General features: G+C 40.8%; 3 protein-coding genes, 1 long non-coding RNA gene, 44 other non-coding genes and 5 pseudogenes across 49 annotated transcripts; 18 read left to right on the top strand and 35 right to left on the bottom strand.

Annotated features, from left to right (window-relative positions):
* The window catches only part of LOC138842903 (zinc finger and SCAN domain-containing protein 31-like), a 10500-nt pseudogene extending 7238 nt beyond the window's left edge, over nucleotides 1–3262 (bottom strand).
* A 2447-nt stretch (nucleotides 3263–5709) lies between these two features.
* Nucleotides 5710–6651, bottom strand: LOC115848822 (olfactory receptor 2B11-like). The gene is given in 3 exon segments (XM_030849760.1): nucleotides 5710–6393; nucleotides 6396–6449; nucleotides 6451–6651. Coding segments are annotated over 3 exon segments (939 nt in total).
* Nucleotides 6652–13750: 7099 nt separating this feature from the next.
* Nucleotides 13751–13824, bottom strand: TRNAT-UGU (transfer RNA threonine (anticodon UGU)). Its single transcript has one exon. It is a non-coding gene; the product is annotated as a tRNA-Thr (tRNA).
* Nucleotides 13825–16753: 2929 nt separating this feature from the next.
* TRNAL-AAG (transfer RNA leucine (anticodon AAG)) lies at nucleotides 16754–16835 on the bottom strand. The gene has a single exon. It is a non-coding gene; the product is annotated as a tRNA-Leu (tRNA).
* A 1809-nt stretch (nucleotides 16836–18644) lies between these two features.
* Nucleotides 18645–18717, top strand: TRNAM-CAU (transfer RNA methionine (anticodon CAU)). The gene has a single exon. It is a non-coding gene; the product is annotated as a tRNA-Met (tRNA).
* A 2515-nt stretch (nucleotides 18718–21232) lies between these two features.
* TRNAT-CGU (transfer RNA threonine (anticodon CGU)) lies at nucleotides 21233–21306 on the bottom strand. Its single transcript has one exon. It is a non-coding gene; the product is annotated as a tRNA-Thr (tRNA).
* Nucleotides 21307–21749: 443 nt separating this feature from the next.
* Nucleotides 21750–32868, bottom strand: LOC115848799 (glutathione peroxidase 6-like; annotated as a pseudogene).
* A 17342-nt stretch (nucleotides 32869–50210) lies between these two features.
* LOC115848784 (epididymal secretory glutathione peroxidase-like) lies at nucleotides 50211–55304 on the top strand (annotated as a pseudogene).
* Nucleotides 55305–59137: 3833 nt separating this feature from the next.
* On the top strand, nucleotides 59138–59231 carry TRNAI-UAU (transfer RNA isoleucine (anticodon UAU)). The gene is made up of 2 exons: nucleotides 59138–59175; nucleotides 59196–59231. It is a non-coding gene; the product is annotated as a tRNA-Ile (tRNA).
* Nucleotides 59232–62099: 2868 nt separating this feature from the next.
* Nucleotides 62100–62172, bottom strand: TRNAR-UCG (transfer RNA arginine (anticodon UCG)). The gene has a single exon. It is a non-coding gene; the product is annotated as a tRNA-Arg (tRNA).
* SCAND3 (SCAN domain containing 3) lies at nucleotides 62110–85384 on the bottom strand. 2 transcript variants are annotated; one of them, XM_070046745.1, is made up of 6 exons: nucleotides 84395–85384; nucleotides 75871–76018; nucleotides 72247–73742; nucleotides 66968–67054; nucleotides 65381–65522; nucleotides 62110–62186 (listed from the first exon to the last, which is right to left on the bottom strand). In XM_070046745.1, the coding sequence occupies exons 1-4, from the start codon at nucleotides 84812–84814 to the stop codon at nucleotides 67001–67003; spliced, it is 2118 nt and encodes a 705-aa protein (XP_069902846.1). In that variant the 5' UTR covers nucleotides 84815–85384; the 3' UTR covers nucleotides 62110–62186; nucleotides 65381–65522; nucleotides 66968–67000. The 2 variants fall into 2 exon arrangements, with proteins under 2 accessions (XP_069902846.1, XP_030705544.2); XM_030849684.2 differs by lacking the exons at nucleotides 62110–62186; nucleotides 65381–65522; nucleotides 66968–67054 and adding an exon at nucleotides 68129–70195.
* Nucleotides 66378–66454, bottom strand: TRNAT-UGU (transfer RNA threonine (anticodon UGU)). Its single transcript has one exon. It is a non-coding gene; the product is annotated as a tRNA-Thr (tRNA).
* Nucleotides 85385–87773: 2389 nt separating the features above from the next.
* Nucleotides 87774–87845, top strand: TRNAQ-UUG (transfer RNA glutamine (anticodon UUG)). The gene has a single exon. It is a non-coding gene; the product is annotated as a tRNA-Gln (tRNA).
* A 4106-nt stretch (nucleotides 87846–91951) lies between these two features.
* TRNAS-GCU (transfer RNA serine (anticodon GCU)) lies at nucleotides 91952–92033 on the bottom strand. Its single transcript has one exon. It is a non-coding gene; the product is annotated as a tRNA-Ser (tRNA).
* Nucleotides 92034–98016: 5983 nt separating this feature from the next.
* Nucleotides 98017–98088, top strand: TRNAA-AGC (transfer RNA alanine (anticodon AGC)). The gene has a single exon. It is a non-coding gene; the product is annotated as a tRNA-Ala (tRNA).
* A 15433-nt stretch (nucleotides 98089–113521) lies between these two features.
* On the bottom strand, nucleotides 113522–113593 carry TRNAA-AGC (transfer RNA alanine (anticodon AGC)). Its single transcript has one exon. It is a non-coding gene; the product is annotated as a tRNA-Ala (tRNA).
* A 5346-nt stretch (nucleotides 113594–118939) lies between these two features.
* Nucleotides 118940–119011, bottom strand: TRNAA-CGC (transfer RNA alanine (anticodon CGC)). The gene has a single exon. It is a non-coding gene; the product is annotated as a tRNA-Ala (tRNA).
* A 5226-nt stretch (nucleotides 119012–124237) lies between these two features.
* Nucleotides 124238–124310, bottom strand: TRNAK-UUU (transfer RNA lysine (anticodon UUU)). Its single transcript has one exon. It is a non-coding gene; the product is annotated as a tRNA-Lys (tRNA).
* A 4008-nt stretch (nucleotides 124311–128318) lies between these two features.
* On the bottom strand, nucleotides 128319–128390 carry TRNAA-UGC (transfer RNA alanine (anticodon UGC)). The gene has a single exon. It is a non-coding gene; the product is annotated as a tRNA-Ala (tRNA).
* A 4291-nt stretch (nucleotides 128391–132681) lies between these two features.
* LOC115848834 (U6 spliceosomal RNA) lies at nucleotides 132682–132788 on the bottom strand. Its single transcript, XR_004037845.1, has one exon. It is a non-coding gene; the product is annotated as a U6 spliceosomal RNA (small nuclear RNA).
* Nucleotides 132789–133533: 745 nt separating this feature from the next.
* TRNAF-GAA (transfer RNA phenylalanine (anticodon GAA)) lies at nucleotides 133534–133606 on the bottom strand. Its single transcript has one exon. It is a non-coding gene; the product is annotated as a tRNA-Phe (tRNA).
* Nucleotides 133607–134615: 1009 nt separating this feature from the next.
* Nucleotides 134616–134687, bottom strand: TRNAA-AGC (transfer RNA alanine (anticodon AGC)). The gene has a single exon. It is a non-coding gene; the product is annotated as a tRNA-Ala (tRNA).
* Nucleotides 134688–136425: 1738 nt separating this feature from the next.
* On the bottom strand, nucleotides 136426–136497 carry TRNAA-AGC (transfer RNA alanine (anticodon AGC)). Its single transcript has one exon. It is a non-coding gene; the product is annotated as a tRNA-Ala (tRNA).
* A 2108-nt stretch (nucleotides 136498–138605) lies between these two features.
* Nucleotides 138606–138677, top strand: TRNAA-AGC (transfer RNA alanine (anticodon AGC)). Its single transcript has one exon. It is a non-coding gene; the product is annotated as a tRNA-Ala (tRNA).
* Nucleotides 138678–144584: 5907 nt separating this feature from the next.
* On the top strand, nucleotides 144585–144656 carry TRNAA-AGC (transfer RNA alanine (anticodon AGC)). The gene has a single exon. It is a non-coding gene; the product is annotated as a tRNA-Ala (tRNA).
* A 5429-nt stretch (nucleotides 144657–150085) lies between these two features.
* On the top strand, nucleotides 150086–150158 carry TRNAF-GAA (transfer RNA phenylalanine (anticodon GAA)). Its single transcript has one exon. It is a non-coding gene; the product is annotated as a tRNA-Phe (tRNA).
* A 476-nt stretch (nucleotides 150159–150634) lies between these two features.
* Nucleotides 150635–150746, top strand: LOC115848832 (U6 spliceosomal RNA). The gene has a single exon (XR_004037843.2). It is a non-coding gene; the product is annotated as a U6 spliceosomal RNA (small nuclear RNA).
* Nucleotides 150747–155319: 4573 nt separating this feature from the next.
* TRNAT-AGU (transfer RNA threonine (anticodon AGU)) lies at nucleotides 155320–155393 on the top strand. The gene has a single exon. It is a non-coding gene; the product is annotated as a tRNA-Thr (tRNA).
* A 922-nt stretch (nucleotides 155394–156315) lies between these two features.
* TRNAF-GAA (transfer RNA phenylalanine (anticodon GAA)) lies at nucleotides 156316–156388 on the bottom strand. Its single transcript has one exon. It is a non-coding gene; the product is annotated as a tRNA-Phe (tRNA).
* Nucleotides 156389–157121: 733 nt separating this feature from the next.
* TRNAA-UGC (transfer RNA alanine (anticodon UGC)) lies at nucleotides 157122–157193 on the top strand. The gene has a single exon. It is a non-coding gene; the product is annotated as a tRNA-Ala (tRNA).
* Nucleotides 157194–161167: 3974 nt separating this feature from the next.
* Nucleotides 161168–161239, top strand: TRNAA-CGC (transfer RNA alanine (anticodon CGC)). The gene has a single exon. It is a non-coding gene; the product is annotated as a tRNA-Ala (tRNA).
* A 3538-nt stretch (nucleotides 161240–164777) lies between these two features.
* On the bottom strand, nucleotides 164778–164849 carry TRNAA-AGC (transfer RNA alanine (anticodon AGC)). The gene has a single exon. It is a non-coding gene; the product is annotated as a tRNA-Ala (tRNA).
* Nucleotides 164850–168713: 3864 nt separating this feature from the next.
* Nucleotides 168714–168786, bottom strand: TRNAR-CCG (transfer RNA arginine (anticodon CCG)). The gene has a single exon. It is a non-coding gene; the product is annotated as a tRNA-Arg (tRNA).
* A 1184-nt stretch (nucleotides 168787–169970) lies between these two features.
* Nucleotides 169971–170043, top strand: TRNAK-UUU (transfer RNA lysine (anticodon UUU)). Its single transcript has one exon. It is a non-coding gene; the product is annotated as a tRNA-Lys (tRNA).
* Nucleotides 170044–173385: 3342 nt separating this feature from the next.
* Nucleotides 173386–209319, bottom strand: LOC132598137 (uncharacterized). The gene is made up of 5 exons (XR_009565880.1): nucleotides 209198–209319; nucleotides 208679–208786; nucleotides 176306–176416; nucleotides 176058–176187; nucleotides 173386–173518 (listed from the first exon to the last, which is right to left on the bottom strand). It is a non-coding gene; the product is annotated as an uncharacterized lncRNA (long non-coding RNA).
* TRNAA-UGC (transfer RNA alanine (anticodon UGC)) lies at nucleotides 173595–173666 on the bottom strand. The gene has a single exon. It is a non-coding gene; the product is annotated as a tRNA-Ala (tRNA).
* On the bottom strand, nucleotides 177046–177118 carry TRNAF-GAA (transfer RNA phenylalanine (anticodon GAA)). Its single transcript has one exon. It is a non-coding gene; the product is annotated as a tRNA-Phe (tRNA).
* TRNAA-CGC (transfer RNA alanine (anticodon CGC)) lies at nucleotides 187368–187439 on the bottom strand. Its single transcript has one exon. It is a non-coding gene; the product is annotated as a tRNA-Ala (tRNA).
* On the bottom strand, nucleotides 191806–191877 carry TRNAA-AGC (transfer RNA alanine (anticodon AGC)). The gene has a single exon. It is a non-coding gene; the product is annotated as a tRNA-Ala (tRNA).
* Nucleotides 208980–209051, bottom strand: TRNAA-AGC (transfer RNA alanine (anticodon AGC)). The gene has a single exon. It is a non-coding gene; the product is annotated as a tRNA-Ala (tRNA).
* Nucleotides 209320–215923: 6604 nt separating the features above from the next.
* Nucleotides 215924–215996, top strand: TRNAR-CCG (transfer RNA arginine (anticodon CCG)). The gene has a single exon. It is a non-coding gene; the product is annotated as a tRNA-Arg (tRNA).
* Nucleotides 215997–218338: 2342 nt separating this feature from the next.
* On the bottom strand, nucleotides 218339–218443 carry LOC115848833 (U6 spliceosomal RNA). The gene has a single exon (XR_004037844.1). It is a non-coding gene; the product is annotated as a U6 spliceosomal RNA (small nuclear RNA).
* A 5187-nt stretch (nucleotides 218444–223630) lies between these two features.
* On the bottom strand, nucleotides 223631–223737 carry TRNAL-CAA (transfer RNA leucine (anticodon CAA)). The gene is made up of 2 exons: nucleotides 223700–223737; nucleotides 223631–223676 (listed from the first exon to the last, which is right to left on the bottom strand). It is a non-coding gene; the product is annotated as a tRNA-Leu (tRNA).
* Nucleotides 223738–229084: 5347 nt separating this feature from the next.
* Nucleotides 229085–245949, bottom strand: TRIM27 (tripartite motif containing 27). The gene is made up of 8 exons (XM_030849704.2): nucleotides 245252–245949; nucleotides 243949–244044; nucleotides 242216–242446; nucleotides 236633–236655; nucleotides 234198–234313; nucleotides 234046–234078; nucleotides 232263–232289; nucleotides 229085–230740 (listed from the first exon to the last, which is right to left on the bottom strand). Exons 1-8 carry the CDS (start codon nucleotides 245669–245671, stop codon nucleotides 230145–230147), a joined length of 1542 nt encoding a protein of 513 aa, XP_030705564.1. The 5' UTR covers nucleotides 245672–245949; the 3' UTR covers nucleotides 229085–230144.
* A 10657-nt stretch (nucleotides 245950–256606) lies between these two features.
* LOC115848821 (ubiquitin-like FUBI-ribosomal protein eS30 fusion protein) lies at nucleotides 256607–257025 on the bottom strand (annotated as a pseudogene).
* A 685-nt stretch (nucleotides 257026–257710) lies between these two features.
* Nucleotides 257711–257825, top strand: TRNAL-CAA (transfer RNA leucine (anticodon CAA)). Its single transcript has 2 exons — nucleotides 257711–257748; nucleotides 257780–257825. It is a non-coding gene; the product is annotated as a tRNA-Leu (tRNA).
* Nucleotides 257826–258266: 441 nt separating this feature from the next.
* Nucleotides 258267–258338, bottom strand: TRNAQ-CUG (transfer RNA glutamine (anticodon CUG)). Its single transcript has one exon. It is a non-coding gene; the product is annotated as a tRNA-Gln (tRNA).
* Nucleotides 258339–262065: 3727 nt separating this feature from the next.
* On the bottom strand, nucleotides 262066–262147 carry TRNAL-AAG (transfer RNA leucine (anticodon AAG)). The gene has a single exon. It is a non-coding gene; the product is annotated as a tRNA-Leu (tRNA).
* An 849-nt stretch (nucleotides 262148–262996) lies between these two features.
* Nucleotides 262997–263069, top strand: TRNAM-CAU (transfer RNA methionine (anticodon CAU)). Its single transcript has one exon. It is a non-coding gene; the product is annotated as a tRNA-Met (tRNA).
* Nucleotides 263070–268361: 5292 nt separating this feature from the next.
* TRNAM-CAU (transfer RNA methionine (anticodon CAU)) lies at nucleotides 268362–268434 on the bottom strand. The gene has a single exon. It is a non-coding gene; the product is annotated as a tRNA-Met (tRNA).
* Nucleotides 268435–279612: 11178 nt separating this feature from the next.
* On the top strand, nucleotides 279613–279684 carry TRNAE-CUC (transfer RNA glutamic acid (anticodon CUC)). Its single transcript has one exon. It is a non-coding gene; the product is annotated as a tRNA-Glu (tRNA).
* Nucleotides 279685–284960: 5276 nt separating this feature from the next.
* On the bottom strand, nucleotides 284961–285371 carry LOC115848820 (translation machinery-associated protein 7-like; annotated as a pseudogene).
* A 277-nt stretch (nucleotides 285372–285648) lies between these two features.
* On the top strand, nucleotides 285649–285730 carry TRNAL-AAG (transfer RNA leucine (anticodon AAG)). The gene has a single exon. It is a non-coding gene; the product is annotated as a tRNA-Leu (tRNA).
* The last annotated feature ends 1734 nt before the right edge of the window (nucleotides 285731–287464 follow it).

Raw genomic sequence — 287464 nt, 5'->3', positions numbered from 1 at the left:
AGTTGTGCTTTTTTTTTTATGTTGAAAAAGACCTGATCTCTGTTTAAAGGCTCTTCCATACTTACTACACATAGGGTTTTTCTTTGTTGTGGATTCTCTGGTGTTCAGTAAGATGTAAGCTCAGTCGGAAGGCCTTCCCACACTTGTCACATTCTTAGGGTTTCTCCCCAGTGTGAATTCTGTGATGTCTAGTAAGGTCAGAACTTCCACTGAAGGCTTTTCCACATTCATCACATTCGTAGGGCTTTTCTCCTGTATGAATTTGCTGATGTTTAGTAAGGTTTGAACTTTCTCTGAAAGCCTTCCCACAGTCATTGCACTGGTAATATTTCATTAAGGTATGGTACCTCTGATGCTAAGTCCTGTGCTGTTACTGAAGGTTTTGCCACATTCATTGCACTCATAAGGCCCCTCCCCAGTGTGACTTCTTTGATGTTTAATAAGGACTGAGCCTTAACTAAAACTTTTGCCACAATGATTACACTGATAAGGTTTTTTGCCAGAGTGAATTATGAGGTGATTTAAAAGGGTTGTATTTTGACTGAAGGCTCTTCCACATTCTTTACACTGAAAGGGTTTTTCCCGTGATTCTCTGATGTCCAATAAGATTCATGACGTGCATGAAGCTTTTCCCACACTGATCACATTTGTGTTCTTTCCCTTCCTTTGCGTTTCCTTTATGCCCTCCAAACCTGTCCTTGCATTCTCAAAGGTCTCCAAAATAAGCCCCCAAGAAAATGTTCCTGACTCTGAAGATTCTGTTGAGTATCATCTTCTGTGATTCCATTCCTTTGGACACTTCCTGCTTTGCAGTCAACTTCCCAGTCTAAGGTTTGGTCTCACTTTCAGAAATAGGAAATGGATCATTTAAATGTCACTTTCTTTTTAAGCTTTTTATTATGGAAGATTTTAAACATATGTAAAAGTAAACAATAGAAATGTCACCTTTTTGAACTGATGAAATATTAAACTCCCAAGGGATCATTTATCTCTTTTCTAGTCATGCTCCCCCAACAATTAATAAATAGCTCTTATGTTCAATTAAGGAAAATGCTAGAAAGGAAAGTTGAAATAGACATATCCTAGGCATAAATAACCTATGTAATAATTACTAAGGTAGGACTGAGAATAATCTTTAACACCAAAAAGGGGCACTAATTTGTTAAAGTCTAAGTGTGTAAAGAGTACTTTAAATTGCATTCAAATACAAGTACAGTTGTCCATTGGTATCTGCAGGGGATTGGTTCCACGACCCATGCCTCCACACCAAAATCTGAAGATGCTTAAATCCCTTATATAAAATAGCATAGTATTTGCATATAACCTATGTACATCCTCCCATATACTTTAAATCATCTCCAGATTACTTATAATACCTAATACAATGTAAATGCTATGGAAATAGTTGCCAGTGTGCTGCAAATTCAAGCTTTACTTTTTGGAATGTTCTGGAATTTTTTTTTCTGAATATTTTCGATCCACGCTTGGTTGAATAGGAGGATGTGCAACCCACAGATACAAAGGGCCCACTGTATAGCAGAAAGGCAAAAGTGTATTTCCTCTATTGCTTGGAGAGAAAACCCTTTGTCTTAATCCTCCCCCACATAGAACATTGCTTGAAGATTCAGTGTAAACCAATAATTCCTTCAAACAAACTAACATCAGTATTGCTTTATGAACACACTAAAATACACATTTTTAGTGAAATTTGGCCTGAAGGAAATAAATTAAATGTCCCATCGAGCTCATTAAAATGGAGATTCCACTTGAACTCAAAGGAAATACTGGAAAAGGACTGATTTCTTGACTCTTCTGGTCACTTTATTGCTATTTTTCTGGAGACAGATTCTAAAGGGGATCAGGATGTAAAAAGGGAGATGCTTAGTAAACGGAAAGCACATTTAGCATGTAGAGAATGTGGAAAGGAAAACGTGTAACAAACCTAGACTGGAGTGACATGTAGGGGAAGCTACTGACATGAAAAGACAAGAGAATTTAATGTGGAAGAGGACAGGAGAAATGTAGTCAAAGTGAAAGGCTTAAAAGAAGACTTTATCACCGATGGGTATAGAAAACTTACAGATACAGGGTAGGATAGGACATTTAGAAGGTCATCGTAAAGGAGACTGTAAAACAGAGGTGGTATAAAAAGCAACAGAATGATGTAATAGTTTAATGCTTTAATGAAAACCAACATGGCATATGAAAACAAAATAAAAATCTTTTGCTTAAAAGACCAAGAATAAAGGTTGTACTTTGTAAAGAGAGAGTATATGAGCCAGGGAGGATTTCAGGTGAGAGTTAGGGTTAGAAACACTATTGATTAAGTTGTAAAGGATGGCTTTGGTTGGCCAGGTAGGTGCCTGCTACCCTAACCCACCTTCCCAGATACATTTCTCCCTCTCCTCCTCACCTCTCTCATAGGAAATGGGGTTTTCATCTTAATACTTTCTATATTTTGTGAATATAGAGTCGTGCTTGAGCAGGGTCTCCACGTGCCAGAGCTGACAACTTGGTGACTGCTGTGCAGCAACCAGAGATATCACCTCCTGCCAGAGCATTTCCTGTCCACCTGCTTGAGATGTGCCCTGGAGACAATCAGGGACCATTGGGCTTAGGAAGAAATTACTGTGAAAACCAGAGTTAAAACCTTAGGAAACAACTCCCATGGAAACAGGATTAGGAAAAAAGACTGAATGGGCTTAGCAGGAGAGATGAGACAGAAAAATGAACTGACAGAAGCAATGACTCCTGACAGGGACAAAAGCTCAGTTACCCTCACTGCTTTCCTATTGACCAAACTATTAAATGTGGTTAATTTAATGGTCTGATTGCCACAGCAGAACATGCTTCCTCTTCCCACCCGAAATTCTGGACCATCAAGTTCTCTCTCCAAATCTCCCAGCAAAGACACAGCCTCATCTCCATTCAATGGATGATGCTCCCGCACCCAAGCCTGGAGCTCCTCAGGCAGGATGGCCACGAACAGCTCCAACACCAGTAACTGCAGGATCTGCTCCTTTTTATGATTCTCTGGGCTCAACCACTGACAGCAAAGTTCCTGGAGTTGGCTCAGAGCCTTCCTGGGTCCAAGTGTCTCCTGGTAGCAGAACCGTCTAAAGTGTTGGCAGAAGACTTCCTGGCTGGACTGGCTATGCTGCTGCAAGTCAGTTTCTTGTACAAAAAAGTCTCTTCCTCCCCCTTTACTATTACAGGTTCCTCCTGGGTTTTTTTCATTCTGAATAATAAGATCTGTAGTCATTTTCTCTCAGGAGAGGGGTCCCTGCAGATAGGTTCACACTCCAGGGAGACTCCCCTTTGCAAAATATAGAAAGTACCATCAGTTTTTAAAAATCCACATGTATTATTATTAAACACTGCCTATACCACTTGAAGAAAAACACAACAGAAAAGGTTTTTGAAATCTGCCTAACAGTGATGTAGATGATTTGAGGATTTGACATTCCTGGTAATGGAAATTCATATGATTATTTTAGAAATGAAAAGAGTAATCTTTTTCCTATACTCACTCTACTCCAACCCTTTTCTATTTTAGACATGTTAAATGCAGTCTACCTGAGGCCCTTCACACCTGCGTGGAATGCTCTTACCCAGATATTAGCATAGGGCATTCCCTTGTTTCTTTAAAGTATGCTCAAAAATCATCTTCTCAAAGAGACATTTCTAGCTCATTGTATATAAAAGTTTTCCTACCATTATCCACCCTCTTACTCTACTTTCTTTGTAACACTCACCACCAACTGACAACATATCTTTATTTGCCTTTTGTTTGTTACTCCACAATAATATAAATGCCATAAGAACAGGGGTTTTATCTATCAGTTTGGTACACTGCACCATTCTAAGTGCCAAAAGAATGTCTGGGACATATAAATCATCAATTAACTATCTGTTGAAAAAAATAATGACTAACAAAAGGTATTAACTCTAAGACTTTTTCAACAGCTTGCTCAGGAATTGTTTGCTTTAATACTGTGTGATACATAAACAAACAAGATTAGAGAAATAAGACAGTGAAAATATTAACTAGAACGGCTCCACAGTCCCTCCTCCACAATTTTGACATCCCCCAGAGTTCTGAAAACCAAGAGTATTTTCATAAGTCATTTGATGGCAATACTCAAAGTGACATAAATTCATTTTGGCTTGAAATGACATGAAGTTATTTATAGTTTTAGAGTGAAATTCATATTTTGTTACAGAAATATTGATACTACTTTCTGTAATAAAATATGGGACTGCCCCAGGCTCCTGGGGTGTTATGCATTCAATATACTATATACGCACCATGTTTTTTAAAAAATTCCTCAATCTGATTTCGAAAACATTTCTGACCCCAAGGACTAAAGAAAAGTGCCTGCTTTCTATGCATCAAAGACCCACCAGATTCCAAAAAAAGCCACCCCTCTCTCCTGAGCAGACACTCAGGAGTCCTCTGCTTCTCTGAAACCTCTGGGGCCCAGTCGGGGTAAGAAATCTGGGGTCGGGTCCGGGCACAAAGCCCAGTCTCCCACGTCAGGGGTCACTCCAGGAGACCAGCTCACGGCAGCCGGCATTATAATTATAATACATTGGTAAAAATATGTGAAATCTTCCCTGGTGGTCTAGAGGCTAAGTCTCCGCGCTCCAACGCAGCGGGCCCAGGTTCCATCCCTGGTCAGGGAACTAGATCCCGCATGCTGCAACTAAAATATCCTGTACGCTGCAACGAAGATCCCAAGTGCCGCAGCTAAGACCCGGCGCAGGCAAATAAATAAATATTTTAAAAAATGTTTTCTTGAGTTTAGTGAGCTGTTCTAGGAACCCTGACTTTGTAGCTGGTTGGTCAGAAGTACAGGTGGCCTGAACTTGTGATTGGCACCTGAAGCGGAGGTATTAGAGCAGGCAGGTAGCTAGATATGAGCAGAGAAAGGGGGTGGGGAGCACGGGTCAGGTGACAGGAAACCTTACATCTTGAGGCGACAGGGGTCCTAGAGGCAAAGAAAGGTGGCAAAAGTGGGAATCTCTGGCTTCCGAATGTAACCTTTTGCTTGTTACGCCCTCTTTACAATAAAATTAGCCTTGCAGAGAAGAAGTACCCATGATGCACCGATACCATGACACCTACAATTAAGACCAAGAAAGGGCAAAAATTCCTCCTCCCCCGGGGAAGGTGGAGCTGGGATGAAAATCAGGAAATTTGACCCCAAACCCCGCCCTCCTCAATGAATATTTTCTGCCCAATCATTTTCACACCCTATATAACCAGCTTGCCGAAGGAACTCAGAGCAGCTTCTCACCTGAGCCTGCCTGCTCTCCCTCCTGAGAGTGTACTATCAATTAATAAATCCTCGCTTTGCTTCCTTAGCCTCTGTGTCTCGTCTCTGAAATGTCTCTGGGATGAGACAAGAACCTACTCTCCAGTAACAGAGGCAGTTTTGTGGAATTGAGCCCTTAACCTGTGGGGCCTATGATAACTCTGGGTAGTCAGTGTCAGAATTGAATTGAATGTAGGACACCCAGTTTGTTTCAGAGAATTGGTTGTTGTGGGGGAAAAACCCAACACACTCGGTGTCAGAAGTGGTAAACAACACACAAAGGTTTTCTTGAATTGACTTTTGAGCATGATTTTGATGGAACGTCTATTTAAAGGAGGATATATTTCAGGTTATTGTTGGGCTTTCCCATTCAGAATAAAGCATCATTTTCTCACATTCTCTTGGACAAAATGGCCCTCTTCAGAAGTCTCCTCAAAGCTCCTTTAACATCCTTGTTCCTCAAGGTGTAGATGAATGGGTTGGCCATGGGAGTAATAACGCAGTAAAATAGCATCAGAACTTTGATGACATCTTGAGGACTGTCCCCTGAGGGCTGTATATAGATGTAGATGCCAGAGCCATAGAATAAAGACACCACCAGTAGGTGTGATGAACAAGTGTTGAAGGCCATAAGTCTCCCATCAGCAGAAGGGATTTGAAATACAGCTTGGGCAATATAACAGTAAGAGACAAGAATCATGGAGAGGGGACCCATTATCAGGAAGGTAGCCACCACTGTAAGCTCGCTGACTGTGGTGTCCACGCAAGCCATCTTAATTAGACTGGGCAGCTCACAAAAGAAGTGGTCCAATTCCTGGTTCCCACACAGGGGCAGCTGGACTGTGAGTGTGGACTGCAGTAGTGAATTGGCCAGACCAATGAGCCAAGCAGTGCTGGAGAGCTGCCAGCAGAGCTTGTGGTTCATGATTACAGAGTATCTCAGAGGCTTACACACAGCCACATAGTGGTATAAGGCCATGGTGCCAAGCAGGACACATTCAGTACAGCCTAGCCAGTGAAATACATAGGCCTGGGTCATACAGCCTGTATAAGTGATGTTCTTGTTGGGCCCTCCCCCAGGTTGAACAGCTTTTGGGGTAGAGTTGTGCTGGTGAAACAGAGGTCCAAAAAAAGAGAGGCTTGTGAGGAAGAAATACATAGAACTTTGGAGTTGGGAATCTATTTGAGAGACCAGAATAATAGCAATGTTTCCCAACAGTGTGAACATGTAGGAGATTAGGAGGGCAAAGAAGAGAGGAAGATCCAACCACGGATATTTGGCAAAGTCTATGAGAATGAAATCCTCTGGAAAACTTTCATTCATGTGCTTCATTGAATTTTGATGGGAGACACCTGCTAAAATCTAGGAAGAGAAGGGTGATTTTAAAAACCCTGAGTTGTCAGAAGTTTTGACGATAACAGAAAAAAATACTTTTATGGGGGAGCAATGGGGTACACCCTCAGTAGAAATCATAACATTAATGAATATAATAATTAATAAGTCACATTTGAAAAATCCTTTCAGTAGAGAAAGTGGTTTCATTTTTTCCCCCTAAATCAAAGCCCTATGTGATGGGTTAGTGGACATTCATTATTTGTTATGGCTCTTCTGTATGATTAAAGAAGTCATTGGGAGGTGGTCTTCTCCCAGCTACCTTGCAGCTAAGGGAGTGTGTGACCTAAGAGGTGGGGTCTTGGGTAGGTGCTTAGGTAATGAAGGTAGAGCCTTCATGTATGGGCTTAGTGCTCTTATAAAAGAACCCACAGCGATTCCTTCCTTTCCACCATGTGAAGTTACAGCTACAAGGTGCTATCTATTAACCAAAAAGTGGGCTTTTACCAGACACTGAAACTGCCAGTGCCATGATCTTGGATTTCCCAGCCTCCAGATCAGTGAGATAAATGTTGCAATAGGTCTCCTGGTCTCTGGCATTTTGTTATAGCAGCCCTAATGGACTAAGACATATGTCATCAGGGAAATACAAATTAGAACAACAATCAGATTCTACTACACACCTATTAGAGTGGCCAAAATCGAGAACAATGACACCAAATGCTAGCAAGGATGTGGCACAATAGGAACTCTCATTTGCTGGTGGGAATACAAAATGGTAGGGCCACTTTGGAAGACAGTCTGGCAGTTTCTTACACAACTAAACATACCCTTACCATATGATCCAGTAATCACACTCCTGGGTATTTACTCACATGAGCTGAAAACTTACATCCACACAAAAGCCTGCACAAAGATGTTTGCAACAGTTTTACTCATAATTGCCAAAATTTGGAAGCAACCAAGATGTCCTTCCGAAGGTGAATGGATAAATAAACTGTGGTACATCCAGACAATGGAGTACTATTCAGCGCTAAAGAGAAACAAGCTGTCAAGCTATGAAAAGACGTAGAAGAACCTTGAATGCTAATTACTAACTGAAAGAAGCCAATCTGAAAAGGCAATATAATGTATGATTCCAACTATCATACAGTATGTTTGGAAAATGCAAAACTATGAAGACAGTAAAAAGATCAGTGGTTGCCAACGTTTAGGAGGGAGGGATGACTAAGTAGAGCACAGAGGATTTTTAGGCAGTGAGCCTCCTCTGTATGATATTATAACGGTATATACATGTCATTATACATTTTTCCAAACCCATAGAATGTACAATACGAAGAGTGAACCATAATGTAACTATGGACTTTGGGTGATTATGATATGTCTGGGTAAGCTCATCAGCTCTAACAACTGTACCACTTTGGTGAGGGATGAAGGTAAAGGGGGAGGCTATGCATGCGTAGGGGCAGGGGTTATATGGGAAATCCCTGTACTCTTGCTGAGTTTTGCTGTGATGTGAAACTGTTCTAAAAATAAAATCTTAAGAAAATTGTGATACTTCCTTACTGAGTGGGATGCAGAGTAAAAGGAACAATTCTCCTGATGGCCCTCTCCATACCCATCAGGTAAACAGGGTTTGATTGCTGCAGGCTCTGCCAGGGCAAGAAACACTACAGGTCCTTGCTAATTTGGGCCAGAAATTTGGAGACCGTATATGGGAATGAATTCTGAGAGTGTTTGACCCAAGAAATTAGATATGAATTTGTCATAATTGTTACCTCTACCAGAGAGACTTGTTTCAATTTACTGGCTGGAGTCATGAGTATGGTTTTCATTGGGTTTTTTTTTTTCTGTTGTTTTAGTCAACACTAAAACGTGGTCACTTTAAAGTGACCCATCTAAATGATGTTGATTTGTGAGAATCCCTTAGCATATAGTAGAAGGACCCTGAAGATGTGTGTGGATTATGTAATAAGAACAGACTGGTGTTGAGGACAAGATCCCTTGTCATGTCTCCAAAAACAAACAAACAAAAACAACAGGAATTGGACCATCTGACCATCTGTGAGAATTGAGAAGAGATTTTTTTTTTTAGGTAACCATAGTTCACTAAATGATTCCACTGTGACTAATGTTTATGCAATCGTGAAAGTGTAAACTCTCCATGCTGATATAACCAAAAAGTATGATATAAGAGTATCTGGAGAGTAAGACATAGACATTCTCTCACTCTCTCTCCCTCTCTTTCTCTCTCTCTCTCTCTCTCTGTCTTTTGTCCTCACTCTTTCTCTTTGTTATGTAAGGGTTAAAAGATCTCATTTTTTATAGTAAGTGATAAATAAGTCATACTTAAAACTAAAAAAACACAAATAGAGTAAACACTTGTTATTAAGAAGTATGGGTAAAACACTGAAATTATTAAAGATGTGTTACCTTGGGAGACCAGGAATTGAGAGTGAGGAATGATGAAGAAGGGAACCGCTATTTTTCATTATAAGCCCATAGTATTATTTTATTTTTTTAACTTTGAACGCATATGTCTTTAATATAAATGAAAATTAAATAAGAAGGAATGGAAGGGATCTGAATATTTGTCAATGATGGTGAAGGCATTAGAGTTGTACACATTGTTTGAAAGCGTGGAAAGCACACATCATCACTTACTGCAGCATAGAGTGCATAACATGGTGTAGTGGAAAAACAGGTTGCAAAAATAACTTGGGTCCAAGATATGGAAAATCTTGAATACTAGGTTAAGGAGTCTGATCAAATGAAGATTTTTTTTTTTCAGAAGAGGTGTGAAATGATTGGAGCAGCATTTAAAAACATTTATTATGGCTGAATAACGAGAGATTCAAGAAGAGACTGGGAGTTGGGAACTCAGTGGGGAGGCTACTGCAAGAGTCTATGGGAGAGAGGCTAAGAACGTTAGCTCGGAGAGTGGCAGTGGGAATCAAGAGCAAGGTATGAATGTAGGAGAGAGGAAGGAGCTGAAAGAACATTTGAAGTTTTAATCTGAGGTGCTGAAAGAATGGAAATTCAATTAAGAGAAAGAAGCATGTATATGAGGATTGATCGGAATACGTGATTTAACCAAAAAAGACCTCCCAAAAGAGATAAATTTAAAGCTTGACTTACAACAATTGGCTCTGAGGGTCCATTCACCAGAGTATGGATTCCTGCTTCATCCAGACACCTCTAGGTCAATTTGACTAACTACACATTTACATACAACCACTTGAATTCATGGCTAGGATGGTTTATTGCAGCTGTTTAACCACCAAGGACAGGGACGGGGACAGAAAGAGGGAGAGGCAAGGGAGTATGTCTCCAAAAACAGAAAAGAAATCGCCTGCATCTGCCAGGAAGTTCATGCATTTGTGTATAAAATGGCTGAGGAAAAGAGTAAAACAAGATCCCATTGCCCCCCACCCCACCTCGCAAATCCTCAATATTTTATCATTGGTTATTCTTTATATTGTTTGATCCTCAAATTTATCTTCAGAGTATTGGCATTTACTCATTCATTCATTCACTTTAAAGCAAAAAGATAAAAACTTTATTACTGGGAAATTCTTGCTGGTCTTCACATAGGGATGTGACAAAAATGACAGAGTATTGGTTTTAGAGAATTGATTTTTAGTGACTTGACCTGCTTTCTCATTCCTCCCCATCTCCTAGATAATTGGATTTTGGACATAATTCTGGGATCAACATAATTTTGAACAAGTGACAACCATTTGTTTGGCATAACGAGAATTCATTTAGCTCATGGAGGCATCTTACCCTGCCTGATATTGCCAAAACTCAGAACCTTCATTTTCTGTCTCAAAACAAAACACAATACCATCTAGGCTGGTGTGAATAGAAAGAAACATCACTAGAACTTATCTCTTCTTATTTGAATCTGTATTAAGCAGATGTGTTTAGCTATAGAAGCTTAGTCAGGAGAAAGGTTGCAGAAGGGTTGGATTCCAACAGTCCTGAGAGAGGGAAGCAAGTATGATCAGGTCAGCACTTCAGTAAAAGCCACCAAAGGTCTTAATATGGCAGGTAGGGTGAATGTGATTCTGGAGGCATTGGATAATCTCTCCTGGTTCCAAATCTGATTCAAAGGCAGATAAAACAAGTTCACACCCAGTGTGCCAGTGATCCCATAGGGGCTGTCACTGGTGAATTAATCTCCCTGGAGACAATATCTATCTTTTATTTATGCTTTTTGTTGTGATTATAGATTGCATCAGTTCTTCCACTCATTAATCCCATCTTAATAGCAAGGGAGAGCAGGATTTACCCCAATAATTTTCAGAAAGAAAACAAATATTGTGCTATTAACAATAATGATGATAATAATGGCTTAACACATTCTAGGCAATTTATATGAATTGTGTCCTAACAACTCCTTGAGGTAGGTACTATTATTGTCCTCATTTAATAGTTGAGGAACTTAAAGCTTAAAAAAGGTAAGTAATTTGTCCAAGGTTCATAAGCCTCACACACTTCCAGAATTCACACACCAAGTGGATGCTCTGCAAATGTCATGAGCAAACATAGGTTTTTAAAATATCTGTAGTGTTTGGGGTACATGCTTATTTGGTCTTTTCAACCATATTGCAAGCTCCATGGGGGCAAGGTTTATGTCCACTTTTTCAACCGGCTAAAGCGCAGTGCTGATCAAATTAAGATCCTCCTTTTATTTCTTATGAATGCAGGTATAATATCCACATCTCCATCACATGAAGACCATCTCAGAGCAGGTCACTCCTCAGAACAAGGTACAACTAAAGAAGCAACTGAATAAGTATTTTAAAGGACAAATCCTTGCCTAATTGTCTGACAATGCTTTTTTTCCTCCTTTTTAAAACTTTGTATTTTAATTTGGGGGGGATGTTAATTTTACAATAAAATTATTTTTATTCATGAAATCGTTCACTCTTTTAAAAAAAATAGTTTGTACATTTGGTGCCATGTTGAGAATGGCCTTCTCCACCTCAAGATGTTATAAATATTACCTACATTTTGTGTAATATTTTAGGGTTTTACTTTAAATATTTTATAACAGTATTTTCTGTTTTTACATAAATATTACATATTTTTACATTTAAATCTTATTACATAAATATTACATATTTTTACATTTAAATCTTATTACCTGATACAAAGTGTCTGACAAAACTTTTATCTCAACACTTTCTTCACATCCAAAAACTCCCTTTTCAGGCTGGACTTCCAAAGTTATTAGATGCTGTCATGACTGAGTTGTTACTCAGAGCTAGGCCATACAGTCGTCCCTCTTCCTACTTGTTATAGACTGGATGTGTTCTCCCAAAATTCATATTTGGAAGCCCTAACCCCTAATGTGACTACATTTTGAGACAGGGCCTTTAAGGAGGTAATTTATGGTTAAATGAGGTCATAAGGGTGGGGCCCTAATCCAATAAGACTGGTGTCCTTATAAGAAGAGGAAGAGACACCAGAGCTACCTTCTGCCCTCGCTCTCACTCCCATTCTTCCCTTGCACGTACAGAGGAAAGCCATGTGAGGACACAGTCAGAGGGGGCCTTCTACAAGGCACGAAGAGAGGTCTCACCAGAAACCAAGTCTGATGGCACCTTGATTTTGGACTTCTAGTTCCAGAACTATGAGAAAATAAACTTCTGTTATTTCAGCTACCCAGTCTGTGATATTTTATGGCAGCCCTAGCTAATACACTGTGTTTAAATCTAAAGAATCAGGGCATGAAGACAGCATGTCCAAGGCAAAAAAACAAAACAAAACAAAAAACCACAACCAACCAACCAAACAGAGCCTAGGAGATGAAGAAGATTATTTCAGTTTGTTAGTTATATGGCCTGCTCATTTTTTTGTGGAGAACCTCCTACATAGATTTCTGAGGTTTTATTTTATATTTTCCTCCTCCCTAAGTTAAACGAGTTAAGCAGCTGTTCACTGGGCTGATTATCTTCTAGCAGAAAACAGACAGTTATCTCAGGATCCCTAACCCTTAGGACTAAGGTTTGAGATCAGTCTAAGTTGCTTAATTTTGTTTAGCTCTGCAGCCAAAAACTTCATTCTTGACTCTAATCAAATAGAAGACAGATATAATGAGAAAAGCATGGATTCCAGAATCAGACAGACCTGAGTTTGAAATTGAACTTTGTCACTTACTCTGTTACTGTGAATATTATTGAACCTATTTCCTCATCTTCAAAGAGCTGATCATAACACATATTTGACAGGATTGTTAGGCTGATTAAATGACAGCATGTCTGGAAACTCTTGGAATGTAGTAGACTTCCAATAATGCTAACTAGATGATAAAGAGGGTAAGTAGATGTTCATGAATTAGTACAAACGTGCTAATAGCATAGCTGGACCTCACTTTCAGTTCTGCTTTGTGTGTAATATTTTAAGCAGGAGTTTTGCAAATGTGATTCACTTGCTTCAAAATCACTTGGAGTGCTTGTTAAAAACACAGATTTCTGGGCCTTTCACCAAAATAGAATTAAAACCTCTGGCGATGAGTCCCAAGAAACTGTGTTTTAACTAGTTCCCTAGGTGATTTAAATGTCTACTAAGCTTGGGAATCATTGCATTATAGGATAATTCCATTTTTTAAATTGCAGAATTAAAGTTCAGTTTTTAGTGGGGCCAATATATGTATTCCCTTTGGGACTAAAGCCCTTCCTTGAAGACTGAGGGCGTATAAGCAAATGTAAATTACTGTTATTATAATTTAGTAATATTTGGAAAATCATATATAAAAGAGATAACATAATGCTGAGTTTCCTAGAATCACTAATAAATTACATGGGAATTCAGAAAAAAGCATTAAGAGTTGGTACAGTTTTGTTGCCCCCTCCCCCAATTAAAAAATAGAGGACAGGGAACTTCAGCAAAGATGAAAAACAGAAGGTCATTTTCTTTCTGTTTCCATAAAGAGACCCACCACCTTTTCCTTAGGAGTGAGAATTTTTGTAGTCACAGCTGCTTTTGAATGAGTGGACCAGAATTCACAGTAATACTGAGTACGGTGGAGAATTAGTAGTAATGAGGGTTTACTGAAGAATTTGTCTTCCTAGGGAGAGGGCAAAAGCCAAGGCCCCACTGGGACTCGAACCCAGGATCGCCTGTTTACAAGACAGGTGCTTTAACCAACTAAGCCATGGAGCCCACACATGAGCCTGACTTTGTTCTAGATCTGTCCTTACTGTGAGATTAACTATTCCTGACATAGTCTTTGTGATTCAGTGCAGCTTATTGTGAGAAAAGAGACAAACTCCAAGAAGACGTTTTGCTTACTTAGATGCGCTGCAGAGCTAATACAAGCGGGAAAAGTTTGGGCAGCTTGAATGTTGGGATCAATAGCACTTCAATTAGTCGAAGGATATAACCATCAGTAAAAGTCGAGGCTACTCACTTTTTCCAATTAGGATAAAGTCTTCTAAAAGCAAAATTTGCTGTTACTGCACCTCGTCTTCTGTAACTAAGATTCTTCATTCCAATAAACTAAGTGAGGAACTCTAAAAATGGAACTCCACTAGAAGACTCTTAGACAGCCGGGCTAGGGCACCTAGTGTCCCTACACGTCACTTGCACTTAGCAAGCAGTGACTTGGAGGGGAAGAATCAGGAGCGGAGAAGAGGGGGCTGGGAGTGTAGAGTTCAGCTACACAGTCAGACACATCGCTCTCAAAATCCTAAAACACCAATGTCAAGGTCGCTGTAAAGACTCCGATCAGAAAACCACAGGGGTAGAGCCCCTTGGAGTGGGGGACGGGGAGAGGCAGAATGGTCCCCTGCTGGCCACAAGGTGTTCCCTGGATCCAGGTACAATCCTCCTTAGGTGAAGAGCCTTACGGTTCCAGAGAACCACCCGTTGACCACTCCCTGCCCACCAAGCGCCTGATTTCCAGTGCAATAGGTCGTCAGCTCGCAAAGAGGGGGACACCTTCTTCCTTATAATCCGGTTCCTTCACCCCGCGATGACTCGCTCTTTCCCCCCCTGTCGCATCCCCCGCGGGGACGAGCAGAGAGCTAGGTCTGAGGGCGGTCCCCTGATCGCGACTGCGGGCCACCTGAACGCCCAGAAGGCTTTACGGGGAGCTGACTGGGGGGATCGTGGTAGGATAAAGCAGGTGACGCTCGCAGATGCGCCTCTGATATTCCCAGGGGTAGGAAACGAAGCTCCTATTTTGTACAAAGAAAGCACAGAACTTCCTTAATATTTTTTGGAAATGAGAAAAACGTTTGATTAAAACGTTTGGAGGTAGTGTGGGAGCCTTCTAGGATGCAGCATTAAGTCTCTAATTTCTTTAGAAACATGGGTTCAAATCCCACCGCCACATCCCAGCCCCCTCAGGTCGGCAAGTGGAACCCCAGTAAACAAGCTCTTCCTTAAAAGCTAACGGAAAATTCACACTTCGGGGAATTGGTTTAGGTGAGAAGAGTTCTTTCACCGAGGGCAAGAACCTAAGGGTGTGGGAAACTCTCCTAATCCAGTCCTTTCCTCTTTCCAATTCGTGAGTTTCTCAGAGACATCCAAACTACAGAACTACAATGAAATAATATTTTCTACCTAACAGACTGGTAAACAAACAAACAAAAATTGTTTGTGGTAGCATTGCCTATTAGCACTTGAAGACATTGTATGAGTTTCCTGTGGCTTCTGTAACAAATTACCAGAGCTCAGTGGCTTAAAACAACAGAAATTTATTTTCCCACAGTTCTAGAGGCCAGAAGTCCAAAAAGTCAGTATCACTGGACAGAAATCAAGGTGTTGACAGGGTCATACTCCCTGTTGAGGCTGTAGGGGAGAATCTGTCCTTGCCTCTTCCAGCTTCTGGTGGCAGCCAGCCTTCCTTGCTTTGTAGTTGCATTACTCCTATCTTTGCCTCTGTATTCACATTGTCTTCTCCTGTTCTGTCTCTGTACTCACCCTATGCCTCTCTAGGACACTTGCAATGGCATTTAAGCTCCACCTGGATAATGAAGGATAAAGTCCCCATTTTGAGATCCTTAACTTAATCTCTTCTGCAACGACTCCACCTTTTGTTTTTTGGTGGGTTTTTTTTTTTTTTTGGCCGTATAAGGTAATATTTACAGCTTCCAGGAATTAGGATGGAGATATCTTTTGGAAGACCATTTTTTAGTCTACCCTACAGTATTAACATATTGATTCCTCCACCCACAAGCAAGAGATTAACTGGTTATAACTTCAGTTTATTTCTCTGTAAAATGGGAATAATAATATGAACTTTCTTATATATTACTGAGAATATAATATGACAATGTGAAGAACTATAACAATATCTGGGGCTTAGTAAGAACTAAATGGCTGTTAATTCTCATGGTCACAGGAATGCTCTGTGCTGGCCAGGGTGTCAAGGAAACTGGCCCTTCCTTGGCTCTATAAGAGGATAAATTAGTAACATTTAGGGAAGACTAAGACAGGAACCACTGAAATTACCATCACACATACGATTTGATTTAGCAATTGCACTTTTAGAAAGTTCTCTAGTACACACCCTTATGAAATGCAGATATTATTTATTTCAACATTGTTTATATTGTTAAATGTGGCTGGTTAAATTTAAGATATATCCATAACATGGAATACTTTTGAGACAAAAGAAAAAGAAAAGAAGCTCTTTCTATGTTGATATGAAAACCACGGCAAAATACAAGAAGTAATAAAGGCAAGATGCAGTAGAATAGGTCTGAAAAGTGCAAAATGTGAGGAAAATAATAGACTTCTCCTGGCTTGCATGCAAAAAGTATACCTTTAAGGTAACTCCAGGCTCTGACATGTTTGCGTGAGGAACCAGAAACCAGTGCTGGGGGGAAATGAAGTGGGATGAGGGTAGACTTTCACTGTATACCTATTTTAGTAATTTTGAACCATGTGGAAGTTTTACTTATTTCTTTACGAACATTTAAAAAACATTCAAAAGAATTCCTTAGATACTAAATCGTGTTCTTTGATACAAACAATTGGCAGTCAGACTTTTTTTTGTTTTTCCCTTAATTACCCCTGACGTTGGAAGAAAATGTTTTCCTAACCTCAAGCAATTTCTTCAAAGCAGCGGGTTTGATAACAAAGCTGGCAGCGGTGGGATTCGAACCCACGCCCCCGAAGAGACTGGAGCCTTAATCCAGCGCCTTAGACCGCTCGGCCACGCTACCACACAAACAAACACTTTAAAGCTCTCCTTAACACTTTAAAAGACACAAGTCTGTTCTCTTGTGTGTTTTTTTTTCTAGAGCATTTGCCACCACCACCACCACACCCCCCGCCCCGCCCCAGACAACTGTCATCCCACTACCAATAAAATCTGCAAATAGATTCCTACTTCGGGAGACACATTTTTGCCTCCTATGCTATGTTTGTGATACTCGAAAGTAAAGGGAGAAGCAGCCAATGCATAATATCCTTCAAACGAAGAAAATCAGTAGTTACAAAAAATGATCAGAAATCACCACCGCCGATGCAGCACCGGAACTCTGAGGACGCAGAGATCAGGAGTCTCCAATTTGTCAGCTGCGTTTGGGGGTCAGCAGCGGGAAGTTACTTTTAATGCCCTCATCTAGAAAAAGGAAGCTCCCCTTCCCACTCACTCGGAACTTGAGTCAGGGTTTGTATGTCTGTGTGTGATTTCTTATTGAAGGAAACAACTGCGCAAGCAGACCTACTTTTTGCTGAATGTGATCATGGTCTTAATTTACAAAGTTCAGGGAGGGAATTAGTTTGCTTTTGGTGCGGGGCGTCTCATCCTCTCCAGGCCCAGAGAGGATGCGTTCTACCTGCTCCAACCCCACCAACGCGAACTGGGCGAGTCCCTTGGTCTTTTTTCCCGGCTCACCGTCTCGCTGACCGGCCTGATCCATTACATGCTGCACCGTTTAAGTGAGCCCAAATGCCACTGTTTCACATCGACTGCATAGCCACAAGCCCACTGGCAAGTCACTTAAACTTATTGGGTCTTACTTTTCTCATACGTAAACTGGAGACAATAATAAGACTTGCCTAAAGTGATAGATAGGTAGATAGATAGGTAGGTAGATAGATAGATGGTAAATACATGTAAGATACATATAAATTGCTTAAAAGAGTACCTTGCCCATAATAAGCACTTAATACAGCTTGCTATCATCATTTGTATCACTTACTAGTATTCATTGAACAACTTTTTTGTGTGTGTCAAGTGTTCAGTCTTTTAAATAATACTGTGAAATATTATCCCATTTTACAGATAATGAAGTTTTTAAAATTGACATATTCCCAAGAAAACCAAGTGAATTATTTTTCCTAACTTAATAGATGGCACATACAAGATTTACACTTCAGTCCTACAGTTTCCATTTTGGGACCGTTTCTACTTTGCCGGATTGAAATCCAGTATATTCTTTCTCCATTCTCAATCATCTCACCTCATCTCTTCCACCTTATCTCGCCTCTGTTTACATTATTCTGGACTTCTAGCCAGAAGAGAAGGGCCTTCAGGTCATGGTCATGGTCATGATCAAAGACATCGATTGTAAGAGGAACATTGGCAGGCAAGGAAGTTCCAGAGCTAGATAAGGAGACAGCAGCTTCGCCCTCAGCAGAGCTAAACATTTTTGTGTGTCCTTCATTGGTGCAGTCTGGAAATCTTCACGCCTGTGGACCCAGCTCAGGCCCCTCGTATCTGTATGTCACTTTCTACACATGTTGTGAAGTGGGGCAGTGTGAAATCTAATGAAGTCTAATGTCCCCCAGCAGTAAGTGGTGTTTAAGGCATAATGGAAAAAAAATTCACCATGTGGCATATTCAATCAAGGATAAAATCCTGAAATACTTTTGGTCAATCATTGTGACATACTCGGAGCAATGGTAAACATATGCCCTAGCACATACTCTTATTTTTCACTCTATTCAAAAAATATAACTTCCTAGAAAGTTCGTATAAACATGAAAGAGAATCGATAGTTCTAATGAAAATAAGACAAGCCAGTGCCTTCTTAGCGCAGTAGGCAGCGCGTCAGTCTCATAATCTGAAGGTCCTGAGTTCGAGCCTCAGAGAAGGCAAAAGAGTTTTGTCACTCCTACAGACTCTCGTTTGAGAAAGAAACAGGGTAGTAAACAAAATTATCCCACTAATCGAGCTCTGCGGTGTGAAATGTAGGTACTAGGACTAACTCCCAGTCAGTCAGTCTGATGTGATTATACATGGGGCTGTAGTCCTTCAAGAAATTCAGCAGGTTTCTTTGGTACCAGTTTCCTTTGGCAGCAAGATAGTTTTTCAATACGTTGACTACAGTGCACACCCATACCATAAATCTGTATTAACTATTTGCTGCCCTAGAAAATTAGCAAAAACTTACCACCTTAAAATAGCAAAATTTATTATTTATCAGTTCTGGAGGTCAGAAGTCTGAAATGGGCCTTAAGGGGCTAAAATCAAGGTGTGGCAAAGCTGCCTTCTTTCTAGAGGCCCTGGAGAGAAATCATGGCTTTTTTCCAGCTTGTAGATGATGCCCCTATTCCCTGGCTCATGTTCACATCACTCTGACCTCTGCTTCTGTTGTCTCATCTCCTTCTCTTACTCTGGCCCTCCTACCACCCTCTTATAAGGACCTTATGATTACATTGAACCAATCCAAAAATCCAAGATAATCTCCCTATCTTGAGATTCTTAATTTAATCACATCCCTTTTGCCTTGCAAGATAGCATATTCACAAGTTTTAGAGATTAGGAAAAGGACATCTTAGTCTACCTGCTGGTCCCCAAAGATTCACACCCATCCCACATGGAAAAATATTAACCCCATTCCAAGTTCCCCCCAAGTCTTAACTCATTTTCAGCATCAACACATCTAAATTTCGTCAGTTCAAAAATTGCAAATATCATCACCTAAATTTGGAATGAGTGAGGCTCTGTGTATAATCAATTCTGGGCACAATTTTTACTTTATTGATTGCTTATTTATGTGCTAGATATCCTTCTAAAATATTTTATGTGTATTTACTCCTCAAGTCCTCCCATTAACTCTATTAGGTAGTCCTATTACTATTTCCATTTCACACAGGAGCACAGTGATGACCATTGAGATAAAGCAAGTTGCCAGAGGTCCCTTAGCTAATAAGTGGAGCAGCTGAGGTTTGAATACAGGCAGTGTGAACTAGTTCAATAAAGCCCTAATCAAAATGAATGGAGGTGAGATCCAGGCATTGTTGGGAGTCAGTTTTCTGATTATTCAATATTGCTACTCATGGTTCTTAGAATAATAATAGTAGCCACTTGGTAACTATTTCTCATTAAAAAGTTAAAAAATAATTTTTTAACATTTGCCAGTGATTTTATCAAAGGACAGGATGACACTCTTTGGTTACTATACCTCCACCCTATACTCTCCCCATATTCTTTCATTGCTTTATTTTTCTCTGCAGACTTCATCAGTATCTTATATGCTTACTTATTTTACACACTCATTTCTTTATTTTCCGTGTCACCCCCCCACCAGAATGTAAGATACGTAAGAGTAGTGCTTTTTGTTAGCTTTGTTCGCTGCTGTATTTCCTGCCCTTAGAAATATGCCTGGGGTTGTTACCAGAGGCAGGGATTGGGGGTGGCGGGCAAAATGAGTGAAGGTGGTTAAAGGTACAAACTTCCACTTATGAGATAAATAAGTCCTGAAGTTGTAATGCACAGGTTGGTGACTATAGTTAATGATACTGAATCGCATATTTAAAAGTTGCTAAGAGAGTAGATCTTAAAAGTTCCCATAACATGGGGAAAAAAATGTAACTGAAAATAAAAGGAAAGAAAGAAAGAAGAAGAAAGACAGAAATACGCCTGGTACATAAAAGACCAGCAGTTTACGCTGTTGAATTAATTGATGAATGAATGGGAGACAAAAAGACACAGAAGTTCCATAAATCTTTAGGGCTGAAACTCAATTGCTTTAGATATCTGGCAGAATTGTCCAACTTGCTCTTTTCTCACAGCAACTTTGTCCTAGCTATAGAATGTTTGTGTTTAGGACATTTTTCCTTCCAGTTGATCATCATTCCTGAAGTATTCTAGTGTTTTCCTTAAGAGAAGTAACATGGGAATATACTGTTCAAAATGGCAAGCATGCCCCTGCAAACATCCTAATTTTCCTTTATAGCTAGTAGTGGATTCATTGTTCATTAATTTATCTTATTTAATGAAATCAATTTTAGAGCTGGAGATTGTTAGACTCTAGAGGGATTATACATATCTTCCTGTTTGGGTACTTTAAACTGTAACACATTGTAGGCGCTCAGAAACACTTTACCACAGTTCAATGCAAAACCTATTTGAAAAGTGATTGAGGTAAAGTCACATGCAGTATTCTTTGGAGGTGGTTTGCATTTGAATTGTCATCTCCCTAAGGATCTACTTCTCTTCAGAAGTAAGGAATCTGAGCAAATTGCAGTCGAATAACTTGTAATGTATCTGATTGAGTTCTAGCGCTCTAAGTTTGGTGAGAATTTGTGGGGGATTAGTAGGAAGACACAATTAACTCGCCAATATAAAATAAATTTTCAGGAAGAGTTGACTTCCGGGTAAAACGCAAGGCCCTACTGGGAGTCGAACCCAGGATCTCCTGTTTACGAGACAGGCGCTTTAACCAACTAAGCCATAGAGCCACCTGAAAGGTAAGGGGACAGCCGAATCTACCCCATTTTACTTCGATTGGGTGAAAAAAATGACTTTACACTGTCTAGTGTTAATCTGTTGCCTTCAGAAAATATGCCAACTCCAGGGAGATGCTTCACTTCCTCAGAACGCGCTTGAGACAGAAAAATACGAAAGGAAAAGTAATAGGCAGGTGTAGCGTTAGACAAAGGATTTTTCTGTTATCCCAAGGAAAAGCGTTACAGAAAGTCGAGGCTAGGAAATAAGTGGTAAAGATTTTTACAAGGAAATATGCCTTTTAAAAACTATATGTAATTTTTAAAAAACCTTCAAGGATTTGCATGAAATAACTGGCCATATGTGACAAAGTAACTCATTTGAGGTACCTGAAGGTGCCGGATTGGTGAGAGGAGGAACGTGCATCTCTCGGGTGGAGCCGAGGAGGCTGGGCGTCAAGGCCATCTTCCTTCAACTACAGGTGTCAGCCCGTTTAGTTTCCCTCCAAATCCCGTGCTGTCATTCTCAAGAGCACGGTCAAGATCTGTTGTAACAACCTTCCACCTGGAGCCTCTCAGGAGGGGTGTGGAGGTGGGAGTGCGGACAGGGAGCCAGGAACCTCTGCAGCTTCCGCCTCAGGAAATTTGGTGAGCATCTGAAAAAATCCAACCAGGAAAAAGGCTGTTTACTTCAGTTCCCCCCAATTTTTGTCCTCCTCTGTTCCTCTCGGACTAGGTTTTCACACTCAGGTACTTCTGAAAATCAGTTCGTAGAAGAGGTAACGCCTTCTCCCCTCTAACTCGGTCCCTGCACCCCACGGTGACCCACCTTCCCCGCAGCTCCCAGTCGCATCCCCTCGGGGACGAGCAGAGAGCAAAGCTGGAGGGCTCTGGACCACTTCGCGGCTGCGCGCCCCCAGAAGGCCCCGCGTGGGTGGGGGAAGGGCCGTGGGAGTCGGGATGAGTCCCAGTTCCCGCCCCGCCCCAGGACAGGCGGGAACTGGGATCACTGAGGTGATGCGGGCAGGGAGGCCGGGACGGGAGAGGGGAGACCCGAGGACCAGTCCAGACTGCGTTCGCAGGGTCAGAACCCGCAGGACCCGGGTGGGTACGAAGACGCGCATCACGCATCCCAGCCCTGAACTTTGGGAATTCAGGCCATAAAAACATCGTCAGAAAAACTGTGGGTCTATCGCACAGATGTTTCTTTCCATAGTCTTTTACAACAGGGTCTTTATTAAAAGGTCGGGGCTCGAAGTCCAGGTGGTTAGGGATGCGGGGGCAGTGAGTGGGGAGGGGAGTTCGTCTGCTTTCAAGTTGCGGACAAGAAATATAACTTCTCTCCGCCGACGCCTAAACTCAGCCGGCAAATCTGAGACTCATCTCAGGGTCGTCACAGTTCCAAAGCCAGGTCGGCCATGGTGATTTTCAAACGTTTTCTCAATGGTTGATTTTTCTAGACTCTAATGGATTTATTCTGTCTAACTCCTCGTTCTCATGAGAGACCGCACCAGAGGCGAAACTCGGGGGTGCTGGGTCCGGGTTGGACGGACAGAGGGGCGACCACCCGAAACCGAATTTTGCTCTTTCTCGGTAGCTGGGAAGATTCATTACAGCGCAGAGAATCAGGGAGGATGGAGCACCTGATATTTGGTGCGTGGGAATCTAGGAATAGTCTGAGCATACAATTTTAACTCTAATTTTGCCTGCTTGAAGGACGTGAAGTTCCCGACGAGTGTCTTTTGAAAGGGAGTGGAGAAGGTAATATACACAAAGTTCACACTGAATTTACTTTCCTTATATGTCTTCTGAGCATTAGAAATAGCTGTAAAGTAATTTGCTTTTTTTTTCCATGTACATAGAGGTAAATTGCCTAAGCGATCCAAAGCGTTGGGGGAGGGCGCTAGTCTCTTGGGATACAGAGATTCAAATCTCACCCCTGCCAATCATTTTTCTACAGACCTTTCCATAAAGGGGAGAGAGCCCTTCCAGTCGCTTTTTTGGGAGTTGATAATTTGGCAGAGACGTGTTCAGGGAAGCACTTTGTCTTTACCATACATAATAAATTAAGGTTCAGTTAAAAAGAAAAAACTTTCCCCATATTCCCCTCATTTTTCAGATCTTTGGTCAAGACTTGTAGTCCAAAAGGATAGACTTTTCTTTTTGTAAAAAGATTTTATGTTGTATATGTAACATTTTGGCAAGTCCCAAACCTGAAAAAGTATCAAACAGACCCTCCTTACCCCTCACCACCATGCCCCCGCTCCCTGCTTCCCAGTCTCCCACCTCATCTCCACCTCCCAGAGAGGGAGAGTTACAGCCTTACAGACGCACATACTCATTTTTGTGTTTCCTTCCAAGGACAAGTGCATGCATATAGCATTAACCCACTTTTTACTCAATGAGAGTATCAAACACACTCTTGTGCACCTTAATCACTTCTAATATCTTGGAGTGATTCCACAGGGAAACATAAAGAACAGGATTTTTGCTAAAGACAGGCCAAGGTAGAGGACTAGTAGGGAAGAGGGCTCAGAGAAGCCTGACTAAAGTTTGGTCAAAAAGGAAGTCTGTCAGATAATACACCTTGAGTTTGGACCCAGGTGGAAACCACAAGGGTCAGAGACTGAGGAAACAGAAAACCAAGGGGCTGAATTGTCCATGTCAGCCCTGGGGTCCTAGGAACACCTAATGGCTGAGCGGGGGAGGCACTGTAGCCGTGGTCATGCAGAAGACATGGTAGCCACATGGAATACTAGAGAGATTTTCCTCATTCATCCTTTGTCAAAATTTCAATACCTTCTGCTGCTTCTCCATTCCCTAGAGCAGTGGTCTTCAAATTTTAGCCTGTACTAGTATCACCTGGAAGGCTTTTTAAACCACAGATTGCTGTTCCCACCCACACCCTGGCATCCCCACCCTCCCCAACCCTCATTTATGATTCAGTAAGTTTGAAAGTGATCTAAAAAACTGCATTTCTAACAAGTTCTCAAGGGATGCTGTTGGCTGCTGGTCAGGGGACCATGCTTTGAGAATCAATTCCCTAGAGATAGAAGGCAAGAAAGAGAAAATGTTGACTGAGTGAGGGCCTCTACTGGGGATTGCTCCGAATAATGAGTTGTTCATGCAGGGTAGTAGATGGTCTCCATGGCCTGATTCAGATGTGCTTGAAGGATTGTCCATCCATCCCTACCTGCTCTGAGTGTTGGCTCCTAATGGCCCATAGCTGCCCCTTTTTCAGAGTATTACCTTCAGCTGCTATATTCTTCAGAGAATTTCCTTCAGCCAAAGGGAGCTGTCTCACATCGGTTATGCCCCTGGGGCTCGAGGGTGAGCCCATAGCTAGAGATTGACAGACATGAGTTACAAAAGGCCATCTCTCTTCCTTCAAGATGGAAATAATTATAGTGCAATTTACCTGAAGCTAAATTCCATCAGAAATTGCATCCTTACTTCTCTCTTTACCCTGCCCTATTCTGCTTCACTGATTTCCTCTTCTGAGACCACTCTCTCAGTAAATTATGTGTACCTGACTGCTAGTCACAGCTTCTGTTTTCTGAGACCTGAAGCCAAGTCAAAGAGTATTCACGAGACCACAGAGCAAGATTCAATGTGCTGGCTATGAGAGGGACTTTGGCTACTCTTTATCAGATTTGGGGAATCCAGCTTCCAGAACTAACAGGGGCACTCTCAAAGTCCAACAACCACCAGCGTCCATGCAGTCTACAGGGAAGATACTACATCTATGCAATAACTGTCATGGGGGAGACGGTATTGGGGCCTTACTTCCAGGGATGGGCTGCTTAACAAACTGGGAGTAGGATGATTAGAGAAGGTCTGAGTACTGGTTCTCTGAACTTTAGAACATCCCTGTCCTGTCCAGGGGCTCTCCTCAAAGGTTTTGTGATTAGCGGAGCCTTAGTGATTTTAGATGCCTACTAGGTGGTTTGTTGGGGTAGTAGATTTATGCAACAACACTAGTCTTAGATTCAATTAGCTCAAGTCTATCTAATTTAAATGATAAATTGTGGCAACCTCTGGTTCGAGGAAAAAATTTGCAGCAATAGTAGTGCCAGTAATGATGATGATGATCACCATGATAGCCACTGTAAAGATTTAAAAAAAAAAAACAAAAAAAAACTGCGGGGTTTCCCTGGTGGCGCAGTGGTTAAGAATCCGCCTGCCAATTCAGGGGACACTAAAATGTAGATGTAGAAAGCAATCTCATGGTAACTGGGGGGGGATAAATAGGGGGATTGGGATTGACATATACACACTACTATATATAAAATAGATAAGTAATAAGGAGCTACTGTATAGCACAGGGAACTCTACTCAGTACTCTGTAATGACCTATATAGGAAAAGAATCTAAAAAGTGGATATATGTATATGTGTAACTGATTCACTTTGCTGTACAGCAGCAACTAACACAACATTTTAAATCAACTATGCTCCAATAAAAATTTTAAAAAAAGAAAATTGGAAGGTTAGGATTCTTGATTCATTTCTATTTCCTGTGTCTTCTCCTTTTTCCTGTGCTGCTTTTCCATTAGATTTCCCGTAGTCTTACCATTAAAGTACTGAAAAGTAGAGAGAATTATTGAGCACTGCCAGTAGGGCAAGACTGAATTAAAAGCATCATAATGATGTTTTTGAACCCATTAATCTGTCAGTCACCCCAGAAGTCTCCAGAATAAGAAGCCTCTAGGTAGAATGTGGAAGGAAAATCCTGACAGGGTCTTGCAGGGTCCCAAGCAGGCACTTACTTGAGCCCCAAAAGGATCTCTGAGGTTTTTGCTGGTTCTTGTTTTCCAAATTGGTAGCAGGGAAAGCCCAACACAACTACACCAAAAGGCTTCAGCTCTTCCTGTAGTGCATTCAGTTCTGTAAGTAGAGAGTGAACTGCATGGATAGCCCGGCCAGCAGCCCTACCTTGAGCAGTAAAAGACTACTGATTTATCCACTTATCACATGAGTAAGCTGAGGACTATGAAGGGGAAGGTTCAAGATTACAGACATTGAGGAAACAGAGCAAAAAGCTAGAACATAGGTATCCAGAAGCACATCCCGATAGCTGCCATTTTTCTTGTGCGATAGCTCCCATAAATGGCTCTTCATCATCCAATAGGAGCCCTCCTTTAAAAGCACAGATTGGTTAGTACTCTGTGTGTGCGTGTTGGGGGGAGGCGGGGTTCTGCTTGATTCTGAAGAGAAGTCAGATTTAAATGCCATTGCCTTCCTTAGTTGATGGATTGATTGATTGATCAAAAATGTTTTAAGGAAAGGCAAACAAAATGGACATGCTACCCCCTTCCTCTCACTATGCCCCATGATGACACAACCTGACACTCCAGTCACCTTCCCAGGAGCACTCTTTGGTGCTCTAACCTGGGAGTTGTTGAGGGAATCAGTGAGATGCTAAGCTTAGCTCCAAAGCATTCTCTACCTTTTTGTCAGTTCCAGTGACATAACTGATGTCATTTCCCTGGAACACTCACTGGGATTCTAGGCTACAAACTCCAAACTGCTCTTTACCACTGCCAGGAAGCTTTCCAACTCTCTGTCTGGACTTGTACCATTATTTCCAACTTTAGCCATTTTCAGTTCAGATTTACTGATTCCATGACCAGCACCAGCCAGTCCTATTCAGACTCAGCTCTGTCTGCTGGCATCTCCCCCAAGGACCTCTTCTTAAAAGGAAGTGCTTTCTTCTCTTTATATATTTATTCAGTTACTATCCCTTTTATCTTTAACCATCAAGAATATTTCTTTCTTGAGCTTCCCTGGTGGCGCAGTGGTTGAGAGTCTGCCTGCTGATGCAGGGGACATGGGTTCGTGCCCTGGTCCGGGAAGATCCCACATGCCGCGGAGCGGGTGGGCCCGTGAGCCATGGCTGCTGAGCCTGCACATCCGGAGCCTGTGCTCCGCAACGGGAGAGGCCACAACAGTGAGATGCCCGCGTGCCGCAAAAAAAAAAAAAAGAATATTTCCTTCCTGTTGCGGAAATACCCAGCAAACTTTGGTTCATTTGGAGTAAAATTTGAATGAGATGCTCTTTATAATTCTCATGAACTAGTTTAATAAATTATAGCACAGCAATACAATGGAAAACTATATCCTTTTTTTTTTCTTTTTTTGGTCTTGTTCGTTTTTTGGCTGCATCACATGGAATGTGGGATCTTAATTCCCCATCCAGGGATGGAACCTGTGCCCCCTGCAATGGAAGCACAAAGTCCTAACCACTGGACCACCAGGTAATTCCCTGGAAAACTATATCTTAAAATGAATGAGGAAGCTCATCATGTGGTGACACGGAATAATGTCAAAGATATTTTATTATGTTAAAATGCACTGTGCAGAATCATTTGTGTGTGTGTGTGTGAGAAAGAGAGAGAGAAAGAGAGAGAGGAGACAGAGAAACTGATTTCTTGCATATGCATTAAAGATTTATGCAGGGACTTCCCTGGTGGTGCAGTGGTTAAGACTCAGAGCTCCCAATGTAGGGGGGCTCAGATTTGATCCCTGGTCAGGGAACTAGATCCCACATGCCTACTGCAACTAAGAGTTCACATGCTGCAACTAAGGAGCCCACGTGTCTCAACTAAGGAGGCTGCCTGCTGCAACTAAGGCCTGGCACAACCAAATAAATAAATAAATAATATAATAAATATTAAAAAAAAGATTTATGGAAATGTACACCACAAACTGATAACACTCGTTGCCCAAAGGGAAGGGACTGTGGAAGATTTCACTGTAAAGCCCTTTTGTACCTTTTAAATTTTGAATCCTGTGACTGTATTACCTATTCAATAAGTTTAAACTAAAACAGATATAAAAGCAGATTTACATTCCATGGAACTTCTGTTTACACCTCACAACTTTTTAAGCTTACCATATTTTTCAAGCTTAACTTTCTGAAGGGAGGAAAATCCCCACTTGCTAAATGATACTAAACTGTTGTTTAGCCTCTTATAATTAGATCCTGAGATTTTTATAAAAATTAAAAAAGTAGTATTTAGCTTTTCAGGTTTTCCCTAGAGTTGATTGTACATAAAAATAATAAATACAATGTGACTCCCAAATTCTTTTAAGTGTCTTGATCTTTTCAAAATCTGTAATTTGAGAGTATCTTTTTATGCACAATTTCAACATTAAATTGAAAAGGTCTTTAGCTTCTTTTGGTAAATGTGAATCATTTGGTTTTTGTTGTGCTTTGGTGGAGGGGGTATTTTAATATAATTTTTGCCTGAATCAAGCAGCCCCACTGTCTTAGTCCATTCAGGCTGCTAAGACAAAATATCAGACTGGGTGGCTTGTAAATAAATAAATGAGAAATTTATTTCTCACAGTTCTGGAACTTGGAAGTCCAAGATCACGGTGCCAGTACGGTAGGGTTCTGAACAAGACCCTCCTCCAGGGTGCAGACTGCCAACTTCTTCCTGTGTCCTCACATGGTGGAAGGAACTGGGGAGCCCTGTAGGGTATCTTTTGTAAGAGCATTAAGCCCATTCGTGACGGTTTTACCCTCATGACCTAAGCACCTCCCAAAAGCCCCACTTCCTATTGCCATCACACTGGGCATTAGTTTCAATATATGAATTGTAGGGGGACACGAATATTCAAACTGTAGCACCGCTGAATGTTAATTTTCAAATATCAAAATTTGGTGAACTGGGACTTCCCTGGTAGTCCAGTGGATAAGACGCTGTGCTTCCATTGCAGGGGGCCCCGCGTTCGATCCCTGGTCGGGGAAATAGATCCTGCAAGCATGCCACAACTAAGGAGCCCACCTGCTGCAACTAAGGGTCCGAATGCTGCAATGAAGATTCCGTGTGCCGCAACTAAGACCTGGCGCAGCCAAAATAAATTAATTAATTTTTAAAAATTTGGTGAACCATATATCTTAGAAGTGAGATTGCAATATGCCTAAATTTAAGTGGTGTTTAAAAAGGAGAAAATTGTTGGATTTCTTATTATTGGAGCGCCATTAAGACAAATTGATAGGACTTTGTATTTTTGATCAGTTGACTAGATACTGATGTCAATATGTGAAAAAAATTTCTTAAAATTCATTCATGTATTATTTTGATCCATTTTTTGGTGGCACTGGTATAATTAATCTTTCGAATTTATTTGAACTTTTAAAAAAAGCTGAAAATAAAGTTCTTGGCATGTCAAAAACTGCATCTATCTCTAGTATAATCCATCTAAAACTTTAACCTTTTCTGGATCAGCAGGAATTCCAAACTCTTTCCCATGAGTGCACAAATAAAATGGAAAATCCACCTCAGCCACCAAAGGTTGAGCCAAGTTTGGAAAGATGAAGCATTTTCCCAAATAGCTCTCACTCCAGTTAAATACTATGTAGATAGTAAACTACATTTCCTCTTCTCTGCCATCTGGAGAACACAACGGTGTTTTCCAAAATATCAAAGATCAATCGTCTTTCCTGTTACCAGAAGTCACCAGTGAGAAAGATAAAATCAGCCCCTGAAAGCTAGATTCTGGCCTGGGAGTCACAGCTAGGGTTTGGTGTTCTCCTGTTGAACATAAACAGTTTCACAGAAGATCAGTACCGTACAAGTGACCATGATGAATCAAGGCAAAAACAAGGACCACTCCATAATCGTGTTTGGGTTTTTGTTTTTCTTTTTTGGCTGCGTTGGGTTTTCGTTGCTACGCACAGGCTTTCTCTAGTTGTGGTGAGCGGAGGCTACTCTTTGTTGCGGTGTGCGGGCTTCTCATTGTAGTGGTTTCTCTTGTTGCAGAGCACGGGCTCTAGGCACGTGGGCTCCATAGTCGTGGCTCATGGGCTCTAGAGCGCAGGCTCAGTAGTTGTGGCACACGGGCTTAGATGCTCCACAGCATGTGGGATCTTCCCGGACCAGGGCTCCAACCCGTGTCCCCTGCATTAGCAGGCAGATTCTTAGCCACTGCGCAACCAGGGAAGCCCCTTAATCATATTTTAACCACACAATACATGAACATTATCCAGATCACAAAAATGACCAAGCATCATCCTATTCTTACCAATCTAAGTGATTGCTGTTTCTTTACCCTTGCTTTATTCCTCCTACTCTGTAGATATGATTTATTAAGATACCCAGTCATTGGCTTCCCCCAAATCACCTAACACAAGCCGAGATCCTCAAGTCCTCAAGTCCGTTCTAACATCTTCTTACTGAGAGCCCCATGGTTGTCTACAGTATATGTCTTCCCGCAGAACATCGAGGAACAAACTCAACTACAGATATGTTCCTGGTGGTCTTTGACTAAATCTTTGGGAGAATCTTCATTCTCACATCTGGAGGTAATTCTCCTGGCATTCTAAGGAGCAGAGAGCAGTGGCAGGATTTAGGGGAATAGAGTCACATGATGATCAGCTATCCCCCCCGCATCCCCCTGCTTCCTCCTAATAACAAAGTAGCAAAACCTTCTGGACTTAGAATATGGTCTTCTGACAAAGCTAGTTCCAAGAGAGGTGAAACATGCATTCTTACCAGGATACTGAGCTGCCAAGCCTCAATAGGTGGCCACGTTGACAAAGAGGACGTGCTTGCCCGCATACTGCTTGAACTGGATATACTCCTCGCCATTGAGGGTGAGGGCTCCATACTCACAGATGGTGCCTGTCACCCCCTTAGAGCAATCCATCTGGAATGTGACACAAATAACCATAATGATGCAATGATAAGACAAACGATAATCCCCAATATCTGTGGACTTTTTTTAAACTCTAAGAACTGAAGAGAATTTTCAAAGTGATATTTTTAGTTATGGCTAATGCCACAGGTAGAACTTATATCTTCTAACTTACAATCTTTTTTTTTTAACGGTGGGACAAGCACTTTATAATCCTCTTCCCATTCCTGGAATAGGAACACAATTTCCCTCCATTCTCCGATCTACAATTTACCTGCACTCTCCTCCACAGCCTAACACCACATTCCAGTCATCCCACCCCTTCGCAAATATTCTTAACAGATTTTGGTAGAGTTTCTCATAACAGAAATATGTTTTACATAAATTTCTCACCTATATATTCTTACATTGTAATTTCCTTCCCCCAGAGCCCAGCAAATAACTTCTTCCTCCTCTGGATCCCACTGAAGGCACTTTCCAGAGTTTTGTTGGTGGGAGCTCACTGGTACCTACAGAATTCATCCTCGACACCCCTTTCTTCTTATCTCTATGTGAAACAGGAAGCAAAGGGAAGAGACTTCCTACGCACAAGCATGCCAAGGGAAAGAGCGAACAGGACCTGGAGCAAAAAGCTAAAATGCTGTTATCTGAGGAGAGGGACTCCTGGAGATGTGGAGAAAAGGCATAGAATTTTAGAGTAATTTAAGTGAGTTTCAATTACTCTAAAATTCTATGTACATAAATGTCTGCCCCATGCAGTGAAGGAATTGTTTGTGGGTCAGCTCCTGTGGGGAGAGTGGGGCAGAAAACTCTTTTATCATTTTCTAAGCCTGTTAGTTCTGTCACTAGGATAGCAGGCGTAGCTTCCCCTTCACTATCCTTGGAGAGAAGGAGAATGACGTAGGGCAGGCACGTTCCCTGTGTTCCATACATCCATACACATCTGTGCACAGACATTAATCCAAATATTTGAGAGTATTAGCCTAAGAAAGCCACCAAGAAAGGGTTGTCATCTATGTGCCTGCATTCTCTTTTGCGTTCATGCTACCTCAGCTCTCTGCTGAAGAGTTTCTAGCATTTGCCTTTCTTTCTGGTACAATTTTTTTTAAAAAAGTGGAAATCATCCTGTGAGCTGTCATTTGTGTGCCTCCATTTTCCTTGTCTTCATGCTGCCTTAGCTCTGGGCTCAACAGTTTCCAGCTGTCTGTTTCACACATGGATATCACCCTGTGATCCAAGCTTTGTTTCCAGGATGCCACATCACCTCCCCTGAAATTAAAATTGGCCAGCAACTCTCTGGGCCTTTTGTGTTTTATTATTCCCTGAAAAAGAAAAAACCCCTCTCCCAACCCTAAAACTCCTTAGGGCACATTTCAGCACCAACTTTTTTTCCACCTGCCCCGAGGTTTCACCCTCCCCAAGAGCAACCAGTTCAGCCTCCCTCTAATCCAGTTGCTACGTCATGTCCTCTTTCCCGGACCCGCAATAGTGCCTGAGGTTCCAGACCAGAGTGGAGGGGACGGGCTCTGGGGTATCAAGTGGCCACCAGGGGGAGTGGCAAAGAGGAACGCAGCAAGAGCAGCCTGCGTCCTTGGCCCACTTTCGGCCCGGTGACCCAGCAGGCTCAGGGGAGACGATCCACGTAAAGAGAGTTTAGGAGAGCCTCTGCCTCACAGGACGGCAGTGGCAGTGGCAGATGTCAGTTTGGAAGGGCTGGTAAGATGGATCTCGTCCTTCGTAGAGGGGGAGAAGGGAGAACTCCTTGCATCCTTGGCGGCCAATTTAGTCATCACTAAATTGACTAAATTCCCTGCGGGACACTCACCTTCATCTATTGCTGCTTCGGGGTCGGCTGAGCGAAGCCGACCAGGAACAGTGAGAAAAGACAGTAGGCCCAGAACTGCGGGATCATGGCTGGAACTAGGAGTTGTAGGCGAGCCTCAGGTCCCCAGGGATCTCGGCTCCTTTTGAGCCCCTGGCAGGGACCAGTTTGAAGATGCGCCCTCCAATCGCAGAGCAGCATTAGCACATGGGCAACCGCCCCTTCCCTGCCACCCCGCTCTCCCTCCCCTTTCTTCTTCCCTCTCTCCAACCTTCCCCTCCCCCTCCCCCTCCCCCTCACTCCTCCGCCCACTCCTGCAAGCCCTGAAGGCTCAGAGCACCCAGTGCCTCCGGGTCAGGCCACCCGCTGGTGTTCTGGCACCCCGTGCTCTGGCAGGTGAAGGCGGAGGCTTCCCTCTTTGGAACTTGAAGTACTGTCTTTACCTTCTCCAGGCAGTTCCTAGGTGCTGGCTCTGCATCCAGGAAGTAAAGCCACCACCACTGAATCAGAATCTGCTTTTAAAAATTAAGATCCTCATGTAATTTACACACAAGCTAAAGTTTGAGAAGCATCGTCCAGATGACTATTAATCCTTTGTACTGTCCCCTCAGACTTTCATCACTTAGTCAACAGCACACTGTATTTTCTAATTATGAAGTCCAGATGTGGGGACCTGCATGTCTCAGACCCTTCGCCCTGAGATCTGTCCCCTGGAGAAGGGCTTGTTAATGCAGGAGTAACACAGATGATGGATACACATTCACAGGGGGAAGTTATCCAGGAGAAAGATCTAAACTGTGCATTAGGGAACTGCCTTGGGCTCGACTGAGCTTCATTCTCTGTAAATTATTGTAATCATCTCTACCCCACTTACTCCATAAAACTATTTACTGTGAGGTCCTAATAAGGTAACAATCTGAAAGTTGTTGCAAAGTATTTGAATGGGTGAAGAGTCAGAGTTGTTTCTCCCACCCCTCCTCCCTCCCATCTGCTCCCTTCCGGCTTTTCACTGCCAGCTCAGCTTTACTAAACTCCCTTGTTTATTGAAGTGATAACTTCTTCCTTTTCAGTTCTAAGCCCCTTGACAACCAGTTCCCTCCATCCGCCCTGCCTCTTCCAGGTTTGCACAAAAGCCTTTCTCTGCTCCTGAAACTTAAGTCTGGATGGGGTTGAATTCTCATGAACTCTGTTGGAAGATAAGCTTTCTGTTATCTCAGATTTCTTCTCAAAGGCCTATAATCTATGGCCTGACGGCTGATATCTGATCCAGCCAAGCAGGTCCTCGAGGCATTTAGAGCAGTCATGCAGAAGGCGTCCCTCTTTTGGCACAGACCTACACACATTCCCAAGCTCCTTGGCCTCTTGCCATTCTCATTTTTTAAAATGGCTGAACCTTAGACTGTGAAGCTATAGCGACCATTGAGTTCAATACCCATGATAAGGGTATTGACTAGCTCCTTATCTCAGAAAAAGCTAATGTCTCTGTACCTTAGTTTTCTTATCTGTAAAATCAGGGTAATAATAGTGTCTACCTCCTAGGGCTGCTTTGAGGATGGAAAAGAACTCAGCCCAGGGCCTGAAACATGTAAGCAACTGGAAGTCTATTTATCATCCACATGTTCATCTTTATGCATCAGAAAATTGAAGCCCACAGAGAGAAGGGACATCCCAAAGGTCACAGGTTAGTAATGGTGAAGTGAAAGCAAATTCCTGATTCTTACCATAGAACCCTTGCTCTGGTTCCACATGGATCATCAGTTGTTGTGACTAAATCTTCAATGTCTGAGGCGATTTACTTTTGCTCATCTTGCAATAACTAGCCCTTGAGTGGTGAGGAGACACTTCTGAATAGACCTTATCAGTAAATTAAATAGTCTAAAACCCCAACTTCCCATGTTCCTATTCCAATATTCCTAAGTTTTTGAGCACCCTGGGTCCTGGCCTCCAGTGATGAGAAGTGAAGGTACAGAGCACACACTGAGCAGGAGGAAAGGGGCAGACATCTCATGTCCCTGATCCCCCAGAAGGTATTTCAGGGCTACAATTCCCCTTCACTCCTCCTCCTCCGGAGCCATAGTTCACATCCCTATTAGCTCCTTCCAGGAGCTTTGCTTTCACCCCTTAGTTTGTCTCTTCACTTCCGTTGAGGCCAGGGCGGGCCACCCCAAAATATGCCTTAATGGCAGACTTTCCTGGTGGTGCAGTGGTTAAGAATCCGCCTGCCAATGCAGGGCAGACGGGTTCGAGCCCTGGTCAGGGAAGATCCCACACGCCGCAGAGCAACAAAACCCCTGCGCCACAACTGCTGAGCCTGCGCTCTAGGGCCCGCGAGCTACAACTACTGAGCCCACATGCCACAACTACTGCAGCCCGGGCACCTAGAGCCTGCGCTCCGCAATGAGAGAAGCCACCGCAATGAGAAGGCTGCACTCCACAATGAAGAGTAGCCCCTGCTCGCTGCAACCAGAGAAAGCCCGCACGCAGCAACAAAGACCCAACGCAGCCAAAAATAAATTGCTGTTGTTTAAAATATATATATATTTATATGCCTTAATGGCATGTTGATTATTTTGAATTAGTTACTTAAGAAATGATTGACGCAAGAGAGACACTTTGACCCTCCTCTCTGTCTCCCTGAAAGCAAGAAATAAATCTCCCACGTGAAAGGTACATTCCCTGCGTCTCGAGGCATCAGGACATGCTTATCACCAGAGAAAGGGAATTTGGGCAGAGAAGCCTGTATAAACAAACCCTGTTACTTCTTCAATTTACTACCCCAAGCCCAAACTCTGTTTAGATTTTTCACTAATTAAGCACCCAAAGCCTAAGTTTCTTTGTCTTGTCAAGTCCTCACATATTTATTGGTCTTTGTCTAGAAAGTATAAAAGCTGCCTGCTTTGACCACTTCTGGGGACCCATTTCTATAAGACCTCCATGAACACAAATTAAAATTTGTTTCTTTTTCTCCTGTTAATCTGTCTTGTGTTGATTTTATTATGAGTCCAGCCACAATAACTCAAGAGGGATAGGGGGAAATTTCCTCCTTCCCATACTTCCCAGATCTTCTCCAGTCTCTCTTCCTCCACACTTTGCTTCTATTCTATGACTTTTCTAAAGGTCAGTTTTGTTGACATCGCTCATATTTAAAATACTTTGATTCCTCCCTAATTCTTACACTTTCAATCTGAAATTCTCCCATGGGGCACTCATCTTTCCTGATTTGACATTAGTTAAATTTTCAGGTGTACCCTTCCCTCCATAAATGTTATGTTTCTGGCAGATTGGACTGTCTTCATCACTCAAAATCCACCTATCTAGGTATTGATTCTTGACATTTTAGGTAAAATCTGGCTAGTACTTTGGGATCATTCCTGAAAGATATTTTGACATTAATTGCATGTTTTTGTTCAAAATGATGGGATACAATTATCAAACAAGACCTCAGAGGTAACTCTCTGAGGCCTAAGTCACAAATCAGGGGTCTAGTGAGCTTGATGAGGGCTTGAACTTAAGCCATAGAGTCAGTCTCCCTGCCTTTCTCAAATAGCCTAGGGCTAGGGCAGAAGAGGATGGGAGACTCATCAATTTGTCTCAATCACTATTTCTTTGACCCAATTCTTTGACCCAAGCAGTATAGATGACATAGACAGGACTCCTAAGAAGAGAAATGGTTTGTACAAGGTCACAGGATGTTATGGGCTGAGTTATATTCCCCCCCAAAAGGTATATTGAAATCCTAACCTGCAGGACCTCAGAATGTGACTTTATTTGAAAGTAGGATCTTTGCCAATGTAATTAGTTAAGATGACGTCATAACTGGAGTAGGATGGACACCTAATCCAATATGACTGATCTCCTCATAAAAAGATGGCCTTGTAAAGGACGTAAAGAGATTGGAGTTGTGCTGCCACAAGCCAGGGGATATTTGGGCTTACCAGAAGCTGGAAGAGGCAAGGAAGGATCCTTCCCTACAGGTTTCAGAGGGAGCATGGCCATGGTGACACTTTGAGTTCAGACTTTAGCCCCCCAAACTGTGAAACAATAGTTCCATAGTTCTAAGCCACTTAGTTTGTGGCACTTTGTCATGGCAGCCCTAGGAAACTAATCCCTGTAAATAAGTCTCAGTTCAGAGATAAGAACTGGGTCCTCTCTGATTTCCGACAAGTTTCTTCCATTGCCTTATGTCTACCCCACATTCACCATAAAGTTCTTTCATTCTCAGTTTCTTTGATTGTAAAGGAAACAAAATTCTTTATTGCGTCCATACAGGCCTTCATCTTAGTTCCAGAATGAAACTATTTCTTTATTTACCTGAACCTCAACTTAGAGATTCAAGCCTCTGCTTGATTCTAACTGAAATATTTTTCGGATTTAATCTATCTCCCTAGGTACATGGACCCTCCTCTCAGGACTCCAGGATTTTCTTCTCTGGACTCCAGGGATTTTCTTCTCTGTTTTGCAAAGGAAAGACATAGACTTTAATTGCAGATCTGCCACAATTTTGTAATGCCATTCCATACTGTAAATGATATTTTTCATTTTGCCCTCACTACCAAAGTAGAAATAACTCAGGAGAGTAAGATTTTTCCCCCCTGCACCATGCAGCATGTGAGATCTTAGTTCCCCGACCCGTGCCCCCTGCACTGGGAATGCAGAGTCTTAACCACTGGACTGCCAGAGAGTCACTTGACTTCAAATCTAACTTTTTTTGTTTGTTTTAAAATTGCCTTTGACTTCCTTAAATCCATTAACGACACATAGTGGGAATTTGAGTCTGTAACAGGGAAGAACTAACCTAACTCCATATTGAATCTATTTCTTTAAGTTCTAGCCTTTGTGCTCTATAGCTAATTGCCTCCTGCCCAGCCTTGCTAACTCTGTACATAGGCATGTTAATCATAAATTGAATGTGGCCTGTAGCTTGAAGTATACAGAATAGTCCCCTTCCAGAAGCTCCACCTCCCATGCTTAACCTTTAAAGCTAAACTACTTTTGCTTAGCTTGTAGGTATACTAATCATTAGAAAGATAATTTTCCCTTGCTTGGTGACCACTCATCCACATAGAGATAAGGAGTTGCAGAACAGGAAATAACATCTGTCTTGTTGAAGATTTACAGGAGCATCATGGCCAACCCTACAGTGAACAACTCAAGAACAAATGATGACCACGTCCCCTCCAAGATCTGGCTGGCACCAGGAAGTCTGCAACAACTCGTCACCTCTTGACCTCACTTCCTCCCATTTCCCTCTCTTTGTAGCATAACAGAAGCTTGTATTCAAACCCAAACAAGATGGTTCTTTAGGGCATTAGTCTGCCATCTTCTTGGTTTGCAGGTTTTCTGAATAAAGTCTCTATTCCTTGCCCCAACACCTTGTTTCTCGACTTATTGGCCTGTTGTGTGACAAGCAGTATGAGCTTGGACTTGGTAACAAGGTGAATGATGTATGGTGTAGTTTCCTTTTTTGTAACATTTTTATCCATGTTTGTGTCTACTATTGCCTCATCCTTGAGGACACCTCAGATCCAGGCTGGCTGTGGCCCTTAATGTCTTCCTTAAGGCAACTTGCCCTGAAGTAAAGTATTCCTGTAGGCTCTGCCACTATTGCCAAAGTTTCCATCCTCATCTGCTCCAAGAAATAATTCTAGGGTTTGGTGAGACAAAAGGGATAATGTGTAAAGAAGAATGTATACTTTCCCAGGTAGGGCCCATATCTATTATTTCCACCTTAATGTACCAGGGAAGTGCCACTGTGTCCATGCACAGCCACAGGCATCTGAGACACCCACAGCACCTGCAAGAGCTAAGCAATTTATTTGGCCACAGAACCAGACATCCCCCAATAAGGCATAGTCCCAAAGTTTCTGTGACTCAGGCCTTGCTCCTCCCTCAGAAGGAAAGACTATGCCATCTCATCAAATACTGCAAACCACAATCCAACAATTAACCTGGGGGGTAGGAGTTTGGACTAAAGGATGACTGCTTTAAGTCCTTTCACATTTAATAATCTTTTAATATTTCCTCATCTTTTAATATGTTCAGATCTCTTGGTTATCTAATTTGACCAATTTTCACCTTGAGAAGACTGAGAAGTGAGAGTATTGACTCAGCAAACTCTAAAATTGTAGTGCTCAAGTATTGCAGCTTCCTTAATTCATGTATGGAAAGGCAGAGGCCCAGAAAGTGGAGTAATCGACACTTCTGACCTTGGAAAGCCTCTGTCACTGGACCAAGCAAATCAAGTTAGGGGCAACTGACAGAAGTGGGTCAAGTTTGACTTCTCCCACTTGATTTATTTATGTATTTATTTTTGGCCACGCCATGTGTCAAGCGGGATCTTAGAACCAGTGTTCCCTGCAGTGGAAACTCAGAAGCAGTTTAGATGATCCTTACTTCGAATGGTTCAACACAAGCTGGTAGGTTCCTGCACTTCTCAACAGATCTCAGGGCCAACTCTGTATTCTCTGGACAACGACCTCAAGAGGATAAGTCAGTAGAAACAAGTGATGCTAGGAGGAATTTGCTCCCAGAGGTAGAATGGGGGAGGAAATAGAGAAGAAATAAGGTAGTGATAAAGGGAGATGGGAGATAAAGAACAAAGTATGAAGGAGGAGAACTAACACGTATTGACTCCCTTCTTACTCTGTATCAGGCATATTTCTATAGATTTTCTTAATCATTACCAAAATAGCCATAAGGTTAATATTTTCTCCATTTTATAACTAATGTTATGAATACAAAGTAGAAATAATTCCCCTAAGTTACAGATCTGTGTCAAACTGGGACTCACATTCAAGTGTGTTCTGATCCAAAATCCAAAGTCTGTAGTAGCCTAAATGATAACATCCAAAGATATCTTATTTTAATCCCTGGAACCTGTAAATGTTATCTTATATGTCAAAGATTTTGCTTATGTGACTAAGTAAAGGATTTTGAGATGAATGGATTATCCTGGATTATCTGGGTGGGCCCTAAATACAATCACATGTATTCTTATAAGAGGAAAGCAGATGGAGATTTTACTATAGAAGACAGGGGAGATATAACAATTGAAGCTAGAGGTTGGAGTGATACCAGGAAGGAGTCACAAACCTCTTTTTATATTTTCCATAATGTGTTCCTTATTTCCTTCTGATCCCTTAACAGAAGCATCCTTTAATATCGTATTTCTACCAACAGTTAGTTCAAGGCATTCTAGGCTTTTCCTATCATGTCCTTCAAGATTATTCCAGCCTCAACCCATTATCCAATTCCAAAGCCACATCAATATTTTTAGGTATTTGTTACAGTAGCACCTGCTTTTAGGTACCGAAATCCATATTAGTTTCCTTTGGCTGCTGTAACAAGTTACCACAAACAAACCTGGTGATTTAAAAGAACAAACCTTTATTCTCTCATAGCTCTAGAGATCAGAAGTCCAAAGTCAGTTTCACTGGACCAAATCAAGTGGCGGCCCTAGGGGAGAATCTGTTTCTTACCTCATCCAGTTTCTTGTGTTTCTGGCTCTCCTTGGTTTGTGGCTGCATCACTGTAATCTTTGCCTTCATGGTCATATTGCCTTCTCTCTTTCTGTCTGTAGTCTAATCTTTCTCATAGAGCACTTAAGAACTGACAAGACGGTAACACACTACCAAGCCAATTGTGCAGAAAAAGAAACTGAACACTAATAACATTTTTTTCTCATGAAGGGCTAATATCTCTCCAGGTAGAGTTGAATTTCTGATTTGAAGGCCTCTTGCGTGTAGGGGGTATGTGATTCTCCAGACACCAACTTGGTGTTCAACAGTTCAATTCAATTCTGACACCAACTCCCAACTCTTCTCAGTTTAAGGGCTCAGTTTCACAAGATTGCCCCCACTTCAGGGACCAGTTGTAAATCCCAGCATGGGGGCACCCATCTACTAATTGATTAACTATAAATTGAGGGTTCCCACGACCCTCTCTTCACTTTTGATAATTTACTAGAATGACTCACAGAATTCGGGAAATCACTTTACGTACATTTACTGGTACATTATAAAGGATGTAACTCAGAGACAGCCGAATGGAAGAAATGCAAGGCAAGGTATGGGGGGATGTGCGGATATGGAATTTCCATGCCCTCTCCAGGTATGTCACCCTCCCAATGCTTCCAGTGTTTATCAACCAGGAAGCTCTCAAACCCTGTCATTTAGAGTTTTTTATGGAGGTTTCCTTACAAAGGCATGATTGATGAAATCAATGACCACTGGTGATTGAATTCAATCTCCAGGCCTTCTCCATTCCCTGGAGAGAGGGCGGGGCTGGAAGCTCCAATTCTCTAATTATGACTTGGTCTTCCTGACTAGCAGCTTGCATCCTGAAGTTATGCAGGAGCCCCCAGCCACCAGTCTTCTCATTAGCACGCATCCCACTCAGGAGATTTCAACAGCTTTAAGAAGCTCTGTGCCAGGAAGTGGGGACAAAGAGAAAATATTTAATTTTTATTCTACCACAAGGGTCAGACACCAAGTCCTAGGGTCCATTCAGTAAGAGTCTGCCTACCTTAAGCTATGGTCTGAACAGCGTAAACAGCTTGTCCTTACCTCTTGGTAAGGACAAACTAGAAAACACCAATCCACCCAACGACAAGCATATGCAAGGAAATTAGTCAGGGTTCTCCAGAAAAACAGAACCCATAGGAGAGAGATAGATAAGGAGGTAGAGCTATCTCTATTGGTTCTTTTTTCTAGAGATAAATAGATACTAGATCTATCTATCTAGCTCTCTATCTATCTAGCTCTCTATCTAAAAGGATTTATTATAGGGAACTGGCTCACATGTTATAGACTGAGAAGTCCCAAGTCAGGAAGCTGCAGTCAACAAGCTGGAGACCCAGGATAGTCAATTGTATAGTTCTAGTCTGAGTCTGAAGGCTTGAGAGAACCAGGAGAGCTGATGGTATAAGTTCCACTCTGAGTCTGAATCCAAAGACAGAAGACCAATTCAAAGACAGGCAGAAAGAGAGAGATTTCTTGCTTGCTGGGCAATGCATGGTCCAATCAAATTGACACATAAAATTAACCATCACAGTAAATGTATTACTAAGATTGACCATGTAAACATCTTTCTCTTTATATATTTATATAGGTAATATCTATTTATGTTTAAATATACCAGTGATATAACATATAATTATATAAACTATAAAAAATTAATAAACAGAAACCTCAATAGAGTTAGGCGACCAGAAGGGGGAGCTCTCACAGTTTGTGACCATAGCAGAGCCCAACAGGAAGAAGAAAAACTTCTTTTTTGGCAATTGAACTCAACCAATGAAAAGCCATGGATTCTTTGTTTACTGTAGACCTCCCAACTTCCTTTTCCTCTCTGTAAAAGTGGTCTCTTTCCTTGCCTGTGGGGACTTACACGTGGCTCACCACGGTTGCAGACCCTGAAAAGCAATTCTCTGCTCATCCTGAATAAACTCATCTTTGCTGGAGAAATATCTGGCAGCCTATTTGTTTCAGATCAACAACTCATATTTTAAACTCACAGCAAACTAAGAATACAAGAGACCTTTTCAACCTGATAAAGAGTATCTAACACAAGTCTACAGCAAATATCATACTTAATGGTGAAATATTTAATCATTACCCCTTGAAATAATACTCAAGGAAAGAATGTCTCTGCTACTACTTCAATTCAATTCAGTATTGTATTGGCAAACCTGGCCAGTGAATTGAAGGCAAAAAAAGGAAATTAAATGTACAAAGATTAGAAACAAATGAAACTACCATTAGCATACCTTATGAACATATAATTTAGAAAGAAACTAGCAATAAATTACTATAATTATGTGGATTTAGCAAAGTTGCTAGATAAAAGAATCAATACAAATTTATTATATCTATATATTTTCAGAAACCATTAAAAAATTAAACTTAATTTTAAAATTACATAAAATAATCAAATACCTAGCAGTAAACTCAGCAAAAGATGTACTAGGTCTTTATGATGAGAAATATGTTTTAACTGGCACAGTTTTGAAGAGCTCTAAATTAATTCTGTGGTATATTATCTTAATGGATTAGAAGAGTAAACACTGTAAAAATGTCAATTCTACCTAAACTATTCTATAGATTCAATGCAATCTCAACCAAAATCCTAACAGACATTCCTGAGGAATTTGGAAAAGGTGTTTAAGAAACTTAAGTGTAAATGCAAATGGACAAAAATAGTCAAGACACTTTTGAAGAAGGTGGGAGAACTTGCTTCATAAAATATCAAAATTCATTTTTAAAACTATATGTTAAAATCTACATTAAACATGCTTAACATTTCGTAAATATTAAGTTCTCTTTAAATATTTGGCTTTAGGCTATTATAAACATGCCAATTCAGATTTAAGACTAAGTTATCTCAGATAATCAGTCACCAATATCAAATTAGTAAGGTCAAACAAAAAGATTAGCTAAATGAACTGACCTTCATAGTCTGATGGGTATATATCCATTTCCTCCTGTGAAAATGTTTCTACTTCTAAAAGATCCTCATCAATATCTACAAATTCTTTTTCACTATCATCAGTGACAGAAATAATTTCATCATTGGTTCCTTTTATTTCGGGATTTTTTACTTCAGTGGGCATTCTACTGACAAAAATGAAGCAGCTAAATTATAACTCATTCTTGGGAACAAAGAGCTTGCTTTCAATTGATTCAGTTTATTGAAAAAGAACAAACTAAGCTTTCATGTTTATAAAGTCTTTGTTTTTTAACCATGTGTGGCACATAGTAGAAGCTCAATAAAAAGTTGTTCAATGAAAAAAAAGTACATTAAACGTTGTCTGTTTTAAGAATAAACAAATAGAACAATGGAAAGAAATAGAGAGCTCAGAAATAGACTTGTATATATAAGGACTCTTGATTTATGACAAAGTACAATGCAAAGTAATAGAAAAATAAAGGATGGTCTTTTAAATAAATAGTGATGATTCAATTGGATATCCATGGGAAGAGAAATTAAAACTTTACTCCTACCTTATACAGTCAGCCATCTGCAGTTGGTTAAATCGATGGATACGAAACACGTGGATACAAAGGGCTGACTGTATCCGTTGTATTGTGCTATTTTATATAAGGGATTGAGCAACCGCAGATTTGGGTATCCATAGGGGCTCCTGGAACCAATCCCTGGCAGATACTCAGGGATGACTATAACGTTCACAAAATTCTAGTCCATCCAAGTCTTTGACCTCACTTCCAAAACAAGAAATATAGGCACACCTTGGAGATACTGTGGGTTTGGTTCCTTCCAGACCACTGCAATAAAGTGAGTCACACACTTTCTTTTTTTTGGTTTCCCAGTGGGTATAAAAGTTATGTTTATACTATGCTATTAAGTGTTTAATATAGCATTATGTCTAAAAAACCAGTGTACATGCCTTAATTAAAAAATAATTCCGGGACTTCCCTGGTGGTGCAGTGGTTAAGAATCCACCTGCCAATGCAGGGAACATGGGTTCAAGCCCTGGTCCGGAAAGATCCCACATGCCTCGGAGCAAATAAGCCCGTGCACCACAACTACTGAGCCTGCGCTCTAGAGCCCACAAGTCACAACTACTGAGCCCATGTGCCACAACTACTGAAGGCCGCGCGCCTAGAGCCCATGCTGCGCAACAAGAGAAGCCACCGCAATGAGAAGCCAGCGCACCTCAAGGAAAAGTAACCCCCGCTCACTGCAAGTAGAGAAGTCCCGCATGCAGCAACAAAGACCTAATGCAGCCAAAAATTTAAAAAAATAATTAATTAATTAAAAAAAATAATGCTGTTGGAAAAATGGTGCCAGTAGACTTGCTCAACTCAGGTTTGCCACAAACCTTCAATTTATAAAAGTGCAGTAAAGTGAAGTGCAATAAAACAAGGTCTGTCTGTGTAGGGGAAGAATGACACTGTGAGGAAAAAATGAGACAACTAAAATGTGGGATATTTATCAGGACAACTGGACTTATAACTTCAAAAATGCCATAAAAGAGAAACAGTGGGATTGTTCTAGATTTAAAATAAAAGATACAAAAAAGACATAATCAATATCAAAACATGAACCTTGAATGAACCCAGGTTTGAAAGAGAAGTTATAAAGTCAGTTTAGGAACTATTGGATAAATTCGTTGTTCTAAATCTGATCTGACTGTAACAGGGATAGAGGCTGTTGTAGGGGCAGAGTTGTGGATGTGTCTAGCCCTGGCCTTGTGACTTGGATGAGGCAGTCTCTCCACTTTACTGAGCAACTTCTTCTCATGTATACAGTTGTGGCCTGGGAAATACGAACCATAAGATACATTAGAGCTTAAAATTTGTAAAATTTCTGGCTTCCTACTCTTGTTTCCCAATCTTCTAGGGGTAATAACTGATCAAATCAGTTTTAAAGGTGACCAGAATCATTCAAAACTGATAAAATAAACTAAGAATGTCAGCCTTAGAAGGGACTTTGGTGATTTTGATATTTTCTCAATGTCCCACAGTTGTATTGAGTTGGTGATGGCTTGCAGTGTGTATTGGTGAAATGGGCATATTTATTCTTTCTCTGGGAGCAGCAAGGGCCTGAGACACAGACTGGAGAATTTCCAGGTGGGAGGGCATCTGGGTTTGAATGGTGTGGGTTACTCAAATTCCTGTGGTTGTGCATGGACACAGAGCTCTCTCTCCCACGCCCTCCCCCAGCCCATTAAGACTGAACAGACAAGAACACTGCCTAAGGGAGTACACATCCTTCCTCTCACTGCCTCCCCCTGTCCCCCTCCCCCAACCTCCAAGAAGCAGAATTCTTCCCGTAGCAGGTTGGAGGAGGAAAGCTTGGCATGAGTGACAGACACTTCAGAAAATCTGAGTCAGGACCAGCTGTTTCAGTGAAGGCTCAGGGCCAGAATCAGCCTGGACCAGAAGTGAGCTTCCTTATCATGTTTGGGGAAGGAGGTCAGAAGGTTAAGAACACATGAGGATGAAAATTAAATGCAAAAGGACAGTGGTCTCTCTAGAACTTCCCTTCATTTCCAAACGTATATTTGATTGGGAGTTGAACCTAGAGTAGAGAGGCAAATGGATTTGAAATAAAAACTCTAGTTTATGGTCTAGGTCTACACTATTAATGAGACTTTGCTTGTCACTTCCCCTCTCTGAACCTCACTTTTCCATTGAAAATCTGAGCAAATAATGCCTGTTCTACCTTTTTAACTGGCTGATTGTGAAGGCTAAATGAAATCCTTGATGTGAAGGAGATTTGTCAACTACAAATTCTATGTAAACATAAGCAATATAACTTTAAAATGGCAGCCTTAGGAGTAGATCCTAAATTTCACACTTGTAACCCACACTTGCAACACAGGAAAATCCTGGAGACATGAATGGGGATCACAGATGCCAATGGAGATTATCAAATTCAGGGAAAATATCCAAGTAAAACTAAATGGTGGACAAAAATCTCTAAATCATATTTGGGTGGTTGCAGAGGCTGTGATTGAATCTGGGATGAAGAGGTGGACTACATCTCAGAAAAAAACTGAACCTGTTTCCTCTATGATCAAAGGAACTAACACAAGAAACTTGGTGCTGATTTTTAGGTAGGATTAAGTCATTAACAGAGGCTAAGACAGAGAATCTGAAAGGCTTTATTTGACTTTAAACTGCCACCCACTAGCTATGAGCAAGAAAGTTATCCTCATGAGAAACCTACCTCGAGGAAAAACTGGAGTCCGACTGGGGAAAATAGGCAGTGCTTGAGACATGTTGATTTTTGCCATTCTATTTAAGATTATGGACGATTAGCAATTACAGGATTTTTAAAGTCAGGAAGTGGCAGTTCTTATTGTTTAATTTAAATCTGGACTGGTTTGCAGACTTAATCTATGGCTCAGGTGACAAACATTTCAAACCTAAAATCTTGTTTCGTAAAAATTGATAAAATTGCATTCCCTGTCCTTTCAATGGAAATAAATACATAGATAATTTGGGGCAGGGAAGGAGGAATCCCCAAGTAACCAGTGTAATTGACCTCCAAGACCAAGAACCTAAATCCAAAGTGTTTCAAGGAATGGAGAGTATTTAGCTTGTCTGAAGAATGAGTTCACAGGAGGAGCTACTGAGAGTGAAGATTGAGAAGGAGGCTGAGGTCGCATCAGGAGCAATTTGGATACCATGCTGGAGATTCTGGATTTGATGCTATAATAAATTAGTTAGCCTTATTGGCTCACTATCGGTGGAGGGATATCATCAGACAAGTGTTCAGCAGCTCCAGTGGCAGCAGGTGAAGGAAAAAGAGCATTGAAGGGGAAGAACTTGGAAGAGAGAACACATGACAAGTAGGAAATTATTTCAGCATTCCAGAAGGGAAATAACAGGAATTTGACATGTGGCTCTGGTAGAAGGTATGAAGAGAAGGCAGCAGTTATATGATACAGTCAGGTAGACCATGACAGGAAGTGGCCCCATGTAGCCCCTTGCTGAGCATGAGCTCCTAAACCTTTTCTTCTCCAGGTCAGAGCTTTTGTTTCCAGGGAAACTAAGACAATGGGACACAGAGACTTGGGAAGGCAGAGATTTTAGGCCACTTGACCTGATGAAATTTTCTCTTCTACTTTATGAGTTAGTTATTGTGTGATGAGCAAAGATAAAGTGACTAAGAAAGTAAGGAATTTGTAACAGCAAGGGAGAAGCAGTGTGTAATTCCACGTAACTTTGGATAAGTCAGTTTTTCTATTTGAGCATCAGTTTCCTCATCTGTTAAATTAACGATGGGTGTTTACCTTGGGCTAAGTCCAGTGCTAAGAGTTTAAATGAATTATCTCCTTTATTTTTTAAATTAGTCCGATGAAGTTCATATTATTCTCCCAATTTCACAAATGGGACCAGAGGCACAGAGGGTAACTTGCCCAAAGTCACACATCCTGGGAAGGATGAAGGAATTGAAGTACACTATTTTTGAGGCTTGATATTTTAATCTCCATAGTTCTTGAACTGTGGCTGGGCAAAGTATCTGTGGGTGGGAAGGGGCCACAAAGCAGAAAACCTGTATAGCTGCCCTAAAGGGCTTTGGGAGCTTTGTGGCTGGACCAGCAGTCATTGTTTTGGGCTCCTCCCTCTAGATTAGAGGCCTCTGAGAAGAGGTCAGAAATCTGGGATAACAAAAATCTTCTGTTTTCCAAGAGAATTAATGAATACCCAGATTCCACCAGCAGCAAGAATTAAACCCTACTCTGACTTCAGTTTTAAGGAAGGGGAGGCAGCTTTTTACGTGAACCTGGAAGAAGGAGGGGGTTGGTTGGAAAGGAACTGAGAATTGGAGGGGAAGAATTTATCTTTTCAATAAACGTGGGAGTAAAGCTGAGCTGTCAGCCCAAATCCTGTGGGAGGAGGAAGAAGAGTGTGGGAAGAGTGGTAAAGGCAAACAAACCCGATACTCTTCAACTAATCCAAATATTTTTCAACATCTCTTTGTTATTTATCTCGTTACAGCACAGTTAGTTGCTGAATTCACCCCTTGTAATTCCAAAGCCCTAGGAACCGCATTCATCCTTGTTTTAGTCATTTTGCCTTCTAAGTCATCAGGCAACAGTTTTACCAAATGTTTTGTTGCAACAGAACAAATGTTGCCAACTTTCCATTTTGTAGTAACTGTTTCCTTGCCACTCCTCCTCTCTGAGAGGTAGGAAAATGGGAGTGGATAGGGGACAAAAAATTTTTTTAATTAATATAAGAAGAGAATCATTGCATAGCCTAATGATGATAAAGTGCCATAAATTTAAAAGTTTGATTAATTCTACCCTTTAAATCTGAGATTTAAATGGAAAAAAAACCAAAATAATTTTTTAAACTTCAAGGAGCTAATAATCTGATGAGGAATATACAACTGTTTCAAGAATAAGAACACTATGCACATTAAACATATTTTACCTATAGGCAGAGAGGAATCAAAAATCATTGAAGTTTGGGTATGAATAATAAATAAAACAAGAGAGGAATCTTACAAGGACAAATAATCATGAATTTAGGAGTATGATTAACTCAAACCTTAGCACTTGAGGTCCAGAAAGTAAAACTGTATTGTAGACAAGAGAAAGTTACTGGTCAGTCCCCCCACCCCCCATGAAGTTGGTGGGATTTAAATATGTTATTTATGTGAGAAACTCAGCAATTCCTAGGGCTCCAGGTCTGCATCATCAACTCATCTATTCTAAACTTTTGGCTGAGACTATTGAGCAGTGGCTGGAAACTGTTGCTGAATGGATGGGGGTTCTTATGACGGTTGAGAGGCAAAGCATTTTTATCCTAAGAGGAACTTGAGTCTCATTTCCATTATCCTTCTTGGGCCTTCGGGCTTCCAGGAGATTAAGAGGAGTGTCTGCAACTTCCTATACATTTATAATTATTTCAAAAAAAAATTTAAGTTATTTACTTAAAAAAAAAGCATCGCATTCAAAATGGCAGATTATCCTCCAGAACGTTGTTGGCTATTAGTAGTCCTCCCTGCCCCCACCTCGTGTGTAAGAGCCTCCTATACCAGACTGACACCGAGACTGGGCACCTCCGTTCTTTTGAACTTTGGCCAATCTGATAAATGCAAAATGCAACTATTCTTCTTTATACCTCTTTAATTCTTGGTAAGGGAGAACATTGTATCCTACTACAGATGCCACTTGGTTTACTGTCTGGTGCCCGTGTTTCTCTTGGGCTGCTTGGTTTTTCTTACTGACTAGTAAGCACATGAAAGCATTTGTAAACATTTGTACAGTGAACATATTAACGTGAAAATATTTTTCCCTTCTTCAGGCCCAGTTTCCTTCTAATGGATCACATGTGGTCCATTATTTGATTTTTTTAAAACTTACATAATAATATTAGGATTAGTATTTGGAATGTCTAAGTCATGCCTTTTTTTTGCGGTACGCAGGCTTCTCACTGTTGTGGCCTCTCCCGTTGCGGAGCACAGGCTCCGGACGCGCAGGCCCAGCAGCCATGGCTCATGGGCCCAGCCACTCCGCGGCATGTGGGATCCTCCTGGTCTGGGGCATGAACCCGCGTCCCCTGCATCGGCAAGCGGACCCTCAACCACTGCACCACCAGGGAAGCCCTGTCATGCCTTTTTGCAGTGACTTTACTGAGATGTCTGCACCTAGATACGGCTGTCCACTCAGAAAAAATAGACAATAGTCTTCAAGGACTGTGGAGCGCTTGCTCTCACCTTTTCATAATTCTGCCAGAATTTATGTGAGTCCTGGATCCTCATCGCACTAGTGAGCGCTGAGTGCTCACGGAGGTGTGTGTAGGTGAGGACGTGGTTTGAATTCTACGTCCTCTTGCCCTACTCACGCCCCAGAAATCCTTGCCACCCTGCAACTGGCCTGCATAGGCTTGGGCTAGTCCCTGCCAGGGTATCAAAAGGCTGCCAGGTACCCGACAACCTCAGACTCTCAGACTAGTGATCTACAGATACTAGTCATGACTGTATAGTTAAGGGCCTCCTATCTTTCCCCCCTTTCCCTAGCTGGCTTCGTGCAGTCAAATTCTAAGCTGGAGAAGGTGAGTGACCACCAGAGAGGGTGGGACAGGGCTCAAAGGTGGAGCCTTCTGTCCTGCTCCCAAATCTTGCCCTCAGTCCTTCTTGTAAGACTCTGACCTCTGCTTTCTCCCTCTTTGCAGTATGCAGGCAAGCATGTCCTTTTTGTCAATGTGGCCACCTATTGTGGTCTGACAGCTCAATACCCTGGTAAGAGTTCATAACCAAATCTCCTTGGGACTAAACTTTCCAGCTCATTATATTCTAAGTCATGTTGGAATTATATTCTAATTCTAATTCTGTGTATCAAAATAAATACTCATGATCAAGTGACTTTATTCCCTGATGTCAGGAGTCAGTAAACTATGGTCCACAGGGCAAATCTGGCCAGCCTACTTTTGTAAACAAAGTTTTATTGAACATAGCTATGCTCATTCATTTACAGATTGTCTGTGATGGATGTTAAGCTACAAGGCAGAGTTGAGTGGTTGTATGAGTGATGGTGTCAGAGACCATCTGAAATTACTATCTGGACCTTCACAGAAAATGTTTGTTGACCCCTTCCTATGTCCTGCCTCTGCTTTGCTCCTGAGATTTCCAGGAGAATCAATAATGTATCTGACAGCTAGGAGCCTCTCTGAAGATTCAAGTCTCCTTGGTAAATACAGGAGGTAGGATTGATGTTTTTGAGACTTTTCCAGGGTTTTACATGTAACTTACAAAGACAGGGAAAAGGGGAAAGGGGCTTTATACCTGGAGCACATTTGACCGGAGCAAGGGCTGGTAGAGGAGGCCATAATAGAGGCAAACACTCCCTCTCCAACCTCAATGCCTCCTTTAAGTGTAGTTTTTCCCTCTCCGTACATGACTCAGAGCAGATTTTTATCTTTCTCATATCTTAGGCCTTGTTGTTTGAAAGCCAATAAATAATAAACAGGGTTATTTTCTTTCAGAAACAGATGTACTTCTTATATTTGAACTAATAAGAACTCTGATTTAAAATTTTTGATTATGTTATATTTCGACAAGGTAATATATTCACAAGGCTCAAAATTAAAGGAATAAAGAAGTTTAGAGTGAAAAGTTTTTTCATCTCTTTCCCCTCCCTTCAGATGACCAATATTATCATGTTTACAAAATATATGGGTATTCTTTTTTTTCTTTTCCCCCAGTTGATAACATATTGTAAATACTATTTGCCAATTTGCTTTTTAAAATTAATAAGGTACCTTGGAGTTCAGACCATTTCCTCCCTCTTTTTTAAGACTGAAGAATATTCTATTGGACCATACTTCATTTTACCAGTTTATAGGGACTTTAAAAATCAATTTATTCAGTTCCCACTCTGTACATAACAGATGAGGAAACTGAGAAATAGCTACTCAAGGACTGGTAGACATGTTTCCTAATTTATTGTCTCTTTCCTAGAGGAAGTGATTACCTATAGTGACTAAAGACAAGAGTGGAGGATGTGGGGAAAGGTACTAAGGAACCATTTGGAAACAGGAAAGCAATCTCATATTGCAAAAGTAAATAAATAAAAATAAATAAAGGACTAAGAGGAGATATCAGTTGACCCCGTTGGCTGAGCAGAATCTGAGTGGGACTGGTTAGTGTTTGCTAGGGGACTGAAAATATCTAGCTCAGAAAGGGTGAACAAAGAAGACAATTATAAAAGTCTGAGGAGACAAATTGGAAAACTTGGGGAAGAAGGCAGTTGGAAGCTTGTGTTTTGGCATATCAATGAGGGTTTTTAGGTAGAATGCATCTTTAACATCCTGAAGACTGTTGAAGAACACCAGGAAGCTCAACCTGGAATTTCTCTGGTTCTCTTTGCCCCTGTCAGATTTACCCACACTCCACCCAGGGTGAACCAGCTTGTGCAGAGGAGAGAAGCACATTCTCATTGTGTGTGTCTTTTCCTTTTTAAAAGAAAGATTCAATCTACCAATTAACCAACCAGGGAAGGCAAACTGATGAGCAGTGATGTTTAAACGCAGTTTTCTTTAAAAATCACCTGATGAGCTTTTCATTTTTTAATTGTGGTACAAAAAGACATAATATAAAATTTACCGTTTTAACCATTTTTAAGAATACTGTTCAGTAGTGTTAAAAATATTCATTCTTGTGAAACAAATCTCCAGAACTTTTCCATCTTGCAAAACTGAAATTCTGTACCCATTAAATAATAGCTCTCCTTTTCCCCTTCCCCCCAGCCCCTAGTAACCACCATTCTACCTTCTGTTTCTATAAATTTGACTACTTTAGATACCAAATGTATTTGTCTTACCTGCAGTATTTGTCTTTTTCATGACTAGTCTATTTCACTTAGCATAATGTCGTCAAGGTTCATCCATGTTGTAGCATGTGACAGAATTTCCTTCCATTTTAAGGCTGAATTTGTTTGAAGGCCAGTTCTTCAATCATTTGTTTATCCATTCATCCGTTGATGGATATTTGGGTTGCTTCCACTTCTTGATTTTCATGAATAGTGCTCCTATGAACATGGATGTGCAAATATCTCTTTGAGGCCCTATTTTCAATTCTTTGCATATATACCCAGAAATGGGAATGCTGATCTATGGTAGTTCTATTTTTAATTTTTTGGGAAACCTCCATACTATTTTCCATAGCACTTAAACCATTTTACAATCCCACCAGCAGTGATCTGGTGAGCTTTAGAATAATAAAGGTGACTGGGGAGCCATCTCAAAAGAATGTAATCAGAAAGTTTTCTGGAATGGAACCTGGGTATCCCTATTTTTAAAGGAAGGCCCCCACCTGATTCTGATGTGCTGCAGATTTGGGAAATACTGCACTGTAACATTTTGAATACATGTTTAGAGATCCAGTATCTAATTTCAGCCCTGCCACAAACAGTCTTTCTGACCTAGATATTTTTTTTTTCCTTCCCTGGGCCTCTGGTTTTTTCCTCTGTAAAATGGGTATCTCTAAGGATCTTTCTCTACACAAGGAGGCTCTCTAGCCAGGCCGCCATATTGTCCCTTCTCTACCCATAGAACTGAGCGCACTTCAGGAGGAGCTGAAGTCCTTTGACCTAGTTGTGTTGGGCTTTCCCTGCAACCAATTTGGAAAGCAAGAACCAGGAGAGAACTCAGAGATCCTTCCGGGACTGAAGTAAGTGCCTGCTTGAAACCCTATAGGGGTCTCTGTCTACCTTTCCTCTGTTTCCAGAGGCACTTCCATATTAGGGACTTCTGGGATGGGTAGTGGGTTAATAGGCTTAGGGGCATCTGCAAACTGATTTTAACTTTGGCCTCTGCTGATATGAGTCTGGCAGTGTCAGACACTCTCTCCCACTCTCTGGGAAGTGAGAACTGGCGGACCACAGAGGACCAGGAGCACAGAAATAGCTCCTGGTATTGCTGCTACAGAAACAGTGCAGGGGGAGACAGTGATAGGATGTGGAATAGAGAAAAATAAAGTGAATCAGGGAGCCCAAAGTTTAAAAATGGCCTTATTTCCCCTTCCCAGCCCTGTTTTCCATATCTCCACCTCTCTCTCCCCTTTCTCATGACCTCAAATTCTGGTACCCCATTATAACTTTCTTTCATATATTCTGGAGCTTCCTGGGAACATTATGGTTCATTGCAGGTATGTCCGTCCAGGAGGAGGATATGTACCTAATTTCCAGCTTTTTCAGAAAGGGGATGTGAATGGTGAAAAAGAGCAGAAAGTCTTCATCTTCTTGAAGGTGGGTTAATCACTGACCTAAGCCTCTTCTTCCCAAATATTCCTAGCATAAACTTGGTGTGGTAGAAATGGATCCAAGGGCACCTGCCTGGAGGTGGGATTGGACTCTTTGGAAGAGATCTCCAGATTAGCATAGGGATTGGGGTTTAATTTGTTAGTATCTATGATGCTCTGGCTTTGTGTGGTGGAGAGAGTTGTGTAGAGTGTCACCTTTCACTGGGACCACTCTCTTTTGTTCATTGACATTCATTCATTCATACATTCAAGGTATACTTGTTGAGTGCCTGCTATCTATAAGGCAGTTTTCTAAATAATAAGGGTATAAAGATGAATAGAAACAGTCCCTATTCCTTGATGATTTCATACTGGAGAGGATGACATAGAAATCAGATATAATACAATGTAGTAAGTGCTTTATATGAAACACTGACTCTTAGATATAGAGAATGTGAGAGCTGAACGGGGCTCTAAAGATCATCAGAGTTCAGTGTTCTTGGATGCTGAACTGTGGGCCAAAGCTGGCCTATGTTGAGATTTTTATATATTCTCAGTAAATTGAAAAAATAGGACAATATAAGGAGGATTTCATAAACTCAACTGATTTATAGGGCTACCCTTTATTCTAAGATTAGTACCTATATGTAATTTATTCTTATAATTATCTTTTTAAAACTAAATGGTGAAGCAATGATGTTTTTAAAATTTTCTCTTATTTGACAAAACAAAATGTTGGAACTCCTACTGGTCCCAAAAGATATTTTTGAAATGTTACTGGCCCATGGAGCATCAAGACCTGGGAAACCACATTCTAATCTAAACCATTCACTTTGCAGAAAAGGAAACTGAAAGCTAGAGAGGTGATATATCTTATTCATAGCAGCAGGATTTTGTGATGTGGTCACAGGGAGAAACAGAAAGAGGGAATAGACTTTTGCTATAAGATCTACAACATTCTTGGTAGTTGGTATCTTAGTGATTCAGAGAATATATTAGTAATCAGAGGAAATGAAAATATCTTGATATAAGAGGGAGTAGATTACCTGTGGGTGAAAATAGCCTGAATCATCCAAGAGCAGAAATGATACAGTCATTTCTCTTTTCCATCTCTCTGCTGCAGCAATCCTGTCCTCACCCTTCTGAACTTATGGGCTCAATCAAACATATATCCTGGGAACCCATCATGGCCCATGACATCCGCTGGAATTTTGAAAAGTTCCTGGTGGGACCGGATGGAGTCCCTGTCATGCGCTGGTTCCATCAGGCTCGTCAGTACAGTCAAGTCAGATATTCTGGCAGACCTGAAACAGCTCAAAATCAAATAGGAAGACCAAGTTGGGGGCAGGAGCCATTCTGCTTCTTACCTGAAGACCTGTTCAAAAAAAAGAAAAATCCATCTTTTCACTATACTCTCTTCCTAAATGGTCTCCACTTGACTAAATCACCTCTATAGTGCCAAAATTCCCACTCTCTACCAAGTAGATTTATATTCAGAAGGCTACTGCTATTTCCCCTTGCAAGAGTAAGTGGGTGAAGAAAAAACAGCATGGAAACCCTAAATCCTCAGACATCTGTTACAAATTTAATAATGCATATCCATCAAAGGGAAATCATCCTTCCATGAGGAAGGTTCAGTTTGTCACAATATCCTGAAAAAGAACGTTGCTATACATTCTGATTTCTCCTTCTCTCTCTACCCTAAAGGTGTAGAAATAGCAATGGGGTGTATAGCCATACAATCTAGGTTCCACTTCATAACATATTTCCTTCCCCAGGAGAAACATGTAATGTCAATTTCCAAACATTTTCGGATCAGTCTTTATCTGTGACACCCAGCCCACCCCTGCTCCCACTGATCTGTCACTCTTCTGTAGGAGCCCTAGGTCTAGTGGGAGCAGGAAATTGCCTCACATGAAGGGAAGGGCATCTTCACGATAGTGGGACCTGGAGCCTCTTTCTAATTTGGACCCTACAAAAACTTTCCTATGTCTGATCTTTACTGTATTCAGATTGTGACACTTGGGCAGAGCACCCTTTGAAGGACAGGCTTTCCTCTCTCAACCTTAGATTCCTCAGCTTCAGAACCAGCCCTGACCCTATCTCCAATAAAATCTTTTCTGCAGCAACTGGGATCAGTGTGGTGGTTTTTAAATCCTATCCTGTGCTCAAACTCGTCATACCTTTCTCTTCTTCCTAACTGTGACTGTCACAGATGGTGGATTGACCAAATTACCTGAACCCCCTGGACAGAAGGATTTACCATCCCAGGTCCTTGAAAGGTTGTTACCTGATGGCTCTCAACTCTCATCCCTCTTTAGGAATTGTCTCAGGTCAAGGGTCACATTTTATTTCCAGGGGCAGCCTGTATGCAATTATTGGTCAACGAGAGGTATAACAGCCACAATCTGGCTTCTCAATTTAGGACAACTCTGAAGGACCCATTCCAGTGGTGGAGACCCCCAAGGGGTAGGCAATTGCCCTTTTGCACTTGTACTGCAGCCCAATTTTTCCCTCTGACAAATTCTGATTCTCTTCATTGCTTCTCAGGTGTTGACCCTGAGGTAGTGCCCCAGTAAACTTTCTGAATGCAAATCCCCATCTTGGAGTCTTTCCAGGGAACTCAACCTACAATAGTTAGTACCAAAAGTGATCTGAGAAAGAGGATGATAAGATGAGATTTTTGAAGCTGAATTACCCACCATCTGGTTGGTAGTGAGGGGATTGGTGGAGCACAAACAGCCACTGGCACAAAGTAGCAGTTTTTAAAACTTTCACCAGACCTGAACTGAGATGCTATACTGGTGGATATGCACAAGAAGATGTGATGTATCAGGTGCTTGATAAATATGGGAGAGCTGGTAATAATAATAGAATCGTTGTTATTAGAAGAAACTGATGCCTTGGAAAAAGATGATTAAAGGCTGACGATGATATCTCATCAAATAAAGGCTAACTGTGAAAGCCAGAGTGTCTCCATAATAGGATATAAAGAACCTCTCATATCCTGCAACTCAAGAGCATAAAAAGGTAAGGTTCTGATCCAAGATTTAATCATAAGAATAGTAGAACTCCAAAGTGGGTTAAATTCTCAAACTAGATTATCTTCTATGCCTAGGTCACGGCCTTGATTGGAAAAGAATAGAACCTTGAGACATTGAATGGAGACATCTGGTGGGATGCATTAGAACATCTAAATCTCCAGATTTCCCAAGATCCTTTGAGCCTTTTAAAAGTAGTCCAGTCCTCTTCTTCCTTGAAGACAATGCAGAGACCTCTCCTCTGCCAAACATGTGCCTCTGCCACTCACTCAGCGTGTTTCCCATATAGAAATAAATTCTAAGGGTTCTGGATCAAGAAGAGAACTCAAAGTTAGCTGAAGTAGAGTTTACTGATACTGGAGTATTCTCCAAAAGTATAGAATTTTTACACACTGGCAAGAACTCAACATACTATTAGGATTCTCCTGCTTGAAAAAGAAATGGCTGTCACTAAATGTGGTAAGAATGCCAGGACTCTCGTGATTATGGCAGAAAGGAGGGATCAAAATCTCAGAAAAGTGGGCATGCTAGAGTGGATTTATTGGATTTACCATGTAATGCTGGAAAACCCACTAGGTGAATGTGTCACAAGAGGGCCAAAGGACATTCTGTTTGAAAAAAAAAAGTAATATGCTGAGGAGAGGGGCACCAGCCTCACTGAGAAGTTCTATAATGAGTGTCCTCTATTGGCGCTGGGCTGATGGTATGAGATTCTGCTACAGAAGTAGCTTCACTGACAGCAATGGGGACTATAGGATCCTGAAATAATTCAGGCCAGAGATAGCAGCACTCAACCATCAGAATCCGTGAGTGTGTGTGTGTGTGTGTGTGTGCGTGTGTGCATGCCCCAGGAGTGGGTGGGCAAAATTACTGTAATGAGAGACAATTTCAGAGTGGTAGCCAACTTTGCAGAGTGTTTGAGATAATTAATAAAATACAGCATCCCTAGGAGCAATATAGATGGGCAGTCAACAAGCATATCACTGTCTACACAATTAGAAGAAATTGAGGATAGAGAATCAGGAGACTGAGGGCAGCTACACCAGTTAAAAATAAAATCACAATACCTTGCTCAATTTCTGATCTTAAACCAGTTTTCAGACCTGAAATTTTTGACTAAAGGAGAAGCCAAGTCCTGAGGACCCTGCAGTGCCACTGCAAATATGTAGAATATAATTCCCCCATTCCTTTCCTAAAGGGACTTATGAGCATTTACTCAATAACCATAAACTCAAGAAAGAGAAATACCCTCACATTTCAAGGACTGTTGGAAACAAGGTCCAAGTTGATATTGATACAGAAAGACCCAAAGTGTCATCATGGCCCCCCTGTTAAAATGGAGGTAATAGGGACCAGGTAACAAATGGAGCTGTGGCTCAGGTCTGGTTCACAGCGTGCCCACTAAAAGCTTGAAATGAACTACAACAAATATAAACAATAGATTTCTCTGAGTATGAGACTTCAGAAAATGTTCAAGTAATCTTTTTGTTTTTCTGCATTCCCTTTGTACGTATTGCATCTGCACATTTATAACAGTGGTTTTTCGAAAGGAAATATTAGCTCTGAATGTTTCAGGATAACAACGTATTTTAACATTCTTAGGTTAAAAAACAGCGAGTGATCGGGTCGGGGTGGGATAGGTGGCATCTGAAGCAGATGAAAGGTCAGTCGAGCGGAGCTCAGAGTGGAGACGGGAAACTCAAAAAAGTAGAACCGCTGAGATGGAAAGTCCGCGGGAATCCGGAAGCAATGAAAATGCACTGGTTTCTTACAGATGAAATACACACTCCTAAGTGGAAAGCTTCCTGCCTTTGTGGAACCAATGTAATTTTTTTTTCATTCAAATGCTTTCAAATAACAGTCTGAATTTAGAGAAGCCGTGGGAATCTGAGCAGAAAATCAAGATAGAGATAACTGCGACGCTCAGCCCCGGCAGCATCTCTGTACAGGGGAGGAAACGGCTGCAGATTGGCAAATACCAGGGATGCCTTTGCTGCTTTTAATCCCATTTGTGGAAGCCCCATATCAGAAGGTGCCATTTTGTTCATAACATTTAATATCTTTAACAAAAATACCGTCTTCATCTGTGAAAGTATATTCACTTATATCTCCCTAACGTAGCTCCAGTGGCGCAATCGGTTAGCGCGCGGTACTTATAAGACAGTACACTTGTGAGCGATGCCGAGGTTGTGAGTTCGAGCCTCACCTGGAGCAACTTTTACTACTCTCCAGCCCATACAACGAGACAGGCCAAATATGAGGCCACCCCCGAAGAGATCAACTGTTGTGATTTCTGTCCTACATCTTGCTTGTGATTTGTCTTAAAATTCTCTCTTAAAGTCATGCATAACAAGTACCATCCGGCTGAGTGTGGTGCCTGCCTTCTTCCAACACTTTGGCAATTTATCATTTGACACTTGCCAAGACGACTGTTCACAGTATTCAACTACGTCTGATTTGTCAATTATGCGAAATGCGGACGATCTTGGTTTTTCTTACAAGTCTTTCAGCGGAAAATGTCCTGTCCTTGAACCTGCTTTCCTCCGTTTCTCCACTCCTCTGGCTTCCTCTAGAATGCTTATTACTCTTTATAAGTCCATGCTGCCTGTAGATATATCGCAGACACAGGTATTCAGTCTCAGAAAATGAGTTGAGTCAGGAGCCTATGTGTGGGTCACTTAATCTCACCTGGATCTTAAACATTATCAGAGTCATCCTGAGACACAGACATGGCGCTCTCCGGCTTTACAAAAGATTTATAATTGCCCGTGCGCAAGTGCTCAGCACTATCAGTTCTTTTTCATCTGCTGCTACGTTTTGGAGTGCTTATGTTCTCCCCGGCCCTACCCTGAGCTGCCCACCAGGTACATGTGGGTTCGAAATAAGACTCACAGACCAATTTAGATTAACGCTGGTAAAGAAGTGATCGTGGATAACTTACTTACCAAGATATACAATAGACATATCTATAGGGGCTATTCAGAGTGTTGTTTTTAGTGTTAAATGAGATAATAAATTATTGATTGATTAATGGCCACAAATTCCTCCCATTATACATGTCCCTTTGCAATGTGGTTGTGCAGCAGCTACCATTAAGAGGCGGAGTCTATTTCCCTCCCTCTTGTATGTGAGCTGAACTTGTGCTTTGGCCAATAGAATGCTGTGGTAATGGTGTTGTGGAAGTGAGGTTGTGAGAGTTCCAAGATGGCCTCAAGAGTCTTACAACTTCTCCTCTTGTTGTCTTGGGACCCTGAGACACCATGTGAAGAAATCCCACCTAACTTCCTAGAGGATGGAAAATCATGTGGAGAGTGAGTCCCTGCCATCCCAGCCATCCCAGCCACACTCCCCAGACTGTGAGTGGGAACATTTTGGACCATCTGGTCCCAGTCAAGCTGCCAGATGACTGCAATCAATGAGTGACCACAAGCAAAACCAGCAAAAGAATTGCCTGGTTAAGCACAGCCCAAGTGGTTGAACTTCAAAATTGCAAACAAAATAAATAATTATTGTTTTAAGCCACTAAATTTAGGTTAGGTTTGTTACAAAGATGTAGATGACTGATAAAGGCATTTAGCGTGGAATAAGAGTCTATAACAAGCAAACAGATTGATTAAGTAAAAATTACCCACAAAGAAAAGCCCAGACATCTTCACTGCTGAATTCTCCCAAACATTTTTTAATTGATATTAATTCTTCACAAACTCTTTAAAATTTGGAAAAGGTCAAATTACCCTGATGCTAAAACCAGACAAAGATATAATGAGATAAGAAAACTATAGATCAATATCTCTTATAAACATGGACACAAAAGTACTCAACAAAATATTAGCAAACAAAGTCCAGCAACATATAAACAGGGATTACAAAAGGGCACGAGGAAACGTTTGGGGGTGATGTCTATGTTCATTATCTTTATTGTAGTGATGGTTTCATGAGTTATAAATATGTCAAACTATAAGTTTAAATATATGCAGTTTATTTTAAGAAAACAATGCCTCAATAAAGCTGTTTAAGAGGTACATTCATGGGAAAAAGCTCATTACGGCATTCGGCAAGAGTAGTTGTGGATTTTTTTTTTCTTTCTCTCTTTTCTTGTCCTATACTGTGGAAGAGTTGTGTCTAATTAGATTTATTTCTTCTTTGAATATTTTAAAGAAGCCCCTGGTAAACGAAAGGATGTGGAATTTTCTCAGAAGGAAGAGTTGACAACTAATTCAAAATATTTCATAGTTTAAGACTATTTAAAATTGCGATTCCTTCTTGAATCTACTTTGATACGTCATATTGTTCTATTAATTTGTCCATTACATCTAAATATTTAAATGTATTTGGTCACATTCTTTCCACTTGTGTAGAGGCTGCTCCCTCTTCATCCTAATTTGCGTGACTGGCCTCTTCTCATAGTTTCAGGTCTCTGTTTTAACCCTGGTTCCTCAGATATTGCTGAAAGTCCAACTAATTCATCCCGCACCGTGCGGGAGAACCCACACGAGGTCTCTGCAGAGGCCAGAGAAGGACCGCGCGCCTCTCGGGAGGCAGCCACCTGAAACAGGGGCGGGTTTTAGAACATCGTTTCTCTAGCGCCTCTAAAATGTGGCAAGTTTTCCTTTCGCAAGGGGGCGACATTTAAACTGACTTCAAAAAAACAAATCTCTCAACATAAAGACGCGTTTTCAGCGTCAAATTGCCGAGAACCAACTGAAAACCAATGAAAGAGTGAGGGTCGTCTCACGCTAAAATAACAGAGATGTCCCGGCACTGCCTGACCAGCGAGCAAAATTCCTTGACATTTGTGCCCTGTCGTACCCACCTCGCTCACTGTGCTCACCCAACCCACTAGAAGAGGGTCAGGAAGACCAGGGCTGGCGCTTTTCCCTATTCCCACACCTGTGTGCCTGTCTGGCCAAGGACTTCTAAAGTACGAGCGGCTGGGTGCAGGGGGCTGGCGCCGACCCCACTTACTGAATCAATCATACCAGAGGGGAGATCTCTGGAGTGCTCGGATGTTATAATTTGGAATCTGAGAGCTGGGATAGTGATGCCTGGGAAAAGCGAACCGGAGCGTGAAAAAGGGACTTACAACCACGAAGGGATTCGAACCCTCAATCTTCTGATCCGAAGTCAGACGCCTTATCCATTAGGCCACGTGGTCCTACAACGTTCCAGCTGTGAAAAATATTACAAGTGTTGAGACTCTGGAATATTTCTGTATTATTTAGTATTCATATAATTCTTACGAAGAGAGGCCTTCCTTATTAATCTTATTTAAAAGATGGTGTCATTGATACAAAAGCCAAGTAACTTCTCCAAGCAATTATGGTAAGAGGCTAAGACAAAATGGAAATTTCGCTTTTCTCCAAACTCCTGCCCTTAGTTTGACACCAAATTTCTTCTCTGAACAAAATTTTACACTTGCATTGTGATGCCTCTCTCAGCCGGTTGCATTAACCTGTAAAGAAATAGAAGGAGAAAAGGACTGAATGTCCCTCTGTAATCACTGCTACAAACGCTCGGTTTACCTTCAGAATGAATACAGAGTCAGAATTAAGACCCTCCGGGAATAAATGAAAATCACAAGAAAGACCCCTCCTGCCACCCTCTCAGCTGGGCGCCCAATCCTGCCAAGACTGCTTCAATTAGGATTGAATCGAGAAGCGTCTTCCTAGGCCTGGCCCCTTTTGGAAACCACGATGAATAGACCCGCTGAATACCCTCCAGGGAGACCTATGTTAAAAAGCCCAACAGTTGCACTTAGCGAGCAATTAGAAAATGGCCCTCCTCTTGTGCAGCCACTGGGTTGCGGTGTTGTGTAGCTCAGAGGTAAGGAGACAGACTTCAGGTTAGAAAAGAGTGGTTTTGAGTCAATTTGTGCTCGTATATTTTCTTTCCGGCACCTCATTTTCCCCAGCCGCCCTCATCTCAGTGGATCTCGATCCCCCACTAGTGATGGCGCGGGCGAGGAGAGCACACGGGTGGTGGGAAGGCGCGCTCGAGGCTGGCCGGGTTACTCAACACCGCCTGCTTTGGACCCTCTTCCTGGGGGTGCTGTGGGCGTGGTGAAAGCAACCCGGTTGGAATCCGAGGCATCTGGGGGACTTCATCCCCCATTATTAGGAACTGGGAGGGTCGGATTTTGGTCTTTATCCAACCTGCCTTCTCAGCACATTCTGGCTCCCAGCCCCCCAAAGTCGGTTACATAGGTTTTGCACAATTTAGAGGTGCTGGAGAAACAGTGTTTTCTCAAAAGCGCTTCTGAGCAGCGACTGCACCCTGAGGAGGCTGCGCTCTTTCTTTTGCTTTCCAGGAAAGCACCACCCCGGTTCTCTGGGCCACATCAGGCCAAAGTGACAGACTGTCTGGGGTCTATCCTTAACCCAGCCTTCAGTAAGCCTTCCAGGAACTGAAATCTACAAGATGTGAAAGGTTAACCAAAAAAAAAAACGCATTAGAAGAGTATTCCAGAAGGTGGATCAGAATGTGCAATGGTGTAAAGAATTTTGCCCAATTAATTTGAAATTTTAAATGAAACAGCAATTCTGCAAAAAACAAATAAAAAATTTCGCTAAAGAAGAAATAGCAAATATGAATAGTCCTAAACCATTAAATGTATTGAATAAATAGTCAAAATTTTTTCCACAGAGAAAACTCCAAACCCAGATATTTTAATCTGGAAGTTCTATAAAACATTCCTGAGACAATAATTTCAACTGGACACAAATACTTCCAAATATAGTAACAGAGGGAAGCCTCTCTGTCTCATTTTATAAGCCTACTTTCATCCTAATATCAAAACCAGCATATCAAGAAATTAAAGGGAAAAAGTTTTGTTCACCTCCGTACAGACAGAAAAAAGCATTTAATAAATTTCAGTGTCCACTAATGGTACAGCAATTTGGAAATAGAAGGAAAGTTCTTTAACCTGATTTTTAAAATACAAAAATAGTCTGCAGAAAACAATACTTAAGGGCAAAAAATTCAAAACATTCTGTTTGAAATTGGGAACACATGGAGTAAACCAGGAACTGCCACTTCTATTCCCTACTAGACAAAAGGAGAGTAAGAAAAGGTGTAAGGAAGAAAGAAAGGAAGAAACAGAAATCTTTTCTTTTTTAAACAGATCGTATGCTTATTATAGTGTCAGTTTTAACACATTTTCATGACAGCTATAAAAATTTACAAAAACAATTATATGCAATAAAGAAAAATCTAGAAATCACACAGATGTTAACATAATATTTCAATAACAAAAAAAATTCCAAAACAAATACATGGTATCATCTATAGAAATCACAAACTAAGCATACTAAATAATCTATTGTTTTATGGATACATATATAAGTAGTAAAGCTATTAAGTAAAATCAAGGGAGTGATTATCACAAGCATTAATACTGTGGTTATCTTAGATGAGAGAGAGGTGTAAAGTGGAGTGGGGCAAATGGAACTTCTAAAATAATGGCAATGTTCTCTTTCCTAATTGGTGACTTTTTCTTTTTAAAGCAAACTACTTTTTTTAATTGAAGTGTAACAAACATTCAGGAAAGTGCCCAAACATGAGCATATATAGAATACTTATATTTATGTAGGTATGTATCTGAATATATATGTATTAATGTATCACTGAATATTTACAAAGAGAATATATCTATGAACTCTCACTCAGATCTTTTGTTCCAACTTATTGCCACTATTTCCATCAAATGGGATCCAGAATTAAGTTTTGTCACTTAGGCTGTCTGTGTCAAGAAATAGAACATTACCAGCACACCAGAAGCCCCTCTCACGTGCCTCCTAATGACTTTCCTCATAAAGGTAACCAGTCTTTTGACTCTGATATCATCTGTTAGGTTTGCACATTTTAATAACATATAAGTAGAATTATATAATAAGTACTCTTTTATGCCTGGCTACTTTTGTGCAGCACTATGAGATTCATCCATGTTTTTGCATTTAACAATATTTTTTGTTGCCATATATATAGTCAAGTTGTATGAATATGCCACAATTTATCCATTCTAGTGGTGGATGTATGGGTTGTTTCCAGTTTGGGCATATCATGAATAGGGCTGTTAGGAACACTGTTGTATATGCTTTTTTGTGGACCTGTGCACAAATTCCTATTGAGTATTGTAATTAAGAGGTTGACTCCATTTTTGATATTTACTGACAGCTTTCAAGACCCATCACTCTCACTCACATCTAAGCCAGCCCATAAGAAAGTGCTTAAGCTCTCTCAGAGGAAAGATCAAACCACACTAGTCCTGGTTCTCAGGAATCTTCACCCGCCAGCCCACCCTCTAACCCAATAAAAGTCAAAGCCCATCACCCTTCCTTGCTCTTCCAAGCTGTTTTTGGACTTACCTGTGAGCCTCCCCTGCTCTCCAAGTAAGCGCCATTATGTGAGTGATAAACATTTTCATATCCTCTTGGTGCATGTGCAGCATTATCAGTCTTGCCATTTGAATCATTTGGGTACAGTGACCATTTCATTTCAGCTGAATGACTGCAAGACAGATGTGTACTTAGGAGTGGACTTAACTGAGTCACAGCAAGTGACTTTACTACAAACACTTTTGCAAGCAGCATATGTGATTTCCACATATCTGGAATTACATGTAAAATAAATGGACAAACTGAAAATGGGAAAAAAATATAACAAACTAGATAAAAAGATAGATGAAAAATCATTATCTATAACCCAACAAACTCATTTAACTTGTTAAATGCAAGACTCTATTTCAACACTGTAGAAATGCTAGTGCCAGTAGGGCTAATGAAATATTTTTTATGTTGATTCAGGTTTTCTTTTATTTATGGAAAGTTTTTTTTTAATTGAAGTGTATTTGACCTACAACACTATATTAGTTTCAGTTGCACAATGTAGTGATTTGATATTTTCATTACGAAATGATTACCATGATAACTCGAGTTACCATCTGTCACCATACAAAGATATTGCAATATTTTTGACTATATTCCCCATGCTGTACATTTCACCTCCATGACTCATTCATTTTGTAACTGGAATTTTATACCTCTTAATCTCCCTATTTCACTCATCCTTCCACTACCCTCCCCTCTGATAGCCATGGTCAATCCATGTTGTCGCAAATGGCAAGAATGTGCATATTCGACACCTCTCTGAACCCCTCCCGGGACAACTATCCGTATTTCCCCAGAAAATGGCCCTCACAAGTTCACTTGCCTTTTTGTGATGGGAAGAAGAGAGTTGCAGAAGTTTAAACTAACTTTTAGGGTTCTGACTTTTTCCGGAGTCAGGAGGAGGCAGGAGGTACTGTAGTACTTTTATACGGACAATTTCCTCATCCCTTCTCAGGGCTAAAGAAACGTGCAAAGGAGGCCCTACTGGGATTCGAACCCAGGATCTATCACTGTTTACAAGACAGGCACTTTAACCAACTAAGCCACAGAACCTAGCAATGAGTGGGTTTCAAAAGTAACTTTTATTGAATTCATCATTTTTCTTTGTTCTTTTGAGAAATATCCTCATATCTTCTTTTTCTGTCTTATTCATATGCAGTTTGTGCACATTTCAGTGACTGAACAAAGGGCCTGACAATGTGATGATTACTATGCCTCACAGCAACACAGAAGCTAAAATGATGCCATAGACACCACGTCTGAGTCCAGACTTTGAGTGAAAATATTGTAATACCTTACATTTCTCTAGTACTTTAGAATTTGCCAAAAGCTTCTGAATTTATTTCTTCTTTGAACATCGGTGACAACCCCAAATGCTGAGCATATTACCATCTTTATTTTATATTCAACTCCAAAAATGTTTAAGGACTTGTTCAAGTTTGTTCAGACAAAGAACCACTGGAGTTAAGACGAAGTCATTTTCCGGTGCTGATTCAATCACATTGTCAGTACAGCATTTTCACAGTGCTGCAGAAACAAACAACCCCAAGAATAAAAGTGGCTTACCATAACAGATACCCTGTTCCTGCTATTTGTCCATCATGACTCCGCCCAGGATAATGGAGCCACCTCAACTTGAAACACTGATGGCGTCTTGACAGAGGAAGAAAAAAGATATGGCAAATCAAGGACTGTTTCTTGTTTTGTGCCCAAAAGTAACATGTCAGGTATGCTCACATTTCATTATCCAGAGTGAAGCAAATGAGTCAAATCTGATATCTGTGGAGTGGGGCAGTATAATCTTACCCCAGGAAGAGGCAGTAAATACTTTTGAATAATAATAATTTATCACAACTACCATCCAATATTGTTTCTCATTTGCCAAACTCGGGATTTTTCTTTTAAAAAATTTTCTTTGTTGATCTCCTCCTTGTCTGTGTTGAAAATATTCAATTTTTTTAAGCTCATAGTTTGGGAAACATGAGTATCAATTTTGGTAAAGATAAGCTGGGCTAGTGTGGGCGCTGTGGAAATTCAGTCAATATAATCTATTGTTGCTATGTATTTGGGATGAGAAGTAGGAGAAAGGATGAAAGATGAAATTGCAATCAATTAAGAGGAGTAAGAACAAGGTAGTTCTTGACAGCAGTCTCCTGTATACCCAGATAACACTCATCTGGGACCCTGATTGACAACTTTGCATATGGCTAATAGTAAACACCACCACAATCAAGATGGAACATTTCATCACACCCCAGAATTCCCTCCACAATAACTCATTTTTACTACTGTATTCTAGCTGTTGAATAAACACAGTACATTTTATTCTGTGAACAGACATTTGGGTTGTTTCCCATTTGAGCTTTTATAAGCATTGATGGCTTTCCCCCACCTTACCCACTTAAACACTGCATCTGAACATGCACCAACAAAACAAACTTATCAACTTCCAACCAAACCACCCAGGATCAGTTTAACAAACCTAACATCTTACTGACCCCCTCCCTTGCATTCAAATTCTAATTCCACCCCTTGAATTCACTTCCCTTCACTGATGAAGTCTGTCATTTTAAAGAAATTATTCCCCTCCTGAAGTCATCCTACCATCTTAATATCCTAATAAAATGCAATAATGAAAAGACATACAAAATACAAGACAAATTTTTTAATATTAGAACGAACAGATTTAAAATTACATCTTAATAAATATAACAAATATAACGGGGAAAAATAAGAGAATTATAAAAACTGTACACTTTTGTTTACATATAGGCAATTTATATAGAGAATTGTCAATTTAATCATAACTTTTCACACTTCCATAATGCCTATATGTATACTTTGAATTAAAACCTTATAAATCAGTATTTTAAAAATTTAATGTGATAAGTGAGCTTGCTTCTTGCTTGTTAATTTGTCTAATCTAGGTTGGATTGATGACAACGCTACTCTCAGGGGATAATGTATATTTAAACTGTTTCTATGTTTTGTTTTAATAACACTTAATGTAGAGAAGCCAGTCTCACAGAGGTATGTTGAAGGGAACAGAAGAAGAGATTTTAAAGCAATCTCAGCAAGCTCAGGATATTCATTTTTAACTTTTATCCAAAATGAAGCAAGTGATGCTGTATTTTCAAAATTCATTTTCAATCCTTCATCAGTAGCCAGTTTCAACAACTTATCCTGTAGGGTTATAGTTAAATTTAAATTATCTTTTGATGAAAGAAATGGATTTTGTATCCATGAATTTCCTATGCGTGGATCTTCTTTTGATGGAAAATACAATTCAAAACAATCTAACAAATTTGTAAGATGTTCATTGACAACTTTTCGCAGATATGCAATATCAAGATCATTACCTACTTCACTGATAACTGTTGTTAAGTTATGGAACATGTCATAACAATCTGTAGAAACTCTTTTTTTCCAAGCTTCTAACTTTTGTTTTTGTCCTTCAATCTTATCTGCCATTGAAAAACATGTTGCATTCTTTCCTTGCATGCAAACATTAAGATCATTAAAAATACTGAAGATATCAGATAAATAAGCAAGTTTGGCTGTCCAATTCACATCTTTGAAAAGTTGGGACCAAACTGGTTTCTTGCTTTGCAGAAATACTAAGAGTTCATTTCGTATTTCAAACATTCTTGATAGAACTTTTCCCCGTGATAACCACCGTATCTCAGCATGCAATAACAGTTGCTTATGATCAGCTTCCATATTATCACATAATAAAGAGAATAATCTTGAATTTAACGTATTAGATTTTACATAATTCACAATTTTTACTATGTCAGTAAGCACACTATTTAGTTCAGGTGATATTTTTTTCATAGCAAGACTTTCTCGATGAATGAAGCAATGTGTTATTTTACATTCTGGTGCAAGTTCTTTAATCTGGGTAACCACTTCAGAATGTTTTCCTGTCATTGAAGCTGCACCATCAGAACACACTCCTACACAAAACTTAAATTCCAAACCACATTTATTGATAACATAATTCTTCACAGCTTCATACAGTTCTGAGCTAGTTGTGTTTGTTGGTAAAGAGGCTGAAAAAAAGAATTCTTCCTTTATATCCTCATCATGTTCAAACCTCACATATACTAAAAGAATTATCATGTTAGCAATATCTCTGCATTCATCAAGTTGCAGTGAAAAATACTTGGCTAGTTTTATTTGTTCTATGAGTTGGTCTTCCATATCATTTGCCAGTTCCTGAATACGTCGTGCTATGGTGTCATTGGAAAGTGGCACTTGAGCTACCTTCTTTGCTGCAGATTCACCCAACATTTCTAAGCAAACTTCTTTGATGCAGTCCTTCACTAGTGTCTCGGCAATTGTGTATGGTGTTTTAGACTTAGCAACCGGAAGTGCTACTTTATAAGAAGCCCGCAAAGCACTAATGTTTATGTGAGAAACATTGAACACCTGCTTTGGTTGGTTTTTCAATTCAGTACTCTTTCTTTCAAAGAATTCTTTTGGCTGTGAACTTATTTCTTTATGTTTTGAATATAGATGCCGCTTAAGTTTCGATGGTTTCATTGCTTCATTAGCCAGTACATCTCCACAAATAATACACTGTGGTTTCAGCACTTCACCATCAATTACAGCTACAAAACCAAATTCAATATATGAGGGATCGTACTTCCGAGTAAAGCTAGTATGAACTCTTTTGGTTTTCACTTCCTCAGGATGACTTCCATTGTTACCAATTCTTTTACTACTACTGCCATATTCAGAAAAGGTATGTCTTTTCTTCACAAAAAAGTCCAGTGAAGCTTGTTTTTCCATCTGCAAATTAGAATTAAAAATAAGTAATACAAATTTTACTTTTGTCTTTAATAATGTTAAACTAGAAATCAAAAACTAGGCTCACATCATCAAAAAGCCTACAAATAATAAATACTGGAGAGGTGTAGAGAAAAAGGAATTCTCCTACACTGTTGGTAGGAATGTAAATTGGTACAGCCACTATGGAGAACAGTATAGAGGTTCCTCAAAACACTAAAAATAACATATGATTCTGCAATCCCACTTCTGGGCATATATCCAGAGAAAACTCTAATTCAAAAAGATATATGCACTCCACTGTTCATTGCAGCACTATTTACAATAGCCAAGATATAGAAGCAACCTAAATGTCCATCAAAAGATGAAAGGATAAAGAAGATGTGACGTATGTATGTATGTGTGTATATATATATATATATCAACATGGATGCACCTAGAGATTATCATACTAAGTGAAATAAGCCAGAGAAAGACAAATACATGATATCACTTATATGTGGAATCTGAAAAAAAAAAAAAGATACAAATGAACATATATCCAAAACAGAAAGAGACTCACAGACATAGAAAACAAACTTATGGTTATCAAAGGGGAAAGAGGAGAGGAGGGATAAATTAGGAGGTTGGGATTAATATATATACACTACTATATATAAAATAGATAACCAACAAGGTCCTACTGTATAGCACAGGGAACTATACTCAATATTTTATAATAACTTATAAGGGAAAAGAAGAAAAAAGAAAATATATATAGAACTGAATCACTGTTCTGTATACCTGAAACTAACATGATATTGTAAATCAACTATACTTTTAAAAAATTTTAAAAACCCCAAAACTAGGCTTGATTAAAAATATAAAATGATTTTTAAATTAAGTTATAAAGATAAATAAATACTTACATTTTCTCAGAGTTTTATACACTTTTGGGTTACAGCCGACAAGCTAATCATAGCATATCACATTTTTTTTTTTTTTTTTTTTTTTGCGGTACGTGGGCCTCTCACTGTTGTGGCCTCTCCCATTGTGGAGCACAGGATCCGGACGCGCAGGCTCAGCGGCCATGGCTCACAGGCCTAGCCGCTCCGCGGCCCGTGGGATCTTCCCGGACCAGGGCACGAACCCGTTTCCCCCACATCAGCAGGCGATCTCTCAACCACTGCGCCACCAGGGAACCCCTATATCACACATTTTAATATGAACCTATTGTGCTGACTAATGTAGAGCTGCTACCACATGTGACTCACCTTGAGAGTTTAACACCCAAACTGAATATTCTATTTGAAAAGATGAGTTCATTAATCACGTGCTTGGGCATTGCAGCAATGTCAAATTGTTGTAACTTTCCAAATACTCTCAAATTTGTGTACTTACCTAATTATGGACTAGTATAAACAGTTTACAGACCAGCACTAGTCTGAAGAACAAACTCTGAGTACCACTGGCCCAAATCATGTGTAAGCTTCACATTTCAAAACACTTACCTGAACACATATTAGCCTCATTGGTCTTATTTCACACTCTGCATTTAAATCAGAAAACCAAACTCTTTCCCAACACAAATCCATATCTCCCAACCAAATTTATCATCCCCTGCCCTTCCTAAATATTTCTTCACTTGACCTGAGATGCCCTTTCTTAGCTTACCCCTCAACCCAAACTCACATATAATTAAAACCAAGTAACATTAAATTCATCTGTCCCCAAATTTATCCTTCTATAGAAACATACCATCATGCATACCATTTATCCCCTAGCTTTCTCATTCCGCTAAGAAATGCCTGACATCAGAAATAAGTAAGAGATACTACTGTTTTTCACCCCAGAACAATAAACAAAGCAGCATCCAAGGTTATAACTTCCAACTTGAAAAAAGGAGTGGAGGGAGGACATTAAATGTAATTGGCCTTTCTTTGGAGAAAATATATACAAGATGGCCATAATTGTGCTTTAGTATGCCATGTCAAAAATTTCTCACTCATCATGGTCACAGTAAAGTATGAGGCTCTTCCCCTGCTTTGATCTACAGCAGACACTCAAACTCTTACCCAGTCTCCTACTTTGTCTGATGAAAATGGTGTCTCCGATGGCTTTAACATTTTGGAGGGTTGAACAGTCAAACTTCTTGGAATCTCGTCATGTTTCCTTTTCATTGTAGTGGTCTCATAGCAAAGACTACAAGTTATTCTATGGTGATAACCATCAGTCTCACGTTGAGAGGGCACTCCACAGATTGCATGGACGTTTCTATCACATGATACACAATTATTAACACCTGTGCATTCTTTTTCACAAACTACACAAGATAAAAAATTCAGTCTGCTTTCAGGAGGAGTTTTTTGGGCTATCTTAGGAGAAATAGAAAGATTTTCTTCAATATCACTACTATCTGTTCCAGTCTCAATATTTTCTTCATACTGGGCTCTTAGAGTATTTTCTAATTCCTTGTCGGCCTGTTCCAATTCATTTTCTGTGTTCAGGCTGGCAATAAGTTCTTCAGTTAGCTGAGAATGAGACAAGCCCAGTTTAGCTTCAGAGCTAAATGTACCCTCACATGGAGTCTGTTGCATGCCTCTGTGATAGGGTTGATTTTGGGTCATCTGAATAAACCACAAAAATTCAGCCCAGTGTGATGAATTGTTAGTTTGCATCCAGGAGATAATCCGGTTTTGGATATCCTCATTAGTTTGATTTATAGAATTTAGACTTTGGCAGGGCTGAGGTTTCCCATGGACAATTTTCAGTTCTGGCCAAATACAACTAAGTTCACTGACAATCTGCCTTGAAAATTCCCTCCCATTGTCAGACTGTAGAACACTGGGTGCTCCAATAATTGTAAAAATATCTAAAAGAGCATGTGCAACCTCTTTAGGCCTTTTAGATTTTAATGACCGCAAAAAACTCAACTTTGTACGAAGGTCTTGATAATGCATGATAAATTTATACTCTCCATCAGGATTCAACTGCATGTCTATAAGATCTACTTGGCATCTTGAGTTAACTTCCTTAATTGGCTTCGATGCTAGAACTTTCTTGAGTTTTGAATTTTTCTGTTGGCATGGTTTGCAGAGTGTCAAGTAGAGCATTATAACTTCTTTTGTGATGTTCTTGTATTTTGCTTGTAACTCTTTTTCCATGCGGGTACGTCCACCATGTCCAATGCTGAGATGTGTATCATGCAGTATGTCAAATAAATCCTCACTGTGTAAATAATACCGTACTTTATCTGTTTCCCCATTTACAGCCTCAATCAGCTTCTCATGTCCTTGTACCAGGATCACATCAAATCTAGCCAAGCGACGGTAGTCAACTGATTCTTTTTTTGCCTTGGCCTTAGCCTCTTTCACTTCCCTTATTAATTGACAGTACTTTGCTTTAGAAAATATCTTGGTATTATTACTCTTGTTTTCCAGTAACACTGCTAAGCTTCTGAAGAACTTTTCTCTCATGTTTTCTGGTTCGATTTCTGCTTCATTAGTATCTAAGCTACTAAAGTTATCATCACCCATGGTTTGAGACATCATGGAAAGCCACAAAAATGACCCTAAAATATAAAGAAAAAAATCAGTTAGACTATTTGGGAATATAATTTAAAATATGTATATTGCTCAAGTAGCCACTAGAGAGAGCTGGGAGTACAAGTAGATGCTATGGACACACAAGAGGGGGAATACAATTTTGGTTAGGGAGTCTACCTTTGGAGGAATAGAGAGGGTAAATGAAGAACTCAACCCAGGAACAAAGAGTTCTGATATAGTAAAGAGTAGAAAGCCAGGATGTGACTTTCCAGAGCAGTATCCAGGGTTAGCCTTAAAGTAAAGCACTGTTTTATGTAAAACAGGGAGCAAACTGATGTTATTATTTTTTCATTTATTTATTAATTACACAAGAACATTTTTTTTGGCTAGAGAAGTCTCAGAAATACAGTCATAGATATTTTTAAAGCCCCAGACTATACCACATTTTGTTTTATTCAGTCAGGTTAGCTGTTATAGCAACATTTGGGGCTGAAGTTTCAACATCATATATTTGCATGAGCTCCTTTTTGGTGCCTGTGAAACTCTAAACCCAATACCAATAATCTTATTACTGATTTTAATAAAGAAAGAGTAGCAGATGAACCTGAAGTAGTGAAAATGCTCTGACTTAATATAGCATATTAAAATAAATGTTTAGAATATTCATAATAACAGAAACACTTAGAATAAATCAAATTTGGCTAGTCTTAAGGAAACTATTTTGAAAAAATCAAAAAGAATAATTTGGAATTAGCATATCACCTCTAAAGTCTTACAGCTGCTTGGAAAAAATACTTTCTCTCAAGTCAACGTTGTTTATACTACCAATTTGCATAACAAATGTTGAATTGGTAAATTTAAATCATTCTCAAATGTTCATAACTTCCAAAACTTCAAATTAATATGTTACTGTGTGTTTTGGCCTCACTTAAGTCTCAATGGTTCCAACAAGACTTCCTTGATCATTTAATTTAAGCTTACAGTGAGTTCTCCTTTCTTGAAGACATAATTTATTCACAACACAAACTAGCACTGTAGCACTTTCTTCTTTAACTGTTTCATAGAACTAACAAGATTGTAAGTTTCTAAAGAAGCAGGGATCACTTTTTCCTCCAGTATCTTTTCCATTATCTAACACATTACTACATAGAAAAGTGTCAGATAGGGAATTCCCTGGTGGTCCAGTGACTAGGACTCAGGTGGTTTCATTGCTGTGTGGTCCAGGTTCAACCCCTGGTCGGGGAACTAAAATCCTGCAGGCCAAGCCTTGGGTGTGGCCACAAAAAAAAAAAGTGGGGTAAAAATTTGTTAACTTTATAATGAGGATGACAACACTCACGATAAGTGGTATTTCAAAATGTGACTGAAAAGACCATTATATAGATAGTATTTCTTTCCACACTGATACATTTTGCATCATGCTATGGAGCCATGAACATAACAGAAGGTAAACAAGGATAAACTGGGGGGAGGAAAGAAATACGGGGCAACGTAAATGAGAACCAGAGCTTCAGAATATGTAATCTGAGAATATGAGCTTCAGAAATTAGTACAATCAATGTTAGTAGGTCTAGGATAAGCAGAGAATAAGGAGTTGCTAGGGTTATAAGAAAAGAAAAGAAGAAAATTATATCAATTATACTTAAGCCTTTGGGAAAAGACAGCTACTCCATAACTAGGCCAGCCTGTGCTGCTGCCTCCACCACACATTACACTGTTAATAGTCCTTAGATCTCTAGTGGACATAGACTTCAGAAATTCCATTTTCTTCAGTAGAATATCGAAGTAGTATTTCCAAGTCTTAAACAGTCATATGTAACAAGAATTGGGGGCAGAGGCTACAGAAATGGGACCCATGTCTACATTGACAAGTGATCAGCATTTACATACAGAGGCATCTCTGATTTATCTATCCATAGGTACTTAATTCCATTGCAAAATATCCATGAAAAATCTTGTGTTCAACTATTTTTTACATTATTGCATGACTGCTTAATTCAACTTCTTTAATAGCATTCCACTACACTCGTTGACCCTTCCTTCAGCCATATTCAGTAGAAGCTGCAATGGAATAAAATTTGATAAGATTTCTATGAATGGACCCTTCCCTCCTCCCAAATCTCATCCTCCTTCCAAAGACTAACTTATCCTCACCATTATCTTGAAGTGCATGTGGCTCTGGAGATTCACATTCCATTCCGTCCTCTATAGTCTGGAGATGGGTACCTAAGGACGCCTTTGCAGTATCTAGAAGAGTCATTTCTTCCATAGGAACTTCCTGCCCATATGTGTCCTGTGGGACCTGGGGATAAACAGGTACATTTGGAAACTAATATAATATTAATCACATCACTGCACAAACCATAGCTAAACTTCAAAACATTCTTCTACTGAAACAGAATGGATATAAGAAGAGAAAAAAGTCTTCATTGAATTCTTAAGAGGAGTGCAAGATAGAATAAGGAGAGAAATAAAAAATGCTGGGACGAATCAAGCCAGAGCCATACAACAGAAACTGTCTGCATTGAACAGGAGTTGATATGCATCCTTGTGGTTTCTGTTTTGGGGAATAACAATGGAAGCACATTAAAGGAATCTTTCCTAATTTTCCTCCTAACCAGAAGAAAATTGTAAATGGGTTTCAGTGTGAGCAATTAAAAGTAAATATTTGGGGGGTATGCAAATTATCTAATAGGAACTAACTGAACTGTTAAACTCAGGAAGAAATCTGATAGTTGTTTTAGACCAAATGTGGAAAACATTAGCCCAGTGTGTTATGGATGGGAGAAAAAAAAAGCCAATCAAAGTGGATAACTGTTGGGTGAAAAGAAAACATTTATCTCTTCCTTACACCAATGATCTAGTACTCGGTTTATAATTAAATTTACCCAATTGTCCCCATACATACAGTTAACCCTTGAACAACATTGGTTTAACCCTTGGGTGACTATCTATAGGCGGATTTTTTTCAATAGTAACTACTACAGTAAATACTACACAATCCCTGGTTGGTTGAATCGCATATGCAGAAACAGATATGGAAGAACCATGTATAGGGAGGACTATTTTCAACTGTGCAGAAAGTCGATGCCCCTAACCCCTCACCCCCATAGGTGTTCAAGGGTCACCTGCATTTTATGTTTGCTTTTTTTAAGTCCATGATCCATTCAATATTTATACATTGTTTTTGGTTATTATATCTCTTTTGCTTCTTTTAATCTAAAACCATTTCCTGACTTTTTTTTTTTCCTGGCATTTTTATGACATTAAATTTTGAAAAGTCAGGGCTACTTGTCTTATAGAATATCGCACATTAGGGACTTGCCTAATTGTTTCTTCACAAGTAGATTCTGGTTAAACTTTTTTTTTTCTTTGTTTTTTGAGGAACAAAAACCCAGTATTTTTAATTTGATCATTTTTTTTCTTGCAGAGCAGTATTAACGTCCATTACACCTCCAGCAACAATGCCTTCCTCAGCCAAGGAGGTGGGTTACGGATGGAGCCGAATCTTGAAAGCACCCGAGCCTCAGCCTCCATGCGACTGCTTGGCAGCAGGGAAAGAACATTTTTGGAAGAATACTACGTAAGTAATGTGTACTTACTGTGTCACATCACAGGTTACATTAAGTTGTCAAATTATTTTATTGTAGATAATGCTAAATTTGATTACTTAGTTAAGGTGGTAACTACCAGATCTATCCATTCAAAAATACACTTTTTCCAACTGTAATAAATAATAATTGGTAATAATTTGGAACTATGCAAATATCTTATTCCCCAATGGTTTTAATATTCATTGATTTCTGCTTGTTATACTGGGGGTTGCAAAATGGTGACTTCCTACTTTTACAATTCCTTCCACATTTAATAGCTAGCAATTTTCTGTAAAGAGCTTTCTGTTCATCCTACTTTGGTGTCTGTCTCTCTTTCTGAGTATCACTATAGACTTATTTTATAATCCATTCCATCCTCACTCACTTTGATGCTCAAACTGTCTCAAATTTGGCCAGTGGGAGCCCCCTTGATCTGGCACCTGCAACCGTTTGACATGACCCCACTAGTTTTTGTTTGGTTTTGGTTCTGGTTTTGGCACATCCAAGCTTTCTAGAATAAACAATACAAGGACCACATTGTATTCTCCCTGTCCCAGATCTAGTTCAACTGTTTTTTTTTTCCCAAGAAATTTTTATTCATTTTAGAGGACAACAATGTTTAGTAGCAAAGATTGAGTAGTAGTAGGCTCATTTTTAATAGGTGTCATCTCCTCTAGGCCCTTTCAAGGATAAAGCTGGTAAATATATTTTATAAAATAACATGAATTCAACTCAACTTCAATACCTGTAGAATTTTCCTCACCTTTCCATCTTCCATATTAATATCTTCCTTCTCCCACAGTTAAAAAAAAAAGCAGTTCATAACAATGTATATATATTATTTACTCATTGGCTCTAAACTACAATAATACAAAAGAGTTTCAGAATCAGTATGCTTTGTGTTGTAGAACACTTCCAACAACATACCTACTAAGTAAAGTTCAATATATCTTTGCAGCTTTACAGGCCCATAGACAGTATCCTGCTAAAAGTATATGGTCAGAGTACTGTGGTCAAGCCACCTGAATTATTATTTTCCTCTGTATTACTATGTTAATTTGATATATTGTTGAGTTCATTTGTTTCTGTTTTTATCATTTTGAATTTAGTATTGTTTCTTAAATACTGAGAACATTTACGTGATGTAAAAAAAAATGAAATATGTATCCAGAGAAGTCTTGCTCATATTCACATAGCCTGCATTCTACTCTCCCCCACTCCCATAAGAAACCATTTTTTGTTGTTGATGCTTTACCCTCTGGTTTTTTTTTTTGCAAAAATAAGTAAAAACATTATACATACGTATATACACACGTCTGCATGTATATATTTGTGTGTATATAATACATATACAAATTAAATGCAAATGTGTGTATACTTATTTTTTCATATTGTATAGTAGTTTACACCTCCTTTTTTTTCACTTAATATAAAAATATTATCTGGAAATCAGTTCATACCAGTTCATAGATATCTTGCTTATGCTTTTTTTTGTGTACATAGTACCATTATATTGATGCACCATAGTTTATTCAATCACCCTTATACGAATGGGCATTTAGGTTGTTTACAATATTTTGCTTTTACAAATAATGCTGCAATGAAAAACTGTGTCTATGTTGTTTCTTACTTGTATTTTCCAAGTAAATTCCCAGAAGCAGTATGGCTGGGTCAAATCGTAAATGCATAAATATGTGTTAGATGGTGCCAAAATCCCCTCCATAGGGATGGTACCATTTTGCACTTCTACCAGCAACATTTGAGAGGAACTGTTTCCCCAGTCAGGACAACAGATTGTGTTGCCAAGCTTTTGAATTTTTGCCAGTCTGATAGGTGACAAATGGCACCTCAGTATAGTTCTGATTTGCTCTTTTTATGACTGAAGTTGAGTATCTTCTCATAGCCATTTGTTTGTTTGTAAAAAGAAAAAAGAAAAAAAACTGCTCATGTCTCGTGATTATCTTTATTGCATTTCTGTTAAGGAGATTCACTTATACCTATGACATATTTTGCAAATATCTTCACTAATTTATTATATTGATTTGCTTGTGGGGGTTTTTTGTCCTGCATTTAAAAAATATGTTTCATGTAGAAAAAAAGGTTTTTGATATTACTTCTAGATTTTGAGTAATTCTATACATTCAGATTATTTTAGAAGTCATGCTTGTTTTCTCCTAGTTCCTGGATGTTTAAAATTTTATATATTGATCTCTGACACATTTAAAGTTTATTCTGGTTCTGGAATATGGTATGAGGTATGGGTTTCATGTGTTTCTTTTTGAAATGGCTACTTCTTTGTCCCAACACCATTTACTTAAAACACCATTTTCCCCACTGTGATTTGAGATGGCACATATATTGTGTACTCAGTTTTCATATGTGCTCCAGTCCACTTTCATACTTTCTATGGTTTCACTGATCCAGCTATTCATGTGTCAGTACCACAATTTTACCTAAAGAGGCTTTATGGTATGTTAGTATCGAATGAGACTATTGCTCTCTTCTTTACTCAAGTTTTTCCTACTGATTCTCTCACGCTTATTTACACATATGAATACAGTTCAGTGTTTTAATCCTTTTCAAAAGTAAGCAATTAGTTTTGTTTTCTCCTAACACAGTAGATAGAAATTCATTTTCTATTGTTTTCAAGTTTTGGGTTCTAAGCAACACAGATATCCTCCCTGGCTATAGATGAACCTATAATATAGTAATATCTCATTGTTATTACCTATTAAGATAATCCCCTTAGAATTCGCTTCTATGGACATTGGCTGGTTGGCTGTGTTCCTCAGCTTCCCTGGGTTCTGCTTGCTTACTTCTTCTTACTTCCATTAGAGGGACTAGTCCAAGGTAGGTGGGCCTGGTCTTGGAAGGAATAGGAGGAATTCCACTCTGCCTTTACCACAAAAGTGTAAAGGGTGCCTCTGGATGGCAAAAACAAATTACAAAGCTGAAATTACTTCAAACTGGTTATGAAAGTCATTTGTCTTTCACTATATGATTCCCAGATTTGATTTTTTAAGATATCTAATAAGAAATTTTGGTCATAAAATAGTGGAGTAAATATGACTGTATTCATTAGAAATGCATGTATTTCCCAATTAATTAAAACACCTAACTTATATAGTGGCTTAAACAAATAGGGGTTTATTTTTGTCATATGCTAAGAAATCCAGAGGAGGGCAGTTGCTGGCATTGATTCACATACCTAACACTTCTGTAAGGGACCCGAGTTGTCTTTATATTTCTGCTCTGCCATTCATAACATATTGGTATTCATCCTCACGCTTATCATCATGTCATGGTCACAAGATGGCTACCACAGCTCCAGATATCACATCCACGTTCAAGACAGGAAGTGGGAAAAGGCAGAACTAAACACATCTGTGCCATTTTATAAGGAAAATTAAAGCTTCTACAGAAATTCCCAAAAAATATGCTTATTTCTCTCTGGCCAGACTATGATGCATGGCTAACTCTAGCACAAGGAAAGCTGAAAATTATTTAGTTAGGTACATAGCCAACATGAACAAAATCAACATTTTTTAAGCAAGAAAGAAGAGGTGTACAATAGATACCGGGTTGGCAGCTAAAAGTGTCTGCAACAATGGCATTTCCCCCTCCCTTCAGAAATCACACAGAAACAAGAAAAATGAGAAACATTTATGCAAACTTGACATTCAATAAGACTAGAAGATTTCTATAACCCTGAGTCACATGAAAAACTATCAAGTATGAGCAGAGCATAACCCTGAACATTACCCAGGATTGACAAAACACCAAGTCCTACCAATGGTTGCATTTTTCAACAAAGCCAGAAGAGGAAAATTTTAAAGTAACAGGTACATCCTAAGGGAAAAAACTAATATTGTTTATTTGAAACAAAGAGAAAAGGTGTGCTGGCTAGAGATAAGAGACTGCCTGTACAGGCATCTATGCGGTAACATATGAACTCATGAAAAAACATGCTTTCTGCAAAACTGCACAAAAAATAACAGGATTTATGGAGAAAATAAAGTTGTAGGGTAGACTATTTAAATTCTACACAACTTTGTCAGGAGAGCATTAATAAAACTACAGAAATTCCAATAAAAGTACAAGTATAGTCAAAAAGACATTAAATAAAGAAATGTTACATTAAGTATAGGATTTTACTTTGAAAGGTGATGGTATCTTGTTAGAAAGAGGTGTAAGGAAAGGGTGAGGCAAGGGTAGAGGATATCATCATCAGAAGTTCAGATGGACAAGCATTTGCACACTTTCCAAGAAATGTAGTGATATTACAAAAAATATAATGACGGTTCTGGCTCATCATCTTGTTTTTATTTCTTTGATATTGGCTTATAAAAAGATATGTACTTTTTGCTGCTTAAATATTTTCTTTCTTTCATAAAGAAGCTGCTAACATGGCTCCAAACAGGACCTCATGCCACAAAGTAAAATCCTGCTGTGTTCTGCATCATTATCTTCTACCCACTGTTACTGCTTTTCTATCATACTTAGAGCAGAAGATAACTGAGAAGTGAAATGCTCTTGTGGGGTAGCTTGTTGAACTGCACCATCCTCTTAAACGCTTCCATTTGAGCCTCAGCATCTAATTGTTGTGGCTCTTGTGTAGAGAGAGCCTCTGCATGAGATTGCAGCAGTTCCTCAATATCTTCACTCTCAACTTCTTCAAATCCAACCTCCTCTGCAAGAGCAATACAGCTTGCTTTGATTTGAGGGAGCTCTTCTGAAGGTTCAAAGCCTTTAGAATCATAAATTAAATCAGGGAGAATCTTACAACACACCCCATGCAAACAGGCTTTGGTGACATCATTCCAGGCCTCTACAAGACTATCAATTGCAGGTTTAATGCTCTATCAATTCCAGAATTCAAAAACTGTGTGTGCATTGTCACCCCCTGTTGATCCAATAAACACCTTGAATGTTATCATTAAATAAGCTTTAAAAACTGTGATCACACCCTGAGCAGGGAGTAAAGTAGTTGTATGAGGAGATAAAAAGAGAACTTTAATATTTGAAGGAAGTTCAGCAACTGTCGGAGGATGGCTTGGTGTATTACTGAGAATTATAAGAATTTTGAAAGACAAATTGTTCTTCTTGCAATATTTTAAGAAATCATCTACAAAACATCACCTTGACGATAAGTAAATACCTGCCCTGTCATCCAGCCTCTCTTGCTAGACTTATAGCAGTCACCCAGGCTAGTCTTTACAATTCCTTTTAAAGCTTGTGGGTTGGCAGACTGATAAATCACACAAGCTTTAGCTTTAAATTCCCACTGGCATTCCCACCCAGCATCACAGTCAGTTGAACTTTTGTAGCCTTAAACACCGGATCTTATGATTTCTCCTTCAAGATACAGGCCCTTGAGGCCATTTGCTTCCAATAGAGACTAGTTTCATCAAAATTAAAAATCTGATCCAGGTTATAGCCTTCTTTATCAAATTTCTTAACACTCGGGGAAATGTCTTTGCAGCTTCTCTGCACTCACAGCTTCACCAGAGATCCTAATAATGTGGAAACCATAGCAGTTTTTGAAGCCACTAAACCAGCCACTATTTGCACTAAATGAAGGCACTTCTGCAGGATCTTCCACTTTCTTCTTAAGGTCTTCATGTATTGCTAAAGTCGTCTCTTTAATTTTGAGAAAGGTTACCTCTGATTGCTTCTTTCTTTGGTATAAAATCCAAGCAAATGTTCCATTTCTACCATTTCCTTATGCCTTCTTCCAATAAATTTTGTAGCAATGGAAGCTGTTCCAGCTAGATAACTTTATTTTCCCAGCATTGTCTCTAATTGTTCGTAAAGTTGACTCTTTTATTTCAGTTGCACACCCAGTGTCACATGTTCTTTCATTTATTTCAAAACATTTTATAATTTCGAGCTTTCCTTCAGTTGTTAAATCTTTTCTTCTTTTGTGCTCACTAGCATAAATTTTATCACCAGCATGCTTCTATGGCACTTGCAAACCCCCTTCCTTGCTCATTTTCTGGAATACAAAAAAGTTTAGCAAAACATGCACCAAAATGGGAGGGAACTATGCACATAAGGGCTTCCAAAACAGAGACTGGGGCCAAGAGAGCCAAGAGGAAGGATATGGAAGTGGATGGACATTATGCACTGTATGTCTTCATAACTTGCTGCACTCAGCTATAGTCATATACTTTGTATTCAGCTGCTCTTACTTGGTGGCCCAAAACATCAACTTTCTGGGAAAACTCATATATGAGCCGGCACAATTTCAGCATTATATTGACTTATTTTCCTATTTACCAATCTCATATGAAAGATTCTGCATTCCAGAAAAACATATTTTAACAGATCAGACTGTATACATACAATGTTCATACTCAAAAAGAATTCAGATAAATGTATAGATAGTAACATTATAGAAATGTAACAGTGTTTGGCAATATCCATAATGTTCTAAAATTACAGTCACAGAAAGCAAGTATATTCTCTTAAAAATAACCTCCAGTGTGATGGGAAAAGACAGAATACTGGCTCACATACCAACGACTGCAAGTACTGAAAAGTATCTAGAAAATGATGCAATTAATCTCTTCACTGTACAGATGAAGTCATCAAAGTCCAGAGAAAGTGTGTGTGCCCAAGATTATACAGCTAATTAGTGACAGAGCCTATCATAGAACCCAGATCTTATGATTCACCATTTCCTGATATTTCCATTAAATTAGACTACTTTTCTATTTGTCTCTCCTAGAAGGTATTCCTTATATTCCTGCACTGATTTGCTTTCATATATGGTAAAAGTAGCGGGGATCGTAAGAAGAGATAGCTACCTTAATCTCACAGTCACTAAATAAGAGATATTTTCCATTTGCAAGCAATAGACCAAGGTTTCCCATTTGGTTAAACCATCTCCTTATTAGGATCAGCTATCACTGACATGCAAATTGTTATCCCAGAAGCATGAATCTATTCGTCTACACCAGTGATCAAATAATAATGCCCAGAACCAGAATTTGCAGCCGTCAGTGTGAAGTTAACCCCACTTACTCTACCTTGGACCCACGCACTCAAATTCTTCACAGAAGATGGCCCCTCCAATTTCTCACCTGCTGTCTAGGTTCATCAAGCTCCCTCTCCAAATCTTCCAGCACAGTCACCACCTCCTCTCCACTCTCAGGATGATGCTCTCGCACCCAAGCCTGGAGCTCCTCAGGCAGGATGGTCAGGAGCTGCTCCAGCACCAACAACTCCAGGATCTGCTCCTTGGTGTGCATCTCTGGGCTCAACCACTGACGGCAAAGTTCCCTGAGTTGGCTCAGAGCTTCCCTGGGTCCGGGAGTCTCCTGATAGCAGAACTGCCGGAAGCGTTGACGAGAGAGTTCCCTGGTATGAGACAAATCCTTCTGTCGGCAGGATTCCTGATCCCAAATAGGGTCTTCTTCTTTAACCTTTACTTTGATAATCTCCCCTTGTTCCTCTGAAGCCTGGCCAACCAAGGCTGGGAGCGCCCCCGGGGCTGCCGCCATCCTTAGCTTAGCTTAGAGAAAGGCTCCCTCCAACAAGGGTCTAGGCAGATTTTCCTTGAAGGCCCCAGTCAATTCTTGGTCAGGAAAGTTTTCGATATAAGAAAACCCTGTTGACCAGAAAAATTATAGACGCAGCTAAAAAAAATTTGTTTAGGTGACAACAGGGCAGTTACTCGAGCAATTCCATTGAAAGTGAAGCCATTCTCTGACAAGACGGGAAACTGTGAGTACAGTTTCTCACTAAAGTTTCTTCACTGCACTCACTAAAGCTCCAGGACCACAGATTGAGCGGCAGGTTACTTGCGAGACAGAAAACTGGGGAGACTTTGGCCCTAAATAAAGCCTAGATATACGAGCTCCACCAAGGAAACCAGACAGGTCTCTCCGAAACCGGCGCTCCCTGTGGTTCAGGCCCGCGTGGAGAGGGCGAAGGGCTCCTGCCACACGGCTAGCCGTCTGCGGAGGACGCCCGATTGTCGCCGCGCAGACACAACCTTCCCTCCGCCTGCACTTCCCTTCAGAGAAGCTCGGACCCTCTCGCGCCACGCCAGAGAGATGGGCCGCGGGCTACAATCCTGGCCGACGCAGCTGCTCCCACGTTCCCGCCAGGCCGGGGGAGCAGCGCTCACTTCCGGTCCGCTCTAGGATTCCAGGTGGTGCAGTCATCTCGGTGGTCGTGGTAACGTTGGTGAGCACCCGGAGGCAAGTGCTCTGTAAACTGTACAGAGACTTAACTCCCGAGTTACCCAGTTCCCGGGTGAAAAGAGGTTCACGGTGTGAGTAGCGCTAGTGTAGAGGCTACTCTGGGTTGTTGTTTTTTTTGTCACGGTGATAAGCCGTCGCTGCACTCAGACACGCAGTAGTCACCGCCGCGTCCTAAAACAGACGTAGAAGAGCATCCCTGAGCGAATGCCAAGTCAGCGAATTTGTAGGCTTCAACCGGCCTTTTCTCGTTAGATTTGGGCCACTGTCTCCTTTCCCATTCACCGTAAATCAGACTCGAAAAAAGAAATGTAAGATCTAGTTCCTTCTTTCCATTTTATAGATGGGAAAAATCAAGATCCATATAGTGAGCTTCCCCCCTAACGACAGGAGTAGCTATTCCTGTGAGCCATGCTGTAAACAGTCCTGTGAAACTGGCCCCAGAAACCTAACAAGGAAAATCTGGACGTGTTTTCAGAGTCTAACAAGTCATTACAAGTGGGCAACCAGGAAATTCCCGCCTGGCTCATGCTCCTTCAAGGCAGTGTGCTCTGCCAGGCAAGGTATTCGAAGATGCACGGAGCAGGCAGTGCTAGAGTGGATGCAGGTAAGCAAAGAGAAAACGCTGTTTCAAGAGGAAAAGGCTGTGGCATGGGTGGATTCTGCTGGAGGTCTAGAAGCCTAGGAATCATTGCAAGTGTCAGCCTTAATTCCTCTTCCTCCTCCCCACCCAGCTTGCCCCCACGGCCTTGTTAAGAGCGCTCAATAAATAATAGATGTCTGAGGAATATTTGTTGAATTGCTGAATGGCTCCTTTTCCCCATTCTCTCTGTGCTTCTACTTTGTTCCCTGTTATTACTCACATTTTGGCATTTCTGATTCAAGAGACTTTGAAGGATCAGAAGGTCTTTTTTAGAGATCTCTAAATCAAAAAATTTTACCTTTGAGGTCTGTAAATGGTCTTGAGTGAGTCACTAAACCCAGTGAAATTGTATATACAATTTTTGTCTATGTGCGCGAGTCATCAGATCATCAAAAGGACTGAGATGGAGCTCCCCATTCATTTTCCTAGCCACTATTGACATGTTGCACTTATCTTTTGTGGTTTCCCCCTAACCAACTCTTAACCTTTGCAGTCAGGGATTCTATCTTCTACATTTTTTTCATTTTCTGCATTCTGTGATCACCGCCATACTGAGCACAGGAGGCAGTCAGCATGGAGTAAACATGACTTCTAAGTCCTCTACTGAAGGGCATTAATTTTTTTTGTAGATTTTTCACTTTTAATTACTAAAGTGACTATATCTCACAAAAGTGAACAGACAAAAAGTGAGAAGCTCCTTGATTCCCAATTCCGCTTCTTAAGCTATTTAAAAATGTATATATAAACTCACAAACTATGACTCACAAAAATTAGTTCATGCTATATATTACAATTCAGCAAATTTCTAGGTTGTGTTTATTTGTTTTAAACTTAGATTAAATCCTCTCCAGAAACTGCCAAACCAACATGTGGGTACCTACATCTATCCCATTCTTTTTAGTATATTATTTCCGTTGAATGGATGGGCATATTTTCAAGTTTCTGATATTGCAAAATATTACAGTGAACAACCTTAGACATATATTTTAATTTTTTAATTGTTTGTATTTCTGTAGGATGGCTTTTTTAAAGAAAAATTGCTGAGTAGAGATGAGTTTGATAGATATTGCCAAACTGCTCTTTGGAGGGGTATTTATCATGAGTTTCACTAAGTGTGTCAAGACTGCTCTCCAAGGCCCTGGAAGGGGTCGCCCTGTATGAACATATGTTTTTGTAAAATTTGCAAAAGTATATTATAATGGAAATTAGTTAAGACTGCGACCTCTTTTTATTCCAATTTTTCCTCAGATACGTTATATATGCTTTAGAGTAGCTGTATCTGTTGAGAATGTCTATTCTTCTTCTTAAAAAGGACCCCCTTGTGTCCTTTTTAAGAAACTTGTGTAAGTTTCAGACTTCACAAAATCTGGATCCGCCTCTGCTGGTCTTCCGAAAATTAATTTATGCTCCCAACAGAAGCAGAAGAGAGAGTGCCCGGATTGCCCTGAATGATATTTTGCCCAATGCCTCTTCCCCAGCGACAGTAAAGCGTCAGATTTCATTATCAGCGTGGTCTCACTGAAGCTTGACCTAACTCTTCTGGGTTAGAGCTATTGAAAACTTATGAAGGAAATATTTAACTATGATTACAGACGGAGGTTTACCTTTTCGGTTGGTCCCATGGTGTAATGGTCAGCACTCTGGACTTTGAATCCAGCAATCCGAGTTCGAATCTCGGTGGGACCTCTCTTGGGGGAACATTTTATAGTTCTTGGGATCATATCTGAACCGGAAAGAAAGCGTTCCTCTGCTTTACACATTCGTGGTCGTGTGCAATCGTATTGGATTCTACGACTCTGTTCAAACAAAAGGACAGAATACTTCTCCTGGGAACTAACGAATTCTTTAAAATTAAGCTTTCCAATCACACAAAGTTCAATAGCAAGGAGGCTGACTAGAAATGGTCAGCCTCCCAGCAACCTCATGAACTTTTCAGGGCTCGGGCGGAACAGCTCCAGCAGCGCAATTCCTTGATGGAGACCGCATCTCAAAACCTCCAAGGTACCAAGGCCTCCTCGCCGCACCCGCTCCTAAGCCTAAAACCCCACGTGCCGAGTCGCCGAGCCTCGGCCGGGAGCGCGCTTTCTCCGTCCGGGGTCACTTCTCACCTCCTCTTCCCATTCCCATTTCACCGAGACAGTTCACTCTCCTCTGCCTTCTCTCATTCCTTCTTCTCGTTCTCATCACCCACCCCAAATGCGAAGCCGGCTTGGAAACTCCTCGAAAGCCTGCAGCCGCGGAGCGCGCAGTTCCTGCCGTCCAAGCAGAAAAACTCACGTCTCTCCCCGCGTCTCCCCTTTCCCGCGGTCGGGCCCGCGGGAAATGGAGCGAACCTCTGAACGCGACCTCCTCAGAAAGTGCCAAACACCTGCACCCGAAGCACCCGGGAAACGGTTCTATGGAGCTGAGGCTCAGGGTCAAGAAATGTCCCCCTGAAAAAGTACTCTGTGTGTAGACAGAGATCACGTTGGAGACAAAGCTGATCAAACGTAGAAAGTCCAGTTAGTTCTAGATAGCCACCCATTTGCCATTAGAATGAGAAACGTAGGCGAGTGGGAGGAAAGATTTCCTTCAGCTGGACAGGAACTAAATTAGGAGGAGATAGGTATCTATGTTCTGTACAGATTAATCTCTTCTATGTCATAATAGGCAACCCTTAAATCCAGTGATCTATTTTCAGGTTCCTTCTTGCTTCAACATTTTAATGTTCTCATATGTAACCAAAAAGTAAATCAAGTCCTACTCTCACCAATTCCAGTAACTCACTAAACTATAAATATTTCATTGACTCATATTATGATTTACCATTGGTTACACAGAGACTTTGTAACAAAGTAAGGTTACTAAGTTTATGAAAACAGATTCTTTTGTTTCCCACTATGAGCACTTGATTGTATCTCTACGTAGATGGTCTGTGATGATGCTAATTGCCAGGGGAAATAACATTTTCTGCTTGGAGTGTTGCCTTAGCAGGTGTGGTCCTGTCTTCTTTCAACCTTGTTGATGCTAGTATGATCAAAAGTATCCTCCAAAGTATCCTCTCTTTTCTGAACTGACCTGATAGCCTTCCTGGGGTGGGGAGTTTCTAACTGCATTCTCTCCAACCAATGCCACCTCCAGCCTGTGGTTCTCAGACATCTGCAGCACTAACATCCTAACCCAAAGCCAAAACCTCAAATAGACTCCAGAGTTCCAACCACCCTCCTGGAACTTTAGGAAATGACGTAACAAAAGGGAGAACCACTTCATCTCAAATACTGAAGGAAAATTAATGACATAATCATTATGGTCATATTTGGCATCAAGGACCCATTTGTCCTAGCTCAAATTCAGTAAATCAGACATTATTCCAAGCCTCTAAATTACAGTAATGAAACATACCTGGCTGGAGGAGGTACCTGCACTCAAGTGACCCAGGGCTGGAGAGAAGGCCAAGGAACAGCTGATATAGGGAGGCAGAACCAGTAACAGACGCATGAGAGGCTGGGAGAGCATGTGGACACTTCTGTAGGGACCTTATCTGGTCTGTGGATCTCCCATTCTTTAAGGAAGCTGAAGGAATCCCTGTGGATATTAACAAGGACTCCCTCCTTGACCAAACTTGTGTCAAGCTCCTCTGAGCCCTCTTACAAACCATCTTTGGCCTGCCCAGCCCAGTTATAGTAAAGAATCCTGTTGATTCCAGTCTGGGCAAGAATCCCGCTAAGCCAGTTTATCTAGAATCCCCCCAACACCCTTGATGTCCAGTCAAGTTCCCCTTCCTTCACTCTTGATATTTAATCAAGTTTCTTTCAGTAATTTTCCACGCAATGACTCCTTACTCTGCCCCTTTGGTTAAAAATCCTCAGCTGCCTCTGTTGCATTCTGAATGGAGTTTAATCTTCCTGATTGCAATAGTCTTAAAGTCTTCCTTGTCTGTTTGACTCCATCTGGTGCAATTTTTCTTTCACAGTTTCCTCAAAGAACTGATAGACACATCCTGGGAAAACTGCTTTTTCAGAAAAGAGAGCTAACTCAGAATTTGAGGGTGCAATAAATGTAGAGAATGTGTGTCCAATGTAGATGACTGAATTAATTAATGGTAGCCAATTTCCTGAGGATATAAAAACAGATTTCAAAATTTGTCCAAGATATGAGGATGTGGCTGGTAAAATTGAAGGCAGGAGCAGATTTCCTGGGCTGAACATTTACAGAAATAAAGAGCATTCTGGGTGATCGGATGTAATACATAGATACCTCAGCCAGACACAAAGCTTTAAGATCAACATGAGAAGCATCTGGATGCTTTATTAAATTACGGATTCCAGAGCACACTCCCTGAGATCATAATTTAATAGATCAAGAGTGAGGCCCAGAATTCTTCATTCACAACAAGCACTTGAAGCAGCCTAGAGATCATACTTCAAATACTGCTCTCACCTTAAAAAAATAAAATAAAATAAAGCAAAAAATATTCTATCTTTATAAATGTAACAAATATTTTGTTGTAGTAAAAGAAATGAAAATTAAATTGCACTGCAGTATCACTATCACCTACTAAAATAACAGAGAAGCCAAAGTTGACAACATAGCATATTGGAGAGGGTGAAGGGAGAAAGAACCTCAGTCATCACTGGCTGGGAGTATAGATTAATAAAATTCCTTTGGAGGGCAGTTTGGCAGTAGGTGTGAATATTTCAAATGCACATATCTTAGGACTCAGCAAACTCCTTTCTAGAAATTTATCTTGCAGTATTACAAATGCACATATTCAAAATTACATATACATATATATGAATAACTTTATACATAAATGTTATTTATGTATAATATTCTCTCTGTATAATCTCTCTCTGTATAATATCTCTCTGTATAATATTATATATAAATGTATAAAGTTATTCATTGCAGCATAGTTTGTAAAAGCAAAAGATGGGGGAAAAACCTAAATGTCCAATAGAGGGCTGGTTAAATAATATGCAGTAACCCATAGGTTGGAATACTATGTGTCCTTGGAAAAGCATAAACTGTCACTTTTTTTTATGATATGGAAAGATATATTGCTTAGGGGAAAAGGGTAAGGTACAGACCAATATGCATAGTATGTTATCATTTGTGTTACCCCTTTTTGAGATAAAAAGATATATTTATTGCACGTGGTACATATTCATATATGCTTAATATGATTCTGGAAGGAATTAATAACAATGGCTATCTGTGGCGAATGTAATTAGGTGGTTGGAAAATAAGAAAGGATGCAAGAGTTTTCTGTATAGCTTTATATATGAGATATTTTAATAAATATTTAAATAATTTTAAATTAAACTATATTTTATGTATAAAATACTTAAATAAATTTATTTTATAAAATATTTTATATACATATAAAAATATTTTGCCCCAAAGTTCTGACAAGTTGGAGATCACAGCAGAAACTACACAATACTGATATTCTTCTGTTCTGCTAAAGGAGGAATCCTTGGATCTAATAGGAAATGTCATGTGGGATATATTTTCAGTTTTGTCTCTTTAACAAACTTGGTGAAAATTGCAGTACAGTTAAAAATAGGCTGAAAATACCCTGCAAGTGTAACACAACATATAATAATTTGTTGTGTATATCTAGGCAATGTTTTATTATATCGCTCTTCCTCGAAAAAGTCCGTGTGAATATAAGTACACCTCCCGCTCTGAGGCAAGTTGCTATAGATGTTCATAGGCACTATCCACATGACAAGTAGGAAGTGAGTCAGTGAAGAACACCCTGCTCACACAGTGGCCGCCCTGAAGGCGCCAAGGTCCAGAGAACCTCACGACGAGGGTGGGATTCGAACCCACGCGTGCAGAGCACAATGGATTAGCAGTCCATCGCCTTAACCACTCGGCCACCTCGTCTGATGATGTTGGGACAAAATCATGTCCTTCATTACTGCAGTTCCGTTCTGTCGTACTATATCTAATTGCCTTTCTTTTCTGGTTTAATCCTGACTCAATCCTCACAATCAGATATTTTTTTATATACATTTCACAGCAACCATAAAACTGAAAATGACACTTAGAGTGGTTCGATTACTTGGCACATACAAAATGAACGGGTAAAACCAGTACACGTCGTTATTTAAATACATAGGTCCTTGTTGAACACATGAATGAATGAACATAGCCAGGATTTCAACCCTGATTTGCTGACGCGGCTCCAGTCAGCTGCCCTGTGTTCTCCCAGAGAGTAGGGTGCCTCTGCCGTTGCACTCTGCATTCGAGGGGCCGAATTCCCTACGTCCTGATTAGAACACGTCCCGGGATTCCTGTTTTCTGGGAGAGACCAGGAAACATCAAAACCTGGCTCTGTAGTTCTTATATTTGCTTCTGAAATATGCTGGACTGCTGAAAGACTCCTTCATTTCGGTCTTGTTACCTTCTCTGGGGCTTGGGATTCATCAGTCTGAGACACACAGCAACGGATGAAAACGTGGTTGAAAAAAAGTATCAGCAGAAAACCCGCAACTGTCCTGACCGGGCCGTTTTGTTTCTAGAGCAGATTGGCGTCTTAGAGCAGATTGGTGGCCCTTCCCCACCGAGAAGGGCCAGGTGGGGAAATCTTCACTAGTGCAGAAGCCAGGACGCCTGGGTCCTGTTGTGGTTCTGTCCCACTCACCGTGTGACCTCGGGCAGGCCACTTCACCAGTTCCATATCCACTCCTTCCCTCTCGCCTCCACAATTCCACCACCACCACCATTCTTCCCCACCCTCCCCACCCCCAGGAGGAAGATGAACTTGACAACTTCAAATAAACTCAGCATCAATAAACCCCTGTCACTCGCTAGGGTTCAACTGCTTTTCTACATTTAGTGCAGACTTTTGGAGAGAAATTTGAAAAGACTCTCACATGCCCAAATGCTGTAGCTCCTTCCTTCCTATGAAATCTCTACTTCGGTTCTCAACTTTGGCAAGAGTGACCCTCTTCTTTCCCTCTCATGTTCTTTTACTGAATTTCATAAACTCACCTTCAACATACAACATACCCTGAACCACTTCTTTCCCACTACAGGTTTTGGCCCATAAGGAGAAGTCCAGGCTCAGTTCCTCCACCTCTCTGCTCTTCTGATGTTAAATATTCATCCCCACAGTTGTATTTCTATTGCCGTTTGGCTTCAAGATAACCTGCTCCTCTGCTGATCCAGGTCGGCTTCCTGCAGTTCTTGTTCCCAACTGCTCTGATTCCCAGGCACCCTAGGCAGGGCTCCCACATCTAGAGCTTATCACTAGTCACCCTGACCTGTGCTCCACGTGCTCCTGAATGACTTTAGGCCCCATATAATATCATATTTGTTTGTTTTGAGTGACCTCCCTAGAGAATTCTCCAACTCTTTGTGAGACCAGAAATGTCACAAAGAGTGCACTATCTAGGGACTAATTGTTGGGAAGTAGGAGGTCCATCAGAGCTTCTAGTCAGTCATAATTGGTGAACATTTCCTTTAATTTTCCAGTTTTTAGAGCTGCATTCTTTGCATTACTTGACTTGTGGCTGCTTCCTCCATCTTCAAAGCCTTCAGTGTAGCATCTAGCTTCAGTCCACACATTGCCTTCTTCTTCTTTGCTTCCCTCTTATAAAGACAGTTGTGATTATATTTAGGACCCATCCAGATAATCCAGGATAATTTTCCCATACCAAGACCCTTGATTTATTCATATCTTCACTCTCCTTTACCAAATAAGGTAACATTTACAGGTTCCAGGGTTTAGGACCTAGATAACTTTGACGGCTGTAATTTGGCTTACACAGTACATATATTTTTGAACCCAGTGATATAACTCCTGGGCATATCTCCGAGATATTTAGGGAAAACTTTACAACGATGCTTACTGTAAACAGGCACAGCATCTAATTTTGTCTTCAATCTAGTCATTAGTCCTCCTCTTTTCTCTTCTCTACTCTTCTCATTCTAAATATTATTAATGTGTGAGTTCTCTCACAGAAAAGCCAGAGTATTTGGGCTTGGTGTGATCCCTAGTTTTTATTTCCAATCCTTCTTGAACACTATTTTTCCACTCTCATAGCTTTTTCCTCTTTACCTTCTCCTGCCAAAAATCCATCAAGAACAATTTAACCTAAAGTAGGTTTTGGAAATTTCTACTTCCATAGGTAACAAAAAATCTGTTTTTCCCATCGAAAAATTACCTGGATCCTTATTTTCTCTAACAGCAGTGAGCCTGTTATCCAGACCATGTTTTCTGAGAAAAAGTATTTAAAGAACATTTTTCTGTAATATGATTGATTTCACAGAGGGGTCATATTTTTCCCTGCGGTTCCCCTTGTATCTTCAGAGATCCTTATGACCAGTAAATAATATACAGTCCCAAAGACATGGGGAATTCCTGAGCTGGGGAAGATGGCGGTTATCAAAGGGATACAACTAGATTACTCCAGGCTGAGAAGTTCCAGTTTAATACCAACAACAATAAGAATAGCCACCAAATAGTAAAAGCACACTCTGTTCTAGGTCCCAGTGAATAAAAGTTTTGTACATTTCTTCTTTAAACCTCACAACAGTCATGAAATATAGGTATTATCATTTTCAGTTTACATGTGAAGAAACTGAGATTTAGAGAGATTAAATAACATATCCAACCCAGGCACCTGAGACATCTCCAAGGCCATTTCAACCCCCAAATCTGGCAGGTTGCAAGGCTCTGTAAACAAATAGATAATACTGTTTCCCTTTTCTCCCTAGGCCAGTGTTCTCTATTGCAAAATCCAAGTGGTGTTTGCTCCTGAAAAAATGTCTGTCTCACATTAGGTTTCACTGGACTTTCTCATTCAGAAAGCAGAATTGCCCAGCATGACCTCTGGGGAGGGTAAAGGGATCTTGCTAATTTGCTCCTTAGGCCTCTTTTGTGGTTTCTTAAAACCTTTTAAAAACTTTCTGAGGAGATGTTAAAATGAGTATAAATTGAAGAAGAGGAAATATATGCTATAGAGCATTGCCCTGTGGAGAGTATGGACCTGAAATCTGGCCCTGTCAGTACTGATCTTGAGGATGTTTGGGCATCTCCAGAGGGAGCTGCAAGTTGGAGGGACAGAGGCAAGACTCCACCATTGGATTTGAGAGTATTTTAGGAGGGGAAATGCCAATAAAATGATCCAGATATCACTTCTCATTGCCTTGTCTGCCTAAGAACAAAATGGAAAAACAAAAACAACAACAACAAACAAAAACAAAAAAAAAACAGAAAGAGAAAAAAGAGAACTCGCACTTAAGTGTAGAAACACTAAATCAGGGGATTCAGGTCACATACAATTCTCTAGTACTCTGAAGATAAAAGCTTACCAAAAACTAGTTCATTTAATTTTCCTTTTCCCACATAAAAAGATTCTTGTTGAACTTTGATAGTGCATCTTGATGCTCTGTGTTAGCCACTATACATCATGTCTTAGGAAACAATAACGAATTGCTCTTTTCTTTTACTTCAAGGTTAATCATGATATCCTTGGTAAACACTTTACCGTGGAAGGGAAATCTCTTGTGGAGATAAACCCTAGGCAGAAACAGGAAGAGGAACCCCTCAGCGACTGAAATAACATATCTCTGAACACTGTTCTTGTGTTTGAAAACTTCATATTGAAGTATAACAAACATACAGAAAAAGTACACAAATTATACTTGGCAACTTTTCATACAGTGAACCCATTTGTGTAACCAACACCCAGATGAAGAAAGAGAACATTCCCAGTATCCCAGAAGCTCTTCTCCTGTCCTCTTCTAGCCACTACCCACAAGACAGGAACTGACTTAATTTCTTATACCATACATTAGTTTGGGCAGTTTTAAAATTTCATACAAAAGGAATCATACACTCTGTTAGTTTCTTTCACGCAACAAGTTTATGTTTGTGATTTCCACCCCCTTACCCCTATTTGCTTTGGGTATATCAGAGGAGGTAGGACTCAGTTAAAAAAACAAAAACAAATTCCCCAGCCCAAATTCTCATCCTGATCATCAGCTCCCTCATCCACTTTTGTTGAGCAGAATCCCAGTGTTGGGTGTTTATTTACTGGACATGAGGACAGACTCAGTCTAGGAGAGTGTGAACAAGACAGTGGCTTAGAAAGTAAAAAGGACTCAAAAAAATGATGGAGACATTTCAAACAGACAAAGGAAGCCAGTTTGAAGGGACTCCCAGTGGCCAAATCTGGGACTATTTGTGCACCAAAGTAGTTAAGTATCATAATCAATTATAAAGCATCAAAAAACTAGAAATCCATACAAATGATTGTTTAGTAACATGCCAAGCACTGACTGTAAATATGGTGGAAGGACTGGAGTTGGAAAATCATTATTCTGTAACAATCATAATAAAGATTTGCTCAGACTGTGCATGTTAAATCTTGGGGGAGATTTTGATGAGGAACAGGATATTTGCAGTCTGAAATCACTGTCCTACAAAGCAGGGATCAAAATTAACCTCACCAGTGAGTGACAGATAGTCCTTACCTGTCTCCAGGTATGGTACTTTGAGAAGCACACAGCATTATCTACGTAGTAATCCACTTGGGAATGCATAGTCTGAATCTAATCAGGAGAAAACATCAGTCAAAAACCAAAGTGAAAGACATTCTATTTTTAAAAATAAAAGAAAAAATACACTATTATTGAAATGGCACATTAATGTCATGAAAAAAAAAGAAAGGCTGAGGAAATGTCCCAGATTAAAGAAAACTAAAGGCATGTCATCTAAATACAATACCTGACACTAGACTAGATCCTGTACTCTAGGGGGTAATTGGTCAAATTGGAATGCAGACTGTAGATTAAATACAGCTATTTATTTAATGTTAAATTCACTGAAGTTCATGATCGTACAGTGGTTATGTAGTAAAGTATTTAAGGGTAAGTGAACATGATATACTGCAGCTTACTCTCACATGGGAGAGAGAGGGAGGACATGGGGTAAAATATTAACAATAGCTAAGTCTGGGTAAAAGGTATATGGTTATTTGGGGTAATATTTTTATTTTTTTCAAAATTTTAATAAGTTTGAAATTCAGAGGGAGAAAAAGAGAGACTGCACTGGACGTGCCGGAGAAATCAATGCATGTGAATTGGGCCCGGGCCAACTCTTTAAAGTATAGGAATCTTCCCCCCTTCCCAAACCTTCCGAGGTACTAATAATTCTTCATAGCTCCCTGGTTCCCAAGGGATTGGTCGCGGAGAAACAGAAGCCAGTCCTGCCTTGCCTGCTCACCTTTTATCTAAATAACATCGCAGCCCAGCCCAGCCCACCCTCGACTAGCTCCGCAAGGCAAGGGGACTCCAGGGTTTTGCCGGAGGTAAGTGTTGCTAAATTGGGCGATCTGGGCGCCTACAGTCCAGGACATCGTGAGCTCGCTGGGATGTTCCCGGCCATCACCACGAAACACTCAGTGGATTTTTCTGGCTTCCGGAAATGGAGATGATTTGAGGGTCTTTGTTCCAAGGGAGTTGGTGCTGGACGCGGGAACTGGAGCTCTGCAGGCGCGGATCCGCTTTGACTCCACCTCTGCTCCCTTCCCAACGCCACCTCCTTAGTGGGTACCCCGGCTGCCCAGCTACCTGAAGCCTTACATGTGGAGAGGGCAGGAATGGAGGGAGGCTGGAGAGAGTGAGAGACAACAGATTGTCGAGACAACAGATTGCCTCTTTTCAGCCTCCTTCCTTTGGAGTCTCATTCTGTTGCTTTCTTATGAGGCCGCTGCTCAGTCTGTTTCGCAAATGGAGAATTTTACGCAAATGGAGAATTTTACATTCACGTTTCCCCTGCAATTTACTAAATCTTTGAGAAGCAAAGAAATAATGATTATAAATCACGAAAGGAATCCGAAGAAAACCAGTTGCAGTTGGGGGTGTAGCTCAGTGGTAGAGCGCGTGCTTAGCATGTACGAGGTCCCGGGTTCAATCCCCGGCACCTCCACCAGTTTTGAGAGGATGCATTTGTGATCAAACCACTTTTCCTTTCATCTCTCCCTTTAAACCTAGTGTCTTCTTTCATTCAATATTCTGCCTACCTGTACTGCCTTTGTAGTATCCAGTTTCACCCCGAGAGCGTTGCCACCACCAGAAATGTCCTAAATCCTACGTGACAAGCGTTTTTGAAAGATAATTGGCCTGATTTCCTTGGATGCCAAGTTAAAAACAGAAAAGAAGAAAACAGAAAACAACAGACTCTAGGCTTCATTCACTTTCTTCTGAATTCTGAAGAGTTCTTAGAGCAAAAACCAAACTGGAGGTGGAATAGCAGAAAAATATCTTATGATTTCTTCCTTATGAGTGTCCAACCACCCCATACTTAGTTTTCTTAAATCACTAGATATGGAAGCAGTGGGCTCCAGTCATAACCACAAGGTTCTATGCACAGAGAAACAATAAAGCACTGTCTGTCATTGTACGTGATGCCTTCCAAGTCTAAACTGAATGATACAGAGTGAATGAAGACTGGCTGCTTCAGTGAATCCAGACCATTGCCGCTTTGCTGAGATAACTTATTGGGAGTGTGAGAGATCAAGCATCTAAATATCTCCTGTTCAAGAAAATTTCAATCAAAATAAATGACATGGGCTCATTTCAGAAATAAATCTGAGTGAACGACCACTTCCACTTTGCCAACACAAACAAGTATCCCACAATAACAATATGTCTTAACCAATCTAAAAATCAAAGCTGATTTGCTTAGGCCCACCTAGTCTGAAACATTGGTTTCATAATATAAGAGGGAAAAAAAATAAGTTGTCCCTTTTAAATATATTGATTTCTAGGAATTAGTTTTTATTCTGGAAAATAATTCTGTACAATATATATTTTTAGTAAGTTTTTATCATCTGTACCACCTATTTAAGTCACTTTAAGTATATCTGTGGTCACAGAGATTTAATTTCTTCATGACAAGATAAGGATATCCACTATCGTTACTATTTTAATGCTATAATGGAGGTACTAATCAAGGAATTTAGCATGAAAAAGTAATTAGAGGAGTAGGTAGTGGATAGAAAGGGATAAAACTCTCTCTATATATCTTGGTAGGGTTATATATCTAGAAGCTACTCCTCAGAACAGAAAAGCTACTACAAATGGACAATTTAGTAAAGAACCTGGTTGTAAAATTAATACACACTCACACACACACACACACACACACACACACACACACAAGTCTTCCTACATCCAGACTTTGGAGGGTTTTGGTTATTGATTCATTATTTTGAAAGCTGACAAATGAAGGAAAAGAATCAAGTACTTATACTACCTCACATACGGAATGTATGTCAGGATAAACATACAGTTGATGAGGAAAATTTTTTTTCTTTAGAAGAATGACAGCTAATACATGCAGAAGGAACGATAAAATAGAGTCAACATTTTGCAGCTGATATTGCTATAATGCATCCTGGTCACAATCATCAGTGGTTGCTACAACCATGAGGTGAAATTGGATGGGGGAGCTCTAGAACAGATGGAGCGGGCTGACATACCCGATCAATTCCTCTCTAAAAGTGAGACTGCTGCACAACATGTGCCTCTTGACACAGTGAAATAGAACATGCCCGGGACCACCAATGAAATACTTTTATTAAAAAATTAGTGCTTTGTCTAGTCTAATAGATGGAACCATCTGTTTACAGTAAATACTGGGAATATAGGAATATATTTAATAACATCACAAAAATGCAATCAGTCAAATCCAGAATGTGGGACATTCTGGACAAACTGACCCTCAAGAAAGAAATAGCATGGGGGATAAAGGGAGGTGGAACTGATACAGATTAAATGACATGTAAGGAGAATAATAGACAAATGCAACATATCTGGATCCTGATTCAAACAAAGTAATTGGAAAAAGAAACAATCAAACACATACTGAGGATTTGATTATATTAAGAAGTTTTATTATTTTTGCTGGTTGTGATGTTATTGTGGCAGTGTTAAAAAAGAAATTTTATAACTATTAGTTGTACATGGGAAAATATTTATAGTTGAGATTAATATCTGGAACTTGATTTTTATTCCAGGAGGGGAATAAAAAGCACAAAAAGAGACAAATAATAACAACAAAACTATGATAAATGCCGAAGTTGGGTGGTAAGTACATGGGTATTCATTATAGTATGATTTCTACTTTGTTTTAAAATATCCAAAACAAAAAGCTAAAAATTTAATACTTTATTTATATAATATGCTTTATATTGTATATTAAATATATTTAAATTTTTATTTTCATCAAAGAATCGCTTCTATTTCTTTTTTGTTTTTTCTTCTTTCTCTAGTTCCTTTAGGTGTAAGGTTAGATTGTTCATTTGAGATTTTTCTTGTTTCTTGAGGTAAGATTGTATTGCTATAAACTTCCCTCTTAGAACAGCTTTTACTACATCCCATAGATTTTTGGATCATTGTGTTTTCATTGTCATTTGTCTCTAGGTATTTTTTGATTTCCTCTTTGATTTCTTCAGTGATCTCTTGGTTATTTAGTAACGTATTGTTTAGCCTCCATGTGTTTGTGTTTTTTATGGTTTTTTCCCTGTAATTCATTTCTAATCTCATAGCATTGTGGTCAGAAAAGATGCTTGATATGATTTCAGTTTTCTTAAATTTACTGAGGCTTGATTTGTGACCCAAGATGTTATCTATCCTGGAGAATATTCCATGGGCAATTGAGAAGAAAGTGTAATCTGCTGTTTTTGGATGGAATGTCCCATAAATATCAATTAAATCTATCTGGTCTACTGTGTCATTTAAAGCTTCTGTTTCCTTATTTATTTTCATTTTGGATGATCTGTCCATTGGTGTAAATGAGGTGTTAAAGTCCCCCACTATTATTGTGTTACTGTTGATTTCCTCTTTCTTAGCTGTTAGCATTTGCCTTATGTATTGAGGTGCTCCTATGTTGGGTGCATATATATTTATAATTGTTATATCTTCTTCTTGGATTGATCCCTTGATCATTATGTAGGGTCCTTCCTTGTCTCTTGTAACATTCTTAAAGTCTATTTTATCTGATATGAGTATTGTTACTCCAGCTTTCTTTTGATTTCCATTTGCATGGAATATCTTTTTCCATCCCCTCACTTTCAGTCTGAACGTGTCCCTAGGTCTGAAGTGGGTCTCTTGTAGACAGCATATATATGGGTCTTGTTTTTGTATCCATTCAGCAAGCCTGTGTCTTTTGGTTGGAGCATTTAATCCATTCACGTTTAAGGCAATTATCTATATGTATGTTCCTATGACCATTTTCTTAATTGTTTTGGGTTTGTTTTTGTAGGTCCTTTTCTTCTCTTGTGTTTACCACTTAGAGAAGTTCCTTTAGCATTTGTTGTAGAGCTGGTTTTGTGGTGCTGAATTCTCTTAGCTTTTGCTTGTCTGTAAAGCTGTTGATTTCTCCATGGAATCTGAATGAGATCTTCCTGGGTAGAGTAATCTTGGTTGTAGGTTCTTCCCTTTCATCCCTTTAAGTATATCATGCCACTCCCTTCTGGCTTGTAGAGTTTCTGCTGAGAAATCAGCTGTTAACCTTATGGGAGTTCCCTTGTATGTTATTTGTCATTTTTCCCTTGTTGCTTTCAATACTTTTTCTTTGTCTTTAATTTTTGCCGATTTGATTACTATGTGTCTCGGCGTGTTTCTCCTTGGGTTTATCCTGTATGGGATTCTGTGCTTCCTGGACTTGGGTGGCTATTTCCCATGTTAGGGAACTTTTCAACTATAATCTCATCAAATATTTTCTTGGGTCCTTTCTCTCTCTCTCTTCTCCTTCTGGGACTCCTATAATGCGAACGTTGTTGCGTTTAATGTTGTCCCAGAGGTCTCGTAGGCTGTCTTCATTTCTTTTCATTCTTTTTTCTTTATTCTGTTCCGCAGCAGTGAATTCCACCATTCTGTCTTCCAGGTTACTTACCGATTTTTCTGCCTCAGTTATTCTGCTATTGATTCCTTCTAGTGTAGTTTTCATTTCAGTTATTGTATTGTTCATCTCTGTTTGTTAGTTCTTTAATTCTTCTAGGTCTTTGTTAAACATTTCTTGCATCTTCTGGATCTTTGCCTCCATTCTTTTTCCGAGGTCCTGGATCATCTTCACTATCATTATTCTGAATTCTTTTTCTGGAAGGTTGCCTATCTCCATTTCATTTAGTTATTTTTCTGGGCTTTTATCTTGTTCCTTCATCTGGTACATAGCCCTCTGCCTTTTCATCCTGTCTCTCTTTCTGTGAATGTGGTTTTTGTTCCACAGGCTGCAGGATTGTAGTTCTTCTTGTTTCTGCTGTCTGCCCTCTGGTGGATGAGGCTATCTAAGAGGCTTATGCAAGTTTCCTGATGGGAGGGAGTGGTGGTGGGTAGAGCTGACTGTTGCTCTGGTGGGCAGAGCTCAGTAAAACTTTAATCCGCTTGACTGCTGATGGGTGGGGCTGGGTTCCTTCCCTGTTGGTTGTTTGGCCTGAGGCAACCCAACAATGGAGACTACCTGGGCTCTTTGGTAGGGCTAATGGCAGACTCTGAGAGGGCTCAGGCCAAGGAGTCCTTCCCAGAACTTCTGCTGCCAGTATCCTTGTCCCCACGGTGAGCCACAGCCACCACCCCCCCCCCCCGCCTCTTCAGGAGAACCCCCAACACTAGCAGGCAGGTCTGGTTCAGTCTCCCCTGTGGTCACTGCTCCTTCCCCTGGGTTCCGATGTGCACACTACTTTGTGTGTGCCCTCCAAGAGTGGAGTCTCTTTTTCCCCCAGTTGTGTCGAAGTCCTGCAATCAAATCCCAGTAGCCTTCAAAGTCTGATTCTCTAGGAATTCGTCCTCCTGTTGCCGGAGCCCCAGGTTGGGAAGCCTGATGTGGGGCTCAGATCGTTCACTCCAGTGGGTGGACTTCTGTGGTATAAGTGTTTTCCAGTCTGTGAGTCACCCACCCAGCAGTTACAGGATTTGATTTTACTGTGATTGCGCCCCTCGTACCGTCTCATTGTGGTTTCTCCTTTGTCTTTGAATGTGGGGTATCTTATTTGGTGAGTTCCAGTGTCTCCCTGTTGATGATTTTCCAGTAGTTAGTTGTGATTCTGGTGTTCTTGCAAGAGGGAGTGAGAGCACGTCCTTCTACTCTGCCATCTTGGTTCCAATCTCGCAATCCTCCCTTTCTTGAGCAAGGATTAAATTAGCCTTTTACATGTTAAGATTGAACAATCGTGATTTATTTAACATTTTGAATATAGAAGCTAAAAATAGGTATTGTGGGGTTACGAGGTTAGGAAACAGAAGCTGGTCTTTCAATAAAATAAAATTACAGTTAAAGTTATTGAACTTAGCATAGGGAAGGCCTACTTAAGACACACAAAGAAACCACTACATAAATAAAAATATTGGTTCACTTGCCTTGGTCAAATATGACCTTTTGACAAACTGATAAACCAGGATAGACCATTTATACATATATAAGCTACATATGATGAAAATTGTTATTAAAAATAAATGAGAAGCTTCTACAAATCAATTTCCAAAGGAAACCAATTAAATAAAAGTTTATTTTTTCTTATCTAATCAACAATTTGGATGAAGGTGGAACTTATGTAAGGCAACCTTGATTGTTGAATATATTAACGTGCAGTGAAATATGTAATTGGGTGTGTGTGGTGTCTGTGTTTCAATCTAAAATGAACTGCAAGTGCCATTTATTTTTACTTAAAATACTTTGGACAAGAGAATTTAATATCTTGTCCCAAAACTCTCCCGTTAGCTAATAGGCACTTATTTTGAAGTCAATCTGATAAATTATAGTACCATTTATAGCTTTATACTTCAAGTTAGAAAGAAAGAATGGAAGGATGGAAGGAAGGAAGGAAGGGAAGAAGGAATTTCATGTTGTGTTTTTGCCAAAACAAAATTTTTAAAAATTTAAAGGACATTACAGGGACAATTAGCAAAGTCTGAATAAGGCCTGTATATTAGATAACAGTACGATATCAATGTTAATTTCTGATTTTGGTACTGTGGTTATATTAGAGAATACTATTATAGGAAACATACACTGAAGTAGGTAGAGGTAAAAGATCATCATGTCTGCAACTCTCAATGATTTATATATATACATATATAATAAATTAAATGAGATTAAATATTCAGATCTGGGAAATTTGAATGATGATAAATAGGAATTCTTTGTCCTGTTCTTGCAACTAAAAGCTAAAATTACTTTAAAAGTAATAGTTAAAAGAAAAGGTAAGAATAAAATATAAGTTCAGATAATCAAATCCCTTAACAAAAGCCCACATTTGGTGAATGGCAGATCCAGGAAATGGATAGATACTTTATCACCTAAAACTCGATGCTCCTTTCTCTTCTGTGCATGGTCAGTCACTTTATTGCCAGACTTTTCTCTGCATTCATATATAGACAGATTTTGTTTTTTTACAATAAGAGTTTGGTCCATTGAATGAATACTGCTTTCTTTAGAGGGAAGAAAACATCTCTGAATTGAATTGAAAGCCACTTCACTTTTTAATCTATGCCCCAGTGCAGAATCTTAGGAGTTTTCTGTTGAGTTTGCACTGTAAGGAGACCAACTGAGTTCTTTGCTGAGTATGAGGAGACTACAAACCTCCATTAAACCTCGTTACAAAACCGCACTTGGGGTTCAAATAACCTTAGAAGAGCTGACCTCGAATTTCTCTTATTTTGGTAGTTAAGAACTTCCAATAAGAAACAGAATGGAGAGCTAAAATTTCCAAAGAGAACTCCCTGTTAGCACAAATACCTTCTCACTCACTAAAACATTGGTGAATTCATCATCATTAGATAGAGAGAGAAAGGATAGGATTATGAATTATTGATCTAAAATTAAGGAAAAGGAATGGATGCATTTACTTTATTTCTGTCAAAGTTTTACTCTAAAACTGTCTTGGAAAAAAAGTCACTGTCAGCAATGCTTCCCCTGGAGTTGTAGAAATAGGTTCTTTCTCATTTGGGGGGATTTTCTCCCTAAAACTTGAGGCCAGTTCCCTTTTATTATTTTTTACATTTATGTTTTCTGCACCTCTGGTTAAGTTGCTTAAAATCTACTCTTTTTCATTTTAAATCTATCTTCCAAAAAGAAAACAATATGCTCTGCCTCTCTTTCCTACATAATTCTTCCCCTTTTTTGCAACTCAAGTGTCCCCCTCTGTGACTTCCCAGATTAAACAGAATTTCTCATATATGTTCTCCTAAATCTCAGTCATTCTTTTTTGTAGCATTTATCATAGTCATGATATTATATTTCTGTCTGTGATCATGTAATTGATTTCTATCTCCTCCTTCCTTCCCACTAAGCTCTTAACTCCTTGGAGGTGGAGACCAGACCTGTTCAGCTCACCTTTCCACATGCTGAATGAGTAGGCATACAATACATAATTTTTGGAATGAGGCGATGAACGAATGTTTCATAGGTATCAGCTAAAATAGATAAAGGTAGATCTTCTGCTGCTTGGGGCCAGCTGTAAGAGTTGTTTTTCTGCACAGATCTTCTTTCAGAACTCATTTCATTGATCTCACATCCAGAAATATAACTTCTTGAACCTGATATGCTGGCCCAGAGTCATGATACTGATGACCAGATGTTTGCCTCTAATGGTCCAATTTTAGTCAGCCTAGGAGAGGGAATAATAGTCCCATAAAAATCAACATCAAGAAGTAAAATATGCCCCTATAACTGCCATGTTTCCTTAATACCAATTTGGGATTTACTTTATTGGTTTATGAAAGTCAAGGATTTTTTTTTCAGTGGTTCATGGACACCTAAGATCTTAAGGGGATCAATGAACACCTTCAAAGAATATAAAAAATTTATCCATATGTCTGTTGGAGCATTTTTTCGTGGTGATCATTGGCAAGTTTTCATCAGATAATCTAATGAGTTTATGTGCCATACAATTTTAAGAACTATTATTTTAAACCATACTGGATACTGTTTGATTTTATAAATAAGATTATTTGACATTTTAAACCATGACTTTGAACTGGAAAATATTAGGTTTAGACCCTAATTTGGTCATTTATTTCCTAGCTGTGATTTGGGCAAGCTACTTCATTTCTCTCCAATTCTCAGTTTTCTCATCTCTAAAATATGCATAATAATGCTTACTTTTGTGAGTGTTTTTAGGGATTTAAAGGTATGTGAGGAAACACAAAAATGCAACATAGTAAGTGTTCGATAAATTGCAGCCATTTTTCATCTATGTATAACTTAAGTAAGATTGCTTGGTGTTTGAGAAACCAGCAGAATATATTTTTAAATGATTTGAATAAAAAGTTTTCCAATTTTACTCTGGAAATCTCTATTCATAATTGATATTGAACACCTAAGTAGTTAAATTCCAGTACAGTATAACCATATGATAGACCATCAGTAGAGAGCCTGAGGGTGATTGAGAATGCAGGTGTATGAGAATGCAGGTGTAATTAGAAGAGGTTAAAAAAAACCTCCAACCACTGCGATTAAAGAAAATATCAGACAAACGACTTTTAGGAGGGAAAACAGACACCTCATTAGGCCCTGCTGGGATTCAAACCCAGGATTATCCTATTTACGTGACAGGCTCTTTAGCCAACTTAGCCACAGAGCCTGCGGTTTGAAAGTTAAGGCCTCCTTTCTGTTCAAATCGTACTCAATTAGGTGAAAACCTGAGTTAATTAGAGTCACTGCTCACTTTCTTCTCGAATAAATCGACCTTGCAGAGCAGACAGACCCGCGATGGAGACTCCTGGAACTTAAGACTCCCATCAAGCCTAGCAAAACGCATACACGCACTCACACCGTAACAGAGAAAATGTACTTAGAACAACCATGGAATGGAAAAGAGTAGATACTAGCCGAGTGTTCGTTGTGGGGGAGGGGACTTCTCTGAATGAGGCCAAAGAAGTTCTTATATTCCATCCGATTGTAGTAATTTAGAATCCTCAAGTAAGTGGATATTCTAAAAGTAGAGTGAAAAGCTTTAATAGCAGAATAGGTCAGTTAGAACTTCAATCAAATTAATGGCATTCCTGGTTGTTAGAAGAGGGCACACTTGTGCACTGAAAAACAAACAAAACGGAGACAAACAACCCAAAATTCCAAACACATTCAGACTCTGCTAACAGCTGTCCGCTTGTGCTCTGCTTGGGGAAGTAGGAGATGGTCATTCAGGAGGCAGCTCGGTCAGAGTTCACTTAAAGGTTTTATGATTCAAATCCCAGGAGCCTTTGCCTGCCCGAGGCTGGGAAATGACCTCTGTTCCTGCAGCTCTTAGGAAGGTGCACAGATGTAAACCACAGCTCCCTAGGCTCTGGGAGGCGTCGCAGATCGGGAAATTCCTCCTTTTCTATACTACCTTCTTCTTATTGGTTCTTCAAAAGGATGTTCTTTAGTATTTTCCTCATGGACCCTCAACCTGTAGAAGCTAAACAAACATTTACTGATTGTACAATTACGAAATTAAGAATCCATTCTTAAACTGTTAACACTTGCCTCCTGGTTTTCTGCCTGTAATTGGAATAAGGCTGGCGCTGAAAAGGGAGTGAGTTCATCAAATTAGCAGATGCCATGGCACATCCACCCAGCTTCTGCTGCCTGGTTAAAATACAAAATGCGAGGACTCCAAAATTCTTTATTTAACCAAGTAAAGGCTGAAAGGAGCTCTGGGCCTGATAATACCTTTGAATCCCAAAGTCTTTTTTAATTCCTTTCTTGGGTCAAATGGTCTGGCACTGACATTTTCTATCCCATTCAGAATGTTTTTATAGTGAATATAAACTTATTTTCTTGCTAACCAGGATAGTCACTTTTTAATTTAATATATGCTAACAAATTTCTATGATAAGGGTCATGCTACTACTCCATTTACGGTTACTGTATATTTGGAAAATATACAGTTTGGAAAACAGCACCTTCAAAATAATAATGGACAAGGAATCATGGTGCTTCTGAATTCTAATTGGCTCAATTGTTTATGATCAGGACTGTATAAATTTCAGTTACAAAAGCACAATTGGGATGACAGCATTTTTGGCTAAGTATTGTTCAAGTATTGTCCAACAAGAGTGATATTACTGAGTACCTACTATGTGTCAGGGGCTGAAATTAGTTCTATGGATACAACTAGGTACCAGATGGCCAAAGATGATAGAAAATAGAACAAGAAACTTTAATAAAAATTTAATATGATAATAAAAGAAGCACAAGATGATAGATGAGCACCTAACAAGGGTTTGTAATACTCTGTACTATGAACACTGCCCAGTTCAATACATTTTTTGATGATTTCTCTTTAATGTATTTGATTTTTTGTAGAAAAAGTATATTTTACATATATATATAATGTATAACTGTACAAGTAGTACTTGGAAACATCTTTAAAACTTTCATGTTAATCCCAGGTATTTAACCAAAATAGGAATCTCTGCCAAGGTGGAATGAAATAAATCTGACCAAGGCCCAACAGTAGGAAGGTCTGCAAGGCACATGAAATAAAATTATCATGAGAGTAGAAAGAGTCAGAATCCATGGAACCTATTCCAATGAGGTCCTTCCGGAAATAGCCTTGCACTCAGGTAAACAATACGTATGAGAACTGAAAGAGCAAATAACATATGAGACCCCAGGACAATTTGATGCACAAGTGCTTGATTAATGTTAGACCCAAAATAACTAAATGAGGGATATATGAATATGGATAGTGGAACAGGGGATTTTTCGTAACTGCAATGATTTCTCATTACCCTAATGAATGCTTCCTCTGTTGAGAATAGGGTGATTCAACATAATACTAGCTAGTAGATGTTATTAGTTGAATTTTGTCCCACTAAAATTCATATGTTGAAGTCCTAATCCCCACTACTTCAGAATGTGACTGTAGAAGTAGTCGAGAAAAAGGGTCATTACTAATGTAATTAGTTAAGACAAAGTCATCCTGGAGTAGGGCAGGCCTCTCTGTTACAATATGACAGCGGTTCTTGTAAATGGGGGAAATTTGGAAACAGACATACACACATGTGAACATGAAAGTGGAGATTGGGGAGGGGGATGCACCCATAAACCAAGGAATACCAAAGATGGTCAGCAAACCATCAGAAGCTACAGGAGAGGCATAAGAAGATTCTCCCTCATAATCCTCAGAAGGAACTACCCTGCCAACACCTTGATTTTGGATTTCTAGCCTCCAGAATCATGAGATGATAAACTTCTATGGTTTAAACCATGTAGTTTGTGTTATTTTGTTACAGTAGCACTAGGCATCATCCTCTGAGTATGAGCTAAGTTTTTTCCTAAATTTTGCCCCGAACTTAACTGAAGACAATTTATTTTAAAAAGGGTTGAGAACTATATTCAATTTTCTATGATAAACCATAATGGAAAACAATATATATAAAACAATATGTATATATATACATTCTTATGTAATATATATATATTTCTATATAGATATCTGAATCACTTTGCTGTACAGCAGTAATTAACAAAACATTGTAAATCAACTGTATTTCAATAAAAATTAAAATAAAAAGAGAACCAATGAATAAGGGGTGATGGGAGGTAAGTGTGAGAAGGGCTCAAGTACACTAACTAAAAAGCTGAACAAAAATTACTATAAATTTTTTATAGATATACATACATGTAGTAAAAGATTAAAATGCAGATTGAAAAGATACTAATGGACTTCAGGATGGTGGTTACTTTTATGGAGAGAGGACGGGGAATGGGAAGTGAGGGGTGATGCTTCAACCATACTTCTAAATTATTTCCTTAGGGAAAAAAGAAGATCTGGGTAAAGGGTACATGACATCTATTATAATATTCTCTGTATTTATGCTTTACTATTTCATAATTAATTTTAAGTTGAATAAAATAAAATATATTTGCATAAACTTTCACATTATCGTATTAGAAAAATAACAAAAGTAAAAGTAAAGATTAGTGCACTTGCAAAGCCCCAAGTATTCACATATTTGCTTTACATGTAGTAGAGCCTCTTCCCTTAACAGATATTGCCAGAATTTCTATAGTTTCTAGAAAATAACAGAGCAGAGACATAATCTTTGCCATTAAGTAGCTAAAATGTTAGTTGACAAAACAAAATGTATCTATGGGTAATGATACTGTAGCTTTACCTAGGCCACATGGAAATGGGCTTTCCCTGAAGCATAGTGACATAAGTAAAGGCAAGCCTTCCAACATTTTATGTCAAACATACCAGAAAGCTAATACAAGGGGAAAAAATAAAGGCAATGACTTGGAATAGTAATCTAAAGTTTCCTCAGTTTGTGAAACAACCATTCAAAATAACTTAGAATTTACCCTAAAAGAAAAGTTCGGGGGAAAAAAGTAGTAGGACCCCTTAAGGATTAAGCACAGGAAGTTCTATGTGAGCAAATGAGCTCTCCCCTGTATAACTTTTTTCTGTCTCTTCAGTTTATTTTCATTTTTAACTTTTATTGGTGATAGCTTATTTAGAATACCAAAAGATATGAATATTGCATTTTTATGCACCTAGCACATTTGTTACTTTGTTCATTACTAGAAAGTTAATCCTTTTTTTGCCATTTGGTAGCAACTGTGAAATAGCTATTCCAACCCCCTTATCCAACCCTCCTCTCCTTTGATCACCTCACACTCTATGAATTCAAAAAATGATCATCAGATTGCCTTCCCTGAATGTTTAAAATCTCCCAGATTTACAACATTTTCCTGAGGTCCTGTTGTCTAGAATGCACTCGGTGCTTTGTGACCACCTAGAGGGGTGGGATAGGGATGGCGAGAGGGAAGGGATATGGGGATATATGTATACGTATAGCTGATTCACTTTGTTATACAGCAGAAACTAACACAACAATGTAATGCAATTATACTCCAATAAAGATGTTAAAAAAAAAACAAGCCTTCCATTATAAAGTCTTAGCCCCAAGTTATCAGTATCAACTCCCCTTTTTCATGAAGAAATTTTATTTTAGAAAATGTAGTGTCTTTCCTGCTTCAAGTCTAGGTCAGAGCCATCTCAAACTACTGATAGATATCCCCGAATTTAAACTTTGGGGTTGGGGGAAGATTAGAGTATATTTGTTCTGTCCTGGAAGGCACTGAATTATTAAGCGATCTACTTTCTTCCCAGTGACCAGCTTTGCAAACACAGGGATCTCAGGAAGTAACAGTTTTCATTTCACAGTCCTTGAACAACTGTGGTAAGATAAAGAGAGAGAGAGGTGTTTCTCTTTACTTAGCAGAATGGTATGTGAAATTAAGTTATATCCCATGGATCACCCCTGTCTGCCCTTGACTTGGCCAGTCTGGGGGCTGCTCCTGTATCTGTGACTACCTCAGTCACCAGTGGTGTTTCTAGATAAGCTTAGACTAACTGAGAAAGGGATAAGCCTGAAGGTATACCTCTCTTATGCCTCTTCCTACCTTTGTGGATATTTTGAGATAATTTAAATAGAGAATTTCTAGACCAGTGGTTCTCAACCTTAGCTGCATATTCAAATCACCTAGGGGGATTTTTAAAACGCTAGTGTCCATTCCGCACTCCAGACAAATTAAACTAGAATCTCTCAGAGTGGGATCCAGGCATCAGAAAATTTTAGAGCTCTCCAGGTGACTCCAATGTGCAGCCAAGTTGTAGAACCACCGCTTCACTTTTAAAGAAATTTGTGGGCTCAGGGAAACCGTATTGATTTCATCTTTCCCTCCCATCACCCAGTACACACTTTACCTACCAGATAAAATAATTTAGTTAGGACACTGTTCTTGGATTGCACCTAAAACTTTTTTATTGGTTAAATTAAGGTGAGTCTTTTCATGTGGTTTGGAATAGAGAAATCTTAAAAACAATCTTTGATGAAGTTGATCATAGTCTGGTGACATGAAGTGACAAAAAAATCAGGTGGTAAGTCATAATTACAACTCGAAACTGGTTCCTAGGTAGAACTGTTGGTATCTCACCACTACTAGACTTGAGTGTGGGTAATATGGCATATTGAAAATGGGAGGAACAAGAAAGGATAAAGTCTGTGAACTATTTCCTTATTAACCGCTCAGCTGGTAGATGCTATGGCCACTATTTTAAGTTTGTTCAAAGTGTTCTAATATCTTTAGAGCTATACCAGAGTTAAACTATTGTAGATCTGTAATAAATATTGGCAAGACCAATTGTTCAATACATGACAGCACAGGATGATTTAGCTAATAGAATGCAAGCTTCAGCGCACCACACTTTCAAAGGCCCATTTTAAGACCCATACTTTAATTTTGTGGTTTTTCTTAAATAGTCAAGAGGCACAAGCACTAGATCCACCCATGAATGACAGACCAAATCATTAAAGAGTCCAACATAAAGGATCGCAGCCATTATTATTTTTTAACACTGGGCTCTTGTACCTCTAAGAATTTGGTACATTCCATCCCCTAAGGTTCAGGAGCCCTTAACTACAGCCAGGCAAGGGACGCCTGGAGCTGCTGGAGGCCTTGCTGAGAAATAAACGAAACAACAAAAAACTGTTTTCTAAATTTCCTTCCCTTGCTAATGTGACAAGGTGTCACAAATTGGAAGTTGAGACAAAAGCACCAAGATACAGGAGATGCTGCATTCCAAAGGGGAATAGCACTTCAACAAAACACACAAAGGAGCTAGCCAAAGAAAGTCCTTACCCACATGAATGGTGTAAAAGGGCTAGGTTTAGAAAGAGAAGTGGATTTTTGGAGAGAATTAAAGTCAGTAACTTTAGAATCAGTGAGGCAAATTCAGAGATTACAAAAGAGATCAGTATAGAAGGAATGAAATCCACAGCGATGTGAACGCTGCGAGCTCTGGCAAAACGCACTGAGGGGGAAACATGTCTGCGTCGAAATGTTTCTACTTCACTCCTTTGTGTTCGATTTCTGAGAGAACTGTCACGTTTTAAGAAGCGAAATTTACCCAATACTTTCACAGCCTCCGGCCTGGGAAAAGCGTATTTTCTTTCTAGGGGAGCTTCCCGTGAAATCCATCTTTCTTATCGAGCCTCAGAGTATGAAACCAGAGACAGAAGCTCAGCCTACCGTCCCATCTCCCGTTCGAAACCCCGCAGCAAAATTAAGTGAAAATACTAATCCGTTCGCAAATCTTCCATTTAGAGTTTACATGAATAACTGTCATTTTGTTTTTTCATGGAACAGGGACTAAAGTCACTCTTGATTTCACTTTGTGGAAGACCATCTCTAATCCCTGCTGAGGATGGAAAGGAATAAAATTTTTAAACGGAAAGGTTACTAGCATAACCCAAGCAAACTGTTAAGTACCTGGAGGCAAGATGGTTAATCTTCAGATTCTACAGGAATGGGCTGTGATCGTAAGGCAGAAGAGAATTGTTTCCGGAGCTAGGAAACAAAAGGTTGGAGATGCTGGGGATCGAACCCGGGACCTCATGCATGCTAAGCATGCGCTCTACCACTGAGCTACATCCCCATCGCGCTTGAAAGCTGTTTTCTAAACTACCTTCATGAAATAAAACAAATTTACATTTTTAAAACAAAATTATTTTGTTCTTTTCTAAACGATACAATTCTCACCCGCTATTTTATAGAACTCTGTTACCAAGGAATTCCTATTAACCTGTATCTTGCAGACATTCAGTGACTGATGAGAATACACTGATCTCGGAAATCTGAGTAGGAAACAGTCTCACAGACGCTCCTTTTCTGAGTGCTTGTCTCGTTTGCCAAAAGATATGTGGAACAAAGGAAAATTCCTTACAGGAAGGATAAGAAAAATACTTTGCCAATGACTGTCTTTAATTATGAAACCTACCAATCTATCCCCAATTCCCCTCCCCAATTCTGCACCCTAGTCCCGGACTCCAGAAACCGCTATGTAACTATTAGAAAACAAGGAGCCAATGAAGGTATTTCTGATAGAAAAATAAATTCCTTCCACTCTTAGGAACTGGGAGGGCTAAAGGGTAAAGATGTTGGATTGCTTCCTAAGGCCTCTGATCCTCATTTTATCCAAAGAATACAAATCAAATCCAAGGAATACGAATCCTCGGATCTTGTTCTGATTCTTTGGAAAGAAAAGCCAGGAAGTAAGAAACGTGTTACTTTTAAGATTGAGGCAAAACCTCTGCTTCCGGGTTGCTTTATTTTTTCTGCAGAGGGAGTGATCCTTTGGAATTCAGATCACTCTCAACAAGGGTCTCAACAAATCAAGAAGGTTTTATCCCTGCCTAGTTCTGGGAAGTCCCCAGATATAGTAACCTGTGAGCAAACCTGGAAGAATGAATAAGAATGTCAAATAGAAAGGAAACGAAAACTGAGGATACAACAGGCATACAGGAGTGGAACTGTATGTAGTTCAGAACGGTTTGAGTTGGGAGGTGCAAGGTGGAGATGAAGGCAGAGAAATCAGCTTGACCAAGATGACACCTGCATTTCTCATCTTTTCACCTTGCTAAGAGAACCTAAATTTTATTCATGTAGTAGAGATGGTGGTCCCAGACAGTTTACATAAAACATGAGTCATCTAAAATAATTATGGTTTTTCCATTTCTTTTTGCCAGGGATTGTTTTAATGGTAGATTCATGACCCTCTGATGGATAAGTTACACTAGGCAATCAGCCTAAAATCTTCGGATTTTTTTCAGGATAAAAAGAGAAACATGTGAGGAGAGCCACACATCTTAATTTAGCATTGCTATTTGATTTTCAAATAGTAGTCTGCAAGCTTGAGAGAAACATAAAAATTGTATATTTTTTGTAAATAATGATTATTCCTTTAAGAGAAATGTTAAAAAGGCTTGCTGTGAATATTAGTTATCTATTGGTGAATAATACTCCAAAATGTACAGGGTTAAAAAAAATAATATTTATTATCTCAGATTCTGTGGGTCAGGAACTCCAGTGTGGCTTGGCTGGGTAATTCTGGCACCAGGTGTCTCTTGAAGTTGAACTCAGGGTGTCTACTGTGCATGCAGTTCTCTGAAGGTTGGACTGCGTCTGGAGGATCTGCTTCCAAGATGGCTCATTCACATGTGGGTAGGAAGCCTCAGTTCCCCCTCATGTCTTGGTGACTGACTCAAGTGGGAGAAGACTGCACAAGGGTGTGATTACCAGGAGGTAAGGATCATAGGGGGTCTTCTTGAAGGTTAGCTAAGACACTGTGTTATCCTTAATTGTATATCAGTACTTATTACAATACCCAGTGTAAGTAAATATTTGAATCATTTTTAAAATGTAAATGAATGGATGGATAGAGAGATGGATGTTTGCATAAATGAATAAACAGGAGAATATTTTCAGTGGCTACTTAGGAAATTTTAAAAGTGAGAAATCATGAAATTTGGCTTCAATTCCATTCAAAGAAATGGAAAATGTATAAAAATGTATAACTTATCAAAGCTAACATAAAAAGTTATAGAAAATCTGATTTAATATATTGCCATTTAAAAAACTGAATCGGGAATTGAAGCAAAATTTCCATAAAATTTGATTTCCAGTCTGAGATCAATTTACTGGCATGTTCTATGAAATCGTAAAGGAAGCATTAACCTCTGTGTTGTACAAAATATTCTGAAAAACTATAAATTATTTTAGGAGATTAGTATAATACTGATACCAAAACCCAGTGGAGAAAATACAAGAAGGAAAAATTATAGGACCATTTCACTATAAGTACAGAGACAAAAACGTATAAAAAACTAGCAAACAGACTTCCAGTTTCTGGTTCCATATATAAGAGGCTGGGAAGTCACCACTCCATTCTATCAAGAAGGAAAAAGCTGAGCAGACTGAAAAATCAACACCTTTTCTTGAATCTATAAGAGAGGTGTGGACACAGGGCAAACGGCTGCCCCCAAGAATGGAGAGATAGACAGGTGAATAAAGGGAGTGATGACTTACCTGAGCAGTGACTCACAAGTGGAAACCACAGAAAGAACAAAAACCTGAACTGTAATGATAAATTGCTTAAGGATCCATGTAAGCAAGTCTGAGAGTTAAAAACTCCAGGGACCCTGAATCATGGCCAGGGCAGGGTGGAGGTGGCATCCCCACAGTTCTGCGAGTTTTACCCCTAGGAGTTTGACCAGATTCTCACATTAAATATGCAAATATTGGGGGGAAATTCCTTCATGCTTCCAGCAGAGTGGGGAGAAGAGGAACCCTGTTGAAATATGCCAGAGCACTCTGTTGTTCTTAACAAGGCCTGCCTACTAAAGAATCTATTTAACCAGACCCTACCTTGCTGGGGTTTTGTCAGAGCCTAATTGTCCTGAAGGAAGGAAAATACTCAGTTCCAGCTGGCTCTAGACTTTCACATGAGAGAGGGAAAAACCCAACTCCAGCATACTCTAGCTATGTTGTCCCACCTAAGTCGGGGCATTTGCGGGGGCGGGGGGTACGACTGAGAAACAGTTGTGAAGTTCACGACCCAGAGGTAAAAGATCATTAAAAGACTGAGACTTAATCATTGGACTAGAGAAAGCTTCTCCTTCCCCAACATCTCACCACTACATTACTAAAGTTCTATATATCCTTTTATCAAGTAAACCATGTCAGGCTATACAGAAAAAATTACACAACATATCAAAAGGCAAAAAACAATTTGAAAAGGCAGAACCAGAAGAGAACCAGACATTGCAGGGATGTTGGAATTATTAGACCAGAAATTTAAAACAACTATGACTAATATGCTAAAGGATCTAATGAATAAAGTAGATAGTATGCAAGAACAGATAGGCAATGTAAGGAGAAAGATGAAAATCCTAAAATAAACAACGGAAAAAGAAATGCGAAAGATTAAAAACACAGTAATAGAAGGAAGAATGCCTTTGTTAGGCTTATTAGTAGAGTGGACATAAGTAAGGAAAGACTCTGAACTTGAGGCTATATCAATAGAAACCTCCAAAACTGAAAAACAAAGAAAACAAAGGCTAGGGAAAAAAAAAAAGAACAGAATACCCAAGGACTCTAGGACAAGCACAAAAAATATAACATATGTGTAATGGGAATACCAGAAGGAAAAGAAAGAGGGAAAGGAGCAGAATATTTGAAACAATAATGACTGAGAATTTCCCCAAACTAATGTCAGACAGCAAACCACAGATCTAGGAAGTTCAGAGAGTGCCAAGAAGGATAAATGAAAAAAGAAACAAACAGAAAACTATATATAAGCATATCATTTTCAAACTACAGAAGATCAAATAGAAAGAAATTACTCCTGAAAGAAGTCAGAGGAAAAACAAAACAAAACATCTAGCCTATAGAGGAACCAAGGTAAGAATTACATTTCACTTCTACTAAGAAACCATGAAAACAAGAATAGATTAGAGTGAAATATTTCAAGTGTTGAGAGAAAAAACCACAGCCTAGAATTCTGTACCCTGCAAAATTTCAAAAGTGAGGGAGAAATAAAAAATTTCTCAAACAAAAATGGAGGGAATGTGTTCCCTGTAGACCAGTCTTGCAAGACATGTTAAATGAAGTTTTTTAGAGACAAGGAAAATAATATAGGTCAGAAAGTCAAATCTTCATAAGGAAAGGAAGAATATCAAAGAAGGATATGGGAAGGTAAATAAAAACTTTTATTTTCCTTAGTTGATCTCACAGATAACGGTTTGTTCAAAATTATAATAGCAACAATGTATTTGGTTATATGGTTATACAAATATTGTATATATACTTATGTATGCTTATATATAACCGAAATAAATGATAGCAATGATACAATAGCTAGGAGGGAGGAAAAGTAGGATTTTTTTTATTACAAGGGTATTTACACTACCTGTGAAGAAGTATAGGGTTATTGGAAGGTGAACTTGGATTAATTGTAAATGTATACCACAAACTCTAGAGGGACCACTAAAAAAAGTTAAAGAATTATAACTGATAAGCTAAGACAGGAGAAAAAAAGGTTTTTGTGGTTCCTCAAAAAATTAAAAATAGAACTACCATATGATGCAGCAATTTCACATCTGGGTATACATTATTAATATTGTGATTTATAATAAGAAATGTATATTTGGCCTTCAGCCCTGCTGCTGGCACAGAGCTCCTAAAAACCTTAGAATTTCCTAAGTGAAGAGAGAGACAAAGGTGTTTTGTTATGTTAATGAGGTGAGCTTTGGCCTGCTTCTAGAGTTAGGGGCTGGTTGCTAGGAGAACAGTCATGCTGTTAAGGGTGCCTTCCATTTCCACAGGCTATTCCTAACCTTTACTGCATTTCCAGACCTCCTGTACTGGACTGTGACCAGCTTTTCTGCACAGAAACGTTGAGTAATGCCAAAGATGCAGTGAGAAATAAAATGGTAACTAGGTTAGTAACTATGCATAAAGAAATTCCTCTATGGTCATAGGGTGTACCCTTGAATACTGATGTGCAACTACCACATCAATACTAAAAACATGCTACCTTCTCCTCCCCTTAAAAAAAATTACTGAGATATTTTATTTTTACTGATTATTTTCCAGTGGATAGTGGGAATGGATAGGACCTCCTTTAATTGAGCTAAATAAATCTTTGATATGCAGCTGTATTCCCTTTTCCTGGGTGCATTCATAGGATGAATTTACTTGTGAATTGTCCCTTTGGCTTTGTACTACTCACTGCGTAATAAGACACCCCAAGGAAGTTTCCAGGAAGCAGGGGAAATGGCGGTGGTTATTTAACAAAACGGAAGAGAAATAAGCACATAGATGGAAAATAGCTCGATTTAAAGGGAATGATAATGGGAGAAAAATGAAAAAGAGCTAGAATATTTTATTTAATAATGTAAGGCCAAAGGCTGAATTTGACAGCAACGAAAACTAGAGGACCTACTGGAGATGCCGGGGATCGAACCCGGGGCCTCATACATGCGAAGCATGCGCTCTACCACTGAGCTACATCCCCTGCTGGAGGTCAGTCACCGGGCAGCATTCCTCTCCCTTTAAAATCTCAAAACGTTGTGCACAATTTTGGGTTTTTTTGTTTCCGACTAGAGAGTAGCCGTCATTGAAGACGAATTACATCTAAAGCCTCTTTCGGATTATATCCAAGTAGCCCCCTTCCGAGACCCGCCGACAACATCCAACTCGTATTGTTACTGAGAACAGAGCCCAATTTTAGTAGCTTCAGCACAATTATTCTTATTTTAGTAGTTTCAGCACAATTGTTTTTTCTCCCGTCAGTCAAATCGAACCCCCGGTGGAAAGAACTGAGGGATTTTTCAGGACCCTTTGAAAAATGGTCTACGAGCCAAAACAAAGGCTCATGGAAAATGAGACCCAATTTTTTTGCAGCAGAGTAAGTTGAATGGTCAAATGAATCTTTGGAGCTGCGTCGTCCAACTTGATCCCGCTTGGAGGAAAAAAAAAAAGAAAATTGTCCAGATAGATGAAATGTGAAAATCCTGCCCTCATATTTGTCCCCAGAGGCAACGGCTTGTCCCACAGAGACCTTCGAGTCCTCCTGACCACAGATAACCGGAGTGGTTATCTGTGAACTTTGGCTTCATAAAGAATCTTAGATTTAAAGAAGCCCGCATTCCTTTGTTTCCCCCTTTCCTTTATCCAGGGGCCAGCTTCTCGTTCCGCAGGCTACTTTACCCCGTGGAAGAATGAACGTGGACAAGACCTCCTAAACCAGCATCCGGGTCCGGAGCGCTTCTGCACCCGCAGCCCCGCTGCACTACTACAATCTACTGAAAAGGCTTTTCTGACCCCAGACCCAGATGCAGTGATTTTTGTCTCTCACTTCAGAAGTCATACAGCAGAGAACAGAAACTCTTCAAAAGTGAAAATGGCAACACCAAAGGCACGATTCATGATGATAAATTGGACTTCATTAAAATTAAAAATTACTGCTGCTCTGAGAAAGACACTGTTAAGCCATGGGCTGGGAGAAAATATTTGCAAAACACGAATCTGTTAAAGGGATGGTATCTAAAATATACAAAGAACTCTTAAAACTCAACAAGAAAATGAAAAGCCGATTATAAATCAGGCAACGTATCGGAACAGATACCTCATCAAAGAAGAAACATAGATGACAGATAACCATATAAAATGATGCTCTACATCGTACATCATCAGGGAATTGTAAATTAAAGCAACAATGAGATACTACTACACACCTATTGGAATAGCCAAAATTCAGAACACTGACAATACCAAATGCTAGGGAGTTGTACGAACCCTACTCCATTAGTTTCCCTCAGATATCTACCTACCCACAGTTTTCTGCCCTCAAAAGCCTTTAAAACCCTTTTCCTTTATCTCATCACTTCTCTACAAATTTATTTTTCTTTCCTAAGACACTATATAAGCTCAGGGCTAACTACCCCTTTGAGTCATTTATCATTGAATCCTCCCATGTGTATGCATGATGCATGCATTAATAAACTTTTGTTTCTCTGTTGTTAATCTGTTTTTTGTCGCTTTAATTTGCACAGTTCCAATCAACGAAGTTAAGACGGGTAGAGGAAAAGATGTTTTTTCCCCTCTTCTACACTACTTTATCATCCTAAATCCCAGATTGAGAATATTGAAGAGCCAACAGCCAACCAATGAGGGAAAATATACAATGTGCCTTTATTGTTTAAGCCACTGAGATTTTGTGGATGTTTTCTTTTACATCATGATCAAGCCTATGCTGAGTGACACGGGGAAATTATGCCTTTTGTTATATGAATAGCAATTTTATTTTCCCAGTCTGAATTTTTCATTGACTTTGCTTGTGTATTTTTACAGGAGGCTTTGTTTTGTTCTGTTTTACTCTATTATTATTCAAATAATACATATTTATTGCAGAAAATTTGGAAAGTAAGAAAAGGATAAAACTACTAAACAAACTCTACCTATACTCTTACCACTCTTTCAGAAGCTCTCTTGAAAAATCAAATTTGTTAAAATTTTCCTTTAAATAATTTTGGAAATTTTTTTTTTTTTTTTTTTTTTTTTTAGCGGTACGCGGGCCTGTCACTGTTGTGGCCTCTCTCGTTGCGGAGCACATGCTCTGGACGCGCAGGCTCAGCGGCCATGGCTCACGGGCCCAGCCACTCCGCGGCATGTGGGATCTTCGCGGACCGGGGCACGAACCCGTGTGCCCTACATCGGCAGGCGGACTCTCAACCACTGCGCCACCAGGTAAGCCCTAATTTTGGATTTTTGAATCACAATTGATTCAATAGCCTTCCCCACTCCAAAGTTATTAAAAATTTCACATGTGTTTTTGAAGTACTAGTAAGTTTTGTTTTCATAAATCTCAAACACCATTTAGAATTCATCCTGCTGTGAGTTGTGGGATATGGAGTCAAAACTTTTTTTCCAGGTAACTACCCAGCTTTTGCCACACCAATTATTAAATAGTCCATTTTTATCCATAATGGGGGATTATAACCCATTGTGCTCAGTAATTACCGTCAGAAATAAAGTATGGATACATAGTATTTGAATTGTGCAATTTATCTAACAGACACACATAGAACTCCTGATGAGAACAGAGTTCCCTCATAATGAAAATAGCATTATACCAATTAGAAGACTCTAAAGCCCAACTAATATCCTTTGTTTTACTCTCCTCCCTTCTTTTTTTCCCTGAAAGATATTGTAACTCTCTTTCTTTTCAAATGTGTATCTGAATTTCCTTTCAGATGAAAATTTTACCTTGTTTATGATAAAGTCCTTTGTTGAAAATATGTACATCTGAATCTCTTTTCAAATATATATTTTATCTTTTTACTGTGACACACTGTTTTCAAAGCATATACGTACTTGAATAGCTTTTTAAAAATATATATCAACCTTTTGAAGTTGACTTTCTTGTGAACAGAAGGATCTCTCTCCCCAGTGGCTCTCAAAGTAATTTCTTGAAAACTGAGGGATTCAGAGTCTTGTGGAAATGTGACCACTGACTTAGAAATTTTAAATATGGCTTTCTGTATACAGGAAGTAATGGGGGGAATATCCACTGGCACAAATATCCAATGGCATGTTTCCTCTCAAGTCTTAACACATGCATTTTTATGAGCGAATGATTTGGGTAGAAGACAATCTCTGTCACTCACAGGAAAACATATATTAGTCTTTAGGTATAGAAAGATAAAGGATGGTAAAAGGATATTAAATATTAGCACTTTATCAGAAAGAATTCAGGTAACCTTACATAGTGGCAACTTACCAGTATTTGCACATAGCCGCTCCTGGACTGTAGTTCTCAATAAGTTCCCAAATAAAACTGAAACTCATAGCTCCCGCATTGTGCATTTTTATTTCAGTTGACACATGTTGACTGGAAAAAAAAAAAACCACAATGTGAGAGTTGTGAGTTAAGTTTTATTTGGGGCAAAGTGAGGACTATAGCCCAGGAGACAGTGTCTCAGATAGCTCTGAGGAACGGCTCCGAAGACGTAGGGGGGAAGGTCAGTATTATATAAGATTCTGGTGCAGGGGGTACGTGCAGTTAAGCACACATTTTGGCAGAGGCTTGCTGATGTCACCGTTAATGATTTTAGTGCTTTTCTAGATATGACAAGATGTAAGAATTTGGGCTCATAAAATCTCCTGAAAATATCTAACTATTTGAAGGCCTGTTGTGCCAGTTTTTCCCAGAGCACAGAGTGCCTCATTTCTGATCTCCACTGCAAACTCCTTTCAGGGTGTGTTGAAGGTCAGCGGCTGCAGTGGCTAGTGATTTAGTCCTTGTAGAGACAGATGGCAAGTGCCAATTTTTAGTTGGCACGCCTCACAAATATGAGTGAAATTTTGCATATAGATTTTGAGTTGAGTTACAAAACTGCTCTAATTTGCACATCTATATATTTTCTTCTGTTTATTCAAATGCATTAATCCTTAGAACTCTGCTGTCCAATATGGTAGCCACTAGCACATGTGATTCTTGAGTAATTGAAATATGACCAGTCCAACTTGAGATGTACTGTAACTGTAAAGTACACAGCAGATTTCAAAGACTTAGTAAGAAAAAAAAAAGAATGTAAATGATCTAGGTAATATGCCTTTATATGGATTATTTATTGAGATGATAATATTTTAGATATACTGAATTAAATAAAATGTTATTAACTTCACTTGTTTCTTTTTACTTTTTTCAATGTGACTACTAGAAAATTTAAAATTATATATGTGGTTGGCATTTGTGCCTCATATTATATTGGGCAGTGCTTCCCAATTTACCGTGCTTTTGCTTATATCAGGAATGTACAAGACCCCACTTGGAATCCAGTTTGCTTCCGTCACAATGTAATGATTTACCAGGGACAATGGACATGATCCTAGTTATGCTTTACACCAAGACGCAGAGGCAAATTAAAGTCAGCCCAATTTCCCCACCCCACACATTTCTCTCCCTCATTGAGACCTGTCACTTTTCTGTTTCCTATTCCTTATTCTGGCAGTCAGATGAATCTATTGGACAAACTGAAAGACAAGTTCTTCCCGACAAATGGGGTCCTTCCAAGTTCAAAATCTACTTCATGGGATTTCTGTGAACATGAACAAAACTCTCCTATAGTCAGAAGCGGGCAAAAAGGAGATGAGATACCAATCACCTCACCTAGATTTCTAAGCATTTCCCGGGATTTCTAAGGAAGTTCAAGGAACATTATACTAGAGTCCAAGATTAGTCTAGCTTAATACACCTTTTTTTTCTGGGAATACCGTTAATGAGTTCCCAATCTTCAAATCACAATAAGCCCTTTTACATTCTCACTCTACATACTGTCTCTCTTTTCCATAATAATAAAACCCCTCCCAATCACAGATTGCTGCAGAGTTGCCATCTTAGGGATCAGTGTGGTTGCCAAATATCTCCACAAGACTCCAGCTTAAATTTTCTTAAACAGGCATCTTAATCATGTTCAAACCCAAGCTACTACTCGTTCCAAGCTCGATCTAACGCCCACAAAGCAAAAACACAACAGACTGCCAAGAGGTATAAGGGGATTCATTCTTCTCCGCACACATTCCACAATCGAAAGCCCCACCCCAACCCCCTTCTTCTGTCTACTTGGGCGAAGGTATGAAACATTTAGGATTAATCTGCTTGCCTCTGGCAGTTCATAGCCCAGAACAGGGACTTTTTTTTTTTTTTTTAAATGTTAGGAAAGAAAAGCTCATTTTCCGCCCGAACAGGGACTTGAACCCTGGACCCTCAGATTAAAAGTCTGATGCTCTACCGACTGAGCTACCCGGGCCCACGAACAGCCGCTTCTCTTACAGCCTAGAAAAGGTAAGTTCGTTAGGTTGGTTTCAATTTTGAGTTCTCAAAGCGTTGAAAAATAAGTCGCCGGCACAAGTACCTCACATACTCAAGACAAAAGCAGCCGGCGGATCTCACTTCTACACTAACTAGCTGCCACCACAACAGGCAACACGTTTGAAACAATTTGACTTCCCTCAAAAATCCAGCGCTCTGAGGAGCTACCTCAGCTATTGAAAGAGCCCCACGATGCTCTCAAAAGCCAACAGTTTGAGTAAAAATGAGGAGGATCTTCTTGTGGGACAAAAGTTTGCTGCTCACTTCCCTAAAATCACGGAAAGCCAACATTTTCTTGTACCTATAGGATGCAAAGAAGAGAGGTGGAGCTTGGACACGTCCTTCCTACCCATTTACCCAAATCCTATTCATGTTTAGAGATTCATATTCAAGCCCTCTTCGCCCTACTTCGCTAACTCCAACCTCGCCTCCTCCCTCTTCCCATTCACGCACTGCTTCGCCTTTCCACTCTGGTCCACTCTGCCAGCTCCTGCGTGAGATCTTCCCAATAACTCAGTCCACTCCATCCAGGTTCCGGGTTGTTGACACTCCAGTCAGGGTTTCCCAAACCTGCCAGATTTTGAGTCTGCGGAGCTTTCTAATAGTATAAATTACTGTCCGGCCTCTTCTAAATATGCTTTCGGACTTCATCCAAAATTCATATCTGGATTACCTGTCGGACAAAATAGGCGGAAAGTGGTTTTGCGCCTGACTGCCTGAGGTGTGAGATGCTCTCTAGGCATACAAGGTGCTAGTTCCTTTCCCAGCCCACACGTTTCCCCGCTCTCTCACATTCCGGAGAGAATTCCGTCCGAAAGAGGTTGTGTATTGTTTCCTCCTCCCTCTTCCCTCCTTCTGTCTTTCAAAACAGAACCTCAGTAAGGAAAGCAGTTGCCGGGTCCCGACCGAGTTGCTGCCCTAGGTTTGCTAGACACTCTCTGTCGCTCTGCATTTCTTGGTAGGTTTTGTAAATTCTTTCCGCTCTGTCATCTCTTTCCTTCCGGAAGGACCTAAATCCCCCTCTATCCGCCCCGTCCCTACCACCCTTACGCAATACTTAACGCTGAGGATTTCCCTGGTGGCGCAGTGGTTAAGAATTCTAAAGACTAGCTAAGTCACTAAAGCTAGTGACTAAGGGTTTGAGCCCTGGCCCAGGAAGATCCCCGATGCCGCGGAACAACTAAACTCGAGTGCCACAATTAGCCTGTGCTCTAAAGCCCGCGAGCCACAACTATGGAGCCCACGTGCTACAAATACTGGAGCCAGAAATACTTGACTTTTCTATAAAATACTTAACTTTTCTTCTTTGTATTCTTCTGCATTACCTCTGTGGTCTTTTAGGCAGCTTTGGAGGCAGAGGAGGATGAAGTTGGGGGAAAGGAAGAATTTGAAGACAAGAAAAATGCCCCATTCCTGGGACTTTCCTTGGTGATGGAATGGAAACGCCTTCCTGAGAGCTAGCTGTGAAGCAGACTTTGAAGCAAGCTGAGAGAAGTAGGGAAGATACCCGAAGCAGAAACAAAGAGCCGCAAGGTCCGAAATCAATCTAAAGCCAGCCATTCTTTTGTTTTCCTGCAATGCATAGCAATGACTCCTAATTCTCCAATTCCAATGGGTCTTTTTCAGTCCGTGTGCTACTCTCATCTCAGGCGCCTTCTCTTCCATAGCCATGTGAAAATCCAGGTCTCTAGATGCAAGCTATCTGCTGAATTATAGACTCAGGTATGACCTTGCTTACCAGACATCTTCATCATCATGAAGTTGCTTCCTACACATTTCAAATTCATCTCATGTTCAAACAGTGCCAGAACCAGTGATTGTCTGTGGCAGACACTTACCCCTTTTCCTTTAGTAGCTGAAGGTTTTCTGTCTTCTCTTTCCATCTGGACCTAAATTTCCAGAGGTAACTTTCTGAGTTCCCTTCTTTGTACTCACTCCCCTGAATTTTTTGCTAGGTCTCTGGCAGTCAGGAGCAGCGGAGGTACAGTCCCCTGCTGTGATGATGTGGGAAACCGGTGGTACCATGGAGATGACCAGAGAAGGAGTGACAAATCCCAAGGTCCAAGTTGAAGCCACTTGAGGCACACTGACCATCAGGGAGCCAAAGGTGAACCTTAGAGGTCCTAGGTATTAGTTATTTTCTTTCCCTGGGAAAAGTGCCCAGAATATGGATTCCCTTGGGGGCTACAGTGTCTACAGTCCCAGTGCTCTTCAGAGACTTTCTGTCTTTCATGATTCTGCCCACTGCCTTCATTTATCTGAGACTGTATGGAGGCTCCATGTCTAATCCAGTGAGTATGAAGAGGAAGAGAGAGAAGATGCATCAGGGTTCCTGGCACGGAAAACACCAAGGGCAAGATTTTGTTCTCTGCCAGGAGCTGCTAGGAGCCACTGGAAGGAAAATAAAGAGGACAACAGCTCACTCAAAAAGGAATTTAAAAGCAGTCTCTACTTGGCATCTGCCCTAAAATAGACACTGCTTTGTAAAAGCATTTCTCAACTGGGAGGGTCCAAAAACGATGCCCTTGGATGTCTGTGCTTTAGGGGTTTATAGCAGCTGCTGGGTAAACTGGGCATCCTAAGGTCCAGTGTCTGTGGAGTCCTGTCTTCTCATCTTCCACTGTGAGTTGCTAATCCTACCCTCTCAGCCCTCCTAGCCTTTGAGAGGCTAAATGGAAATCTTTTTTGTTTGTACACATGAACCAGCTTCCCTCCCTCTGCAAAATTCAGCTTTTATATTATTCTACTCTTTTGATATACAAACTAGCAACCAAAAAAAAAAAAAACTGAAAATGGAACTGATTTTGATATATTCACCTAATGTACAATTATGTATAGCAACAAAGTTGTTGTATAATTGTAATTAGCTCTTTGTTTATACCAATAGTGTTTATTTTAGGAAACACAAGAAATTTATGCATCCGTCTGTTTTTATCCCTCCATCTTCATCTCCCCAACCCTGCACACACTACCCCTTTGGTTGCATCTCAGAAATCTTTGGTGTGATGTTAAATCATGTATTCCACTTTATGACTTTATTTAAAATTCTAAAAACAAGAAACTGGAATTCCGTGGGCAAATGTAGGAAATGTAGAAGGGAAGACATTTTAATTCATTACTCGCCAATATCCTTGCAGCTTTATTTCAGCCAGGAGTGTGTGTATGGGGTTGGGTGTTTTCTACTACCTGGTCTGTGAAAATCTCCAATGAGACCCAATTTATCATCTGCCAAAATCCAGCTTCTAACAAAAATTTTTAATGCCTTAAGCCTAATTTCCACCCAAATCAAACTATTCCTGCCAGCTAATAGCTTCCAACCCTGAAACTTCCAATTATGTTCCCAATGTTCACGTTGACAGTCTCATCATTCCTTAGCACTGCCGTTTGGGTTGTTCAATGTTCTCTCAGTCACTCACTCAGAAAGATTTGGGACCCACTTCCCCCACCTCAACTGCTTGCATCCAGTAATGGATGGAGGGGTGGAGGAATGGAGGTGGGGATGAGAAGGGGGAGGCAGGGGAGGCAGGTGAAAGCTTTTCTCTTGTCTGTTAGATGATGCAGATCTGACTGCTCATACAACGAAAAGAACTAAAAGAATAGGGCCGTTTCTCTTCCCCTTTATTCTGTCCTTTTTCTGTTCTGTCTTTATTTGCGTATGCCAGTTGTGGTGGGAGGCTTCTTGCTTTGGAAGTGAAATGTCTGATGGGAATGTCTTTCTTTTCCTTTCTTCCCTTCTTCCCTCCTTCCCTCCCTCCCTTCCTTCCTTCCTTCCTTCCTTCCTTCCTCTCTTCCTCTCTTTCTCTCTCCTTCTTCTTGTCTTTATTTTGCTGTTGTCCCGCCCTGGGAGGTGATAAGCCAGAGGCAGCAAAAATGGGAAAACTATAAAAGCAATCCACTGCCCTTCTTTTCGCAGAGGATATGAGAAAAGGGGTTGATAAAACTTAAGTGGAGGTGCCAGGGATTGAACCAGGGACCTCGTACATGCAAAGCACGCGCTCTACCACTGAGCTACACCCCCATACCTCTACCTTTTTTTAGCTATTTCATAAAATATTATTTCTCCGTCTTTTTTTTTTTTTTGTAAGCTAAGAGTTCTCTGGAGAAAGTCTATCAGGTTAAATTACACTATTTCTGAAATTACTAAACTGGATACAGTCTAGTGGCTTCTCCCTGGCCTGCAGTTATTTAATTAACCCAGGAACAGTTGAAAGAATAATGCCTTCTAAGAGATAATTGACTGAGAATGTCTTACTTTTTTCTTTTTCTCTCTTTCTGTTCTTTTTCCTTCATGCTCCTCAATAATACTACCAATGGAATTGATTGCTCAAGATTGATGTTGTGAATCTGCCATGTTTGTCGTTTTGGGTTCAGGAAATCCTGAATGAGCCAGATCTTTCTTTTTTGTTTCCTTCAATTAAATATTCCTTGGGAAGACAGACATCACCAATGATGATGAGGCCCTTAGAGTGGAAAGGGATCAGGAGCAAATGGGTATGAAGTTAACTGTGCTATGAGCAAGAAAAAGTGAGTTAGGGAATATAAAGAGGAAAGTGGGAAATGTTTGTGCCAACATGGTTTAAGAGAGTAAAAGAAAAGGGCAGGAACAAAGGTGCTAGAAACCAAACCCAGTACTTCATTTTGTGTACTCTACTCTCACATAATCCAAGAAATTCGGAAAAATACCTGTCCCCACTGATTTCCATTATTTGCTACTGGTTCTCCAAGAATAAGTAGAAATGAAAAGCAAGGATTTAGAAATTTTAGAAGATCTTGTAAATTGCTTTCACTCCCAAGTTCATGATCAGAGGACTTGACTCATTTTAATAGTGTGTAGATCTAATGGGGTGCTGTCCAATTGCTTGGTGTATAGAATGTGGAGAGGGCAGCATACTAGAACGGGAGAGACAACACTTTATTCAACTTAGGCTTTCAGCTGGCACACTTACACATAAAGGTAGGTTAACAAGAGAAAACCAGAGCTTGTTAATGTGTGCAACAGGCATCACACAGAAGAAACCTAAACAAAAAGTAACTCAAAGTGGCGGCTTAGCACCGCGGCTAATGAAGTATATTCAACAAAGAACAGTAAATTTGTAGACAAATGACAGGATCGAGGAATGCAGTTTTCATCTTCCAAGGGCAGAAAACTGTGGGAAATTAAATATATGGGAAGAAACTAGTGGAGTAAGATTTGTATGCAGATTCCTCTGGTGCGTCTCTGGGCTGATAAGAGTTTGTCTCCAGTAAAAGGAGAATTTATATCCTGCCTTTGGGTGGATATGGGAGGGTAGAGAGAGCTTTCCTGTGTGTGTGTGGTTTTTTTGGGTTTTTTTTTTTTTTTTGCATCTTAATTAACTTCAGCTCAAAATAATTTTCATGTCAAAGAGGCATATTTTGCGTGACATAATCTGGTTTCATACATAGTCATGTGCAGAGGGAGCATGTTACAGTGTGTGATATATTAGAGCTAATTTGTCACTTCAACTCAAAAGTGCATGAAGATCTGAGAAATTATGAGTATGTCTTTCTATATCTTATCATATTTAAATCCTTTTAAGTTGCTTTTTAAATTTACAGTTTGATGTCATTAGTTTAAAAAGCCATTTAAAATTACATTATTTCTACTTAAACTAATTTACTGAATGCTAAACTAGATGTATTTCACTTTATTTTATTTTATTTTTTGGCGGCGCCCCGCGGCTTGCAGGATCTTAATTCCCCAACCAGGGATTTAACCCACGCCCTCAGCAGTGAAAGCGCGGAGTCCTAACCACGGGACCGCCAGGGAATTCCCATATTTCACTTTTTTCCCATCCCCCCTGCAAAATAAGGAGGTAGCTCAATATGAAGAGGATAGTAGTGATTCCAAAAACCGAAGGCCAGTTTTAGGCAGAAATACGAACACTCACAAGGAGTTGGTCTCATCACGCAGAATGAGAAACACTCGCCTGTGATTGGAGGTGCCGGGGATTGAACCCGGGGCCTCGAGCATGCTAAGCACGCGCTGAGCTACACCCCCTTACTCTTTTTGCTCGTGGAATAAAATTTAATGGCAATATCTAACTGCCTTGTGTTTCCAGAACCTGAAATTGTTAGTACAAAAATCCCTTATGTACGATTCCGTTATTTCTGAAATTCCTTTATTGCATTCTCTTTCCAGTCTACATGAAGAGAAAGGCATCTTCATGCTAGGCAGAAAGCTACATTCCTAGGATCTATTCACACTTGTCAACCTACAAAAGGTGAATAGAAGAAGGAAAAGAAAAGCCTAGAATCAGTGACACTCAAGGAACAACTGGGAGAACTAGCCCCACAACTTAATTTCTTCATACAGATCCCCATTGTAAGAATTTGCTGTCACCTAGAATATCATTCTGTGTCAGAATGTAAGAAGGTGCTTAAAGATGATAGTAAGCTCAACAGATTACAGTATCTTCGAGACAATCTTGGAAACACTGAGCATTAAAATGAATAAGAAACGATAAAGGAATACAAAGTAATGGATGAAATAAGACTGCTAGACCAGAGAGTTGACTGAAATACTAGGTCTGAGTGAGGAGATAGCCAGCATCAAAGGATCCTCAACTTTGCTCTGAGGATGGTAAGAATGACTCTGTTGTCTGTTACACAACATGGGGACTTCAAAAGTTCAGTCTGAATTGAGAGGCCAGTGGCTCAAACAGATTACTCAGACACTTGCTGAATTAAAGTTCTAAAATCACATGTACTTTGGCTAGAGTAAGATTCCATAAGTTCATTGAGGATTCATTCATAGAAAAATCTAGAGCCATTTTGTGACCTTCAGTGATGCCTAAAGGATTAGTGGGCTAGAAGACATAAGAAACCCCCAAACCCTTGAAATAAGGCAATTATAGCTTTCTCTCTAGATTTTTGTCGTGGCTCCATTACTTGAATAGGCAGGAAGCTCTGGGAGCAGCATTTTTTCCCCAGCACACACCAGGCACTTATCGCTAGCTTATCACCTTCTAGAATACGGTGGAGGAAAAGCTAAGGAAACAAAAATGTGACTCATGTTTTTAGTAGGATGATGTTTCCTTTAACTGAAATTATCTGTAAGTCCCATGTTCTTCACTATAGAAAATGTACATTGCTTCCCCGACCCTCACCAAACTTGAGGAATTGGGAATGGGTCTTTCCACTTTTTATTTTTCTTATTTATGCCCTTTAATTTATTGATTTCAAACTTTTCCCAAATCTAAGAGCCAGTGCACTTGAACTGAATGAAGAAGCCTCTTCCCAGTGAGTGATAGATGATGAGCATCACTTACTGCCAGGTGGTGGAGAGTTTGAGTTTTGAGGCATTGAAACTTGTTGGGTTTCCCAAGGGAAACTTGAAATCCTGCTCACAGAACTCTAGGTTGAGTTCTGACTGTGGTCAATGTGACACATTTATTTTTTCAAACTTTCAAAATAAAAAACAGTGCTTGTTTAATGTAGCTGGAGGTAACAAGTGGATAATAGTAATAACAATGGGTTACATTAAATGATTATATCACCTCCTTGATAAACAGACTCCCTAAGAGGTGAAGTAATTAGTTGGCCACTAGTTCACAGCCAACATGTAACAGGGCAAGTTTCAAAGCCAAGCAGATTTCCTAGAACACCTGCTCCAGATCCTTCTTTACAGTCAGGAATCCTGAAGTCAAAAGACAGATAGAATGACTTTTGGATTCATTTCCGTTTGAAAATGTCATTATCACTCACAGGGAAAGGGATGGCCCTACATAATTTCTTAATGTTGAGCAGCTCTCAATGCTGTGGGGAAATGAGAAAGAAGGGAATGAATTCATAAATATGTACCACGAAATAAAACACCTTAAATGCAGCAATATGGCCTGCAAACCCTACTATGACATTTTGTAGGGGACGCTACAGCTCTGGTTCTGGACGCCTCAAGGAACGGAGGACACAAAGACAGGAGAGAGGAAAACAAAGTATTTCTGAGAGTGAGGCATTATAGCATCTCTTTCAAATGGAATTTTCTCTGCAATAAAGAGAATGCCAAGGAGTTTGCGACTAGGACAATATCTACCAAATAAATCAGTTGAATACGTGTCCACTAGCTAGACCTGTAGATTCGGGTAGCTCACTAGGTAAATTTCAGAATTTTTAATCTGGGGAAACAAAGTTTGAATCCCTAGGGGTTCAGGTTCCATGTGTTTACATTTATTCTCCAGTTATTTCTAATCGGCAAAAGGCTACTGAAGTCTTGCCTGCTTGATGTTCTGAATATTTACAATGGACTCTTCTACCCTAGTGGCTGGTAAACTATTGCGTTCGAGCTAAGAATGGTTTTGGAAAGTTTCATGGATGTGCATGTCATCCTTGCGCAGAGGTCATGGGAATTTTCTCTGTATCTTTCCAGTTTTAGTATAAGTGTTGCCGAAAGGAGTACCGTTTTTTATTTTTAAAGGTGAAAAATAAAACAAAAAATAGTATTGGGTGACACGTGAAGTTTATATGAAATTTAAATTTCGGTGTCCATATATAAAGTTTTATTCGAATACAGCCACTTCACTTACACGTCGTCTATGGCTACTTTAGGGCTATCACGGAGAGTAATTGCAACAGAGACAGCACGTGGCACCCCTTCCCCTTCCCACTGCTGCTGTGCGCACTGCGCATTGCAGCGACTCAGTGATCTTTCCTCAAGTTTTTCAGTGTCCTGTGCATCTCTGAACCATAACATTTTATTGTTATTACTTTTATTAGTAGTGCTTGCACATCATGTGAAAACAAAACAAAACAAAAAGTGTGAACTGTGGCGCAACATTGTTTTTATTGTGCAATTAGGCTTTAGCATGCTAAAGGAACTCAACATTCGTGGGCATCATCCGAGTGAATAGGTACCGGTCCACGGCCTGTTAGGTACCAGGCCGCACAGCAGGAGGTGAGCGGCGGACGAGCGAGCGAAGCTTCATCTGCCGCTGCTCGTCGCTCCCCACCGCTCCCCACCGCTCCCCACCGCTCTCTATCGCTCGCATTACCGCCTGAACCATCCACACCCCTGTCCGTGGAAAAATTGTCTTCCACGAAACCGGTCCCTGGTGTCAAAAATGTTGGGGGCTGCTGCATTACGACGTTCCTTATTAATGCGCAGAAAGGAAACTCACCCCTGGGATCAACTAAAACTCTTAGTGTGCCGAAACCCGGGATCGAACCAAGGACCTTTAGATCTTCAGTCTAACGCTCTCCCAACTGAGCTATTTCGGCTACCTGAAAATCCCCTATTCCTGACATTTCTTTTTTAATATTTAGATTGTTTTCAACTTCCGTTTTAGACGTTTTCAGATTCCTTAAGCGTGGCTGCCTAATTGTCCAATATACTTGCCTATCTGGAAAGACCTGGAATCTATACCTTCCACGTATGCCAGTTGCATCCAATTCCTGGCAGTATTGGATGAACACGTAAAGGTGGGAGAATTTGAAAAGAGGTAATAATGAGGGATTCAATAGAAAGCCTTTCCGCTCCTCTACATCCTGTCAGTTGACCCAGATACAGCTCAGAATCTAAAGGAAACTAAAGAAAATATTATTGGGGGGGGGGTCCCTTATTTTTCTCTTCTTTTCATTCTTTCATCTCTCACAATCTCCAAAAATGCTGAGAAATGGAGTCCAATGATGCTGTGAATTTGCTAAAAGAATACCGTATACATAAATATTACCAGACTAAACTCTTGAGACGATATTCCCAACTGACAGGGAAGCAACTTTCACAAAATTTAGAAAATTTGAAACGGCATATCTCATCATAACAGAATTTCTTCACAAAAATTCCTTCAAAAATGAAAATGAAACTACAACCAAATCAGATTTTGATTGGCTCCTTCGTTAGCCAGGCAAGGAAATCATTTAGCATTGTGATGTAATAAACAGTGCACAGCACCATTTCATATTCAAGTATAAATAGAATATATGAGCAGGGCCTACACACATGAGTAATTTGCATGAGAAAGTAGCTTATGTTCCCATGGCTCCTACACTTGATACAATCCTCCATTCGTCAATCTACCTCTATAGCTTCATAGGGAGTTCCTACAGCTAAAGAAGAAGAAGAAAAAAGAACCAGACTTGGTTTATAGGTGGTTCTGCTCACTACTGGTGAGCAGAGGTGAACAGCTCTGAGCAGGTGAGCACTTTTCTCAACTCTGGGAGCTGCTAAACCACTGTAAAGAATAATTAATGTTATTCTGTAGCAGTTCTCAGCAAAGAGACTCCTAAGTGGAGGTGCCGGGGATTGAACCCGGGGCCTCGTGCATGCTAAGCACGCGCTCTACCACTGAGCTACACCCCCGATGTTGGGGGCTTATTTCATTCATATTAGAAATCAGTGAGGATTTGGTGAGTCTCGCAAAACCACCAATTGTTCTGTGAATTAACTTAACGAGCTCTAGCGGGTGCACTCCACCCAAAGTGCACTCCACTCACAAAGGTGAGCAGCTTCCATAGTACCTGAATGTTGGTGGTGAAGGTAAACCCTCTCAGTGGGCGTTACTTCAAGCAGGGCACGTGACTGTTCATTTTGCTTGTAGAGTAGGGATCTACACTAATTTATGAGAGGTGGCTAATAGTTTGGCTGGTAATTAGGAGCTTGGAAGGAAAATTATTGAAAAAGTGGTGACAGAGAGGTCTGGGAAAGAGGCAGGTAGTTAGAATTGCCCAAATGTGCAGTCTAAGGATATTTGTTTCCATGTGAATGCCCTCCAGAGAACAACCTCCTCAGAGGCGATCTAATAGGCAGTTGGACACGATGACCCATTCTGTTGATGTCTGGAAGCTTCTCTTTAGCCACCATTCTACTTGCCCAGTGAGCTCATGGACAAACTGGCCATGATGACAGGAACAGAGGTCATACACAGGTTCAGCAACATGCACCTCTATGCACCGAAATGATGTAGTTCAAACCACTGCTAAGTGACTAAACTACCAATATCACAGACAAACTTTGAGCCCTCACAAGCTATCATTCCATGGGGGAAGCAGCTAAACCCCTGGTGTCAGGTTCATTATATTTGACCAATTCTGTATTAAGGGGACAGTGTATATCTCACTGGAAGAAATACTTAACCTGGATGTGGATTTTCCTTCACCTCCCACAATGCTTCTGCCAAAACCACCAACCATGGATTTACTGAATGTCATATTCAACAGCATCCACAGCATTGTTTCTGAGACAAGAAGCCAGTTTATAGCAAATAAAATTTGGCAGTGGGCTAATGTTCTGGAATTCACTGGCCTCACCGTAAGCCCCTAACCCTGAAGCAGATGGCCTGATGGGATGGTGGAATGACCTTTTGAATACTTGGTTATTGTATGAGCTGAGAGACAATACTTTGGAGCGGGGAGGAGGGGCTGTGTAATGATATCCAGGATATGGTGAATATTCTTAATCAGTGACTAATAATGGGAATGTGTGTCTCTCTCATCAGGACACATGGTTGCACGAATCAGAGAGAGGAAGTGGTCTTTCCACTGTTACGGCTAACAGACACAGGGGCATTTTGCTTCCGCTCTAATCCACTGATAACTTTTATTTGGACTCCAAAGTCTTTAGGTGATTTTTCTGGTGTCTCTTTGTGATTGGAATTTATGAATAAAAGGCATTATTTTATTTAAAAAGATAAAAACAGTGTGGAAAGGGGGTTTATTGAGTGATGTCAAAGAAAGCTTGACAGCCTAAAATCCCTAATTTCACTAAATCAGTACTCTGATGAATTCACTTTAGGAACTGAAGGGAGGAATGTGTGGTCAGCTAATTTGTGTAAATTACTGAGAGGGGAATAATTCCTCACGACAAAAATCTCCTTTCATAATCCCAATAAGGATACGTAACTCCTCATGACAAAAATCTGACCTCTTTTCATAATCCCAATAAGGATGGGTGACACTATTTTGGCTAAATCAGAACACTTGTGGATTCACTTAACCACCTGCAACCTTTCTGCACTTTTCTCAACCCTGGGAGCTGCTGAACCACTGTAAAGAATAATCAATGTTATTCTCTAGCGGTTCCCAACAAAGAGACCCCAAGGTGGAAGTGCCGGGGATTGAACCCGGGGCCTCATGCATGCTAAGCACGCGCTCTACCACTGAGCTACACCCCCGATGCTGGTGGCCTATTTCATTCATATTAGAAATTAGTGAGGATTTGGTGAGTCTCGCAAAATCACCAATTGTTTTGTGAATTAACTTAACAAGGTCTAGCGGGTGCACTCCACCCAAAGTAAATGTCTTAACACCAGATTACTTGCTCAGAAAGACTGATGATCCATTGTTCCCTACTTCTGCTGACTATAGAAGATAATCATGCTTGGAGGTAGAAGAGTAGACGAGCACAGAGAAGGGATCATCACTGGGCAGATTTGCTTCTCCTTAGCCCACAGCTATTGCATTGACCAAGGCACAGTTGAAAGAATAATGCCTTCTTAAAGATAACTGACCGAGAATGTCTTACTTTTTTTCCTCTTTCTGTTCTTTTTCTTTCATGCTCCTCAGTGGTACTGCCAGTGGCACTGAGTCCTCAAACCTGATGATGTGAATCTGTTGTGTTTGTTGCCTCAGGTTCAAGAGATCCTACATGAGCCAGATTTTTCTTTTTTGTTTCTTTCAGCCAAATGTTCGTTGGGAAGACAGACTTCAACAGTGATGAGGCCACTGGAGTGGAGTAAAGGGTTATGAATTTAACTTTGCTATTGAGCAGGAAAAGGTAAGGTAATATAGAGAGGAAAGTGGGAAAAGTCTGTGCAAGCATGGTTTAAGAGAGTGAAATAGGACAGTAATGGAGGTGCTAGAAATGAAAGGTTGCATCAAAGATGCTGGCTTGGAAATGCTGGATGAACATATGGCAAAATTAAGTTAAATGAAGCGATTTAGTATCCATATCAAGGAATATCAAGAAGGAAGTTATTGATTTAGAGAAGAATTGGATTGTCAAACCTGAATCTTTATGACCCTATTCTTTCATCTGCTTTCAGTTTTCACTACTCTAATCTGAGTGGTGAACTTACCCTTCATTTAAGAATGCTTAATACTATCTCCTGGACATTCCAGACAAATTTGGACATTCCAGACAAAGGGCAAAACTCTACCAGTGATGGCATGTCAGCTACAGGGATGTTTTGTCAGTAAGGAAAATGAGAAGGCTCAAGTAATTGTTAAAATGTCCAGGGATGTTCATCTCTTTCCCTCATGTCTCTGGTTAATTAAGCAGTGAAATCAAGATACGAAATGTCACATAAATTCTCACACATATATATCATACATATAGCACTGACACACACACAATAAAGCGATTATTCTTTTATGTGTCATTTCACAGTGACTAAACCTCACAATACTCCCCAATGCACACACACACATAAAACCTCAAAGTAAAATGAAATTAAAAGTGTGATGCTGAGTAGCAAGTATATTGGAATTTCTTATCCTGCAACTTTCCTAGATTTTTCCAAGTAAACTTTATATTTTTATTTTAAAACTGTAAATGAAATCACAACCAAAATAGGTCAGTTAACAAAGCACAGTTGTTGGATTATGATAGTTCCATTTGGATTCCAAAGGTTTGATATAAAATTCCTGTAAGAAAATGAGATGTATTAAGAAACCTGGGAGACCGGCTAGTTTTGATGTCACTCCCATGATTACATATGTGTTGTCTGTGCGTGTGTTCAAAACAGAATAACAGCAAAAACCCCTAATCATTGATAACAATGACGGCATTTGGACTGGAGAAGCCTGAGCCGGAGGCTAAATTCTGCAGTGAAGGGGAAGGAAATGATGATGAGAGATGACAGGACTAGGGGAAAATAGAGCGCCAGAAGATAGTATATTAGGAAGGTTTGCCTATCAGAGGAAAGAACCTCCAGAAAGGACCTCTAAGCAGCAACTGGCATCTGTACCAGAAGGAAAAAGAAAGTCTTTAATACAATTCACTTACACTGTAGATTTCAAGACGGTGATCCTACAACATATGTTTGGCTGAATCACCAGATGTTAAGGATGGGTAGACATAGTGGGTCTCAAATCTGAGTGGAAGGAGCGTCTTCTTGGGAGACCGTGACTTTGATGCTATGTCAAGCACAGTGGCACGGAATAGCTTGGCGGAGCGCTTCTTGCAAGAGACATTTACGTTGGGTGGAGTGCGCTCCCTAGAGTGCATGTAAGTTAATTCATGGAACAATTTCTAGTATGACTGAAACGGGTCGACTATGTCGGGGGTGTAGCTCAGTGGTAGAGCGCGTGCTTAGCATGCACGAGGCCCCGGGTTCAATCCCCGGCACCTCCACTTGGGCATCTCTCTTTATTGGGAACCGCGGCAAGCAAACCAGGAGTGGCTTAGGCTTTCTGAGTGAGAGAATATCCAAGTTTCCTGCCTTGTCCTGGTGCCACAATCTTCTTTGTCACTGTGGAATACAACGATGCTCGTGCTGAGTTACCCAAACCGTTTATTCAGGTTTTTATTAGCCATTTGCTCTCTAGCCATTTTGAACAATCACAGCTATGCCGTGGGATACACACAGCATAAGGGATGCCTGCCCCTACCCTTACTATTCTTAGGTATTGTGTGATGACTTCTGAAGTAGCCAAAGTGAAGCCAGGTACTTCTGATCCTCATGTGTCTTTGGTGGAAATAGCATTGGGCTTAAAGCAAAGATCCACAGGAGAGGAACAGAGGAAGTCTGTTCAAACTATTGCTCTTCAGACTCCCGCTGGGAGAAGTGTAGAATATAAGCAGTAAAGGAGAACACTGAAAATGTCCTAAAAGATATCTAGAAGAAAACTGGGTTTCCGAGGACTGACTTCTGCGTATGAGTAAGAAACAAGAATGTAAGAACTAAAGAACCTGCCCTCAGAGACTGAAACGGTCGACTTTCAGGTCGAAAGTTTGATGCGCTATCCGAGGTGCTGACACTTGTATTCTTGGACATCTATTCAAAAGTATTTGTTTGTTGTCCGGCTTACCTTTCTTTCTCATTTGTCCCTAACATTCCAAGCCCAATGCGCTAAAAATCAGTTGCTGCCTCAGATACATAAGCCCAAAGACACCGGCAGACCCTGCTTCTACGCTCAACATTGCTCCCACTACGGTCACACGGGAATCCAGATGTGGCTTTCCAGCTGCTCCCTATAAAGCTATCAATTCCAGCAGTACTGCACCGCAAACAAAAATTCAACCACACGAGCGCCCTACAAAGTGCTCAACTTGTTTAACCAGCGAGGAAAAGAGCAACTAGTAGCTCTCAGACTACGATAACTGGAACAAAACAAACTGGATTCTTGTGGGACATAACGTTTTCACCTACTTCGCTTAGAATAATGGAGCTTCTCTTGCGGTGGACCTGTAGAAATACAGAAGAGATAAAGACCTTGGATACATCCACATACTCCCTCATCCAAATATTACTCGTGTTTAATTCTCATTCCCAAACTTTCTTCTAGCGTCTCGTTCTCCTGTCCTCCTTGGCTGCTTCTCCCACTCAACTGTCTTCCCCTCCCCACAGGATACTCTCCGCTCTTCATCCCCTCTCTTCTCCGTCCCCCTTCAACTCTCCCTTTCTCAGCATTAGTCTAGGAACAACCGAACATTGCTGACCTTTCAGAGTCATTAGTCACATGTCAACTAATACTCTTTTTTGTTTTATTTTTTCAACATTTTAACGTTCCCAAACCATTCTTAGCTCGCAGGCAATAGTTTACCAACCACAAAGTATAGGGTCTCAGAACTTGTAAATACTCAAACTTTAAGAACAGGCAAGCTTTCAGTAGCCTTTTGCCAGTTAGAAATAACTGGAGAATAAATTCGAACAGAAGGATCTGAGCCCCTAGGGATTCAAACTTTGTTTCCCCGGTTTAAAAACTCCAAAAGTTTACCTAGTGAACTACCCAAATCTATAAATCTAGTTACTGGATATACATTCAGCTAATTCATTTGGTAGATATTATCCTAGTTGCAAATCTCCTCTGCATTCTCTTCATTGCAGAGAAAATTCCACTTGAAAGTGATACTGTAATCACTAGCTCTCAGGATTACTTTATTTTCCTCCTTCTTTTCTGTCTTCCATTCCTTTAGGTGTCCAAAACCAGAGCTGTAGCATCCCCTACAAAATGTCACAGCAGGGTTTGCAGACCATATTGCTGGACTTAAGGTATTTTATTTCCTGGTGAGTATCATGAGTTCATTCGTTTCTCTCTTCCCAATTTCCCCAAAGAATTGAAAACTGCTCAACATTATATGCTTATGTGGCACCACTTCTTTCCCTATGAGTGATAATGACATTTTCAAAGAGGAATAAATCCAAAAGCCACTAATCTCAAGTGGTCTTTTGATTTCAGGATTTCCATCTCTAAAGAAAAGATCTGGAGTAGGTGTTCTAAAGCAAATCTGCCTGGCATTGAAACTTGCCCTGTTACATGTTGGCTGTGAACTGGTGTCCAAGTAATTACTTCATCTCTTAGGGAGTCTGTTTATCAAGGAGGTGATATAATCATTTAATGTAACCCATTGTTATTACTATTATCCGCTTCTTACCCTTAGCTACATTAAACAAGCACCTTTTTTTTTTATTTTGAAAGTATGAAAAAATAAATGTGTCATATTGGCCACAGTCTGAACTCAAGCTAGGGTTCTGTGAGCAGGATTTCAACTTGCCCTTGGGAAACCCACCAAGTTTCAATGCTCAAAACTCAAACTTTCCTACACCTGGCAGTAAGTGATGCTCATTATCTATCACACAGTGGGAAAAGGCATCTTGATTCAGTTCAAGTGCACTTGTTCCTAGATTTGGGAAAAGTTTGAAACCAATAAAGGGCATTAAACAAGAAAAAAGTGGAAATACCCATCCCAATTCCTCTAGTTTGAGGGGTAAAACAATGTATGTTCTCTATAGCGAAGAACATGGAACTTTGAGGTAATTTCAACTAAAGGAAACATCATCCTACTAAAAACATGGGCCACATTTTTGTTCTCTCAACTTTTCTCCCACCATATTCTAGAAGGCAGAGAAGCTGATATCAGTTCCTGGTGTGCTCTGGAAAAAAAAGTTGCTCTTCCCAGAGCTTCCTGCCTATTCAAACAATGGAGCCATGACAGAAATCAAGAGATAATTGCCCTATTTTCAAGATTTTGTGGTTTCTTGTGTCGTCTAGCTCGCCAGTCTTTTAGGCAACATTGATGATCACAAAATGGCTCTAGATTATTCTATGAATGAACTCACAATGAATGTATGGAGTCTCACTCTAGCCAAAATACATGAGATTTTAGAACTTTAATTCAACAAGTGTCTGAGTAATCTGTTTGAACCACTGGCCTCTCAATTCAAACTGAAGTTCTGGAAGTCCTCAAGTTCTTTGACAGACACCATAACCATTCCTACCATCCTCAGAGAAAAAGTTGGGGATCCTTTGATGCTGGCCACCTCCTCACTCACACCCAGTAAACCAGTCAATAATCTTGTCTAGGAAGAAGTTGTTCAAATTTCTAAATTATCAATGATTTGTAAAATAAAAATCTTACCAGCACTTTCCAGTTTACAGGCCATATTTTTTCCTCCCTAGTTACTTTCTACATTTCTCTAAATTTGTAACCTTAAAAGCAATACTGAGGTTTCTTTTTTAATGTTGTAAGGAACCTTCCTTAAATCAACAATATCCCTACAGTAGAACAGAATAAACCACTGCAAGTCAATAGATGTTACTCTGGTTTCTAGCTCTTCGTATTCCTGTTGAGCCAAGAGCTCCATGTCAGGAGGGTAAATGCATGGACAAGATTCTCCAGAACAAAGCTGGGTTGTACTAGTCTTGGCTCATATCTAAGTAAGGGAAACAAAGAAATAAACAAAAAACTACCAGGCTCTAAAACAAGACCTAAATCCTGAACCATCAAATTGAAAATTTAATTTTCCATCAAATTATCCAGGATTAAAGACATTTTGTTATGAAAACCTCTGCAATTCAAAGAATTTAGGTTTCTGCCTAACCTATATTTTTTATCCTTTCTTTTGCTTTATAAACCCAATGTGCTAACAAATAGTCACTCCAGACAAATCTTAGGTACAGAAGCTCAAAAGTGTCAGCAGATTCCATTTCTAAAACAAAAGGGTCTCCTCACAGCTACAATGGGGTCGAGAAAATGTGGTTTCTTACTGCTCTCTTTAGCGCCACAAATACCAGTGACTATTTGCCAAAACCAAAAACTCAACTGCACGCATGCCCTCCTATGTACTGTTTGTCTTGTTTTGAAAGAAAGAGCAGTGAGACGTTCTGCAAACCTTGACATGCTTAGAAAAAACAAGCCAAGTATTACGTGGAACAAACACTTTCAGGCTACTTCACTTAGGTTAAAGGGAACTTGTTTCCTGTTTACCTAAAGGAAGAGTCAAAGAGAATGCACCCACCAAAATCCTATGCCAACACGAAGTGTTCTTCACCTTCCCTCCTCCACATTTGGGTCAGATATTGTAAATTCATTCCCATCTCCCCATCAAGGTCTAAACTTCCAGAGGTAGCACACACAGTACTATGGTTTAAATCACTATGCGTTACCTTTTATGTCTTTCTGGCAGCATTTTGGCACAATGAGGAAGGAAGTTGTAAAAAGGAGGAATATTTAAAGCTTTCTTTGGAGATAATTTCAAACATAAAATACAGTTGCAAATCTATCTTATATATCCAGATTCATCTATTGTAACATTTTGCCACATTCATTGGTTCTCTTGCTCTCTCTCTTGCTCTCTCTCTCCACACATAGATTTTTTCCTAAACCATTTGACAGTGTTGGCAAACATATCCTTTTACCCCAACATACTTCATTGTATCCTTTCAGGGCACTCCCTTATGTAAGCACAGTAAAATTGTCAAATGTAGAGAATTTAATATTGATACAAAACTATACCCCTCATACACAAATTTTGCTAATTGTCCCGAGGACAATGGAGTAAAGGCTAATTTGCCTTTACTCCATTTTTTTTTTTCCAAATCCAGGACCTCTCCAGGGTGACACATTTCATTTATGTTAATGTATTTTTAGACTCCTTTAATTTGGGACCATTTCTCAACTTTTCTTTGTCTTTCATGATATTTTCGTTCATTGACATTTTTAAAGAGCATGTTACAGTTGGTTTGTATAATGTGTTTCAATTTCGGTTTGACTGCCTGATTAGATTCAGATGATGATGCATTTTGGTCAGAATACAATAGGAGTGTTGTTGTGTCCTTCTCAGTTTATCTCATCAGAGGTACATGATGTCAGTGTCCCCATTATGATGAAGGTAATCTGATAATTTGGGGTAAGGTTTTCTCTGCTGAGTTTTTTAATGGTCAAGTTACCATTTTCATAAGAAATATGTGAGGATAAATACACTTTGATAAATACATCTTTCTTTATCAAACTGTCACCCATAGCTTGGGCACTGATTGATGAATTTTGCCTGAATCAATCATCACAGGACAGTGGAAAATGATGGTGCTGTCATTTCTTCCACACAATAATTGGCATACTACGTAGGGTAAACTTTCTTTTCCTTCCTTTCTTCCTTTCTTTCTCTCTCTTTCCTTTTTTCTTTCTTTCTCTTTCCCTTTCTTATCAGTATGAACTCAAGTATTCTTATTTTATCCATCCAGACTATATTCTTTTTGTTTATTACTCATTTTAATGCTCAGTGTTTCCAAGATTTGACTCATAAATACTGTGCTCAATTATCTTTGAGTACGTTCTTACATACTAGCTCAGAAAGATATTCTAGGCTCATCTTGTACTTTTTCTGTCCCAGCCCTCTGGTGACAACAAGTTCTTCCAGGAGCTTTGGTTCCTTCTAGTGGAAATCTGTATTAAGAAATTAAGATATGGGACTAGCTCCTTTCATTGTTCTTTGAGTGTCATTGATTCTAGGCTCTTCTGGGAGACAGGGTCAGGAAAGGGCTCTTCTTTGCCTTCCTCTATTCAAGTTTTGTGTAGCCGGGTCTTTGGGGGTAGGTTGACAAGCGTGAATCAGTCCTAGGAACGGTGACTTTTTGCTTAGCATGAAGTTGCTTTTCTCCTCATGTCACCGCGAAAGAGAATGAAAGAAAGGAGTTTCAGAAATAATGGTGTTGTGCATAAAGGATTTTTGTGATAACAATTTCAAGTTCGCAAAAAAAAGCAATGCAGATAGATATTGCCATTAAATTTTCTTCAGCCAAGTTTGTAAAAGTGTAAGGGGGTGTAGCTCAGTGGTAGAGTGTGTGCTTAGCATGCACAAGGCCCCAGGTTCGATCCCTGGCACCTCCAGCTGGAATATCTTACATCTCGTTCAGTGTTTCTTTGGTCCTTGGCTTTCTTCTTATTCCCTGGTTTTCTTACATGTTGAAACTTCTTCGTCACTCATAATTCATGCTGATTTGCTCAAACTTATTTGTCCACCTTTGAAAGCCATCCACTCTAGTCACTGAGCAGTCACTCCTATGTTGGCTACAGTCTTTACTACACAAAAATTAACTACTGGGGAAAATTAGAGTTCTGAGAGCGGGAAAATCACTTTGACCATGGTCCCACCCCACCCTTCATCAAACTAGCATCAGGAATCAGTTCAACGGGGTTTTTCCTGGATTTGGAGAAAGTTTAAAATGAAGAGGCTAGAAAATCTGAAGTCAACCTGCTCTAGTACTTTGGGGAACAAAGTTCCTTCTCTGGCATGAAGAGCACAGGATTCTCCGGTAGTGAGACGTAGGACAGACTGGCTGCATAATTTGCTGGCCACAAGGCTCTCTGAAATGCACTGGTCACAGACACATGAGGCTGGCCATGATGACAGCTATAGAAGAGAACGCTCCAGCCAAAGAAGCAAGCCACTCTCTTGAGTCCTTGCCCTCTCTTAAAAGCTTGAGAGTGGATGTTCACCAGTGCCAGGTTTGAGCTGAGAAGGCAGGAGATACTCATTCACCACACAGACTTGCTGTCCTGTCCTGTCCTGTTTGGATCCCAAAGGAAAGAAGTAAAAAGAGTATAGGAAAACTTCTTTTCTCCTTCTACTTGTTCTGAACTCTCACTCTGGGTATGCTTGGGAGAGCATCACCTCTTGAAAAGGCTGCTAAAGGAGATACACAGCTGGAGTCCTAAGCACTTTTGGAAACATCAGAGAACACAGATTTAGGATACTGGTCTCCAGAAATTTGAGATAGTTGCTTGGTACTTGTGGGATGATTCCACCTTTTCCTACAAGTAGTTTTAACTTCGTGATCCTATTAATAACAATGATTTTGATGAATCAACATGAATTTGATTATACAATCCAGTTTATGAAGTAAAAAAGTTTTTGTGTCTCACCTAAACCAGGGGAAAATGTAGAGGGAGACCTGAATGCAAAGCAAGAGGTTTGAGGGAAAGAGAAAAGCTATTCTTGGTCACAGAAGAGGTGAATGGTTTGATTTATGTTAGTTTACTGTTTGTTGCAAACAATTGGCCACTTTCAAGAAGCCAAGTCACATAAAGTGATTGGCCATTGTAAAAGTTTCATTTCAGCAGTTTGGGAACATTGCATCTCTCTTACCTGATAAATTTGGCTGACTAGACGTGCAAAATCTCCAGTAGTTCTCTGAAATTAACCTACATGCACTCTAGGGGGCGCACTCCACCCAAGGTAAATGTCTCGTAAAAGAAGCGCCCCACCAAGCTACTTCGAGCCATTGTGAAGTCGAGGTCTCCACGGAAGACACTCCTTCCACTCTGTCAGAGAGACTTGAGACCCACTACGTCTGCCCATCCCTTGTATCTGGTGATTCAGCCAAACATGTTCTAGGATCATGTTCTTGAAATCTACAGTATAATTGAATTGTATTAAAGACATTTTTCCTGCCGGTAGAGGAGTCAGTTGCAGCTTACAGATCCTCCCTGGAGCGTCCTCAGATACGCATACCTTCCTAACATACCTAACATACCTTCCTCTGGCGCTCTATTTTCCCCTGTTCCTGTCACTTCCCCATCGTCATTTCCTTCCCCTTCACTGCAGAATTTAGTCTCTGGCTCAGGCTTCTCAACCTTAATTGCCCTCAGTATCATCAATGATTTCAGCGTTTTAGCTGTTGTTCTGTTTTGAATACACACACACATAATCATGAGGGTGCCCGCAAAATAAGCTGGTTTCCCAGATTTTAAATATATCCCCTTTTCTTATAAAGAAAATTTCGCTTTTGTTTTGTTTTTTCCAACCTTGGAATCCAAATGGAACTATCATAATCAACTCTGCTTTGTTAACTGATCTATTCTGGTTGTGATTTAATTTACAGATTTAAATATGAAAATCTAAAGTTTACTTGGAAAAATCTAGGAATGTTGGAAGGTAAGAATTTTCAACACACTACTTAGCAACACGTTTTAGCTGCTCCGCGGCATGTGGGATCTTCCCGGATGGGGGCACGAACCCGTACTCCCTGCACGGGCAAGCGGACTCTCAACCACTGCGCCACCAGGGAAGCCCAGCAACACATTTTTCATTCATTCCTACTTTGAGATTTTCTTTGTGTGTCTGTGCATTGGGGGGAGGGGTGCATATTGTTACGGTCAGTCACAAGACACTGTGAAATGACCCATAAAGGAAGAACTTCTCTACTGTGTGTGTGTCAATGTGCTATGTATGGTGTATATGTATGAGACTCTATTTGACATTAGGCGATCTTTATTTCACTGCTTTATTAACCTGGTGACATGAGGAAAATACCTGAACATCACTGGACATTTTAATAATTACCCAAGCCTTCTCATTTTCCTTACTGACAAAATACCCTTGCAACTGGCATACCATCACTGGTAGAGTTTTGCCTTGTCTGGAATGTCCATATGTTAAGGGCTCCAGAAAGAACAATATTAAGCATTCTTAAATGAAGGATTAGTTCACCACTGAGATTAGAATACTGAAAACTGAAAGGAGAAGAAAAGTAAGGTCATAAAGATTCAGGTATGACAATCAATTTCTTCTTAATGTCGAAACTTCTTTCTTGATATTCCTTGACCTCAATACTGAATCACTTTATTTTTATTTTATTTTGCCATATATTCATGCAACAGGTTCAAGCTAGTATCTTTGATGCAACCTTTCATAATGCCTTGGCAGTCATAGTTTTTTAAATCAAGTGCCATTTTATAAAAATCCCTTGGATCACTAATGAAATTATGAAAAATATTAAACATCTACTCCTATTGACATTTTAGTTCAATCTTCCTTTCACAGAACTCTTTTTATTTTGAATTTATTTCATTTTATGATGTTAATGTTACTTATGTTTTAAGTATGTTGGTAGTTTAGTCATTTTGCAGTGGTTTCAATCTGCTCTATTTTAGTGTACAGAAGTCTATGTTACTGAGCTATATATGACTTCCATTTTTGTCACCGTGGCCAATATTTTCATAATCCCATTGGACAGGACAGTGACGGCTAAGGAGAAGCTTCCAAACATCAAGAGAACGGGTCATCTTGTCCAACTGCCTATTAAGATCCCCCTCTTAGGAGGTTGCTCTTTGGAGAGCATCTACATTGAAAATAATCCTTAGATTATTTAGTAATCTATACATCTGCCCATTTAGTAAAATCTATCCCTCTGTTTCTTTCCCAGACCTCTCTGTCATGACTTTTCAGCAATTTTCCCTCCAAGTACTAATCATCCAGCCAAACTATTAGTCACTTGTCATGAATTAGCGTGGATCCCTCTGCTCTATCTGTCCTTCCAAGTAAAATGAACAATCACGTGCCCTGCGTGAAGTCATGCCCGCTGGGGGGATTTACCTTCACCACTGGCCTTCAGGTGCTATGGTAGCTGCTTACATATGTGTGGCGTCAGCATAGGGTGCAGAATTACTGACAAACCAGTCCTGTTTTGTTTTGTTTTTTTTCTTCCTCAGTTACAGGGAACTCACTATGAGGCTATGAATGGGGGTTGAAGAGATAAAGTACCAAGTGTAGGAGCCATGGGAATATAAGCCACTTTTCTATGCAAATGACTCATGTGTGTCGGCCCTGCTCATATATTCTGTTTATACTTAATAATGAAATGATGCTGTGCATGCACAACTTTATGGCTAGATGGATTAGAGAACAAGTAGGTCACGACTGTAAGCTCAAGTCTCATAGTGACTCATGCCCAAGCATTTATTCTCTCTCATAACATAGACCAAAAATGATTTTTTAACAAGAGAATAAAAATTTGAGGAGGATGTCATAGTTTTGCACCAAATCCCAAAGGTTTGCCCTGTGATTCACTAATAGAAGAATGCCAAAAACTCCAAATACCATCTCTGTCTTACATAGACATTTGAGTACTCTGCTGGGTCATACAGGTAAAGTGATAGTGTAGCTTTCGTACAGCCTGGACCTACTGCAGAACTTTCTCTTGTTCTGGGCTTTAAATAAAACTGGTAGCTTTCCAGGCTACTTGTTAAGACCATTACATTATTAGGTCTGGAAGACTCTATATTGCCTCCAAAATTCAAAGAGGTCCTGTAGGGTTACCTTTCTCACAAGTTTTAAAATTTGTTCAACTAAGTCTTTTTCTGTTCCCTTCATAATTTTACCACCACCGGTTGAAACATATTGTGGCAGGTTGTAATGAATTGCTCTTTGTTCAACTTCTCACAAAATAGTCTCACCTGGAGTTTTTCCATGTAGACTATTCATGTAGGTTATTTCTTCAGTCACTTCAAACTGACATTGACTCCTTGAATAAACTACTGAATAATGTCAGTAACATCTGTTAGACTGACTCATCAAGAGTCAAAGAAAATGATGCCAGATCATTTGCTTATTTTTAAAATCAACTCGATGTTGCTCCTGATGTCCTCAAGGCTCAGTCAGCGGGGTCTTAGATTTCTTTTCTCTAGACTTTTTTAAAATTTTTTGGCCACACCCTGTGGCTTGTAGGGTCTCAGTTCCCTGACCAGGTGTTGAACCCCGGACTACAACAGTGAAAACCTGGATTCCTAACCATTAGGCCACGAGGGAACTCCCTGGATGTATTTCTTTGGCTACTACAAGTAAACACTCTGTAATTACTTCTCCGTGATAAATGCATGACTTACAGAGGAGCCAATTATAGAATGACTTGGTTGCAACCTCATCTTCATTAAAAACATTTTTGTGTGTGTGAAGAAATTCTATTGCAATGAGATATGCCATTTTAAAATTTCTAATTTTTGTGACAGTTGCTGTCCTGCCAGTTGGAGTACTGTGACGAGTGTTTATGAACCTGTATATACACTGGTAGTGAACCTGTATATTGCATTCTGGTAATGAACCTGTATATTGCATTCTTTAAGCAAATTTATAGCGTTATTGGATTCCATACCTCAGCATTTTTGGAGATTGTGAGAGAGAAAGGATCAAAAAGAAGAGATAAATAAGGGATCCAAAAAAATATTGCCTTTAAGTTCCCTTACTTTCTGAACAGTGCCCTGGGTCAAGTGACAGGACGCAGGGGAGCAGAAAGGCTTTCCATTGAATCCCTCATTATCACCTCTCTTTAAAATCTGTTTTATACCTGTCCATCCTGCGCTGCCAGGAATTGGATCCAACTGGCATACATGGAAGACAATTTATTCCAAGTCTTCCTGGGTGGGCAAATATATTGGCCAACTAGAGAGCCATACTTAAGAAACCTGAAACCTTCCAAAGACCGAAGTTGAAAATAATCTAAATATTAAAAAGAAAAGTCAAGAAGTCATTTTTTCGGTTAGCCGAAGTAGCTCAGTTGGGAGAGCGTTAGACTGAAGATCTAAAGGTCCCTGGTTCAATTCCGGGTTTCGGCAAGCTTAGCATTTTAGTGAATACGAAATGATGCTCACGATACACCATACTCCTTTAGTATGTTAAAGCCTAATTGCACAATAAACACAATGCTGTGGCCATAGTTCAGCCATGCAGGAGCTCGCAGTTGAGGCCCACGTTTATTGTTTTTAAGTGATGTGTAAGCACTGCTACTTTAAAAAAAATAATAAAATATTATGTGTGCGACACTGAAAAACGAGGAACGATCACTGAGTCACTGTGATGTGTACTGCGCACAGCAGCAGTGGGAAGGGAAAAAGCAACCACGTACCGTCTCTGTCACAAGTACTTCCTGTTGTAGCCCGACAGCAGACATAGATGATGTGTAAATGAATGAGGTTGCTGTATTCGAATAAAACTTTATATATGGACACCGAAATTTGAATTTCATATAAACTTCACGTGTCACAAAATACTATCCTTCGTTTTATTTTTCAATCTTTTAAAATAAAAAACGGTGCTCACATACTTCGGCAGCACATATACTAAAATTGGAAAGATACAGAGAAGGTGAGCATGACCCATTGCTCAAGGGTGACACGCAAATTCGTGAAACGTTCCAAAATCATTCTTAGCTCGCAGGCAATAGTTTATCAGCCACTAGGGTAAAGGATCCCATGCAAATACTCAGAACTTTAAGAGCAGGCAAGATTTCAGTTGCTTTCTGCCAGTTAAAAATAACTGGAGTCATATCCCGGCCGCCCCGCCTTCCCCAATAACTACAGAACAAGTGCGAACATTGCAATACTAAACTGCTAGGGATTCGAACGTTGTTTCCCCAGCTAAAAATTTGAAAGCTTAACTAGCGAACTACCCAAACTTATAGATCTAGGTACTGCACATATAAACAACTAATTCATTTGGTAGATCTTGTCCTAGTGGAAATCTCCTCTGCATTCTCTTCATTGCAGAGAAAACTCCATTTGAAAAAACTCTATAATAGCTAGCTCTCAGGAATACTTTGTTTTCCTCCTCCTTTCTTTCTGTCTTCAAGAACCAGAGCTGTACAATCCACTAGAAAATGTCACTGCCTGAAACGGAAGTGTTTCATTTCGCCACAAGTATTGTGAATTCATCCTTTGTCTCTAATTTCCCCATATGCAGTTAAATTCTCAAGGAAGCACGCTACTCTTCCTCACATCCCTCTGCATTATGTTTCTCATTTTTATTGCCGGCTGTGTAAGCAGAGGGGAAGAAAGTTGAAGGAGTGAGCATTTGAAGATACAAGGGTAGGTTCCATAATGGGCTTCTCTCTTTGGGTGGATGGAACTGCTACTCAGGCAGTCCCTTGGCAAGCAGACCTCAGAGCCAGCTAACTTTGGGAAGACCAAGTGTCTTTTCATCTGGGCTGCAGTGCCCCTTCTCTTGATGTAGCCACAAGACCAGATTCAGAGTAGGTGCTTCACAAAATAAAGGAACTGAACAGACTAAACTCTTCTGCCAACTATTAGATCCTCGAAGACATCCAGAAAAGGAAGGTAATTAGTCAAAAACTTTTTCTCAGCAGCCACATGTCCGGGTGGATGTAGCTGAGTTGTGGCCAGATTACGGAGCATGGAAGAAGTCCTAGGTTTAATCTTCCCTATCTCCATGCTCGCATTTCACAGCTGCATTTTCCTGACCATGTCAGAACCTCTTCTCTTTTTTTTGGTTTTTTCTTACTTTTGCTTTTGCATTTCTCTACTCATCTTTTCCTGCTCACATTCAAGGGAGACTACTTATCTAATTTAGTTGGTTGCTTTAAGCACTCAAGCATTTCTACCCCAAGGGCTTTGGAGTCCATTACCGAACCTGATTGTGTCAGAACAAGGAAGGCTGCGTGGAGCGGGATAACAAAGGAAGATACTGTTCACCCAGGGCAGTAAACATACCAAATGCACATTCACAAGCCAGTAAATGATTCATTTGCAAAAATAATTGAGGATGGGAGGGGGAGGGGGGGAAGAATGGGAAGAGAAAAAAATAAGAGGACCATGCACAACTTCCTACCCCTATTTTCTCAGCTGTGCCTTTCTTGAGAGACAGGTTTCTGAGGAGCAGAAAGCCTGCCCACTAATTTTCTTCCACTCCCTCCTTATCTTCCAGGCTCCACTGAGGGCAACTCAGTGCAGTCACCAGACATTGAAGTCTACAGATCTCAGTTCTACCTTGCATGGGTAGACGTTGCACAATAAATCCACTTCTCATAAGAATGCTGTTGTTATCCAAACCTCAATTCATTAAAATGAGTGTTTGAGTCAGTAAGTGTAGAGTTTTCTAGTGTGACTGAAATAGCTAGATTGAGAGATCCTTTAGCACGAGAGTACTCGTATCTGTTCCCATAGTATGGTGGCGATGGTCATGTTTAGTCAATAATTCTTTCCCAATTCGCATGTAGAAGCTTCCTGACCACAGACACCCTCCTCCATCCTTGAAGTGAATTGTCTAGGGGGCTGAAATGGGGGGTGGAATCGAAATTCCATGCTTTGTCATCATATATAAATATATTAAGGAAACCCTGCCAGGTACATGTCAGAAAATCACACAGAAAATACTGGAGAAGCCAGCAGCTAAAGTTGAAAGGCTTTGGGGGAAAAATGGCCATCATCAGCTGCATAGACAAAAGTGATCCCATCTCAGAGGTTTCAGCTATTTAATTTTATTCTTTCAAATTTCTGTGCCAGTCTTTCCTGTCAGTCATTGCATTCTCAGAGGGAAAGGAATGTGAGGGCTTTGTTCTCTCTACTACTCTTACTCTGCTGCCCCGTATCTGTTCTTAAAAATTGCCCTCCTTCAAACGAAAATGAAGAGTAGGTGCATTTCTGAAGTTTTGTTCTGATGCTATTTGTAACAAAACTCACAAGATGAAGTGTGTAGTAAGAACTGAGAACAATCTCAGAATGTGATAGTGCATGAGCGACAGCTGGAACTTCTGATTCAGCATAGGTGGGGTTCCATTCCAGGCTGCCCAATGGGGTTGAGTTCATGCATTCATGTCGTGGCATTAAACTGTTAAAAACTAACCTTTCTGTTACAAAATTTTAAGACAACAAATCAGCTAGCTTTTTTTAATCATTGATAATTCTTTGGCCAGATAAGGAAGATGCCAACAGAATGAATTGTAACACCCTACTGACAATATTAGAATCTGGTATCTGGGTAACAGACCCAAAATAAAAGGAGTTTTATGGAACCATTAACAAGCTTTGAAGACTGGTGGTTACTTTCCAAGGAAGTCAGCATTAAACTTTTGGAATCAAAGCTCATTATTTCATTTTCTTTTTATCATGTGCAAATAATCATCATTTCCCTCCCCCGGCCCAAAATTTTATAATTCTCTCTTTTTAAAAACTGTCTCATTACTATTGTTTCTAAGCCAAGCCTGATTATTTTAAAAAGTTACTATGGTAAATCCCTCAACCTCTGTTGCCTATCTTTCTTCAAGAACCCAGGAATCATTCTGCCCACCCCTCTCCCTCCCTAACCACCACTTCCGGATGAAGTTTGTCACCAGATTGTCTTACTTCCACTCACTTAACTTTCTAGACCAATGGTGGTTCTCTAACCTGGCTGGCCATCTGTAAAATATGAAGAAGATTTTAAATTATAAAGATTCCTGCCTTATTTTTAATTCATTTAGGAGTTGTGTGTGGGCCCAGGAATCTATACTTTCATCAAGTTCTCAAGCCATTCCCCAGGTCTGGGTACTACTGACATTCGTTTACAACATTTATGTACCTTTTTCTCTCTACTTTGGAAGGTTGCTTGTGGTTGACTTTGCTATTTATCATAACATTAATGTTAATATATTTAAATTTTTATTTAATATATTAAGTGTATATTAAGAAATATTGATATATTTTCATATATATTTCCAGTGACATCCCCAGAGCCAGTTGAGTTTCTGTCTTGTTAATGGGCAGAGAGGGGAACTGACCTGTGGTACAGAGGAACTGGAGAGTTAGTTATGTTATTTCTGTCCTCAGGAAGATAGGACCTCACACCCGTAAGAGAGGTCGGAATGAAACTTCAAAGTAAGACAGAAAATGAAATGATTTAGGATTACCTTAAAATTAAAAAAAAGAATCTTAAATTCGTATCTGGGTTGACTGACAGGTCAAAATTTGGCTAAAGGCAATAGCGTCTACTTTGAGCTTTATTGGTTTTAAGGTTTGGGGAATTGTTCAGTTGCATGAAGGGTGTGACAAAAAGTTAATTTGCTTTTCATTTTCAGGTCATGTCCCCAAGCCATGTATCATCCCCCTCCTGTTGTCTTCTTTTGGTAGAAGACTGCTTAACACAGTCGCAGTATTTGATGGGACGGTCTATTCTGAGGTTTTCAGAACCAGGTCTTTAGGATCCCACCACAGGGTTCCCGATCACCTGCTGGGCCAAGAGATTTGCGAGCAGGGACTGTCTTGCCTTGTCTCGTCTTCATTTAGCTCCTGGCGGTTTTGTGTCCTCTCTCCAACTGGACCTTTATTTCCTGAGGCAACTTTATTTTCCTCTTCGAAGTTTCTGCCAGCTTTGTCAGCCGCGGTTCTGCCAGACAGGAGCAGTGGAGGGCAGGGATACCGGTGTAAAGATGTGGGAAAGGCCTGGTAGTGCAGGGCCTTTTCCAGAGAAGGAGAAACCAACCCAGATGCCCGCGGCGAAGCGTGGGGACTCTCAGACGCCAGCACGGAGGGGTTGAAGTAACCCTGACCACAGGTGGACGAGGTAGATTTTGAGCCTTTATGGTTTTGCTAGTTTCGTCTCCTGGAGAAAATGGTTCACTCGGAATATTGATTTCCTTGCAGTTTACCAAAGTCAGTGGCCCAGTGCTTTCTGAGGAAATCTACGCATAGTCTCTGCCTTTCTATCTTGCTTGAACTTTTCTGCCTGAGTTTCCCTGAGGCAGTATCGAGGCTCCACGCCAAATACAGTGAGGTCATGCAGAGCGAAAGGAAAAAAGACAGATGAATAACGCTTGGGTCAAAGCTGTTATTCATTGGTTGGGTGGCTCTGACCCCAGTCAAAAGCCAAGAGTATGAAAGTCCACGAAAAGATGTCTTATTATTAAAAAGAGATGAATATATAGTTCCCGTCTCAGGTCCTATTCTGAAATACAGCAATACAAATGCATTCTCTGACAGAAGAAAACCCTAACAAACTCACAGCGTGGGCTCCGTGGCTTAGTTGGTTAAAGCGCCTGTCTAGTAAACAGGAGATCCTGGGTTCGAATCCCAGCGGGGCCTCTCTAGGTGTGACCTGTCCGTTTCTCCGAGTGCATCTTTTGCTCTCTTAAAATTCGACTTTGGCGGGGTTTTTCCTACCAGCAGCCTACCAGCCACCCATTAATAGGTAGTTTCCAACGGCTTTGGAAACAAAATGGAACTGAGTTTGTTACATCCGCACAACGCAGGACTATATTAAGAAAGCAAAGAGCAGGACTGATTTTAGTGTACTGCCTATTTTCTTAATGTTTCCTATTGGAAATACATCTTCCCTTGGGATTTTCCTTGCAATGTTATCTCAGGTATCCCAATCCTAATTTCATGTAAAGAATTAAGAACAACTAATTGAAATTCAGAGAGGCACTGTAGACTCTGGGCGTGGATTTTAATACGAAACTCGCCAGTGCTCGAGATTATAATTCAATGATAGGTGTGTGGGAAGACTGAGAGTGGGTGTGGAGGTAAGATGTAATTAGCCCAAGAAATTTGTGAAAGCATAGAATGTCGATTTAATGTTGGTCAGGGCCGGCTGCATAATGTACGGGACCAGGGCAAAATGAAAATGTAGGGTCCCTTACCCAAAAAACAGGGAAAGATGCCGGTAAAGATAATAAAACATAAATTTAGCTTTTTTTCTTCCTCGCTCTCTCGACGTGTTATGGTATTTCTTAATTTGCCATTTGATGTCATTATTATTAAGGGAAAATAGCATCGTAAATTATAAGAACGAATTTTACTATTCATTAAAGATGAATCAAAATTCAAAACTCACAGGCCATTGCAGTCGCACGCATACGGGAGAAGCAAGGAATGCCGGACATTTCCTTTGCTCATGTGACATCAATTACAAGACCTCAATTTAAAGATTGGAGTTTCAGGTACTACGTCGCGGGAGTTGCTAAGATTGCCCCTCCTACCGGCTGTAGGCTGAAACACTCAGACTTGCCGAAACCAGGGATTGAACCAGGGACCTTTAGATCTTCAGTCTAATGCTCTCTCAGCTGAGCTATTTCGGGTCCTTAAATATAAACTTCTCTGACACATTTTTCAAAACTGAGATTGTTTTCAACCCGTTTTTAGAATGTTTCAGACTCTGCAAGTGTTGCTGTCTAATTGTCCAATATACTTACTCACCCCCAAAAGTTTGGAATGTCTTCCATGTATGGTGCTTGCATCCAATTCCTGGCAATGTGGGATGGTAGGTGGAGAGAGAAGTAATAGGGATTCTCTAGAAAGCCTCTCTGCTACTCCGACACAGCTCAGAAAATTACAGAAAAAAAAATTTAATTTCTTAGAGTCCCTTATTTTTTCTTCTTTTTGTTCGTTCTTGCATAATCTTCAAAGATGCTGAGAAACAGATTAATTTTTGTGAACGTGGGATCAGTTTTTTGTTTCCTGTTATGATTTCGAGTGATGATAAAAGGTGATAATTTCCTTTCTTTTATGTTCTTCCATCTACTCTGTCTTTTGGCCCAGGTGAGAAGGTCTTGGAGAGGACTGACCCGGCTGAGAAGAAACCACGAGCAGGAAAGGTAAAAATTTGGGTTTAGAATTTACTATTCTTTTTTTTTTGTTTTTAGAATTTACTATTCTTGAGCATAGACATCCACCAAAAAAATCTAATTTAAAAACTGTAGAAATAGTGGAGTTAACAGAATAAATTTTCTGACGAAAGAAAATAGCTTTGCCAAAGAATACGGAAAATGGGCATATTTCCTAATATATCAAAAAAAGAGTCCACTACTACTCGGGGGTGTAGCTCAGTGGTAGAGCGCATGCTTTGCATGTATGAGGCCCCGGGTTCAATCCCCGGCACCTCCACGAGCACTTCGTTTTCTGCTCCCCAATATATTGTATATTTTTACATTCCTTCAGCCCCGCGGAATCTGCTCTCCTACTTTTCCACCTTTCGTCACTTTTTTCCCCCTGCTCACATGGAAAGTAAACATGATTGCTGGGACAGCAGAAGGAATAAACAAGAGAAGGAAAAAAAAAAAAAAGAACAGGCTTATTCCACATCCGCGAATGTCCCCAATTTAACCAGCTTTTTCACCTGAACTACCATTTTACCATACTACTTAAGAGAAGGAAGATCCAAAGTAAGATGGGAAAAAAGAAAAAGAAAGAAACCCGTGTGCAATTTCTTTGGCCAGAATAACTAATCCTAAAGACAGTAGCCACGTGAAAAATTAGGGTGCTGTGAGCAGGATTCCAACCGTCCCTGGAAAAACACTTTGAACTGCAAACCAAATGCCTTAGACACACGACTATTCATGAACTTTTATCACATACCTGGAATAGAACACATGAATTCGAACAAGGACTTCTGTTTCTCCAGTAAGAGCCCAGAAAAAGACAAAATAAAGAAAGCCCCACCACCAACCTGCTTTAATTTTGGAGACAAAGTGATGTTCATCCCCTGCCCTAGAGAACACTTGACTTTCAGATAAATTCAAGTAATGGAGAGGTGTTGGTTTCTAAAAAGTCAGCCATCTCTTTGTTCCCTTCCCATCCTTTCCACTGAATTCTCAAAACGTTGAGAAGCAGATGCTCAGCAGCAAGTGGGTGCGGTGGAGGCAGGAGACGTTCCTTTTCAATAAACCAGACCCCATGGACAGTATTTCTGCTCAAAGGTTGTCCTTTGGGGACTGGTGGAATTGATGCTGTTTCCTTTTACAGACAGCTTAAGAGATCTGCAATTTCTGCAGAGATAATCACTTTATGTGGAAGCTGATGGCAGAAAATGAGACTTTTATTGGTCTTCTAAGGAAACTTTAGGACCATAACAATAACCAGTATAAATCAAAGAAGAATGAGATCAGCCTAGGAGCAATCTCATTTCTTTGTTTTTCACAAGCCCTAACAATAACCTCCTTATCTATTCGTCTTTTTTTTTTTGGCCGTGCCACGCAGCATTTTAATCCCGCGACGAGGGACTGAACCCGTGACTCCTGCAGTGGAAGCACCGAGTCTTAACCACTGGGCCGCCAGGGAAGTCCCGTTACCTACATGTCTGAATGCATAACTTTAAGTTCTCACTCTACCTACTCTTCGGAGTCTTTCTACTCCTAGCCACATATGTGTCCAAACTTGAGGTTCAGAGATGTCCACAGAATTCCAGATTCAGGTTATAATGTGTGTAGGTAGACATCCTCAAGAGGCCATCTTGTAGGCATTTAAAATATGTCATACCAAACCCCAAACTCAACGTTACCCCTTTATTACCCCATCTTATGCTCCCGACGCAAAAATAAATCAACAAACCAATAACAACAACAAACAGAATTCCCACCACTTCCCCTGTTTTTATTAGCTTTGTGAAAGGCATCACTGTCTGCATAATCCAATCTACCTGTAAGTCTTCCTAAGTACTAAGTATTGGACTCCAGTAAGAGTCCAAATCCTGTGTTGTTCTACCACGTTACATCAAATTTCTCCCTTACCTTTCGTCATTCAATTCACTGTTTTATTTGTCTAGCGGACCCTTGAAAGCACCTCCGAAGTTGTCTTTCAGTCTAGATTAAGACAGAGCAAAACATCACTGGACTGTATATATTTATGACTTTCTCATTCTATTGCTGCCCTGGATTTGCCCCTCAAGGTCCTGCTTTTCAGAAGCTAGTTGAAGCCAACGGCAGGATGTGAGAAGTGAAGGAACACCCTAACATGCTCTAAAGACCTTCCTAGAAGAAAGCCAAGTTCCATCTGGCTTCCAAATAAAAGTTGGAAACAGTGTAGGGGAAAAGGAAAAATGACTCCTCAATAAGAAGCAGGGCAATCATCAGTTATAGATTTACTGAAGTATAGGGTCTATCTGGTTGTGTAGCTCACTGGTAGAGCATAAGCTAAGCATGCAGGAGAATCCAGGTAATCTTGGACTCCATTATTGCTTTTCCCTTTCCTCACGAATACTATATTTCAAGAACACATCCAAATTTCCCCATCAAAAAAAATTCTTTAGTCATTTTTTTTCCCCTGCTCACATCCAAAGTAAATCCGTTACCCAAAAGATTGCTTTTAAGCTGATCTATTTCAACTCTATGACTCTGGCATCTACCAACCTAACTGCATCACCACAAGTAAGATAAGAAGAAATAAGAGAGTGAGCCCATGCTCCCTTTTGTTCCATATCACAGTTTACCCAGGAAAAGGAAAGAAAAAGATACAAAGGAAAGGAAAAGAGGTTCATAGTCAATTTTTGTTAATGGATTCCTTTGTGTTCTCGGCTCTGCCTATGTCAATTAAAAGACTGAAGACTGAGGAACAGAAAACCTACCCACTGATTTTCTCTCCTCACTCCCTCCCACACCCATTGTTGCTAGTAGTTGAAACTAATTACCACATGTGGCAGGATATCAAACACCAACTTTCTCAAAGTGAGGGAAAAAGGGAACAACATCTCTCAAGGGTTGCTGTGCTTTCCAAACTTGAAAGTGGAGAAAATTATTAGTGCTGATGATGACAGTAGAGATTTGGTCAACATAGCTTAGTTGGAAGAGCTCTAAAAGGCTGAACTAAAATCAGGATTCCCTCCCCATGATTTGAAAAGCCCACAGTTTGTGTCAAAACAAATTCTCCTTCCTGTAACATGTCACCCTAATACAAATGCTTCTGAATTCACTTTCTCAAGAAAAGGGCTTAGAAGGCTAAGGCAAGAAGAATTGGAATTGCGTGCCTCCAGTCGTCCCTGCCTTCACCAATAAACACTTATGTCCGGTATTTTCAAGCCATTAAATGAAAAGCTTCCTGGATTACTTCCATCAGTATTATATGAAGATCATGATAAAGAAGTATAGTTTAGGGCTTTGGACTCATGGAGGTCATTGGCCTTACACAAAGCTGAAAGCATCCCAGTGAGAAAAGAGCTATTACCTCTGCTCTTTCCCACGCGTCCAATACTATCAGCTTTGAGTTACCCAGGACCTCCTCGAATTTTCATGTTCTGAAGAATTGCAGGTTTTCCCACTGTGATAATGGGTTCCTTCAGGGAAAGCAGTTTGACAGTTGCTAGGTTCCCCAATGTTGTTTCGCTGCCTTGTGTTTGTCCTTTCATTCCCCCAGTCTAGAAAAATGTCACTTTTTTCTTTTTCTTTTCTTTTTTCTTTTTTTTTCTTTTGCTGTGCTGCGTGGCTTGCAGGATCCTAACTCCCCCACCAAGGACTGAAACTGCGCCCTCAGCAGCGAAAGCGTGAAGTCCTAACCACTGGACCACCAAGGGAATTCCCATGACAGCTTTTTTTTTAAGTTGATAGAACTTTAGATTTTTTTTAGTTGATAGAACTAAAGATTTTTTTTCCCCCTGAAATCCTTTGTAGACATAATCCTCAAGAGGTGGGGAGATGTGGAACCAGAACTGAAAACAATCTCAGAACATGTGGTGATGCGTGAGCAAACAATGAGTGTCAGCTGGATAAAGGATGTTCGTTGGCCGTCTTCCGACCCAACCTGGTGTGGAATTCAATTCGGCTGCCTCTGGGCTGAAAAGCACTTCATCTGAGCCAGTACTGCTGGAGATTTGTGTTGGAAATCCGTGACTTTTCCAGGCGAAAGAAAGTAATTTTCACGTAGTTTCTTCTGAGTGGACCTTGCAGCAGGCTAACAGAAGTAGGAAAGTCCTAGAATCAGAGACTGTGTCAGTCGGACTGTAACCTGAGTGAAGCCGCTAGACAATATCCAGTTTAGTAATTTCACAAATGGTGGGATTTAACCCAGTGGATTTTCTCCATTAGAAAATAAAGCCAATCTCAAAATAAAAGTAGTATTTTATAAATGATCCCCAAGGAGCTCCTGCAGGAGGGGGTGTAGCTCAGTGGTAGAGCGCGTGCTTCGCATGCACGAGGTCCTGGGTTCAACCCCCGGCTCCTCCATCTAGGTTTTTCCCTCATCCTCCCCTTTCATTTTTGTCATACATTTTGCCATGTTTCCTCTGCTCCCATTTAAAAAAATACGTAGTCCAATGGATTCCCTTCGATATTATACCATTTCTACTCCACGGGCCCTGGAGCAGGGAATCCGAGATAAGCAACGGAGGCGCAGGGCACAGACCCCAAGTATTTTTTGGTGAGTGAGTGGGTGGACGTTGGCCCAAGGTAAGGTGACATTTACCAAAGCCTTTGCCACGTGAACGTTTAAAACATGATTTGGAAGACTGAAGAACTAGCTCACGCTCGCTGGAATAGCTTAGATGAGCAAGTGACCAACGGATTTTAAAGGTTAGATCCTAGGTTTGGGCAGCACAGTCATTTGTATTCCATGTTAAATCAACTTCCACAGGAAATTTACACAAAATATATACTAGAAGACACCCACTAACTCCCCACCATCCCCTCAACCAAAACACCTAGCTGAAGTAAATCTCAGAAACCCTGCAAACAGCGGATTTAGATTCCTTACTTTCTACACTTCCTCGCTGAACTTCACTTTTCTGTTCTTAAATCATTAAATGAATTAACAACACCTCATGTAACACCACACTGATGTCCCAGAGGAAGATGTGGCCAAAGGTGTTTGGGTGGAAGTAAGAATAGATACATAATTTGCTTGTATTTAACAAAACAAGCAAACAAACAGAAACAACAAACAGAAACAACTCGTTTAAGAATCAGTACAAACTACAGAATATCATTGCTCTGCACTTTGTTCTCTGTGCAAGTCGCGTGTTGGGTGAATGCACAAAAACGGTTCCATTTTTCTTTACCAAAACCTTTGCATGATAACTTTTGTATTTGAAAAGGATGTTTTAAAACGTGAAGTCAAAAATTTTTAAATGACATCTATTTTCCCTCATTTGGAGAAACTAAAATCATGTTTCTTCTAGGTCCTTCAAGATCAAGAGAAAGCAGGGATCAGTCACAAGCTCAGCTTCCTCTGGGACTCAAACCCTGGACAGATGCTCAAACCAGCCAAGCCACTAAGCTCCCTTCCTACCAGGGCTATCTCTGGGCTGCCTCCATCCAAGTATGTTGTTGTCAAGCTGCTGTATAAACCATTTCAGGGCAAAGATTAAGTGAATGAGTTTTCCTTCTATTTCACTCTCATTCTCTAGACTTCTAACATGGGAGAGTAGACAAAGCAGTGAAAAACAGCTTAGACCACCTTTTCCCATTTTGCCAAACACGGATTCTCAGGACATTATTCCTTTTGCTCTTTAAGCCTCACTGTATTTAGCATGGAGCCCTCCTTCTGCCTTAGGGAATCTCTCAGGCAGCTGTCAAAAGCCATGAGACATAAGAAGTCCCCATAAAGAACAGTACTCTGGCCACTGTAACCCATGAGGGAATACATATTTTGGATCCGTTTTTCCAGGAGAAGGGAGTATCTAAACCCTAGGGCTGTGAATCCTCAGCCATGGCCATGCATAGCCCATGTTAACTCAAGTGGCTTCAGGCTGGAACTCTGAATTCCTTCTCCCGGTGGCCTCCACCAGAAGGCAGATCCCACGTCATCACATCGAGGGGCCCTGCACCTCTAATGCTTCTGGCTGTCAACCCCAGCTGGAAATGCTAGAACAAGGGTGCAAAGGGGCAGAACCTGAAAAGTTCCCTGGGGAATTTAGATCCAGCTGGAAAGAGAAAACAGGTCACTCTAGCAAACTCTGGAGCCCAGCGAAACTCCAAACTCTGGAGCCCTGCACCTCAGTGGTTTTGTCTTGGGGACTGTGCAGTTCTGTTTCTGAGATCCACAATGACGCTTAAGGGAGACACTTCGGAGGCTAAGCAAGAACGGCGAAGCAAATTAAACTTTTATAAGAACCTTCCCGCTCCAACCCGATGCTCTTGGACAAATACTCAAACCTCAGCCATCACAGAGATGCAAGGAATAGACACTTTCCTCCTGTTGCCAAAATCTGTGGTGACCAAAGGTGAGTTTTAGGAGTAATCCTAAATCATTGTGTCTTCTCTTTTACTTTTTCTCACGAGTGGGAAATCTGTATTTTCCTGAATATCGGAATCAATTACATATATATCAACTCTTCCATTCCTCCTCTGCTCCTCCCCCTCAAAAAAAAAAAAAAAAAAGCCCGAATGAGGCTTAGTTGGCTCTGGAAAGTCGCTGAAGTGGGCGCTTAGAGGCGAAACGACTTTTAAAAGTAACTTGATGAATAATATAGGCAGCCTGAAGCGACTCACCAACACAGAGATAAAAGGTTTTAGACTAGAATGCAATGTTCCCGAACCTGGGAAACCGTCGGATAACTTTGTAAATATACGTATGCCCATTTCTACCTTGTAGCTCCTGAGTGCACTCAGAATCACGGGATGGGGGGGTGGGGTGGAGATCTATAGGATGGAAATGCCTCCCCAGATGATTTTGTTGATCATCCAGGTTTGAGAACTGTTAATCAAGAAAGTGGAGCTGCGGGAACTGAAGTGAGCTGCTTGGAAACAACTAGCCTGGAGGAAGTGGTGAAACAGAATGAAAGGAGAGACGGGAAGGGAAAGTGAAGGAGAAGGTGAAGCAGCAGGTGATGAAGAAAGTGGATGGGGGTGGGGTGGGGTAGGAGGAGGCAGGTGGCTGCGGTTGGGGAGGGGGAACTAAAAGAGGAAAGGGCGAAAGAAGGCTTGGGACTAGGTCTTTACGATGCCCACTATTTGGTTGGCCCGGGAGGTAATTTGCGCCCGCGTTGCCTCTGTTTCCTCTGCTCCCTCTAGGGATGCAGGAAACCAGAAGGTTATCTTCCTCCTAAGGGAAGCGGGCTTAAAAGCGTTTGTGCCACAGGAAGGAGCAACGCTTTTTGCCCGAGTCTGGCTTTGAGAGAGACTAGCTGCCCTTTCCAACACTGGAAATAACTTCTTCAACTACGGATTTTGGAAGCCTCTGAGTTTCGTGAGAAGCGTCTTTCCCATGGACAGTATCTTAAACACTCCTTCACCAAGAAAAACCTGGGAACACAGAGCTCCATGGTTGGTGATTGCACCGACCTTTTGCTGCCCAACCAAGGTTCGGTGTGTGGTGAAAGCGCAGGGGCGAGTGGGGGAAGGAAAAGGAGAAGGAAAATTTCCTCTGGAGCCCGCAGCCTGTCCATTGACACAAACCAGCTGAGAGGAAGACGGGATGGGAGGTGGGAGGGGTAATCTAAAAGAATTTTCCCAAAGGCCCCCTTCCCCCTTTTCTCTTTCAGTCTGTCTTTTTCTTCCCTGCTTCTTAATAATAATGAAAAAAATGCAGCAAAGGAGAATGGACCCTACGTGGCATACTCGGTGCTCCGCCTTCAGGAGACTGATTCTGAGCGAGCAGTTTCTGTACTTAACTTGGTTCCTGGCTTTATTGTACTGAAGTAGTCAGGTTGGGAGATCCAAGGAATGTCAAGGCCCATAGTCACATGATTAACCGAAGGCTACAAAAGTTAAGGTCTACACAAAGAAAACCGAGAAGGACCTCAGCTGTGAGGGAGTTGAGGACAAATGGAGGTGCTGGGGATTGAACCCAGGGCCTCGTGCATGCTAAGCACGCGCTCTACCACTGAGCTACACCCCCCCACACCGTAAGTTCATTTTCCTATTGTCCCATGTTATTTATTTATCACTGTATGACGGTGTTGGCAAGCCAAAGTCCATTATGTTCAGTTCCTCTGTTTCTGAAACCTCGGGACTGACTCCTGTCTCACAGCTAGGGCAGGAAAAAGAGAAATGCATTCTGGACCGAAAAACCCTTAGGTCTTCCCACAATCCTCCTCCCCATCACGAACTTTTAGCCAACTGCCTCTTGTGTCAGTTCTAGTCCACCACGAGGGAGAGTCCCAGAACTGAATCTTCTGTTATGTCTTTAGATTCTCCCTTCTTTAGAAAGTCCTCCTCTGCCCACGAAGCTGCCAAAAATGCAAAACGTAGCGCTGGGGATACAAAGGCGCGCTCCGTGAGTGCAGCCGAGGGAATGTAGGTCCAGGTGTGAAGTTAAGACAAGAGGTGAATTAATTCACAATACTTGACCGAAACAAAGAGCGACAAGTATGTGTCTCAGGCAGACTTGCGTGCTCTTGCAAACTACTGCATTCGGCATCTGCACTCGGGACGTGACAGCAGCTTTGTTACGGCGACGCTATTGCTCTGGTTTTGCAGACAACACAAGAGTGGCGGCAGACAGAGGTAAGAGTAGAAATGTGGGCGCTCCTGTTGTTACAGCATCACATTATTTGCGCAAGGAGGAGAGCGCAAGGGAAGCTGCGCGCAACCTGCGAAACGAATTCGCTGTCTGTAAACCTTCCCTATGCCTGGAACAAGTCTGAAAATTTCATCAGTACCCAGGGCGCAGAACGTCGACACCTCCCACCTTTAGGTAAACATTGGTGCGACTGTTAAGCTAGGTAAGATTTTTGGATAAAATCCTAAACCTTCTGTCAGGAGAGGGAATGGGGAGGAGAGGACAGGTACCGACTGGGATGGGTTATACTATCACCATACTAGAAAGACGAGCGGCTGGGAAGTGGAATAAGCAGAAGAGGTGTTGGAGAAGGGAGAGTGGCCTGGTTCTTGGAAGGGAAAAGGATGAAGCCAATGAAGGGGAAGAAAAGAGGCAGCAGAGGAAGAAGATAGAAGAGTTTGGAGATGGGTCTCAATGGAGAGGCTCGGAGGTAGAAAGTGACCAAGCCTGGCACTTCTGCTACACTTTCTGCAGGCCCTCGGGAAGAGAAGAAGGCTCCTTCCTAAGGTAAGTGATTTGAAAGCGTGTGTCCCACAAAAAGATACGTCCCGTTTTGCCCAAGATTTTGTGACTCTGAGAGTGCCTTGCTCCACTTTCTGTCACAGCAAACACAGGCTGAGCATCTTCAAGAGCGCACCTGTGGTTGCATATCTCTGGAGCAGTAGACTCCGGTATTAGAGATTTTAGAAAGTCGACGTTATACGTAACCCGATGCAGCGTTGAGTTTAGAAACAAATTCCAAACGCAGTTTTGTGTTTGGGCATTTCAACTGCCATCAGCTAGTTTTTAGCGTGTTTGGCTTTAAAATACAAGGGAAAGAGTGGAAGGAAAAGGTTAAGCAGTGACTAAACGTTTTTGGTTTGAATAGATTCTTACTGAAACCTTCGTACTCTTGGGTAGCTCAATTGGACCTGTATCAGGCCCTTAGTCTGAGGACCCAGGATTCACGACCCGGTTCTGGTGTAGACTCTTTCACCTTCCCCATAATTTCATGTATACATACATACACAAAAGCCTACTGAAGCCAGCTTTCGTTTGGAGCACGTTACTAATCACATGCTTATTCTTTTGTTTTAGCCTCTGTTGAATGTTATTTAAAATCATCATAGAAATCAGACAGTGGCATAGGTCCTATAAGTCACCCTCCTGTTGAATGTGGGCGCTAACCGGTACAAGAGCTCTGTTAGAAATGCATTCACTCTCTGCAGCAAAACCTTTGCTCTAAATCCTTTTAAATGCTCTCTTCTCTTGTATATCTAAAAGAGAGATCATTTTATTTTATAAAAAGAGTTTAACTTTAGAACAGTTGTAGATATAGAGAAAAATGGAGAGGACATTACAGAGAGTTCCCCTATACCCTGCATTCAGTTTCCCATATCGTTAACAGCTTACAGTAGGATGATACATTTGCCAAGTTAATGAACTCAAATTGATACATTTTTAAAAATGGAATCTACAATCTATTCAGATTTCCTTAGTTTTGCCTAATATACTTTTTCTGTTCCAGAATATTGAACCAGAGATGCAAGAGAGGATCTAGTTTAATGATTTTTACATTGGTGAAATTTATCTCAGTGGACTTTCCCTTGCCAACTTTCAGTTTCTCAAAACCATCCAAAAATGGCACTGATATGTTATGAAGAATTTCTAGGGCAAGGTGATTTTTAGTGTTAAGCAGGTGCCTTCCACATACAAGGTCTTGAGTAAAACCCCTGTAATTCCATGTGTGTTCTTTACTCTGTAACCCAATCCTTCTTGCACCTTTTCATTCATTTTCTCATGATTTCCCCGCTCATACGAAAAGAAAACCAATGATTCAGTGCATTGCCTTTACAGCTGTTCCAGTTCTATTCCATAGACCTTGGTTCCACATAGGGTGGTTGTTTTTGTAAAAGGAAGATGGGATGGGAGAGGAAAAGTGCGGGGGGGGGTGGGGAGTCCATCCTAAATCTCCACCAAAAAAAAAAAAAAAGAGGCCCAGGGTATTCCCTGGCGGTCCAGTGGTTAGGACTCTGCACTTTCACTGCTGAGGACGCAGGGTCAATCCCTGCAATCCACACTATGAAGCCAAAAAAGGAAAAAAAAAAAAAACCAGTTAAGAAAAAGAGGCCTACCCCAACATTAAGAGGAAGTTCACCTTCAGTACAGGGAAAAAAGATGGAAAGAAGAGGGAAAATAAAGAACCTGACAGACATTTTTGTTGAGTCTCATAATTTTTGAGTCATGAAATAGACAGTAGATGGAGGAACAGAGATGCTTCCCACTGAAATTCCCTACCCCTCTTCCTCAATTACTTTCAGCAATGTTTTGTTGTTTTCAGTGTACAAGTCTTTCACCTCTTTGGTTAAATTTTTCCTAGGTATTTTATTTTTGCAGATGCTATTGTAAATGGAATTGTTTTTTAAATTTCCTTTTCAGATTGTTCATTGCTAGTGTAGGGAAAAACAACTTACTTTTGTGTGTTAATCTTATGTCTTGCAGTTTAGCTGAATGTGCCTGTGCTCCTGGACTTTACTTTGTTGGAAGGTTCTTGATTACTGATTCAATCTCTACCTGTTACAAGTTTGTTCAGATTTGCTAAGTAGGAAGCTATGCTGAATGTAGAAGGAGGATCCCTCTGCCAGGTGAATTTCTCAAATATTGGTGCCCTGTATTTATAACGAAGGCAAATAGTAGAAAGGTTAGAGAATAATCCACTTATTAGCTTTGAATAAATTCTCAGGATAAGTTGAATTCCTGAGCTGGATAGTTCAGTTGACAAGCATCAGACTCTCACTATGAGGGTCCAGACTGCAAGTGCATGTTCAGGGTTTAGTATCTCCCCTAGCCCTCCAAGCACATATTCTTAACTCCTAGATAGAAACTCTTTGAAACCCAGCTTTCTCCAGAGAAATGTTTGCAGTCAACTTTTCTTCCCCTTCCTATCCTTTTCTTGGCCACTGTCTACCAGTTCTACAGAAGGATTCTGAGCCAGAAAATCCAGGGTCATTATGGTATCAATAACTATACATGCATTAGTATTTCACTACTGGGTATTATCTGGTGATTAGATGCCAATGACAAAACGCAAGGTATCGGTAATTAGTGGGCATACTAATTTTGGTTTTTTAAGACTCTTGCCTCATTTCAGGTTTTCTTCTCAAGGCCAGCCCTTAGAAAGTCAAATGAAAAGGATTCCGTTTCTTGCCTAGCAATAAGCAACGACCACGAAGGGACTCGAACCCTCAATCTTCTGATCCGGAATCAGATGCCTTATCCATTAGGCCACGTAGCCAGTTGGTAAATGTCTGTATTCAAACCTGAAAGCTGAAACGTGGTAGGTTTCTGTTTTCAAATTTCTAACTTCATTGGAAAGAAGATCTCATTAATAACATTCCTGACCCAAAGGGAATAAAACTGCATCAAGTTCCTGACAACAGTTACTTAAAATTAATAAATGGTGAGGCGATCAGAAGTGACACAGCCTTTGAAGGCTTTCTTACCTAAGTCTGATGCAAGTTAATGATGATGCAAGTTCAGTGGAGAAATATGAGCCAAGAAGTAAAGTCTGCAATGAAGGGATGATGATAGCGTAAGGAGAGGGAGCTTCTGAGTTTGGTACGTTCTGACCTGTTCCATCTCAAAGATACAATGGCGCATCCTCCAGGGAGAAAAGTCTGTAAGCTCAAACAGGAGCAGTGGGGGGTAAGAGCTACGGCCTGGACTGAATGAGCCTGGTTAGACCAAGGAAGTGCCTTCTGCTGTTTCCTATGAAATTGTTTTAGTTAAACCTCTTTCCTTCTTGAAATGGGTTCAATGAGAAGCATAGATTGGATAATGGTCCCTTGCTGTTTTCCTGTTTGGAGAGCTACTGGCTCCAGTAGAAGCTGAAGAATGTAAATCCACACCACGTTGGGCAGAATGCCTGGCCAGCATGAGCTGTTCCACCTGGTTCCCACCCTCCCGTCAGCTAGCTCCAAGACTCCCTTGCCAAAGGAATGTTTGGGGGCAATTTCATCCATCAACAGAAAGGGACCCATTATGGAACACTTTCTTGCATCTTCAATTTCCTCCTCCTTCAACTCTCTTTCCCTCTGTCTACAAAGGCTGCAAGAAATATGTACAAGACAATGCAGAGGGAGAGAAACAGAAATAGTGTGAATGTTGCCTGGAGAAATTTAGGTGAGGTACTTGGCAAGAAATGAAACCCTCTTTGTCTAGCAATGTAGTCTGAAACTTGGCAATGCTTTGTCTAGGGGATGCAGCATCTCTGGTTCTGAAAACCTAGAGAAGGAAGACAAAGAAGAGAAGAGGAAGGAAAATGTTCCTAACGATTATAACCTCTCTCTCAAACAGAATCTTCTTAGCAATGAGGAAAATCCAAGAAATCTGACTTGGGAACTAATACATGAAAGATAAAACGAATTGTCCAAATGTGTGAAGATAGATAAGATACTACGGGAAAAGCTAACATTGTGGGCCTGGATAGCTCAGTCGGTAGAGCATCAGACTTTTAATCTGAGGGTCCAGGGTTCAAGTCCCTGTTCAGGCGTACTGCCTCTGTTTTATCTTTATTCATACAGGAAGAGTTGGGGGAAATGATATCCTGATTTTACACTGATTGAAACTTTGCTCATTGCTTTATAGGTGTGAAATGATTATGTGATAAATTTACCAACCCCAAGGGACAGTCTTGGGAAGTCATTTGGAATAGGGATTGCTGACCTGAAGATATGGATTTTATGTGGTTGCTTTATAGGTGTGAAATGATTACATGATAAATTTACCAACCCCAAGGGACAGTCTTGGGAAGTCATTTGGAATAGGGATTGCTGACCTGAAGATATGGATTTTATGTGGTTTTTAGAAGAGAGTCTCTTTCATCAGTTGACTGGGGAAAAAATCAACCAAGACTTCTGAACTCTTAAAAACAAAGGGAGAAAAAGGACTTGAAACCAGAGACACATAGCACTTTACCCGTATAGAGAAACAATTCAAATGACAGCGGCTATCTATCTCATCAGAAAACATAGAGGTCAGAAAGAGTGGTACAACATTTTCCAAGTGCTTAAAGAACAGAATTATAAAAAAAAAAAAAAAAAAAGAACAGAATTATCAATCCAGAATACAATATCCGGAGAAAATATCTTTCGGGAATGAAAAGAAAATCAATATATTCTCAGATAAAGGAAAACTAAGATAATTTGCTGCCAGAGAACTACCTTAAAAGAATGACTACAGTAAGTTCTCCAAACAGAAAGGAAATGATAGAGAAGGAATATTGAATATCAGGAAGGAAGAAAAAAACATGATAAGCAAAAAAACATGGTAAGTACAATACACTTTCCTTGTCTTGAGCTTTTAAAATTATGTTTGAAAGTTGAAGCAAAAGTATAACACTGTCTGATGTGGTTCTAAATGTATGTGAAAGAAATAGTTAAGACAGTCATATTACAAGTGAGGAATAGTAAAGTGACAGAAAGGGAGGTAAGGTTGCTACATTTCACATGAACTGGTAAAATGGTACACCAGTACAGTCTAAGTTAAATAGCTATAATGGAATTCTTACAGTAATGACTTTTAAAAATCTATACAAAAGGATACAATAAATAATGGTATAGATAAATGAATATGGAATTCCAAAATATATACAAGTAGTCCATAAAAAGGCAACAAAAAAAGAGAGAAGTGAACAATAAGAATAACAGAGAACAAACAGAAAACAAAAAAAATAAAATGCCGGACTTAAGCCCTACATACCAATAATTACATTAAATGTAAATAGTCTAAATGCACTAATTAAACCCACAGGGTAGATTAGAAAACATGACCAAACTATATGCTGTCTGTCTACAAAAAAATTCACCTCAAATATAACCTGTAAATATATAGGCAGTTTGAAGTTAGGAAGATTAAAAAAAAAGGCATGTCATGCAAACATCAATAAAAAGACAGCAGGAGTAGCTATATTAATGTCAAATAAAGTCAGTTTCATAACAAAGAAAATTATCAGAGGCAGAGAAGGACATCATATAATGATACAAGTGCCCATCTACCAAGAAGGACATAGTAATCCAAAATACGTATGCACCAAACAACAGAGCTGCAAAATATGTGAAGGAAAAAAAAATCTGATAAAACTGAAAGATAAAATATGCAAATCCACTTGAAAAATGCCATCAGCCACCGGAATCCAATCAACATAGAATGGTTCATCCAATACAAGCAGAGTATAGATTCTTTTCAAATCCATCAGAACGTATTCCAAGATAGAACATATCCTGGGACATAGAATAACCCTCAACAAATCTAATAGAATTGAAAGATACAGTGTGTTCTCTGACCACAGTGCACATTAGTCACAGAAAGATAAGAGGCAGATATTCAAACACTTGGAAACTAAACAGCACAGCTCTAAATAACCCACAGAATAAAGAGGAATCTCAATGGAGATTTAAAAATAAATAGAATGAAATAAAAATACAATGTATCAAAATTTCTGATACACTAAGACAGCACTAAAAATTTCTGATACTTATTAAAACAGCACTGAGAAGGAAATTTATAGCACTCAGTGCATACAAGAAAAGAAAAATCACAAGTTAGTCATCTAAGTTTTCACTGAGATAGCCAAGGGGAAAAAGAGCAGAAGAAACCTAAGGCAAACAAAAGGAAGAAACTAATAAAAACAATACCCTTGTCAACGCCTGGGCCAGCACCATGGTTGGGAAATCCGGCATCGGTTTGTCTCCCGGGCTTTTGCAGCTCTGGTTCTGAGACGCACAGAGACCAAGTTGGGGACAAGAACAGACAGCAGGATGCTGCATCGATTTTTGCCCCTCTTAGTATATACGGAATCCTTTTCTTGAATGAAAGAACACCAGGGGGGAGGTTCAGCCGCTGGGCCCGACGTGCAAAATGAGCTCGCCGGTTGCCAAATTAGTTCTTGAGATCTCATTGTCCCTGTGGAAAGGGGAGACGCTTCCCACCTTCAGCCAAAATTTGTTCCGACAGTCAACTCAGGTACTAGGTTTGGAGGAAATTCTGAATTATCTCTGATGGGCTAAGCCAGAAATCGACCTTGTTTAAAAGCTCCCCCCGATGATTCTGAAAGTCAGCCAGGTTTGGCAGTTCTCGGCTTTAGAGACTCCAAGACGAGTGGGCTGATATCTTTGGGAAAGTTAACACCAGGAGGGAGATTAGTGCGAGAGCAGAATACAGGTAACGATAACGAAAGGCAGGCGTGGAGTCCGCGGCTTCAGCGGCCACAGGAAGGTGGAGGAGGAAAAAAGTGGACGAGTGCTTAGGTTGGCGTTAGTTTCAGATGGGCGGAGAGGCGGTTAGTTACGCGTCTCTGCTGCGCTTCCTCTGGGTACGCGGGGAACAAGCAGGTCCATTCCCGGTGAAAGAAGTGAGCTGAGACCGCTTTCCCGAAGGAAGATCCCCTTCGTTTTGTCCGACTGTCGCGGTTTTCAGAGAGCCTCGCTGCTCTTTCCGTGGTTGGAGCACTTGAGAGAAGTCCTGCGGTTGAGTTTCTGATTTTAGTGTATCGCGGTGGTATTGGAGGTTTCAGACCGCGCGGCAGGGAGGCCACAGTGTCCGGATCCCCACGTGCTAGTGGTAGAAGAGCGCAAGGTAGAAACAGGGACCGCCTTTGTCTTTAGACTTCACCATCTGAGCTATACGTAGGAGTGAGTGTTTTTGTTGTTGTTGTTTGTTTAATGTGTTGAGCTTGGAATGCAAGACATGGAAGATAAGAGGGGTAAGGTAGTAACCAAGTATTTTTAATTTGAAATGGTTTTCAGAGGCTGAACTCTAGATAGTTCGGTGTGTAGGTTGTCATGACTTTAATCTCAGGGCCAAGATTTCGAGACTGTTCCTGTTGGCATCCCGTTCTTTCTCCCACTTCCTTTTTGTCTTTCTTCTGCTTGTTGAAGTCGTCTTGGTGAGGTCGAGGCTCACAGCAAGAGAGGAGGGACTTCACCAGAATCCATTGGGTTATGTTTTTCCTTTGTATGTGTACAGGACTATAACGGGAAAAAAAGGGTTAGGAGAACTAAATCTGTATTCCTTGAGGTTTGAGGGAAAAGTGAAACCAAGGCTTGGAGATGCCGGGGATCGAACCCGGGGCCTCATGCATGCAAAGCATGCGCTCTTCCACTGAGCTACACCCCCTCCCCGACAGGTTTCCTGATAATACTTCTTTGGGAATAAATTTTATTTCCTGAGGCTCTGGATCCTTGGGTGTCTAGGCGGCAGAGGAACCAAAGAAGGATACTGATGCTTTGGAGTATAGAACTTGAAGTGGAAGGCAAAAGATTGGAAACCTGTGTCAGATAACCAAAAGAAGTTGACACCATAGCTTTAAAACATAGTTGGGGTCTCCTATTATGCTTGGCAAGAGATCAAATCAAGTCCCAGTTTTTAGACCTTTTGATTTCCTCCAGATATGTCTTAAGCTGAGACACAAGGCCATTGAAATTCAGCTTCTTTCCGGCCTAAAATGCTTCATAATCTTGGTTGTTTGCTCCATTGGAATATTAAGGACCAGATTTGATGGAGGAAAGCCACAGGCAGTAAAAAACCCTAGAACGATGCATTCAACATTGCAATGTAAGGGGCTCTTTTTCTTTTCTAATCTAGGCACCCAGCTAATTTAGCAGGCCCCGCCAATAATCCAAAATCTCTTCTTCATAAGCATTCATAAGGCATGAATGAAACAACAGCTTCAGGGATGGAGAGGAATATTAAATTATGAGAGCGAGACCAAAGACAAATAGCCGCAAGACATTAGGGATAAAGGGGAAAAAAGGTATTTATTTATGTGTTTGTTTGTTTGTTCATGCATTTATTTAGGGAGGGAAAAAAGCTATGTCATTACCAAACAGAAGAAAGTGCAGAAAAGGGGTAGGTTTTAAAAATTCTTTTGGAAATGGGAGGAAGTTTGGAAGACGGAGAAGATGGGCAAGCCTTGCTCATGTTAAATTCAAGATCTATGTGGTGCACACTTGTGAGAATGTTACATGGTGAAATCACACAATTACCCCTGCCTCCAGATTTGGATTTGTGAGTGATCAGTAGATACAACTATGTGGAGGATGGATAAAGACAGAAAAGTATTCTCATTAGTGATATTCGTAGGAAAATAAATTTGCTCCCGGACATCTCTTGAACCCTGGGATTTATTGTGGTTAAGGCTGTGTTCTTTGAAATATATAAAAAGACTGCAAGAGAACCCATTTCCTGGCACCAGATTTCCAGTGGCTAACCCTTTCTCCTTCTGGTTTGCTCATTTATGGACTTTTGCCAATATTCATAAAATAACATTGAGTTCCTTTTGAAGCTGAAAGAATATGGTTTGTCTGACAGATTTGTTCTTTCAGTTGGCTCATGAAATTTTTAGCCCATGAAGTGCTTAGGAGGATATCTTGACTGTCTGATGTTGTAAAATATTAGGTTTATGATGCTTTCCAATATTAGGAAGGTTTTCAGACACACTGCTTGGTCATAATTTTGTGTTACACCTGGTGAAAACTGCATGTCTATTGGGGTCTCAGGAATTCATAATAATAAGGTATGCCTTTTTTTTTTCTTTTTGCCCCATGAACAAAGTGGGGATTTTAAAATTAAATATTTAGAGTTATAAAAATTGTTGAGTAACTATGTTGTACACCTGAAACTAATATGATATTGTAAATCAACTATACTTCAATTTTTTAAAAGTCTACAGCCATCTTCAGACTATGGATTCATTTAATACAGAATTCTTATCAGGAATTAAACTTCTAAATTGAGTGACAGAACACACTCATGCCATATATACTCAATTCAGAAAATCTGAAAATCTATGATGTGTATGTTTAACCCTGCACTGTCCAAAATGGTAGCCACTAGCCACTTTGAGTATTGAACACTTAAAAATGGAGATGTGCTGTAAGTGGAAAATATATATCAGGCCTCAAAGACTTAATATGATATTTAAAATGTAAACTATATCACTAATAATTTTTTGATTGACTATTTAAATGATGTTTTTGATACACCAAGTTATTTAAATATTCTTCTTCAATGAAGGCCACTTATTTTTATCTTTTATGTGACTACTAGAAAATGTAAAGTTACCAAAGTGACTCATTTATGGCTTTATTATATTGCTATTTGACATCCCTAGCTACAGAAGACATGACATGTTTAGATGCTGTTCTGGGAACACCAGAACCAAGGAATATAGAGCACAGTCTACCAGTTTCCTACTATGTGTGGACATGACACAAAGCATTCACTTGCATGATCTCCTTTGGTATTTACAGTATCCCTTTTTACATAGACATCATTAGCCTCATTTTTTAGATATTGAATGTGAGGCTAATTATGTTTTGTGAACTACCCTAGACCTCCCACTTCAACAGAATCATTACTGTGTTAGGCAATAAAATACTCAATGATGCTGTTTGTCCAATCAAATACTTCTTAATGAAATAAAATGCAAGCTTCTGAATTGAGGAGGGATAGATTGTTAATGGATAAGTTTCTAATGCCAAGTTCCTGTACAGCGAATGTCCCTACCTTGACGTTGCTTCTCAGTTTGTACCAATTTTCCATTTGCAACTTGATGCAGTTCTGATGTTGAAATAGTGTTTTATTTTCTTCTTTCAAAGTGTCCAAGAGTTGTCGGTGGAAAACAGACACTATGAAACTGACACAGAAATTTGAAAAGAAGAAAACAGTTCAGAATGACACAAGAGTGACCTATTATCCCTAACAGTTTCAAGAAATAAAGTCAAAATTAAAAGGAAAAAATGGGGTATTGGTACCTGAGTCTTGACGACTTTACTGTCCATTTGCTTTCATTTTTCAGTATTCTAGGTCCCCTTGTGAAAATTCAACAGAATAATTCTTAAAGAAGTGCTTATTCTCATTCTTTCCTGGATAACAAAACAGAAATAACTTAAGATGTGCAAATTCTAGACAGGGGTGGAAGGCTGAAGGAATGAATGTCTTGTCAAAAAGAAAACTCTGCATGTTCTTGTAATTGTTTAAAAGTTCAATGATGTTCAACAAAGCTCCTTATTCTAGCAGTTTAAAAACGGGGTGGACTCAAAATACAAACCCATATTTTCTGATCGGAAATTTTTCCTTGCATATACCACACCCACATATATACACTTACACAGTGTAGTAGTTCTTTTTTCTGCAGGTTTCCCCACCACCACCACCAACAATTCTTGTGATTAAAAAGATCACACGCACACACACAACATAAAGGCAGAAATGAATTGTAAGTGCAAGGCCATGTAGCACATTGGAATTTCCTAGCTCCTAGGAAAATAATTTCCTAGGTTTTGAAACTTTAAATAAAATATCACTGTCAGGAAACACTTCGTGGAAGACACTTCACACACACACACACACACACACACACACACACACACACACACACACCTTGATTGCGCTTGCAAAAAGCCGTAAAAATTGTAGTTATATATGGATTTGGGGGATTGGGGCATAACTGTCGTGTAACGGGTTAATAAATTACACCACAGTAAAACACTACTGCCGAAACCCGGGATCGAACCAGGGACCTTTAGATCTTCAGTCTAACGCTCTCCCAACTGAGCTATTTCGGCCACCTGGGAACGCTCGGCTTAGCTGTTCTCCCAAAATTTAAAGTTTTCATTTGTGCGGGCCAGTCTACTCTTATTTTGTTCAACATCACCCATTCGTTCGCCCCAAAGTATATGGGCTCCCCTGAAATCCATGTCTAAAAATAGGATCCAGTTTTAGGAGACTGGATGGGTTGATAGAGGAGGAGGGAAGTATAGGGGGAGAAATGGATTCGGCTACACCACTACTCAAAGACAGCTCAGAAAACTAAGGCAATTCAAAATGAAATTATCGAGCCTCGACTTTCGGTTCTTTTTCTGTCTTGCTCTTCAATGACAAGGCTAAAAGGATTGTTGGGCACGTTAATATGGAGACGGGCTTCTTGCTTCGGCTTGAGGAAATCCGGAAGGAACCAATTCTTTTCTTCTAGTCACTTCCTTTCCCTTGTCTTCCTTGTGCTGACACGTGGTTGTTAGCGCGGAGACACAGAGAGTAGAAACCGGAAGCATTTAAAGGCAATCCATCGGATAATGTGTCTATTTCCGTGTGAGCAAGCAAAGCGTAAAGGGAGAAAAATAGATGCACGTGTATGGTTTCCAGCCCTCTCGTAAGGAAAGGATAAACCACCACTGAACTACACCTCTCACGACAGAAAGGTCGTGAAGATCATCTTTGAAATAGTAACCATATTTCTGAGGCGGGTCTTCAAAGATACGGTAGTTAGCCAGAGAGAAAAGCCACTGCCTCAAATCCTACTCATTTCTTAAACCTCTAAACTGTATCCTCTTAAGCTGCTACACTAGGAGAAATGTAAGGGTCGCAAGCCAAATAGCACCGTTTCTGCTCTTAACACATTTAATCCTATCAGCTCTTTCCCAGGTTCCCGCCCCAGCAAACTGCTTGGAGGCGTTTTTTCTGCAACCACCAGGAAAGATTTCCAGATGGAACTTTTTTTTTTTTTCTGACTTCAACCTCTCTCTCTTTTTCTCTTTCCTATTCTTAGAAAAATTTTCAAGTCCTCTCCTTCTTAAGAAGAGATGAACTACAGTCTGAGAGAAGATATTTCAACACTCATGTTTTACGAAAGACCATTATCTGTGAAGAACTTCTACAAAACACTAAGAAAAAGACTAAAATCTCATTAAGAAAGAGCAAATTAACATGCACTTCACAAAAAGAGGATACCCAAAATAGCCAATAAGCAATTTAAAAGGTGCCCAACATAATTTGCTATGAGGGAAATGTAGATTTAAAAACCAAATGAAATAATACTTCTCTTCACCAGAATCAATTACCTTAAGAGAACTGACAATATCAAGTGCTGCTGAGCACGTGGAGCAACTGGAATACTCACTCACACAACTGCTGATGAGACCGTAAACTGGTGCACACACATTGGGAAACTATTTGGAAATACTGACTAAATCTAAATATACATGTAAGCTATGCCCCCAAAACTCCACAGCTGCATTTATACTCAAGAGAAATGCATGAGTATTTCCCTTGAAAGACAAATATAGGAATGCTAGTTAGACATTTCAGCCCCAAACTAGAAGCACTCTAAATGTACATTGACAGTAAAATGAATTAAAAAGTTGTGATGCACAGTATTCATACAATGGAATGTTACCAAGCAATGAAAAAGAACTGCTGCTACTAGCAATAATATGGATATATCCAACTTTTTAAAAATTGAGTGAAAGAATCCACACTCAAATGAGTACATACTGTATGATTCTACTTATATTATTTCAAAATGCAAGAAAAAGTAATCTATGGTGATAGAGGTCAGAGAGTGGCATTGATTGGGATGAGGCACAAGGAAGCAGCTGGGGGCTGAAAAATCATGTATCTTTGCCAGAGCTGTTGGTTACATGAGTGTATGCATATGTAATAACCCATCAAGCTGAATCATTAAATTTCATGCATTTTTGTTTACATTAATTAAGCCTCAATTTAAATAACAAGAAAAGAAGAAACAGGATCTCCTTGGATACCTCATCACCTCCAGTACATCTTATCTCTTCATTAGTGCTTTTCAGATTGTGGTCTGCAGACTGGTGCCTGGCTAAGAATTGTATTTTACCTATCTGTGAGCATTAGGAACCTTTTATAAGAAGTGAACAGTGCCAGGACATAGGACTCCTTTTGTTAAACAAAATAGAAACAATTTCAGGATTTCAGAAATAATAATCTCTGGAATGAGGAAAGGGCAGCACCCAAGAACCACCTGCTCAGTGAATTTTAATAAACCCCTGTGTATATCTGGACAGGTTCTGAAATCTCAATCTCCAATTCTGAAAGGGTCGAGCTTTTTGCCTTTAGCCAAAATTTGGTGTGAGTGGAAATTCGGATGCAAGTCTTTGGATAACTTCCACTAAAAATATTTTAGATTCTCTTACTGATTCTTTCTCCCCCCAGCATTTCTCTATCTACCCAGGGCTTTAGCCCCAGCCATGCACCTAGCCCCCCACCAGACCAAGCATCAGCCTATGCTGGGGAAAGGCTGATCTGGGAACATAAGGAAAGGAATTAGAAAGCAATGTGGAAATTAAAATATCAGCTACACATGAGTGTCTCAATACAGAGATTAAAATGTGTGTAAATGCGACTAGTAGTGCGCTAAACTACTGTGCAAATTTCATTCCGGAGCACACAGTAGGGAGGAGACGAGTGCCAAAAGAGGGAAGAGGCGGGGTGGGGTGAAGTGGAGGAAGAAAAGGAAAAAAGGGACAGAGAGGAAGTGGGCAAAGGAAAAGCATCCTCAAACTGATTAGGATGTGAGGGGAAGTTGATGGGTCGAGGTGGGGGGCGGTGTCTAAGCTCCACGTCTCTCCGTGGCTTCATCCGGGTATGAGGGAAGAGATGAGATCTTTTTCTCTCAAGGGAGGTAGGCTTGTCCCAGAAAAGGATTTGGCTGTTTATGTCGAAGACTGTTCTGGCTTCGGGAGTGCCTCGCAACTCTCCATTGCTGGATAGACAGGCTGAGCGCTTTGGGGGACGAACGTGAGGGTGAGATTTCGTTTGAAATTCAAGAACCTCTGGGACTGGTAGTTTGGAAGCTGCAGGGATGCCCCGGTTTGGGGGCGTGGATGCGGTGGGAGCAGTCAACAGTAGAAGCGGCAGCTTTGAGGTTGAACACAGCCGAGACTGTGGAAGCATCTTATTTTTTTTAAGGTTTTGCTTGAAAAGCAAAAAATTGAGAAAGTTCCCGTTTGCTTGCTGCACATATTTCTAACTCTTAGAAGCTTATTGAAACACAACTTTCCCCTGAAGAAACTCTTCCTGGCATTTGCAACAGGCTCCTTTACTCCTCACACGATGCTCTTGCTTCAAAAGGAGGGTCTGAAGACTCTGGTTGTGGAAAGCCACTGTCACTGAACAGTCGGTGATACCTACAGATGAAGCCATGGTCTCTTCACTCCTAGTACAGGCACAGAACAATATAGATGAGTCCCTCACAAGTCAAGTAGATGACCTCAAGATTGGCTGTACAGGTGGTTTGTGACTGCCTGGTGGACAGTTACAGCTTCTGGAGAATAAAAAAAGGGGAGGATGCATTATGGAAGACCTCCAGGTTTCTTGGCTTCTGTAGATGGAGAAAGAGACTGCTTTTCTGCTTTCTGAATGTTTAGCAGTTTGCTGGCTTGGTTTTCCCTTTGGTGGCTGAAAACAAGAATAGATTAAAAAAAAAATCCCTATCAAACTACCAATGGCATTTTTCAGAGGACTAGAACAAAAAATTTCAGAATTTGTATGGAAACACAAAAGACCCCGAACAGCCAAAGCAATCTTGAGAAAGAAAAACGGAATTGGAGGAATCAGGCTCCTGGACTTCAGACTATACTACAAACCTACAGTAATCAAGACAGTATGGTACTGGCACAAAAACAGAAATACAGATCAATGGAACAGGATAGAAAGCCCAGAGATAAACCCACGCACATATGGTCACCTTATTTTTGATAAAGGAGGCAAGAATATACAATGGCGAAAAGACAGCCTCTTCAATCAGTGGTGCTGGGAAAACTGGACAGCTACATGTAAAAGAATGAAATTAGAACACTCCCGAACACCATACACAAAAATAAACTCAAAATGGATTAAAGACCTAAATGTAAACATTTAAACACTATAAAACTCTTAGAGGAAAACATAGGCAGAACACTCTATGACATAAATCACAGCAAAGATCCTTTTTGACCCACCTCCTAGAGGAATGGAAATAAAAACAAAAATAAACAAGTGGGACCTAATGAAACTTAAAAGCTGTTGCACAGCGAAGGAAAACATAAACAAGACAAAAAGACAACCCTCAGAATGGGAGAAAATATTTGCAAATGAAGCAACTGACAAAGGATTAATCTCCAAAATTTACAAGCAGCTCATGCAGCTCAATATCAAAAAAACAAACAACCCAATCCAAAAATGGGCAGAAGACCTAAATAGACATTTTTCCAAAGAAGATATACAGATCGCCAACAAACACATGAAAGGATGCTCAACATCACTAATCATTAGAGAAATGCAAATCAAAACCACAATGAGGTATCACCTCACATCAGTCAGAATGGCCATCATCAAAATATCTACAAACAATAAATGCTGGACAGGGTGTGGAGAAAAGGGAACCCTCTTGCACTGTTGGTGGGAATATAAATTGATACAGCCACTATAGAGAAGAGTATGGAGGTTCCTTAAAAAACTAAAAATAGAACTATCATACGACCCAGCAATCCCACTACCGGGCATATACCCTGAGAAAACCATAATTCAAAAAGAGTCATGTACCAAAATGTTCATTGCAGCGCTATTTACAATAGCCAGGACATGGAAGCAACCTAATTGTCCATAGACAGATGAATGGACAAAGAAGATGTGGCACATATATACAATGGAATATTACTCAGCCATAAAAAGAAATGAAATTTAGTTATTTGTAGTGAGGTGAATGGACCTAGAGTCTGTCATACAGAGTGAAGTAAGTCAGAAGGAGAAAAACAAATACCGTATGCTAACACATATATATGGAATCTAAAAAAAAAAAAAAAATGGCTGTGACGAACCTAGGGGCAGGACAGGAATAAAGATGTAGAGTATGGACCTGAAGACATGGGGAGTGGGAAGGGTAAGCTGGGACAAAGTGAGAGAGTGGCATGGACATATATACACTACCAAATGTAAAATAGATAGCTCATGGGAAGCAGCCACATAGCATAGGGAGATCATCTCGGTGCTTTGTGACCACCTAGAGGGGTGGGATAGGGAGGGTGAGAGGGAGACACAAGAGGGAGGAGATATGGGGATATATGTATATGTATAGCTGCTTCACTTTGTTATAAAGCAGAAACTAACACACCATTGTAAAGCAATTATACTCCAATAAAGATGTTAAAAAAAAAAAAAAGACGGTGTATCCTGTGGATTTCTGCTTAGGCATTGTGATACCAGAATCCGAAGCTGTGCAAAGAGCTCTGATCTGGAGATGCAGGTTGTTCAGTAGTTTGGAAGGAGGGTGTCCCTGGAGAGTAAGTAGAGTAAGGTTGGAAATGATCTGTTGGGATCGGGAGAACAAGAGCTCTTTCTCTATTTGTGGGAAACAAAGAAATGAACTTTCCCCTAGATTGATCTTGGACCCCAGAGTTCAAAATGTTTGCCATTGCAGACTGGAAACTTTCTTCGAACACCCAGAGAAGTACTATTTCCCTTTACAGATTTCTGCTGAGGTGACTGCTATCTTTTCCTTGTTTGTCATTTGTTTGTAGTTAAATGTCTTTTATGTAAGCTCCAGAGTTTGAGGGGCTCTGAGCCAAAAAGTGCCCACCAGCACACCGTCATCAACCACTGGCAGTGAAATCTAGTGAAATATTTTAGTGAAATCTTCTCAGCCTCCTGCATCCTGGTTAGGAAGGAGCTAGAATAAAAGAACCATAGAAGAACTTAAGTGATTAACTTTCTGACAAGGAATCAGATGGCTTGTCCATTAGGCCACACAGACCCGCGTTTGCTAAGGCTTTCAGATTCCATACAACTGGAAATTGGGTGGTTGGGAAAACCTATTGACAGTGGCCCACGTGCTAGTGATTGCTGAGAGTGCTTGGAGAGATGCAGTCAATAATAGAGCAAACAACAGATAACTTTAGTGAAGGAGCACAATTCCTCCCTGTGTCCCAAAAAGGTTAAGAAAGAATTGCCATAGCCAAGACGACTGAGTTTGACAAAGATATTTCAGGAAGCAAGAGTTCTTAGGGTATGTGGGTAAGAAGAAAATACAAAAGTGGAGGTCCTGCAGATTGAACCGAGGACCTTGTACATGCTAAGCCCACGCCTTACCACTGAGCTATACCCTCTCACTCTTATCAGCTTCTCAAAAGACTCTCTGTGACCTTCTAGTGACGAGCATTGCGTCTTTGAAGACCAAGTTATCAAAATAAGCCACCTTAAGTTCAATTCTGCTATTTCTAAACTCCTTACACTTTATCCTCTCTCAGGCATGGCTACTCCAGGAGAAAGGAACCTTAATGGTAGAAAGAAAGGCACTGTTCTTGACCTGTGGTCAGCTTGTGATCAGAATCTGATCACAAAGTTGGGTCCCCATCAGATTAGATTGCTTGGATTGTGCTTCCATTCCATCACTTGGGTGAGTCACGGGACACAACATTCTCCCACAATTTATCTGAATATTACTCTCTGAATTCTTTTGACTCTTGGAAACATTAATGTTTTACATAGTCAAAAAATAAAACTGACTCAAGTGTGTGTGAAACTAGTGCAAAATTGAATATGAATAGAAAAAAAATCTAACTGCAATTCAAAAGGATAACATAACCTCATTCAAGAGAAAAAGAAAGAACACATCCAAATAAATGTTTTACACAGTACTTTATCCCAATTGTAAAAACAAGAAAAAAAAAAAGCAAACAAATCATAACCTCTATGTAGCAGGGTTATTTTTTGTAGTGTTAAGGGTATGTCAATTCTGATATTTTGTGTGAATTTTTTTATTTTTATGAGTGCGTGTGTGTGTGTGAATTTACTTTTGTGTGGTTGGGAAAATGAACACATATATTGTTGTTGGAATTCAGGGCTCTCACTGTAAGAGAAGGAGGTAAGTAACGAATAGCCCTGTTGGCTCTGGATATGAAATATGTGTGTGTGTGTGGGTGTGCGCACGCGCACACGCCTGTTTGTGTATCTGTCATTTTCCCTCCAGATCTGTCTGCTAACAGGGCCTAGAAAAACTAATACCTCAGTAGCAATAAGCAATGCTAGTCCCATATCTTGATTTTTGAATACCAATCCCCACTAGAAGGAAACAGCTACTTGTAGGATTCACAGACTCTAAGACTGGATGAGGGAGAGTACAAGATGATCCTAAGTTATCTTTCTGTGCTAGAATATAACTGCTCAAAAATCATGAGGACAGGGCTTCCCTGGTGGCGCAGTGGTTGAGAGTCTGCCTGCCGATGCAAGAGATACGGGTTCGCGCCCCTGTCCGCGAAGATCCTACATGCCGCGGTGCGGCTAGGCCCGTGAGCCATGGCCGCTGGGCCTGCAGGTCCAGAGCCTGTGCTCCGCAACGCGAGAGGCCACAACAGTGAGAGGCCCGCGTACCACAAAAACAAAAAAAATCACGAGGACAATTCAAAAGGATCCAGAAACCAACTTAAGGGGCCTCTCACTGGTCAAATCTGGGGCAGTCTGAGATGAATAATGACAATAAATGATTACAATCCTTGGATACTTAAATGAATAAATATGGAAGAAGAGAAATTTTTCCTTACAGTGGTATGCCAGCTAATAAATGCAGAGGTAGTAACAAAGTTATAAAATTACCATCAGAATAATAATAGACTCTGGCAAAATTCATAGATCAGTGCTAAAAGCATAGGTAAACTTTTGATGAGGATCGGAATATCTATATAGTCTCAGAGTATCCCTTACTGATTACTTATTAATTATGAGGGAATGAGTTTATGGGGAAAGAAACCTATTAGACACAACTTTAACCAAGTAATCAAAGCTGACATCACTAACAATGGGAGAAACTGACATCACATGCCCCTTTGTGTGATAGAGGGAAACATAATTTCTGTGATATTCCTCCCAAATGTTCATAACCTGAACTTAGTCTAATCAAAACATAAATTGAAGAATATTCTGCAAAATCATTGGCATGTGCTCTTCAAAAACATATCAATCTCACAAAAGGCAAGATTGAGAAACCGTTCCAGATTAGAGACTAAGGAGTAAATAAATTCATATGTGACTCTGGAATGGACCCTAGTTTGGGAGAGAAATTTCTATAAAGTATTTTATTGGTAAAATTAGTTAAATATGCACTGTATATTAGAAAAGACTTCTTATCAGTGTTAAGTTTCCTGAATTTGATCATTGTGCTGTGGTAAGGAAATGCCCTTACTCTTAAGAAATATATATTAAATGTATAAAATAAAAAGATTACGATGGAAGTGTATAATAAGAAGATCTGTGGAGAAAAAGATATAATATCTGCAAATTGTTCTCAAATAGTTTAGAAAAATATTGTTTGTCCAAGTAATTATATATTCCACAGTTTTTGGTTATTGAGGGAGAGGCAACCCAGTGTTCTGAAATGATCCCAAGATTTGGACAGTAGGTGCTTCTCAAGTGGTTCCCATCATATTGAAAACATTGCTAAGCAGAGACAAAGATGCAAGTTTCCCAATTTATATTAGAATTTAGCGGTGTTTTGCTCTCTTTTCCTTTCACACTCCTTGCTTGTGAATTAATCAACTAAGGACATTTGAAAGAGATTGAATTTCTTTCTCAGAGCTGAGAGGTGAGGAGGGAAAGAAAGAGTAAAGCTGGGAGACAGAATTCCCTTCCCTCTCTAATATTCAGTGGTGAAGATGGGCAGAGATAGTGATGGATTTGTAACCATAATGGCCCTTTAACGGGGCCATCAATGGACTAGAAATTTTGAGGAGTGCCTGGAAAATGCAAAGCAGAAGTGATTATATGGGCAGGAAACAGTAGAGGAAATGGTTGGTTTTTCACTACAGTGAAAATGTCTTAGGCATTTGTGAACTACATGTCTTCTTGTTTTGGCAGCGAATAATTTCCATTTTGACATACTTACCAAAAGAATTTTTTTCTTGCCGCTTCTTCATGGTAGCGTATTTGTTGTTAACTGACATTTCCAGGCATAATCTTATTTAGAGATTTGAAAAGAAGGAACAATGGATGAGTGACAAAATAAAAGGAAATTGGATAGTACAAAATAGCAATTTGGCATGTGTAAGCTGAGTCGTGTAAAGCTGATTCTTTTTTGTTGTTGTTCATGTTTGGCAGGACTCTAGCTTCTTGACAGCTGTCCTTTCCGGTAGCAACACCCACTCGTTCAACTAGTATTCTCCAGTTTATTTTTGGACTAAACTTTTGGTGATGGAGAGACTAATCAGAGGGAAGACTTTCTGTTTCTCATCCTAAAACTTCACATAAAACAAAGGAAACTAAAGCAATTTTTCCTCAAGCCTCTTATTTTCTTCTCCTTTTTCTCTTCTCTCAGTAATAGTGGAAAATAGAAGCCAAGGTGAAAAGTTACGATGGCACACTTGTTTTGGGTTTAGGGGATCCTATGAAGAGTAAGCTGAATAATTGCTCCCAGAGATAGCACGTCCCAATCCCCAGAACCTGTGAATGTTATCTTATATAGAAAAAGTCTTTGCAGATGCAATTACATTAAAGATCTTGAAATGGAGAGATTACTTTGGATTATCCGGGTAGGCCTGATGTAATCACAAGTGTCCTTAAAAGAGAGAGGCAGAGGGAGATTTCACACACACAGAGGAGAAGGCAGTGTGACCACGGAGACAGAGATTGGGGTATTGCTGCCACAAGCCAAGGAATGCCAGCCGCCATCAGAAGCTGGAAGAGGCAAGAACGGATTCTCCTCCTAGAGCCTCTGGAGGTAGCAGCACTCTGTCAACACCCTGATGTCGGTCTAGTGATATTAATTTTGGACTTCTGGCTTCCAGAAGGGTAAAAGAATAAATTTCTGTTGTTTTAAACCACCGAGTTTGTGGTAATTTGTTATAGCCTCCGTGGGAAACTAATAGACTTCTACTCTGTCAGCTGACTTGAGTGGTTTTGAGGCTCATGAAGTCTAAATAGTGCAGCATTAAAATGAACATCTTAGATCATATGTTTACTTTTCTTGTGAGCAGGCAATGGGTAAAGGAATCAGGAAAAAGAACAGTTAAATCTCATGGCTTCCTGAAAGCCCACAGCTGGAGGTGCCGGGGATTGAACCCGGGGCCTCGTACATGCGAAGCACGCGCTCTACCACTGAGCTACACCCCCTCCCTGGGAGGCTGGTGGAGGTCCTTCAAGAAATATCTCACTGTATTCTGTGGGCCCATCTCCCCAGCTGCCGTGTTTGTTGTTTTAGCAGTACTGTGTGTCGGAGCAGGATTTGTGACTGCTTTAAGATAGAGAAGGCCAGGGAGCTGTGGGTGATACTGATTCTTTATCAAATAAAACTTGAAGTGGAACGAAAAATATTGAAAACGTGTGTCAGAAAATTGACGAACTTTTCCTAGGATAAAACACTTCTTGCTATTTGCTGTTTGCTCCACAGGAATGTTAAGGGCAAGATTTTAATGGGAAAACCCCAGGTGAAAATAAAAACCACCGGCAATTCGTTCAGCGATTCATTCCCAACAGTCTATTCATCTTTATTACATCCTGATGGCAACTAAGAAGGTTCATAGAATAGTCTAGGAGAATAGTGCTCAAGGCACGCACTAAACAGCAGATTCAGGGATGGAAAGAAGTGTTGATAAAAAGCAAGTTAATAGGTATCTAGACACAGATTGGAGATACCTACTGGGTTTACAGAGCAAGAAACAAAGTGGGAGGCACATAAGAGAACCCAGTCATCCAAGAAACAGGAAGAAAAGCAAAAAAGAGATCTATTGTTCTTTTGTGCCCTCGGCAGCAAAAGCTCGGAGTCCTAACCACCGGACCAGGCCTTTACCCTGGGGAGCTCCTCCTCCCCCTTCTCCTCCCCCTCCTCCTCCCCTCCTCCCCCTCCTCCTCCCCTCCTCCCCCTCCTCCTCCCCTCCTCCCCCTCCTCCTCCCCTCCTCTTCCTCCTCCTCCTCTTTTCTCGGAATGGAAGAGAGATTATGCAGAGGAGATGGTTTTGGATGTGCTGAATTTAACAGATCCATCCATAGGTTCCCGCCTGTCAGTGTAGCGCAGTGAACTCGACTCAGCGCTCTGATATGAATACACGGGAGTGGCAGTGCTCAGAAGGCACAGCACACAGAGAGGGAGCAGAATGAGAACTGAAAACGTCCTTTGAGATTTAGCGATCAGGAACTCTTTTACTGATAGTTGTGCAAAGCCAAAAAACAAAAACAAAAGCAAACAAACAAACAAAAATGCTTCTTAGTCTGATCTTGAACCCTAGCAGTAGCACTGGTTAGCATCATGGCCTTGAAACTTCCATAGAAGGCCCAGAAAGACTCGTTTTCTGGTACGACTCCTAGTATGTGTTATATCCTCCTCATTCATCTTATGTCTTTGCCTATACTAGTAAATATATCATTGAATATCTTTTGGAATTGAGAAGACATTATTTGTTTGGCAGAATTTCTCTCTCAGTTGGCTCATGGGGCTGGTAGAATAGATAGGAGGAGACAGAAGTGGCAGGTTTCACTGAAATTGAGTGCTAGGGAAGAGGCACCCACAAAATTCTGCAAGCTCTAGTATATGAGCGTGTGTGTGTGTGTGTGTGTGAGAGAGAGAGAGAGAGAGTCCAGGAGGATGAGTAGGAAATTATTACACTAGGCTGTTTGAGTGTGAAAGCACAAATATGAAAGTTTCCAGAGTCACTGAAATTGGAGAAGCCTAACTACAGTTACATTAACAGAAGTTCCTCACAAGGAGTTTTGGCTTCATTTTGTTTTTTTCTGTTTACTCCAACGTACACTGAACACCAAAATTGTTTATCAATTTTCTGTGAAAATAATCAGCAATTAGCAGATGTATGAAGTGCTTTTCTAATGCATCTAAAACCAGGGAGAAAATTGTAACTGGTTGGGTGCCATTTTTTAATGACAGACAAGGATGAAAGGGTAAAGAAGATGTTATATATCAGAAACATGGATGGGTCTTGAAGACATTGTGTTAAGTGAGATGTCAGACAGAGAAAGGCAAATACTATATGATAGCCCGTATATATGGAATCTTAAAAACAACAACAACAACAAAAAACAGAGCAGAATGGTGGTTACCAAAGCCTGAGGGGTGGGGAATTGGAGAGATGTTGTTTAAGGGCACATACTTGCAACTAGTAGACAAATAAGTCCTGGAGATCTCATACACAGTCCAGAGACTACAGACCACAAAACTGTGTTGTAAACATTTAACTTGCTAAGAGACTGGATCTTAATTGTTCCCACCACTAGAAGAATAATTATGTGACACAGTAGAGGTGTTAGCTAACACACACACACACAAAGTTGACAGACCAAAAGGGATAAAGTATTCATGTAAAAAGGTTTTATGTAATGCTCTGGAATTTGAATTAACACTCATGATGCTTGGTGTTTACAACATCTCGATTTGTTGACCTGGACAGAGAGGTTTAGTCATGTTGCTCTAAGTTCCCCACCTTGATTGAATATGAAGAAACTGTTCCTAGAGTAGGCAGTAAAGGATTAAGTATTCTTTATTCTCCTATTAAATATGTCTTTGAAAAAAATAAATCACTGCCTTTTGAGTCAGAGTGACTGCATGGCCTAGTGGATATTGTCTGCTTCCATATTCCTATGCAGCCAATGGTCCTGCCCAACTGTGACCTCTCACACATTCACAGAGGGTGTCACACACATGGCCACCTCCCCTTTCCTCTCAGAGGTCCTTAATCTTTGATTCCTCCCCGAAGAAAGCTAAACAAAAGCTTGTTGAAGGATAGAGCCCCTAAATAAAACATAGTTGAATTTCCAGAATTCATCTACAATGTACTTTAAAATGAGCCCTTTTTGTCCTGGGCCAAAGTTAGACACAGCTAGCCTTCAAAGAAGTACCTCCATTTGTCACATGTTGCTTTTATTGGCATATATTTTTTTTGAAATTTCCACTCTATATTTCCTATGGTTTTCTCATACTAAGTTCTTGGCTTTTCCACTCTATCCTCTTCTCCCTTAAATTTCAGAGGTGAACTTCCTTGGAGAAGTCTATGGTTGGAAGGGAAAAAAAATCTCCATTTGGACCTGAGCCCTAATATAATACGTAAAAGCAATGGTAAGAATTCATGATATTCTTTTTCAAGTTTAGTCTATTTGCCTTTTGCAACTTGATGAATTTCTATGGTTGGAGCATGTGAATACATTTCTCCTGACACAGTAGATACAAGTGGCAAAATGACATTGTAAAATTGTACTTTGAAAACAAGAGAGAAAAATATGTCAACAGAACCGAAAATCACCTATTACTCCTATTAAAGAAAATCTGGCTCCTGAGTGCTAGTTCTTATTCTTCCTTTGAAGAGGTAAATTCCAAAGTGAAGGCATTTTAACTCGAGAAAGATCTTATCCTATTTAAGATGTTGCCGAGCAGAAACAAAGATACAAACTTCCTAGTTTATACTGGAAGCTAGCACCGTCTTGATTGCAAAACTTGCAAAACTTTTATTAGAAAGAAACTTCACCTCTAATTCAATTATGTATATTGATTCAAAAAATTAATAAATATCATATTACCATGAGAGGGGAAACAGTGTCAATTATTAGAATACAAAAATTGTTCAACAATAGAAATACATTTTTTGTAATTGTTTTTTCTACATTAGAGTAGGAAGTTGCAAAAAATTATAATACAGCCATATATTTATAATATATACCCTTTAAGTCCACATCATAGCACTCAAACCAGTGATTCTCAAACTTTCACGTGCAAAGGACACACTTGGGGATCCTGTCGCAATGCTGATTCTAGTCCAGTAAGTCTGGGGTGGAACTGACATCCTGCATTTCTAACAAGCTCTCAGGTACCACCAACTCCTTTGGTCCAAGGACCACACTGACCCTGGGTCTGGAAAATTCCTTTCCGATAGAGGGTGCAACAGTCTCAGATAAAATTACTTCTGTATATCATCTAAATTATCTAGTTAAATCCTATTCTCGGGTAAGAGTAAAGACAGAACAAAACTGGAAATTAATCTGTGACTTCTGAAATCTTCAGCCCAAGGTATTGCTCAATGTATTCCCAATGGAGCTATTGCTGCCTAAGTGTGAATTCTCCACATCCACTGATGAAAATAAATTTCTCGATTTCCCATTTTGGAACGCTCTCTTCTTGCTCAACCTTCAGTCTGATCATGGCCAAAACGGCTCAGAAAACAAAAGAAACTAAGAAAAATTGTCTTGCGACCATGTGTTTCCTTTGTTAAATTTTCCCATCCTTATCTCTTCTTTCCTGCTTTTTAATACTACTGTGACGTGCTTTTTGTTCCGGAATCTCGAGCTGCTGGATGGGCCCAGACTTTGTCTTCTCGTTCCATCTTTTCCTCCTTTCACAGCCACCCTGGGTGTTGTCAAACCCGAGAAGTAGAAACAGGGCAGCGCCAATACTGCTAGCAAATAGTTGCGAAATCGGTTTACTTTCTTTTTGAGCAGGGAAAAAAAGTAAAATGGGGAGAGAAACAAGAACTTTCAAAAGTGGAGGTGCCGGGGATTGAACCCGGGGCCTCGTGCATGCTAAGCACGCGCTCTACCACTGAGCTACACCCCCTCGCTCCAACTGCGCCCTCGGGAATATATACAAAACACAACATAGCCATTTTGAGTAGGTTTTACAAGAATTAATATCAAGCTAAAGTCCAATCTACCTAATTTCGCTTATTTCCGAAATCTTAAATTTGGAACCTAAATCTAGGTCCTATGACATGCTTTGCTAAAAGAGTAAGTTGCATTCTAGACAGAAAGCCCTTATTGGTGGTCCTGGGACCTTTTCGCTCCAATCAGTCTGGAGTCACTTCCTTGACGCCTCTAGAAAACCACGGGATGAAATATTTTCTCTCCTATTTTCACTCCCTCCTTTCCTCTTTCCTTGCCGCTTGAAAGGGCTGCCAGAAAGCCACAAAGTATAATGCGGGGGATGCAAAAATAGAGACCATATGAGCTCCAGAGGGGAGAGAAGACGATAGGACAAATGGAGAGCTGTTTGTTTTGGTCGCCGAGGAAAGAGGGCGCATGGGCTATGATCGCGCCCCCCTTGGGGGTGGAATTGAAGGCCATTGGGAAGGCTACACCTGTGATGCACATTAACCCTCTGTAAAACCCTCCGTACGGTGGGACTGGTTCACTAACCACATCCTTCTCTGAGGCTCTGAGCCTCTCGCTTTCAGCCCCACAAACCGACAGAGCCTCAGATAAGATTGGAGAAGTCGCTTATACGGGCAAAAGACATAATAAGGTAATGAGGTAAATAATACTTCTCCAATCAGAGATGAAAAGGCCGTTAATAAAATGACAAATAACGAATCAAACACTCAGTTCAAGATGTTAGAAAATGAACAAAATAAGCCAAAAGGAATGAAGAAGGAAGGGTTCATAAAGACAAACTCAGAAAATGAGTTTTTTGAAAGTAGAACTAATAAAGAAAAAAGCTGGTTATTTGAAAAGTCAACAAAATAGACAAACCTCTAACCATCCTAATCAAGAAGAGTGAAAATAAGTGCAAATACACAAAATTAGAACTGACGGGAGAAAATAACTATCAAAACAGAAAAACATTTTTAAAATCATAAGACACAACTCAGCAAATGATTTAAAAACTTTAGATGAAGTGGATTTTATAAATGCATTATACCCAAATTACTTCTTGTAGAGACAGAAAGTCTAAACAGACCATTACTATAGAAAAATAGAAAAACAGTTGAATAGGTATGTCCCCCAAAAGGGCACCAAGCACAAATACTTTCACAAAGAAATTTTACCAAACTGTTAAATATCAGAGAATCATGATGCAACTTAAATTTTCAAAGCACAGAAAAAGGAGCCCCTCCAATTCATTTTATAAAGTGAGTATAGCGTTCATCACAAACTTTTTAAGTTCACACAGAAAATGAAAACTATAGTCTAATTTCATGTAATACAGAATATCCAAGTGGGGTTTATTCCAGAAATGCAAAGATCACTCATTATTAAGGAAGACATTAACAAAGATTCTCTCCTCTACCAAGCTCTACTCAGGATTCCCTGAACTCTTTTTCAAATAGGCCTTGACTTTTGGATTTCTGTTTTCCTCTCTGTGTTGTCCAATTTTAGCAAGAATCCTGTTAGGTTGGTTTGGATAGACTCCTCTATCCTCCATGTCTGGTCACCCTTGATATCTAATTGTGTTCCTCATCCGCTGCCATCCCCTGGGTGATGTCTGATCACCTTGGCCTACTTTCAACAAGAATCCTGTTTGGTTGGTTTAGCCAGAATTCTTCCTCACCTCTGATGTTTCTTCTTAGTAATTTTCTATCCACTGACCCTCACCCCCACTCCACCCTTCTGCTTAGTTATAAATTCCCACTTGGCTATGCTGTATTTGGAATTGATCCTGGTTCCACATTGAGGCCTTCTGCCCATTGCAATACTCCTGAATGAAATCTGTTTTTACCACTCTAGCTACTGTCCAGCTCTGGTTTATCTTTAAAAACATTAACATAATCCATCAAATTGATAAAGGTAATGAGAAAAACCATACATGATCATCTCCAAGAGCTGCACAATAGACACTGACAAAAGCCAACATGTATTTCCCATTGTAGTGGGTTGAATAGTGTCCTCCAAAAATTCATGTGGACTCAAAACCTGAAAATGTGACCTTATTTAGTAATAGGGTCTTTGAAGATGTAATTAGTTAAAAAGACATCGTATTGGATTAGGGTGAGCCCTAAATCCAATGACTGATGTCCTTACAAGAGGAAAACATGCAGAGACAGAGATATACAAAGGGAAAAAGGCCATGTGACGATGGAGGCAGAGATTAGAGTGATGCAGCTACAATCCAAGGATTGCCAGGAGACACCAGAAACTAACATGAGGCAAAAAAGCATTCTTCACTAGAGACCTCAGAGGGAGCATGGCCCTGCTGACACCTTGTTTTTGGACTTCTGGGCTAGAGAACTATGAGAGAATAAATTCCTATTGTTCTAAGCCACCCAGTTAGTGCTACCTTGTTATGACAGCCTTAAGAAATTAATACAAATGTGCCAAAAGCACTCAATAAAATAAGAATTGATGGACATTTCTCAACATGATAAAATACTTCAGGCCCAAAACTAGCATTTTAGTTAATTGAGCAACACTAGAGGCTTTGCGGGCAGGAAAAAATAATATTCAGTATTTCTACTGCTATTTAATATTAAGTTGGAGACAGTTGTCAAAGCAATTAACAAGACAGTTAAGGGCATAATAATTGAAAGAAGTAGGAAAAACGATGTTATGATTCAGTTATAATTATGTATCTGAAAAATCAAAAAAAAAAGAAAAACTATGAAACAATAAGAGATTTTAGTGAAGTGGCAGGTTAGAAAAATAACACACAAAAACCAATACCCTTTACATATACCAAAAAAAAAATATATATATATATGTATATATATATAACACAATAGAGGAAGCCATTAACAACAGCAAAGAAAGGGAAAAGGGGGTGGGAGGAAGGAAGCAGGGAGGGTGGGGAGGGGAGTAAAGGGAAAAGGAAATAAAATTTTAAAAGAAAAAATTCCTGGGTATAAACTTTAAAAATTTCCAAAATCTATATGAATAAAACTCTAATACACTCCTTGAAGTCACAAAAATATACTTGAACATTGTAAAAATATATAATATTCTAATAGAAAAAGACACAACTTCATATAATTGTCATTTATTCCTAAGATAATTTATTAATTTAATGCAATCCCAATAAAAATGCCATCACTTTTTTTCTGGAACTGAGTAATTTTTATAAAGTTTACTTAGAAAAACAAGCCATCAGTAATAGCCAGGATGGGTTTCCCTGGTGGTGCAGTGGTTGAGAGTCCGCCTGCCAATGCAGGGGACACAGGTTTGTGCCCTGGTCTGGGAAGATCCCACATGCCGCGGAGCGGCTGGGCCCGTGAGCCATGGCTGCTGAGCCTGCGCGTCCGGAGCCTGTGCTCCGCAACGGGAGAGACCACAACAGTGAGAGGCCCGTGTATAGCAAAACTAACAAACAAAAAAACAAAAACAAAAACAAATAATAGCCAGGAAACCGCTAATATAATGAGCAAAAAAGCAAGGAGGGAGAGCTAGCCCAACAGGCTTAAAACATACCATAAAACCTCTGTAACTGGAATTGTTTGTTATTGATACAGAGAACAAAAAATCCTATAACAAAACCAGTTGCAAATAAAAAGTAGTTTACAATAAAAGCAGTAACTCATATCAACAAAGGAAAGATGAACTTCTAAATTTGTTAGCACTGAGATAATTGAATAGTCACATGAATAAGGATTAAATTGAATACATTTCTCACCTTGCATACCAGGATAAATTCCATATGTATTAAAAATTTTAATGTTAAAAAAATGAAACTATACAAATACAAAAAGAAAACATATGTGAATTCCTCTATAACCTAAGGAGTAGCAAAATTACCTAATATGGCCCCAAATCTAAAAGCAATATTCTAAATATTTATAAATATGATTATACAAACATTAAAGGAAAAATTTTTGCATTACAAAAACACCATAATCAAAGAAGCAAATGATAATAGGCTGAAAAAATTATTAGCAATTTATATCATGATAAATGGTTACTATTCCTTCTACATAAATAAAATTTTTAAAAGGAGTAAAAGGCCAACAAATCCATAGAAAAAATAGTTTAGAGATATGAATAAAGAGTTAAGAGGAGGAAATACAAATGGTTCTTAACTATATGAACAAAATGCTCAATTGCACTCATAATAAGGGAGATACAACTAAGTTAACACTATGATACAATTTTTTCGCCTATCAGATTGGCAAAAATCTACAGGTTGGATAGCATATTCTGTTGTTCAAGGTTGCAGAGACATTAGTCCATCTGTGGATTGCTGGTAGGAATACAATCCTAAGGGAAGGAGATTTGCAGTATCTAGAAAAACTACATATTTATTTACCCTTTGACCCATAAATCTCTCTTCTAGGAAGCTATCCAAAGATATACTGGCAAAAATAAAAAGGTAAGTAGATGCATAGGACTATTTATCATATCACTGTTTATAAAGCAAAAGATGAGAAATGATCCAAATATCCATCAAAAGGAAAAACTGAGACAACTATGGCACATCAATATAATGCCACTGTAAAATGGAACACAGAAGGATAAACTAAATTTTGTTTCTCAAAACAAACAAACAAAAAACAACCAAAAAAAGCCTTACTTATATGGAGAGAAAGGTAATACCTTAAGGACAAAAAGAAGTGAAAAAAAATGATTACTACACTATTTTAAGTAATCATTTGTTAATTGTGATTTTGGTGTTGTAATTATGACCTCTTTGTGTTTATGTAATTAATCAAATAAGTAGTTATGTTGCTGTCATTAATAAACTAGAAGGAATCAATAGCAGGATAACTGAGGTGGAAGAATGGATAAGTGACCTGGAAGACAGAATGGTAGAATTCACTGCTGTGGAACAGAATAAAGAAAAAAGAATGAAAAGAAATGAAGACAGCCTAAGAGACCTCTGGGACAATGTTAAATGCACCAACATTCACATTATAGGGGTCCCATAATGTGAGAGAGAGAGAAAGGACCCGAGATAATATTTGAAGAGATTATAGTCAAAAACTTCCCTAACACGGGAAAGGAAGTAGCCACCCAGGCCCAGGAAGCAAAGAGAGCACCAGGCAGGATAAACCCAAGGAGAAACATGCCAAGACACATAGTAATCAAATTGACAAAAATTAAAGACAAAGAAAAATTATTAAAGGCAACAAGGGAAAAACGACAAATAACATACAAGGGAACTCCCATAAGGTTAACAGCTGATTTCTCAGCAGAAACTCTACAAGCCAGAAGGGAGTGGCACAATATATTTAAAGTGATGAAAGGGAAGAACATACAACCAAGATTACTCTACCCGGCAAGGATCTCATTCAGAGTCGATGGAGAAATCAACAGCTTTACAGACAAGCAAAAGCTAAGAGAATTCAGCACCACAAAACCAGCTCTACAACAAATGCTAAAGGAACTTCTCTAAGTGGGAAACACAAGAGAAGAAAAGGACCTACAAAAACAAACCCATAACAATTAAGAAAATGATAATAGGAATATACATATCAAAAATTACCTTAAATGTGAATGGATTAAATGCTCCAACCAAAAGACACAGGCTTGCTGAATGGATACAAAAACAAGACCCATATATATGCTGTCTACAAGAGACCCACTTCAGACCTAGGGACACATTCAGACTGAAAGTGAGGGGATGGAAAAAGATATTCCATGCAAATGGAAATCAAAAGAAAGCTGGAGTAACAATACTCATATCAGATAAAATAGACTTTAAGAATGTTACAAGAGACAAGGAAGGACCCTACATAATGATCAAGGGATCAATCCAAGAAGAAGATATAACAATTATAAATATATATGCACCCAACATAGGAGCACCTCAATACATAAGGCAAATGCTAACAGCTAAGAAAGAGGAAATCGACAGTAACACAATAATAGTGGGGGACTTTAACAGCTCACTTACACCAATGAACAGATCATCCAGACAGAAAATTAATAAGGAAACACAAGCTTTAAATGACACAAAAGACCAGATTGATTTAATTGATATTTACAGGACATTCCATCCAAAAACAGCAGAATACACTTTCTTCTCAAGTGCACATGGAACATTCTCCAGGATAGATCACATCTTGGGTCACAAATCAAACCTCGGTAAATTTAAGAAAACTGAAATCATATCAAGCATCTTTTCCGACCACAACGCTATGAGATTAGAACTCAGTTACGGGGGGAAAACGTAAAAAACGCAAACACATGGAGGCTAAACAATACATTACTAAATAACCAAGAGATCACTGAAGAAATCAAAGAGGAAATCAAAAAATACCTAGAGACAAATGACAACAAAAACACGATGATCCAAAACCTATGAGATGCAGCAAAAGCAGTTCCAAGAGGGAAGTTTATAGCAATACAAGCCTACCTCAAGAAACAAGAAAAATCTCAAATAAACAATCTAATCTTACACCTAAAGGAAGTAGAGAAAGAAGAACAAACAAAACCCAAAGTTAGTAGAGGGAAAGAAATCATAAAGATCAGAGCAGAAATAAATGAAATAGAAACAAAGAAAACAAGAGCAAAGGTCAATAAAACTAAAAGCTGGTTCTTTGAGAAGATAAACAAAATTGATAAACCTTTAGCCAGACTCATCAAGAAAAAGAGGGAGAGGACTCAAATCAATAAAATTAGAAATGAAAAAGGAGAAGTTACAACAGACACCACAGAAATACAAAGCATCATAAGAGACTACTACAAGCAACTCTATGCCAATAAAAAGGACAACATGGAAGAAATGGCCAAATTCTTAGAAAGATACAAACTTCCAAGACTGAACCAGAAAGAAATAGAAAATATAAACAGACCAATCACAAGCACTGAAACTGAAAATGTGATTAAAAATCTTCCAACAAACAAAAGTCCAGGACCAGATGGCTTCACAGGTGAATTCTATCAAACATTTAGAGAAGAGCTAACACCCACCCTTCTCAAACTCTTCCAAAAAATTGCAGAGGAAAAAACACTCCCAAACTAATTCTATGAGGCCACCATCACCCTGATACCAAAACCAGACAGAGGTACTACAAAAAAAGAAAATTACAGACCAATATCACTGATGAATATAGATGCAAAAATCCTCAAAAACTACTAGCAAACAGAATCCAACAGCACATTAAAAGGATCATACACCATGATCAAGTGGGATTTATCCCAGAGATGCAAGGATTCTTCAATATATGCAAATCAATCAATGTGATACACCATATTAACAAATTGAAGAATAAAAACCATATGATCATCTCAATAGATGCCGAAAAAGCTTTTGACAAAATTCAACACCCATCTATGATAAATACCCTCCAGAAAGTGGGCATAGAGGGAACCTACCTCAACATAATAAAGGCCATATACGACAAACCCACAGCAAACATCATTCTCAATGGTGAAAAACTGAAAGCATTTCCTCTAAGATCAGGAACAAGACAAGGATGTCCACTCTCCCCACTATGATTCAGCATAGTTTTGGAAGTCCTAGCCACAGTAATCAGAGAAGAAAAAGAAATAAAAGGAATCCAAATCAGAAAAGAAGAAGTAAAACTGTCACCGTTTGCAGATGACATGATACTATACATAGAGAATCCTAAAGATGCCACCAGAAAACTACTAGAGCTAATCAATGAATTTGGTAAAGTTGCAGGATACAAAATTAATGCACAGAAATCTCTTGCATTCCTATACACTAACAACGAAAGACCAGAAAGAGAAATTAAGGAAATAATCCCATTCACCATTGCAACAAAAAGAATAAAATACCTAGGAATAAACCTTCCTAAAGAGGTAAAAGACCTGTACTCAGAAAACTATAAGACACTGATGAAATCAAACATGACACAAACAGATGGAGAGATATACCATGTTCTTGGATTGGAAGAATCAATATTGTGAAAATCACTGTACTACCCAAAGCAATCTACAGATTCAACACAATCCCTATCAAATTACCAATGGCATTTTTTACAGAACTAGAACAAAATATCTTAAAATTTGTATGGAGACACAAAAGACCCTGAATAGCCAAGGCAGTCTTGAGGGAAAAAAACGGAGCTGGAGGAATCAGACTCCCTGACTTCAGACTATACTACAAAGCTACAGTAATCAAGACAATAGGGTACTGGCATAAAAACAGAAATATAGATCAATGGAACAGGATAGAAAGCCCAGAGATAAACCCATGCACCTATGGTCAACTAATCTATGACAAAGGAGGCAAGGATATACAATGGAGAAAAGACAGTCTCTTCAATCAGTGGTGCTGGGAAAACTGGACAGCTACATGTAAAAGAATGAAATTAGAACACTTCCTAACACCATACACAAAAATAAACTCAAAATGGATTAAAGACCTAAATGTAAGACTGGACACTATAAAACTCCTGGAGGAAAACATAGTAAGAACACTCTGACATAAATCACAGCAAGATCTTTTTTGATCCACCTCCTAGAGTAATGGAAATAAAAACAAAAATAAACAAGTGGGACCTAATGAAACTTAAAAGCTGTTGTACAGCAAAGGAAACTCCAAACAAGACAAAAAGACAACCCTCAGAATGGGAGAATATATTTGCAAATGAATCAACAGACAAAGGATTAATCTCTAAAATGCATAAACAGCTCATGCAGCTCAATATTAAAAAAACAAAACAACCCAGTCAAAAAATGGGCAGAGGGACTTCCCTGGTGGCGCAAGTGGTTGAGAGTCCACCTGCCGATGCAGGGGACATGGATTCGTGCCCCGGTCCGGGAGGATCCCACATGCCACGGAGCGGCTGGGCCCGTGAACCATGGCCGCTGGGCCTGTGCGTCCGGAGCCTGTGCTTTGCAACGGGAGAGGCCACAACAGTGAGAGGCCCGCGTACCGCAAAAAAAAAATGGGCAGAAGACCTAAATAGACATTTTTCCAAAGAAGACATACAGATGGCCAAGAAGCACATGAAAAGCTGCTCAACATCACTAATTATTAGAGAAATGCAAATCAAAACTACAATGACGTATCACTTCACACCAGTTAGAATGGGCATCATCAGAAAATCTACAAACAACAAACTCTGGAGAACAAAAAAGGTCATGAAGAACCTAGGGGCAAGACAGGAATAAAGACACAGACCTACTAGAGAATGGACTTGAGGATACAGGGAGGGGGAAGGGTAAGCTGGGACAAAGTGAGAGAGTGGCATGGACATATATACACTACCAAACATAAAATAGATAGCTAGTGCGAAGCAGCCGCATAGCACAGGGAGATCAGCTTGGTGCTTTGTGACCACCTAAAGGGGTGGGATAGGGAGGGAGGGAGACGCAAGAGGGAAGAGATATGGGGACATATGTACAACTGATTCACTCTTGTTATAAAGCAGAAACTAACACACCATTGTAAAGCAATTATACTTCAATAAAGATGTTTAAAAAAAAAAACTAAAAATAGAATTACCGTATGACACAGCAATCCCACTAGTGGGCATATACCCAGAGAAAACCATAATTCAAAAAGACATATGCACCCCAGTGTTCATTGCAGCACTATTTACAATAGCCAGGTCATGGAAGCAACCTAAATGCCCATCGACAGACGAATGGATAAAGAAGATGTGGTACATGTAGACAATGAAATATTGCTCAGCCATAAAAAGGAACGAAATTGGGTTATTTGTAGAGATGTGGACGTATCTAGAGACTGTCATACAGAGTGAAGTAAGTCAGAAAGAGAAAAGCAAATATTGTATATTAATGCATATATGTGGAATCTAGAAAAATGGTACAGATGAACCGGTTTGCAAGGCAGAAATAGAGACACAGATGTAGAGAACAAACTTATGAACACCAAGGGGCAAAAGTGGCAGGGGAGTGGTGGTGGTGGGATGAATTGGGAGATTGGGTTGACATGTATACACTGATATGTATAAAATGGATAACTAATAAGAACGTGCTGTATAAAAAAATAAATAAAATTCTAAAACCAAAAAGAAAGAAAATATATTAGAATTCAGTTATAACAATGAAGATCTGTGGCATTTGAGTCACAGCCTACTCCCTCCCCAGGCCAGCCTGATGGAACCTGTACTCCAAACTATACAGCCAAGAAAACAGGGCTCCATGCCCCCTACCCCCCACCTGCTTTCCACTTGGAGAACTATAATATCTTCCCTCCATTTCTAATCCTGCCCTCAGCTCCTTCTTGCAGAGGTTAAGTTCTGGACAAGTGCAGCCAAGAGGTGAGGGCTCCTGTCTTTCACCGAGTCCCCACTCATGGAAAAGAGGTTCTATTTTATTGGAGGCCTGAAAATACTGGGGCCCCTTTATGCCCAGCATGAGACAGAGGTTCCAGGCCAGGAGAGAGATGCCAAGAAGACCTGAGGCTATTGCTTCTTGCCCAGCATCCAGCTACTATAACAGGAGTGCCAGTCATAAAGAAGTATGCCACTGTCCCTGCCCCCAGCTGAAATGCTGAAGGGAATCCTTCAAGTTGAGCAAGGTGATAAACAGAATACAAAACTGAATGAAAATATACAACTCCCTGGTAAAGGTAAACATATAGATAAATATAGAATCCTGTAAAATTTATGATGTAGGTGTACAAGTCACTTTTAAATCTGGCATAGAATTTAAAAAACAAAAGCATAAAAATTAATTATAACTCTAAGTTAATGGTTACACCATATAAAAAGATTATTTGTATCATCAATAACAAAGTAGGGGGCTTCCCTGGTGGTGCAGTGGTTAAGAATCCACCTGCCAATGCAGGGCACATGGGTTCGAGCCCTAGTTCGGGAAGATCCCACATGCCACGGAGCAACTAAGCCCCTGCGCCACAACTACTGAGTCTGTGCACTTACAGCCCGTGCTCTGCAACAAGAGAAGCCATTGAAATGAGAAGCCCACGCACTGCAATGAAGAGCAGTCCCCGCTCACTGCAACTAGAGAAAGCCTGCTCACAGCAACAAGGACCCAACGCAGCCAAAAATAAAATAAATTTAAAAAAAAATAAGCCTCTTTCTTTCCACTTTACATTGAATCTGTTGGCTTCAGGGGACGCTGAAGTTATCAGAAACAAAATAATGGCATGGAACAGATAAGAGAGCTTGATAATATGGGAGCCCAAAATTCAAGGGTCTTTTTCCTCTAAGTCTGAGCCTCCACATCTCTGGGCCTGTACTGAAAATCAGGACTCAGAGTAGAACGTAAAATAATTTGGTTGAGGAGAGAAAAGCCATTGATTCCATATACTGTACTTGGTTCTATACAGCTGTTTTCAATCAAAAAATGGAAGAAAAATGTATTCATAGATGACAAGTGTTTTGTTGCCTTTTTATTTTCTGGTTAAAAGACTGATAGAAGATTCTGATTTCAATCCCAGTTGGTCCTCTTTAGGCTTTTGACCTGAAGCATGATTTAAAGTAAGTGGGGAACTGCTTTAATACACTAGGTCCCTCTCACTTCACTGTCCCTGAGACCAAGCAGTCATATTCACTTAGAACTTATGGTTCTTCTCACGTTGGCACATTTGTTAGTCTCTGCGGTTGTCCCTCTGTGCTGCAGGCAGCACCTCGCTCTCCTTCATGGCAAGGATGGTGTACATGGTGGTTCTCCCTAAGGAAAGCTTAGTGTTTAAACATAGTCCAGAGGAAACGACAAGAGAAATACCCAAGCAGAGAAAAAAGCTTCCTCTGATTCACCAGTTTTTGTAGGCTATGAAAAGACATGGATCATATGAGCAAGAATATTCAAAAGCGGAAATTCTAAAACAGAATCCTATTAAGATGCAGGCTGGAAGAGGCTGTTGACTGTGCTGACTGCCAAGCTCTTCAGAGGCAAGAGGTCTGGTGAGGTCAGACATGAGTGTATTTAAAAGCTGATGAAGAAGACTGCGGTGACCAGAATTATCTATTGATATGACTATATTAATGATCCTCCTTTGATCCTTTTGTCAGATAGAGAAAGGGGGAGTATATCCTGACTTCCATGTGCTGATTGATATTCCCCTAGACAATTCATTGTCAATGGTTCATATCTTTAAAATTTCAAGGTATACTCTGTGCTGGAGACACTGCAACTTCTTAAACTGTAAAGGAAGCTACCCCTTTGCCAACATCTACTCAGATGACTGGACTAATAGTTCTAATGTGAGCATCTTTGCTAAAGATTTAAGAGTTATCATCTATACTGAGAGCACATATGACTTCGAGTTTTTGTGATTTTGGAATGCTATAATATGGAAACACAGAGATTTTTATCTGTCTTGGGAACCTCAATTAAAAATTGGAAAATGTTAATGATTTATTAGAGAAAATAGCATCTGAAAAATAGCTCAATTATGAATAGTGAATACTATTCTAAAGGCAGAAATTTGAAGCTAAATAAAAATGTATTGTAAAAACAGCTTCTCAATATGATTTTAAGACTCCAGAAGGACATACTCAAAAACAACAATCTACCATTACAGAAAGATATTGGCCATCTCAAAACTCTCATACATAGCAAAGGATTTTGGTGTTCCCAAGATGACCACCTGGTGGCGCCTAAGTCATTCTCCAGAACTTTGATGCTTAAATTACCAATAACATAAAAGCACTTATAATGGTGAGGACAAATTCCTCCAAACTTTCCAAAGTTATGGTTAGGAAAACTTTACCCAAGAAGCTCTCTGGGTAGCTGAATCTTTTCTATCTGTATTTATCATACCTCCCCTTCCAAAAAAGAAAAGAACTAAAGTTATGGCAAGGCTTCAATCCTTTATCTCAAAGACCATCTGGGTATTTACAAATAGATTTCATTCAGTGGTCCAAATTTTTAAAAAATTTATTATGTTTCAATAATATCTTGAAAAGTAAAATTGTATAATTTTTGGTTGGAGTGAAGCTCTCTCTTCCAAAAGACTAATATTTTAACTTAGTGTGGTCCAACAGAACTTTTTACAACAATGGAAATGTTGTGGATCTGTGCTGTCCAAATGGTAGCTATTAGCCACATGTGGCTATCGAGCACTTGAAGTGTGACTAGGGCAACAGCTCTGTTACCAATATATAGTATCTTTTACAGTTTACAGAGTTTATTTCTCTATTTGGGAAATACCTTTAGCACTCTCAATTGACAGAGAAATTCACTTTAGAGGTGAGATTCTTAAGATTCTCCCATTAAGACATACATTTCATTGTTCTTATCATTCTCAAAACTTTGAGAAAGTAGTATAAATTCATGTTTTTTTTAAATCAACATTTTCAAGTTTTCAGAAGAGCTTTCTTTAACATACCTTCTGACAAGAGCTAGGGGAAAGACTTATATAAAGAAGGTACAGAAGCAGAGAAAGAAAATTATTTGATTGGCTATAGCTCAAAGCCTAGTTGGCTGTTTGTGACGGGTTGTCCTTATTGTTTCTATTTTGTAACCTTGAAGCATTTACAGCCTTAGGTTTAGTTTGCTTATGTGGACATTAGAGCCACCTCAGTCTATTGGTCTCCTTGTTCGATTAATTTAACAGCCCTAACGTAGGCAGATTCGGTAGGGGGTCCACGGAGAAAGAGAACCAGGCATGGCTTTCTTGACATAAGAGAAGCCATTTTAGGCCTAAGCCATTTTGTGATCTAAGCCTGGCCACAGTGCTTGCCCTTGCAGAAGAAGAAGTCTCAGTAGTTAATGATTTTAAGGGGAACAAAAGAATATAAGAACTAACAGCTATTATCAGAACAGGGAAATAACCGTATCAGAGGCAATATATCAGTTGTAAAGACTCCCAGTTTTGTTTTAAAGGTAAAGATTAGCCTGAAGCACATTCTTGAACTGTCCTGCGGATCCAAACCTTCTCTAGCGCTCAACCACCAGACTAACTGGAACCTAAGGAACGATAATGCTGACCTTTGGTGACCCTTGTGACTTCAGTCAACTAGAGCCTGGACTCTGTCAACCTTTGCCCCGATTCTATGCTGAATTCTCCTCTGCTTGAGCCCCTTCGTGAATATGCATGTACCCTTAACTTAAAACTTCTCCAATTTTGCCGTTCAGGGAGACACAGCTCTGAGAAATATCCCCAGTGTTCTCCCTAGCAAGTAGTAAATCCTTCCTTCTCCCACTCTTTGGCTTGGTTGTGTCTTTTGGCTCAACACTCACCAGGAAGTGAACTCAGTTTTCAGGTAACACTAAGATAATATGATCTATGCCACAAAATCCCCATAAACCTTTAACATATAACGTTCTTAGAGAAATCTATAAAGTTTAGATCAGTTCTTCCTTTGACAGATTCTATCTTGTTACTGACAGGGCTCCAGACATACAACTCCTAAATACAACACTTTAGCATATTGAATATCTTAAGCTGAAGGAATTTGAGAAAACAGCAGAAGCAGAAAGGGCACTCTGACCTCCCTCCATTACCTTTTTTTCCTGAAACAGGTCATAAAAGGTGACCTGTGACAGGTACTCTCCGTATGCAGGAAAGAAACACCCTTATCTCCAAAGACAAAGGAATGCCAAGAAGAAAGAAGACCCCTAAAAGACAAGCCTTGCTAAATTTATCACAATGTCCTTAACCTATGTCAATGAAAAATTAATCTATAGATGATCTAAGAAAGAAATGGAAAATATTATTTGAGCCAACCTGAGGATTATAACCTGGAAGACAGTCTTTCAGAAAGCTCTGAGGAGGAACTTCCCTGGTGGCACAGTGGTTGACAATCCGCCTGCCAATGCAGGGTACATGGGTTTGAGCCCTGGTCCAGTAAGATCCCACATGCCACGGAGCAATTAAGCCCCTGCACCACAACTGCTGAGCCTTCGCTCTGGAGCCCGCAAGCCACAACTACTGAGCCCGCATGCCGCATCTACTGAATCCTGTGCGCCTAGAGCCTGTGCTCCATAACAAGAGAAGCCACCACAATGAGAAGCCCACGCATCACAAAGGAAGAGTAGCCCCCGCTCTCTGCAACTAGAGAAAGCCCGCGCACAGCAATGAAGACCCAATGCAGCCAAAAATAATAAATAAATAAAATAAATAAACTTATAAAATAATAAAAAAGAAAGCTCTGAGTACTGTTCCACCCGTTAGAGGTCAAAGTACAGTTATATAAGTTTTTGAGACAATATGTCATTGATAAATACGTCAAATGACATAGTGACAGTTTACACAATCTAGATCTGCATGTACAAAGCAAGTAGTGGGTCATCCTGACCCCTTACAAGTTTAAGGAGGGATGTTATCTCCTAAGGAGGTCTGGTTAATGCAGATGCACAATACACACTAAAGGGGAGAGAGGACACCCAAAAGGGCAGAGAAAAAATTCATGTTTAAATTTTTCTTGTCTTATCATAAAATATGAATTTTATTTCATCATCTATCATATTCCTCCATGACTCTCCACTATGCCTCAAACCTAGCATAAAATACACAGGTCTAACTACTTCTTTGGGTCTTCATTTTCTTATGAGGGTTCCCATGTCATAATAAAACTTATACTAAATAAATTTGCGTGCTTTTCTCCTGTTTATCTGTCTTTATTGTTTCAATTTTCAGACCTAGTCAGGGACCCTAAAAGGGTCGAGGAAAATCTTTTCCTCCCCTACATTACATTCCAATTTTTCAAGTATTGTCAAGTATACAGTCCAGCAGGTACAAGTTGCAAGAGATACTACCAGACCCACACATACATGGGTCAGGAAACTGAGAATTTTGGAAAAGACAGCATGAAAGGTTAATCTTAGAACTACATCGGGAAAGGACTGTTTCAGGTATTGTTTTTGTTTGTTTTGTCCAGGTCTTGCAGCATGCGGGATATTAGTTCTCCGACCGGAAATCGAACCCGTGTCCCTGGCAGTGGAGGCAAGGAGCCTGGGTCACTGGACAGTCAGGGAAGTCCCTCAGGTATTGTTAAACACAAATATACCCTTAAACTCTGGAGCAAACACTCAGTGGCAGGTTTAGCCTGGGCAAAAAGTGCTTATGCCCTGGGGCCTCTCCTGGCCAAGTATCTCCCTAATGATACCAGGGTTCCTAGAATTCTCTGCTCAAACAGCTCTGATCCTCCCTTCTTCCAGGCCCTGCACAGGCCTCCTTCTGAATCTATCCTCCTGGGGGCAGACCATGACATTAATGTGCATGGTCCTAGGCCTAGGAGGTGGCCCTGGAAGGGCCAATGGTATGTATGAATCTTGGAAGTGTGTGTGAGATGTTCACACGTGTATGTGTGAGGCCCTTCAAAATGTGGGATGGAGACAGGAGTGGTAAGAATAGGGGGTAGGAGTGTGTATCTTTATTTTTTGATTGATTCCCCTCCTTAACTCATCTTTTACAATTAGCCAATCACATGCTACTTCAAGTCAGGTAAAAAGGGGAGAACTTATTTAACGCAATAAAGAACTTCTATCTAGATCCAAAGCTTACATTATACTTTAAAAGTTACTCTAAAGTCAGGAACAATGGAAAAAAAAAAAAAAGTCAGGAACAAAAAGTCAAAGAAATGCATATAATGTATAAAAACGGAGAGATGGAGAAAAGAAGAAAGGGAGGCTGTAATGGGAAGAGAGTGGTAGGGAAACCCATAGGAAAGCTTTCCTCTCCGAGGATCTATTCCTTCACCCAGGAACAGCTCAGAAAATGAAGGAATCTAAAGAAAATTTCCTTCACATTTTCAAAAGTTCAAATGGACTTCACATTTGTTCTTGTTTTTTCTCCTTTCTGTGTTTCTTGCCCTTAGATGATACTGCGAAACGTAACTATGTAATTGTGCTTGTTAATTTGGTACCTCGCTTGTTTTTCGGTTTCTGGAGTCCTGAGCGGTTTGGTGCTCCCCCAGCCTCTTTAATCGTGTCTTTCGCTAGTTGACTCAGCTACCCAGTGTGGTGCCACGGCCCTAGAGCAAAAATGCGTCCATATTAAAAACAAAATAGAGTCGGTTTGTTTTCCTTGTTTTTTCTGTGACTTAAAAGACCTGAAGGGAACAAAAGAATCAGAAAAGAGGCCAGACGGCGGACATTCTCAGCAAACGTGAATGTGCCCAGGAACGATTCAGTACTAAAAATAGTAATTGTTAAAGGAGAAAAACCTGGAGGTGCCGGGGATTGAACCCGGGGCCTCGTGCATGCTAAGCACGCGCTCTACCACTGAGCTACACCCCCTCCTTCTGAAAGAAGCTCAGAAATGTTCCTATGACCCGCTACTATATTTTCAAAGAAATTTTACTTCAACAAATTCAATCTTTGAATTTTCTATACTGGATACTGTCTTGTAGCTAGGCTGTGAGAAGGCAAACTAAACATTTTACCGAAAGTCCCGTCTGGTCCTGAGCTCTCCCACTACTGGTCACCCTCTCGGACGTCAGCTCGACGGCCACCTGCCGGTGGAGAAGGGAGCAGTCCTGACTGGCCGCCCCCAGGGAAAGGTCTGGGATAAGACCTCTGCTTAAAAAGGTTGCCAGAAAACCGAGTACAATGCAGGAGGATAAAAAGAAGAAAGTCTAAACGGTGTCATGGGGTTTCAGGTCCAGGTAGGAGAGAAGACTGAAGGGGCATTGTAGACACGCCCGCGTCGGTCGCAGCCCCCGACTCCGGTAGGTTCCCGCGTCCAGCCTCGGAGTCGGGAAACCGCATGGCGGCTGGGATCGCGAGCACCACCGAGAAGCGCGCACCGGGAAGAGGAGCGAAAGAAACCGAGCAGCCTTATAGCGCCCCCTTTCGGGCCGAATCCTCCACGGAGTGAAAAGTACGCAGAAGGAAGGCGTTTTAAGGAGTAGGCTTGTCCGTGCGCCTGCAGTCGTTAGACCCCTTACTCTCCGAGGTTCAGCCACCAGGCGCTTCCCGCCATTCTCTGGCTTTGGGTGCGAGGGTCAACCCAGAAATGAGTATTTGGGGTAAATCCTAAATCCTTTTCCTAAGTTTTCTTCTGATTCTCTCTCACACCTGTGGGAGTCTTGAAGACCTGAAATCACGATCTTCCTTTCGGCTCCTCCCCAGCTCCGAACCTGGCCATCCCGGCGACTCAGACCCTGTCGAGACCCAGGGGATTTGCACGCGGGGCGGGGAGTGTCGGATAGACAAGGGGCCACATACAAAGCATGGGCCACAGGCGACCCTCAGACCCAGAGGTTAAAGGGATATATAAGTGTTTTTTATACAACACTTCTGCGGTCCCTAAAGATGGAACATCACCTGGAGGAGCTTAATAAAACTACGGACTTCCGTCCCCACTCCCTAGACGCTGAGTGCGCTCAGAATCTCCGGCTCTGCTGGGGAATCTTATGTTATTTAAATGTCCCTCAATTGGAAAAGGGAACCTCCTACACTGTTGGTGGGAATGTAAATTAGTGCAGCCACTATGGGAAACAGAACGTTTGTTCCTCAAAAACCTAAAATTAAGAGTTGCTATATGATCCAGCAATCCCACTCCTGGGCATATATCTGGACAAAACCGTAATTGGAAAAGATACATGCACCCCTATGTTCATTGCAGCACTATTTACAATAGCCAAGACATGGGAGCCATCTAAATGTCCATCGACAAAGGAATGGATAAAGATGTGGTACATATATACAATGGAATACTACTCAACCATAAAAAAAGAAATGAAATAATGCCATTTGCAGCTACATGGATGGACCTAGAGGTTATCATCTTAAGTGAGGTAAGTCAGAAAGAGAAAGACAAATACCACATGATATCACTTATATGTGGAATCTAAAGTATGACACAAATGAACTTATCTGTGAAACAGAAACAGACTCACAGACTTGTGGGAGGGGGGGAAGGAAGGATTGGGAGTTTGGGATTTGCAGATGTAGACTTATATATAGAATGGATAAACAACAAGGTCCTACTGTATAGCACAGAGAACTACATTCAATATTCTGTAATAAACCATAATGTAAAAGAATATGAAAAAAGAATGTATATCTATGTATATATACATGTGTATAACTGAATCACTTTGCTGTACAGGAGAAATTAACACAACATTGTAAATCAACTATACTTCAAAAAAATAAATGTTAAAAAATAATAAATATCCCTCAGTTGAATCAGATAGACCAGTTTGGGAACAACTGGGCCTGAAAATCTAGGGACAGAAACTGGAATGAACTAGGATCCTGGGAAAGTTAACACAGAAGGAGGAGAAAGACAAGAAGGGAAGTGAGGAGCAGGAGGCAGAAAGGTGGGAGGAAGAGTGCAGCAGAGGGGGGTTCCTCAAGACGCTGGGGATTTGGATGCGCAGAACAGTAGAAGTGTCCCAGATCCCTATCACTCCTGCACTTTCTCTAGGCAGGAGAGAAAAAAGGCCCCTTGCTCTAAGGTGAGAGAGCAGAAGGCATTGGTCCTACTAGTCCAGTCATTCACAAACTTTAGGTGCATCAGAATCATCTGCAGGGCTCGTTGAAATATAAATTGAGGACATCATCCCCAGAATTTGATTCAGTGGGTCTGGGGTAGGGCCCGAGAATTTGCAGTTCTAACAGGTCTTCAGATTTTGCTGATGGTTCCTGGGACCAAAATTCACAACCTTATAAGAGAATCTCATCAGTGGAGAAGGCCCTGACTTAAATCTGCATAACAAACCGTACCCTCCTTTACCATGCTTTTCTAGGTCAACTCCTCACGTACTTCTTTCTTTGTTTTTGGCTGAAGATCATAGTTAAGCATGTATTCTAAGCTGCTTCTTTGAGAATTGTTCATTTCCCTGGGTGTCTCCCATGTGTATATGAGATATACACGTTAATAAATATGTCTGCTCTTTCCTTAATCTGTCTTTTGTTACTGGGGCTCAGCTGAGACCTTAGAAGGTAGAGGAAAAGTTATTTTTCATCCCCTACTGTTGGAAGTTATGTAACCAAATATAGGTGTCTTTCTAAAGTGCAGCAGGGAAACCAATCTATGTGGTTGTCAGGGAACAGTGTTGAGTGTTAAAGAAGGACGCTGTCTGCTTAGACCTGGGTTGCTGGGACAGCAGTGGGAAACACTGACTTTGCTTGCTTGCTTGTTTTTATGTTTGGTTGGGATTCCCAGGCAGAGGGTGAGAAGACAGACTGTAGAAAAATGCTTATGCTTTACAAGGTTTTCAGAAAAAAACAAAATTTTTGAATTTAGACATTGTTAAAAATCAAAATTCAACTGCATAAATTTAAAAGATCTTATTGGCTTTGTTCAACAATTAATGAATCAGGCAGCATGCCATCTAGCAGATAGAAAGAAGCTCCAAAGTGCTGTACAAAGTGAAAGACTTTTACAGACAGGAGGGGGCAGGACAAGGATGTTACTAGCAAAGAGTGGATTGTTTGTGGCAAGGTCACCTTCCTTTGGAGGATGGCAGGGGTCTATCAGGCAGATTATCTCACTAGTGTTGACTAGGTAATTCCAGATTGACTGGTTTAAGATTCCACTCCATAGATAGTGATTACTCTGATGGATCTGGGCAAAGTAAATTGAAAATCTTCTGGAAAGGATTCACCATTCTAAATGCCATTAAGAAAATTCATGGCCTAGGAGGAGGTCAGAAGATCAACATTAACAGGAGTTTGGAAGAAGTTGATGCAACCCTCATGGATGACTTTGAGGAATTCAAAACTTCAGTGGAGGAAGTAACTGTAGATGTGGTGGAATGCATGGAATCACCTCCACCATGAAACAAGGGGTACGCAGCTCACAGAAAGAGAAGTCATATCTTCCACCCTCAAGTAATCTCTAGTGATGATCCTTACGTAGAGCTGCTGGACGGAGCTTAAAGTGATTAAATTAAAATGATTTCCCTGCTTAGAATCAATTTGGGTAAAAAATCAACTGCTCCATGCTGCCAGCCCATGCTGGGAAAATAAATCTTCCAGAGTGCTGAAAATAGGACACCCCCACCGTGTCAATGTCCCATGCCAGCACATGCTTTCACAACTGATACTCCACCCAACAAATGTTGCTTGTGAATTCATCAGCCAAAGAACTATTACAATAACCCCTTAAAATGTCTTCAATTTTTGAAGAAATTAAAACTGGGGGATAAGAAGGATGGAGAAAAAGTAAAAGAGAGCAGGGAAGGCATGGGCTAGGGCAAGGAGATTGGCAGGTAGGTACTATCTCTTGCCCTTCCAAGGAACCATGGAAATGACAGAAAAGACATGTATTTGGAAGAATAAAAATGTAACTGCTCTTGAAGGGGAAAGAGATTTTGGATTAAATGGAACAAACAGGTGAAAGATCAGAATTACAGAGAAAGAGCAGAGAAATCACAGTTCTATCTGTAGGGGATGTGAGGTAAGGATGCTCTTTTCCTCCAGGTATAGGGAAAGCACCTCCACCTGAGAGTTTTATAACCTGTTTTCTCAAACTCCTTCAGCTTAAATATTCAATATACCAAGGTACCACATTTTGAGGTAGCATGTCCTGAACCCCGTTAGTAGCTTAACCTTAATTTTTAAAGCTGCAAAGATTGCATATAAAGGCAGCAATTATTAATAAAATGCAATATCACCATGAACAAAGAAGGGAGGAAATATAAAAATCTAAGAGGATTCTCCACTGAGATTCAAAACATCTTGAAGTTCTCACTCCCTTGAAATAAATAGAAACTGGAATCTGTACCAGACACATTTTAAGTGTGAAAGAAACTTATATGATGAAAGAAACTTATAAGGAATTTCTCCTCTCTCTTTTCAAAAGATTGGTGATGTTTCAGTTAAAGCAAAATATATGAAGTTATATTATTATTTTTGGACCTTCACTTTTACTCACTCTTTAAAACACCAATCAAGAAAATACCTCAGAATAAATTTAACTTAGGAGGTGAAAGACCTGTACCCTGAAAACTATAAGACCCTGATGAAAGAAATTGAAGAAGACACAAATAAATGGAAAGATATGCCTTGCTTATGGTTTGGAAGAATGAATATTGTTAAAATGTCCATACTACCCAAAGCAATCCCTATCACAATTCCAATGGTGCTTTTCACAGAAAAAGAACAAACAATCCTAAAATTTTTATGGAACCACAAAAGATTCTGAATAGCCAAAGCAATCTTGAGAAAGAAGAACAAAGCTAGATGCATCCATTTCCTGCCTTCAAGCTATATTACAAAGCTATGGTAACCAAAACAGTATGGTATAAAAAAAAGACACCTAGATCAGTGGAACAGAATAGAAAGCCCAGAAGTAAACCCACACAAAGGAGCCAAGAATATATAATGGGGAAAGGATAGTCTCTTCAATAAATGGTGTTGGGAAAACTGGACAGCCACATGCAAAAGAATGAAACTAGAGCACTACTTTACATCATACACAGAAATTACCTCAAATAGATTAAATTGTAAATCAACTATACTTCCATTTTTTTAATATTAAAAAATGTATTAAAGACTTGAACAAGAAGCAAAGAAGAGGCAAAAGAAATAAAAAGTACAAAACTGAGTTAGGGGAGACCAATTTTTATTTGCAAATGGTATGGCTGCTAAGATGAAAATCCAAGAGAATCCATTAAAGAGTTTACACTTCAAAAGTTTGTTTTCTCCTCTGGAATGTAACCACCAGTTTCCAAAGAGTGCAACTTAATTGCTATGCAAAACTCATTCCCAGCTAGTATCCCTAGTCCGCCTTCAATTTTCTAAATTTGTTTAGTAGAGGGTATTAAGATTCCTTCAGTCTGTATTTTCACTCTTGGCCAAAGGATTATTAATAAAATCACTAACTCTAGAATGTTCTTTTCTTAAAATTATGTGCCCAAATGGTTTCATTTCTGCAATATGGTCCATAATAGAACTGAAAACGGCAGGTCTGTAGTTCGTTGAGCTTTATATCTTCCCTCATTTCTTCTTTTCCTCTCTGAAATGTAAATTCTAAGGTTTTTAATCCTAAAGTTACTTTTACAGCAGTGCAAATATTTGTCACTTTTTTTGCTCTGCAACAGTTTATATAATCTTGTGTTGGAAAGACAGGGAAGCACACTTGTTATTACTCCAAATCTCGTGCTCATTCTGGGACACCCTCCACCCAACCCTCAGTAGTCTCTCCCTCATCAATGTCCCTAGATTCCAGCCCTGAGCGAGATGTCAAAGTCTACAGTAGGCTCTCCAAAAATCTTGATTGACAGGTTAGGCGATAATTTGAGTTTTGTGTTAACTCCAAGAGAAGATACCGTAGGAGAAAACAGTGGGAGGGATGGGAGACGTTGGTGGGGAAAAGTCTTTTTGTGAAAGAGTGTAAGATAAAGGAGGGGAGAAATTTCTCTTTGATTTGGTTTTGTTTCAAATAGTTGGCCATTTTCGAGAAACCAAAACCATTGAGTAAATGGATACATGAGTGTTACTGCTTTACTTCTAGGGCTGGACGTTTCACATCTTTCCTATTCCACCCACACTTTTGATGATCATGGTTCTTTCAAAAAACCCTATTGCTCTGTGGCTTAACCCATAAACGAACCAGTGGACATCTTCTTGTCAAAAACAAGTCAAATTTGGGACGTATCCAAGTCAAGCATGGAAATCACCAAGTTCCTTGACAGCGTCCATTCACTCCGTTCTTTTTAAACCTACAAGCATATGTGTGTGTGTATATATATACTGAATAAACTATTCCTTTCTAGGCTTAAGCTAACCTTGCACTTACAGGAGAACCTTCTATGAAGCTTCCAGGCTATCTCTGTCCTTCCTCCAGCACCTCCATTATTCCCTTCAGACTCCCCTCCGAATGCACCATCTGTGCTCACTCCTTCCTCTTTGCTGTTTTCCATAAGGGATGCAGCATCAGCTCTAGACTCAAAGTCTTCCTCTCTACCCCACCTCTCGAAGGCATTAATCAAAGACTTCAACAGGGTCCACAACGATGAACCGTCTAACAGTTCCTGACATTTATGTATTAGTTTTTACAACTTTTAGACGGTGTTGGAAATAGTTTTTAACTGTTGGTGAATTTTGAGAACTCTTGTTTAGCTAGATCTTCAGAATCCGCGGTAGAAAAGCCCCCCTCCCCCTCCTGTTTACATACCTTTTGTACGCTACGTGAGAAACGGCTCCCGTCAGCTGGCCGCGTGGCCTAATGGATAAGGCGTCTGATTCCGGATCAGAAGATTGAGGGTTCGAGTCCCTTCGTGGTCGTCGTTTTTTTTCCCTTTGCTGGTCTCATTCACTGCCGGGTTGGATTAAGCTTGGAAGATATTTAAAATCTGATTTGCTTCCTTTCCCTTCTTGTTGCTGATGTGAGTTCAATAAATAAACTCTTATATAACATTTAGATATTGGAGGCCTGGTGTGTGACGAGTACTTTACAAATGAACAAGGAGGAAATACCACGTGTCCTCAAGGAGCTTACTTTCTACCGGACCCAACAAATGAAATCAAATAAACAAACAAAATAACTAAAATTTGTTTCACGTCCTATCAAAGAAATAAGCAACGGGCTGAGATCAAAAATAAGGGATGGGGGCTCCTTTAAACAGAGTTTTATTATTCCTGGCATAAGGAATAATAGTGCTAACTCGCTGAGAATATGAAGGCACTTGGTCTTTTCAAAGTTAAAATACCGAACTTTTTCGTGGTGGGGTGGAGGGAAGGGGTCACTAAAAAAAATCAATTAAATGGGGGTAATGGTGAGTTAAATTTCTGGAAACAAGGTGTCTGCTAGGATTCTCTACTACTGTGGCTCTGAATGGTTTGAAATAGGTGTTCTCCAGATTTTCATTAGCTACCTTAAATATAACGGCCTCTACCTCCCAAATAGCAATCTCAGAGAGAAGCCTAAAGGCTTTTATTCCAATTGAACTGTACTCTGGAGCAACTTCTATGTAGCCATGATAGGTTTAGTTTTAGCAAGAGTGCAAATGCCATAAATGGATCTGAACAGCAGGGAGGTTCCTCAAACAATTTAAAAATAGAACTATGGTATGATCCGGCAAGCAACTCCACTTCTGGGTATTATATCCAAAAGAACTGAAAGCAGAGTCTCAAAGAGATATTTGCACCCATGTTTATAGCAGCATTATTCGCAATAGCCAAGAGGTGAAATTAAACCCAAACAGCCTTAGAAGGATAAATGGATAAACAAAATATGGTATATACCATGGAATATTATTGTCTTAAAAGGGAAGGAAATTCTGTCACATGCTACTACATGGATAGACCTTGGAGACATTATGCTAAGTGAAATCAACCAGTCACAAAAAGACAAATACTGTATGATTCCACTTATACAAATGTAGATGAAAAATTAATCAAGTCCATCTAAAGAAGAAAAAGAGAATTTTATTCAGGCCAACATAAGGATTATAACCCGGGAGACAGTCTTTCAGAAAATTCTGAGGACTGTTCTGCTTGTTAGAGGTCAGTGATACAGTTATATACATTTTCAAGACAAAGGATCATTCATCAAAATGACACGGTGACAAGTTACATAAAGTTCACCAAAGATACATAGTCCAGATCTACATGGCTTAGTTGCTCCATGGCATGTGTGATCTTCTCAGACCAGGGCTCAAACCTGTGTCCCCTGCATTGGCAGGTGAATTCTTAACCACTGCACCACCAGAGAAGTACAGGCATGCTATTTTAAGTGGTGAAATATAGTCTCTTTCTCACCTCATGTTCCATGAAAGGGAGATTTCTGTAATAAAAATGGATGAAATGGGGTTAAAATAGGAATTTTCAATGTGTCATTTCAATAAAGTGCTACCGTACTACAACAAATTTATAAGACACCGAATGATACTAGAGCTGATGAGTTAACTGAATACTCTACTAAATTTCAAAGAGAAATCAGATTTGGCGACTTGTACTACTGCCTTCCTAGGAACGCTCTGATGGTGTACCACACTCATCTCATTTACAGTCAGACCTCCATATCTGCAGGTTCTGCAACCATGGATTAAACCAACTCCATATCAAAAATATTCTGAAAAAAATTCCAGAAAGTTCCAAATAGCAAAACTTGAATTTGCCATGCACCAGCAACTACTTACATAGCATTTACTCTCTATTAGGTATTATGAGTAATCTAGAGATGATTTAAAGTATGTAAGAGAATGTGTATAGGTTATAAGCAAATAACTATGCCATTTTATATACAGAACTTGAGTGTCCATCGATTTTGGTATCCACTGGGGTCCTGGAACCAATCCTCCATGGATAGCAGGGGACAACTGTATATCTACTCATCAGTGGAGATACTGGGCCTGTGTTGTAGTGGTTATAGTTTGGTCCCCACTGAACCTAATTTCTATGCTGGGTATTCCACATTTTTTTAAAGTATCTTTTTAAATTTGAGCTGGAGCTATCCACAATTTAGTTGAATTTTAACTTCACCTTTTAAATCTTAGACATGCTTTACACTGGTTAGTATTGGTTAGGTGCATCATATGAACTCAGTGGCTAGGATGAAATGTATCATTCTGAGGATAGCTTAGTCAAACTCCCATTTACTGATATTTTCACTTTTAATTTCTTTTAAAATTATGCAACGCTTCACAAATTTGCGTGTCATCCTTGAGCAAGGGCCACGCTAATCTCTGTATCATTTTCAACTTTAGTATATGTGCTGTTGAAGCGAGCATGATTCTGCATTATTTACGCACACTTTAAAAGCCAAACAAGTCAGGTACTCATTCCCTATTACCCTCCAATCAATTTTTAGCTAGTACACAATCATGTGTTTTATAAACCTTTCTGGATATAATGAGCATCTTTTCCTGAGACAGAAAGCAGGGAATCATGAATATTACAAAACACTATTTTTACAAGGGAAGTCTCACAGTGAATGAACACTTCCAATATTTCACCTACCTTCTGAGTTTCAAAGTTTTCAAATATCTACGGGCTCAAATGAAATGTGCTTCATTCTTGCCTAAGAGTCAGGCTGGACCTTGGAACTGGTCACTGGGTGAGACTCTTTCCTGAAGGAGTATGACTGTAAACTTTTATCTCTGCTAAACCAAGCTCCAGCCAACTCATGCCTGGGCATGCCCTGATGGATTTGCTAATGTTAAGTGAGTGTGGTATAATAAATATATGTGGTCTTTGTCCCTGGTTCCTGGCACAAAGCTCCTCAAACTCTTGGGATTTCATAGTGATAGGAGTGTGGTTTGTCAGTCACATCCTTATCTTATCCTTATCCTTGCTCTTATCCTAATGAGGTAACTTAGGGTGGTGCCCTTAGATAGACTCAGAATAAGGCTGGTCACCAGAAAGACCAAGAGATTAGAAGCTTGGCACTTTCAGTCCCACCCACCCACCTCTGAGAAGGGGAAGAGGGGCTGAGGATCTGCAGAAAGTGTGCAGACGAGCCTTAAAGCAGGTGGTCCCTGGACCCGAGTCTGACCGACGCGGAGGACCACAAAGAAGTCCCAAGTTTGAAACGTCCGAGAGCGCCAGAGCAGAAAAGTGGGCCCCAACTGGAGCTCCAAGCTCTCCACACAGCCGGGAACCACCTCACCCCTGACTCACCCCACCCTTCGGGCCAGTGAATCCGACCTCCTCCCCGCAGCTCCAGATGGGGATGGTAAAAATTAACTTATCCTAAAGAGGCCACTCGTAAAGCGAGCCTAGCCTACAAAAACCAAGGTTACTTCCCGGTCCTCTCTAGGACGTTGGCTGTCTCGCCTTCTCAGTGGTTCCTCCGCTTCAGTTTCCTGCATCGAAAGCAGAGAAGCCGCTAAAACTTTCGAACTTACTCCCCGACACCACCAGAGTTAACTGGTTGTTTGCCTCTCTACCTACACATAGCATTTACAGACCCCTTTCTTTGTGCTACGAAGCGTTATGCACTTTGCACACATTGTCTCATTTAATCCTGGAAGTAAAGCATGAAGTAGATGGTCTTATGATATGTTCTTTGGAACATAGCTCCAAAGAACTTGAAACAACCTTGGCCTTTTGCCACAAGTATTCACAGTTCTACTCAGTCACTGTGTTTCTTCCTCAACTTCTATGACAGGAGAATTCAACAGTTTGACGCTTTTGAAAAGTCATCACTTGATTGTATTTAACTCATATCCTACAACCTCTCTAGATTAACTTGGGCTCTAAAACCTGTAACAAATGTTCATTGCTTTCCTCTTCAGCACAATCTGTAACCAGGTCCCAGTCTAGCTTTGCTTTCCTACTTCTTTTATGGATGAAACAATGGTTGAGACTCTCCCAGAAAAGGCCTGTAGAATTTTACAACTTGTAGTGGAGGAAAAAATAATTTTCCCTCTATTCTTCTAAGTTCTTGACGGGGTCGCCTGTAATGAAAGTCAGATAAACAAGAGAAAAACAAACAGAAGTTTATTAACATGTGTACATATACATGGGCGATACTCAAGGGAAAATGAGTAACTCTCAGAGGTGGCTTAGAATTCAGGCTTGACTACCACCTTCAGCTAAAGATAAAAGAGTCAGGGTGTGGGGGAGGTCAGTTATGAGGAGGTGACCAGGAAAAGGGGAGGAGAGAAAATGAGAAAAGGAGGAAAGGAAGTAAGAAAGAGGAAGCTTTCACAGAAGACACTAATAGGTCAAGGGTCAAAGTTCAAAGGCTAACACTTCAAACCATAAGTGATTGAATTAGATAGAAATTTTAGTCATTTTCCCCTCTCCTATTTTTCCTTTTCTCTCTTGTCATCACTACCCTGATGTTAATGAAAATAAAAATACCTGAAAAACGTACATATAAAGCACTTGAATGTTCTACCATATATAAAATATATAACCAACAAGGACCTACTGTATAGCACAGGCAACTATACTCAATATTTTGTCTAGGGCAACTGTCTTAGATTGGGCTGCTATAACAAAATATCATGAACTGGATGGCTTAAATAACAGAAATTTCTTTCTTACAGTTCTAGAAGCTAGAAAGTCTGAGATCAGGGTGGTCCGAGAGGTCAGGGTTCCAGTGAGGAACCTCTTCCTGGTTGTAGAAGGCTGTTTTCTTAGAGCAGAGTGAGGAAGTAAGCTCTCTCAGGACACTAATCCCTTTCATGAGGGTAGACCTCATCTAATCCTCATTACTTTCCAAAGACCCCATCTCCAAATACCATCACATTAGCGGGTAGGGTTTCAACAAACGAATTGGGGGGAGGGGGAGGGAACATATTCAGTCCATAAGAACAACTTTCATAGATTTGAGGTTTCTTACAACTCTTAAGTTGTAGAAAACTGATAATAGTGCAAATGATTTTCATCCACAGAAATGCAAGTGAACTGTGTTTAGTGGAATGCAATTGATCATTGCCCTGAAATTGACAGGTTAAAAAAATCCATTTGTAAATTTATTCCAACATTACAATTGTCTATAAATATGTGATATTTTGAATTTTCTTTTGAACCAGTTGTAACATCTTACTGGTTGTTACATTTTTCATGAATTAAGTAGTCTTTGACATATATTTGTTTTCATTAGTGTGAAAGTCATAATTTTACCTTTTTTAAAAAAGTATCATTTAACAATTTGGAAACAATTGAGGCATATTCACTAGTGGCAGAAATAAAATATCAAATCTGTGGGGGGTAAATGTAGATTGAAAAACATGGTTTGGATCTGAAGCTAGAAAAGACTTTCTCTACTCCCTCTTACCATGCCTACACCTGGAACCCAGAAGACACACTCACCTGGCAGCTCGTGAAGACACAGGTACACCTAGAAACCACCAAAGCAAAGGGCTGAGGGAGACCACAAAAGGACAGCTGAACATTAATGCCACCCAAAAGAGAAATGTGGGTCAAAGAAGGTAAAAACCCTTATTGACTCTTACTCAGTTTTCTCTTCCCATGGGGAGGGCAAAGAAGAGGATGAATGAAGTGGTGGAGTATCTTCTCAATAATTCCAAGAGGCACTTGCAAGTGAAACGGGAAATTTCCTCTTAAAAAGTAGTTTTGTTAAAATTCTGTAATTGTGTGTTTTTTTAAACTAAAATCAACCTTTTAAATATCCAATATCACAGTCATATGAAAAGTCATTTATGATAGCATCCTTGCTTCTTTTTTTCTTCTAGAACTCTCCAAGAGAAACAGCTGCTATCTCTTCGCCTCAACTATCTTCCTGACTTTTTTCAGTTCACCCAGTTCTCCAAAGAAGATACACATTCTTCCAGAGTATTCATAGATACACTTGTCTGCTCCTCTGAAAATGATTTTATTAGGCAGTGGATATACATGTATATGATATAATATGCCCTGTACAGTTATGTGTTTAATAAAAATAATAGAAGTCTTGTGAGAATCGATTTCCCCTCCTTAAGCTTTTATATTTCATTTCATATTTCAGTTAACCACAGTTAATTTAAGAACTGCAGGGAGCTGAGCATGTTTGGTAGTACTTGAAACCATTTGGTTCCAGCCATCTGAATTCAGAATGTGACCTCTCAGATCAAACAATTGGATCTGTCTCTGATGAATGTCTCTGGAGAATTTAATTGTCAAATAAACTAGGTTTTCTTTTCACCTGCCTAGTCTCTTGCATTTTGACTATTAGGATAAAAATCAAAGCTCAAATGAGTAGTCATGAGTGGTCATAATGACAGAGAAATACATGGTCATGTATATATGAATCTTCAATTGCTGGCATTAAATACTTAGTCTCAAGATCTGGGATGTGTATATTCTTCTCCTGAGAGATAAGGGAATCTTGGAATGTGGTGTTCCTGAGGCAGAATCAGTCATTTGACTGGAATATAAGCAACACAGGGTATAAACTTATTTTACTGTCTTTAACATTAAATTAAAATTTAATTCTATCCTATCCTACCCTATTCTATTCTACTGCCACAGCACCAGGGCCGCATCCCTTGGTACATAATAAGCACTCATTAAATATTTGTTGAAAGAATGGTAATTATAAATACAGCGAACGTTGAGAAAAAAAAAAGTAGATAAATGAAATAGGATCTACCTATCCTGTGGAATGATTTGCAACATTTCCTTTGTAAGGAAAAAGATTAAGTGTTCACGTGGAAAGAGCTCAAGATCTATTAAGCGAAATAATGTGTGAGAGAATGGTATGTTTCGTGTGACTGCATTTCTGTAAAAACGAACAAAATATTTATGAATATATATACACGAATGCAGAGAAAACAGGAGTGTAAGAAATATAGTAAAATACTGATGGTGGTTAGATTTGGAGGAGGAAAGTATAACTTCCACATTTAATTCAGGAGTTACAACGGCACTCAGTTTTGACTGAGGAAACAAAATAATTATCAGACGCCAACGTGAGTGTGAATGTGCATAATTTACAAAGGAAATGTTTGAGAACTAGTACATGACTTTTGAAAATGGAGAAGAGACCGGAGGATCTATATAAGATTTCTTTGCAGACAGCACTGCCATGAGCCAGAGGGGAGTGGGGTTGGTAGCAAAGTGCTACAGGAAGTATTCAGGGCAGGGCCTGGGTCTGCAACAAAGTGGATGAGCCGGATAAATAAGCAGGCAGGGTACCGGACCATTGCCCCCTTTCTCCTCCAGCACCAAAGCGAAGGGAACTATCTGGGTTCCCAAAACTCGCTGTTTCTAGATTATCTCGCGATGCCTCAGAAAAACCAACCTCTTGTAGTACTCTCCGGTCTTTATTAAGCGTTTTCGCTCCAAATAGCGTGGCTTCCAAAAAATATCGCGATGCTTCAGCTTTTAATATTTTTGGCGTTAACAGTCCCTGTGAGAAATTTTTGAAAGTCAGTTTTTAACACAGTGAGTTGATAAATTGCTTATACATATTGCTCTTGTCAGTATTTTTGTTTTGGAAATTAGGGGAAGGGAAAAAAAGAGTGTGTCAGAAGTGGGATTCGAACCCACGCCTCCATACGGAGACCAGAATCCCCAACGTAGGGAAGCTTCAGCTTGAGTCTGGCGCCTTAGACCACTCGGCCATCCTGACACCCTACGAAAGCGGCGAGATTTTCTATTGAAATAGACACAAACAGCAGCGTCTCTGTGACGTATACGCCAGAGAAGGGTTTACGTCCGAGTCGCCGGCTAACGCTCCGAGAATAAAAGGCCACCTGTGGACTGAAAAGGACGACAGCTCATATTTCGGGAGGGAAGGGAAAAAAGAACATCATTTAGCTCAGGTCGCTTGGTGGGTTCTCCAGCCTCTAATCTTTACCGAAATGTTGAGCGTAGTTAGCCTCGCCCTAGGCTTGCTTTCTTTTGAAGACAGTGAGGAACATCACCAAAAATGTAGCAAAAGACCCCGATTCTAGGGCATGAACCATTTTATCTTCTCTATTAGGTTCCTTTTCGTCCCCAGATCTGCCTTGCCACTCGAGAAGTGTTTGTTTTGGGCTCCGAAAGTGACAGCCGAGGAACAGCCTGAGAAAATCCTTGTAGGGCGCGACAGCTCCCGCCGGTGTAGACTTGACAAAGCCAGTTTCTGCCCCAAGGGATTGACCTGTCCCAGGTCCAGAGAAACTCTGGGAGCGACACGCTTGCTTCCTGACCTTCCTGGTCACTCACAGATATTCCGGAGTGAAAGTCTCCATGGCGTCCGTTGCCAGGTCGTGGATAAAATGGCGATTTTTAAGGGGGATAGCGGGGAGAAAATGAGGGACGTGCCACATCTCCTGACTCAGACTTTTCCAGCTTTCTCAGCTTTGTGCAAAGTAATCTGAGCTCTGAGTCTGGAAGGTCACATATTTTAATGAAATCCTGAGACTAAAAAATAAGAAATCATTCCTCCAACTAGATTGAGAGTCCTTAGGGGTCAGGGAAACTGCGAAAATAACCTTTGTAGGCCCAGTGCCTGCCCAGGACCGTGCCTGGCATACATGGTAGGAACTCAAAAAGTATATTTGACTCACTTGTTTCAACTGCTGTGTTTGGGCTGTTAAGTTCAGACAGTAGAAACATAGATTTGGGAATTTTAAGTAGATTTTGTCCCGATAGGTTACCTTTTGTGTTTATTGATACACAAAGGTTTTCCTTTTTCTTTATGTATGGCAAACGTTAGTTCTGTTTTCTGCATAAAAAGAAATAGTTTTAATTTCGGTAGAACCTGAGATTTCTAGACTCCCTTGGTTTCATATGCTATTTTTGATAGAGAAAATGGGGAGTGAGAAGTATAGGGGAAAATAGTTTCCTAATTTCCCTCCCCTCAAGATTTGAGATTTGCTCTGTTTTCTTTCATAAGCTATAATTGTCCCGCAAGTGATTCCCGACGAGGCGACTGTAACTTCTTAAAAATTTATAATTTTTTAAATTGCAAAGTACTGCAATTATCCCATATCGAATGGATATTGTTGAACATACGATTATTTTTTTTCATTTTCATGAGACATACTCCAAAGAACATCCTTGCATAAATATTTTCAAATATCCATAATTATTTCTAGAAGTGGAATCACTAGATCAGTTTATCCAGTTTTTAAAAATTATTTGTTTTTTCAATTTTGGTAAGTGCAGTTTGTTTATTTTTGGCTGCACTGGGTCTTTGTTGTTGCGTGGGGGGGGGGGCTACTCTTCTTGGTGATGCGCAGACTTCCTATTGCGGTGTTTCCTCTTGTTGCGGAGCACGGGCTCTAGGCACTCCGGCGTCAGTAGTCGCAGCACGCAGGCTGAGTAGTTGTAGCTCGTGGGCTCTATCTAGAGTGCAGGCTCAGTACTTGTGGTGGGCATATGGGATCTTCCCGAACTAGGGCTCGAACCCGTGTATCCTTGAATTAGCAGACAGATTCTTAACCATTGCGCACCAGGGAAGTCCCAAATAACAGGCTTTAATTTCCAACCTTGAAATGAATCTCTTGACTGTTTTATGTGGAACTGTACCTGGGGCAATATTGTCATATTCATGTATTGTTTGCACAATATGAAATCTAAGCTACTTTGTTAATATCCTAGCAAAGTCACTTCCCCTAGAATAATCTACACTGGTTTGGTTGAGCTTTCTCATTATTCTTCACAAAGACCTCACATAGAAATTACTCAGCCATAAAATGGAATATTACTCAGCCATAAAAAGAAACGAAATTATTTGTAGTGAGGTGGATGGACCTAGAGTCTGTCATACAGAGTGAAGTGAGTCAGAAAGAGAAAAACAAATACCATATGCTAACACATATATATGGAATCTGAAAAAAAAACACCAAAAAATGGTTCTGAAGAACCTAGGGGCAGGACAGGAATAAAGACGCAGACGTAGAGAATGGACTTGAGGACACGGGGAGGGGAAAGAGTAAGCTGGGACGAAGTGAGAGGGTGGCATGGACATATATACACTACCAAATGTAAAATAGATAGCTAGTGGGAAGCAGCCACATAGCACAGGGAGATCAGCTCGGTGCTTTGTGACCTAGAGGGGTGGGATAGGAAGGGTGGGAGGGAGACGCAAGAGGGAGGGGATATGGGGATATATGTATATATATAGCTGATTCACTTTGTTATACAGCAGAAACTAACACACCATTGTAAAGCAGTTATAATCCAATAAAGATGTTTAAAAAAATTAAACAAATGGATTGTCAAAAGAAAAACTGCTGGGTTAAAGGAGGTTCAGGAGTGTAGTGATTTAATTACATGATCAAGTCAAAATTTATTGCAGGACCAAGTTACTAGGTACCAGCCTCTCAGCCTCAAGAAAAAGCGCACTGAAGAAGAAATTAGACCTAAGTGTTCAGCTTCTTCCCACTACCGTGGTCCACAATGAGGTCTCCTACAGCACACAATGTTTTACTTATCCGCAAATGGTCTTTTGTCGATCTCCACTTTTTCATGTTATTTTTTCTCCTCTTAATTGACTTTATTAACTTTTCCAAGGACAGGGTCATGTTCTCTTGTATTCTCAATAGTCAAGTTCAGCCGGGGCACAATTAACACTGGTTAATTGTGTATTTGAATCAAAGAATCATTGTCTCGCATTTGTGAAGAAGCAATCCACCCACCATTGGTACACTAAGCTTTCGAGTTGTTTTTTATTTTGCTGAGAGATGTGCGACTTCCATCCATACTTCGGTCAGGATCACAGATAACTGAAGGTATTAACAAATGGATCTATTTACTATATGCTAGCTTTGCTCTTAATTTCTTAGTGCTTTTAAGTGTTGCCTTTGTCATGTGTATTCTCTCATCTTCTCAACTGCATATCCTGGATGGCAGGGGCCATGCCCAGTTCCCTTTCATTCTCTGAACATGTCCCTTCTAGGTCTTGTCTGCTCTTGGGGTAGATGCTCTTCTGTACCTGCTGGGTCAGTATCAGAAAAAACTAGAGCAGCTGAAGACAAACACAGTTTTCCCGGGCCGCAAAAGAACAAAAGAATGAGCTGTTGAAGGCCTAATGTGTAATTAACAACTTCAAATGTTCTGAGGAAAGAACCAGAGAGGAGCCAAAGAATGCTACTGGGCCCATGTTTGCCTAAACGGGTCCATATTGTGACTATACTAATTCAAATGCTTACCTTTCTGCAGATGAGTAAATTTAGAATCATTTACAAGGTTCATTTAACTTCATTCAAAATGGCAGGTTAAAAAAATTGTTTTTAATAACTCTAAACCCACCCCAAAAGAATCAGATGATAAACAGCACGAAACACGTCCACACACATCCTCCTCCTCTATCCCATCCTCCCACACACCTCATCGGTAACCACAGTCCTTTTATTCATATTATAAGAAGGGTATCGTAAGTTACAGTTTTCTGTTTTTGTTTTTTTTTTGCTGTACGCGGGCCTCTCACTGTTGTGGCCTCTCCCGTTGCGGAGCACTGACTCCGGACGCGCAGGCTCAGCGGCCATGGCTCACGGGCCCAGCCGCTCCGCGGCATGTGGGATCTTCCCGGACCGGGGCACGAACCCGTGGCCCCTGCATTGGCAGGCGGGCTCTCAACCACTGCGCCACCAGGGAAGCCCAAGGTAGAGTTTTTTAAGACATTTTTTTCACTCAGCATTAAGATTCACTATTGTAGTAGATCCCAGTTCAAATTGGAAGTAGCTTTGCTGAATCCAACAAGGCTGCTTATCACTGCTCCAGGTGCTGCTGTTAATAAAAATTCAAGATGCTGCTCCTAAAGCACTGGGTCTACTGGAGATGAAGCAGACCCAATGTGAGACCCTTTAAGTTAGCCTGGAGACAGCTCCATCAGTCCAGCAGCAAGGACCAGGGAGTCTATCCTAGGGGCACATTTTCTTGGACTGGTACAAGCAAAGTGCCCTCTTTGTGGGCCCTTATCTTTCCTCCCTGCCCCAATGTACTACATTAAGTGAAACTGGAATGCGATTCTGACTGGGTCTCTTCACCTAGTTTTCCAGTCGCAAATCCTGAGTCTAGAGTAGACAGAGTTATTGTTAACGTCCCAGGTCAACAGACTGGCACTCCAAGCCTTCAGTTTCTGCTCTGCCTTCCCATGTGGAAAAGCATAATCCATAGATATTGTGAGGCAGGATATGATGCATATGGTCATGTGTTCCACCTCAGTATGAATTCTGGCCCTGCTGCTTCCTAGCTGTGCACCTTGGATAAATTACTATCCTCTCTGTGCTTCAGTTTCCTTGTGTAAAATAAAGGCAATAGTACCCACTTTGCAGGGTTGTTATGAGCATTAAATAAGCCCTTGTGCATAAAGCACTTCATATTATGTGCTAAGCACTGCTCTGTATCTGTGTAGTATTTTATATACATACATAATATATGTTATCATATGTATTTATATCTATTGAGAGCATTCAGCCAAAGCTAACCTAGCCTCATGGAAGCCCCTCTCTTTAGCTCCTGGTTATTTCTCTTAAAACCCGATGAATGAATGAATGAATTAGGACATACCACCAATTCATGATCTTCAGCCATGAACCACAATGCTGGGTACAGGACTAAGTAAGACCACAAAATCTTGTCTTCTGAGGCCATGTCCAGATGCAGGAAAGATCCAAATACCCTGGAAAGGAGCTGTTCTCTCAGCCTATCTTTCCTCCTTAGGACGTGGTGACCTCCATGCCCCCAAGGGCTTAGGCTGCTGCTTCTGAGTTGGGAAGCAATTTCTGGGCTCTTTGATCTACACCGAGCACTGCTGCATTACCCCACTGTTATAAAAAAGGACCTGAAAGAACACTTTCCCAGTGAAGTGACAGGATTAACAAAGCTGCAGGCTGTGGATGTCCAACACTACTTTCCCAGCACCATTAGAAAACAGTAACATGGTACTGTTCTTACCATCCAGTTGGAAGTAAAATACTGGCCAGAATGGGATTCTGGACCCATATGAACCCAATCCTACCAAGACCCAGAAGACAACAACAGTGTAAACAACATCCATACTCACTTTATTTTCAAACAGAGGAGCATGTACCCAAAGAGAAGCAGGACTCAGAGCCACTGTGGGAGCTTTTGCTCAAAGTGATCTGCCTTGGTCTTCTGACCTCAGAACACCTCGTGATCCAATGGCCATGGGGATGGAAGTGCCCCTTGATGGTACACATATTAGAAAGGTAAATCCCCCCATCCCTCAAAGGAGATGGGAGAAAAGGAGACAAAAGTCAATGAATCCCTGGCATACTGCCCCGGAATCCTTCCAGGGATAGTGTATGACTGACCATCAGTCCACAAATGTGAGTGGGAGGGGATGTAGGAACAATGGATGGTGCTGGGCAGAAAATTATCCTGGATGACGTGCATCCAGCACCTGGAGAGACTTTTCATTAGAATGAAGGGAGCTGACAAAGCCCTCAAAAAGACAGAAAAGAGCACATTGATTAGAACATTATCTCATAACAGAGGTGGGACCATTTCCCACTATTATTGTAAAATAACAGTAACTAATCAAAACACATATAGACCTCTTTAATGGAGTTAATAAATAAAACTACGGCCAATTGGGAATCAGGGGTAGAGGTACTATTCCCAGGAGGAAAAACTGGGACAAAAGGGAGCCATGCTGACAGGACTTTCTAGTCCAGCTCTAGGTTCTTAGAAAGAAGCCCTAGTTCAGAAATGACAGCAAATACCCATGATCACTATGTGGGGCTGAGCCAAGGTGTTAAATATCTTGAATGGCTCTCCGAACCCAAGATTATTCATATTCTTTATCCCCTCCAGTAATGTGTGAGACCAAGAAGTGTGGAACTCTGGAGGTGGACATGTGGTTTTTATTTCCGGGCAATCTTAATACTTCTCATTACATCTCACAATTTTCGTGGGAAGGGAGGGGATGGCAGAGAACATGGACATCCTGTCTTGCACTGCAGGGCTCGGAAAGTGGTAAGGACATCCAGCTGTGATGGGCAGGAAGTGTCAAGGCAACAGGATGCCTTACGCCTGGGGTAGGAGTATGGTCAATGGCCCTTTTGGCCTGAGTTCACCTCCTCAAGGGGAGGTCTCCATGGAATGACCATGATTCCCAACATGGCCAGAAAACCCATCGATCCCACTCATGGGGCAGATGATCAGAGGAGCTGCGCTCTTCCCTCCCGAGTAACTCAGACTGAAGTAGGGCCGGACAGGCCCACAGAAGGTAGCATGAGAGAAAGTAAAGGTGTGACACCTCTCTGTCACATTGTAGAAGGAGACCTCGCCAGCATCATAGTCCAAAAAAATCCCCACCCGTTGGAGAGGGGTCCGCAGGGGGAGGGCAGTCATTGGGGAGGTAAGAGCCCAGTACTCTTTCCCATACCACAAGGACACTGCCCAGAATCCATTCTGGGGGGCCGAGGTTACTCCGCCTTTTCTGCACACTGAGTCTTCACAGACACCTATGGTCCACTTGGCTTTATCTCCCACCTCTACCTCCCAATAATGTCTCCCAGCGATGAAGCATGGAGAGCCCAAGACACAGGGAAACAGATTGAACCGCTCAGGGTTGTCAGGCAGGTCCTGCTGGAGGTAACTGTACCGCACTTGCCGCAGGTTATCAGAGAGGATCAGGCTGGGGTAGGCCGTGTCTGGATCCAGAGTCACATCCACTGCAGAGGAACAGAAGGGCAGAGGAAGGTCAGCCGAGAGCCAGGAAAGCCCACTCTGAACACCCAGCTTTTCTCCTACCCCCTAAGAAGAGAATATGAGCTCTCCAACAAAGGCACATTCATCTTACACTCAATTACATCCTGAAATTGACATTCCAAAAGTTACTGTTTGGATTAGCTAGTTTACTTCTTTTAGCTAGGATATATTGAAAGTACTGAAATTTTTACCTCTATTTGCTTTTTCACATCTTAAACCACAATATCCATTATTAAGCTGAATTTGAGATTTTCTTACATGTATGTCCAATCCCTTAATCTAAAAGTCTTGGGGACCAGGAGTTTCACAGAATACAGAATTTAGATAGACAGGGTGTGGTACAGCACTCTACAACCAAATATCAACAGATCTGCTGTGAAACATACGAATGTTCACATTACATGGGATAAAGACACTAGTCCCACATGCATCTTGCAATCATGTGGTGGTTTGCTGTTTTAAAATCACTGGCATATATTCTCTCATTTGCTCTTCATACCTGGTTCAGAAGGAAGACTCCCAAACATTCTCTCTCTGAACCAAAGCTCAGCTAGGTTGACTGATTCCCACAAAAGATTGATGACAGGCAACTGGTGGAAGTGACCAAGAACCCCAGACGCTTGGTTTCTGGTTCAAAAATCTGTTCACAACAGTTGCCCATTTTTTCCCTCATGTCATGGGTATACCTCATACCTCCAACCAGACATTTAACTCCAAGGATAGGTCAGTGTCTTATGCTCTTTTGTTCCCTCTACAGTACCCTGCGCAACATTAGGAAATGTAAGACATAAGCAAAGTAATCAAGTAATACTTGTTGAAAGAATTAACTATGGATTACAGCCAGGGGATATCCATGAAAGAAGACCCGTTGTATGTAGAGTCCCTCCGTTCATGAGGAGGATCTCATGAAACAGAAGGCGGTCCTGTGACTGTGGAAAGTACAAACCTCAGTTCTGAGTACCTATGAGGTCACAGATTTACCCAGTGTCTCTGAACCTGAGGTGTTGGTGATGGTCAAGGAGAGGGAGAGTTTCAACTCTTGCTCTGAGGCACAGAGAAGGGATGACAGCAGATTCCTCTTAGACTGTCCCTAGCACTCAGAATAAGAGGTGAGCTCAGTAGTTTTGGAAGGATGACTGCCTTTTGTAAACCACACACTGCCCAAGGCTAAGTGGGTAGAGCAGGATACCAGTGTACTAGCAGTGGCAGTGCTCTACTTTTTGGAAACTGTAGTTTCACCTCTATAATCCTTCATAGCTCCTGAGTTTGATTTCCTCCTATTCAAAGGTCCATGGTTTCAGCTCTGAAGCAAAGATATTACAAACACATAGAAACAACTGATGTATTTTTGTGATTATTATCATTTTTCATACATGTAACCTAAAGGATCCTAATTAGGCACTTTCCAAAATCATTCACAATAGTAGTTACGTTGATAAGGATTTTTACTCCTTTTTCCAAATGGTTTTGTCTCCTATCACCCACCTGAATATAACTGGGCCTCTCTCAATTCTAAAAAACAAAAGAGAAAGAAGTTACAGAAGTCATCTGAATATTTCCAGGAATACCTAAGAGATGGAGCTTTGGTTAGAGTCATCATAAAGCAATGGTTTCCATTAGACACCCCAGAACCCCTGTTGTCACTCATGCACTGATTTCTTCATACAGTGTATGACTCCATCTTCCAGCCCAGAGCTCAAAGGGAAGAGGGATTGGAAACTTTGGGCAGAAGAATAACGACATGCCTGAGATTGGTAGCATATGGGGCCAAACTGAGCCAAGATTAAGGATTCCACCCTCCAGTGGGCCAGCTGGCTCTGCAGGGGGAGATGGAGGTTCTAAGTCCGCATCATAGATAACTCTTGGCTTTCATAAGCAACCTGTTCTAGGGGATGAGTGGTTCAAGTGACATCCACTACCAAGCTGGAGCAAACAAGACCACTTGCAGTAAAATGCTTTTACAGTTGAAAAAGCATTTTCATAGACACGTTCTCAGTGAGCCTTTTAAGTGACAGGAGAAGAGTAGGAAAAATAAATGAGTCAGATCAAGGAACGTCATGTCTGAGCTTCTGGTATTAAGTGGAGTTTCTCCCTGTTTTGCTTGTGAGCATTCCCTAAGTCTACATTGCTAGATGTGAAAAAAGTATGTATCTGAAAAGATACAATGCAAATAAAGTTTTAGCATATACAGGAAATTATCAGAATTATGGGGATTTGTACTAAATGAGAAAAGGGATTACCTACATATAAGGATTTCAAATTCTACCAGGCTGCCTAGAATTTTAGCATTTAGTATACAGCCATATGTGCTGTATGCTCATATGTGATCACGAGCAGAAAATTTTGTATTACGAAGAGCATCCCTTAAATACCTTGAACATTTTATTTAATAAACATAAATGTAGGGTTTATTACGTGTCAGGCTCCATTCTAAAAGGCTTTAGAAATGGTAACTAATTTAACTTAATCCTTACAACCCTGTGAGGTAAGAGCTACTACCCTCCTCATTTTACAGATGAGGAAATTATAGTGTAGAATCCTTATCAAGTGGCAGAGCTGGGCGCAGGACCCAGGCAGCCGGACTCCTGAATCCCTGTTCCTAACCACTTCCCTCGAGGTTCTGCCTCAATCAGTGCTGCTTGATTCCTCCTGTCCTGGTCAGCACCAGTGCCTACACGCAGCAGAAACTCTATAAATTATAACCACAAACACTAGCTCAAATGAAATGTAGCTAGGATAGTTTCTGTTCATTCTCTTTCTCAATTAAAAATAATTTTAAATAATCAAACTAATTCTGGATTAATTATTGGATTGTATATTTTTCTCCTCCATTAATATAGATTAAGAAATGAGTGCAGGGCTTCCCTGGTGGCACAGTGGTTGGGAGTCTGCCTACCGATGCGGGGGACACGGGTTCGTGCCCCGGTCCGGGAGGATCCCACATGCCGCAGAGCGGCTGGGCCCGTGAGCCATGGCCGCTGAGCCTGCGCGTCTGGAGCCTGTGCTCCGCAGCGGGAGAGGCCATAACGGTGAGAGGCCCGCGTACCGCAAAAAAAAAAAAAAAAAAGAAATGAGTGCATATAGTTAAAAGGCTTCAAAGTGAAACAAGAGGCTATTAATTGAAAAAATTAACAAAGCAAAAAGGAAGATGTAAAATATCAGGGGAGGCCGGCCAGCGGGTATCGCGCATTTCCCATTTTCCCACACTGTAGCGTTCATCTTCCCAGGAAACTTCAACGTCAAAAGCCCATTAAGTAGATAAATTTACCTTGGATTTTCTCCATATCTGACTGCATTTTTTCTAAGGAGAGAAAAGAAGATGTTTAGTTTGCATCCCATTATCTGGCTGGAAAATACATCCTCTCAGGCAATATAGTTACTGAGAGCATAAACCCTCATGGATTCCTCTTCTTACGTTACCTGTGAACTGCTTTAGACTCTCAGTCAAGAACAGACACTTCTGGGCAAAAATGTGGATTTTCTCTTGCAGATCTGGAGGTGTGATCCAGGGTTCAGGGATCCTGATTCTTTCAGCCCTAAGTTTAAAAAAAAAAGCAACAAAAAAACAAGTGAATCCCTCCCCCAACTCCACAACCTTTCAGGGTCCAGGACAAACCTGGCTAAACTGGCCAACACAGGTGGACAATCTTTAAAAGCAGCCACTCTAGTCTTTTTCCTATTCTCCTTCTAGACTATGATCCTCTGGACCAGAATAGGAGAGACATCTTATTCACCTTCTTATTCCCCCACAGTACTAGCTTCTGGCTTTTCACATGGCGTGTCCTCTAAGATTTACTGAATTAAACTGAATATAAGCCTGACCTTGCCAGAAAGCACTAGATTCCATGATAAAGTCCTTGATATTTGTGGTGGGCAATGACCCCAAATCCTCAGGTTCCCAAATATGGAGAGAATGACATCTTCAGACAGACAGGTACTCTCTGGACAATACCCAGTTACCCACCACCCCCCTCAAGGGGTCTATGGCAAAGACTGACTGCTAGTTGCCCACCCAATATGCCTTCTCCCATCTTCCAAATTTTACTGGGTTCATGCCTGACTGGTCTAAATTTGACCTTGTGACTCAGTTCTGGCCAATGAGAGGTAAGAAGTATCTTGTGGTAATTTGAGAAGTCTGCATAAAAAGGAATGTGGTGCTTCCCTGGCGGCTCAGTGGTTAAGAATCCGCCTGCCAATGCTAGGGGACACGGGTTCGAGCCCTGGTCCGGGAAGATCCCACATGCCACGGAGCAACTAAGCCCATGCGCCACAACTACTGAGCCTGTGCTCTAGAGCCCGTGAGCCACAACTACTGAGCCCACGTGCTGCAACTACTGAAGCCCACGTGCCTAGAGCCCGTGCTCTGCAACAAGAGAAGCCACCACAATGAGAAGCCCGTGCACCGTAACGAAGAGTAGCCCCCACTCGCCACAACTAGAGAAAGCCCGAGCGCAGCAACAAAGACCCAATGCAGCCAAAAATAAATAAACAAATTTATTATTTTTTTAAAAAAAGGTTTCTGGTTATATAAAATAATAAAATAAAATTAAAAAGGTATGTGATGTGACTTATCTTCTTCCTGCTGGTTAGCATTCTAGGAACTATCTTGGACTGTAAGAATGAGGACTGTATCTTACAGATGGCAGAAGGGTAAATGGAAAGAAACCTCGGAGTCTGATGATCACTGGAGCCACCAAACCAGCCCTGGGCTACCTACTTGCACATTTTTAATGGTGACAAAATTTTAAAACTATGTTTAAGCCTTAAGCCAATGAAATTTTGGGTTTCCTAACTCAGAGAGCCAAACCCAAACCTTAACTTCCCAAAATGCTAGAATCTAAAGGATCTATCTCCCTGTTCGTTCAGAGCTAGACTGGTACCAAAAAGTTAAAGTAGTAGTAAAAGTGAAGGGAGTATTTGTTGGGGTCACTTGGCAGGGACTAGTACAAGTTCCAGCTCATCACCATCCCATCTCAGCAGGCCTCAGAAAGCTCAGTTCTATCAACAGTTCTGTCCACACAGCCCTCCCAGCCATCCAACCCCATCTATGTGCCACCCTCCCATATCTCCTCCAATGCTCCCGCATAATCAAGCTGCATTTCCTCTGGAGGGTTTTCACCCTTCACGGTTTTAATTAGCTTCAAAGTTCAGTTCCCTCAAAGTCAGGCTCCGCCCCAGTAGGTACCAAACATTATGCCCCCCAAGGCCTATCCCATTTGTCCTTGCCATCCAACCCTGAAAACATAATTTAATCTTGGCTTCTTGCACATTCTGGGCTTCTCCTGCTCGGTCATGTCCCAATTCCCTGGTAGCTCTTCCTCACTTTCCATCTGATGATACAGTAGAGAAATAATGAGAACAAGAGCCAGAATCCAGGTAACTCATCACTCATTATATAACTCTGAGCTGGTCTCCCTTTTCTTAGACCATATTTCCCCCATTACAGAAAAAAGAAAGAGTCAGAAACAGAGACACAGAGAGACAGAGATAACAAAAAAGAAACGATTCTGAAATGTTTAGGAAACAAAAACTATAAAATACCCTTGCACTTTGCCTAAGTCCCTGTAAGTCTCTACCCTCTCCATAGACGTGTCCTCAAAAATCACCAGCACCCTCCTAAATGGACCCCCTACTCCACCCCTTATCCTCATAATTTGTCAATAATTCCTGAGTTTTACTGAGAAGAGCTGCACTCCATCTAGTTCTTTGCACACTAGTGACTCGGTTCAGGGACAGGCGGGTCATGTGTCAACTTGGTAAGATGTCCTCAGGCTCTGGGCTCCTTCCAGAATTTCTAAGTATGAGGGAAAATCTTTTCAGGCTTGATTTAGCACGGGGGAGAGAGAAAACTGTACCTGTTCAACGTGTCTCCGATGTCCTATAAGAGAAAGGAAAAGGATAAGCATGAGAAATCATTCCTAACTTCCATTTTCTCTCACAGATGTTTGTTGAAAACCCAACTTATGGGGTGGCTCTCCTGGGAGAAACCAGGGAGACAAGGAGCACAACTCACGGTCCAGGAGCTAAAAACTGGGCAGAGGAAACTGGGCTGCACACTATTCGCTATTCTAGCACTTCCTGCGCTCTCCTCCTGCACACTGGTCGAGGATCTCAAGATTTCAAATTTACTGACTCAAGCATCCCACCCTTGGACCACAACTGCCTGCCTGTCTAGCTTGATTTCTTTGACATATTACTGTGAAATCATTTCAAATACACAGAAAAGCTGCTAGCACAAAGAGCTCCTGTATACTCTTTTTCCCAGACATATTTATCTTTAGAATCATTTGAGAGGTCATTGTTTATATTATATCCCTTTACCCCTTTATGATTCTGTACCTCCTAAGAGCAAGTACATTTTCTTATATAACTATAGTACAGTTATCAAACTCAGGAAGCTGAATATTGATACATTTGTATAATCAACAGTCCATAACCTAATTTAATTGTCTTATTAATATTCTTTACAGCTACTCCCCTCCCCACTCAGGTAATCCAGGATCGTTCATTGCATTTTTTTTTTATTTTTATTTATTTATTTTTTTTGTGGTATACGGGCCTCTCACTGCTGCGGCCTCTCCCGCTGCGGAGCACAGGCTCCGGACGCGCAGGCCCAGCAGCCATGGCTCACAGGCCCAGCCGCCCTGCGGCATGTGGGATCTTCCCGGACCGGGGCACGAACCCGTGTCCCCTGCATCGGCACGCGGACTCCCAACCACTGCGCCACCAGGGAAGCCCCGTTCATTGCATTTTTATGATGACATGTGTCTATAAGTCTGGAGTGGCTTTTGTGACACATTGCCTTAACACTGGCTAATTATTTTATAGAATATCTCTCTATTTGGGTTTCCCAGATATTGCTGTCATGATTAAACTAAAGTGTACTGTCTTTTTTTCTTTTTACTTCATTTATTTATTTATTATTTATTTTTGGCTGTGTTGGGTCTTTGCTGCACGCGGGTCTTCTTTAGTTGCGGCGAGCGGGTGCTACTCTGTTGTGGTGCGTGGGCTTCTCACTGCAGGTGGCTTCTCTTGTTGCGGAGCACGGGCTCTAGGTGAGCGGGCTCAGTAGTTGTGGTGCATGGGCTTAGTTGCTCCGCGGCATGTGGGATCTTCCCAGACCAGGACTCGAATGTGTGTCCCCTGCACTGGCAGGCGGATTCTTAACCTCTGCACCACTCAGGAAGTCCTCAAGCTGTACCGTCTTTGACTAGTGTATGCTGTTTGCTTCTAAATAAACATGATATTCACTTGTCCCTTATTGGTGATATTTTATAGCTACTATTTTTCCTTTTGTAATTAACAAGTAATCTAAAAGTGATACTTTGAAATTATGTTAATATGCCAGTCCCTATCAAACTCCCCCTCCCCTTAGGTTTAGCATCTGTCGATAATTATTGTCTAAATTAACTTTTAATATGATAGTTGCCAAATGATCATTTTCCACCTTCAAAATTCCTTCTAGCAAAAAAAAAAAAAAAAAAATTCCTTCTAGCGCTTCCCTGGTGGTGCAGTGGTTAAGAATCCGCCTCCCAATGCAGGGGTCACCGTTTGATCCCTGGTCTGGCAAGATCCCTCATGCCACAGAGCAACTAAGCCCATGGGCCACAACTACTGAAGCCCACAGGCCTAGAGCCCGTGTGCCGTAACAGAAGCCACTGCAATCAGAAGCCCGCGTACCACAACAAAGAGTAGCCCCTGCTCGCAGCAACTAGAGAAAGCCCACGTGCAACAACGAAGACCCAACGCAGCCAAAAATAAATAAATAAATAAATTTTAAAGATTCCTTCTACATTACTTAGTCAACATTCTACTGGAAGGAAGAATTTTCCCTTATTTATTATTAGTATGGATCCATCAATTCGTACTTTATTCAATGGGTTATAATCCATCACTGTTCTTATTTATATTGGTGCTCAAAATATCCGAGATGTGGCCAGAGAGAGTCTGTCACTCTCGTAACTCCTCTCATCACATTCTCCCCATTCCCATTATTTTCTGATTTATCCTTCCAGTCTTCCCTTTGCAAAAATAAACAGATACATGTATTTTCCAATTATCTCATCTTTCTTACACAAAAAGTAGCACACTCTATATTTTGCACTTTGATTTTTTTCACTTACCAATATATTATAGAAACCACTCTGTATCAGTTCATAGGTATATTTCTTTTTTACAGTTGCCTAATATTCCTGTGTGAGTATACATATGTACAATGTTAAATACAGGTAGACAATAGTGAACATCTTGCCCACTTCCTGACCTCAGTGGGAATGCTCTAATTTTCCCGCATTAAGTAAGATTCAGCTTACTTTTCAAATGACTACTACCATGACCCCTCTTCCCCATGGAGCCCACAACCCCTCTTTTTTCTCTACTTCTACTTATCATCCAGGTTTTTTTTTAATAAATAAATTTATTTATTTATTTTTGGCTGTGTTGGGTTTTAGTTGCTGCACACGGGCTTTCTCTAGTCATGGCGAGTGGCGTCTACTCTTTGTTGCGGTGTGCGGGCTTCTCATTGTTGTGGAGCACAGGCTCTAGGCGCACAGGCTTCAGTAGTTGTGGCATGCAGGCTCAGTAGTTGTGGCTCACGGGCTCCAGAGGACAGGCTCAGTAGTTGTGGCTCACGGGCTTAGGTGCAGTCGCTCCGCGGCATGTGGGATCTTCCCGGACGAGGGCTCGAAGCTGTGTTCCCTGCATTGGCAGGTGGATCCTTAACCACTGCGCCACCAGTGAAGTCCCTATCACCCAGTTTTGATTTCACGGTCCATGTGTTCAAAAATATTCTCACAAATACCTTCTACCTTAAAAAAATGGGCAAACCCATAAAGACACAAATTAGTGGTTGCCACTGGGTAGAAAGGAATGAAGAATGACTGTTTAATGGGTACGAGGTCTCCTTTCGAGGTAATGAAAGTGTTCTGGAATTACATAGCTGTGATGGTTGCACGACACTGAGTTTACTAAATGTACTAAGTTGTACACTTTGAAATGATTAAAATGGTGAATTTAGGTTATGTATATTTTATCACAATCAAAAAACAACAAAACAAAAAGCTCAAATCTTGCAAAGCCCTAATCCTGGATGAGCCCAACTACCTGCTCTCCCTATGCCTGGCACCAGAGCAGTAACAGTCTGAAAAAGCAGGGACAAGAAAAAGGTCACACAACTGAGCAGACAAGTCCCAGTATAAACTGACGTCCACTGACCAAGTAATTCTAATACATCTCACAAACCAGATGGCTTTCCCATACTCTGAAACAATAATTTCAGAACTTTCCCACATTCTTCAAAGCTCATATTTTCTCTAATCCCTGCTCAATGGGAGCAGATGGTCCTGCTTTTCTAACTTCAAAAGAGAGTAAGAGCCAACGGGGGACTTCCCTGGTGGCGCAGTGGTTAATCCGCCTTCCAATGCCGGGGACTCGGGTTCGAGCCCTGGTCCGGGAAGATCCCACAGGCCACGGAGCAACTAAGCCTGTGCGCCACAACTACTGAGCCTGTGCTCTACAGCCCGCGAGCCACAGCTACTGAAGCCGTGTACCTAGAGCCCGTGCTCTGCAACAAAGAGAAGCCACCACAACGAGAAGCCCGCGCACCGTAACGAAGAGTAGCCCCCACTCACTGCAACTAGAGAAAGCCCTCACGCAGCAATGGAGACACAAATGCAGCCAAAATAAATAAATAAAATAAATTTATTTAAAAAAAAGCCAACGGGTTTTAGCTACCAAAGTGCACAACATGCCTGCATCTATCTGCCCCCACCGTCCTTTCTTCCCATACAACAGGGGATCTTCCAAAACTAAGTCCCACACATATGCTTTAGTCACCTTTCCCTTCTGCCTTCTCAGAAACAGCACATTAGTGATTAGTTCATCCTTATAGCTTCAGTAATTTTCTTCACCTGAATCCTTACAACATAGGTGCTCCTTTCCACATTTTCTTTTAAAATATGTTTAGCTAGTTTCTTTAAGCATCCCCTCCCCATAAAGCCCCACAATCCTACCTCATCTCCGAGTATTTTTTTAAATATCTCCTTCACAGTCTTACTTCTTGAAATAGTCATTTACTCTTCCAGTTTCCATTCACCCTCTGTCACCACAACTCTCCCTCATGTGGCTCCTGACCAAATTATTCCACCGTGGCAGAATATCAATGATTATCTGAGATGAAAATCATTGAGATGATAATGATTATTATCAAGATTATCAATGATGCCCATGTTTTTAAACCAAATGTATCTCAGCCCTTATATTATTTCACCTCAACTGCACTAGATTCTGTTGTCCACTCCCTCCTTCCTGAAACATTCTTCCTCCCTTGCCACATTCTCTGGTCAACTGTTCGCTTTGCAAGCTCTTCCTTGTCTCCCTGGCAATTAAATACTGGTGTTAGTTAAGGCTCAAGATTAAGACTTCTCGTTTTAATCTAAAGCAGGAGTCAGTGAACTTCTTCTAAGGAAAAGGCCATACAGTCTCTGTCACAACTTCTCAACTCTGCTGCGACAGACAATACATAAATGAATGGGCGTGGCTGTGTTCCAATAAAAAGTATGGATAATGAAATTCAAATTTTATATAATTTCACATACCATGAAATAACATCCTTCTGATTTTTCCCCAACCATTCAAAACTGTAAAAAGAATACTTAGCTTGCAGAACATACAAAAACAGGTGGCGGGCCATAATTTGCTGACCCTAACCCTACCCTATCAGCCCCTTTTTAAGGGCGTTTATCAACACCAATGATACTTGTTTGCTCACTTCTTTATCATATGATTTCAACATTAGAATTTAAATTTCAGCAGAGCTTATTCACCACTTAATTCCGGTGCCTAGACTAGTGCCTGACCCAGAATAGACAATTCATATGCATTGAATGAACAAATGACAGTCAGGCATCAGCTCATTTCCAGTGGTCTTCCTGGGTTGGGTGCATTGCACCTTTATCACCTGCACTACCAAGATTAAATCACAAGACTGCTTGGGCTGACCACTCCCACTCAAGCGTTTCTTTGTTTTGTAGCTGTGGTAATGCACACATACATGTTAAAATTACAGGGTAATTGGAGTGAGGAGGGTCTTTAAATGACATGTGGGCCAAACCCCTCATTACATAATGAGTAGGTGAGATCACTGAGGCCCAGAGAGGTCAAGAGCCTGTGATCAGACCACTTATCAGTGCAGGACAGGCCTGGGCATTAGGCCTCCCTTTTACCCTTTCCATGAGACAGTGCAACTGACTGACCCAAGCTGTGTCAACCAGGTCCTCTATTGTACATTTCCCCTCCAACATGCCCAACAGAGAGCTTGGCAAGCCCCTGCTACTCCCACAGAGTTGGCAAGGCAGTTGGGGGTCCTGGATACTGCTTGGCAAAGAGAGAAGGGAGACCTTTTAGCAGGAGCTGTCTTGGCAGGGCACGCTAAGCCTCACCTGCAGGAGCTCCCTGGTGGGCTGCTGCTGCTTCTCTTCCAGCTGGGCGATCAGGTTGCTGAGGTGGGAGATGTTGCAAGAGAACTGAGTGATGGCACCATTGATACTGTTGTAGATGGCCAAGTCTAGCTCCTCGAGACGGGCCAGGAGGCGATACTCATGCTCCTTCAAGGAGTGATACAGCTGCTCAAACTCCCAAACGATCTTCTCCCTCTCCATCTGGGTCAGGCTCTGTGTGGATGACAGGCAAGGGCAGTGAAGAGAGGAAAGGCTACTTCTAGAGCCCTTCATATTTCTCCCCTGGCTATCCACCCCAAGACCTCATCATTTCATTCAGGTATACTATTTACTGTGCAACAGTGATGCACATGCACCTTGCTTATAAATCCTTTTCACGAACTTATACTTCTCCTGAAAGGGACAAGTCTTTCAATGCATAAACAAGACAATATAATCTTAGAAATGAAAGAGTCCTTAAAGCTCAACTAATTCAGTGCTTTGCAAAGAGAATGCCATTGGCACCCTGGTGGGGGGGGGGGCAATTCTGCCTGCATGGGACTGTTCTTTGCATTGCAGGACATTTAGCATCCTTGCCCAACCCTCCCCAATCACTCCAACCAAACACCCACACACCACGGAGAGGAGGAGAGGGCAGTACTCACCTCACTGAAGAACCAAAACTCTAGTCCAACCTACCTATTTCACAAGTGAGGAAACTGAGGCCTAGAGAGGTAGTATTACTCTCTCCATCTATTCAACTGGCTACTGACAGAGCCAAGAAGTATGTCCAGGTGCCCTGATTCTCAAAGAAGGGCTGTTTCCCCCCTTTGACAATCCCCCCCAGAGAGGACACAGTGGTGTGCTTAATGATTTAAGTCCACCCAGGCTCACTAGAAGATTCTCCTTCAGTCAGACCTATTTTCAAGCAAAGGCAGCTGAGGTCTCAGTGGATTCTGTGAGCAGAACAAGTGGTGGGATCTTACGGCATCATGGGAATAAGTTCCCAGTCAAAAGTTCTATACTACGCCCTGGCCAGGACTGACAAAATTTCTCACAAGATGGTGCTAGACACTACTAGTCTAAGAGTTTGCTTTTCGATGCAAATACCTCTAATGGATGGGAATTTGTAATATTTGATTTATTGTTCAAAAGAGGCTTAAACACTTAGATGGTAGACATATAAGTATATATTATAAAAGTCTCTATTTTTTTTTCCAGAACAAACCCCCCCAAATATCCCTATCACAAATCAGCACATTAGTCACTTGCTAAGGCTTTGGGAGACTAGGGGAAGGGAACAAACTGAAAAGTTTAGAACTGAACTGTCAAAAGGAACATTCCAGCAAGAAGCAACAGGCAGGCTTACAGAAAGCCACTGTCAGCAACTGTCTGCAGAATGGTACAAAGGAGGCTAACTGTGCCCAAGAATCTCACCTGTATTAGCTTTGTCAGGGATCAACCTTGATCTGCACAAAGCTAACAGATTAAACTTTTGATAGGTCAGATCTCTAGGGGTTCTAAACTCAGCTATTCCATCCTTTCCCCCAAAATGTGGGAGGGAATCCCTTGGTTCTCCAGGTGAATTCCCAACTGCCATATAAGGTTGTTCCACCCACACCTAGAAGTTCTGGGCAACGTGACTGCACAAGGTTAAGGGGAGCTTAACAGCCTCACAAAAAAAAAGAGGGTGACAGGCAGAACTGATATTACCTGTGAATTCCAAAGAACCTTACCAAGAGCTCAGCTCGTGCCTGTTCCCCCTGTGCCCGACGCCTCTTCTTTAGGTCTTTCACTCTTTTTAGGTGGTCCAGCTGGTTCTGGATTTGCTCCTAAGAAAAGCAAAAACAGGTGGGCAGTTCAAGATTAGGCAGACCATACCATCAATATGGCTATTCTGCTTATCACACGTGCAACCCACATTCCTGATGCCAAGTTCCTGGTTAGAGCCTATCCTTGGACCATACTGCCATCACCAGGGCACAGGGGTCACCAGACCTCTCCTTTGGTAGTTTGTATCTTAAATGGTGGGTCACCTACCTGCCCTTGGAAGGATACTGCATGGCTTAGTGGAAAGGTGAATGGACTAGGAGGCTTTAAGTTGTCGCTCTTTCACAGACGCGTACTGAGAAAATGACTTAACTTCTCTTATTTTCCTCTGGTGTGACATGGGCAAACACCACCTTCTCAACCTACTAGAGGGTTATCACCAGTGTGAGTAAAAGAATATTTTTGAAAGCACCATAAATGTTAAGTGAATAATTTTGCATGAATGTACTCACATTTAAACATGTACATAATTGTGTACATATTCCTGCAGTCCTCAAACACACAGATCATGCACTCCTTGAATGTTGCCTTACAACTGTTTTATATTTAATACTTTGTTTCCACGTTATTGTTTAGCTGTGCCAGTCTGTTGGTTCAAGAGTTCACAAAGGGATCCACACATCATTTTATTTCACTCAATCTTCATAACTGTGTTATCTCCTATGAGTCTCACGGTGGTTAAATGACTTAGGTAGTAAGGAGCTCGTTCTTTTCCGTGAGCTTCTAGAAGAGGACGGAGCACAGGGAAGTGCTGGGGAATGGAGAGGTGATGGGCCTCTGCTTGATGTGTATACAGCCAGTTAACGTCCGACTGTGTTTTGTCTCAGATCATCTAGGAGCCGACAGGAGTGCGAGCGTCTCTGAAGCTTGTCGTTGTGGACGTGGTTTTACGCATATCTTTTATACCGTCAAGAGGGGTCTCCATGGGCCGTCTTTATGTATAATGTGCCCGTGAGCGGGTAAACATAGAGGCACATAAGGAAATGAGAGTGGGGGTGGGGAGACTTCTGGCTTCCTCACCAGCTACAGGTTTTCCTCCCAAATCTGAGTGCCGAGGCTCTGGAGCGGACAGAGAGGAAATGACGGCTGTGAACCACACGTCCGGCTCAGCCATTTTCTAGGCGGAAAAAAGGAAGCCCCTTTGGCTCTCTCCTCCCTTTGTCCGACTCGCGCTCCGGCCCCTCCCCGCCCCGCACGCCCGGCCCTCACCTTGAAGCCCTCCACCGCCTCCTCGAGCGGCAGCACGCTGTGGCCGCGGTGCTCGCGGGAGCGGTCGCACACCACGCAGATGGGCATCTGGTCCTCCTCGCAGTACAACTTCAGGGGCTCGCGGTGTTTCTCACACACGCCCATCTCGCCTCCGGGCCCCGACGGCCGCTCGGTGCGCAACTGCTTCACCAGCTGGGTCACGTTGGCCAGGTGCCGGTTGGGCCGCATGTGCCGCTGCGGGAAGGTCTCCCGGCACTGGGGGCACGACACATTGGTCTCCGCCGCGCCCCAGCAGCGGGCGAGGCAGGCGCAACAGATGTTGTGGCCGCAGTCGAGCATCATGGGCTCGACAAAGTACTGCAGGCACACGGGGCAGGTGGTCTCCTGCTGTAAGCACTCGGCCACGCTCCCGGAGGCCATGGCGCGGGCCCGCAGGGGCGCACGGGCATGGGCCCCGGCGCCCAGCCCTGCGCGGAGCCCAGCTGTACCGCGCTCCCTCCCGTTCGCTGCTTCTGGGCGGCGCCGGGAGGCGAGCCCGGCTGCCGGAGGGCGGCTCCTCCCCGGCCCTGATCCCAGACGCGCCCGCGCGCTGGAACCCGGCGCCGCTGCGCCCGGCCGAGGGAGCGTGGGGATATTGCGACCCCACCTAGCCCAGCGGCTATGCGAGGGGGCAGCTGGTCGGGCGCCGCCGGTTGGACTCGCAGAGCCAGGCGCTCAGAAGGCTCAGGACAACGTGGCCGCGTCCGAGCGGATCCCGGCAGCCCCGCAGACCTCACCCCGGCGCGAGCGGAAGGGGCGGCTCGAGGGCGGGGCTTGGCTCAGGCCTCCTGCGCACGGCAAGATTTCCTGGATTCAGGCCTGGATGATTTCCTCCGCAGAGGTCCGCGGAGGCCTAGCTGCCCGCCCTGGGGCGGAACGCGCGGGCGCGGGAGCCTTGGATACCGGTTACGGAGGCAGGCGGTGTCCGCGGGGTGCGGCGGGGACAGGGTATCCCCTGCCTGCACGCTCCGGGCCCGCCGCCGAGCTTCGGCGGCCCTGGGCCCGGATCCCTGGTCTTTTGTTGGGTTTCCTGTCTGGTGCCCACGCCTCAGCAAAGGCGAGAGAAAGCTAGCTTTGTGTTGGTGTGGTAAGAAGAGACATCTGGCCTCCCCGGGAGGCCGGAGGGATGAGGGTTGCAGACTGAGCCCCACCCGGCCTGTGAGGAGCTTTCTCAAACAAACCCCATTTACAGGCGCTCGCAATTCTGTTTCGAAAAAGAAAGGCTTAATTATCAGGCGGCAACATTTCTGTGACAGAAACAGACAAGCCCAGTTCTGCTGCTTCCTATTGTGCCTAAGCAAACTGGTTTACTATTCTGAGCTTCAGTTTCCTCTCTGATGAAATGGTAATAATTATACCCCAGCAAGGAGGGAGACTTCCTTACAACTTTTACTTTTTAAACCCTAAGTATGCTTATCCATTAAAATAATAAAGTACCCACTGCAAAGAGCTGTGTTGAATAGAACCTAAACATGCTTGCTCCTTCCTGAAGTATAGGGAGATTGGGAATCCTGTGGGTGACACAGGCTCTTTTCATTATCCAGTAAACTTAAAAAAATTTTGCGTTGTTCCCTCATCCCTACCTTGGTGTTTCCTCGTTTCCTTTGCTATTTTCTCAGTATTGTCCTTCCTCTAGATTTAATTGAATTTGGGCAGGCTTGCCTGTGTTGATTTAATTTACATTACTATACTTTGACCTAAATGATTTCAACAATGTCAGTTTGCAAATGTGTTTTAAATGAGTTAGTGACTGGTTGAATGTGACCAATTCCACCAGTTTCCCTGTTTCTAGTCTTTTTCTCTAACCTATTTACGTAACACTTCAATAACTCTTACATGTCTGTCAAGGTTCTAATTCGGGGCACACTTTTAGAATAGGAAGTGATGTGTGCTCTCACATAGTCCAGCATACTTTATATGTCAAGTATAAAGTATACATAAATAAACTGAGATCAGATGCTTTAGTAACTCCATGAGGACAGAAACTTCTCTCCAGACCTTCTATGATCTCCATTATGCCTTGCACATAGATTTAATCACGTGAAAGGACTTCAACACTTGTTGAGTTATTAGACTAATAATCAATTAACTTAATGATTCTACTGTCACATTTTATGCGTACTTCTTATCTTTATCACAGTTATTCATTTGTAAAAGGTGCAAACACAAATGCCTACTGGAGACAAGAAGGTAATTTAAATGAGCAGGCCAGTCCAGGGTCACAACAGGGAAAGATGGGGACAACGAATAACTGGAGGGCAGATGAGGCAGCTGCTTCTTATTGAGAATGTGAGCCCAGCATGTTGCCAAATCTTTGATTTTCAAGAGAAGGCAGAAATCTAGAGATTTATGTGAAATTGATTGACTTTCAAGTGTTGGAAACTAACTAAAAATGGTAAAAATCATCTCTGCAAGATGAAATTGACCTCCTCACCTCCAGTTTGGGACTTCTGGTACAGCTATTTATTTTAATAAGTGCTTTTCAACCTTAACACAATATGGAAGGGACTGTCATTGACTACTTTATAGCCAATCTCCACTCCTTCCTTAAAGTTTTATTCCAGGTAGCAATATGCCCAGCTGAAAGATACTTTCCAGGTGCCTTTACTGCCAATACTATGGTATATTCATGAAGGCAGCTCTGCTGTATGAAATCTTGTCCAGCTGGTTATGGATGTGCTCAGGTACACCAACTCACCTAGCGCTTCTTTCACACTTCAACATGGCCCTGAGATTGTAGGTGGCTAGTGATATCTATGTGGAAGGTTTTGGCTGGTCATTCTGAGAATGCTTCTTAAACGAAGACTACTCAGCTGCAAAGCATACCCTTTTAACATTCCCCCCTCCTAATTCTTCCAGCCTGGAATGTGCACGTGATGGTAGGAGGTTGACCAGCTGTCCTGGACCATGAGACAATCTTGAGGATGGAAGCCTGCACTAAGATGATATAGTAAAAGGTAAAGAAGCCTGGGTCCTTATTCACTGCAGAGTGCCTGCATCTAATTATATATGTAAGAGAGACTAAAGCAACTGTCCTGTTTAAGCCACCTATTTGGATTGTCTGCATATGCAACGGAAACTAAACCTAACTAATAAATACAATTTTTATTAATAAAGTGTTTTATTTTAAAATAAATTCCCACCTATTTAAAAATAAATTCCCTATCAACACAACCTATCTGCCCTCAGGGTGCCAGTAATTTCTGTTAGTATTGGCTAAATCCAGAGGATACTCTTCAGCCTTTATCTTAATGTTCCTGAGGCATTTGACACTGTTGACCCCTTTCTCCTTGGACCATTCTTCCAAGCACCAAACTGAGGAGAACCTGATAAGGCCTAAGATATTTCTGCTTCCACCCTCTCCTCTTTTATCTGTCTTTACCAAGTGATGCTAAAGTTAGTCTGGAAATATAAAAATAAAAAATAGGGAAAACACAAGGCTACAATAATTAAAGTAAGAATAAGCTGATAGATCAATAGAATAGACTGGGAACCGAGAAATAAACCCAAATCTTGTTCTCAAACCCAAGTTCCTGTGCCTGACGAACAGTGAGGCTAAACAAACCAAAATGTCAGAGTTTGGAGCAGGGAAAGGTTTATATTGCAGGACCAAGCAAGGAGAATGGGTGGCTCGTGCTTAAAACCCCTAAACTCCCCAATGGTTTTGGAGGAGAAGTCTTTAATAGGCAAAATTTGGGGTGAGGCCTGCAGGGTGTGTGACTTTCTTCTGATTGGTTGGTGGTGAGGTAACAGGACAGGCAGTGCTCCAGAAATCTTGTGTTCAGCTTGAAGTTACCATCCTCCACCTGGGTGAGGACCTTAGTTCTGGCAGAAGAACTCAATATATATGTTGTCATATATATTCCTTGAGGAGGAACCAGGACCCTGCCCCAAGGGTGCACTATTGTTTCGTGACTGCTCTTCCTTTCCTTCTTCATTCCCTCCCTTCCCTGATTAGCAACTGTTTGAATCTGCTCTTTAGAACTCAGGGAAGCTCAAGGAGGCTGAATAAAGTCTATGGACACAGGAAGGGTTTGTACCAGGGAGGGCCCCACAGGTCCTGCCTTGTTTCACAGGGGAAAAGAACAAGTTAATAAACATGTGGAAAGAAGTTTAACTCACTATTAATAAATTAATGTGGTGTTGCTTTTAATTTATGAAATGAGTAAAGACTAAAAAGCTCAACAATACTCAGTATTGGTGAGAACATGAGGAAACAGGCATTCCAGTATACCATGAGAGGGTAAATTTGGAGAACATTGTTGAGAGCAACTTAGTAATAGCTTAAGAAAAACAATTTTAATGCACATACTCTTTGAACCGTCTACTCCTCTTCTCTCCCATCTGTACAAAGATGATTGATTGGACTTCCCTGGTGGCACAGTGGTTAAGAATCCTCCTGCCAATGCAGGGGACATGGGTTCCAGCCCTGGTCTGGGAAGATCCCACATGCCACGGAGCAACTAAGCCTGTGCGCCACAACTACTGAGCCTGTGCTCTAGAGCCCGCGAGCCACAAATACTGAGCCCGCACGCCACAGCTACTGAAGCCCACGTGCCTAGAGCCCATGCTCCACAACAAGAGAAGTCACTGCAATGAGAAGCCTGTGCACCGCAAGGAAGAGTAGCCCCCATTCACTGCAACTAGAGAAAGCCTGTGTGCAGCAACAAAGACCCAAAGCAGCCAAAAATAAATAAATTTATTAAAAAAAAGATGATTGTATAAGGATTGTCATTATAGCATTGTTTGCATTTGTAAAATGCTGGAACCAATATAAATATGCTTCAATAGGGGACAGGTTAATGAAAATACTATTCAGTCTTACAATGGAATACTATGCAGGGACCAAAAAGAATGAGTTAGATCTATATGTACTAATATGGAAAGATGTCTGAGATTTATTCATTCATTCATTCATCCATCCATTCATTCATTCATTTAAGTGTTTGTTGAGGGTGTACCATGGCTCTCTTTTAGGCTCCAGGATACAGCAGGGAACAAAACAAAGTTCCTGGGCTCATGGATTTGCTTTCTAGGGAGAAATATGGATAATAGGCAAGCTAAGAAATAAATATGTAGTATGAAAGATCCATGAAGAAAAATGAATCAGGATATGGAGGATGAAGAGTGATTGGGGCATTATTTTATACTGGGTGGTCAGAGGAGGTTTCTCTGATGAGGTAGCCAAATGGCTGCTGCAGTTTTGAGTCTCAAATCTATATGTCATTGGACATTTAACCCAGAGAAATGAAAACTTAACATTCACACCAAAAGTTTGCATAAAGCATTATTCATAATAGCCAAACTTGGAAACAGTCTTCAATAATGAGTGGTTAAACAAATTGTGGCACATCCATATCATGGAATACTTTTCAGCAATGAAAAGGAATGAACTATTGAAATACACAACTTGGATGGATCTCAAGGGAATTATACTGAGTCAAGAAGGTCAGTCTCGAAATGTTATATTCTGTATGATTCCATTTATAGCATTCTTGAAGTGACAAAATGATAGATATAGAGAACAGAGTAGTGGTTTATGGTTTATTGAGAAGGGGGAAGGGAGGTGTCTGTGACTATAAAAGGGATCCTTGTGATGGAAGAGTTCTGTATCTTAACTGTGGTGTTAATCACATGTGATATCTACACATGATGAAACTTCATAGAACTAAATACACACACACACACACAAGTGCATATAAAAACAAGTGAAATCTGAATAAGGTTGGTGGATGATATCAATGTCAATTTCCTGATTGTGATAGTATACTATGCTTATGTAAGATAATAACATTGGAGGAGATTAGGTGAAGAGTATACTGGGTTTCTATTATTCTTACAACTATATGTGAATCTACAATAATCTCAGAATAAAAAGTTTTTAAAATTTTCTGCACATCACAACTTCCATGTCTTGTCTTTTTCCAGTCAAACAAAGCCCTGTGTTTAAAGGAACACTATGGGCTGCTTGGCTTACATTTGGCTTTTACTACCCACCCCTGAACCAGTTAATGTGGCAAGGGGGCTAAGATGATACTCACAGGTCAATGCCAGCCGAGACCCATCCTTGAAGTCAAAACTCTGCAGACCTCCTGGGTACTATGCAGTGGACTAGACTGGATGCTGGTGAAACATCCACAAGATCTGCTACATCACCTTCTCCTATTCTGACTGTTTAGTCACTTGGGCCCTATATCCTTTACAATTAGGTTCTCCTGCATATGATAGGAAAGCCCAAAAAGGGGTTTTTATCTCCCTCATGTAAAAGAAGACCAGAAGAAGGCAATTCAGGGCTAGTATGGCAGATTCATCATCCTTAGTGGTTTAGTCACTTTCTGTTTTTCTGCTCCATCATTCTTGGGCATGGTACCTAACCCTCAAGATCGTGTCATAGTCCAAGATGGCTGCTGGAGTTTCATAATCCAGACAGGATGGAGAAAGGACAAAATGTCACTTGTCCCAAATAACTGAACCCTCTTTTTTAAAATGGTGGCCATTTAATTCATTGTCCAAACTTGAACACCTTTGAGAGAGACAGTGGGTGCTCTTAATAATTGTACAAAGACAACAGGTGGAAATAGGAAGTATTCCAGATAAATCAAGGCAAATCATCACTGTGTCTTTGAAGGCTGTCCTATTCAGAAGGTTCTTCTATTCCACAATAGCTTTTTATTTACGAGCGTAACTTAAAAATAGTCCCACTTGGTCAGGGCTATGTTTCTCCTAGCCCAGCACTTTGATTCAAATATAGTGAGAGGGAACGATGCTGTCCTAGACATCATGTGAAACATGGCCAGGGCCAAACCCTCCTTGGCCCTCATCCTTTCCCTCTGTCCTTCATTTTCCAACATCTTCCCTCAGTCAAAAGCCAAAAGTCCCTATGAAACAGACCTGAGAAGTATGTGTATGCCCCATGCTGAGTCATCTCATGAGCTAAACTCTCAGTTGTGTTCTGAGGGGACCACCAGGAATAATACTCCTATCACTAGGGAAATTCCTAGTGTTTAGAAGTTACCTCCCAGAAGAAGACAAAGGCCAGACGTCTCTTTAGATGAGGCCAAATTCCTGACTACACAAATACCAAGAACGCAGGATGATAAAACCTTCATAAAAATATTAGAGTTGGGGCTTCCCTGGCAGCGCAGTGGTTGAGAGTCAGCCTGCCAATGCAGGAGACACGGTTTCGTGCCCCGGTCCGGGAAGATCCCACATGCCGCGGAGCGGCTAGGCCCGTGAGCCACGGCCGCTGAGCCTTTGCGTCCGGAGCCTGTGCTCAGCAACGGGAGAGGCCACAACAGTGAGAGGCCCGCGTACCGCAAAAAAAATAATAATAATAATAAATAATAATAATAATATTAGAACTGTCTCAAACTTAGTGTTGACAAAAAGTTAATAGTCAATCTAAGAAAGCAATAGAAAATTTTATTTGAGCCAACCTGAAGATTATAACCCCAGAGTCTCTCAGAAAGCTCTGAGGACCACCGGTTAGAGGTCAAAGTACAGTTATATACATTTTTGAGACAAAGAGTTATACATCAAATGACATACTGACAGTTTACATAATCCAGATCTGCATGTACAAAGCGAGTAGAGGGTCATCTTGAGCCTTTACAAGATTAAGAAGGAATGTTACCTCCTGAGGAGGTCTGGTTAATGCAGATGCACTATATACACTAAAGGGGAGGGAGGAGGCCCAAACAGGCAGAGAAAAGTTTTATGTTTACATTTTTCTTGTCTTGCCATAAAATATGAATTTTATTTCATCATTAGTATAAGTAAAAGCCTGCTGTTCGTCATTCATTTTATCCCAGCTTGGAAGAGCATTTCAGGGTAGCTTGTGAAAGGAGACGAAGTAGGAAACACCATATTCCCTTCCTTTTCAGCGTCTTGCTGTTTTTTGCTCTCTCATTGACTTGGAGATGATGGATGGCTGGGGAGGGGGATGCAGAAAGCAAAATGGAGGGTATCACTACATCCACAATTAAAGAACGCTGGAGAGAAGTGATCAAAGGACTCCCAGTAATATGGAGGCCTTTCTGCTTTGGGGTGAAAAGTAGGTGGATCTTTTCTACCTTTTGAAGTTTATACCATGTGCATGCCTTAATTATGCAAAACAAACTAATTAAGAAATAAGGACACAAGTGATTCTCAAGTATTTAAATTACTTTTTTCTGCACAGAGAAATGGATATTCTGTTTTAAATTTTAAATATTTAAAATGGTTTTGCTTGATCAGAAGAATGACTTTTGTTTCAGAAATTTACTTTTTGATTTTGAGGAATATTGGCTCATTTATAAATAAGGTCTGAAATTTCTTTTAACAGTAAAAAAGCATAAGGTATCTCATTTTGAGATAGTGGTCTGTTCATTCCACATCTTCTGAAATTTTCCATTCTAAGACAGCATTTATCTTGCTATTTTAAAATATATTTACTATTCAAATCTAGGTATTGGTCTAGTTGAGACTATGTGAGAAAAACAAGGGGTGAGATGCAAAGTTGTTATAAAGAAAACAGCAAAGAAAAAAATTGTCCAAAAAATTAATTTAAAAAGTATGGTACATGCTACAATGTTATTGTCATTATATGTCATTTTAACAAATGTGTATACTGATGTGAAAAGATATCCAACTTATGTTGTCACGTTAAAACAAGTTGCAGTACGTTATGTAGAATAAATTAATTTTTTGTAAAATAATAATATACTAATGTAAATACTGAAACAATACCAGAGGAATATAAACAAAACTAATAAGTGTGTGGTGTGCTGGAAAGACTGGGAGGAGAGGATAGATTATGAGTGACTTTTTTACTGTCTAGGTTTTTTTTTTTTGGCTGCGCCATGTGGCTTGTGGAATCTTAGGGAGTCCTAACCAATGGACCACCAGGGAATTCCCTACTTTTTAGGTTATACATTTCTGCAATACATATTTTAGTTTTACTAAAAGCCCATATTATTATTTTTTTTTACTAAAAGCACATATTATTTTGTTAGCAGAAAATACAGTACAGATAATTTAAAAGTTACAAAAAAGGAGGGGTAGTTATAGAGAGCTAGGCAAGAGACTACAAAGGGTTACAAGCAAAGAACTCAAGGCATATGCTCTCGGACGTTTTTTTTCTTTCAAAGTTTAAAACTCTAATACTTTATTGTATGGTTAATACTCTTTTCAACTACCTCAAATCCTTTGTGGCACCTATAAGAACATTAATAAGTAAACTATTGGGAGGATATTGACAAGCCGTGAGAGAATCTGTTTTGGAATAAGTTTAGGAGTGACTACGTGGAAGAAAATTTGGACAGGCAGTGCTGATAAATTTGGCTACATAAATTCATGAAAACAAAGCAATGGCGATAAAATTGCTTGTGGAGGACAGACTCTGCGTCCTCAACCCTTACAGGAGGGAGGTTCCATTGAAGCTTTGTGAGCATAGGAGTGACGTATTGATGGTGCAAGCCATAGTAAAGGCAATACCAACCAGGAGAACCGATTTGGGGGCTATTGCAATAATGACACAAGAGGACATTAGTGGGGTAAGAGCTAATAGAAACACAGGAATGGGCAGGTAAGCAGGAAAAAAATCAGGATACTCAGTGCCATTCTCAGCTATTTCTATGGAGAATGAAGCTGAAACAGGCAAGGAGGAGAGAGTCATCTTAAAACAGAGAAATTAAGAGATGTGCAGTCATGAAGTGAGCAGGAAGCAGAGAGAGAGAGTAAGACGTCTGATAAAGGAGAGGAATTTGCTTGCACTTTGGGAAGAGATCTCCTTCTGAACAGGTGTGGCTTTGTAGTTTTCTGACCAGCTCCCAGCAACCCCACTGAAACAGAACCCATAGGGAAAACTCTCAGGATGGACTACTATGGATCTAAAGGAGGACTGAGAATAAAGAGGAGAGGGAAAAAATCAGGAAACTTTTAAGAATGATTGATTTGCATATTCTTCCTCTTATTCCTTCAGGTTGATGGAGAAGGAGAGATGGGTGTTTCATTTAGTAAGTACCTATTTAGAAGCTAGTATATACTGGGCTCTGTTCATTAAAGCACAAAATCCTTCTAGATCCTACAAGGTAGTGCTAGTATCATGATCTCTAGTTTATGGCTGGGGAAATTGTTAACTAAATTGTCTAAGGTCACAGAGTCAGTGAAAGACAGAGCCAAGACTAGAATCCAGGTAGACTGGCTCCAGAGTCTAAGCTCTAACCACTACAGTAAGTGGCCTCTCTATCTGACCCAGGTCTCTGCTAGACAACCTTTTTTTTTTAATCAGATACCAGTATTGCTGAGTTCGTTTAATTCTCATAACAACATTCCCTGGTGTAGGTTATTACTTTAGTGACCAGTGTGAAGAGTCCTAGATTAAAGAGCAATCTAAGACATGATACAGGATAGAAGAATTCAAGGCATACTCAGGTAATGCTGTCGCTGAAAAATGTGATTATCTTTAGTCATTAAAACTTTTTTTTCTTGGCTGTACCGTGAGACTTGCACGATCTTAATTCCAAGACCAGGGATCAAACTGGGCCCCAGCAGTGAAAGCACCAAGTCCTAACCACTGGACTGCCAGGGAATTCCCTGAATATTATTTCTTTTTGAATTGGCAATTAGCTTACTGACATTTAACTGTCTTCCATTTCCTGAGGATAAAATCTTTGGAGACAGTGGGGGGAAAAGCTAATCTGACCCATTCTTTCAAACAACAAGGGTTTGGGGGATTTCGTTGAATACCAGCACTTTGATATGAGCGGAGGGTGCCTGGTAAATACCCTCTGCTTCCTGCCCTTATGAAGTTTCCAGGCCACTGGGGCTAGGTGGGGGCAGGGATGGTAGCTACTTCCAGCATGGTCACCATCAGTTTCCTTCCTCTCCATATGCATGTGACATGCATCATTGAGAGGTACAACTTATTCTTGCCTTGAATCTGGACTTGCCTAGAATGCTCTGACCAAGAGAGTACGGCAGAATGATTCTACACTGATGCTGGGCCTGGCCTACAAGAGGACTGACATCTTCTGCCTTGGACTCTTAAGAGTCCTCAGCCACCATGGAAGACATTTGTATTAGTCTGCTCTGGCTGCCATAACAAAAGACGAGGCTGTGTGGCTCAAACAACACAAATTAATTTTTTCGGTATATTTTCTGGAGACTGGAAGTCCAAGGTCAAGGTGTCAGCAGGGGTGGTTTCTCCTGAAGCCTCTCTCTTTGACGTACAGACAGCCACCTTGTCTCTGTGTTCTCACAGGGCCTTTCCTGTACACGTTTTTAATGGTGTTTGTTGTTGTTGTTGTAGTTGTTTGATTGGGCTAAGTGACTTTACTAGAGAAAGCCCGGATTACAAAGGACTTGAGCGTTGGTATTGGGGCCTTTCTTCGTGCGAAAGGTGAGCACAATATTTACAAAGCCCTAGTTGTACTGCATACACCTCTTGGCCTGGCCCATCTTCTTTTTCTCCTGTTTGGCCACCTTGGGAGTCTGACCTCTTACTTTCCCAGCACCGGCCAGGGAACCGTGGACTTCACCTCTAAGCACGTGGCTGGCTACTTCCAGAGTGCTCAGAGCCTCCACCCCACACTGACCCACCGTAGCATCATCCTCCAGGATGAGGATGCTCCTGCCAGGAGCACGACTTGAGGGATGCCCTCCAGGGAAGCTACATGAGCCTTAATTTGGGCGACTGTCTCCTGACCCGTCACCTCGAGAGTGTGTAGCTCCTGGGCGAAGACACAGAACTGCATGTCGGCCACTGAACCGTGGGCACCACTGCCGCTACCGCGAAGATGGAGTCGTGAAGAAAGAACTTTAATGGCGCTTTTTGATGAACAGAAGTTTTTAGTTTTGATTAATTCCACTTCATCAACTTTTTTTTTTTTTTGGTTACTACTTTCTGCAACTCACATCCACATCCAGTCTTCATGCTCTAGGCCCCTAAACCGCACTCACCATGCCCCTTTTTGGTCTATACTAACTCGCCGGTTTTCTCCCCAGGTCTACACTGGCTCGCTCACTTCCCCGCTGAGCTCCCGCCAGTTCGGTTGGTTTGCCAGGCATCTTCTCGGGAACAGAGCCCGTGCTCTGTGTCCTTTCTGGGAATGAATAAAGGGAGTTCTCTCTTGTTCAGTCCGGGGGTCGGTTCCGGGTTGTTAGGATCCTTGAGCCACAGTGCCCCGGGGCTTGCAGGGAAAGGCAGAAAGAGGGGAGAGGAGAGAAATGCCAAATTATATCCCGGACTGAGAGGAAAGCCTCGCGAGTTCAGTCAAAGTTGCTGGCTCTACTGAGAAAGAAGGTTCAGTTAATTTTTAAGGATTTACATTCCCATTTTTTCGGATAAACCCTAGACTGCAAAAGAATTTAACAGCCCTTGGTGAGTGCACTTTCAGCACAATTGCAGATTTTACTCATTTGGGATAGAAGCGCCGGGCTGTCAGGATGGCCGAGTGGTCTAAGGCGCCAGACTCAAGCTGTAGTCTTCAAGCTTCCTTCCAGAGAGGTTTCTGGTCCCCGAATGGGGGCGTGGGTTCGAATCCCACTTCTGACAGACTGTTTTTCCTCCTGCTCTAAAAGCAACCACTACCACTTTCTCAGCCATTTTTTGTTTCCATTCATTCTTCTCTCTACTTTCCCTTTTACAGTCCTAACGACGGACCCTCAGTTAGGAAAAGAAAGACTCTTTCTTTTCCGTTTTGGTTGCTACTTATCACGGATCACGTTTTGCTCTGCACTCTGGTTTGTTCATTAAAGACGTTTTTACTAAACGCTCGTTAACCCTGGGGAGTCCTGGGAGAAAAATGAGTCTGGTGGGAACAGAAAGACATGTACACAGACTCGGTGATTATAGGCTGCTCCTGAGCTCACGGGCCATTAGGATCGTAGTCTCATGTCCTTTCTTACTGCCCGAACCCATCAAAAATTAAAGTGCGGAAATTGAAAGCAGCGTGGTTCAGTCTGTTACAGGATTGGGATGTGAAAAGAAAAGGAAAGGTTCCACCGAGATTTGAACTCGGATCGCTGGATTCAGAGTCCAGAGTGCTAACCATTACACCATGGAACCCCTGTTGCATCAACGTTTCTACACTGTCCATCTGATATCTCTTTCCTTGTGCTTTCTAGTTTTTTTTTTTTTCTTCAATTGAGGTATAGTTGATTTACAATACTATATTCGTTTCAGGTATACAACATAGTGATTCAAAATTGTTATAGATTGTACTTCATTTAAAATTATTTTATCCTTGTGCTGTTTAATTAAAAAAATTTTTTTGATGAGAGAGATGTATAGAAAACAATTTAAAATGAAACGTGCCAGTTTAACCGAAAGCTCTGCCTCTTCTTCCTAATTGATTTGGTTGTTTGTTTTCATTTACGGGGGCGTTTTTTGGAGGGATGGAAAATCTCTGCTCTTTCAGCCGAAGGGCGACGGAGAAGCCAAAAGCAAGGATGGGAGGTGGGTGGGAGGGGACTTTCACTGATTGTTTCCACCGAGCCTGCTTCCCAGATTTCTATCCCTTGATGTCAGGGTCAGGGCAGGATCCTGATCCAAGAAAATGGATACCTCTGGAGGTTTTGATTTTGCCTTCATTTCCGACCCACGCAAAGGCAAATTGGATTTTAATCTTGTCGTTCAAAAGGGAGAAAAACATTAACATCTTTTTTCTACAGCTTCGCTTATTCATTCTAGGATACTTGCCTCCAGAGCAACTTGGAGTTTCTTGGTGCTTCCTGCTTAGCTGTAATCATGGGCTTGCCATTTTAAAATCTGTCCTCCCTCTCCGAGATGCCTTAAGTGCAGGACCGGTTCTCATTCCTCTTTAACACCCTAAGGTCTGGTACATAGTAGAAGCTTAATCAATGGCTAGTTGTATGAATGCCTAGATGAAAGGTGGAATGAATGAATGCATGCATGAATGAACGAACGAGTGAATAAATAATCAGGTAGCCCAGCGCTGGACTTTTTTGAATGTTTCTTTTTCCTTCTCTCCATAGGCTAAATCTGACAAGTCTAAAGGGCATGATTGTTTCTTTTTTGGGGGTGAGGGGTTCCTTTCCAGGTCCTAGCTCCCAGGTGGACATTCCAGTGTTCATATGGCCACACAAATATGTCCTCGAATGTGGATGGCCAAGAGAGGATGTCATAGTGCTGGGTATAGTCATTTATTTCTCTAAACTTTAACTTTATTAACATAGCATGATTATTTAACTGTTAAGAACAACATATAATAAAGACATCATACATGTAGGTAGCATCACTGGAAGAAACACTCAGGTATAAATTACTACTTTAGTCAGTCTAAATATTAATTACTGGCCAGTCATTCTTCATGTGCCTCTGGTAGTCTCCCAAGGCTGAATTACTTAGGAATCCCTGAATCATTTTCTGGCTTTCATCCTTTTGTTGTAACTCCATCCAAGCAAGGTGCCTGTCAAGAAATAGCTACTCAATAAATATGGGTTGAAGTGCATATATCTTTTGGAAGGTGGAGAGGGAAGCAGTGAAATTCAAAGACTTTTGGCCAGGTCACCATAGAGTTCTCCTAAGTGTCTATTCCTTCCCTCCATGCACATAAACTCTCCGTTCTATCTTCTTGAGTCTCCTAGCCTTAAAAGACGGTCTAAGTTATCTCAGATCCAGCTGAATAATGGACCAAGTCTTTCTTCCGCAGTATAGGTGGCACATTTTTTATTCCATGAGCCACAAGCTTATTTCTTAAAGAAAAATGTCCATTGGTTTTAAAATTACACCAGAACCTCAAAAGCCCACTATTCAATTATAAGCTTTAAACTGCTCTCTGAGGATAGGCAAGGCAGAAGGGGTATAAATGAATGTTTTTCAGTCTTAGCACATTTATATCCCAGGAAAGGGTAGGGAGTATAGAGCTGGAAGATAGTACAGATGGCCGTGGGTTGGTTTATTTATTTGTGAGTGTGGAGTTCAGAAGACTACACTTTTTTCTTGGAATCGCTCATGGTTGGTTCATAAATATTGCAAGGTGAATGCAAACAAAGACTGCTGAGGGGGATGACTGGGGGAAGAGATGACTGGGACCCACAATACAGAAGTAATGTGATCCCTGGCAATCTGTGCAAGAATGATTTGCAGTAACCTGGTAGCAGAGCTGAATCCAGAAAGAGCAAGTCAGTGTGGCGTAATCAGAGTCAAGAACCAAGTTTAGCTGGAGTGTCCTGTAGAAATGGGGCTTCAGAACACATGACTCTACCTCAAACTGAAGACCTCAACGTCTTCCGGGATCCTCAGCTCTGTGTACCTTGCTCATTTCACAATTAGAAAGATATTCTTTCATGTATTTATATATTTATTCACTGATACTTACTACAAATATCTATTTAGTTTTCATGATGTGGGGAAGTGAGAGAAATATGGTTCTATATCTGACAAAGCTTATGACGCATGGGGAAAAGCAGATGATTACACAAAAATTTCCCAAAGTTATGATAAATGCTAAAATAAGTGATGGATCAAGTGATAACAGAGCATGGCCAAAGCATACCAACAGGAATACCCAATTAAGGGCAGGTAGCAATGAGGAAAGCCTGCCAAAGAAGGGATGGCTAAGCTGAGGCCTGCTACAGGCTCCCCAGCATGTTCCATTTCTCTTTCGCAGTATTTATCAGACTGGGATTTTTTTGAACAATTCATTTGTGGACTCGTGGATTCACTTATTCGACTTATGAAATAAATATCTACTCATCCTAACAACTCAAACAAAAGTGCCTAAAGTAGAATTTATAATCTCCCCCTTCCCTATCCTCTGACACTGTTATCACTGGAAACATTGAAGTGTGTTCTTCTATACATTGTACTGTTGTACTGTCCTTTATTTTGGTAACTATATATCTACAATGTCATTCATAGTTCAGTTGCATTCTTTACCGTAGAAATTGTATCATCTTGGGTCTTTATGCGTCTAATGCTTGTCTTCTCTACACTGCACCAGGGCAGGGACCCTCTCCTTTGTTTCCTTCCGGATCCTCAGTGCCTAATTGTAATTCTGGAGGGAGAGATCAAGGGAGGCTTCCAGGAGAGAGCAACTACCTTGCTGAGGTGTAGAGGATAAGAAGCTTTGAGGGCAGAGAGAATTGCTTGGAGCAGAGACTGAGGGCGCCCAATGGAAGACGCAGAGACGCGCGCAGTGAGGGGGGAAGCGCCTCTAGACCGTGTGACCTGAGAGGCAGTTGAGTGGCAAGGCGAGGCGCCTTGCGTAGAGTCGCCACAGCTCAGATCAGCATAATTAGGATTCAAAATGTGAAATGAGAAGGCTTCGGGGATGCTGAGAACCGCGGCCGGGCAGGACCTGTCTCCAGTTGCAAGTGGATTCAGGGAGACTGACAGCTACTCACTGTTCCACCATTTATTGAATAAGGTAATAAGTAAGAACTGTATCTACGGGGCCTAAGTACCTAGTAGGTAACGCATAGTAGGAGCTGATTTCTTTTCTTTTCTTTTTTTTTTTTACATAAACGAATGAATTAAATGAAGGTCTGTTATACGTTCGAAACTATTGGGTGATGAAACTACAATAACGGAGTAAGTACCACGCAGAGTAGATGCTCATTAACTTTTTGTTAATTGAAATAATCAGTTGAAGGCCTGTCATGTGATGAACACTGTTTTGGGGGACAGTGCATATGGGTGTTATCTCTGGCCTCTGGGAAAAGCAGAAGTGGTAGGAGAGGAACCTACCTGAACTTGGAGCCTGTGAGAACTGTGTATATTGGACATGAAAGAGTACCTACTCAGACAACGGTGAGGGGAAAAAGGTCACTGGCAGCGGTGGGATTCGAACCCACGCCCCCGAAGAGACTGGAGCCTTAATCCAGCGCCTTAGACCGCTCGGCCACGCTACCTTCTACAAGATGCGGTTTTACATGCATGTCATCTGACCCAAACTGCGCCCGTTTCAGGTCCTTTTTCTCTCCCCCCCACCTCACCCGTGCCCCCGCCACTCTGAGCTGTCTCCGCGGGCCCTTCCTCCAGCGTTCCCCTCTCCACTCCCAGCACAACCCGAGAACCCCCTGACCCCTGACACTTTGCTTTCTCATGGCTCCCAGGTTCACCGTGAACGGCGACGGCGCAGGTGGCGCGGGAGGAGGCTCCTGCCTCGTCTGTCATCAGCATAGGAAAAAGGAGTCACGCAGACTGACAGTTCCAGTGGATGCTGTGGGTTCCAGATCCACTTGGACTTCAGGGAGTAAGCCCCCGGACTTCAGGAGTCAGCAAGTCTGGGCGTTTGGCTTGAGCCCGGGAGCCGCCAAGGAGAAATGAGGAAAGAATCTTGAGGCCCCCTCTCTTCCTCACCCTCCTTCATCTATCTCAGGAGACCAAGCTCCTCCATGGAACCTCACGAGGGAGGCAAAGAGTATGGTCCTTGTTATTTAAGTCTTGTTTGCCTTTCAGAAGGTAGCCCATCTCCACAGGCCCCGGTCATACCCGAGCAGAACTTCTGCAAAGTCCGCACTCAGTTGCCCTCACCGCCCCTAAAGTCTTCGCAGGAAAGTTTGCAGGGGAAACGGGGCTGGGCCGGTAGTCGAGCCCTTACCTTGTTCTGTGTCGCTTTGCCATCCAAACTTCGAATATTTTAGAGGCGAATTAAACCATGGTTCCGCCTTCCTTTGAAACACTGTGATTCAGAGAATTCTAAAAATGATTCCTTTAATAAAGTTGGTAGATGTGTTGTAGAAGTCGCAGTCGCAGGTGCCTCCTTAGCGCAGTAGGCAGCGCGTCAGTCTCATAATCTGAAGGTCCTGAGTTCGAACCTCAGAGGGGGCAACGTCAAGTTTTTCTTCCGTTTGCGTATAAAAAAAGGAAAATTCGGAGGAAATTGCTTTGATGAAACTAAACGAGAATTTTTTTGTTTAACAGAACCATGTACTGTTCAGATACAAAATAGTAATTTTCAGTAAGATTAAATACTCCAAAAGTCTTTTTATACCAATTGTAGATGGAGCTAGGAGACTTTTAGACTGACTTGTTACAAAAACATTAAGGTCAAGAAACTTACTGGTTGAGAGGGAGAAGGGGATGGAGGGTTACACTGGGGATGTGGAAGATGTAGTATGATGTGCAAAACATTTCTATTAATTATTGATTATCTTTTGCCATTCTTCTGGAATTACCACCAGATCACAAACGCCATACTACATGAAAAAGAAAACATTTCCCCCCCTTCAGTCTCTGCATTGGACTTCTTTTCCTGCTTCCAGTGTTCTTGACTGGGTCTCTAGGTCATCCAAACTGCAAAATACAGGAAAGAGTAACAAGAGAAACAGGAAACGAAGAAAGAAGAAGTGATATTTAGAGAGACAGGATAAGCACCTGGCTCAAATAAAAACAAGCAAGAATCAAAGCAGAAATAAGGACACAGAGAACAAACGTATAGATACCAAGGGGGGAAGGGAGGGTGGGATGAACTGGGAGCTTGGGATTGATATATATACACTACTATGTATAAAATAGGTAACTAATGAGAACCTACTGTATAGCACAGGGAACTCAGTGCTCTGTGGTGACCTAAACGGGAAGAAAATCCAAAAAAGAGAGAATATATGTATATGTATAGCTGATTCACCTTGCTGTACAGTGGAAACTAACATAACATTTTAAAGCAACTATACTCCAATAAAAATTAATTTTAAAAAAGCAAGATTGATATTTAATATCCAGCTCTTAACATCTCAGCTTGTTGAGTGGGAGGTATTGAACAGGTATTTATTGAGCACCTACTATGTGCCAAGCACTGTTCAAAGCTGTGTCCCTTACTATTAATCCATTCCCGCTCAGCTTCAAATTCACCCTCTTCTGTGATGTTGGCTCTGGCCATCTGCAAATTACATATCTAAAACTTTGTCAGTTGGCTTTCTCTTAGGTTCTGTCAATAAGAGGAACTAGAAGGAGCCGGGGAGGCAGGAGAAGAGAAGAGGAACTGTCTTCTGAATTTTGCTATTCCAGTCAGGGATGCTCCAACAATGGTAGTTGATTCCAACCACCATTCTCTTTGTGCTCTTCCTCAGAGGCCCAACCCCTACCCGTTTTTCCCCTCCTCCCTAGAAGGTGGTAACTACTTTCCATAGTTATTATCTCTGGGTTACCACAGTGTTCTCAGTTGAAATACCTGGTGTTGTTTCTGAACTAGACCTTGACTGATACATAGGGGCTAGGGATGCCACACTGTACACAACAGAAATTGCTCCTGATCTCATGGACTTTACTATGTTTGAGTGGGACATGGTAGACTGCAAATCTGAATTTTTAACAGCAAGCTCAGGAGATCAGATCTGAATGCAATCAGCTGAACAAGTTTTTGGAACCCCTCTGCACATATCCAGTTATCTCATATTGACTATTGTGGGGAAGGTCACTTCCTCCCAAGATTCTCCTTTTTTTGTCTGATCACTCACGGATTGCCTGCTGATCAGAACTGGCAGCAGTACCCTCAGGTATCCACAAGTCAGATCAAGAACGGAGCAAACACTCCATGCTTTCCAAAGAATTCTCAAAAGATCCAAAGTGCCCTTTCTTATTCTGCTTTATTGCTGCCTTTCCAAGTAAAGGGTTTATTAAGGCAATGCCCTACTGAGAGAAATGAATTAGTTTGACACCTCTTCCTCTCTAGGTGCCCAGGAAGAGTCTGGGCCCAAGTCTTCTGCTTCTTTCCAAATGTTCCCAGTCTCTGCACCATTCCCCAACACTGCCAAATAATCAGTAGGTCAAGTCTACATGGCTACACAGTAACCTAATTTGTGTTTTCCTATCATCTCTTGCCTCACGCTGACACATTTCTTTACATGAAACCAACATAATCTTTTTGAAATCATCTCTGACCATGTTGCTCCTCTCTGCTTAAAATCCCCAGTGACTTTATATTGCTGCAAGGATGAAGTTTGTACTCTGCACTCCTAGCCATAACCTCTGAGCCTGTCTGTCTCTCATTTGTCCCTGCCTTTCTGTTTACCTTGCCCCCCACCTCCATCAGTATTGTCCCAAGATATCTGCACTCAAGCACCTCAGGCCTTCTTTAAGTTCTCTGAAAGTATTCTGCTTTTTTGCTCTTCCTAAAATGCTGGAGTCATGTTTTTGTCTAATCTATTACTATTAAACTGTTGGTTCTCAGTTTAAACATCATGTCTTGGGAAAAGTCTTCTCTTACCCCCTGGAAGAGGTCACCTCCCTCTATAATCCACTGTCTTGGAGATATGGGGTGGGGGACACCTATAGCTTGCATACGTTTACCTTAATTTTCTACCTCTATGCTCCCTTTATCCCTACTTAAGTCTATTAACATTTTCCATTTTATCTTATTACAGTGAAGTTGTGTAGACCACCTCAAATCTATTTTGAATAGTGGCATGAATAAATACATAAGTTAGAAATGTACTACGTACCATTGTGGTAAACCCAACCTTTGAGGAAGAAATTTCTGTTGCAGGATTTAAGGGAGGAAAGTGGATGAGAGATTAAGTAATTTGTCTAAGGTGGCACAACCAACCAATTAAATATGATTTTCTAATTCATCTATTTTATAATAAAAATAATAATGATGATAACACCTAACTTTCATTGAACTGTTAGCATGACCCAGACACTATTCCAAAAGTTTACGTGTATTATCTCATTTAATTTGGAAACTCTGGTCATGAGATTATACTTGTTTGTTTCTCTACAAACCTCAGTAACCTGTACTTTTTCCTAAGAACATTTATCACAATGGCTGTTTAAACATTTATGGTGTAATTCATTGTTTAAAAGGCTGACTCTCCCTTCTAAAGGGTAAACTCCATGAAGGCTGAGGTGGTGGCTTTCCACTGCTGTAAACCAGGGGCAAAGCAGAGCTCCTTGCTCAGAGTAAGTTCTCAAAACCTAGTTGTTAAGAGCTTTTTCTGCTAGGCATTCTTAAGGTCTGGGGGGAGACTGGAACACAAATTGTGAAGATGAAGCACAAGACGGTCCAGGTGATTACATCTCTAGTAACATACAACTTTTAGAAGTAATTGTTTATATTACTCAAATATGAGCATTATCTTTTTCTTATGACCTGGGGGCAGAAGTAGTTGTGAGCCATATTCAAAGAGGCAGGAATGGAATTAGGAATAAAGGAAAGGAACATGAACAGAATTGGAACTTTGTTCATGTACTTTTCTTCACATTAGGATGTACAGGAAACATGCTGCAACAAAAGGGGACTGGGTAGTTCACTCGGTAGAGCATCAGACTTTTAATCTAAGGGTCTAGGGTTCAAGTCCCTGTTCAGGCATCGCTTTTGACTTTTACCATCCAGTTCTGACTCCACCCTTGCAAACCATCCATCTCTTTACACGGTATGTGTAAGTGACTCAGGCAAACGCCAACGCCGAGGTGAATAGATGGGACCTTTACTGTAAGATGAAGGGAGCTAGCATTTAAGGAGAGCCTTAGAGTACATGGCTTTGTACCAGAACCAAATAATTTCCTAAGAGTGAAGTAAGAGTTGGTAAATGAGTGGCTGAGGAGGTTTTTCTGGACATCAAAGTGCCATAAAGGTAACAAGAATATCTAACCAATGATAATGTAACTTTATTTAGAAATATACTATGATCAGAATTCCATCTCTTCCCAGAGGCAGCCAACCCACAGCTTGGCTTGGTTGGCTTTTTGGTGGTGAATGCGCCAGACCATCATTGCCTAATATCATAGTCATTAATATTTTATTACTTCCTTACTCTGATTATAGGTTCACAGAGCAATCTTCTAATGTTCTTTGCTTCCCACTATAGAGTTTATTTTACAAGGGAAAGAATATGCTGGTCAACCATCTGTGCGGCTATAATATGTTCATACTCTGGCTTGGAACGTCTCTGACATTTGGTTATTGCGAGTCAGTCCTGTAAGCCTGGAAAAATCTGGGTGAATTAAAAACTAGTTTCTGATTCTACAAAGAGGAGGAACAGATTCAGAATAGTGGCTCCAACAAGAATCAAGATTCTCTAAGGAACAGCCCGAACAGCCAGACCATCCAGCTATTTGGCGTCTCTACAGTCCTTAACTGCAGCTCTTAAGCTATAGCAGATGTAGGCTCCTGGAATCAGAGGCTGAGGGTCTAGAAGACACTGTTAAGATGTTCCCTAGTATATACCTTTTTCATTCTGCACCAGAATGAACTGTTGAGAGAACTATCCTGAAATACAGGTCCAGATATTTAGCAGGAGCAGCCTAAGTATTGCCCTCTCTTTTTCCAGCACGGACTGGGCCAGAGAAGTATGCCTGCAGGATGAACTTCAGTAGGTGTGACTCCTGTGGGGATTACTGCAAAAATCCAAATTTGAGATGTTGACCGCCGGGAGTAATATAGCGGTAGGGAATATGGCAAAAATACCCAAAACAAAAACAAAGTAACGTTAAATATGCTAATTAATTCACTGACTTATTTGACAAGTGTTTATTGTTTGTCTGATACTGTGCTAGGCACTGGAAATACAGGAGTGGATAAAACAGACATACTTCTTAGGACACTAGCCACTGAATTTAAGCCCCACCCCCACCCCCATCCAGTATGATCTCATGTAAATTTAACTAATGACATCTGCAAAGACTCTATTTCCAAATAAGGTCGCGTTCTGAGGTTCTGGGTGGGTGGGCATACATTTTTGTGGAACAATATTCAGTGTAGTACAGATAGGAAACCAGTTAGGACCAGATTAGATAGGGAGGCCAGGGCAAGGAGATGGCATGTATATATGAAGAGGAAACAAGAAGACTTACTGAGAAAACTGAATGTCAGATTTTCATATATCTGTCCATTCAATTTTTTTCCCCAATAAATTAGATTGCGCCAATAGGATACTGTTCCAAGAAGAAATAGCAATCAGAGGAACTTGGACAAGAGGTTGTCCACTGGAAGGAGCTGAAGATAACAAGTCATTATACATAAATAACATCTTTCCATATTTTTGCACCTACCAATCAGGAGGAAGAAAGCTTAGGCTTGAGTTCTTTGACCAGCACACAACTGGCCCAGTCACTAGGAAGTAGACTTTTGCCAGACGAAGGCGGTAACTGGTTGGTGGAGGGCGAGGGCAAAAATCAAGCTGCCCCCTCTGAGGTTCGAACTCAGGACCTTCAGATTATGAGACTGACGCGCTGCCTACTGCGCTAAGGAGGCAGGCGGCCGAGTGTCCTCATCAAATGTCTTTAGCACTGGAATTTACCTTGCTTAAACTTCTGTCTTGCTCTGTAGTTCCTTTACTTTAAAATCTGAAAATGAAATGCTCCCCTGCAACGGCTTAAAAGTGCAACAACTTCTACAACCTGAATCAGATGAGGAAAGTCGTTGTCGATGCCACTGCCTTTGCTCCCCTCGTTCTGAACTGATGACCCTCACCTCTCACAACAGAAGGAGAGTTTCCTTAACTTCTTGCCCAGATACCTGCACTTAACCTATACCGGCGTCCATCCCTGTGGTCTCTAGGGAAGAGGAAAACGGCCCACTTCCTCTCTCACTCTCCCTCTGTCTTTCCATACCCGATTCTTCTCATCAGTACTTTAAACACGTTAAAGTGTTTATTATCTTAAATAACAAAACACTTCCTTTGACTCGACGCCTCTGTCTCAGGCTCTATTTCGTTTATGCCCCTTCGCAGGCAAATTTCCCATAAAGCGGTCTGTCCTCATTTTAAGAAAACACCTCCCCAAGTCCCATCAGTTTCTCAACAGACTACAATCTTCCCTGACCACTGCTCCGTCCCGAAGAAGTCCAAAGGGGGTTCCTGGACATATGGGACTTGATGCTTTAAAGAATAAGGTGTCCTTGGTGCAAACTCTTGGGAATCTGCTGGTATGAGAGAGCTGTAGTTACAGAAACAGGAACAGGTGAAAAGCTTGGCTTACCCAGTCTCCTGGTTTGCCCCGGGAATGTCTTGGGAAAGCCGCAACTCCTGGGAAACCTCTTCCCGGGCTGAGAAGAGTCAGGGTTTCAGAGATGGGTTGCGGACGGCTGGGCAAAGTACCAAAAACACCCTATGACACCTTTACCTCCGCTGACGCCCCCGCCCCTGGAGGGCTGAGAGGAACACTGATTTTATTGCCAAATTGAGGCGGCACATATTATTCGACTTCTGTAGTTGCAATCTCTGTTTTTCCCCTGGCCGCTGATGAGGGCAACCGGAATTTTTGGTTCGCAATAATGGGCAGTCCAGTGTTGCATCTCTCTGAGTGCTGTAACCTAAATATGCGAAATAGGTCTGCCTGTAGATTAACTGTTGTGCTTTTTATCGAAATAATGTTAGCTTAATTTTTAACATTGTGGATATTTCGACCATACGTCCTGAGTCTAGATAATGAAAATGAGAACAAACGACTACCATGTGAATGCCAGCATGACCCAGACCTCACCGAAAAAGTCTAAATGGCAGATGGAAGAACACATATAACTGGATTAGGGAGGTAAATTACCAAAACAGAGTACTGCACAATATGTAGAAAAGGATTTGGATTTGGGCATAGTGGAGAAGGAGGTGTGACAGTACAAGGGGAGATTGAGTCTCCCAAGTCTGGGTTAAGACGGGCGAGAACTTTCGAATCAGAGGTTTTTCTTCTTCTCTAAATGACACCAATGCTCAGTCAAAAGTAGTGTTGGGTATAATACTTGAAAAGAACTCGCATTCTCTATTTCCTGATTCAAAGGTTGCATCCCGAGGGCAAACAAAAAGGGAAATTTCGATACCGTGTATTGGCCTCTTGTACTGTGAAGCCGATTCTGTCGGATGACCTTGTTCTCTACAATATAACAACTTCAAACGATGTGTCAAGTTAGGCAAGAAAAAATGTTTCCCCTAGCTCCTACGACTTTAATTTGAAACATGGTGTCGAAAAATCATCTTCTTGATTTGTGTGTAGATTTAATAAAACCACTAGATACATAAAACAGAAGATTGTTGATATTTTGTTCAGATACAAACTAGGCCATGCTCATCTATCTGCACATTTGGCAACAGTGCAAAAGTAAATTTTGGCAAATTCCGTTTAGCCTTACCAAAGAAAATAAAAAGATCTTATCTGCTAAATGTCCTGCACTCCTTGTACACAGACATTGCTTTAAAGGATTGTGGTTTGCTTACTCATGATATTGAGGCTTTCATGGTTTATTGAGGTTTATGGTCAGTTTTTATTTTCTTCAAAATGTGCAGAAGCACTTACTGAGATTCTTTTACTTCACAGAAATGGAATGAGATAGCCTCTTTAGGCATATGCCTACAAGGTGGCTATCACTGTTGCTGGCCATAGAAAATACTTTAAAATATTGGCCTGCTGTAAAATCTTTATTTTCAAAGTGTGGGGTAAAAGGAATGTCCTTATCTAATTTGGAAATACTTTGAGGATGGGAATGGAGAAAAGTACTATGGTAAAACAGAAATGTATATATGCTCTTTCTCCAATATTGTTTAATGTTATGTAGATTGGGACAAAAACTCATACACTAAAAAAATGATTTATTTGGGGGAAAATATGACTGCTTCAGAACAAAATAATAATAACAACAACAACAACAATAATAATTAATAATAATACCAGAAAGGAACAGCCAAGTAGTCAAGTTAAACACGACTTTCTTAACTTATTTGCTGAAAGTATAACTTATTTGGAATCCAAGTTTTATTTCACAAGTTTAAATTACTGCTGTGCTTTTTATCAAGATGAGAACTGAGCAAGGAGCAGGTTTGGGGGATGGGTAAGAAATCAAGAGATCTTTGAACATGTTAAGTTTGCGATGTCTTTTAGACATTCAGTGGAGATGTCAGTCATGTAATTTGATCTGCTCAATGGAGAGATGATGTTGAAAGTTTAAGTCTGGGACTTCTCAGGGTATAGACGGTATTGAAAGCCAGGTGATCAAGTGAGCTCAGGTAGAGAGAGGGTGTATGTAGGGAATACATGAGGACTCAGGTCAGGACCCTAGAGAACTCCAAAATTTAGAGACTGGGAGGAAATAAAGAAGGAACTACATTTAAGTGGGGAAAAAAAACCCAAACAAACAAACAAACAAAAAAACCAAGAGAGAGTGGTGTTCCAGAAATCAAGTGAATGTGTTTCCATAAAGAGGGAGTATCAGCTGGGCCAAGTGTTACTGAGAAGCTGAGCAAATTGAAGACTGAGAATTGACCATTGGAATTTGCAAGATGGAGGTTGCTGGGACTCGACAAGGGAGTTTCAGTGGAGTTAGAGGGGATAAAAGTTTGGTTTAGAGTGGCTTAAATGGAGGAGCACAGTTTGGGGTATGCTCTATCCATTCAGCTATTCAGATTCAGGTTTGGAGAAAGTGGTGGTGTGTTTGATTTGACCTAGGGTGGAGAGTGGGGCACAGGAGATGAAGGTTATACAAGCTCGTAATGCTGGTAATTAATCATGAAATCTAAGCTGTGGAAAGAGGGAAGTAAAGACGTGAGGAGGAAGGGTATACATTTTCTCCCCATTCTCCTATCTCATCCTCAGTTTCTGAGATCTCTAAATTCTGAGTCAATTCTCTTCAAGTATGAGAAGATTCTCATTAAAATATCCTCATCAGCTCTGTAGCCCTCGTTTCTTTCAACTCCATCCAGTCTTGCTGACCTTGAGGGCTTCAAAATATTTTAGCATGCAATAGCATTTCTTCATCTACATGAACAACTGTGTTACGGCACCAGACTCAAGGCCTGTCATTCTCATTGTTTCCTCCCTGGTTTTCAAATCCCACTTCTCCGTAAGAAAAGTATCACCTTGGCGAAGACCTGCTTCTCCTCCAACAGCAGGTGAATAGCATCATCACATTTGCATCCTTTTTAATCCCTTCCTCTCTTTTACTCACATTCTACCAGCTTCCAAGTCCCGTGAATTCTACCTCCTTGGTACTTCCTGAATCACTCTCCTTTATTCCATACCAGATTACTACCACTGTTTTACTTTTTCTTTCTCCTCATCCTGCCTCCGTGTCTTTCCTCTGCTACAGCAGTGGCCTCCAATCTGGTTTCTGGGCTTCTAACCTTGCTTGTCTCCCATTGTTTGTCTACACAGGGCTGTCATACACAGGTGCCCTATAAAAGACACTTGTGGAGAAGGTATATAGGAGCTGAAGTCTGACCTGAGTTCTGAGAGTCAAGCCATGAGCCTTGGACAGAGGTGGCATTTTCCTTTTTTTGTACTTTATCAGCCCCGAGGGTTGCCTTTCTGTTATTCATCCACCAATATGAGTCGTTATTACATAATTTGCACAAAGGAACTCTGTGTGCTAGCTGAGGTCCCACTTCTGCAGTACAGTCAGGACAAGCTTGCAAAAGATACCAGTTACATTGACCTTTCTGTTCAGAAGGGTACTTCTTTGTCTTTCCAAAGCCTTTGAGGTAAAGTTCAAAGTCATTGAAGATACAGCTCGCAATGTGTTCTCATTATCTACTAATATGTAACAGAGAATTCCAAAGCACAGTGACTTGTGGTACGCAGAATAATGGACATTCCAAAAGACTCTCTAATCCTGGAAACTGTGAATGTTACCTTACATGGTAAAAGGGACTTCACAGATGTGATTAAGATTGAGGACCATGAGATGGGGAGATGATCCTAATCACAAGAGTCCTTACAAGTGGCAGAGGAAGCAGAAGAGTAGGTAAAGGGATGTGATTTGAGGACTTGACCCATCATTCATGGCTTTGAAGAACCAAGGAATGTAGCGGTCTTTAGAAGCCAGGAGTGGCCATTAGCTCAAGCCAGCAGAAAACAGAGACTTCAGTCACACAACCACAAAGAAACAAACTCTATAAACAGTGTGAAGCGGGAAATAGATTCTCCCTTAGAGCCTCCAGAAAGGCATGCAGGCTGCGAATACCTTGCTTCCAGCATGGTGACACCATACCCATCACTTCTGACCTGAAAAATTCTAAGATAATAAATTTGTGTTTTTTAAAGCCACTAAGGTTGCTGTGATAGCAATAGAAAACCATTTTGTTATCTCTCTTGATTCTGTGGGTTCACTAGGCTCACCTGGGCAATTTTGCTCCGTGTGGTGTCAGCAAGAACTCCAGACCTCTGAGGACTTGACTGGGCTGAGCTCTCCAGGATGGCTTGCTCACGTGACTGGTGGTGACAGTTAGTGTTTGTGACCAGCTAGGAGCTCTGTTGAGGCTGCTGTCCAGAGTGCCTGGCTGTGACCTTCCCATGTGGCTTGGACTTCTCACAGTACAGTGACTGGGTTCTGAGAGGGAGCTTTCCAGATTGAGCATTCCAAGAAACCCAGTCAGAAGCTGCCAGGGTTCTTATGACTCAGGCAGGCCTGGAACTGGCAAAGTGTCACTTCAATGAAGTTCTACTTGGTCAACCAAGATTCACTGTGGGAATGTGCTACACAAAGGTGTGATTACTGAGAGACCTGCTACACTGGGGTCAGTTCTGGGAGACTAGCTACCACACAAGGTAACTCTTTTTTCATCTGCAGCTTCATCTTAATCTTCATCTTAATCTTCATCTTAATCTTATTCCTCTTGGCCCATGCACCGTTGATGCTCTGCTCAGGCCTAATGGAACTAGGAACTAGGGATTTTCACACCTTTTCAGCTTTGCACCTGTTGATGCTTTATGGCGAGAATCTTCCCATGCCCTATAAAACTGACACAATTCCAACGTGTGGGATTTCCCCCACACCACCAAGCAATTCTTTACACCAGCTGGGTGTCCTACAGTTCAACTCAGTTCTGACACTACCTAGCCAGAGGTAGCATCAGATTTTGCCACTTAAGGGCTCAGCTCCACAAGACTGCCCACAGACTCCAAACATGAGTCCAGGTCGTCAGCTGTGCATCTGATCGACTGACTAGAGATGGGAATTTTCACAGACTCCCCTCCTTGGGTTCAATTAATTTGCTAGAGCAGCTCACAGAACTCAGAGAAACATTTTATGTACTAGATTACTGGTTTATTGTAAGAGGCTATCACTCAGGAACAGCTAGATGGAAGAGATGCAAAGGGCAAGGTATGGGTAAAGGGAGGATGGAATTTCCATGCCTTCTCTGAGCTGGTCACTGTCCCCACATCTGCAAGTGTTCACCAGCCCAGAAACTCTTCAAACACTGTCCTTTTTGGTTTTTATGGAGGCTTCATTGTATAGGCACAATTCATTAAATGTAGGCCATCAGTAATTTAACTTAATCTCCAGCTCCTCTCCCTCCCAGGAGGTAGGAGGTGGGACTGAAAATTTCAACCCTCCAATCACACGGTTAGTGCCCCTGGCAACCTGTGCCCACCCTTAGGAGATCTTTGGGGCTTTCCCAAAGTCTCCTCATTAACATAACAAAAGGCACCTTTAGGGCTCTCAACAGTTAGGAAAGTCTCAGTGTTTTAGGAACTGTGTGCCAGAAGTGTGAGGAAGGCCAAATAAGATTTATTATAAATCACAACGATCACATCTTCCTTACCCGCCTAATTATAGCTCATCTTTAAGACACACTTCCGCTATCATCTCCTCCAGTAAACCATCCCCATCTTAGGTTAGGTGCCCGTAATGATGATTTTCTCTACACAACATCCTGCCCTTACATCTATGGAAGAATACGAGTGTGTCTTAATTCTCACTGACTTACTTGTCTGTATTTTTAAAAAATCAGGCCATAAGCTCCTCAGAAGAGTGCATTTTGTACTCTCCGATTCCCCAGACGGACCTAGTATAGATGGCACAAAGAAGGGTCTCAGTAAATGTTGGCTGACAGAGCAGTAATTGAACAATTCTCTGCATATATTTATTACTTACCACAAAACGAAAATGTACCCAACATGACATTGTACAAATGTCCTGGTTTCAACCATGCACAAAATTATGTATGCATGAGGGCGGGAACTAAAAAGGAAGGGAAATGCCCATAATCAGTTGGAACTGTGGGTATCTTTTTATTTTTCTCTTTAATGTCCTAATATCACAACGCTGCCACTGTTAAAATAAATGAAAATGTGTAGACATCTGGTTCCAAAGCGTCAACAGCCTTGTCACTTGCAGCACGGACCGCTGATTGGCTTAACCTGGTAGTTTCTTAGAAATGCAGACTCTCAGACCTCACCCCAGACCTACAGCATTAGAACCTGCATTTTAGCGAGACCCCCCGCCCCCGTGATTTTGTATGCGTATGGAAGTTTGCGAAGAACACGACCCTCAATACAGTCCTTCACCCTTTCCTTTATTAAATTTACGGCCATTTGTTTAACAGACCTTTTTGCAAAGATTCCGAGGACAACACGATAAACCGAGCTTATTCACATCTCTGCCAGGGCTTTCTGCGTCTTCTGAGCTCGGTTCTATCAGCCCCTTCTAGCAATCTAGAGTGGGTAGTGGGCTGCGCACAGGGGAGTCGCCGCGCGGGTCGCGCCGCGCAGCACGGCAGGGCCGCCGGCCGCAGCCTCCAGGCCCGCGGCGCCGCATCTCCCCGCGCCGGGCACGGTGGCGCGCGCCTGTAATCCCAGCTTCCCGGGAGGCTGAGGTCGGCGGATCGTGGGTGCCCGGGGGTTCGGGACTACCGCGCTGTGTAGAGCGGGCGTCCGCACCGGGCCTGGCACCAACATGGGGCTCCCGGGGGAGCCCGGGGGTACCAGGTTGTCTAAGGAGGGGGGGACCCGGCCCAGGCCGGACACGGAGCAGGTCAAACTCCCCGTGTTGGGCGGCGGTGGGACCGCGCCTGCGAGCAGTGCCTGCAGTTCTGCCCGGACATCCGACGAGACCCGGTCTCTTTTGTTTAATCTTCCCTGGATTCTCTTTTTGAAGACTCGTTTTTCCCCAGTATTATTTTTGCACACAGCAGACCACCTAACTTCACGGAGTACACGGGGCGGCGTACATACTACTGTTAAAAGATAAACTGAGGCATATTAAAATTTTTAACATTTTACTTGAGCAAAAATCGATTCCAATCGAGCAGCATCCAATCTAGCAGGTAGGAAGGAGTTCCGAGGAGCCCTACAAAATGAAAGACTTTAGTAGGCAGAAGGGAGCAGGAACAAGGAAGTTATACTAGGCAAAAAAGCAGGTTGGCTATTGCTAGGTTACTTTCCTTTAGGGGGGTGGCAGGAGTCTATCAGACAGATAACCTAACTAGTAGTGCTGATCAGGTGATTCCTGATTGAATGGTTTTAGATTACATTTCTAGGGGGCAGAGGCCCTACTTAGGTCTAGGTTTGGTGACAATGAGGCTTAGCATAAATGACTCCATTTTGGGCCTGTCTTTTTTTTTTTTTTTTAACACTAGTGTATACTTTATCTTTAGGTTTTGCACACAAAGGGTGTGCAAAAGGGTGGTGTAGTCAGTCCACACTGGAAGAAGCTCTTCTTAGTGACTTATTATCCTGGGGATTTCTCCACCCTGCAATCAGCCTTTCCCAAAACAGTAAGGCTGTACTGCGTTTTGTAAATACTGCTGCATTATATTGCATCGCATGACAATTGTATAATCCAAGACAGATTTGCCACAGGTCTGAACTTCCAAGTTTTTTCAGGAACTTCTCACTCAAAAACCTGTACACAAATGTTCTTCCTGGATTGGACAAAAGACCTAAAGAGACATTTCACCAAAGCAGATATATGGATGGCAAATAAGCACATGGAGAGGTTTTCAACATCATTAGCCACTGAGGAAATGCAAATTACAACCACAATGAGATGTCACTGTATACCTATCAGAATGGCTAAACTAAAACTAGTAACAATGCCAAGTGTTGATGAGGCTATATACATTGCTAGTGGGAATGTAAAATGGTGCAGCCACTCTGGGAAACACTTTGACAGTTTCTTTAAAAACTAAACATGCAAGTACCATGCCACCCAGAAGTTGCACTCCTGGACATTCAACCCAGAGAAATGAAGACTGATGTTTATACAAAAACCTATCCTCAAATATTTATAGCAGATTTATTCATAATAGTAAAAAGCTGGAAACAACCCAAGTGTCCTTTAATGGGGAATGTTCAAACTGTGGTAAACTCATACCACAGAATAGCATTCAGTAATAAAAAGGAATGAACTATTGAAGCACTCAACAACCTGGATGAATTTCCAAAGAATTACAGTGAGTGCAAAAAGCCAATCCCAATAGGTTACATACTATATGTTTCCATTTATATAACATTGTTGAAATTACAAAATTATAGAAATGGACAACAGACTAGTGGTGGCCAGATGTTGGGGGGGGCAGGAGGAAAGTGGCTGTGGCTATAAAAGGGCAACATGAGGATCCTAGTGGTGATGGAAATGTTCTGTATCTTGACTTTATCAATATCAATACCCTGCTCCTGATATTGCATTATAGTTTTGCAAGATGTCACCATTGGGGGCAACTCAGTAAAGGGTACATGAGATATTTCTGTATTATTTCTTAAAATTGCAGGTGAATCTACAATTATGCATAATTTAAAAATTGAATTAAAAAAAGACAGAGGTCAGGACACTGAGATGCAGCCATTTCTAAAGAGTCCTTAGAAGTGGGGGAGAGGGAAGATGGAAACAGAACAGCTGGAGAGTACAGAGAAGAAAACGTCCAAGGAAGACTGATTCAGGAAGGATGAGTTGTCAATAGTTTGTGTCCTGCACAGAATTAAGTTTAGGGCCAAAAAAAGAGACAAAGCATTAGAAACTTGGGAAGTTGATGGTAATGGTTTCCTAGGTTTGGAAGGCAGACCTCAGCTGGCAAGTAACTGATGAGGCAAGGAAGTGGAGGCAAATACTTCCTTTAACAAGTTTGGTGGTGGCTGGAAGGAAAGATTCTGGGGAAGAAGCATGAGGGCCGGACAGGAGGGCATGTGTTCTTTTTTTTGTTGTCTGAAGATGGACATGCAGGCATTCTGTAGTTTGAGGAGAGGCAGGTAAGAGGGAGAATCAAAGACACGAGGGCAGAATGGAATCGGGAGAAGGGTCAAAAGCTCAGATGGAATATCCATTAGCCTTGGAAATGAGGGAAAATTTTCCTCTGAGTAGGAAGGAAGAGGTTGGGATATGTGAAGAACTACCAAATTAGGAGGTAGGGAAAAAGGGAGCTACAGGAATATCATGACTCTCTTCTCTCCTTCAAGGCTCAGGCTCAGTTTACCATGCACCCTGCACGCCGCCCCGCCACCGCCCTTCCAGCCAGGAGCCATCTCTTCAATTCAACTCAGATGAGTTCATTTTCCAGGAATCTTTCCTTCAGTTCTCCTGCCATGCCTCCCTCTTTCTCTTTAGAGTTGCCTAGGAGTCCACTTAATAAATATTTATTGAAGGAACATGACGTCGAGAATAAAATGCAATTGGTATTCCTCATATTAAACTTCTCTTTTCCATATCTATCTGGATGACCTGTCTCCTTTGCATTAGAAGCTGGCAGAGAATAAGATTGGGGGAAAGGGAGATCATGAAGTAGAAATGAACAGGAGAAAGAGGAGTACTTTGGGGTCTCTTGACTTTGGCTTACGGTTGTTGGAATAATTCCATGGGAATGAAGAAGGGATAGGTTTGAAGAAAGAGGAACATAGTATGAGTGGAACAGAGCCCGAACCAAGAAAGAAGACACACACTAAATATTACAAAGAAGGGAAAGTAGCTTTCCTTCTGCACGTTTGGATCTACCTCTTTTATTTTGTGAGATGTAGAAGCCCATCCCTAGGCTACTCTGACTGGAAGAATCGTTTTATTGCACAACCCTCTGTCTTCTTTTATGAATTTGAGAAAAAAGTTGCGTCGTGTTTTGGTATGTTCTTGCTTGCAATTTGTTTAATCAGCGTTTTAATGTGGTTTGCGAAAAGAGTCACGCCGAAACCCGGGGTCGAACCACGAACCTCTATATCTCCAGCCTAACGCTCGCCCAGCTGAGCTACTTCGACTCCGCCCACTACATCTTCAAATAATGTCTTATGACTTTATCCTCTGTCTTTTTATTCACTAAATATAAAGAATTTGATAAGCATCATCATAAACACTTTGAGGAAACCAAAGATAAATTTAAAAACGGTTTTCATCCTCGAATGGCTCACCAATTTATGAGGAGAAAGATAAGAAGACAGTTACAAATTAATGTCATAAGAACTGCCGTAACGACTTAGTTAAATCTACAATTTATTCCTGAGTAAATCCACACGTCTGGAGCAGGGAAGGAGACTCTATGCAGCTACGTGGCCCCGATTACTCCTTCTTGGGCGTTGCCACATCTTCCCCTTGTCCAGATTTTATTGGTTGGTGCGGAACAGGAGGTTCATGTATAAAACGAATGGGATCTTGCATTGCCTTATTGAATATTCAGAAAAGGAGTGACGCATGCATACGTATGGAGCATTAGCTTTGTAGCATTATTTTGAGAGCGTTTCGCTAACTTCCCTGGTGGTCTAGTGGTTAGGATTCGGCGCTCTCACCGCCGCGGCCCGGGTTCGATTCCCGGTCAGGGAAAATGTTTTTTCCTCTCGGCTTTCGCGAAACCAAGGGGGAAACTTGTAAATAAGACTAAAAGTTGAAGTGTATACAAGTTTAATTTTCATGAGGCATTTTCTGCCTAGAAACTCTGCAACGTTTTTGATATTCAACCGCAAAATCACAAATGATGTAAATTTCAGTTATTTACAAAATTTTGTTAATGAGCACGCTACCTGACATTGACCAAAAAGCTCGCCACTATCCTGAATGCTTCAAAATTTTAATTATTCAGTTGGATGGTCCAGTGAGCAGGAAATTTTGGAGGCAACTGATTAGCTTTAGGAGTTGGTTGAGATTAGCATAACACTTTGTAAAGAGAGTTACGAATGAAGATGAGACGGAAGAAATCGGGAAGTTATTTCCTGGAAGTTTGCCTTGGCTGGTTGTGGGCGAGTTTCTGAATTCCCGAAAGCGGCTGGAATTGTGAAACCCACTCTCTCCGGCGGGTTTTCTAGTTTCACTGATCCAGCTGGGAGAAGGGGGATCGGCCTAGAAATACTGACACGGTAACTTAATCTTGGATCAAGGCGGTCTCCGGACTGCCTGATCTCCCCAGCGCCTCCACCTGTTTTCTGCTATGAATTTACAATCTGTCTGGGGTTTTCTAAGAGAGGAAATAGGGGAAGGCCATATTATTAACGGAAAACTGCTGTCAAAAAACTAAGAAACAGGCAAACGATGTATTCAGCATCTCTGAATGCGCACCTGAGAAATTTACTGACAGCTACTTGAGAAAAAGCAGATTCTGTTATCCTTCTGACTTTTGACAAGGTTTGATGCCTTTGTGCTAATTCGCTCCTGTCTGACGGTATTGGGGCACGAATCTTTGTTACATAGTTTGTCTAAATAGCAGCCACAGAAGTATTACTTATTATTTCCTTCTCATTTCTTATAAAAGTTCAATGCACATATGAATTCTCCACAAGCTTCCAAACAAAGATCATGGTGACCCTGATCTTACTCTACCAACAGATGGGGACACGATGTTTTTATGATCATGTTAAATGAAGCAGTAATACTCTTTTTCTAACTAATTGCACATTCCCTGCTCTCCCCCAACCCCCATATATAAATTCACAAATTCCAAAACCTCTTTGAGATGGGACACTCCTTTGTCATCTTGCCAATACTCTCCTTGAGTTAATACACTTTGACACCTATGTAAGATCAATTTGTCTAAGAAATTTTGTTTTGCCATAAGTATAAAAGTAGTACAGTTTGTCAAATTTCTGTATATACTGAAGCTGTTCTGTTTCTTTCTGCTTAGTGTTTCACAGGAAATCAACCTTATAGGGCTGATGGCAATCACTCCTGAACAACATCCTCTTTTAATGATGTCATATTTTGTCTCCTCTATATGCAGCAAGAATCCTTTGCTTCATTTAGTTTTATATGTCTGTTTTTAGGGAGGAGTCTGGGTAGAACCCCTGAATGTGTTTAATCGTTTTCTAAATTTTAAAACTTTCCTACACAAACCTAATTGGATTAGAGACAAAGGATTCTTCTTCGAAAGTGATGTGACTTCTTTTTTTATTCTTCTGTTATGAGCTATTATTTATTCTCCATGGGGGGGGAATCTCTAATCTGTATTTTAGCACAGTAGGTTCTGTGCTCATGATACTGCTACCTAATTACTTGTCAACTCAGAGAGAAAATGGCAAAAATATAACAAAACCAAAATCCACATAAGTACAAGAGGAAAGAGGGAGAACTTGAATGACTATAAGAAAAAGGACAACAGTTGGGGGTCAGTAAATCAATCTTAAGGGCCAAGGTAGGTTTGCACTACACTAGTCCCTATGGAAGATGAAAAATGAGCAAGGCACGCTCCTATCTCTCAATTAACATCCCTAAACCCCAGTTTTCCCATCTGTAAAAGGGGAATAAAAAATCTACTGTATAGGGCTTCCCTGGGGCGCAGTGGTTGAGAGTCCGCCTGCCCATGCGGGGAACACGGGTTCGGGCCCCCGTCCGGAAAAATCCCACATGTCGTGGAGCGGCTCGGCTCGTGAGCCATGGCCGCTAAGCCTGAGCGTACAGAGCCTGTGCTCCGCAACGGGAGAGGCCACAACAGTGAGAGACACGTGTACCTCAGAAAAAAAAAAAATCTACCTCATAGATTTGTTATGGGGAGTAATGCGCAAAAAGTGCTCAGCCATACTATATCCTAATCCATGTGATTTTATTATTATTATTTTTATTACATTTGTGGTGCTTAGGCTGAGTGGAGGAGACAGATATTGTGAACAAGTTTTCCATTGGGCAGAAAGAGTAATCTGCTAAGAAAAAAAAGTGTGGAAAATCACGGTGGTGTGTGTGTGTGTGTGTGTGTGTGAGAGAGAGAGAGAGACAGAGACAGAGACAGAGACAGAGAGACAGAGAGGGAGAGAGATTCGGAGGCAGGGTGGAGAACTGACTTATTTGAAGTGGGCTTTGAAGAATGAGCAAGGTTTCTGTGAGTGAATGAGGAGGAGACCGGCATTCCAGGACAAGGGATCAGGGGAAGCAAAGCGAGGAATTGTGAAAGCTCCTGGATCGTTCAGGACTTTGAAATCCGAACTCTTTGAATTCTGAACTAAAATTTGGAAATTCTCTGCTGCTGATGGGATGGCATAGGTTTTCAATGTCAAGCTTTCTGGCCATACCCGGTGAAGCTAGAATTACACTTCTGTATATGTTCCGATGGCAATTGCTGACAAGTCCACCTCCTAAAGGTGCAGAGTTGCTTCCCAGACATTTTCTCAAGTCGGTCGGTCCTGAGGAACTAATTTTAAATGCTTTCCCATCAATTTAGTCTCTAAAGAGAAGGTCATCAGAGTTCCCTGTTCGACTTCCAGGAACCTGTGAGGGTGGTTGCAAATCTCACTCTGACGCCCGGCCTACCCAACTGTCGGACTGAAGCTGTGGGTTCCCCAAGACTGAACTAGAACCAGCGAGAGAGGCAGTCCTCCCCGCTTCCTAGAGAGTACACACTGAGCTGACAGTTGGATAGAGGGTACTAGAAAGTGCCTCTCCAGGGACCAGGAAGAGGGATATATTTGTATACCGTTTAGATTCTTTGTTCTGTGTGGCGTAGGCCTTTAGTCCTTGCAGGGATTGTCACCTGAGGACCACGGTTGGGCTCATTATTTCTCGGAATGTTAGAATCATAGATCCGGAAACCGTCAGGTAGCGGCAGCTGACGGGGGCCTCACCACCATCACCCGAACCGGACCGTGGGGGCTTTGGGAGAAGCCCTCCTCTTCTTTTCATTCTCCTTCTCCTCTTTCTCCTTTCTTCCACTTTTCACCCCTGGCTCCTTCAGGAATCTGTGTCTTCCCTCCGGGAGCGGGCCTGTGGGGTGCGGAAGGGGTTGCAGGTGCAATCCCGACCCCAGCCGCCCTCCACCCAAACTTTTCCTTGTTAGGCTTCTCGCCAGGCTTGTCTCACTCCAGCCCCCGCATTCCTCCGCGTATTCGTAAATTCCTCCAAGCAGGCCTTTCCAGAACTAAGTTAGCTCCTTCAGCCAAGTGCGAACCCAGCCCTTCTTCATTCACAACACTGAGTTGTAATGACTAGATGAATGTTTGCCTTCCCTGGTAGCTCTGAGGGTGAGGACAGCAATGGTCAGGTGTTTCTGCTGAATATCCAGTGCACAGCTTAGTGCCCAGGTACCCAGTAGGCACTTGGTCAATACTTGTTGAATGAATGAGTGGACTCCTGATGCCCACTCCTTGATATAGTCACTTTATCTCAATTTATTTCTTCATTTTTCTGTTTCCCCCCTCTTGGTTTATCATGTAGGAATGTGAGCACTAGAAAGAGAAAATTGGTCTCTGAATTGATGCCTTCGATGGATCAAGATGACGCGGATGAAGCATTGAACCAGTTAGCACCTAGCGGGAGGGTACCATTCTGTGTCTCTGAGGGTTAAAGTTGTCACAAAGTGGTCAGTTTCCATCAAACTCTGTCCATCTTGCCCTCAGAGATCCAGAACTGGTGGAAGTACATAGTCTTATAGTGGGGAGGAGACTGCTGTTGTGAAGAACTGAGAGAGAGAACCAGGGAGAGGGCTCAGAATAACACAGCGGGTGAGAAAAGAGGCTCCTAGCTTGGGATATATGGAGAAACTGGGGAAAGTGAGGCTTTAGCAAGCGTAGGGGTAACTATGTTGCTTTTACTCTCTTGAGAATCCTTTTTCTTAGTGATTTTCCTAAGGTAATCTCCTTAGGAAATAACACTGGTAATTGCTAAAGTATTGCAGCTAAGGATAATGAGATACTACTAAATCAATTTTTTACTTTTTATTTTCTTAGAAAGAGAAGGCCATTGAAGACAAAGCAGAGAGAGAGAGATTCGTAGATGCCAACTTTGAAGATTGGAGAGATGTGGCCACAAACCAAGGAATGCCAGCAGCCACCTGAATTTGAAAGAGTCAAGGAAACAGATTTTCCCCTAGAGTCTCCAGAGGAAGGTTGGCTCTGAGGACACCTTGATTTGGGAGGTGATACAGATTGGACTTCTGGCCTCCAGAATTGTGAGAGAATAAATTTCTGTTGTTTTAAGTCACACAGTTTGTGCTAATTTGTTACAGTAGGCACAGAAAATGAACACCCATGCACTATGCAATAAACTCCATATGAGCAACTCTAGTATAGGAATTTGTAAGAAAGCCTAGTTTTCATTGGAATAGTGGATAAATACACTATCAGCATTGACTTTCTTGGAGATGAATGCCAAAACAAACAGAAACTCCAGAGTTAGCTAACTTTTTCTATCGAGATATTATTTTTGACATAATCTGCACAATGTGTTCTTGTTTTATGACACCCTTGTCTGAGCCAAAACTTTTAAGTCAGGGACACCCACGCCCCACCGTCTGCCCTAAGACAGCAACTTTATCAATGTATTGCATTATGTTATGACGGCAACTATGTATATATATTTTGCCATTTCAAATGAGTTGGTTTAATTCCAGGTGGAACAGAATTCAGGGTAGAACAAAGACTTAAGAACACACTTTGGCAGGATTCTGGGCTGGGTTTATGCAGATTTCATAGCTAAGGCAGCAATGGCTGAGAAGAACGAAAGACAAGATGAGCCACTGTATGATTTTTTTTTTTTTTACAAAAGTTTATTCTTAAATGTACAGTAGGTTCCAAGACAACGCTTCATTCTAGCTAAAGGTGGCAACAGATGTTATGGCAGGGAATCCAGATGTTTAAACAGGAATGGAATTAAGGATCATCATAGCCTCAGACACAAGGAACAGCTTACTTTCTGCCAGACTTCTTAATTCCACCTGTGGCCAGGGGGGGCCTCTCCCCACGGCCTTCGCTTTTAGCTCCTCGAGTTTCTTCTGCTCCTCCTCTTGTTTCTGCTTGAATGCCTTATTTTCCTCGTCCACCTCCTTAGCTTGCTTCTTGGGCTGCTTCAGGGGATTCTTCTTGCCACCTTCGCGGCCCGACCGCAACTATACTTTTAAATGATTCGAATCTTGGCGTTTCAAAATGAACCGCCCAACGCCTTTGGTCCTAGGGGCCCTTCTGCAGAGACCGTGGTCCTCCTGAGGACTGTGCTCTCTGCGCCTTTCGTCGGGTTGCCTTCCTTTCCTAGAGTCCCCTCGGGAGGAGCCCAAACCACTCCCGGACTCGCTCAGCTGTGTCGCGGCTCGGACTGGACATCCCCATCCACGGCGGACCTGAAACCCACCCGGGCCCCGCGGCCCAAAGGGGCGGGAGTCTCGGATGCCCTGGTTTCCTCCCGCCCTAATCCCAGCTGTGGGGAAGCAGGGTGTCAGGGGTCAGGATGGGTGGTGGCTGAACACCAGGCAGAAGTTCTATGGAAGTATTAGTGGGAAGAACGCCAGAAAAGAGTCCCGGGTGGGAAACGTATGCGGGAGTTGGAAGGGGAGGACTTTCACTCCTAGGGAAAATGTGGAAAGAAGAGGAAGCCGGAAGTGGTAGCGTGGCCGAGCGGTCTAAGGCGCTGGATTAAGGCTCCAGTCTCTTCGGGGGCGTGGGTTCGAATCCCACCGCTGCCAAGTGTGTATTTTTCTTAAAACTTCCTAGTGTTAGACGTCCTTTCTTCACGCCCAATGTGACAGTTCTAACATACTACAAAGTCGGTCCCTATCTTCCCCTCTTTTGACTTCTGTTTACCCAGGGGCCATAGATAACTGCCCTAGAACAATGCTCAACCGAAAATAACCGCTCAAATAATCTATTTGTCTATTTCAGCAGCCAGTATATTCTAGGCCCTGCGGATGCAGGAATCAAGTAACACGAACAAAAAGTGCTTTTATGCATACAGTCTTTATTACAAACAAATGAATAGATGTCAGATTCCTGGGAAAGCCCTTGTAATTCAATACAAATCCTGCCAGTGCCTCCGAAGGAATAATTTATGTTCAAAATAATCACTGTTCTTCCTCCAGCCTCTCTGCAGCGCACTTTGTGTTTGGAACCCTAGTTATTCAGACGCGAGAAGAGGCTCTGGAAAGCGCCAGCACCTCGTCCCGCAGCTGCCGGACACATCGCACCAGCGCTAGGTGACTTCGCCCCTCTGGGAGGTTTCGAGTTCAGCTGCATCCAACACCTCTGTGGCTTGGGGTGGGCGCTCTCTTTGCTCTGAGCAGATCCTCGTGTCTCTTTCTCATCCTCCAGGACTTAGCTTGGAAATTGTTTCCGCCCTATCTCCCCCTCTCCCTCCTGCCAGCTCCAAGTTCCTTGCCTTCATGGAACTTACAGCGTAGTGGGGTTCATGTAATAGATAAGTTATTGCCCAAATATGGTTGAGTCTCTACCAAAAAAAAAAAGTTCTCTATGTGAGGACTTTGAATGAAGTTCCAGATTTAAGAGAATTTGTCAACCTAGTAGGTATCTCACAGCATATCATTGTGGTCAAAACTCCTTAATTACTGAGACTGGACAATTTTTCTGTGTTTGGTCATCATCGTTTTTCAGTTTTCTGTGAAATACTTCATGCTTTTTGCCTATTTTTGGGTTGTCTTTTGCTTATTGACTCATAGGAGTGTTTATATTAAGTTGAAACATGTTAAATTGCCACTATTCAACCTCTTTGGCAATTCATGGGATTCAACATAAAATATTTTAGATAATAATTTGCCAAGTATATTTGTTCCAAGTATCTTTTTCATTTCATGAGAAAATTGTATTTTCACTTTCCTTATGGTGATTTTGAAAAAATAATTCTTCATTTTAATCTAGTTGAATTTATCAGAAAATTAAATTACTTTCCTTAAAATTAACCTTTTTTTGGTGTCTTGTTCGAGAAATATTTTCTTGACCTGAGGGCATACAAATATTTTCCAAAACTTACTTGTAAAAGACAAAATTTTACCTTTTACAGTCTTGGCTATTCTTGGCCAAGAATTACATATATTTTTTAATTAAACTTTTTATTTTATATTGGAGCATAGTTGATTAACAATCTTGTGGTGGTTTCTGGTGTACAGCAAAGTGATTCAGTTATACATTTTTCCATTTAGGTTGTTACATAATAATGAGCAGAGTTCCCTGTGCTACACAGTAGGTCCTTGTTGGTTATCCATTTTAAATATAGCAGTGTGTACATGTCAATCCCAAACTCCCTAACTATCCCTTTCCCCCACTCTTCCCGCCTTGGCCAAGAATTATATTGCATTTCAACATAAATTTTAGAATCAATTTGTCAATTACCATAAAAACCCACCCTTGGGATTTTTACTTAGGTTGCAATGAATGTATAGATCAATTTTGGGGAGAACTGACATCTT

The sequence above is a fragment of the Globicephala melas genome, chromosome 11 (genome assembly GCF_963455315.2).
Source record: "Globicephala melas chromosome 11, mGloMel1.2, whole genome shotgun sequence".
NCBI lineage: Eukaryota > Metazoa > Chordata > Mammalia > Artiodactyla > Delphinidae > Globicephala > Globicephala melas.
The sequence above is the reverse complement of the archived record's forward strand: the minus strand, read 5'-3'. Positions and strand labels throughout refer to the sequence as shown.

Bases quoted from the DNA above. Each gene is read 5' to 3' on its own strand.
- SCAND3 (XM_030849684.2), bottom strand. From the start codon at position 84,814: ATGGCGGCAGCCCCGGGGGCGCTCCCAGCCTTGGTTGGCCAGGCTTCA. The intron at 76,019-84,394 runs GTGAGAAATTGG...GTTTATCCCCAG, and splicing joins TTGATGAACCTAGACAGCAG to GTCCCACAGGACACATATGG. The intron at 73,743-75,870 runs GTGAGGATAAGT...TTTATATTTTAG, and splicing joins ACATGCACTTCAAGATAATG to GGTCATTTTTGTGGCTTTCC.
- TRIM27 (XM_030849704.2), bottom strand. From the start codon at position 245,671: ATGGCCTCCGGGAGCGTGGCCGAGTGCTTACAGCAGGAGACCACCTGC. The intron at 236,656-242,215 runs GTGAGGCTTAGC...TTTCTCTTATAG, and splicing joins CCACCAGGGAGCTCCTGCAG to GACATCGGAGACACGTTGAA. The intron at 232,290-234,045 runs GTAAATTTATCT...TTTGTTTTTTAG, and splicing joins AGATATGGAGAAAATCCAAG to AATTGAGAGAGGCCCAGTTA.